At 31.7% G+C, this 288,358-nt stretch overlaps 4 protein-coding genes and 1 long non-coding RNA gene across 8 annotated transcripts; 3 read left to right on the top strand and 2 right to left on the bottom strand.

The window, feature by feature from the left end:
• Positions 1-63,590: 63,590 nt before the first annotated feature.
• On the top strand, positions 63,591-84,021 carry LOC126743867 (uncharacterized). The gene is made up of 3 exons (XR_007663012.1): positions 63,591-63,692; positions 67,420-67,611; positions 83,743-84,021. It is a non-coding gene; the product is annotated as an uncharacterized LOC126743867 (long non-coding RNA).
• Positions 84,022-93,154: 9,133 nt separating this feature from the next.
• On the top strand, positions 93,155-238,375 carry LOC126743682 (uncharacterized). Of its 3 annotated transcripts, XM_050450890.1 has the most exons (6): positions 93,156-94,371; positions 216,257-216,458; positions 219,128-219,288; positions 223,591-223,678; positions 225,930-225,988; positions 237,721-238,375. In XM_050450890.1, the coding sequence occupies exons 1-6, from the start codon at positions 93,741-93,743 to the stop codon at positions 237,759-237,761; spliced, it is 1,182 nt and encodes a 393-aa protein (XP_050306847.1). In that variant the 5' UTR covers positions 93,156-93,740; the 3' UTR covers positions 237,762-238,375. The 3 variants fall into 3 exon arrangements, with proteins under 3 accessions (XP_050306846.1, XP_050306847.1, XP_050306845.1); XM_050450889.1 differs by lacking the exon at positions 237,721-238,375 and having other exon boundaries at positions 93,155-94,371; positions 219,128-219,276; positions 225,930-226,747; XM_050450888.1 differs by lacking the exon at positions 237,721-238,375 and having other exon boundaries at positions 93,157-94,371; positions 225,930-226,747.
• Positions 238,376-242,777: 4,402 nt separating this feature from the next.
• On the bottom strand, positions 242,778-243,762 carry LOC126743849 (mitotic spindle assembly checkpoint protein MAD2A). Its single transcript, XM_050451082.1, has 3 exons — positions 243,583-243,762; positions 243,382-243,528; positions 242,778-243,327 (listed from the first exon to the last, which is right to left on the bottom strand). Exons 1-3 carry the CDS (start codon positions 243,650-243,652, stop codon positions 242,930-242,932), a joined length of 615 nt encoding a protein of 204 aa, XP_050307039.1. The 5' UTR covers positions 243,653-243,762; the 3' UTR covers positions 242,778-242,929.
• A 5,821-nt stretch (positions 243,763-249,583) lies between these two features.
• On the top strand, positions 249,584-250,995 carry LOC126743718 (general transcription factor IIE subunit 1). Its single transcript, XM_050450932.1, has one exon. The coding sequence runs from the start codon at positions 249,721-249,723 to the stop codon at positions 250,936-250,938; it is 1,218 nt and encodes a 405-aa protein (XP_050306889.1). The 5' UTR covers positions 249,584-249,720; the 3' UTR covers positions 250,939-250,995.
• Positions 250,996-254,582: 3,587 nt separating this feature from the next.
• LOC126743847 (glycine--tRNA ligase) lies at positions 254,583-271,488 on the bottom strand. Of its 2 annotated transcripts, none has more exons than XM_050451080.1 (8): positions 271,143-271,488; positions 262,864-263,738; positions 262,554-262,812; positions 255,634-255,887; positions 255,327-255,448; positions 255,110-255,274; positions 254,867-255,054; positions 254,583-254,807 (listed from the first exon to the last, which is right to left on the bottom strand). In XM_050451080.1, exons 1-8 carry the CDS (start codon positions 271,395-271,397, stop codon positions 254,700-254,702), a joined length of 2,226 nt encoding a protein of 741 aa, XP_050307037.1. In that variant the 5' UTR covers positions 271,398-271,488; the 3' UTR covers positions 254,583-254,699. The 2 variants fall into 2 exon arrangements, with proteins under 2 accessions (XP_050307037.1, XP_050307036.1); XM_050451079.1 differs by having other exon boundaries at positions 255,327-255,451; positions 271,143-271,487.
• Between the last annotated feature and the right edge of the window lie 16,870 nt (positions 271,489-288,358).

Here is a 288,358-nt window from a genome sequence, read left to right as displayed (position 1 = left end):
ATATTTCGTTTAGAACTTAAAATTATTTAAAAAAAAATTGTGCCTAATTTTTCAAAAATTTGTTCTTAATATTCTTATTTCTAAATGAAAAATAAATGTTTATGGAGCATTTAAATAAAAAAAATCGTTGTCAATTATTAATTTGTACACTTTTTGAAGTTTATTATCTTTTATCAAATTTATATATTTTTTCCTTTAATGGGATTAAAGTTTTGTTTTATAAATAATATGTATATCAACAATTTTTTTGAAACAAAATATTTTAATATTTACTGACAAAAAATCTATTATAGAATTATTAGAAAAAAACGCGATATCCTTTAAATATATCTGGATACAAAGATTCATTGACAATCAAATTAGCTTATAAATGAAGCCAGATAAAGCTTCCAGAAGAGCTTCAAAGGTTGAAGAAAATCAAGGCTATGTAGCTCATTGCTTAGTTTAAATGTTCAAGAAATGAATTAATGTTTGGCATAATTTGTCCTGTAAAAAGGCGCACGGATAGTTTAGAGGGAACATGTAGTGCGAGATGGTATTTGTGAAGTAAGATATGGACGATCAATGATTGAATGCACTAACCTATAGAGAAATTTTAGGGCTTTCTGCTTTCTTCTTGCTGATAAGGTTTCAAGATCAAGGATTAAGCAGAGAGTCTTCTAATAAATTTCTTGATCATTGTAAAAGCTGTAGAAAATTTACCTGCAAAATTTACGCTAAACTCTTTCCAACCTGTGAATATGAAACGTATAGTTTGGGCTCCAAATAGGGAAGACATACTTTAATGAAGGTACTGTGATTAAAATTTCTGGTACTACATTTAATGAATCCTAGGAACTTTATAGATTTATCGGTAATGTGATTCATATGTACAGTGAAGTCTAGGTAGGAATCACATAACGGTCCTAAATCTCTAAACATCTGTTGCACATAATCTAAAGGAGGATGGTTTATATGATAAATAAAATTACATGATTGTTTTGCCTTAGTAAGTTTGATGACTATACTCTATTTCCTTTTTGGTGAGAGCACAGTGCCTCATTATTTGTGCAGAAGTAGCATAAATATAGGGTAAGTCTTCCATTTTTCTACATGTAACAAAATGATAAACCAGGCTGTTTTTACCAATTTTAAGTGGACAAGTCCTGTATGGTCTCAAATTCAATAGGTCGTAAAATTCGGAACAATGGTTTCGAGTTCATTTTTATGACAAACGGGTTGCCAGTGTCGTCCCAACTATGGATATTGATTTTAATTTTTAAGTTAAATAATTATCTGTTATGAAAAATGTATAAATAATGTTGGATTTTATCTATTATCTATTAGATAAAGATTTTTAGAAAAAGTATGGTTGGTAGGTATAACCTATATTTATTAAATTAACAAGAAACATTTCTTAAAAGCGGAAAAGCCTCATTATAAAACTATGGCAAATAAAATGAAATATAAAAATTTGATTAATACCGCAATATGATTGTTTTTTAAATGTTTAAAAAATTGTTGTAAAATTTCATTTTTTTAATACCAACCAATAAAAAATGCAACTCTCCAAACATATCTTGTCATTTATAAAAAAGGTACATAAATATAAGGATCTTTTAATTTATTAACCATATTTACATATGTTAGTATAAAAATATTTACGAAGTATACAAAAAAAAATCAATTTATAAATCACACATTTCATTACTCTCATTGTTTTTATCTGAATCAGATATTCTCACTGTTATAACTATATCCCAGTTCAACCCAACCCAAAAACATAGTGGTCAAATTCTCATCCGCAGCTAAAAGAAACGAATTTATTAATGCCGCTAAATTGAAAAGAAATCACGGGTTAAAGGCAACAGACTTAGGATTTGAACATGGCTCAAAAATATTTGTTAACGAACACCTTTCACCCTACTATAAGCAACTTCACAAGAAAGCTAGGGAATTTTGTAAAAATTCTAACTTCAAATTTTGTTGGGTGAAAGAAATGAAAGTTTTCATAAAGAGGGACGAGAATAGCAAAGCCATTAATATTATTAATGAGCACACTCTGTCTTCCTTGCTAGCATCACTATAAACCATATCTTCTAATTAGTACTTTTGTGATTTCTTGTGCCAACTTACAACTTTTCTTTTTTTTAATGACTTCGTCTCAGCAATTTTTTATTTACTACCAAAACACCAGAGGCCTTAGGACAAAGACAGTAGACTTTTATCAGTCCGCCTGCACCTGTCTATACGACTGTATCTCAATAACCGAGTCTTGGTTAAATCCCAACGTTCTGGACTCGGAGCTGTTTCCTGACAACTATAATGTTTTTAGACTTGATAGGAACGCTAACATTAGTGGCAAAAGTGATGGTGGCGGTGTCTTATTGGCGATTCGTGACGTATACCACACGGAACTTGTCAATAAGTGGTGTAATTATAACACAATAATCGAAGACATATGGGTGAGCGTTACTATAGAGGGGGACAGAAAATTATTTTTATGCACTGTTTATATTCCACCTCATGCGGCAGTAAATAACTATCTAAACTTTTTGTCTAAACTAGAAAATATTATAAGCACTAACATTAATAGTTATTTTTTAATAATGGGTGACTTTAATCTACCTAATTTAATATGGTCACAAAAACCGAATGTTAAGGATTTATTGCCTATCAACGCCACTGATCCTTGCAGCAAAGCATTTTCTGATGCTTTTTACTTTAATAATCTAAAGCAATTTAATCACGTCTTCAATGCTCGTGATAAAATTCTGGATCTTATTATTTCTAATTCTACAAAAGTTATTGTAAATAAAAGTATGGATCCATTTGTGCCTGAAGATAGCCATCACATGTCTTTGGATATAAATGTTAATTTAATATCGGAGAAAAACATTATTAGTAATTCATATACCAAGTTAAAATTTAATAATGCCAATTACGACACTATCAATGAAATTATTAATTCTACTCTAACATTGCATGTTTTTATACTGTTTTAGATAACATTGTTATTAACCACATCCCTAGAATTAAGATCAATAAGGGACAATACCCTCTATGGTTTTCCAAACACACAATCTATCTAATTAAAAATAAACAAAAGGCACATAAAATGTGGAAACTGTACCGAAGACAATCTGATTACGACAACTTTTCAAATTTACTCAAAACAGTAAAGATTAATATACGCAATGATTACAAAGATTATATTTATAAAACAGAAATAAACATTGTCAAAGACGTTAAATATTTCTGGTCATTTTTTCACAACAAAAAAAACACTAAAAGCTTACCAATAAAAATAAAATTTAATGATCAGGAAGCTTCGAATTGTGTTGACATTAGTGAACTCTTTTCTAAGTATTTTAGTGGAGTATTTGAACCTTCTGATACACCAACTTTAATTGAGCCTAGTCAATGTCAAGAATGTTTTGTAGTTAACAATATTGATATAAATGACATTAAATCCGCACTTATATCTATGGATCCTAAAAAGGGACCTGGTCCAGACGGTTTTCCTTCATTTTTTTTGAAGTCTTGTCCTAGCTTGTGCGAGCCTTTGCATATTTTGTATAATCAATCTTTATCCAGCGGCATTTTTCCTAATATTTGGAAAACAGCTCAAATTGTGCCAGTATTTAAATCTGGAGAAAAAACTTATGTACGGAATTACAGGCCTATTTCCCTACTTAGTCACTTTGGTAAACTTTTTGAATCTTTGTTGTTAAAACAATTATTCTTTAAGGTCAAAGAAGCTATTGATGTTAACCAACATGGCTTTTTCCAAAAAAGATCGGTAATAACCAACTTAATACCATTTATTCAGAGTATAAACGAAAGTATGGATAGTGGTCTGGAAACTTGTGCCGTGTACACTGACTTTTCCAAGGCTTTTAATAAGGTACATCATCCTACACTTTTCGTGAAGTTGGAGAATTTCGGTGTGCACGGGGCCCTGCTCAAACTCATTAAAAGTTATCTAACAAATCGCTCTCAGTACGTTGTCGTAAATGGAGTAAAGTCTTCTTGTACAACCGTAACTTCAGGAGTACCGCAAGGTTCTCACTTGGGACCGATTTTGTTCTCAATTTTTTTAAATGACATTGGTCAATGTTTCTCTACCTGTAGATATCTTGCATATGCAGATGACCTAAAAATCTTTACAACAATCAAGAAGGTATCAGATTTTCGTGCCCTGCAATCTGATCTTGCAAATTTTGAAAGGTACTGTACCTTAAATAAATTATTTATTAATCCAGAAAAATGTCATTCTATACTTTTTAGCAGAAAACTATCTCAGACACAAAACAAATGTGATGTCTATCTCGGGGGCACTATCCTGAAGTATGTGGAGTTTATTAAGGATTTAGGTGTGACGTTGGATTCCAGACTGCTCTTCGACGTTCATATAGAAAACATTGTTCAGAAAGCTCTAAAAAATCTAGGTTTTATAACTCGAATTACAAAGGGTTTTAGTAATCAATCATCATTAATATTATTATATAATGCGTTCGTTAAACCTACTATAGAATATGCGACAGTGGCTTGGAATCCGATGTATCACAAATATATTGACCAAATTGAAAGAGTTCAACGAAAGTTTGTAAATATAGTAAATTTTCGCTTTAATAGACAGAGACATTTTTTTACTTACTATGATAACTTAAAATTTTATGGTATGAAGCCCTTAGAGAGTCGTAGAAACAATTTTGATTTAATATTGATTTATAAAATTATTAATAATTTAATAGACTGCCCTTTCTGTCTGGAAAATTTACATATCAACGTTAATCCTTATATTTTGCGTAATAGATCGACCTTTAGCATCTCAAGATATTCTTCAAACTATTTGTCTAACTCTCCATTGTTCAGATGCGCCCGTAGTTTTAATAATTTTCAAGAAACTAATTTGAATGATGATATATTTTTCTCCAGTATGGCTTCATTTAAGCGATACTTAAAAAATTCTACCTAATTTCGTAAATAACGATAAATATTGTCCTTTTTTTCCCTATTGTCATTATTCATATGTATATATGCCTCTTTATTGTTTATAAGAGTTACTATTAAATAAGTTAGTTTGGTTTATATTGCTTGGTGTATTTGTTAGGTTTGGTGAAAATGTAATGTTTGGCAAAGCGCTTACTTGTATTTAAATTCATAAGATACTTTGTGCTTTCCTGTTATTGGATTGCTTAGTCTATCTGTAGGAGAGCCTTGTACTTAAATAAATAAATAAATAAATAAATAAATAAATAAATAAATATAAGGGTTCGACAGTTTCTTCTAGAAGATTATCGAGGGTCCACAACTTTTCTTCTTCTTTTATAGCATGATTCACAGCATTGCTCCAGTTTTCTTGGGTAACGTTATCCACTGCTGCATTCAGAAGTTCTCTCCCATCTTTCAATTTAAAGGTTTTATTATTTCTTGCCACAAATCCTTTTACTTGAGCCCAAATTAACTCTATAGGATTTAATTCACAATGGTAAGGTGGCAAACGAAGTACAGTTATATTGTGTTGTTTTGCCATTTTGTCAATAACGTGTCTTTTATATTTTGATTTATTTTCTGTAACTAGTGTCAGAAGTTCTGCTTTTATCGCATCATCTCCAAAAGGTATTTCTCTAATACTATTTTCGGTAAGCCAGTTTTTTATTTCCCCTTTTCGCCAGCAGGATGATGGTAATTTTTCTATTAATCTTGAATGGTAGCTGGCATTGTTCATAACAATAATTGAATTTTCGGAAATTGACTTGATCATTTCGGAAACATAATATGTGTAATTATTAATCTGTGGCCTTTACTTTACCAGAAGGAGACTTCAAGCCAGTCGATAAACTTTCTAAAAAAGCCTGACGGGAGCTTCCAACATTTTTATCCTGCCAGCACTTGCTCACGGTGTGTCCTTCGTTAAGCCAGGTTTCATCCAAATAATAAATGTTTCTTCCTTCCTTTCGATACTCCTTAATTTGCCTTAAATACTTTCTTCTCCAACAGACTATTTCTTCTTTATCTATTAAAATAGATTTTCTATTTTGCTTTTGCCAAGAAAAATGTAATTCGTGTAAAATTTTCCATAATTTTTTTCTTCCCATTTCTGGTACATTTTCTTCTTCTTTTATAAGTGTCAAAATTTTGTCAATAGTTGGGATTTCATTCTTAAAATAAAATGAATGTACTGTTCTCCTGATGATCTGCTTTGCTGTCTCATCAACTGCTATCGGCTTCCTACCGGCAGTTTTCTTTACACTCTTCTTAGGCAAATTCTCACGGTTTTCACTTTTTCTGTTACTAAGAAGTCTGTAAATTGTTGCTTTACTTATGCCTGTCATATTGGCACATGTAGAAACTAGATTTCTAACAGTACTTTGAGGCATTTGATGCACAAGTGCATCATGAACGTTTAGTGCTATAGTCCTTGCTTTAAAATCTAAAAAACCTTTACACACTCCGGAGCTAAACTTTGACATTCTTACAACAAATGCGCAACAATACTGAAAAATAAATTAAGTTTTTAGGATATATCTACATTATATACCATAAAATATAACTACCTGTTTGCATTTAAGATTGCACAATTTAGGTACCTATAATAATTATACCTCCATATTTACCTACCTAGACAATATCTACTTATAAGGGTTAAAAAGACTTGTTCATTAGGTATTTAATTCAAAGAATTTATGGCTAAAATTGGCCTATTTCTTGCACTATTAAATAAACCCAACAAATGAAAACATTCAGGTCTTAATGTACTTGAAAAGTGGGACGCCCATGGTTTACGACCGTTTTATGGCTATCAACCCTTTCGTGTGCTCCTACGGATTAAGAAATGGACTATAGGCATTTGGAGATGTTGACATCCATGTCATTGGCGTGGCACCAAAGTGCCAGACTATTGAGGTTATCCTGAAGTGCAACGCAGTCATCAGGGCGTGCCACTTCCCTGGAACAACTAAAAATCGTCAGCAAAGAGGAGAAAATAGCTATGGTCAAAGCAGAATCTTGAAAAAAAATTAACAACCACTATATATGCTATTTTTGCTGAAGATTTAAAAGGACTCCCATGTTATATTTATAAAAAAAAATTATAATTTATCTTATTTACTTGGATTAAACGAAATTTGAATGGACGGATGGGTAATAACAGGAAGGAAAAGGGGGAAAAGGAGGGTAAAATTATGGGAAGTGAGGGTTAGAAAATGGGTACAAGGGAACCAATGGAAGAGGGAGGGAGGAGGAAGACTTACTATAAAGGTGACGGCTCAGGGGATCTTTTCAAAGGAAAGCCGACTAGCACTAACCACTTTGGTAGAGTGGCGTGGATTCCACAAGAGTTCAATAAAATATAAGCGCCACTTGCTTTATTCCAGATGGATAGGAAAATTCCGATGACCAAGAAAACAGGAAATTACTAAAATCCCTATACCTATAAACCTGAAAGAAAATCTCACAAGGAAGAACAGACAGGGAGATCTATAAATATATTTAATTATATTAACCCTTAATATTATGTACAAGTGTTATGGTGTAATTAATACTGTACTTGAAAGAGATAAATTAACAATAAAATAAATATTAACCCTTTACTTTGGCTATTAAATTATATGCTAATTAATTACAGGTTTAGTGTGAGAGCACCTTAAAACTCATGGGCTTACACCAAAAGTCCCTTGTCTAACTTAGAAAGTTAGTTAGGTTATCTTTCAAAAATCAAAATAAACAATAAAGAAAAGCTTTAGTTTTAAGATACATTCAAGTGAATCTATATTAAAAGAAAAGTTAATTATCAAACTTGTTACTTTAAAAACAAGTTATGTTGCCCTTCCTGAATATAGTGTCTATATCAAGGGTAAAATCTCATACTCTGTTGTTTGGGGCTAAAAGTTCGCGTGAGTACTTTCGAAATAGGCCTATTTATTCAGTTTACAAGGAGATCTATACGGTCTATTTCAATGAAGTAACTAACATACACCTAGTTATTATGACACTATTCAAAACAACAGTGTAGTAGTGAAATCTAATAATAAGGGCTATAACAATGTAATTTTGAAGTTAGTATTTAGTATAATATACTACAGTAAAGCTAATAAATGTTGATAGGACTTTGGTTTACTGGTTAGGTGGTTTACTGACTGCATGGTTCACTATACATCACAAACATTGATCAAACCTGGCTTCAAAAGGGCTGCATGATTGAGATGGAGGACCTAAGTGGATCAGTTTAACAGTGAATGTCAATGTAGAAGTTGTGGACGTTATTGGAGTAGATGAGTGGAGATTTCTACTTCTTATAATAGTGGATGAAAACCATACCGAGGAGAAAAAAAAGGCTTAAAGTGGAAACCCAGATTGAGGAATCGGCAATAGAGTAAGTAGATATAGGCATTGGTGGTTAAACTTAACGGTATGCTTGAGTCTACTTATATAAAATTACATATGTAATATGTAGAATATCATAAAACAAGATGCCAAATAAAAATATTAGGACTTACCAATGGAATTGGCCTTTTCCCGGGAACACAAAACTGGACACTTAAACAAAGAACCTTGAAAAAGTTGGGATATAACTACAACACTTATAATCCTGCACTAATGCAGTATGGCATTTAGAATCCACAAATTAAAATACCCAAAAGGTGAGTTTTCAACTTTTCATTGGAGTAAAACCGGCAAAAATACCAAGAACTCAAACTTCTTCAAAGGCTTGTTCTTCAAGACTCCTAGAGGTCAAAGATTTTCGCGCCAGAAATGGTTTCAGTATCAGTAGGCATATAGGAGAATGAGCTGGGATCTTGTTGGCTAGGATATGACTTCTGACATTAGTGAAATCAAAACAATAAAAAAAAATTAATATTACGATTAATAATTTGAATTTCATCATAAGGGTTGAAAATTATTGATATTAAAAATAGAATTAATACTGAAATGATAACTGTTTATTTTATTAACTTAAGCACCAGAATAACTTAGAAATTGCCTCTTAAAGTTCTATAATCCAGCTATGCTTTCGGTAAAATTTTGGATTTATTTTATTTTCTTATTATTTATGTATCTGAAGTAAATAAACTGGAACATCCTCATTATTAATTGTTGGTTGTAAAGAATTTTAATCTGCCTCACTGCTGTTTGTTGGATAAAGAGCTTGGATCAACTGCTGTTGCCCTGCCCTCAGCATCACCTGGTGCAGTCGAATCTGTTCAGACAGCGTCTGGCCTTTGAGCCCTATATAATTTATTCCAGGTCAACCATATTTCAAATGATACTGACTAAATTCTGGACTTGATATTGGCACCTTCTTCAGATGTTACTCTTTCCATGGAAGATTTTCCATTACTTTCAACAGACAATCATTACCCTCCAGAGTACTATTATGTGAAGTGTGATCTTTCAGAGTGCGAACAGAAATTCATGTAAACTATAAATTATGTATTTGTGTAGTGACTGCTTTGTTCCTCTAAAGAAATAATAGTTAGGATTTAATAGTTGCTAAGAAGAGGCACACAAGAAATCTTTAAACTTATGCCGATTATCGTGCTTTTCCGGTACTACGGTCAAGATGTAACAACAATAGAGGATCCAGGTAAGACTCATGTGGCACCCCTGACCAAGGCCAAGAAGTTTACTGAGTAAGATCTTATGATTCACCCTGTCAAATGCCTTGGAGAAGTCGGTGTAAATGGAAGCAATTTACTTACCGCCCTCCAAGGCACCTGCCAGTATGTCAACATACAAAAGCAGTTTCTGTTCTGCTTATGAATGCTGTTTAAAACCAAATTATTCCTGAATAATTTCAGAGCCCAAAGAAGAAGTAATGAACTTAACATAACAAAATTTTCAAAAACTTGAGGATAGTATTTAAAATAATTATTGGCCGATAATTCTTCATATAAGGGATCACCAGACTTATGGATGGGAACCAAATAACTCATTTTCCAAAAATTTGGAAAGTGACCTGTTTTTAGTAACTGATTATATAATTATAAAATATAAAGGTCTAGAAAGAATAAAGCAACAATTTTTAAGTAAAGTGGGATGTATGTTGACGGGACCAGGTCTTTTATGAGGACATTGCAAGTTGAAGAGTTGCTAACTCTGTGTAAACATCTGAAACTGAAATAGAAAAACTGCTTAAATTGTGGAAATTTAAATTATTTTTAGAAGGTATGTTCATAGCTTAACATGTCCAAAATATCATTAAAAATATTTAACATTACTTCAAGGGTTTTGTTGGATAAGAATTTGTTTCATGATCCAGATCCAAGATGTTCATTTATTATAGTAAAATTTGCTACTTTGAAGTCATAATAGAAGTTACTTCTATGAAGATTATTATTGTTGCAGTTGCGCAACCATCTTTTATACTGCAGTAAATCCTTGACAACATTTGTTTTAAATTGATTGATGCAAGACAAGGTCAAGGATAACATTGTTTATATTTGGAATGTTATTGAGCTGAAACTAGCTGTACAACGAACAAGTTTCAGATATGTGCATGATCTTATTAATATCAGCTGATGGTGGTTTAGAAATGTGGATTGTTGAATAAGTAGTAGAGCAAAGATCATCAATGGTCCATGTGGCTTTATGCAGATTGAAGTCACCCAGAATTGAGATCTCTAGATTGGTCAATAGCTTATGGCTAAAACCTTCATGTTTTTCTAATGGTGAGTTGGGTGGTAGATAAACACATACTAGGAGCATCTAATGCTTTCCTGTTCCTAAAGTTACAAAGACCTGTTCAGTGTTGTCCTGAGATGAAATAAAATAGCTTGCTATTGATGTGTGAACTGCTAATAAGACCTCCAAGACGTTTAACATTAGTTGTGGCAGCTATCCGATCTGAACGATATTCATTGAAAGAGTGGAAACCGAGTTGACCAACATGGAAATTATTATTAGGTCTCGAACAGAGCAATTACATCAAAATAGTAGGTTAAATATTGAATTGTAGAGTAATCAACTTGATCCTGAGACCACAAACATTCTGATAATATACATTTAGTTTTGATTTTGATTTTGCTAGTGATGCTCTGAAGGATCATGACCCATTCGGTAGTTTTTTTGCAGAATCGTAGCTAGTCCGCTCACATACTTAGTCATGATGTCACTCTGGCCACCATTCTTGCGTTTTTTTAAATCTTGAAAAGCTTTATCATTAAGCGTCTATTAGGAGATATTTTTAAAAAGTATTACATTTTTCGAAATTGGTTTAGTTTCGAACTTCTTACAAAATTTATATTTTTTCCTTGCTTTGCTATGAAATTGAGACTATTTCACTGCTTCTATTATAAAATCCCTAATATCCAATTTTCCACTCTACTTTAAAAGTATGTACGTTAAAATCCATTTTAGAGATCATCTCAGTAAAATGAAAGCATCTATCCTCATGAGTAACATACAGTAAGAACAAAAATAAAAAGCTAAAGAAAAATAGAGAAAACACAGACCAAAGGCAAATAACAAACAACTGAAAGAAAGGCAAAAAAGAACGAGTCAAAAGACGAATAAAAGTTTTTTCAAAATATTAATACAAAAGCATTAGGACTAACTAAAAAAGATATCCAAATTCCTAAAAAGACACAAGAAGACCGAAAGGTAAAAACTTGGAAAACTTAAGCAAAAAGAACGGAAAGAAATACTTCAAGCTACCTCCAATAAGATGTTTCCTTGGGGTGGACAGATATGCTAAATGAAATGATAAACTTTAAATCTTCTTAATATATAAAAGTTCTTCTTAAGTTTTTTCATGCACTACATTCAAATATCGAGGAAAAGCAGCCTATGAAGTAAAAAATACATATATATAAATACGAAGTAAAAAATACATAATGACATAATGATATGATCCAAAATACATATGGATAAAGTATACATATATTATCTTGTGAACAAATTCATTAAAACTGTTTTCTTGATGATTTCACTGAGTTTATGGAAGGTGGGTAATGAATTCTTCCACCTAGGATCTGACCAAAACCTGAACAAATTTAATACTAGAGATAATGCTTAGATATAAAGGACTGATATAAATAAAGGTTATATGATAAACGTAGACAAGATCATCTAAAGTCTAAGCTGTATGTAAAGAAAATAGAAGTTTTTTTTAGGTTAAGTATGTATTTGCATCGAGTAAATGACATAACCAAAAAAAAAACTTCGAGTCACGCTTACAATACTTTTTAAATGTAGTATTTACAGAAAGGATACTAGAAGGCAAAAAATCCTTTCTGAAAATAAGGAAAATAGTATTTTTTTGAGGTAGGAACATAACACTTCCAAGATATCTTTTGAACATCTGAAGAACGTTGAAGAGATTTTCATAACGTCTTAAAATTAACGCGTATCCTCCAAAAGTAATGAAAATAGAATTTGATCTTGCAATAAAATATAACTTTACTGCAGTTCTAAAAAGTAAGAAGTTCATTCTTTTATGGGTGTCGTCAATAAAAGTACAGTATTAACATCGTAAATAAATCTACTGAATTAAACAATGTTCTTAACAAGAAAACCGCTAAAAAAGTTCTTAAAGGATAAATATAGCAGTATTGTTGAGGGAAAAAGTTTACATAATTAAAATACATAATAAAAGCAAGAGCAACTACAACTCCAAGAGGTTGGACATGATTGATTTTTTGGTAGAACCATAGAACATCTATCAGTTTTTACTTCATTTGTCGATTGATAGCAGAAGTAGATTATTAAATTATGAATGAAAATAAATTTAACAAAAACTTTTTTTATTTTCCTAATCTAGTGACAGTAGTTTTAAAATTAATAATATTGTAGCATGATTTTTTTGCACGCTGCATAGTTATCCATTGCTCTTTTGCTTTTACAGATTTGCTTCTGCACCGAATACAATTTTAATCCGGACATTCTATTAAAAATCCCCTGGCCATATTTTTAAAGCAAAAACGGAAGGACCAAAGGGATATATAGCAGGAAACAGGAAGACAAGAGTATTCTTTTCCAGAATATTTATACTGCAGTATTTACATTTTAAATAAGTATCCGGGGCTCTTTCGTATACTTTTCCAGAGACCTATTTTAACTAATAAAAGTATTGATCATGTCCACACCCCAGCAGGCAACTAAAAATGTGACCATATGAATGACTTATCCACCCTTAAATACTTTACAATATGTTCTATAGGTTTTATGGGGCATGGGGTGCTATTGATGCTGGTCCTCGCCATATGTGCGAGACCGCATCACAGGTGTATGTCTGTTTTTGTTCTGTGTAGACATACGAGATTTATTGGGAGTTTATTATTGAAGGTTTTGCCGGATTAAAGATTAAATTAGATATAAATGTAAGCTTATTAAAAGCACTACATTATTATTTTTATTACTGCCTTGTCTTAGATATAAATTTTTATAAAAATTATTTTGTAGAAATAGTATATCCAGGTAATTTTAGAGGCTTTTATTCGTTCTTTTAAGTTTTTTTTAAGTTTCTTTTTTCTAATCTAAGAATTCTAAAAAGGAAATTATGTGGTTATCTATTTTGTACAATTTAAGTACAGTGATAAGCCTATGTGATTACCCTTGAGCCATTGATTACCCTATATTTACGTAGAACTGCATCAAAAGGTTTTCGGTAGTCAATGTATGTTGCTAAAAGGTTTCTCTTGTTAAACACCTGATTGCAAACTACAGATAATTAGTTACTGTTATTGACTGTAACTAATAGTCGAGCTGAGTTACTGTAGAGCCACTAGGATACTATTCTGGTCACAATGTCTGTAATGCAAGATGTAATTACTCTATAGAGTATGGGTTAGCATGTTATTGGACGACATTTAGCCGGATCTTAAGTGTTTTGGCAGTCCTTGGACAATAGATAAGTGGTACCTTCTGTTAAAGAAATTGGACATATTCTGAAGATTCATATCTAAGCACGTCATTTAAAAGATAGGTCAGTTACTGATGTGTTGACCAAAATTTCTTAATCCAGTGATTTTGAAGGTGATCTGGACCTGGAGCTTTCCAGTTATGTAACTTTTTTATGACGTTAGCCACTTCGTCAACTGAAAATGAAAAAAATGTTATTTAATTATATTATTGCTCGTTCTTCATCCAGCCATTCAGTGTCGAGGTTGAATTCACTAGGTGTTGTAAAGGCTAATAGCAGTTTCGTTGAGCTTTTGATAAAATTGTTTCTTTGTGCGTTCAAAAAGTAAATTATCGTGTTTCCTTTTATTACTGGATTCATACTTTTTTAAGCGACCTCAAAAAAGAGCTGGTGTCTAGACATTGTTCCGGAGTGCAGTCTTTTTGCTGTGTATGTTATTAAGTCTGACGCATTATTTCCTCTACTTTGTCTTCTGCTTTTCTGGTTTTGATACCTCCTACATCGAAGGTATCAAAAAGGTTCCTTTAGCCGGCCACTGTCTTTCTTAATATTTTGAATCTTTTTTAGTAGACTACTTTCCCATGCCGGTATCGGTTTTTCATATGTGTAATAATTTGCTGATTATGTATTATGTTTAATCCCATAATAACAGTAGCCGCACAGTAGATTACTAGATGAAGCTGTTCAAGTGTAGTAACTATAAGCATATAATCAGGTATAATTAAATGGGCAGCATTAAGAAGAATAGGCATTTTGCGAGAGGAGTTAACTCTAGGTAGAGCTGGTCTTGTTGAGATGTTTGAGCCTTCACACTCTGCCATTGCTTTTCTAAATTCTGTTCTAAGTTTAGCATGCACTTCATCATTATTTTTAATGTTTTGGTCTTCATTTTGAGTTTCTTGATTTATTATCCCTTCTGGTAACGGTGCCTGGTCTGGTGGACGTAAGTTTTCTTCCGCTTTTATTCTTTCTTGGTCGGCATTGTCCTGCAAATTGTGCCTTATTTCGTTTAAGCCCTGTTTATCATTGATTTCTGATACAATTTCCCTTTTAATAGAGTAAATTCATGTTTCTGGGATAAAGTTATTGCTAAGAATGAGGCGATATTGGTCAGCGAGTCTCTGCTCAGTTACGTTCATATTGGGATATTACAGCAGGTAGTTGTTGTCTGTAGCCAATCATCTGTTTGCCCCAGATTTCTTACCTTAAAGAAAATGCGCATTATAGATTCATGCATGGCTGCTGTCCATTTTAAGCGATGTCTCGGTAATCTTGCTTGAGTGAACACTGGATGAATTTCCTGCGCAACACCTTCAGCACGATCATTTATTATGAACATCCTTTGGATGATAGTTTTATGCAAACCAATGGATTTTAAATTATGCAATAGGGTTTCCTCAACCTTCCAAAAGTTGTTTTAATAAGTATAGTTAGTTTGATTGACCTGAGTCTAATGGATAAATTTTTCTGAAAATCCATTGAACTCAGATTTTTATAGGTACATTAGACATCCATTACTGATCGAAAAATGTTTCTTCATTTTGATGAATATGCATAACGTAGCATGGTTTTAGAAAATTATTAATCCCACGGCTTAAAGAAAATGAGAGACCATCCATCAGGCATTGGATATGGGACATTCTATGGATTTAGGTAAATTTCAAAACCATAGATTGAAAAAAGGGGTGAAGCCATTGGACGAACAAAAATGAAAAGCCACTGAACTCTTCTTTTTCTAGGTTCATTAGACGTCTATCTCTCGTCAAAAACTGTATCTTCATTTTAGTATATATATTGGACGTCTTATGGATTTATCAAATTCTTAGTCTCATAGCTTCAATCAAATAAGAAATCAATTTTATCTTGATCAAACAATAATTGATTAATTCTAATAAATGTGTTTAAAATGAGAACAAAATGTTGAGCAACTGCGTGGACGTCCAATGGACTTTTTGCAACGAAATTTATGTTATTATTGCACCTTTATCCATGTCGCTGCAACAATTATTTCCCGCGTCTAAAGTTAAATTTTTATATTTATACATTGGCAATACTTGGTTGGCACCTGGATGCGCAGACGACTTAGCAGTCTTGCGATTGAAGCGTCACCAGTCGTCTCTCTCTCTCTCTCCAAGCATATTAAAAAAGTAATTTTCAAAAGGTAGTTCTTCGCAAGTTTTTTTTCGCAAAAGTCTACGTTGTTTTTAAGAAAATCTAATCTAAGTGAATGCTTTTAAACAAGCAGAATCCAGTCAAGTTTTATCAATCAATGCTTTATTGTCAAGAAATTGTTACAATTTGTAGACAAAGCTGTAAAACAAAAAAGACACAAAAATACAAACAAAACACAATTAAAAAAAAAAACAAAACAAAATTTTAAAAATAAATAAATAAGTAAATAGAATAGATTATCTACAATATATACAGATTAATACAATTTAGGAATTGTAAGTAGTCAAAAATATTATTATAAAATATACAAATTAATGTATACAATGTCAAAAAAAAAGATCATTAAAAAATCTCTCTACGTTAAAAAAAAAATGTAAAAAATGTTTAAAAAAGTAAAATATTATAAAAAATCCTAAAATAGCTACAAAAAGCAGTATACCTAAACATGTACAGATAGTAAAAATACATAATCAGCTAGTGCGAAATTTCAAATCAATGATTACAAACAAAAAATCGTTAACTGTGTAAAAAGCTCTCTCCAGTAAGAATGCTTTTAATGCTTCACGAAATGCAAAAAAAGATGTGATGGATTTAATTTCCAATGGCAGATGATTGTGCATTTTTTTTGCATTATATAATATGGAACTTTTGACCAACTCTGAATGTGGGGTAGACAGGTATAGATCATGTTCCGTGTTTCTAAGTAGATAACTATGGGAAGGCCTATCAGATGCTGAACCGTGTTTGCGTATTAGACAAAGGGACTCAAATATGAATAAAGATGGAAAAGTTAATATTTGAAATTTGTTGAAGAAATGCTGGCAATGACTTCTGTATTTAAGTCTCAGTGTATAACGTAAAGCTCTCTTTTGTAGTCTAAAAATACGGTCAAATTGAGTTGCACTACATGTACCCCAGAATGGAAGGGCGTATCGAAGGTGCGATTCAAAAAGGGCAAAATAAACTGTTCTAGAAGTAGATAGGCTAAGCTTCTTAGAAATTGATCTTAACGCAAAACAAGCGGAACTTAATTTTCTTGATAAAAAGTCAATATGCGTGTCCCATTTTAACGAGTTGTCAACAGTTAGCCCTAAAAACTTTACAGAATCAACTTCGTCAATTGTTGCATTACCAAGTACAAAAGATTGCAAGGTATTTTTATAGGACAACATTTTAGTTTTGGAAATGTTGAGACAAAGGAGATTAGAGTCGCACCATGATTTGATAGTAGTTAAATCACTTGATACGGTTCTATGAAGTGTAGAAATATCCGGATTACTCCAGGTAAAACTAGTATCATCAGCAAATAGACAGACTTTACCGTTAATATTTAGATTAGCAATGTCATTGATGAAGATAAGAAACAAAATAGGGCCAAGTACGGAACCTTGAGGCACTCCACTTTGTATTGGCTTGCAAGAAGACATAGTCGAATCAATTCTCACAGCTTGACTTCTGTTACTGAGGTACGACTTAAAACATTCAAAAGGCGCTCCTCTAAACCCGTAATATTGCAACTTTTTTAATAAGATGTCATGATTAACACAATCAAAGGCTTTAGAAAAATCACAGAAAATCGTTGCTGTAAGGTGTTGGTTGTTTAAGCTAGAGTATACATTATTAAAAAGAGAAAACATAGCATCATTTGTGCATTTGTTATTTAAAAATCCAAATTGATGGGAAGTAAGTATTTTATATTTTAGCAAAAATGATTGAAGTCTTTTTTTAACCAATCTTTCAATAATTTTTGAAAGTGTGGGAAGAAGAGCGATAGGGCGATAGTTGAAAGACTGATCTTTGTCTCCTCCTTTATGTAGTGGAATTATTATCGCCATCTTAAGGCAGTTAGGAAAAAAACCTTTTTGAAAAGACTGATTAATTAGAGTAATAAGATGACATAATGTACATTCGGGCAGATTTGAAAACATTTTGAGAGTAAGTCCATCAATTCCAGAAGAGCCTTTGTTTTTGATTTCCCTAATTGAACTGCAAAGCTCTGGTAACACTACGGGCGTAGAGAAGAAGCTGTGGAAATTCTCATTTGCAATGGGAAGATATGAAAGTGGATCATGGGAAGAAGTTATGGTACTCATTAAATTATTTGCCACATTTACAAAATAATCATTAAGGTTCTCAGATGAAGTGGAGATAGTATTCGACAAAGAAGTTCGAAGTTCTCCAGAGGAAATCAGGGATCCCTGCGACACTCACATCCAAAAATTCCAAAGGTAAGATGCCATTCATCATTTTTATTGCCAAAGTATACCCTTTTCGCGTCGAATCTCAAACAAAAAATTTGTCTTTTAATAGAAACCACCTTTTCGCGGCAATCCATTTTTTGTTTCGTAATTATTTAGATATATTATGAGGAAAAGTTTTTATCCATTTGACTTTCTATTTTAGATATCCTTCTACATCAATAAATTGTGCAGTGGACAAGTTTATTTAATGGTCTTATGGCCGACAAAATGTGTGACATTTGTGTAATCGTATGAACATCCATTGGTTTTGTTAAGAAATTAAACAGACGCCTACTGGGCATTCATATTTCAAAAAAGTGGAAACTTCTCGATGTCCATTGTATAGATTTATGCTGCCTGGGTCACAAAGTTTACATTGAGTAAATTTTTGATTAATAACTCAACTGATTTGATAGAGCAAGCACCGAGTTTACCGATTATGGCTCCTTGTGATTTTTCTTAAGTAGCTACTGCAAAGAGCACATTTTGAGTCGATTAGAGCCACAAAAAGGCAATTCGAAGGAGATGAAGGCAATCTTAGTCGCGGTCCATAAAAAGTGTATGGATAATTAGATTCTTAGTTGGCATAAGTGTATTGAACCAGAATAGTACTACGATAAAATAGATTTTGTATTATTAACTAAATAGATTTAACAAAAATTCTAGGTACACATTTGACAAAACGTATTTATCACATTTTTAATTTACAACATTTACTAATGTAGACCTACTAATCAATTTTGAGGCCTGTGTATTTTTATAATAAAATTAATACGCTAAATATGTTTTTTGTTTTATCAAGTCAGGCACTTTACTCTTTTGGAAAATTACACAGTTGTCATGACGCAGAGACGGTACACAGCTTTAGCACCGAATTTCCAGGTAAAACGCCTATATGGGTCACGCGGTATGGTGAAAAGTTCTTGGTGACGCATCTGTACGTCAGACCTGTTCGCAGTACGTCAATAATTATTTAATAAAAGTCCTTGAAATTTTTGAAAAATATTATAAACAAAATTCAAAATTTCATTTTTAGGTTCCTCTTGCCCAATCTTAAAAAAAAACACAACCACAAATTCTACATCTCAACTTCAATAAGCTCAATAAATACGAATTATACCCATTATTCAATTTCATAAAATACACCAGTTTCTGCATATATATTTGCATGGCTTATAAGTCATGATATATTGATAGACGGTTTCTGCTGTGGTTTTCCATACCTGTGTGGATATATTATTAGTAAATAGGGAAAAAAGTTTACCAAACGCAAAAAAACGTCGAATTAACATTGTGAAAACTATGAATGTACATGACATTGTCAATTTCATACCTTGGATTGAAGTTTGCTACTTTCAAGAGCTTTGATACATAATTATATTTATTATTATCATATACGCCAAAGGTGTCATTTAAATATATGATAATTTTGAAGCTGATTTTCGTTAAGACCAGGAACATAAGCAGGAGCATTGAGAAAATATTGTGCGCCACTGTCAAATTTAACCTGCACCCCCTAGATTAAATGTAGTCCTCGGATGAGATGAATAAATACTCGAGGCTTTAGTGGAATTAGCAACCCCCATTGAAAACTATCACGCGGTGGTAGTAAATATCGATAGCGCACCCCATTTTTATAATGAATTTCCTATTCTGGACACGCGTCACGATATCAAAACTAACTTTTTCGCAAAACAAGTGAACATATGTGCAGGTTATACGATTCGTATTGGAAAGTATTCAAGACCAGAGAGGGTGGCCTTTTGTTCTTGCGAACTTTTGAATTGGAAAAATCGAGTTGTGGATGTTTGTTTTGAGGGTTTGGGGTAAACGGGTATAAATTTTTAATATTCAAGTCTTAGCAAGCATGTTTGATGAAGTGAGTAATTTCTCTTGATTTGCTGCTTGAGGATCAGGTATTCGAATTTCGATCCCATGGTTGGAAATATTAATATTAAGAAAAATAAAATATTAATTATTAAGAAAATTAAAAGAAAGAAAAAGAATACAAACCAAAATTATGAACATTTTCTTATGGGTATCCCTTTTAAGACTTTTTTGGGAAAATTGGGTATAACTTTTTCGAAATCTGAAATTATTTATTCAAAAATATTAAAGAAAAAACTTTTTTGAGGCTTTTGAGCAATTAATCAACTTATAAAAAAAATTGAAATTTTCCAAAAAAAAATTTTTTCACCTAAAAATTTTATAAATTTTCAACAATCCTCCATAAATTCTTTATTTTGAAGATTACGACTAAATGTTATTCTTCATCACTTTTTCAATTTTTGATGAGAATTCCAATGCTAAAAAAATTTCAAAATGATGTGCCACAAGACCACCCTTTCTATTTAATTTTTTTTCCATCATGGCGCCCAGCAGCCATCTTGAAATTTTTATCAATTTTGCTTTAAAACATAGTATTAATTCATCAATTGCATTACCTCAAGTTTTAATATTTTGAATTGATCCGTTCAAAAAATTGAGAGGGGAGACATTAAAGAAAACCACTGTATATTGTTTTTTTAGATAATACTCTGTTTTATAATTTTTAAGTAGTTTTTAAAATATGTTTATTTTTTCCTTAGGAACCAGAAAGAAATATATATTAAGCAAAGATAATTCATTTAGCAGTAAAATTTACTTTTTTTTACAAAGAACAATATTATAAATTTTTATAGAATATTTAATTTAGCTGTAGTTATATTTTATGTATGTATTTTTTTTTTGCTCTTTATGCCTAGGTCTGGCATGTTTTGTTTTTAAATAATTTTGGTCCTTATGTCGTTAGTCTTAAGTATTTTTTACTATGTACTTTATCAAATGTTCCTTTTTTTGAGTCACAATTGACTAGAAGACTAGAATCTGCCCTGAAGAAATTTGAATTTGTCGGTCTTTTATTTGCTTTTATAGTTATGTATTTCACTTATAAATATTTTATGTATTGTATTGTTGCAAATAAAAATCATTTATTATTAATATATGATTTTATAATATTATCCGTAACAGAATCTGTTTGTGTTAGTAGAATAGAGATTTTATTAACCTTATGGTAATGTCTTTAAACATGTATAATAAGAAAAAAACATAAAAATCTTTACAATATTTTCTAATCTGTTTGGGTTGGCATAGTTCAGTGGTCACAAAATTTATTTAATATCATATTATATTGTATATTAGGTATATAATTTTAAGTAATTATTTTTCAGGAAAATTAAATAATAAATGTATTAAAGAAAAACATTGTTTTATTTCCATTTTGAAATTGATGATATGTTGTATACCTACTATTGTTAACTCATTATTACAGTACAATAACTCATTTAGATACGTAAAATAAAGCTGAAAAATTGTATTTTATCCTGATCAATATCTGATAATAACATCTAATCAAAAAGTAACCTTTGTTATTAGGTGTTTGCTTTGGATATTGGAATTAAATAATAAAATTGTAAGATTCCTTATTAAATTAAATTTAAATTTTACCGCCCTAATTTGGCCACGCCTTAGTTAATTACAATAGTTTCCGTTGCCAAGCGAGAGGACGCTAGCAGATTTGTCAGAAGAATTTCGATTAGTTTGTATGCAACCACCACTTCTCTACTATATAATTGTGTTTTGTGATTCATGTTTTCCGATTCTTAGATGTCCGAATGATGCGAAATTGTTAGAAAATGTAGTTTCAAAATATATATCAACAAACAAAACCTTTCCTTATTTTGCTCCACCACTGTTTTAAAAATTTGCACTTCAGTCCAAATGAAACATCTAGATCCCTACTTTGACCATATGTTGCTCCAGGCCGCGAACATTCGAACAGATGGGCCGATACGCCGAAAAGTCATTAGACGACATTGTGCCGGATTGACAAGTGCTTTTCCTAAACACCACTTGATTATGAGATTTAAATTAGGGTGAACTGGTTCGTTAGTATTGCGATCGAAAAAAATCTGCTTTGTGCACAAAAATTCGTTTATTTCTTCAATCAAAAATTGGATATCAATCAGAATCGGTAACGATCCGAAACGAGAAAAATGTTAAACAACACAATCGAAAAGTTTAATCTTTCCGGACAGATCGACTCTCCAGAGTGTTGGAGACAATTATAAGCACATGCGACCTGAGGCCCTTTCATCAATCAGATTGTCCCTATTGGGGACGACCGGTAAATCATTGTTTTTCCTTGAGTTAAAAAGGCATTATATCAGAGCTTTAACGTCCCTTATTGGTCTTATTTTCGGTAAAGAGCTATTGTATTGACTTCTAGCCTTGGAAACTTTTGAGAATGAAAAATATTAACAACCTGACAGCTAATTTATTTAGAGTACTTTATGAACAAGTGTACCTCACACCTGGCTGGAATAACTATAGAGTCTTCAGAAATACTATTTTGAATCGGTATAATAATATTATTGTTATTCGGCCTAATAGTCATAGTCCAATCCGAATAGTTTAAATTACATTTGAATTTATTAATAAAATCTCGACCCAATATTGCATCTGTCGGGATCGGAAATGAGGAATCTACTATGTGAAGAGAATGTTCGACTTCGTGTCTATTAACAGAAATGTCCGTTCTTGCAATACCTAAAGTTGTGAACCGCGATTATTTCTACCGCGTTCATTATTGTGCCTATTGAAATTTTGGCTGCTTTGAGTGTTATTGTAATAATTATTATTATTATTATTGTTATAAGGTCGCCTACCTCTATTATTATAAAAAAATCTGTTATTATTTCTAAAATTATTTTGACCTAAATTAGCATAAAAAACGTTCGAAGTTGAAGCCTGGGCGTTATTATTTATATTTATAATTTTATTGACAACCTCCTGTGCTGTGGTAAATGTACCTGCCTCTATAGCTACCCTAGAAATAGCATTTTGAGCTAAGGCTCTTAGTGTTTGATCAGTAGAATACTTTGCTGCGACATCGGCGCTAATATATGCCGTTCTTAATTTTTCAGCTAAACGATTTAATATCCGACGCATAGCTTACAGTATCTCTAGCATGTTGCCTAAAATTTAATAGCTTTGTTGTTAACAGCTGTAAGCTCTCTCGTTTAATTTTTGAACGCAAAGTGTTTATAATTTCTACAAGGGATGCTTCGGTAGTTATTAAACCTCGAGCCTTACTTGTAAGTCGTGTTTGAACGTAGGCTACTGCGTTTGCTCCATGATCGCCCGGATTTTCATTAAGTAATGTAAGAGCATTTAAAAATGATTGTAGCCTGTCATGTGAGTCACTAAACTCCTGAGGTACTATTTTCCCAGCGAAATCAAAGAAATCTAAATTTGACAAAGGCATATTTATTTCCCCTTCATCGCTCGTCCAAAATTAATGGATAAAGTTTTTCTATACAACTTATTGGTACTTTATATAGAAATTTTAATATGTCAAATGCCCTAATTACTTTATCTGTAATAAAAAGTAATACATCCTTAGTTTGATTCTTTTGCTGATTATCTAATTGAACCCAAATATCCTTGATAAAGGCTGTCGTTTCATTGAATAACTCTACTAAATTGTCCGTAATATCGACTCTTGATAAAGGCTGTCGTTTCATTGAATAACTCTACTAAATTGTCCGTAATATCGACTCTTGTTTCCGGATTTTTTGGTACGGCCTTTTTCATAGCCCGTTTGGAATGCTTTTATTTATAGCTTTTTGTTTAAATTCCAGTAAAGTTTTATTAGTCCTTTCTCAGTTTAAAGACATAGAACCCAATATTATTAAAATAATTTGCTTAGTTATGCGTTATTTGTCAATTAAAAAAAAATAAAATTCAAACGCATTTCCTTTTTTACTTTATTTTAGATTATCCTTAGTTGTTCAATAAAATTGTCTTCGTATACTCGCACTACCATAGCTGCATTCGATTTACGCGCGCACTAGTTTAGACGCTAGTAATTTCATTCATTCATGAAAGTCATTTCAGTCACTAAAAATTGCGTCGTTTTTCGTTGGGCTGGTTAAGGGTTAATAATAGGGTTTGAAGCGGCAGCATCTCTTCTTAACTGGGCCAAGTTAATCGTAGAAACAGCAAGCTCACGAGATGAGTTATCTGCTCCCTAATATGCTTCTTGTACATTTGAAAGGACTTTATAATCACCATCACAATAAGAAAAATAACTATTATGTACAAAATCGCATCACACTACAACACTACCTTAACATATCTAGAGCTTAGAGCTACTATAAGAAATTGTTAAAGATTAAGATACAACTTTGACTACTTATAATATTCTAGCGTCCAGGAAGAGTAAAATTCACGAGGAAGTAGACGCAGCAATATCGCTAGTGGAAATAGTAAGTAGATTAAGGAACGTGTGTGAAGGATTTTACTCTAAGATCATCAAGAAGGTGAAATCCCTGGCAATGCTTGCAAGGGAAACATAAGATAAGAGATGTGCTTCTTTAAGATAACTCCCAAGAGAGAAAAGGAAGAGAGAGAGAGAATCTTCGAAAAAAGGCCTTGAAGAAGATCAGCATTAAGATATTCTATTAGCTGGAGAGGATGAATTTTTGAAAATCTTATCACCAAAAAACGATAGATAGAGGATGAGATTTTGCTACCGAGTCCTTCTAACTATTTTTTGGTCCAGAAACCCAGAACTATTGATGCAGAAAAATGACTAGCTAAAATAAATTAATGAAAATTATAAGAATAATTTAAAAAATTAAAGAAGCAAAGTAAATCTGAAACAGAAATTAAGGTAATTTTGAATCTGAATTAAAGAAGTAATTTTACGGGAAACGTGATTAGATGGTACAGCATGAGAGGTAGAAGGCAAGTCTTCAATTGCAGGTATTAAACCAGCCACATGAAGAGCTTCATTCGGAGGATTAGTGGGTAAAGAACTTTGATTTCCTAAGGCACAACCATCATCAGTTATGGGCGGGACATCAGGTGGTACTTCTTCATGTTGACGGTCTTCTTGTACGTACGGTCGATCAGTTACACTGGAAGGCAAAAAATCATCTTCCCCAAAAATGTTCCTGTTAGATGGTTCAATTCCAGTACATTGAAATTACCTTTGGTAATGTTATTTTGTGAAAGTGCTAAAGGAAGTGCCTCACGAGCAAGTCCTGGAATATCATATATTGTCATAGACATAGTCACCAGATAGAGAGAGGGAAGGAATCACTATTAAATTACATCATGGAGTGTCTCATGGAGAGTAGTACGGGATCCTAAATAGAAAAAAAGTAATATGACCAAATAATCAAGCACTTGGAGCCATTACTACAGTAGGTCATAGAGATGGTTGAATGAACTCATGGCATCTAAAACGAAATGCTTAAAAACTAAAATGGTATGTCTAGTGAAAGTTAATAGTAGAAGTTAGTAGTGCTATCTGTGGTTAATGATGCCCACTTTAAGGCAATATTACAACCTTGTCATTAGGGTTTCTCAGGAAACGTAATTGCAAAAAAGAGCCTATGTAAAATATTAGTACCATAAGAAGCCCATCTGAGTCTACTTCCGCTATAGCTGTTAATTCAAGGTGAAGCTATATTCAGATTAAAGCAGATGTAGGTAGTCTAATGACTAGGGCTTCAATACATTTTAAATGTAAGGATAAAATAAGAGAGATAATCTTAAATTATTTAAAGCCGCATTAATCCGGACACATACAATCTTTTAATCTGTAATGTAATGTATTAAGAAAATTTAAGATCAAAAATTTTTATATCAAATCCGATTGAAAGTTTCTGTTAAACTAGTTTTGATAAAGAAAGTATTTATTTTCTTGCATTTTTAATGATTTAAGAAAAAGGTTAAATTAAAAATTTTGAATAATTTATAAACAAAATAATTTTTTTAATGGACCATATTGTTCCTCGCCTTATTTTTACGTTTGAGACTAATGAAATGTAAGAAATAGATGAAAGAAACTTGTATATAATTTAAAAAAAAATTAATCCGGATCTGTACAGGTGAACATAAACAAGCGTTGAAATTCTTATTATTAAACCGGTAAAAAATGTTAACAAGTGGATTATTAAAATTCTTTAATTATTTTAAAAAGTTCTATTTTAAAGGAAAGAAAACTCTCTAGAAAGACAATTCATCGACTGTGGAAAAAACATATTTAGGAAAAGTCTGAAAATTTAATAGTATACTAAAATTGATAAAGGCAGCTTATTTTCAAGATACCAGCACTCCTGGTTATGCTGGAAGTAGGTGTCAACTTCATTATTTTAATTAAAATATTCTATGTATTATAATTTTTTTTAAATCTGCATCAAAATCTAAATACTTTCTGTATATAATGGCCCTTATCCAAGTCTTACTGTTTTTGAAATATTTAGGTTTTTATGTCAAAAATACGTTTGCAGACCCTACAATGATAATCAATTTTTTCTATAAGGAAACCTTTAACATTATATTTTTTCCTATTTATAGTTTTCTAATCGATCGATGTGAATCTTGAACACTCACCCTGTATGACGATATATTTAAAAAAAAAATAACTATTTGTAAATATGGATAAATATTTCTTTACAATTTTTTAAGCGACTGGACTTCTCCACTTAAATCAAAGATAATAAATTGCATTAATTGCACTCTTGAAATAACAATAATATATTCGATGCTTTTTCATCCAACTGTTGCAATTATTGGCAAGTGTGATTGATTGGCTTTATCAGCAACCACGTACGATATTTAAAAAAAAAAACAAAATATAAGTTATGGTCTTAGGATTATTGCATTGTATGGAATATAAAACTAATTTTCAACCCCAAATATCAACCCTTAAGCCTCCCCTAAACAATAAAAAGCAGATCCGATTACGGACCCTACTTAAAAAAAAAAACGTATCTTTCGATTTGTGGTTTAGCGCGGCGGACAAGAAACATTAAAATTGAAATTGCACCCCTATTTGTATCTATATTGGCATTATAATGCTAAAAAGAAGGCATTAAGATATGATCTTAATTCTCGGCCATAAATAATCGTTAGACAGATGAATGCGTGTCGAGATCTAAATTGTTGTGGTTATTTTTTAAAAATAATCTGAATTTGGCGATTGTTTAACAGGCCTTTAAGATAAAAATATGAAAAAAATCTCTTGTTACTACACAAAGAGCCTTCTAGAAACAAACGAGCCCTCGTTTAAAACAAAAAAGGCCCAAACAAAAGCGAAAAAAGGGCATTAGTCGACTTAAAATATTTTTGCTCGATTAACTTATGGTGTGAGTTGTGTAGCATATCGCGGGGATGATCGTTAATCATTCCTAATGATGACAAGGCAATTTTTGTTGAGCTAAATTTAAAAACAACAGGGATGAATTACAGATTTGATTCTCCGATGGGCCGTAAGGAATTTTTAAGAGTTGTTCAGGGCGTATATGATAATCCATTAGTTTTCTAATGGCGAGAGAACAGAAGAACTTTTAAGCTTTTTAACGCAATAAACATTGGTTTCATAAATATTATAGTAATCCAGGAATCAGGATTGAATCTTAGGTTACCATGATTTGCAGCATTATGGAATCAGTTTCATGGGAATATTTTGCGGTATTTCATCAACCCCAATAATGTTTTGTAAATATTTTTCTCATAACTCACTAATTTTCGGCTTTCAATTCAGCCATCTTATTTACAAACTGTAACTTTTAAGAATTAATTTTTAACTTTATTATCTTCTGTACTAAGTAATTTTCTTTTAAAGCTCCTGATGATAACTTTAAGATATCATTTTCTTATCAAATTTAAAAATTATAAATAGCTGCCAAACTAATACCGATAACATTTAGCTTATATTCTTTAAAAAAATACATTTTTAATAAATTACTGCCAGAACAATAAAGCATAATTTAGTGGGTGTTTCGTTTTTTTTTACTTTCTTTTCTCTATTCCGATGATGATATGATATATGATCTGAATCTTTGTGCAGTGAATCTTGCCTTTAAACTATTAACTTTGTAATTGTATTTTTTTTCCTAAATAAAAAGACCTTAATTATTATTATGATTATTATTATTAATATTTTTATTATAATAAGCATTTTTAAGTTCAAAATGTGTGTAGTACTTAACACATAAGTATGAAGTATATAAACTCAACGCCACTGCAAGAATTAATAATTTTTTTAACACTCTCAGAACGTCCTTGATATGTGCCGAAATAACACGCACTCAAAAGCTACAGTCTTACTTTTTACTATCATGGGTAATAGTAATAATATTTGTTAGAAACCTATAGAGAAAACGTCTAAATTAGAGCAGTGTATCAACATTCTACGTATAAAAGCAGCTCAAACATATAAAGAACTGTCAATGTAACATGAAAAGGTGCAATTTTTTTATTATTCTGGATGAGATCTTAGATCTCAGATCAGCCAGATCATTAAATAGTATAAAACCGTTAAAAATGGGTTTTACTAACTGTAGTGTTATTCCACGAATAATTCTGAATTTAAAAGAGTATGAATTGAGTTATTGCATTCCAGGGTCCTTAGTACGAGGTCCAGGATACATGGTGAAAGCAGAGGGTAGCCCTAGTAAGAGTATTTCCAAAACTCTTTTTTAAGCATTATAAATTAAATAAAAGTTGAAAATTAATTACGTCAAAAATGACCTGAAATCATCAAAATTATCTAAGCTAGTTTAAATCTTAGCAACAACATTAGAGAATCTTACTGCTGTATAAACGCATTTGTTATTCTAATACTTATTAACAGAGTAAACCAAATACTATTTTCATAGAAATTGATTGCATTATTGCTGTATCAGCACAGCGAGTATGCAATTCCTGTGAATATAGCGTGATTTTTATCATTTTATGAGAAATTGCTCCGCTATAGTATAATATAGTACACTTTTAGTGATTGTCTCACTATTCTATAATAATATATTTCCTTTTCACCAAACCCACCGTCGAGATAGCGGTCCAAGGTGGATACAGCCACAGCGGTTTTTAAAATCAATTTATTAATAGTAATTATAATATTAATAATAATTATAAGAATTACCTAAGCACTTGGTTACTTCTTCGGTATAATTGACAGACGTCAAACCGATACCGAGAGCTTACAATGAAAGATCAGGACTCTTCTGACAAATGCACACAATATCACCCTTGCTGTGCAGTGAAACGCACAGACATCTTTGTTGCTTCGTGCAATATGCCAGATAGACCACGCAACACCTCTGCGATGTAGATCGTTAAAGATCCATCTGTACAGAGTGACAAATGTCGCTATGGATGCTAAGCCTAGAGGCACGATTTAGTAGAGAAAATACTGCATCAAGAGCTAAAGAGCCTAAAACTCATATAGGAGGACAATCTCCCCTATTACAAGTACATCCCTGAGTCTGTTCTCTAAAACAATAACTATAAGCTATACTGGAATCGCAGTGTTTTCACAGACCAGCGTGTGATACATAGTAGAGCAGATCTCATACTTGTGGATAAGAATGCTAGGCAGGCAACTCTTGTTAATTTAGCAGTACCAAATAATAGCAGTCTACTTGATAAACACAATGATAATATAGCCAAGCATAACGATTTTGAAATACAGATAAAAAGGCAGTGAAAGATGGAAAAGGTTTAAAAGGGCCCACTTATTATTTCGATAACAGGTGCTTTTCCGAAAGACTTTCTAAAACACGTTTATAAGCCTAAGCAAAAAGCCGTTCTCCTTGCTACATCCCAAAGCGAACGGAAATTTATGGGAATACTTCAGCATTCCAAGTTCCTCATGGACCTAACAACTTGAAAAGGGCCCCTATAGAACTCAATCTCTTTGATAGATATAATAGCTATCTGGAATTAGTGAATGTTCCTCGAGAAGAGAGGTTGTTCCGTATGACTGAATTTATAATAATAATAATAATAATAATAATAATAATAATAATAATTTCAAAAACACCTATAACATTATCAAAGTGGGACTCTCGAATAACCTAAAACTGAAAGAGAAAGACAAATATCTAGGCATGGTGAACCGCCAAAGCCAATAACAAACAGCAACCCCTAGTGAAGACTCAAACACAAACCTAAAACAAAAAGATAAAGGAAGGGATGACAGAAAAGCTAGTAACAAAATGGAAAACCTAACCTTTACACGGCCAAATTACAAAGGAAGCACACAAAGAAATCGTCAATCAGAGCCAGACATGGACGTGGCTCGTAAAAACAAATATCAAAGCAGAAAATGAATCACCTATAACAGCTTGTCAAGACCTGGCTCTAGTAACAAATTACTTGAAAACAAAAATCTCGAAAAGTGGCAATGATGTAAGTTGTAGCCTTTACTGGTCTTTCAGAGAGACACTTATCTTGGTCAAGGTGTTATAACACCTGACTGATAACATCTTGACCAAGATAACAAAGGGTCAAAGCAACTACATTGGAATATATGTAAGCACTAGAATATTAAAGCGAGAGACAAGTCATATGAACACGAACCGGATTTAGTATTTGACAGCCCAGACTTAACACTTATATGCAATGAGAAAACATACAAATAGAGAAATGAAAACCATTAAACCTGACTTGGTAATAATAAAAGATCGATAAGAAAGCAAAACAAGCGTCTTATAATAGACATTGCTGTTCCATTAGATAACAATCACACAAAAAGTATCACAAAAAAAGCCTAAATACAAAAATCGAAATGCAAGGAATGTGAAACTTGCACATGACTTTAGCATCCCATTTGTGCTTCAGGCTTCATCTCCAGAGTCGCAGCTAACGTAATAAAGGAAGTCGTTGGAAAACACTCTGTCTCCTGAGAAGGCAGAAAGCTATAGTGCGAGTACAGGACACATATTGCCAAAAATTATTATAAAACCCAATAAAATTATAAAAACTGCCATCGAACAATTATGGAACACCCTAGGTGCATGGTTTGAACCCGGTGTTACTAATGTACAAGTAACTTAGCCTAAAAAGAGCTAAGCGAAGCCTAGAAATAATTTTTAATGTTATTTAAATTTTTGACAGAATTTTTATAATAATCGAATATTTTTAAAATAATAACAATAAGATATGCTAGCGCTAAACTTTATGAAAACCAATTCGGTCACTAACTCGTTTAATTAAAGAAATACAAATGCAAATATATTTTTACTATACTTATAGATGTTACATTTTCGTGTATTTTGAAGGAGCCTGTACTTCACGAGAGACCATCCAAAAAGACTCATATTTTTAATTCCTGAGTATATTCCGAGGTTTTGGTAATACGCTACACGTGGTGATTAATCAAAGATAGGATTGAAAATCCTAAAATTAATCGGTGAATTTGCGAAGTAATTTTCCCTCTGACTGCTGAGACTTCTGTTACAAAATATAACACATACATCAGAACCACATATTATTACTCCTGTTGGGGAGCCTAGTAATCGACGATTGCCTTTACGGGATAACAGGTCATTGCTTCACCGGTATAGCAAATGCTAATGATATTGTCATCACAACTAAAGACAAAATGAAAAGCGCATTATTTGATCTTAAACAAAGGAGACTAAAGTATTGCGGAAAAATGATGCAATTAAGTGGGGCAAGCATAAACTCAGCAAAAACCATAATTGTGCCATTCACTCCAACAAAATGCAACTTACCGAAGATATTTATGTAGTTGAACAAGTAATAAAGCAAATAAATAAAATACTAGGATAATCCTGAAGAGCAAACTCAGCTGGAAATGTCACCTAGAAGCTAAGATCAACAAAGCCACGATGATAAAACCCATAATTATTATTAGTTAGGTTAGTGTTTTTGACGTTGACAATAAAAGTGTGTTCGCAAATTTCGTTACATTATTTATGGGACAGTGGTTTGGCACGATATTACGAAGTTACGGGAAGAAAATTTGATAAAGTACAGAGATTAGCAAGCGTGTGTATCACAGAAGTTATGAGAAGATGCTTAACAATGGCATTAAAAGTTATACTTGATCTTACATCTGTTAATAGAAGGAACCACGTTTAAACGTTTAGACTATCTATGATAATAATTAAGAATGAGAACTTTATCATCTCCTTATTATTCGATTTTTCTCAAGATAAAAGAACAAGGGAATACCAGTTTAAGATAATAAATAAGCATGTGCAATGACTCAAAGGAAATTCCATGATACGATAATGGTATATACAAGATGCTTTGAGGACTAACGAAGAAAGTGAGTCAGAGTTTTTGGGCCTTACATTTGATGTAAGGCCCACTCGGTGTCGCTGTGTAAGCACATCAGTGTCTTTCAAGCAGAAAATAACGCAATTGAAAGCTGATTAACTGATTCTGAAAAGAAAATCTCTTTGGCAGGAAGTCGCCAATTTCACAAAATCCAAGATGGTACGGGAGTGCTAAGGGACGTTTATTATGATAGGATAGAAGAATAACTTTACACTAACATAGGTTCCTGGTCCCACAAGTGTGAATGATAATGAAAAAGCCGATATCCTAGTAAGAACGGCTCAAAGGTTTTTAGACGTGAGCCTTTTTGCGACATAAACAAGATTTTATAAACACCTAAGCTAAAATGATTGGAAAAAATCTTAAAGAATGCCCCTAGAAAGGCCTCCTGGGAATGAGACATCTTCGTAACTATGAAGTTCTAGAAAAAGATATACCAGCCGGGTAAACATCCTTGCAACTAGTTTTTATTAAAGCCCTAGGACTATGCAAGCTATTATAATTGGTAACTATTATCAACCCATCATAAGTGTAAATTACGTGTGTCTGAGATACATTCATTAAAGATTGCAGTGCAGTCATTCACCCTTTTCTAATCTAATCAAATCTACACTCTTGTATTAGTTGATGTCGCTTTGATCACATCTAAAAATGTATTAACACCCATTGACGATAAAAGAGATAATTTTTCCATTTTCATTCGTGGAAAAATTAATCTTAATCCGATTATTAATGTAGCTGATAGCAGTGACATTAAGAGCACAAGAGAAAGTTTAGTTAAGTGATTAGGTGAAACAGAAACTCATCATCATTTGGCTTGAAGATTAGGATTACATCATAACTTTTAAGTAGTTGATTTAGATTTTTCTATTCCAGGGGATAACATTTTAGAGCGCAATTTTTAGTTGAACTGTTTTGCTGAAAGCAGGTCTGTTAAATTATATCTGGAAGCCCAATTTAGTGAATGTTTTCAACTAGAATTCAGTCTAAAATTGAGAACGATTTTAGGTTTTGGCCCGTCTAGTAGTAAAACTGTCAAACTTGAAAATAAGAATATTTGATTAAGATCATGAAAGAGCCTAGATCTTAAAATGTAGCAATAGGAAAAAGTAAACAAAATAGCAGGATCTACTTCGAAAAAATCCTCAAAAAAAGGGAAAAAAGAACAGTAACTAACTTTAAAACAATGGTCGAAACAATCGTTTAATTCAAGATAAAAGGACTAGAGTTTAATTTAAAATATGCTCTTGTTTATCCTGATCCTAGAAAGTAGGGAATAATTCCTACTAGAATATAATCCTAGAATATTCAATACTTTTTAAGTCGATTATGCCCTAAGAATCACCTTAACTATGTACTGGTGAAGCCAATGCCTTAAGCCTCTGGAAAATTCTAAGAAGCAGGAGAACTTCTAAAAGTAAGTTTTAAGACGAAAACCGGCGGGATGTTACTGAGCTCTACAAATAAGATTTACCCAATTTATCCATTTTCGAGAGTCATTTTCATAGATCTGGAGACAGTCAAAATATAGGGCCAAAAAATTTGAAAGGTCGATGTATATAGGATAAGCTTATTTAGAAAATCCAAATTTGTATAGCAAGCATTTCGAACAAAACAATCCTGTTAAAAAATTCTTCCAGTCTTAATCCAAGTAAATGCAACACCCAATAGTGATAAAACCCGAAACGGACTAACAAAAGAGAAAAGAACCATCAAGAAACAATTCTAGATAATTCGTTCACAGACACAAACAAACATAAAAGAATAAAATGGTGATAAAGGGAAAACTCCGAGAATAATTCTCGCCCCGGCAATCGATTCCGGGTCCGCATCGGCAATAGGAAAACATTCCGCCGTATATAAAATATGATTTTCATCCATACGGATACAGTCCATATAATAATTTCGAGAATCAAATAAAAATAACCATAAATCTGGAGTGCATTAGCATAAAGCGACGTCGTCGTATGCAAATGGCCGAGACGCCATCTTTCTCCATTTTTCTGACGATCTTTTCAGGTCGTTTTTATGACCGGGAAAAGTATGTTTGTGGCGAGATACAGCATGAAAAAATAAATGTCCTGCACTCAACTATTTTTATTGGGAGAGAGAAAGAGAAGTCTCAATACGGGTGTAGGAGGGACAAAGGGTAATCCGTGTCTCGACACTTGTTTTCCCCTTTTGCCCTTTTTTTAGGCAGTGGCAAATTTAATTTTCCGGTTGCTGAACTGATCCGGGCGCGGACAAGGACTACAATCTCGTCAGATTAGGATGACGATAAAAATATTAACTGCGAGGAACACTTGTGTGCTTGGTCATATTTTCACAAGATAAAAGTATTATGGGATTTTGCTTTAAAATATTTCGAAGATTGGAATCAATACTTCGTTTATCCAGCATATTTGTAAGAATTATTTATTTAATTGAAGTATGTATGAAGTTATTCATTTGATCAAACTGGAATTCCTTGAGGTGCTTATTTTATCAAAGGAAAATAGATTTTGATTTCCTTCAATATTTTATATAATTCACAATTCACCATTTGATATTATGGTCAAATTGGTATTCAATGTACCCTTGTTCACAATTTCAATAGTGGATTAATTTCCTAGGCGTTCTCAACTGAATTGGCGGTGTTTACTTTATGAAGATTTATGGTGGGATATAGTCAGAGCGTGGTTTATACCTGAGTTTCTATTATAGAGATTTATTTTTGTAAACTCCGTTATGGTAGAGTTTGACCAAGAAACTCAACATCAAACTATTACAGACCTATTTAATCTCAATATTGGAAAATTTTTTTGCGAATATTTTTCTAGTATATTTCCTAAACTAGTGCACAAGCATTTATTAAAATTATAGGAAAATTTCATAATAGTATACAGCACATCCAGATAAAATTTCTTCATAGTAAACGATGTGAATATGATGTAAGCAATAATGAATATGCATTGATAAAAATTTGTATAGAATTTATGAATCTAATAAGGAGAATCTGGATAAATTCAATAAATAAACTATAATACAACGGTACTCTTTATCCACTTCATTTTATTACGAAAAAGAATAAGACTTAATTTTTTCACTCTCTATGAATTCGGATATTTCTTTAGGTATTGGCTGACTTTATTACCAATGTATACATTGGAATGGTAAGTAATATGTTTTTGACAGTCTTACCAAGTTTTTTGTATCATGATACCATAGCATTGCTCATGATTTTAAGACAAGAGAGTAAATAAAAAAGACATACTGTTTTGCTTGTAAAATTTTAACTAGATCTGATTCTAATTATTGGTGTTTTCACTTGTACATTTTTTGCACTCATTTATCAATGATGGTAGTGGTTTTTTCCATTTATTTGTTTGATTTTTTTTTCTATTTATCTAATTATAGGTACTAGATAAAATATTAATGCTGGATTATAAAAGCTTGTTTTTTAAATCTAAAACTTTGTCTGCTATCTTGAAAAATGTATTAGATAATAATAGTTATAGGTAAATATATTTAAAAATGCTTGATTTATATAATTGCCAGGTATTTTGGTATTCGGTAGTCTTAAGAATTTAATCTGAAGAATAAAATAAATTATTGATAATTAATATTCAGTCAAATAGGAATATTATGGCAGCTGCCTCTTAACGGTAGCCTATTCAGTTTTTTTTCTATTACTTTAACTCCTATATTTCTTCTTTCCTTTTTTCCACTTTTCCTTTCTTCTTTTCTTTGTCTATTTCATTTCTTTTTAATATTTTGTTAATTTTTTACTTTCCTCTTCTTAACTACACTAAACAATATATGTTTATGTACTGTGCACATCTTAACCTTTAATCATTGTTAAATAACTTCAATCAATTTAAAGATGATTTATTAAAACCTGATTAAGCTATATTTGGTGTTACGGAGAATTGGTTGAATCCCAGAATTGACATTATGGCATATTGGCATATTGCTACATACAAGTACAATAATATACATTATAATTTTTGAAAACATATTTGCAATATCTTGATAAAACTAGTAAATATAAAAAGTAAAAATAAAAGTAAGCGAATAAGTAATAAAAAAAAACAGGTATTTAATAAGTTACCAAATAATATTAAGAAATAAGAAATGTAGTTATATAAGAGAATTTAAACGGTTGTTAGGAGGGTATATATATATATATATATATATATATATATATATATATATATATATACAGTGCGAACGTAAAGGTTGGAATAAATTCATTTAAAATTCAGGGATACGTTCAAAAAAAAACGCTCGGACATGTCGATTTTTATTTTTAACTGCGGGTTTTCTTACTATAATTTTATGTATACAGGGTGGCTCAAAAATAAGTTACGGTCATCAACGTAATTTTTTTAAATGTAAACACCTATTTTTTATTTTAGATTTAGGTTCTACATCAAATTCTAAGTACATTTCATGTATCATGTCCTATACCTAAACTCGACCGTTGACGATTGAACACAATAAAAGGCTATTTTTGGAAGAGTTATTTATATCAAGCAACCTATCAGTTATTGTTTGGTTATTTACATTTGTGGTTGGTGTTTTTGATTGTTAACTTGTCACAATTTGTTGACATCAAATAATTTTGAGTGAATTTAGTTTGATTTAGATGCCTAAGCAAAGTTTTGCTTGTGTTAAGTTTATCAAAAGATAAAATTAAAATTTCAAAAATTGGTACGTCTTAGTGAGCGAGAGCGAATAGAGATTTTGATGATGATTGGTTATGGAAACAGGATGCGCACTCAGAGGGAAGTCTGTGAAATTTATCATGCCAAGTATCCTGATAGGCCACGTATATCTCAAAGTACTGTCAGTAAAATAGAACAGAAATATCGGGATTTGGATCATGTCAGAGATAATTATATGAAAGGTCGGTCAAGTATATCAGAAGAGAAGCAACTAAATGTTTTGCTGGCAGTTGAAGAAGATTGCCATAAAACGACTCGCAATATTGCGTTAGAAAATCAGATATCCCAGACATCCGTCGTTAAGTATTTAGGTATAAATAAATGGCACCTTTACAAAGTTCAATTGGTTCATGAACTAAATGAAGATGACCGAGATAGGCGTTTAGAATTTTGTGAGAGACTTATGGACTTGTGCCATGCTAATCCACAATTTTCAAAAAAAAATTGTATTTTCTGATGAGGCAACGTTTTGTCTTCATGGTAGTGTAAACCGGCAAAACTGCCGATATTGGGCTACTGAAAATCCGCACTGGATGATGGAGTGCCACAGCCAAGTCCCTCAAAAAGTAAATGTTTGGGCGGGGGTGATTGAAAACAGGGTTATAGGGCCTTTTTTCTTTGAAGGATACTTGAATGGTGAGAGGTATTTAGAGTTTTTAGAAAATGACTTGGTTCCATGCCTTGCCACTTTATACCCCGATCCAGAAGACCCGGATATATTAGATAATTCCTTATGGTATCAACAAGATGGAGCTCCAGCCCATTACACTCGTCCCGTGTGCCAGTACCTGGATACCGTTTTCCCTGGACGTTGGATTGGTCGGAGGGGTGCAATTGAATGGCCGGCCAGATCGCCGGATCTGACTCCTTTAGATTTTTTTTGTGGGGGTATCTTAAGTCCAAAGTTTATGTTAATCGGCCAAACAACATTGAAGACTTAAAAATTAGAATAACGGAAGAAATAAGATTGATAGAACCTTCTGTTATCGATAACGTGTTACAAGAATTTCAGCATCGACTGGGATATTGCCAAGAGCTCGTGGCAGCCATTTTCAACACTTAATAAATTAATTAAAATATTTTTATGTATTCTTGCTTGATATAAATAACTTTTCCAAAAATAGCCTTTTATTGTGTTCAATCGTCAACGGTCGAGTTTAGGTATAGGACATGGTACATGAAATGTACTTAGAATTTGATGTAGAACCTAAACCTAAAATAAAAAATAGGTGTTTACATTTAAAAAACTTACGTTGATGACCGTAACTTATTTTTGGGCCACACTGTATACATAAAATTATAGTAAGAAAACCGGCAGTTAAAAATAAAAATCGACATGTCCGAGCGTTTTTTTTTTTTTGAACATACCCCTGAATTTTAAATGAATTTATTCCAACCTTTACGTTCGCACTGTATATTAAAAATAAATAAAAAAAATAAATTGCTACCAAACTATATTTATGAAAAGATTACAGTCTTTTATGAAAAGATTACAGTCTACACTAAAGACTGTAATCTTTTCATAAATATAGTTTGGTAGCAATTTATTTTTTAATTTTAAATTAAACATACCGGTACTAAATATTATTTTTTATTTTACCGATAAGGTATTTAGTGCATTTAACATATTATCTACCGGTGTATATCTATTACATTTTAGTATTATTCTTATGGCGCTGTTCTGTATGATTTGAAGTCTATCGACCCTGATGTAATCCGGAATACCAAACAAAAGTGTAGAACAAAAATCCAAGTGCGGCAAAATAATACTATTATAAATTAGCAATTTTGTTTGTAAAGAGAGGTTTCTGCCAATTCTCGATAAAAATTTTATTTTTTTGATATTTTGTGTGTTATACTATCAATATGAGAATCAAAATTCAAATGTGAAATGTGTCTTAGCAAAGTCTATATATTTCAACTTGAAATTTGATTTATTTTAACTTAAATTCGTTAAAATATAGACTTTAGTCCTAATGTTAATGGATATAAATTTGTTAGGCAAGACCGTACCGATACAAGACGGGGAAGAGGCGTTGGAATTTACGTAAAAACTAATATAAATTTACTATAATATAAAACGCCAGTGTGAACAAATTATAGAACACTTGGTTGAAGGTGGAGATAAACAACATTCTTTTATCGTTGGAAGTATTTATAGCCCTTCCAGCTCTAATTGTCAAGAATTTTTGAGCTTTTTAGAACACACATTGATCAATTTTTACGCTAACAATCAACAAATTTTATGCTTCGGCGATTTTAATATTAATGTGTTTGATAACGATGCCTTAAACATCATTCATTTAAATAGTATTTTGGATACATTTAATTTGCGTCAAATTGTTTCTGAGCCAACTAGAGTTTCTGCACTTAGCCTCTTTCTTATTGATTTCATTTGTTGTGATGCTTCTAATATTATCAAAAATGTCGGAATGCGAAATGTGGGTATTTCTACTCAGTTCTTGGTTTACGGTAAACTTAATATGCCTAATACTGAAACCGATAATAATAATCACTACTTGTTTAGGTCTTTGGTTCGTATAAATTTAGCTCATATTCAGACTGATCTTGAGATGGCCGCTTGTGAATCAATTTATGCTATTGACGACATTGATAAGAAGGTATTTTTTTAACAAAAACTATATTAAACGTTTTTGACATGCATGCTCCGGTAAAGGAATAAACAAAACAACCATATAACCCATGGATCAAGAACAATATTCGACTTATGAAAAACCTTCGTAAAATGGCACTCAAACGTTTTAGAAGCACAAAATCCAACTCATTGTAAAGGCTTTAATCAAACTATTATAAGGCTTTAATCTAACTGCGATCAGGGCTGAAAAAAGGACCTATTTAAGTCAAAAGTTCTCAAACTGCAGTGCTAAAGAAAAATGGAGTGAATTAAGAAATCAGAATATTATTACTACCAAAAGAAAATATATTCTTAACAATTTAAAAATGTTGATCAACTAAATGCATATTTCATTTAAGTTGCCCAAAATAATAACAATCCTAAACCCGGAGTTACTAAATTCTTATAGAACGAATTTATTGCTTAATGAAAATGTTGATTTTAATCTTTAGAGCTGATAATTTTAAAATAACACTTATCTCTTTATGTTCATTTATAATTCCCCTCATAGCTCATCTCATGATAGTTGCATACAAAAATCATACTTTCCAAAAGACTAGAAACTTGCTAACGTATTGCCTCTACCCAAAGTGAATAATCCTACTGAACTCAATCAACTAAGGTCAATATCAATCTTACCTACCCTTTCAAAAGTTTTGGAGAAAGTAATGGATCTTCAAATAGCAACATATAAATTTAATATTATACGTCTTAAACAATCGGGGCTTAGAGCTCGTTATAACTGTTCAACTGCACAATTTAACATATTGGATGACGTGGTGACATCTTAAGGTTCTGGTGATGCCACTGTTTTGGTACTGTTGGATTGTTTCAAGGCCTTTGACATGTTTAATCATGAAATAATAGTCGCTATTTTGAAGGATATTGGCTTTGAAGAGTCCGCATGCTTGTTTTGTTTGTCAAATTTAGAATTCCTCAAGATCGCATGCTCGGCGATCTTCTTTAAACTTTATATACATTTAACATTGTAAAGGGCCTAAAATATTGCAAATATCATCTCTATGCAGACGACACTCAAATCTACATATCCTTTAAAGCGGACTTGGTGGCAACTGCCAACTATTATTGATCAAGTTAACAGCGATTTAAATGGGCTTCTAAAAGCCTCAGATGATCATCTATTAAAAATAAATCTACAACTATATTTTTTTGCAACGGAACTGCGAGATATCAACTACAGATACTATACAACTAAAACTTAGTACAAATATTATATCTTTAAAGATTCTTTAAAAAATCTAGGCCTAATTATTGATTATAAAATATAATTTAAGGATCATATTACACTATGCTTAAAAAAGGCCTATTCAATGCTTACACTTATTTACTCCCATAAATACTATTTATCGATGCTTTGTGATGCTTTAGTGTTATCTTACTTTAATTTTTCAGATCATGCTCGTACCTTTTTTGGATAGCCTGGACAAAAGAGGAGTTCGCGCAAAATTCTTGTCTTCGACTGATCTCTGGTATAGGGCGTATCTTTAGTATAAGAATATCTCATAAATTACCTGAATTGGGGTGGCTTAATATGGCCGACCGACGTACCTTGCACGCTGTTGTTTTTTTTTATAAAGTTATTAAATATAAATGGTCCCCATATCTTTACCAACAAATAACATGTCGAACAGATGTCCGTTGATTAAACCATCATTTGCCTGTCAAATTATCTTTCATATAAATAAATACAAAGTTTTAGATTTCTCCTTGACAGTTTCTAGTTTAAGAAAAATAATTAAAGATATGTTGCTTCTAAACGCCTCAAGTATATCCCGTTGAACTCCGTTTATGTTTCTTTTTCTCTCTCACTTTCCCTTTATCTGCCTTTTTTACACTTTAAAGTCTCTCTTCTCCTTTCTGCTCTTTGTTTGACAATGCTTATTATTCCATTCTGTTATGATATTATAAACCCATTTTTTAGTTAAACCCTACTCTTGTTATAAGATTTTATAAAAATAGTAATATTCGTAGTTACCATAATAATTTTCTCACACTTTCTAAGCTCTAGCAGCTGTTTCATCCGAAGCAAGCTGATGTAACCTTTTATTTTATTATAGATTGTTAAGGTGAAATGCATCATTGTAAACTTTTGATATGAAATAAATAAACCGTTTATAATTAGTATTATTATTATTATTATTCTTAACTAAATTACTTTCAGCTTTACGACTGAATATAATAAGTTTGTTCCGAAATTATTAAAGTATTTTCCAATAATAAACACCACCTCTAACTTAGTTGGATCATACCAGCTAATAATCACTTTACGAAATCAATACTAATCCAATTACAATAATCCAAATTTTGTTTACATTTGCTTACTCAATTAGACGGTTGTTATATTCTGTAAACTATGATGTTCGGCTTTACAATAATTTTCAGCTGAATAAACTTCTAGGTTTTCTTGATTAAAACGGCAGTTAAGTTTTTTTAAGATGGTCGAAACTCGTGTTCATTTTCCAAAGTTTCAAGGTTAGATATAGTCAAAGCCTGATCAATATCTAGGTCTCGAACTCCGTCAATAATACTATTTATAGATATTTATTCTCCAAACTTCGTAAGGGCAGAGAGAGTAATCCAGATTTACTAGACGAGCAACTCGATCTTAAACTGCTGCCATTTTTTTAGGTTGTTCACTTCTAGATTTAAATTAGGGATACTTTGTTGTAGATGAACTACTGCAAACCTCATCTTTAGGACATACACTAGGGTGTATAGTTAGGCTGGTCCTCAGAAGGCACCATTTTTCAAATTTTGGTAACTCCTCCTCGCAAATATTTATCTTCGAACTTGGTGGTTTAACTTTTTAGTTTCTTAGATTTCACGATAGAGCTAAATAAGAGTGGAGTTTATTTTAATATTTTATTCTTGTATTTTTTTGTGTTGGCTCCAGTACTTCTTTAACTCTAAATTCGAAGTTAGTCATTAGTTTTCTCCATTTCTTTTCACGATCTTCTCAAAGTTGTACCGTACCCCATATAGCACAATAAAGTCTAAAAAATATATGATTCAGAACATGTGAGACGTCTCTAAGACGCCTGGTATTTGCGGAAAGGTGACATCTTAAAGAGGTGCAGATGTAACAAAACCAAACATTTTTAAGATGCATTTTTACAGTGCCTTTAAGATGTCTTTTTCATAGCTTTATCAAGAGTATCCATATGTATAAATTTAAAATTCACATTTAAATTAAAATAGTATGTAAATAAAACAAGAGATAATATTTAAACATTGTTTAATGTTTTTCAACATACATAGATAAAAAAAATTTTAAAATATATTTTTTTTAATTCTAAAAAAGAAACAGATATACAAAAATTACATAAAGTATATATTAGTATACACACAAGTATCATATACCAACCAACTATATTTTAGAGCTTGCTCACTTGTAATTAATGACTCTCGATATAAAGTTATTTATATCGAGAGTCATCATTGTTGTAGGGCGTCGAGCCTCCTACTTTAACGAGTTTAGTTACCTAATAAATAAATCATTTGTTAAGTTTACTCGATCAAAATATGGAAACTTACTACATCATTAAAATTTGTAGCATTTTCCAAATATTGTTTAATTGTAAGTGTTCTTAATGTGTCGACCTCGAAACTGGACTGGACGGCTGTATTATTTTCAGTCATATCAAAATTTAAATCAATTAGATTTAAGGATAAGTTAAAAGTTGCAACTTTCCTCGAAATGTTCAACACTGATTTCACCAATTTTTTGTTAACCACCTTCACACTCTTCACTGTCTTGTTTGATTTCGCCCGATAGCCTTTTTAGCCCACACGTAATATTTCAGCACATTACTTCTCTTAATTTTTACTTATACCTTTGAGTACACAATTCACAAACATCGTCGTCCAAACTAGATAAAGTTAAGTAACAAAAACGCGCTTAAATATCAATAAATGTTGAATAACTTCTAATAAAACACAAACACAACACTTTAAACAATCGCAGCACGCGAAAGCAAATACCATCTGTTAGGTTAAGTCAAGTTTGAGGTTAAGATGAAAATTCTGCCTCTACATACGGAACAGCAGAATTATATTTTGTGTATTTAATTGGCCGATTTCCCTCGTTCTCTTGTCAATCAATAAGCATAAAAATACCGGTTAAAAATTACATCGATGAGCACATGATTTAAACAAATTAAAAAATAATATTTAAATTTGAATTTTTTTAATAAAAGTGCTACAATGAAAATGTATATTTATTAAACCTAAAAATGCTTATAGCAAAAGGTATTAAACAGATATCTTAAAATATAATATATTGGAAATATTAACGATATCTTTTACTGGTCTTAAGATATTGGTACATTATTTAGATATACTTAAATAAGACATTATGATTCAGATTTAAAGATGTCCTGTGCTATATGGCTAGCAACTTATAATAAAAAAATCATCATTAGGTTTTAATGTGTATTTATTTATTTCTAATAATAAGTGGATTATATAAAGCATAATCTAAATAATTATATAGCTATTGAGGCAGAAACATTTCAATATACAAAACAAAAATAATGATATGCAGAACCGAAATCGCAGTATCTCATCAACCCTTGTATCAATTATCAGATTCATCTCGGTGTGACGGGATGCGATTAACAAAACCTCGAAGCAGCTTTACAAGTTGCTGCTCGCCACTCAGCACTCAGCTACCGCATATACATAAGAGGAAGCGAGAGAGAGCTAGAAATGATGGCTGTGTGTAGCTGTATAATCGGATCGCGGAAATCGGATCAAGTGTTGGGCCGTTGATTAATGGTTACCCAATATGATGCGGCGGTAATTTCAATTTATCTCACCCGGACCAGGCGGACGTTCGCCGGAAACAAAAACCCGGAATTTACGAGCAGTTAAGGACGAGCGAACGATTCCGGTTTTGTTCGAATGCAAAATTATGATACGACGCGTTTTGTTGTAACCGAAAGCGCGCTAATGACCGATGACGACAGCTTTGCTCGTGCGTTTACTGTTTGTTATCAGATCGACAATGACCGGCCCTTTGATTTACAACTAGATATCATTGTCTTTTTTTTTTCGTTATGAGTGAGTTAATCATTGGATACCAAAGGTCTGTTTCATTTGTATTTTGGAAACATTATATTCTTGATTATACTATTTAATGAGAAATAACAGACAAAATGAAACTAGAGGCGAGAGAGTTTTAGAACTTAAGTTATAATCAGACCGTCATCCCCAAATTTAGGCACGTTGTTGGATGTGTTCATCTACAAATATTTCTCTGTGGAAATTGATATTTAGGAATGAATAAAGATATTTAATTCTGTTCATCGCCTTAGCGATTACATAACAATCCTCACCAGCCAGTGTTTTAAAACAAGAAATTTTCCCGAGTCGGTACTTGACCCTCACTTTCCAAGATTCTGGAAAAAATTATAGAAAAAAACAATACTAGATATTATATACAAGATTACTTTATTATTATCAAAGGCAAATTTACTTTTAAGTGACCCAACTATACTTACAAAAAATTATTAAGCAATCCCACAAGTTAGTTGATCTACTACTCAGAAAAAGTCAATAAATAATATAGTGAGTAAACAACTAAAACGCAAAAATTGGATATTTCGAAAAATGTATTCTCTACCTAAAATACATAAGCACGGATACCCCCTTAGAACTATAGAAAGATTTATTCGTTCTCCTTTCTCCTCTTTATAATATTGTAACGAAATTCGGGAACACATTTTTATTGGCAACGTCAAAAACACTAATCTAACACCTTGACTCTCGTTTAATTTTTTCCAAGGTAAAAACTGACTAAAGAATTAAAAACTGAATCAAATATCACGAAGAGCTTCCTTTTTAAAGCCCGATGGAACAGTTTCAAAATATTTAGAATGTCTTCATTGTTTTTGCCGAAAGAGACCAATAATTTTAGAAGAATACTGACAGTCAAAGCAAGCAAGTATACAAAGTCTAGAAAATTTAAAATACAAGGATTTACAATAATATAACCTAAATAACCTAAATTGGGGTCCTCAAATAAGATGAACTACTTAAAAACTAGACACTATGATGAAAATATTAAACCAAACTAGTAAGTAGAACCCTAAATAAACCCTATGAATCAACTTTAACTACAGAATACGAATAAAATAGTACAAAAACTAGGAAATAAATAACGTATACATTTTCATAATAATATCTTTAAATGGATTTCTCAGATTTAAGACCTATGCCTTTCAAAGAGACCAATATTTTGTGCGCAACTCCTTTGAATTTTCCTACTTCATCCAGTTCATCACACTGCCTGAAAATTATGTATTGATTTGTTTGACTATTTCGAGTTCAACTGAAACTTCTATCTAACAAACTTTTGGACTTAGGATGGGTAATTGTATGTCACCGATTTGCTCAGATAAAGTGAAATACTTGCATGAATTATCTTTTTAGTTATCTTTTTGTGTGCCGTTTTTTAAGAGGTAGGTCGATGATGTCCTGGTGCCTTATAAATTATCTACTTAAATATCGCATCAAGCAACAACACTCTATTCTTAAAATAATAAACCATCTCCATTATCAATTTTTTATATGTACATATATATATATATATATATATATATATATATATATATATACATACATAAACACATATATCTCTTTTTAGTTTTTATAGCTAGTAGTAAATTCTCTAGTCAAATATTTTAATTTTAATACCTCCTCTACGTAACCGCTCTTTAACTTTACTGTGAGATGTTTTTTTGTAATGTGAGGAGAGAGAACGACGACTTCGGTATGTGTTTTTGAAAGTTCTCTTTTTTTCTCCCATCTTAAAACTCTATGATATGTCATTTTATGTTAGCTTAAATTTTTTAACAAATATTAATAAGTATATTAAATATAAGAACTATGTATTGTAGAGCCCTAAAGATGAATTAAATATAATTCAAAACGTTAGCAAAAAACAAATAGTTTTATTTAACCATTGGCCAATACACTTACAGAATACCACACGTTTCTAATACACGATCTTTGGTCAGCACAAATTGTCAAGAATTCTGGCAAAAGTTGTGAATCTGCTCATATATGAGTAGTAATAATATTTTCACCTTGCATCAACCTAGTGTTCGTAGTTATCATAATACTATTATTGCAAGCCATGGACGATAGTGTTTGAGTTTGATATAGTAATTTATCTGGTCTTTTTAGCCTTTAGCCGGGGGGCCTTCAACACTTTTGATTACCAACTACTAATTATCGAATAGCCAACAAATTGTTTCTTATGACTCTTCTATATTTGATATTCAAGAGATGTATTGTGCTGTTCCACAATAATGCGTATTTGGACTGCTCCTATTTTATCTGTATACAATGATTTTTTCCAATTATTTACTCTATTTTATAACTTTACATGTCACTATTAATTTAGTTGAACAACGTGACAAATTTGGCGACCAAGGTGGGGTTATCAATATATTGGGTAACTATATGGATAACAATAGGTAATTTTTGTTGTAACCGAAAGCGCGCTAATGACCGATGACGACAGCTTTGCTCGTGCGTTTACTGTTTGTTATCAGATCGACAATGACCGGCCCTTTGATTTACAACTAGATATCATTGTCTTTTTTTTTTCGTTATGAGTGAGTTAATCATTGGATACCAAAGGTCTGTTTCATTTGTATTTTGGAAACATTATATTCTTGATTATACTATTTAATGAGAAATAACAGACAAAATGAAACTAGAGGCGAGAGAGTTTTAGAACTTAAGTTATAATCAGACCGTCATCCCCAAATTTAGGCACGTTGTTGGATGTGTTCATCTACAAATATTTCTCTGTGGAAATTGATATTTAGGAATGAATAAAGATATTTAATTCTGTTCATCGCCTTAGCGATTACATAACAATCCTCACCAGCCAGTGTTTTAAAACAAGAAATTTTCCCGAGTCGGTACTTGACCCTCACTTTCCAAGATTCTGGAAAAAATTATAGAAAAAAACAATACTAGATATTATATACAAGATTACTTTATTATTATCAAAGGCAAATTTACTTTTAAGTGACCCAACTATACTTACAAAAAATTATTAAGCAATCCCACAAGTTAGTTGATCTACTACTCAGAAAAAGTCAATAAATAATATAGTGAGTAAACAACTAAAACGCAAAAATTGGATATTTCGAAAAATGTATTCTCTACCTAAAATACATAAGCACGGATACCCCCTTAGAACTATAGAAAGATTTATTCGTTCTCCTTTCTCCTCTTTATAATATTGTAACGAAATTCGGGAACACATTTTTATTGGCAACGTCAAAAACACTAATCTAACACCTTGACTCTCGTTTAATTTTTTCCAAGGTAAAAACTGACTAAAGAATTAAAAACTGAATCAAATATCACGAAGAGCTTCCTTTTTAAAGCCCGATGGAACAGTTTCAAAATATTTAGAATGTCTTCATTGTTTTTGCCGAAAGAGACCAATAATTTTAGAAGAATACTGACAGTCAAAGCAAGCAAGTATACAAAGTCTAGAAAATTTAAAATACAAGGATTTACAATAATATAACCTAAATAACCTAAATTGGGGTCCTCAAATAAGATGAACTACTTAAAAACTAGACACTATGATGAAAATATTAAACCAAACTAGTAAGTAGAACCCTAAATAAACCCTATGAATCAACTTTAACTACAGAATACGAATAAAATAGTACAAAAACTAGGAAATAAATAACGTATACATTTTCATAATAATATCTTTAAATGGATTTCTCGGATTTAAGACCTATGCCTTTCAAAGAGACCAATATTTTGTGCGCAACTCCTTTGAATTTTCCTACTTCATCCAGTTCATCACACTGCCTGAAAATTATGTATTGATTTGTTTGACTATTTCGAGTTCAACTGAAACTTCTATCTAACAAACTTTTGGACTTAGGATGGGTAATTGTATGTCACCGATTTGCTCAGATAAAGTGAAATACTTGCATGAATTATCTTTTTAGTTATCTTTTTGTGTGCCGTTTTTTAAGAGGTAGGTCGATGATGTCCTGGTGCCTTATAAATTATCTACTTAAATATCGCATCAAGCAACAACACTCTATTCTTAAAATAATAAACCATCTCCATTATCAATTTTTTATATGTACATATATATATATATAACGGTGGCATATATATATATATATATATATATATATATATATATATATATATATATATATACATACATAAACACATATATCTCTTTTTAGTTTTTATAGCTAGTAGTAAATTCTCTAGTCAAATATTTTAATTTTAATACCTCCTCTACGTAACCGCTCTTTAACTTTACTGTGAGATGTTTTTTTGTAATGTGAGGAGAGAGAACGACGACTTCGGTATGTGTTTTTGAAAGTTCTCTTTTTTTCTCCCATCTTAAAACTCTATGATATGTCATTTTATGTTAGCTTAAATTTTTTAACAAATATTAATAAGTATATTAAATATAAGAACTATGTATTGTAGAGCCCTAAAGATGAATTAAATATAATTCAAAACGTTAGCAAAAAACAAATAGTTTTATTTAACCATTGGCCAATACACTTACAGAATACCACACGTTTCTAATACACGATCTTTGGTCAGCACAAATTGTCAAGAATTCTGGCAAAAGTTGTGAATCTGCTCATATATGAGTAGTAATAATATTTTCACCTTGCATCAACCTAGTGTTCGTAGTTATCATAATACTATTATTGCAAGCCATGGACGATAGTGTTTGAGTTTGATATAGTAATTTATCTGGTCTTTTTAGCCTTTAGCCGGGGGGCCTTCAACACTTTTGATTACCAACTACTAATTATCGAATAGCCAACAAATTGTTTCTTATGACTCTTCTATATTTGATATTCAAGAGATGTATTGTGCTGTTCCACAATAATGCGTATTTGGACTGCTCCTATTTTATCTGTATACAATGATTTTTTCCAATTATTTACTCTATTTTATAACTTTACATGTCACTATTAATTTAGTTGAACAACGTGACAAATTTGGCGACCAAGGTGGGGTTATCAATATATTGGGTAACTATATGGATAACAATAGGTAATTATATGGGTAACAATAGAAGTAAAAGAAGCAGAAAATTCAGATCTAAAAATAGAGACCACATGTGATATTTAGTATGAATGTGTGTGAATTTTTTGGATAACTAAATTTAACTTAACGAAATTTGTTCTTTAAAAAGTTGGCATTGATGTTCTTTTAAATTAAACCGAAAAGTATGTAAGTAAGAAAAGTAATAGAAAAATTTAAAAATTTGCTTACATGTGACATCTACTTAACATACCAGTAATGGAATGTGGTCTTTTCTGGGATGGTTTTAACACAAAACTAATTAAAAAAAAACAGGAGAGTGTACTAAGTCTCTGGCCTATTTGTTAAATCAGCAATTAAGCTAAATAAGTACACACTAATAACAAAAAATAAATAGATAGAAGATTCATGTTTTTTACATCCACACCTAGTTAGCATCTGTAGACCAACTCATAAAGAGAGGCCATGGCTTAGATACAATAGTTTTTAAGAAGACTAACAGACTAGACTGTTGTCGTTAGTAATTTTTATCAATGTTAAGACTGATGAAATAAAACATAGAAATATGTAAACAATAAAAGACAATACATCATTTTCTATGTTTTTTAAAGACCTCAAAACAAAAATACAATGATTTGAGCATAATATAATTAGGTAGAGTTTTTACCCAGAGAAGTCTTTAAACCCTAAAATTCTTTGATAAGATTTTTCACAGAAAAGTCCAGAAAGGCACAACAACGATCTAAATCACTCATAGGCTCCGCCGCAATATAGGGTATTCTAAACTGTCACTGTCACTGACCACCTGCAACCAGAAGGTGGATGATTTGCATTTAGCAACTGAGAGTTATTGAATTTTTTTAGTTGATTAAGAGCCTCTTCTATAAACTGAAACTTTTTTATATAGACTTTAGAGAAGCGATATATGCTCTTTCATTTCTCAAAAGTAATCTTAATTCAGATAACTTGCTCATGGTGGACTTCTGGACATTCAATGTATAACAACAATTTCCTGGTCATGAGTTAAGTTGTCTTTTGAAAGGTCACCCTTAGCAAGAATGCCTCTTCTATTCCCTAAGAGAAAAGAATATTTATTAATAAAATTTGTAGAAATATTGGAATAAAAGCTCCCTGGTGGTATTGATGGTGAACAATTTGACTGGACATAAACTGATGACATTACCACTAGTGCCTACAGTCTTTAAACTTGCAACTTGAATTTCATTTTCAACAAATTGGTCATCTAAAAATCATTTCTTTGGCTTTGGAAAAAATAACAGATTCTGATGTTTTAACGGAGACGCCTGACAATGTTACACGCTTTCTACCACTTTTTGGCTTTATCATGAAGAGAATTGTTCTGTAGATAAAGATCCCAAGTGCGAGACAAATCACTTTATCAAATCTCAATCTTATAAGTAGGCCACAAACCTTTGGGGGTGCCCTTCTTCAAGTAAAACCACTATTCTTGGACGGTCAATCTCACTAATGACTTATCGAGGTATCTTTTTACGTGAACTCATAAAATGTAAGAAAAAAAAATTCGACCTGCACGTTACCTTACTTAGAGAGAGATATTTTAAAAATTTTAGATTCCGCAGCAGAAGTTCATGACTGGCAGAATCAAATGCTTTTGATAAATCGCAAAACATTGCCGCAAAACCCCACCTCCATTTCTTTGCCCATACACCTCATAAAGAAAGTTGTATCGGAAATCCAAACTGGGATGGACTGAGAATATTGTGTTATCAGAAAAGTTATACTTTTCTATTTCACAACGTTCTCTATCAATTTGGACATCGAAGCGGATAATAAAGAAATAAGTCGAAAGTTTGCAGCATCTTGTAGGTCTCCACCTTTATAATTTAGATTTCAGGCAATCTAGAAATGTACTTAATGTCCAAGAGGTACTAACTAATCTTTGTGTCTTTTTTGTCTCTGGTTTTGCAACGACGTTTATTTTCGATCAAACTTCGACGTACTGCACCTGTATCGCAACTATTGTAAAACTCGCTGTTTTTACAACGTATTTTTTTACTATAGATGGTAGCAGTAGTAATTTACACTTAAAACAACGACGTGCAGACGTGTACAATTTTTCGAATCAAAAACCCAGTAAAAACAACGTTTCCTCATCGTTAGCGGATGGGTATTACATTGCCTGATCGTCTGTGTTGAGCATTTGTCGCTGTAGAGGGAGCTTTTTGACATGTTAAGAGCTTTAAGAAGATGAAAAACCAAGGTAGAGGGCATAAGAGGAAGAAAAAATATTTAATTCAACATAACCTACTTAATCTATATTTTTATTTTTATAATTAATTTTTTGCTTGGAATTATTAGGATTTATTATTTTCGTTTTGCTTTAAAAAATGAAGAGATATAAAGACTTTAAATATTCTACAACTTACTACAGACCCAAAAAAAAACTTGGAATGGAAGCAAAAATGCCTATAACTAGTTTACCTAAAATTGTTATGGATTATATAACTCAGAATGTAATGTTAACATTACATTCTGAGTTTATATTTTTCGAAGAGCTTATGAATTTTTTTGTAAAAGTTTGTGGCGTTTACTTTACAGTGTTACTATTTTGCCAAGAGTTTGCAGACGGTAGCTCAGAATTATTGGAGGCTTGGGATTGTTCGAAGGTTCACTTATGACTGGCTATTAAAAAATCTAAACTATTAAATAAGATGGCGCCACTTAGTTTTTTTTTATAAATGAAAGAAAACTAAGAAAAAGACTTGGTATATAGGTTTTAATTAACAATTAAATGACCGAGGCTGTGTATGTATGCCATTTGTAGCTTAGCTATCCGGACTGGGAATCTCTAATATTAGCTCTAACTCTGGCTCTAGCTCCACCGCTTTCAGCAATTTCCCAGGAAAATCAAAAGCCTGCAACAATTGAAGACGAATAAAGAGCAAAACGGAAAAGTAAAACCCTTGCTAAGTTTTATTATCTATCCATCAAAATCTTGGGCATCCTGCACCATAATTATGAAATAAACGGTTCCCCAAAGGAAGAAGATTAATGACCATAAATTAAAAACCATATTGGCCACTTCCTACTTCACAAACTTCGGAAATAAAAAAACTGGCCTTTTACGTGCGCTCCTACCTGCAACACGGGAACAAGTCGTCGAAAATGGACGCAGTACCGACTACCTACTAAATCGATAACGACCCCACCTATCGCCTGAGCTGTCAATATCAGCAAATCAGAGAAAATATTAATTATGACCAATCAGAGAAGTGACGGACCGTCAACAGATAGCATGGATAATTAAACCAGGAGAGTGATGCGTTACAGTAGTAATGTGTCGTTGACAGTGTGAATTTAAAGAAATATGAATAAAAGAAGTTGACTAAAATTATTATTGTAATTATTGAAATTAATGAAATGTCAATGGAGCGTTAGTGAACATAAGGAATAGAAAAATAAAACGCTACAAGTTAAAGTTTGTAAAAAAACGTGCTGCATACGCGCAACAAACTGCAAACAATAATTGAAATATTAAAATTTTAGGTTAGGTTAGGTCCATCCGTTCTTCCTCTTGCTTCAGGCTAACCAGGGACAACGACAGCGGGTTTCTTATGTAATCAATAAAAAAATTTACTTATTATTTTTTTTTAGAAATCCGCTATAAATTCAGGGCGCGCCTGTTATTTAGGGCTAAAATAACATCTTTTTACAGTAAACTATGTTCCGTTTATAAATTAAGTGCTTGTAAGTCTTTCAAACCGGGTATTTTACCCGTATAATTCACTATGTTAAATCACATACAAAACAAATATTTATAAGGACTGTTCAAAAGATGGATTAAAAAGGTTGTATTTTTGGAGTAGCTGCCTACTGGAGTTATCTATTAGTTTATTGGTAAAAGGGTAATTAATTTTTCTGTCGTTATGGCGTCCATATGTCTAAAAATCAGTAAGTCTAAAAACGTTGCAAAAGCGTTTAGAAAGTTAACGGGTAGTCACTGCGTAACGTTGAGACAACCAAAATAATCTCTTTCAAATTGATGTAAAACGGGGTTGTCTCTACCGTTAAGACAACGTAACAATGCAACGTTGCGTTGCAATTTGCAACGTTGTTGCGTCGAAAAATTGCTAATTGGGTGGAAGTTGTCAATTGTCATTCCGGTTCCCAAGGTACAAAATGCAAACTGCCATCATGAATTTCGGCCAATCAACACAGGGCCAATTTATGAAAAGATACTGGAAGTGTGTGTAAAAGTGCAGTTCAATTCTGTAACCAAAATTAGATATTAGTTCCGAAACAATCGGGTTTCCGAGAAAATCACTCATGGGAATCTGTTTTTATACATATTTTTAACGATTTTCTCAAGTTTATAGATTTTCGTAATTTTGGACTCGAGAAGAGCTTTTGATACTGTCACTACTACTCATTATCCTTAATATCTCAGTAAATATAAATCTCAAAATGATAAAGGCTTATATAAAAGTTGGAGATTTTAATGAGATCCACAAGAATTATGGTTTTCTTTTAAAAATTGATCATTTTTCCGTGTTGCTTTATTATTTTTTTAAATTTTAATATCAATTGTAGGTGTACATCCACTGTTCCTTTCTGAATCCCTTTTTCTTTTATTTCTTAAGGCATGTTGACAAATAAAACACTTATGAAACACTTATCTAAAATAGTAAAATATAAAAAAAACATCATACTTAGTACTATCTAAGAGAACCTACCTTTGGGGATTATAAACCGCATTCTTAATAATCCATTGAGTATTTGTTTTATTTAAATACTCATCTAACCACTTTAAAGCATCTTGCTCACTTATAAAATTTGATCTGTACACTAAAATACATTCTGGATCATTATTGTCATTATTTTTCATTTTTTTAAATAAAAACTTGGATGATAAGTTCATGTCTTGTCATCCAGGTTAATTTTTCTTTAAACTAAAAACTAACCACAGGAACAAACCACAACACAAAATCATAGGAACAACAAATGGCAATGACCAAAATCTTTGAAATCCTTATCCAACACATGAATATGCCCTATTGGGTTTTTAAGATAATTATGCAAATAAAAAATACAAAACAGTTTTTTGAAAACATGAAAACATGTTAGAATAGCTTTTTCTATAACACTCATGAGTTTTCGAGAAAGAGCTCCTGGAAGTTTATCTTTATGCAAATTAGGTTTGTCATTACTCACTCACACTTTATCCTTAATATCTCAGTAAATATTAGTCTTACAATAATAAAAATAATTAGAGTATAAATTCTAGTATTATAAGTAGCTACTGATTTTATAAATTTCTATAGAAGGTTTAGTTTTTTTGATTTAGAAGTTTAAACACTTTATACACTCATTCCCTTTTTATACTTAAAGGGTGCGTATAATATTCTCTCCCTCCCACTTAATATTAATATCTGTCTCAAGACAGCAGGAGGTTAAACGCAAGACTACTTAGCATGCTAATGCGAGCATGCCAAGATACAAACCGTTTGTATAACGATGCCATTTCAACCAGGCTCTGAAGCAGGCTTGGAATATTCAAGCAGATTCTCGTGCCAGACATCCACCTCACGTCGTACAACTTAAGATAAGACAAAACGAATTTCTTCCTACAGTTATTATTATTACGCTGGGGGTTTTATTACAAAGATCGTTATCAGCGCATAACCCAGCTAAAATTAAATTTTCTCTAGCCACTATGTTTTAAAGGCAATAAACCAACAAATTTTTAAATACAAAACGGTTTTTAATGAAAAAACTTGATTAAAAAATGCGGTCGGGGCAATGAAACCCGAACGAAGTTTAAAAACCAATACTGCCCCGGAAAAATTGCGCCACCGGAATCACGTTACCGGTTTCCGGACTGTTTACATGGGCCCAATCCGGGTCTCGGTGATAATAATAAGGTGTTTTACATGTTTATTGGCCTGAAATGGAAGCCATTTAAGCTGCGGTCCCTCGGGGCGCTTCTGTCATGACGTCGCGACGCTCCCGGAACGACACGCGCCTTAACATCGTTAGGAACTTTCATTGGCGTCACATCAAATAAACGGATATCGGTTATTTTGTTGATTCACTTTAAAACAAAATATTTGAGGGCAATTTTAACGTTTATAACTTCTTACTGTTTTAGAGCTTAAAATTTTCAGCAAATTTTTAAATAACACATCCGTACTGTGATTACATACATGAATATACTTGCTACAACGAGCTTTCTTGACCAACAAGTTAACACAATATTCAATACAGGGTGGGAAAGTACATCTACGGATATATGAAAACTATACATTAGAAAATATTGTAGCGTTTGTCCCGTTCGTTAGCTGTTAATTAAAACATAACATAAGAAAATAGTCAACTGATTTATTTTATAAGTACACACTAAACACGATCACTCACATGAAGACTAATAGAAATATTTATTTAAACTGTATTTATTTACTACTACTTATGTCCGATTTAAAAGTTGCGCTAATTTTCCGAATTGACCTAACCTTCGGCGCAGGATCCTTACCTACTCGGCAGACCATGGTTCCGGTAGATTCGGAAACCTTCCACGCGTCTTCAGAGATGTCGTGCGGTGTGCCCGCTTGCGTTACTGCGATAATTCCGGAGTGATGAAGCATAGCTGATGATTGCGGTGTTCCCAAAATCATTACAATATTAAAAATTTTGCACTATAGGAGGGTTATTACGGGCCATGTAACTAAAATATTTTGATAGCTTAGAATTTTCCAGCAATTTTTTTATTTCTAAACTGTTCAGATACATAAGTCCAATTAGAGAATAGGAAGAATACTCCTAAGAAATTAATTGAACATTGTATTACTACTAATTGTTATTAAAAAATCGATATTGATTACTTATTTTATTATATAGATAAATTCAATAAAAATGAAATAGACCGTTTCTGAAAAAAAATGCCCGAACCCGTCGATTTTATTATTTTGTTTAGAGTTAGTTTGTTTTTTTTTCTACGTGAAAGTTAAATATACAGGGTGTCTTAGAAAAGGATATGACGTCATCAATGTGTTTTTAAAATAGGAACCACAATTTTTTAATGCAGAATCTGAATGAACACATTTCTTTACAAAGGATATGGTACAAATGAATAGTGGTTACATAAGCAATTTTGAACGAAAAATTGTGATAAAATATAAAACTAAACTACCTATCTAAATTAAGTGTTCAAATTCAGCACCGTTAACAACCTGATAATAACCAAGGCGATTTAAAAATTCTTTTTGACCGTTGTCAATGACATCTGGAGTAATATTTCTAATTTCCTGGCGTATTTGTTCTTTAAAATCTTCAAAACGCGCTGGTTTAATGACATACACTTTACTTTTTAAGTATCCCCATAAAAAGTAATCGAGGGGAGTTAAATCTAGCGACCTGGGTGGCCGTTCAATGAGGCCTTATCGACGATTTGGAAAAACTTTATCTAGATATATGCGAACGGTTAAAGCATACTGTGGCGGGGCTTTATCTTGCTGAAAAAAAAGATCACGTTGGTGCATGTCGGGTTCTTCCAAATCCGGATACAAAGTTAATCAGAGTGGCGATAAGATTATTTTGAAGAAAGTCCAAGTAAGAAAGATCAAAAAAAGTAAGGTCCTAAAACTCTTGCTTGCACTATATCGCACCACACATTGACTTTTTGAGGGTGTTGTGTGATGAGGGTTTTCGGTCGCCCAGTATCGACAATTCTGTCTGTTTACATGACCGTTTAGAGTAAACGTTGCTTTGTCAGAAAATATTATCCGTTTTACAAAATTATTGTTATCATTACATAATTGCTGCATTTGCTCACAAAATTCATTTCGGCGATCAAAATCATCTTCCGATAGCTCGTGAAATAAGAATATTTTATAAGGGTGGAACTTTGCTTTTTTCAATACTTTATGCACAGTAGATCGCGATAAATTAACATTAAAAGCCGTGCTTGTGACTGTGGCTTTGGGATTATCTTGGACCGTTAAGCTCATCTTCTTGACTTATTGAACTCCGACCAGGTTTTTGAGTATCCCGAACATGCCCGAATTCACGAAACTTTGCTTCAACTCTGCTTACCATGCTTTGGCTAATAGGCGACCGATCAGGATGAGTTGCATTAAAGAACTGAACTTTTTCCTTTTGAGTATGCGACATCTCATCTCCGAAACGAAAAATCCTAAACAAAATATTAAAATCCACGGGTTCGGGCATTTTTTTTCAGAAACGGCCCATTTCATTTTTATTGAATTTATCCACTACTTTACGGATGCACTGTATGATCTGTACATTGTTATAATTCAAAATCAAATTCAAAACATGATTTATTATCATAAGTACGTATTATTTGTCTAGAAGCTTACTAAAGGTAAAAAAAATGTGTAAAAGAAAAAAAAAATTAAAAATATAAAACTATACACCCACATAATTAAACGTCACTTAAAATAAGGAGTTCACTATATACAAAATTTTGTTTAATTAAAAAAGAAACTTAAAAGTATACATACATATGTCAAATGACTTTCTACAAGTGAATAGTAAACATCTCTGGCCGCCTCCGAGCCCAGATCTTTTGCCACAAGCCACAACCCTGACAGCATGACATCCACTAGCCACTTTCTATCTGAAAATTGAAATGTGTTCCTGGGATTTCAACTTATCGTCATTGACTACTACAAGGGACTTATTATTTATAACTTATTGACTTCTAACTTTTATGGTTTATTAATATTATTATGGTCGATACAGGTAAATTTGAAGCTTCATAATTTAGTTTTATCAACGTTTAAGAATAGAAGAATGGAACTGCCTCACTGCTTAGGCTTTATTAAGTCTTCGGACCTATTTCTAATCAGTGATTGCTGATCAGTATCAGACAAGATTGTTTTATCAAATAACAATTATTACGACCACTATCGACATTAATCACTGGCGGTTTTGTAATTTGGAACTTTGTAGTTATTCATACCCAATAAATTTAAACAATTAATTCTATTATTGACCCCTTTATGTAAATAGTCAGTCAGTAAATTGCGCCTAATTTCCAATGATCTCAAATTATAATTTCTTATATTCTCTAATTTGGATTTATGCAAATTATACGTGCCTGTATCCTTAATTGTAGTGTTCCCACAGCAAAATGGCTTCCGTCGTTCATTTTTAGACGAAGAAGTTTCCCAGATAAATTGTGTCTATTATTTATTATACATCCTTTTGAACATTTTCATTTTCCATTCATATTCATGAATATCCTAGCTTTCTTTTTTAAAACAAAATTGTTTAATGATTTTCTTATACCTGTCCCAAGAGTTCTAAGTAGCTCCAAGTTTAAAAAAAAAATAAAATATTGATATTTTAGGACTATAATTTTGTCATCTACTTTAAAATCAGTTCAACTTAAATTTTATTCAATTTTCTATAACATGTATTTTAATATCTTAATTCTATATAATTAAAAATTATTTTAATTTACAATAAAGTTTTATAATTAATATACAATATATGTATATTTAATATTCGATGCTAAGAGCTTTTAATTTTTTTTTGTTAGCTTGGCTTATTTTTAGTCCTTTAATTAAAAATTTAGGAAGCAAAAATATTAAATGTACTTCTTCAAATTTGAAAAGTTCAAATCTCATATTTTATTATTTTTCTTCTATGCAATAAATTTTTTACTGGAAGCACTTTTAACATTTTTTATGATAAATATATTACGAGAAGAATGGCCCACGAGATCACCTGATTTATCTTTCCTTGATTTGTTTTTGTGGGCACATCAAAATTAGTGCCACCCAGCAAGAATCCTTAAAAGATTATACCCAGTATGTCGGGTGGAACACTGGAAAGAAATTGAGAAATGTATACTTCAGTCGGCTGAAGAATCCATCGAAAAACAATAAACACAAACGCAACAAACTGTCCTAACGCATGGTTCTGTCAGGAAGTAAGAACCCTTGTAGAACTGAAAAGAAGAAGCTATCTAAGATACAAAGCCTTTTCAACCCCCCCAACAACGCACAGAATACACACAAATTAAAAACAGATATAACTCACGAATTAAAGCTATCAAAAGAGAACAGTGGATTAAATCTACGAGTGATATACGAGGGTGGTCCCAGAAGTACCCGGCCTGACCTAGAGATGTCGGTAGTAGTTTGAAAAATATCAGTGTATTAGAAATTATATAATCTATAAAGCATATGTTTCAAGTTTGAAGACGCCACGTTGTTTAGTATTTGTTTGGCAGCCATCAATAGTGAACGTTTTCAGTGAAATGGAGTGAAAATGGAGAAAATTGGTCATCGTTGTGTGATACAATACTTTTATTTGAAAGGCCTCAGCCCAACCAATATAAAACCTGAACTGGATTCTACTCTGGGTGAGTCTGCTCCTTCGTTACCAATAGTAAAATATTGGGTAGCAGAGTTTAAACGAGGCCGTACGAGCTGCCAAGACGAGCATCGCAGTGGTCGACCAAATGAGCTGACGACTCCAGAAATTTTAAAGAAAATTCACAAAGTGGTACTGGATGATCGTCGACTGAAAGTGCGCGAGCTAGCGGACATAGTAGGCATTTCAAAAAGTGCGGTGTATCGCATATTAACTGAAAATGTTGACATGAGAAAGCTGTGTGCAAGATGGGTGCCGCGTTTGCTCACACTCGAGCAAAAACAGTGTCGTGAAGATGTTTCAATTGAGTGTTTAGTGAAATTTAATAGCAACAAAGCAGAATTTTTGCGTCGTTTTATAACCATGGATGAAATATGGGTTCATCACTTCACACCTGAGACAAAAGAACCATCAAAACAATGGACTCAAAAGGACAACCGGCTCCAAAGAAGGCGAAAACCGTGTCATCTGCAGGCAAGGTCATGGCGTCGGTTTTTTGGGATGCCCGAGGGATAATTTGCATTGACTATCTTGAAAAAGGTAAAACTATTCACGGCGAGTATTATGCGAACTTATTGCAACGTTTGAGCGAAGAAATCAAGCAAAAACGGCCGCATTTGGTTAAGAAGAAAGTGTTGTTTCATCAAGACACCAGCTCACAAATCCGTTATTGCAATGGCCAAAATTAACGAATTAAAGTTTGAATTGCTACCTCATGAACCCTATTCGCCAGATTTAGCCCCTCAGATTATTTTCTGTTTCCAAACTTAAAAAACTGGCTCAGTGGTCAAAGATTTTCCAACGATGAAGAAGTGATGAATGAAGAAGAAGTCTGCAGTTAATGGCTATTTCAAGGCGCAAGACAGTTCTTATTATAAAAAGGGTATCGAACTTATAAAACATCGCGTGGGAAAAGTGTATAGAACTGAAAGGAGATTATGTTGAAAAATAAATAAATTTTTGTCCAAAATTTTCGTGTTTTCTTTCTTGGGTCGGGTACTTCTGGGACCACCCTCGTAGACCATTACATAAACGGCTCCCAAAGGAAAGTTTAAAAGATGTTAAAGAATAGAAAGAAGCCGATGGATGAGTTTGTATAAAGCAAGTCGCTATAGAAACTATAGGGAGAATACTTTGGAAGACAATGCCTAAACAATACACGAAATAGAATATAGTTTAGTGCAACAGTCTTTGAGACGAAAATAAGGTAAAAATTAAAAAAAGTAAAAATAGGAAAGCTCCAGTAATAGACCAGATACTAAACAAACTTTTAAAATATAGCGACCCGGAGCTCGTATTGGACATTGGGCAATTCCAATGGATATGTTTAAAATGAGAACCAAGTTAGTACCGTTTAACGGACATCTTTCGCAAATGCATGGACATCCAATTGATTTTTTACACCGAAATTTATGATATCATTGGACCTCCATCCATTTGTTGTTTAGTTTTATTTGGATATATTACGGATGAGAAAAAGTTACTATCAACTGGACTTTACATATTTCTTTGCATCAACAAATTACCTATCCAGTCGAAAATTTTATTTATTTTTATTTAGTCCTAAGGCCGACAAGTTTGTGACATTTTGAAACACATGAAAATTCAAAAAAGCGTAAGTCTTTAGATGTCCTTTGAATAAATTTGTGCTGCCTTTATTGAATTTATGTGTAAATATGTCTCCCTGAAAATAAAGTAATGTATAGCACTGAAAATAAAGTAACGGGTTCAAAGATTTTTTGAATATACATATTTTTTTGGCTTCGAATCTGAATATTCAAAAAACCATGCCCAAATTTTACTTAAAAAAATAGGCAATTTGATAAAAATTGTCGCTGTTATTAAGCGCTGTATATTTTTATATATTTAATATATCTATCAATGTATGGCGGAACATTCTCGTTTAAAAATTAAATTAAAATATATAAGTTCAAATCAAGGAGACTAGAGATAAGGAGACTAATATGTATGCTAAACGTGTGTACGCAAAAATGAACGAAAACTAGTTTCAAAAAGTTGCCACATTGGCGCTGTTAATCAGAAGTGTACCTTACTTTGATTAGCGGGACCCACCTTTTGATAATGTTAATGATAATGCGATTTCCGGCATTTTCAAGTAATTGACATGCCATTCTTCGTAAAGTTGCCTTCGTATTTGGTAAGTATTTTATACTCCAATCAGGATCAATTACTTTACGATATATCCTGACAACATATTTTTTAGAAAAGTGAAATCCGCATACATATTTACCTTTTTTAATAAATCAAATACCTCTCGCGACTTTCGAAATCTATGTTCATCCTGCACAAACGAAAAAAAATGTATTTTATGCAAAACAGTTTTTAGGTAAAATTCGAGAAATATAATGTTGAAAAAAATTATTTATACTTATATAATAATATAGGTACTGATGGAGTCTTGGAGTCTTGAAAAGAGTTAAAACCTTTTTTTTCTCTTTTTCTTTCTTTCGATCAGAACGACAGCCGATCATGCAACGGCGAACGTTACAACACCTTATTTCCAATGAAAATTAATTTAAAACGATAACTTATTAAAAATTATTTTTTGAAAACGTCACTCGCGTCAGAGTGAAAATATTAACAACGCGCAGAGTAGCCAATCAGAACGAGGCACACTTCTGATCAACAGCGCCGAGGTGGCTACTCCGCGAACCCAGTTATCGTCGAATGTGTTTTGTTTCATCTGTGATTAATTTTCATTTGGATGTGCTGACATCAGGGATACAGGAAATTTCTAAAAAAGCAATGAATTACATTGTAAATCAACTGAGATAAAAATCGTAAAAACTTTGAATCGAATATAGACATTGGCGACATTGCATTTGCAGAAAAAGTAGTGCAAACGTAAGCAACAAAAATCAGAAATGGATTCTGAAAAAGAAGATGTTGTGTTAAATCTGTGGTCTGTTTCTTAGACTGACATCACTGTTGTGTGGTTAAATATTTTGTATAATATATTTAAAATCAATAAAATAATATCTTTTTATTTTTTTGAGTCCAAGATGTACAAGTAATAGGACATTCCATTTAAAAAAGTCCTTTTTCGGACAATGATTATAAAGAACTGACGACTTTTGACCACATAGAGCATCAGTCGACAACAGAATATGCTGACGGATAAAAAGTTAAAAACTGCACCTTAAGTCTTTAGTAATATCATAGGATCATAGGCAGACAATATGGCAGAATGGTGTAAGATTTTATTTTTTTGAATGATTTTAAAAATGAACCAAAATATGATTTCTATTTCTAGATATTGGATTCCAAAATAAATGGCCTAGTGAAGGTCAATATGGAGCAGAATTCATCTTGTTTGTGTATCCTTTTGACAGCCTTGATGTCAAAACATAGTCAAAATGTGATGCCAAACCTGAGAGAAGAGCAATTTCATCAGTTTCAATGCAGAGCAATTTTGGATCTTATACAAATCTTGGAGTCTGAAATTTTTAGATTAGGTAAATATAAAAATGGTAAGTCCTGTAAATTTTAACATATTTAGTTATTTCCTCTTTCAGTACTAATTTGTTGGTAGTTATTTAATTTATAATATTTCGTAAGGAACACTACTAGTGAATTGAGTAGGGGTAATTTCTTGGTACATTTATTATAAGCTTTTGCCACACCCTGTAGAAACTCTATTTTACAAACTTTGCTCTTTGTACACAAAAATTTCTCATTAAACTAAGTTTATACATTCAGGAATTTGGAAGAATTTTTATAAGTATTTTTATAATCGTTAATTTTGACTGTATAAATTGTGATATTTTTTCTGTAATTTCTCTATAATATAATAATATATTTGTGAATTTTTTTATCTTTTGTTTCTGTTACTATAATGTGTACTTGTTCCTCTTTCATTGCTAATTTGTTGATAGTTATTTAATTTATAATATTTACTAAGGAAAATTACTGATGAATTGAATATGCAGTATTTTTTTTGGTGATTTTATTAAATTTTTATTGACTTTTATACATATACTATAACCGTTCGTAACATTAAATATTTTATTTAATATTTTAACAAGTGTTTACAACAGTTAATTTTTATTGTCTAACTTGTAAATTTTTTGCTATAATCTCTTCTCATAATATAGTAGTACAGTTTGTAAATATTTCTTGCTTAATTTCTGAAAGCCAAACCTATGCATCTAGTAGGAAATGCATGGGTCTTTCAGAAATGTTAGTACGCAAACAGAAAAAGAAACAAATCGAGGAATTTATTTAATATGGGGACAAAAAAGTCCCAAATTAAAACTTTTTTAATCTGCCTAAAAAAGTATTAAATAGGGACTTTTTTGTCCCCATATTAAATAAAGGCCTCGATTTGTCATTTTCTCTATTTTCGTACTATAATTTCTGAAAGAACCTCGCATTTCCAACTAATTTTAAGCGCACGGTATATATAGTAGAGCGAAATTCAAATTTGGTGCCATAATTAAATTTTAAATTACCCGCTATTATGACGTCATAAATCTATTCTGATTTCCCACTAGTACTACTCCTCGAAATTCAGAGGGAGCAACAGTCAATCGACTTTCAGTGTTCTATTGGCTCTTACGGAAGTTTCGTATCTAAGTGGCATTAATCTATGCTCCTTATATTCAGTCTCCTTGGTTCAAATGTAGTAACATAGTAATAATTCTCCCTGATTCCCCCTTGTAAACCCCACACCAAACAAACCCATAATAATAATTCCCAACTTCCGCCACTTCCATATATTAATAAAAAAAAATTAAAAAAACTGCGAGCCAAGCGTAGTTGACTCTGCCGCAATTTAAAGATGTTTTTGAGCCACAATATAATTTTATGGCTAATTGCCGTTGCCGGGTTTATGACGCAATATGGCCGCTGTTTGCCTTTAAATATGATTGGCCTCCAGAGAGTCCCGCCATAAAACCATAATAATTTCGAATCTTTCCTCCAAAGACGGAAAGGAGTTAACAACGCGCTAATAATAAAAGAATCTTGAATTGGTTGTTTTTAAGCGTTTTATGGTATTATACATTTGTCCGGTTATTGAGCTGCATATTATTTCTTACTTGAATAAAGTCATACTAAAAATTTTAAAAAACTATCCCGATACCGCATCCGATCCTCCTGGATGAAAGCCAGGTATAGACTAATGTTACATAAAAGGTTAACTGTTGGTGGAAATTTTTTGATAAAATTTAGAACGGATTGCAAAAATTAAAATAAATCTTTTATATTGAAGGTTTAAACAAAAAAAAGAAGGAATTCAAAGAAATCAATCATGATACAAGGTCCTTCGATATTTATTTTCAAAATTTGTATATCTTTATCGCCATCTCTTGGCCGCTCTGGGAAGGCGCTTATTACAGAAATCTGTTTGGTGTTTTAAGGCAAGAGAAGTTTAAAAGGACATTCACCATTTTATGAGAAATGTGGATATAACAATTTTTAAATTGATGCATCATATTTTATTGAATCATCGATTATTTTATTGTAAGCTATAGATATATATTCTCTCTTTCGATCTCAAACGTTTTTGGTATTTTAAGGATTATAGGGATTATGCTATTTGTAATATAATTGGTGACACATAATATAGATGGCGGCACAGTTAATTAAATTTAAGACAATTTTGAGTCTAATGGCACATATTTAAAAAGTTTTCTTGAAAACGATTTTAATCCAAATTATATACGAGAATAATTTGTATTGTAATTGTATAATTTGTATTGTATAATGTATTATAATAACAATAATTTGGATTGAAATCATTACAGATATACAGTCGTTTTTGCAGTTTCAAAAACGGTTTGAATACAAGCAAATTTAATTCAAAAGCTGTTCAATTTTAGGCCTGAATGGAGATCGAGTTTAATTTCATTTAGAAATTTTTCATAAAATTGTGTGAATTTATTCATGTGCAAATTGCCTATATTGTTGACATATGAGATACCATGACATACCATATATTGTTTATAATTTTTTGAATGACATCAATTTTATTACAGACCTTAAAATCATTAATTTGATTGCAGGATATTTTATTTTCTGTAAGTGGAAACACAGTGGAGGAGGTTTTGCAAAAAGTGCAGGATTTAATAAATAAATTGAATGATTTTTTAAAAATAAATAAACTAAAATTTAATTAATGTTAGTAAATACGAAAAATTAAATAAAAAACACCAAATTAACAAAACATGTAGGAGAGACCGAGGATACATGGGACAAATTTGATTAAATGATTAATGAATAACTTTTTTTCGAAGAAATCTCTATCCATAAGGTTTTATTAAGGTACTAAACAAACTTTTGTCATAATATATTACTACATAGCATTATCCAAATAAATTTAAAAATATTTTTAAACCGGGATCAAAAATATTTGGTCATTTGTCCAATGTATCCCCTGCTCTGGGGTAATAATGGACATGATATGGAGATATTTTGGACATTCATTTACTAATAAAGACAAAAAGTCTTACAGTAAATATTTATTTAGGAAGCAACAAATTTTCAACTTTTATTTAAGTTAAACTAAATTCTGTCAAATCTGCGTTGAAATAAATCGAATCTTTGAAACGAGGACGCCTGTCTTCAATACCTTTTGGAAGCACAGCTATTACTTCTCTGAATGTTACAAAAGAAGATTCTTCTTCTGTAATTTTGAAGTGGTTTGATGGAATCATTCTTTTAAAAAATCGAACCTGAAATCCGTCGAAAAGTTTTCGTTCTACCCGAGCAACATAATTTCTTCCAGAAAATGGTGTTTTTCACGAAACTTTGACAACAATGAAACCGCCTTTTTCTACATCGTGGGTATCCTGAACTGTCTCTTCTTCTTCCTCCCACTCTGAGGAGGAATCTTTTGTTAGTTCTTCATTTATCTCTTCATCACTAGAGTCACTTTCTACTAGAACTTTTCTCTTAATCTCCTTAACCTTTTTTGGAGGAGGCTTCTTTCTTGTCAATAATTCTTCTTTTTCTGGAGTGTCAGTAACTATCATACATTTTCCTCGTTTCTTCCTTTTCTCATAGGTTTTCGGGGTTCCGCCTTTGGATAAGGACTTATTTTGTCTGGTGTAATAAAGCTAGATATATTTAAAGGACTTTTAGCAGTCCCAGTAACGCTAGTGCTAGGAATTGAGGTTTCATCGGCAGCGCGATTTCCGTCAGTGGCTGGAATTAGGTTTTCATCTAGGTTTTCTGTTTCAGCGAAAATACAGCTTCCACCAGATTGATTGGTAATGACATCTGGAGCAGGTCGATCTGAAACTGACGAACACAAAAACTCGTGTTCTTGAAATATGACCCGATCAAAAGGAAAAATTCCACTTTTACGAAAGCCAGACTTTATATTTTCTGGTGTAGCAGCACGATCCCAGGCCTTTGAGTATAGCTCCGCAAGTGAGTAAATAGAAAGAGTTTCATTTGGATGAGTCATCATCCAAGAATTGGCAGCTTCGGAAAAATATCTCTTGAAAGGTCCAAAAACAGATCGGTCAAGAGGTTGTAATTTATTTGATGTATGCGGAGGTAAGGTCAAAACTTCAATACCATTTTCTTTGCAAAATGTTATGCCATCATCACTTAAATGGGATTCATGGTTATCCAATATCAGTAACACACGGTTATTTTTACTACATCTGATATTTCGTTGGAAAAACTAAAGAACTTTAATAAAATTACCTGTTGTCATCTAGCCAGATTTATTCACAAGACCCATAGATCCTTGCATAGCTCCAGACATTATGCGGTGCTCGTCAAAACGTATTCTGGGAAAAATCCATACTGGTGATAATGCATTTCCATTTGCACAAATTATTCCAACTTGGGTTACTAGCTCACCGCGTTCTTTAGATGTTACTTGCCCTATTTGCTTTTCTCCCTTTTTTCCTACAATTTTTTTAACAGGCAGTACTGTAGTAACCCCTGTTTCGTCTAAATTAAAAATTTGGCTTGCCTCATAGTTATGCCGGCTGTAAACAGTTTTGAGCTTGCAAAAGAATTCCCCAACAACTGTTTTGTTAAACGCCGTCATACGAGCAAGAGATGTTGCTTCCGGTTTTCGAATTGAGAGTTCTGGATTTCTCCTCAAAAAACCGGCAAACCACTCCTCGCCAGCCATTGCTTGTGTTGCCCAAGAATCCGGGATTAAAAGCTTATTTCGAGACGCAAACTGAAATGCTAGTTGTCTAGTTTTTTTTTGGAGTTAATCCATAGAACATAGATGAACATTTGAGTAAATATTCAGCTAATGCTTGTTCCATTTCTGGAGAAAAAATTTGACGATGTTTAAAATTTGGTTTTAAAGATATATTTTCTATCCCCTGTTCTCTAGCCCTTTTCACATAAATAGCTAAACGAGACTTAGTAACATTATACCTCTCCGAAACTTTTCGCAAGCTACCAATATTATTTAAGACATCCTCTACAGCTCTTCTTAGTGCCTGTGTATATATGTAGTTTTTAAGTAATTTTTAAATAAAGTGATCATTTTACTTCACTTTATTATCTATTTTTAGCTCGCTGAGCATTAGATTAAGGTAGCTACAATTGCGTTAGTTTCCCACATAAATATATTAAAAAAAAAAATTGTCAACAAAGTTTAACCTAACATAAAATCGGTTGGTAAAAGTAACATAAAATTGTCTAGTTTATAGAATAATATGTAGAAGCGGTATATCCAAACTGTATATCCAATACATAGGAATGTAAATATTATTATATTTCTGTTTGTTTGTACATTTCGTTTTGTTGCTTCAAAAAGATGAAAAATATGTAAAAAAGAAACATTTATTTATATAACTACCTGCAAACAGATGGACCTTACAGACTTGCATGGCGAAATTCCACGATTTTTCTAAATAGAGAGCAGTCAGCAGTAAAATCAATGTAAATTGCCTTTTGTTATCCAGCATTCGTAAATTTATTTTAGGGACTAATATTTTACCATAATTTATTAACTATAGACCCTATATTTTAATATTTATTTTTTAATTTTAATTTTTATAATATGCCTTTTTCAGCAAGTATAGTTTATCAGATCTTTATTTAGACTCTAGCTAAGTTAGATTAATTTTAATCGTTCTCTAATAAATTTGTTTTTTTAAAAAGCAAATGCCTAAAGTAGATCTGGTTTTAATCTATACACATAGACTCTTAACTATTTAGGTAAAAAAAATATGTAAAGTGAATGTTTTTCGAAAGACTTCTTTTTTCAAGTTAGATTTACTAATTTTCTCACTCTTAAATTAATTTTGCTTTCAAATGACAAGAGATATTCAATGTTAAAAAAGGTTGCAATAGTGAGTTTTTACATCAGTCTTTGACTGAAATTATTACTATGCAATCAAGTCCTCAATTGATCCCATTTAATATATAATTTTAGTATATAATATATGTTTCTCAATTTACATATTTTTTAATCTAATGTACTGATGTGATTAATCTCGTAATTAAGGTAAAATGAAAATTCTTCAGTCTCCCTCCACTTACTTATTAAACATTTAGTTAACTTAAAATTCTCTACATGTTTCGGACACAGTGCTGTCTATCATCAGGGGGTACTAAAAGGAAATAGTTCCCAAAACAGACACAGAAAAAACTTAAAAAATTAATATAAGGTACCTACACTTACAAAGGTTTAAAATTGGTAACAGGCACACGCCCCAGGGTTTGATTACATATCAAAAACCCTCCATTTATTATTATTGTTTTTAATCTTATTTTTTTATTTTTATTTGTTTACATTTTGTTGTTGACAAGCACTGATGTAGGTGACATCTATGGGAGAAGTTCTAAAAATGCCATGGTATAACTAATACGTATAAACAATAAGATCCAATTTTCAATATTCTGTAAACCTACATCCACTAATAGCCAGAAATTCGCAGCTTTCCATTCCCACTTTTCTAGACTTTTCTCGATTCCCCTAGATAAAGCTGACTTCAACACAGAGTTAAATATTATAAAACAAATAGCTTCTAATAACCACTTTCCCTTAAAATTAATCAATAAAATTTATTTCAAACATTTAAATAAAAATCTGATAACCAAACAATCAGACGATCAAAAATATTATCCAATCCCCTTTTGGGGTACGGTTTCATACCAAATCAAAAATATATTTAATTCACATGACATCAATACTAGCTTTCAAACTAAACATACATCGGACAAAATCCCGCCAGAACAAAAATCAGGAGTCTATCGGATAGGGTGGTCGAGTGAGAATTGCAATGCATTTTACATTGGACAGACCGGTAGAAGGTTTTCTACACGTATCAATGAATATTGTAGGGAGATTGAGAAGAGCAAGAACCGAAATATTTGCCCTACAAGCATCAAATCTAACTTTGCAAGACATGTTTATACTAACAACCGCAGTTTTAGTCCAGCTACTGACTTAAAGCTTTTACATTTCTGCCGGAAAAGCAACATACTTGATCTGTTGGAAATACTCGAAATGAATCATCATTCTTGTACTCACTTTTTCAACTCACTATGTCTTAACTCTTCATAGTCTCTTAATACATCGTTCTTACCCTTTACAATTTCTTTTATATAGTACTTATCCGTTGCTTTCCTTCTCCACAGCGTACGAATCATTATGTTAACCGCGCCATCTAATATGTTCTCTATGAAGCTTGTGCTTTCCTCTTGCATTTACCAAAAAAAAAAAAAAATTGTAGTAACAAACCATCAGGTACCATGGCACTTTTAGAACTTCTCCCATAGATGTCACCTATAGTGCTTGTCAACAAAAGAATGTAAACAAATAAAAATAAAAAATTAAAATTAAAAACAATAATAATAAATTGAGGGTTTTTGATATGTAATCAAACCCTGGGGCGTGTGCCTGTTACCAATTTTAAACCTTTGTAAGTGTACCTTATATTAATATTTAAGTTTTTTCTGTGTCTTTTGTTCGGAACTGTTTCCTTTTAGTACCCCCTGATGATGGACACCACTGTGTCCGAAACATGTAGGGAATTTTAAGTTAACTAAATGTTTAATAAATAGATGGAGGGAAACTGAAGGATTTTCATTTTACTTTAACCTACGACTCCACTGCTAGTATGGACTATTTCTTCACAATCTCGTAATTGTTGGATGTTTTAATTGTAAAAGTTTTATCTTTGGGATTTCAAAAAAAAAAATCTTTTAATTACAATGAGCTTTGTTAAAAGAGATGAGATGGTGAATAAATCGGCTTATTGATAACCCAGAAACATAAAGTCTGTAGTTTCGTTTGAAAAAATAAATAAATAAATTTTATAAGGTAGATGTACAGCGCAATCCTTCATAATGTTTGCTCATTTCTGTCATCACTGGACTTTTATGTAAAAATAAGAAAATAAGATTCTTCTTTCACTCGAATCTAACTAGGGGGTTTTAACAATGTTTGTACTGTAAGGCTCCAATATTAATAATCTTGTGAATGAAATTTCACAAATATTAGAGTTATTGTTAGGAAGTGAGTTGGTGTTCTCAGAGTGAAAGGTCCAAAAGATTTGTTTTCACATTTCCATAACTGAAACATTAAATTTGGTCTTCAGCATTAGCATATTAAAAGAAGAACATACAAAGGGGTGGTTAATTAAAGAAATTAGAACATGTACAAGTATTTTGAATTTTCCTTTGTAATAATAAATTTTTCTTGTTACTGCTTACCCAAGATCGATCTATTTATCAGAGGATAAAGTTTTAAAAAAGTATTAATTTAGATAACACAAAAAAATCATGTTCTTTTTTTAATAAAATAAGTGCTAAAATTAATTGTTCGCAAATTGCTTTATCCAAATCTGTCTCACAACGATTTAAATGTTTTGTATTACCTTACAGCAAACGTACTATTTTCTCATATAGAACTGGAATAAAGCCCTCAGATTAATTAGAAGATTGCAATATTACCAAGTCGTGCTTCTCAGCATCAGTCGATATTGGGATCATCAAACCTTGAAAACACCGAAACTCTCAAAATATTCAAAACAATACTTCTTGTGGTTATGATTACAGTTGCTCAAATGCTCTGCTCTCGAGATGCATTAAATTATTTATTTAGTAAAATCCGTAAAAAAAAATTTCATACCTCAATCTTAACAACTCTTCCAATAATCAATTCGGCTTCTAGTATGGCAAAGAAATAAATAATCCTCTTACTAAGATACTTGAATGAATATCATCTTTCAACACTAATTTTTTGAGATTTGCCTAAAGCTTTTGACTGTGTCAATAAACTATTTTTCTCCTTAACGTTAATCTTTTTTTGTTTAATAAAGGCTAAGAGGTTTGACAATTAATTGATTGATTGACAACCCTTATTGTGTAAAGTTTGATCATCAGTAAGTGGTATCAAATGGTGATAATGTTTTAAATAAAGAGCAGTATTATGTTGTGCGTGAATCTCTCTCCTTGACCCTACTCTTTTCAATCTATATTAATAACCTAGCTTATCTCAATAAAAAAATTATTAAGAAAATTTTGCTACTGGTTTTGCTTTCAAAGAGAAATTTGATTGTACTTGCAGATATTGATTTAGTTGCTCTAAAAAATAATTATGAAGCATAGAAACCGTTAAATTTGTTTTTGCGAATTGTAATAGTACAGTTTAAAATAAGAACTCTAAGTCTACAGTATCAGTAAATGTCCTTAAGAAAGTACTTATATTAACTTGTTTTCCTTTAAGGGCATCATCAGACCAGACGTTCAACACAACATTCATCAAACAACATCAATATGTTGGAATCAATGTGTTTTTTTTTCATATTTTCGCCAACAATTGTTATGGATTTCCCGTGGGTTCTATAAATAAGCAAACTTGAACACTAAACAATAAAATTTTATTAAAACTACTTTACTTATAATCACTTACTCTTTCTAATCACAACTATAAACTTAAACTTAACATCAAATCAGATCCCTATGTATACTCAATAAGATTCATTTACTAATTTCTAGAATTTTAACAGAATGTTCTTTAGGTACAAATATAAATGAATATAAGTCGAGTAGAATGATCCGGCCAAGACAGTAACAGCCTATAATTTTTTCTGAGTATATTTTAAGTCGATTGGCAAGTATTTTTTTCGTAAAAAATAGAGTGGCGTAGAGTGGCGAGAGTAAAGTTGGCTAAAATCACGAAGACTAGACACAAAACCAGTAGGCTTCACTACTTTTCAGCTAAGTATTCAAGTTCAATTTATTTGGAATTAATTCTACGGGATATGTAAGAAGGTACCTAGTCAAAGATTCGACCGAAGTATTTAATTCAAACTGTCAAAATGGTGGAGAAAATCTGATGGTCTGAGGGTGTTTTAGTCGATCTAAGACCGGTCCACTAGACAGAACTGATGAGGGTGACATATTGGAGAGTAACTTGTTGCTATATGAAAATTTTCCATTAGGATTTTCTAACAGGATAATGATTCTAAACACACATGCCGACTAGTTGAAAATTGGCATTAAAAAAAAAATGGAGTATTGGATTTCCCAATAACCCGGTTTGAAGCCTATAGAGAAAATTTGGAAACACTTGGAAAATCAATTAGATAAAGACCCATCAAAAAGCCAGAAGATCTATCGCTAGTTTTGCAGGAAGAATAGAATTTCAGTCGATTATTGTGAGAAGCTAATAGACTCAATAGGGACGCGATGCCAAGCAATCATCAAGGCCAAGAATATTGAAAAAAAAATTAAATGAATAGGAGTTACTTTGATTATACTTAACAAATGTTTAAATACTTTTGTTAACATTTTGTTTATTTATTTTTTTTAAGAAATATTTTTGTGCCTATGCTTATTTTTTATTTTATACTATTTTGCTTTCTGTTGTCAAAAAAATCGTATTAGTATGTATAATACAATATGTATTATACATTATTGAAGATTTGTAAAATGTTTGCATATTTTTGTTTGCCACCGTATATAAAGCTCTTTTACTCAAAGCAATAATTTGTCTTAAAAAATCACTTTTCTTCTATCAATCTAGCCTTTACTAGCAGACAACCCTTAAAATTTCATCTGAATAAATTTTAATAGCGCGTATAATGGAAGATCAGCAACGTCGGGACGGCGACCGTCTGGGCGCCACTAACGGCGCCGATTTACGACTCATGCCGCGTTTTTCTTCGATAGTTTTTCTTTTGCTGTTGCTTTTCTAACATAGTTCGTATCGGAATTCTTATATGAGTTTTATAAAACCATTTCGGATATTTTTCCCCTAATATCGGAATTCCGTAAATGAGCTTGGGGTTACGAGGGTTGTTAAACAGTCTAGACAAGATTGGGATCCCGATCCTGATTTATTAATTTTACCTTGTAAATGCCGAATGTGTATACATAAAAATAAATCAGCGGGTATGGTGGGTGGCTAACGAGTTAATAAATTCGCATGAAAGTTTAAATATTTAGACGAAGCGCGGTGGTTTAAAGGAGACCCCGGAAAAAAATTGAACATAAATTAAAATTCCTGAAAGAGGCTTTGGCTTAAAATAGATTTAATTGGGATATAGTAAGTAGATAATTACATACGTAAGTATGTAATTATCTCTATTATTCAAGTTCAAAATCTCACAAATGTCTCCACTTAAAAAAAAAACTTTTGGAATCATTATAGTGTAAAGTTGCACGCCGACAGGGACAAATCTCGTGCACCGAAATGATTTTAATGAACGTGTAAAAATAACCACGAAAACTGAAATTAGTTGAAACATTCAGTTGATTTTTCGTGAGCGCCAGACTACAATGTAAATAAGCGTGTTTGTTTCCGACATTTACATCATTTATCTTAAAATATACATATAAAATACAACTATGTAATTTTTAGTTACAGAGTCACAAGAGAATTATGTCAATGTAACAGCCATACAAGGTACGTCAAATTATGCAATTTTATTATATTAAGAGTGTTCTAAAAGAGTATTACGGATACTTATTACTTTAAGGCAATAGATCTAAAAGTGATGAGACAACCATGCACATCAATAAGCTTTTTAGACCACAAAAGGCTTAAATTAGCCAAAGAACAAGGCCATTCCAATTTTATTTAACATTAAATGATTAAGTCATACAGTAATTTATAGAATTAAAAAAATTAGGGATAGAAGAATTCGCCGAAAGAACAATAGGGACCGAACCAAGGGAGAAGATCAAGTCAGTTTAAACAAAAGCTGTTCAAGATGAGGGTCACGTTTTGGTGCCATTGGTAATACAACGGCTGTATAAAGAACAGCAAACTATGCAATTTTATTTCATTCAAATTTGTATATTAAAAGAATGTTACTAATATTACTTACTACTATAAGGCTATAGATCCAGAAGTAACGAAACCACCTATGCCTATATTTCTTGTAATGTTATAATAATATTAGATTTGTGCTTGTGTGTTTATTATTAAATAAGAAAGTTATCCGGAAATTTAGATTAATAAATTCCCCGAAGAAATAGTGTAGACCGGACTAGGGTAGAAGATCATGTCATGTCAGCTCAGACACCAGCTATTCATGATATTGTGCTTATCTTTTTGTGATATTGGTCAATTTTCAAGATAATAAATGGTTAGTACCAGACTAATTTTGTCCTCTCTAATTTTGTACGTTAAAAAAATCGTTGACTATACAATCTACAGATTTATTAAAAAATTACTGCATTTAAATAATCGTATTCTAATAATTACATATTCTAAATTATATTCTTCCAAAGAATTTTTGGGTTAACAGCTTAGTGCTCAGAAAATATGACACATATTGAAGTATCTAATATTATTTTATTAAGAACATTAATTAATGAAAACAATAGAAAAGTATAATTCGCAGGATTGGGTTTTTTTTTATTTTTTTTTGAATTTTGGAGAAACGGCTAAGAAAACTGTTGCAAGTTTTAATTGTATCACTTTAATTGGAAATACATCTGATTTCTCATAATACATAATTCGGAAACATAGTTTAACGTTAATAGGCTTAAACCCTTTTTGAAAATAAAAATGAACGTTCTGCGCTGCAGTTAGTCGAAGCTAATGTATTAAATATAATGCTATTTTCACAATTGAGAATTCAGTATATAACTTGTTCATCTAAAAGAGTTTTAAAAGGTATGATACCGAGTTACACTACAACTTTTTGGTATAAAAACCTCTACATAAGCTCAGAGAGGTTCAGGAAAATGCTATTAAAGCAAGAAAGAAATTAATGTGTAACCAGTAAAGAGCTGTTGGTAGCAGTAAAAGCTATTGAGTACTTTCGTAAGTTTTTGTATGATCAACGATGCATTCTTAGGACTGAACATGCTTCTCTGATAGGGCTGTTTCAGTTGAAAAGCCCTGCAAGGACAAATAGTAAGGAGCCAGAGCTACAACAAGTATGACTTTACAATAGAAAAGGTAAACATCACCGAAATGCCGGCGCTTTGCCCAGACGACGTTTCATTAGAACATGTCAATTTCGCCTTTAAAAGGAATTAAAGCAACAACTAGATATTTACGTGTTACAGTACTGGCATTAAAATCGAGGATTGCAGACCCAAAATGAAGAGACATTTCTGGCAAATGTCTGCATTTATTGGTAATACAAGATGAACTGTTAAAAAGAATCTGTCCGAAAAAGAAAAGGGTGGAATGAAACTTGGGTGGAAAAAAAGACATATCTATGACAGTCTTTTTTCGAAAACGGATTACAGAAGTTGTTGCTGCTCTATGGCGGTATTGACGGACGAAATTATACATTTATTATACATTTTCATTAAATGTTCTGATCTTTTATGAATTTCACTTTAATCAATGATGCTAAGTTTAATATTGACTGAAAATTTTTCTTAGAGTTTTTTATATGCTGGGCATCGTTTCTTGAATAGTATGAAGGTTGTAAAAGATGACGTTAAAAGTTTACCTGAAAATTATTACTATTTGGTAACTAAACTTCCCCATCTCATTGGTAAGCCTATTACTTTTTTTTTCTTCATCTGGAAACAGTCCTCTGATAAACTCTTTGAGATGTTTGATCCCTTTTTTTCATTCGAACTTCATTTGTGTATTAGTTCACTTTAATCAGTCCTCGATAGTATAGCTAATGTTAGAGTTTATTAGAGAGTCTATTGACAGCAGTAAAAGCTATTGAATACTTGTAAAAACATTTGTATGGTCAAGGATGCAATCTCAGGGCTGGCCATGCTTCTCTGAAAGGGCTGTTTCAGTTTAAAAATCCTGCAAGGACAAACAGCAAGAAGCCAGAGCAACAACGGCTACAAAAGTATGACTTTATAATAGAAAAAGTAAAAATAGAAAAAGTGAACATCACCAAAATGCCGATACTTCGTCCAGAACTTGAAACAAGTCAAAGTTGCCTTATAACGGAATTAAAACAACAACCAAAGGCATTTGCGTATGTCACCGTATTGATATTCATAGTTTTGAAGAAAGGGACGCTAGAATACTTCAGGTCGGTGTGGTGACCCAGTATTTGGTTTTATTTACGAAGTATCGAGAAATTCTAGTGCCGGAACGAAGAGACATTTCTGAGAAATTTCCAGAACTAAAAGCCTAGTGGGCGCAATGGAATTCGTTGGTTATACAAGATGGATTGGAAAAAAGAGTCTGGGAGAGCGTAGATAGAAAAGGAAAAACATATCTGACGATCCTTTGTCGAAAACGGTTTCCAGAAGCTACCCATCGTAGTATCGACGGAGGATATTTCGGAGTTAATAAGACGTTGGTAAGTGTAAAAGTGAATCATTTTGTCATTGAATTCAAACTTAAGGTTTAAAGTATAGATTTTCCTTAAATGTTCCGATCTTTTTAAGAATTTCACTTTGTTCCATCGATGTAGCCAAATTTAATAATTACTGAAAATTTTTCATAGATCCTTTTATACGCTAGGCATCTCTGTTTAAATTCAAAATTGACGTTGTTGATGGAATTCACCTGAAAATTATTACTAACTGATAACTAAAATTCTCCATCTCATGATTGGTCAGCCAATTACTTTTTTTTCTTCATCTGGAAATAGTCGTCTTGACTCTGTCTGAGCCCTTTTCTTCATAAACTTCGAACTTCATTCGTGTATTAGTTACCGCTTTAATCAGTCCTCGATAATGTGAGAGTTTATTAGAGAGTCTATTGGCAATAGTAAAAGCTATTGAATACTTTTTATGATCAATGATGCAATCTCAGGGCTGACCGTGCTTCTCTGAAAGGGCTGTTTCAGTTCAAAAATCCTGCAAGGATAAATAGCAAGAAGGTAGAGCAACAACACCTATAAGAGTGTGACTTTGAATATCACCGAAATGCCTATACTTCGTCCAGAACTTGAAGCATGTCAATGTTACCTTATAAAGCAATTATAACAACAACCAGACGCATTTGCTTATGTCACCGTATTGATATTTATAGTTTTAAAGAGAGGAACGCTAGAATACTGCAGGATCGGTGTGGTGACCCAGTGTTTGGTTTCATTTACCAAGTGTCGAGAAATTCTCCAGAACTAAAAGCTTAGTGGCCGCTATGGAATTTGTTGGTTATACAAGATGGATTAATAAAAAGATTCTGGAAGAGCTTAGATATATAATATATAGATAATATATTATATAATATATAGTGTAATATATAATATATAGATATATAAATTTATAAATTTTCCTCAAATGTTCCGATCTTTTTACGAATTTCACTTGAATCGATGTAGCCAAATTCAATAATTATTGAAAATTTTTCATAGATCCTTTTATACTTTTATTATTCACCCGAAAATTATTACTATCTGACAACTAAACTTTTCCATCTAATCATCAGATGGTCAACCTATAAGTTTTTTTTTTCATCTTGAAACTTTGTCTGATATTCTTCTCTCTATATTTGACTTCTCGTCATAAACTTTGAACTCCATGCGTGTATCATTTATCACTTTAATCAGTTCGTGATACTCATTTATCACATTAGCTACGTTATCATCAACTTTCTGCAAACTTTTATCGACAACCTAGAATCTGAAAATTAATTTCAAATTTGCCGTAGTGGAGTGAAAGAAATAATTAAAAAAAACCTTTAGAGTTGTGAATAACTAAATAACTACTATCCGAAATTGATTATAAAATTCGATGTTACTTCCAATTAAATTAAAAGATCACAAAATGAATCTCGACATAAACTTAACGAGCTTATTTCGGTAAATCGCTGTTAAAGCCAAAAATAAAATGTTGTATGACCAAGCAAGAGCTATTGGCAGCAGTAAAAGCTATTGAATATACCAAAGCCCAATTTGACGTTCACTTTCTTGACAAACAGCAATGATATTGACGTAAGACTTATTCTTAGATGAAAAAATTAGTTTTTTTACTTTGACCATGTGTTTTTTACATGTCAAAATTTTCAAAAGGTTTGTTTTATTTATACAAACATAAAATAATTTTATGTATTAATCCACAACTAAGTTAATTTGTTTATACATATTATCAGGAGAATCGTGCCACCATTAATAAATTCTCCTAAGGAGATATTTCTTACACCAATGTTGTAAGCGATATGAAAGAGTGAAACTCCTATGCTGTTGGCTGTGATGAGTTGTCATTACAAATAATTAAATTATGTTGTAATATTTTAATCCTTTCTTAACCAATATCTTTAATAGTAGTATCAAAAATTCGGTCTTTCCTGGGCGGTAAAAAGCTGCGAAAGTTCATACCTTACCTAAGACATCTCTAGAACAGTATTTCTGACTTGCCTATTACCAGTCATGTCCAAGGTGTTTGAAAAGGTTTTACATACACATATTATACACTATTTTACTAATAATAATCCCATCCTGGAGTCTCAGTCAGGATTTCGCAAGAATTACGGTACTTCTTCGGTATTAGTTAATACATTAGATAACATTATTAAAGAAATGAATAGTGAGAACACTTTAGCTTCAGTATTTTTAGGTTTTAGCAAAGCCTTTGATATGTAGCACCACCGGCTGTTTCGATAAAATGAATTTTCAAACTCGACAGTCAAATTCTTTTAGGATTATTTATGTAGACGAAAACAGCCAGTACAAATTGGAATAAGAAACTCAAATTGCTCGCCCCTGTCTAAAGGGGTTCCTCAAGGTTCTATCTTGAGGCTCTTGATTGTCTTAATTTATACATTTGACATGGAATACCTTGCAGATCGTTGTGAAATTCAGATAAAAAAAAGATACGAGATGATACATAACTTCGTATTATCCTTCAATCTAAAAGATGCAATTGATCCGGCTAACTCAATGAATGCATCTCTTCAAAATCAGAAACGGTCTAAATAAAAATCCATCTAAGTCGGCAGTTATGTTTTTTGGTATAACTAGTCAATGGGCGGAACACCATTTTGAACTTAAAATAGGTGATGGTAACATACCAACATTAAAGGGGTATAAAAATGTAAGTGTGTTGTTTAAAAACAATATAAGATTAGATGTAGAGAAAATTATTCAGAGAACCATTATTTCGTCAAGGCAATTTTTTAGAAGTAAATATATTTTAAATTTATCCTTATATAAATGACTGAGTCATTGATTCCTTCTCACAGCATCTATGCAAATAGAATTTATAGACTATGTCTTGATTTGCAGTCATGGACTCGTTTGCACAGAATTTGAAACTCATGTATCCCTTTGATTTTTAATCTTAACATAAGAAAATTACGTCTTACATTTTTTAGTTAATCTTAGTTGGTTAAATATGGAGCACAGCTTACTTCTTGCATAAGCTTTTCAAAATAGGGCGTACGACGTATCTTTGCAAAAACATAGTCCTCTAGTTTAGATGCCTCATGCGCTCTCTAGTCTTAAGCTTATATTCAAGAGATTTCTAGATGATAACCTGTTCAGATAAGGATCTGGGTATATTCACAATATAGGAGCAGCTGAAGAAGCTTATTCAAAGCTCTTCACTCTCATTTAAGCCGTTCTTCCGCAGATTTTAGAAACTTGTATGACTTCTGAAACTCCAACGTAACTAATGTGGTTGATTATTGAGTAATTTTTTCATGTTTTCGTGTTCAGTACAGTTAGTGCTCGATACTCTCAATAATAAAATTTTCATGTGGATTTGATGTATCTCGTTGAAATCTTAATGCGGTCAGGGCCTTCTTCAATGAAAGTATTTTATAAGCTTTATATTTTTTACAATAAACTTCGCTACATAATTATATATATATATATATATATGGTTGCTAGTTTTTATATATTTATATATAAAAGAAATGTGCATATATATATTTATATATATATATATATATATATATATATATATATATATATATAATAAAATGCTCTGGAAAACTTAAAAGGTATTTTTAAATTCTGTGTATCTTCTCCCAATATTCACTCGTGTCTGGAAAATACTATTAAAATTACATAAACTCATAAAAAAACTCCAAAGTCTGCCTTTCGTTTTAAAACGGTTATAATTTAATGAGCGATTATCCAATATTTCTCTGGAAAATCCAAATCCTCCGGTCTGTTTTCCGCCGCTATTTTTCCCAAACGTAAAACGAGAAGAAAAAGAGAGAAAAGTTGGGTCAACGACTTCCACCGACGCCGAGCACCGCATTTGAATATATGAAGTAGTAAAGTGGATAAGCAGTTTTATATTTTCACATTAAAATTTATTATCTGTAAGATCTGTTCAGCTACCGTTAAAGCCAGACAGACGGACGATGCGTGAAAATGAAAATAAAGCCACTTTTGCCATCATGATTACGCGCCTTTTTTATAGTTTGAATAGGTCTGGTTATTCTTTTAATGGCAAAGACTAATTTACTTACTACTTTTGATATATATATTAATGATGTACATTGCAAATCAATTAATCAGCATAAGGCATAAGTAATCAGAAAATTTTATAATTTGCAATGAAGCTAAAATAGTACAGAGGATTAATAGAATCTAATCTTGCTAAAGTAAATACATACTCATCCAGACCTGCATACAATTTATTTTAGTCTTTTCAAGCTAAAGCTAATTCTAAATTTTCCAAACCTAATATTCTTGTAATTATTAATTGGCCTGGGTCTTTTAAAGGTTTCAAAATCACATCTTCACAGCTCCAGTAACTCATTCACGCAATGAATCTCAATTTCTCTATTATTGATTGATAGCAATAGGGGGAGGAACAAGGAAAATACTGCCTTATCTACTACTGACGATCTACTTTGTTACACTTTTCTCGGTATTTTTTGACTACAAATGATAAAACACGCAGAGTTTTGGTACAGGAAATTTGCCCCTATTTATTGTTTTATTAGCTTTTCCTATATTTGAAATATATTTCATTTTCCTGCCACGGAAAAACAAAAATTGGTCATTTCGACTTTATTTTTCTGATAATTTTTCTTATTTATTTCTTTATAAAATAAAAATGAAGAATAGATTCTCTATTCTGCCCTACAAAGCAAAATTGGTTAAACGATATTTTTGTCAAAATATAGTTTTTTACATTAATGGATCCGTTATGGAATTCTATCTGTTTATTTTACAAAAATAAGTATGGTTTTTTAATAGTACTAATACAAAATAAAATAGTAAAACTTGATTTGATGGCAGTATTATAAATAATAAAAGAAACAGTAATACGATGTTTTTAATTCCTTTCAAAGCAATCATTCCTTTGTCCTCCTACTGCTCTCCGTAATGTTATAAAAAAGGTACTGAGCCTTCCTAACCATCTCATTCATAACCAAATAAATATAAATCCAATTGTTTCATAGATCGCTCAACTTTACTAATATACTATGCAATTCGAAATTTCACGTAAAAAAAAAGAAACGCATCATCCCTTCTTGTCCCATATCCGGTCACATCCACTAATTTGTTTACAGTTAATCCCCAGTGGTCCTTCGAGCCGGTACGAACCCCAAAAGAGCTCTATTGATAAAGTTTGAAAAAATCGTACTCACACGCTACTATAATACCTTCATTCAAAGTGCCATAGTTGGTTAATCTGTGTGAAAGGCATTGAGGCACGAATTATGATTTTTTAATAGGATCAAACCCCTACCTGCTTGCCAACAGGTTTCTTCAAACTTATTAAGGTATTCTTGAAGCGTGGGAGGTTTGATTTATGGGTAACTTCTATGTAACCCGAATGAAGGTAATTTTAAGCAAACACTTTATACGCACTAAGTGCCTACTTTAATACTTTTATATTTAAAATAGGACTTCGTATTGAACCAAAAAACGAAAGTCTAGACAAAGATGTTAAATTTCCATCGGCACCTTGTCACATACGCATTTTTTGTCTAATGATGGCCCATTTTAGGTTTGGTCCCTTTCATTGGCGTGTCAAGGCGTTATTTTAAAATTATATCAAAAAATATGACAACATGTTTGTTTCTAGTAATAATAATTTTAGGAATTAAGGAAAATTTACACAATAATAGATAATCTACTGGCGCCAAACGATAGTGATCCTATAATAAATTCAATTGTGTTTCTTTATCTTTTAACGAGTATGATGGGTGTGAAATCATTGCGATTAAAATATATTCACGATTGGCGATAAGATTTTAATTTTCACGTCTGTTTCCAGACAAGAAAAACCAAAGAGACGTCCCCAGACGGAGAAAATGAAGAAAAAGTAGCGGATCGGCATCATCAAGAGATACGTATATCGGCAACTGTCGCTATTTTAGAGGAATGGATTCGATCTAAACATAGCACTCTATTTTCAGGTTTACTTAGTCAATGAATGGCTCTTAGGGACATACAGTGGTGCCGTATGAAACTGAATTTTTCTTAATTTTACATTTATACAGGTCAAATTACTACTAGTTTGTTTAAATAAATATTGAATTTACAAAATACTTAATATGTCTTGTATTTTATTCTTATATAGGTATAGTGCATTATATAAAGAAAACACCACAAATAAACATTTAAAAAAAACCTAAAGAACTAAAAAGTAACTATAACTATTCAATCAGCGAATAACAGCCAAGTTTAAAAAATCTTCTATACAGTTTTTATACTCCTATTTTTTTTGCTTTTTGCTTGTTTTTTTTATTTTCTCTTGTTTTATTTTAAGAAAGGAAAGAAAATTGTATATTAAAATGATTATAAAATATAAAATAGTTTTATGATAACCCTATAAAACAATATATTTTCTGATTTAATTAAATTATTTTATAAACCAACAAGAAAGTATTTTGAGAGTATTTTGATGCATAATTTCACAAATAAAACGAGAAAAATAACTTGCTTGTCTCATTATATCTGTGATAATATTAAGCGAAGAAAAAAAATCGTGAATCGATAATCGAAAAAAAATTCTTTTGGGGTTCAACAATAAAACAAGTGCTATGATAATATGTCAGCAGCATTAAATACTGGGCAAATATTTATCTAATAGTAATTTCTTCTTTTGGTTCATTTACTTGTTCTTTTGTTATATAGGCCCATCTTACTTTTTCTTTAAGTAATATTTCCGGCCTAAAAAATTGAAACCAGTTTTTTCTTTATTTTCAACTAAGGTTCTGGATTTTTTTTTTAATATAGCATTCACTATCCTATAAGAAAAGGACACGGCTGGTCTTGAGATGTACGCACGTAACAGCTCTTTGGCTGCTCACTATCTTAAAATTTATTTCAACTCTATAAGAAAAAATTATTAATTTTAAATTTCCTGTTTAATTTCTTATTTTCCTTATTATTATTTTGACTTTTTAAAAAAATTGTGTAAGTCATTTTGATAATAAAATATTTGTTTTTATTTATCTTTTTTGTTAGAGTTGTTTCTCGTATAAAATTTTTCGTAAATTTTTTATTTTAACATAATCATTAGGTGGCCTAATTTTACTACTATTTCTATATTTAGTTTAATATTTTGTTATTTTGAGTTTTTGTTATTATATTATATGTTACTGCATATTGAGTTATTTTTTTTCATATTTTTTGCAATTTTTTTTTATTATTACTGTTATTAATATTAATATTTTTCCCAATTTTATTTTAATTATAAAACTTAGCAAAGATTTATAACAAACTAATAAATTACGATTTATTAGATGAGAAAATTCAGTCATAAAAACTATATAATAATCTTGATGAATTTTATTTCGATTTTCGGAATGCCGACTTTGGGGCTATTAACTTTCATTTAGGGGCTATTGATTGGAGTATGAATTTTGATGGGTTAAATGTTGATGGTGCTGCGGGTAAGTTAAATGATATTTTACAGGATTGCCTTGATTTGTATGTTCCTAAAAAGAGACTAAGGTCTTCATCGTTTCCTAAATGGTTTATTCCTTTACTTAAAGACTTAATTTGTAAAAAAGAGGGCTGCACACAGGAAATATACGTCTACTCCCTCACCTAACTCTTATGCTCGTTTTTCGACCCTTAGATCTCGATGTAAGGTAGAACACGATCGTTGCTTTAGTGAATATATTGGTAAAGTGGAGAGGTCAGCGGTGGATGATAGTCGTTACTTTTAGAGGTTTGTCAATGGCAAAAGAAAGAGCAATGCATTTTCAAATTCGATGTTTTTGGGCCAGGAAATGGCAGAGTCTAGGGAAGCAATTACTAATTTGTTTGCAAAGTTTTTTGCTACAGTTTACGACAACTCTACTTATCCCATTCCTGATTCTCTTGAATTTCGTTCCCAGAATATTATTGTTGGACGCTTCATTCTCTCGGAGGTATTTTCTAAGATCCAGAAATTACCTAACAAGTTTATCTGTGGGCCAGGTAAAATACCTAATGTCTTTTTAAAGAACTGTATTTATACAATTAGTAGGCCTCTCCAGATAATCTCTAATATGTCTTTACAGGACTCTACCTTCCCAGAAGCTTAGAAGCACAGTTTCATCATGCCGATATTTAAGGCTGGCAATAGAAGGGATATTGCCAATTATCGTGGAGTACGTATTCAAAACTCCAAATTATTTGATAGTTTGGTTTGCGGTCAGCTAACATGGCAATGCAAAGGAATCATTAGTGAAAAACAGTCAGGATTCTCTTCTGGGAAATCCACAACCAGCAACTGTTCAATCACGAGTGTTGGAGAGGGGGGTTCAGACTGATGCGGTCTGTACCGACTTCTCCAAGGCTTTCGACAGGGTGAACTTTGGTCTCTTGCTGGCCAAGTTGGAAAGTGCTGGTTTTCATGACTCCCTCTTAAAATGGGTAAAAAGTTTTCTGATAGGAAGAACTCAGAGTGTGAAGGTGCATGGCACTGTGGATGGATCTCACTGTGCCCCTCTGCTCTTCAATCTATTTGTGAATGGTATTGTTAATGTCATCAATCATAGTTCTGTAAGCATGCTGATGACCTGAAGCTCTACATGAAGATTAAGCAAGTGAATGATATAGCCAAACTTCAGGAAGACCTTGATGCTTTGTATAAGTGGTCAGTGATGAACGGATTGAGATTCAATATTTCCAAGTGTTGCTACATATCATTTCATAGAGGTTCGAAGAGATTTAATTCTACATATAGTATCCTTGGTAAGTCCTTGCAGTATGTGAATGTAGTCAAGGATTTGGGCGTGTGGTTCGATGAATATCTGAGATTTGTTCATCACATCTCTAAAATAACTTTAAAGGGACTAAGAGTGTTGGGTGCTGTAAACAGGTATAGTTCACATCTCTCTCTGCAAGCCTATAGACTCCTTTATGTCTCACTGGTTAGATCTTATCTTGAATTCTCTTCAGTAGTGTGGTCTCCTCTATATCAGAATTCAATAGATATGATTAAGAGAGTGCAAGATGGATTACTTGCTTTATTGTTAGGAATAAATAGGCAAGGGTGGTGTTTAACAAATAAGAAATAACTCAAAATATATTAATTTATTTTTTATTTTTTTAAAAAAGTATCTCTATAATTCGTCTACATACCAATAGAAAAACATAGATATAACATTATTGACTTTCTCGTCTAAATTCAATATCGAATATTAGCATAAAATATAAGTTTTTTCTTATTCCTACCTCGCTTTCTTGTAGATTATTAAATATAAGTTAATAAATATTATATAATAATTAATAAATTAACCAAATACAGAAAACCATCCAATTACTTTCTCTTTATTAAAAACTCTTTAACCAGTAAATTTATAAACAAAACTGGACTATAACACAGGTTGGATGCCAAAAATTCTGATATATTCTGAATTTTGTTTGATGATGTCATTTTATTCCTCAAGGTTTGCCACAACTGTCATATCAATTTTTCTAGCGTATCTTACCTTTTATAACAATTTTGTTTATTAAATATCTGCTAATAGTAAATATCTTAAATTCCGAAGGAGGGCAGTTGCTGGAATGGGATATAGCGTAATGTTGAGAGCCCTATTAACAAAATAAAATACTGACTTTATAATCAATTTGTATCTTATGCTATTTAAGAACTAACATTAATCATTATAAAATATATCTTTATAATACTAGCAACAAATGAGATCTTGCTTTTAACATTTGGAGGTTGAATCCCCAAGTAACAACTTGCAGTCACCTAAGTTGAGATTACTCTTATTATCACTAGTTGCAACCTTGTTTTCAGTGCAAAATTTAGTTGGTATTGCAACGACATTTACTTTCGACCAAACTTCGACGTACTGCACCTGTATCGCAACTGTTGTAAAACTTTGCTGTTTTTACAACGTATTTTTTACTATAGATGGTAGCAGTAGTAATTTACACTTAAAACAATGACGTGCAGACGTGTACAATTTTTCGAATCAAAAACCCAGTAAGAACAACGTTTCCTCATCGTTAGCGAATGGGTATTACATTGCCTGATCGTCTGTGTTAAACATTTTTCGCTGTAGAGGGAGCTTTTTGACATGTTAAGAGTTTTAAGAAGAAGATGAAAAACAAAGGAGGAAGTGAAAAGAGGAATGAATTGAGGAAGAAAAAATATTCAATTCAACATAACCTACTTAATCTATATTTTTTTTTATAATTCATTTTTTGCTTGGACTTATTGGGATTTACTATTTTCGTTTTGCTTTAAAGAATGAAGAGATATAAAGACTTTAAATATTCTGCAACTTACTACAGACGCAAAAAAAAACTTGCAATGGAAGCAAAAATGCCTACAACTAGCTTACCTAAAGTTGATATGGATTATGTTAATCAATGGAAATGACGGAAGATAGCAGTGAAAAGGTTTGTATTAAATTTTACATATTTAAAATTTAAAATACTGGGTTAACTTTTTGTAAATGGTTTCCTTCATGGTTACTATATCCTAGTTTATAGCCTTTCTTTACACAAGAGACTCACCAGTTTGAAAACAATGGTAAATTTTATAAAGTTCTATTTTTTAGGATTTATATAGCAGCAGCAGCAATGAGAACTCAGAATGTAATGTTAACATTACATTCTGAGTTTATATTTTTCGAAGGGCTGCTGAATTTTTTTGTAAAAGTTAAAGTTTTTGTTTATTAAAGTTTGTAAAAAAACGTGCTGCATACGCGCAACAAACTTCAAACAATAATTGAAATATTAAAATTTTAGGGTAGTTCCATCTTTTCTTCCTCTTGCTTCAGGCTAACCATGGACAACAACAGCGGGTTTCTTATGTCCAATAAAAAAAATTACTTTTATTTTTCGAAATCCGCTATAAATTCAGGGCGCGCGTGTTATTTAGGGCTAAAATAACATCTTTTTACAGTAAACTATATTCTGTTTAAAAATTAAGTGCTTGTCAATTTTTCAAAACGGGTATTTTGTTTGTATAATTCACTATATTAAAGTACATACAAAACAAATATTAATAAGGACTGTTCAAAAGATGGATTAAAAAGGTTGTATTTTTGGAGTAGCTGCCAGCTGGAGTTATCTATTAGTTTATTGTTGAAAAATTAATTAATTTTTCTGTCGTTATGGCGTCCATCCATCCAAAAATCAGTAACTAAAAACGTTGCAAAAGCGTTTAGAAAGTTAACGAGTAGTCATTGCGTAACGTTGAAACAACCAAAAAAATATCTTTCAAATTGGTGTAAAACGGGGTTGTCTCTACAATTAAAACAACGTAACAATGCAACGTTTTGTTGCAATTTGCAAGGTTGTCGCGTCGAAAAATTGCTAATTGGGTCGGTTCCAGTATTGACCTAAATCCAGTATAACCTGAGTATTAATTCTTACAATATTGGCATTTAAAGTATTAAGTAAATACTGTATAAAGTTAACGAAATTAAAATAAGAACTTTGTTAATTTCTTAACCTTTAAGTCAGGTTCAGTCAAATTGTAGAGAATATAACTCAAAAAAGATAACTTTAAACACGTGCAACCATTAGGCACTTGAAAATATTACCTAAGAAGGCATAGAAACCAAGCGTTTCTTCCTCTTACAAAGGTTTTTCATACGTGACCAAATAGTTTCAAAAAATATATGATAATCTTGAAAAGCTACAAAGTGCTATAACCTTCTCAAAACTAAATAAATTTCACAATTCAATTCTTATCCTTCAGGAACTTTTTTCAAAAATAGACGAAATCAAATAATTTAACTTTGGTAAGCTTCCATTTCAACCAAAGATCAAAAATATTTTAGCTTTTAAAAAAATTCTTAACATTAAAACTTATGCAACATGTAATCAAGTAGTTTTTATAATTCTAATGTAATTATACAATAATTTTTATTTTATTAGTATTTACAATGACAAATAGGGGTGTCTTTTGATTATGAATCAAACCGTTCCCAAACAGCACAGATACGTACTAAAGACGTATTTTGTACTATTGACGTATATAGGACGTCCACTTTCCGCAGGATTTAAGTCATATGTACGTACTTTTAGGACATTTTACGTCATGTATTGGACATAATATGACGTATCTAGGATGTATATACGAATCTTTTGTTTGTGTGGTAAAATGTATTTGGGAAAAAATAACTCATTTATAAGAACTGAATATATATTGATATTAAAAAAATATTTAAAAATATATAACAAAACATGTATATGTCTAAAAAACAAAACAAAAAATAAACGATTAAGAAAATACAAAAAAAAACATAATTTGTTCTTCGCAATTATTGTAAACTACAGTTTTTAATTTTCTTCGTGCTTCCAATTCCTGCCTGTAGTGCTGCACCTTAAAATTATATTTTAAAATAAGCAAGTTATCAATTAAATAATTCATTAGTACTAAAATTAATAACGCGGCTCTTAATTGAGCTAGCTAGTAGATCCTTCCTATCACTGAGTAAACAGTAAAACTAAATTCAAATGTAATAAGAAAATGTTATTATAAGCCGAATTTTGATAAATCCTAAATTCGCAGGTGTAAACTTTTATTACAAAGAGACAACCCACGTCATGACGCCAATACTGCCAAGCCGACTGAAAGAAGGGCGTTCATTCTTGTATTTCTCACTTGTCTTAAACACTGTCAACAATGTCAACTCCCTCATATTGCCAACTACTTATTTAACAGTCAGTCGGGGCAACAAAAACACTGGGTTGCTTTTGTGACCGATCTTGATAATTTTGATATATTATTATGACAAATACTCATCCCTTTAAAATTACTTTTGGACTATCTTTCTATACCTATTTACTTTTCAACCAGATCAACATGTAAACTAACTAAATTTATTAATTTAGTTAGTTAGACTAACATACCCAATAGGGTATGTTAGTCCTTTGGAAAGAGGGAATCGATTTGAAAGTTATTGTCTCATTTATACCAAATTCGTTGACTTTTTCTATCAAAGCAAAGAAGCATGCAAATTTTTTTTTTCTGTTAACCCTACTGAATTGAGAAATATTAAGTATGTAAAAATACGTATATTGTACAAAAAATTCTTTCCTGGCATATACCCACATGGCATGCGATATCCACTGTATATACCTATAAAGTCCAGAAAATGCAAAAAATATCGTCTATATTCTATATATATATATATATATATATTACACATTGAGGTTAACTTTAATTTTTTATGTTTAAGTATAAATAATATATGTATATATTTTGTGAGCTAAGAAGGCAATCCGGTTTTGCAATTGTTTGGTTTTCAGGTATTGTGTTTCTTTTCGTGTTTGGTGTTTGTTTCACGTTTTAGGTGTTGAACCTACTTATCATCTAAAGAAATGGCCAAATTGCATTAGATCAGGTATATTATTTCATATTTTAAGGGTTTAAATATAGACAAGAATTAATTTTTTTTAACGGCTATTTTACTTGCTTCTGCCATGTATTCATGGACAAAGTGGACGGCCATAATGTGCAATAAAACTTTTTTTTATGGCCTTTTGCAGTTGCAGTCTATTTTCACACTCTCTAAACTCCGTTTGGTTGATTTAATTTTAAGTTAAGCAATAAGATCATTAATTTCTATTAGAATGCCTTAAGAACAATATATAATTTTAAATATTTGTTATATAAGTGTATGTAAAAAACTACGTTGGTTATAATGTAATATTTACTTCTATTTGTAATGTTCTGCCGCCCGAAATATACCGTTTATATACAAAAAGCTTATTTTATACAGCGTTTACATCTTGATCTAATCTTATTTATAGATTAAAAAAATACAAGAAAACATGGCATATTTTATAGGCGCGAACTTCCTTTTATTGAAATTAAAAGTTGTCAGTATTTTTGTACCGAATGTTTCCTCCTGTTCTCCTTCAATTCTGTTTAAGACGTCTTTAAGCCTTCATTTAAGACTTCATTTTGGATGTGACATTTGTACGTTACTTTAAGGTAGTAAGGACGTCAAAATGATTCGTCATGTAGACCAGAAAGTACGAAAAATAATGTATTCAAGACGTCATTTTTATTCAAAAAATATCTCTTTAGATAAAGTCGGTAGAAGGTAAAAACGATTTTGATACATTTTCATTCAGTCATTTTCATTCAAAAAATATCTCTATAGATAAAGTCGGTAGAAGGTAAACACGATTTTGATAAATTTCGGTTTTTTTTGGATATCTCCGGAAGTATTCAGAATTTTAAAATTTTTTAAATGTCATTTTATTAAGCTCCAAATTGCGCAACTTTTCCTCCATTTAATCGACCCTGTAACTCTTAGAGTTTGCAACTTTACACCCTGTACAGGGTGTCCCATTTTGGAAACTTTTGCGAGATATCTCCGTTATATTTAGAGATAGAGAGTTGCGATTTTCGCGACACTGTGCTACTTTTTCGTAAAACTAAAGATGCTAACAAAATTTTTATAGCCCTTTTATTTTTTAAGATACAGGGCATTTTCGAAATTTTTGCATTTTGGGACTCCCCTTGTATACGCGTTATTTTTAAAGTTTTTGTGAAAGTAAAAACTTATTCTTATAGATTTTTTTCCGTAGAATCCAGTGGTGTAGATATATTTTTTTTTATAAATAGTTTTTGAGTTATAACCTAAACTTTTTTTTTTTTTAACGGAAAACCCTGTATATTTATTTTAGTCTTTACCTGTAAATACATGATGCAGATGAGACAACCCAGTGTTTATCGTTTAAGGCATTATCAAAAAATTAATGTTTTTCATTTTGAACACTTCTTAAGTAATAAATAATAAATTTTAAAATTTAAATAGTAACAGTACCCGAAATGTTTCAATTTATTTAAAAGACTTAAAAAGAAATTTGATTTTTTAATAATTATTTCAGATTTAAAAAAAAAGTACGCAACAAAGAATTTTAAAACATTTTTAAAGGCCGCTAGCGAATTTATTCTAGTTAAAGTCTCCACCCTGTATAATATAAACCACATTGAGCAGGATTTAAACCCCGAGTCCTTTTACATGCGCAAACTTTAAAAACCTAGAGAGAGCATAAAATTTGAAAAACTTCATTTTCCTTTCTCATACCATATTCGATTAATATACATAATCGTCACAACTCAAATCAGCACTCATATGCATAAAAACTGCAACACTCCACAATCTTATCAATAAATAATAACAATAAAAAAATTTATTATAAACAATCGCGAGAGTCCACCATCGCTTAGTGAAATTCTCTCACGCCGATCGCCGATCTGTCAGTCAATTTTAAAACATCACGTAGCGGAGTGCGGCGTGCGAGAGAGAGAGAGAGCGCGTCTCGTGATCTTAACGCGCCACCCCCGTATAACGGCGTCGCATCCAGACGCATCGTAATCGCGTCGTCGACGTCGCGACGCCCGTTCCCGCCGCGAACGCGCCGCCGTCCCGAGTTCCGGCGTCCGCCGCCAGATGGATTCCAGTGCGAGACAACGTGCACCGGCACTTCAGTTCAGCTCTAACCCAACGACCGTTCACATTATATTATTATATTGTATTTTCAGACCCGGTACCTCGCGACCTTCTTTTGGTACTCACCCGGTAACATTTTTTTTCGCTCCCCCATAATCCAGCATACGTTTCATCTTTTTTTTTTTTTTAATTAATTTCCGAGTGTTTCTTTTTCTGTTTTCGCGTGCGCTACCATGACCTCCTAGAGGGATGTCATTTTCCGCAAGTGGTGTGCTTTTACGGTTGGAAAATGAAGAGTCACCCCCCGGAGGTACTGCTGCCCCGGTACCTGGATATCAGAATCATTATCCGACACATTAGTGCAGCTTTTTAAATAAACCCGCCCCTATTATTAGACATGTATAAAATATCGTATTACGAAAGATGTGTATGTTTTTTATACTTAGCCGTTTTCATTTGCTACGGTTTCCCCATAGATGATGATAGTACCAAAATGACACGATCAAACGACTCTCTGTTATCGAGTGAGAAAAAAGGGCATATCGAGGCCACAGTGTACGAAAATATCAAACGAATCAGCCGATCATCAAAACACAACAACATTAAGGACTGCCATAATAACCAAATGATGGTACATTATTCCGCAAAAGCGTACCAATCGGATGTGGTGTTGCTCGCGAAAGTGCAAGGGATCGAACGGACAAATTTGACGGTCAGTTTTCGGGTAGTGGAGCCCCTAAAAGTGCCCGACTCGTTGCCGATTTATGATAGTTTGACCCTCGAGTTTTCCAATCGGGTTCTGGAAAATTGCGAGAGGATGCGTCGTGGCGGCAACGGCGGTGGTGCTGGTGGTGGTAGGAGGAACCTAGTCAAAGGGAACGAGGAGTACATCCTGTTCCTGAAGGTGAAAGGGAATAACAAGTTGGTGCCCGCGTATTTGCCCGAGTGGATCCCTTCGAAGAGCAAACGGAAGAGGCAGCGGAATAACATGCTGAAGATGTTGGAAAGAGTTTGCAATCCTTCATTTCGTAAGTAAACATTTTTATTTCAAAACTAAAAAATTCAAAAAATTTACAAAAGCAACGGATTAAGAAATATTAATTTAAATGGATTCGCAGAAATTTTAGGATAGAAGAACATGCAGAAGTGAAAAATGAGGTTTACTCATTTTCATAAAGTTTGCCGTGACATAAAATCATGTAATACCTTATCTATTCAATTCTAAAATTTTGAAATAAATTAAAGTGATAACTGATTTACTAAAGTAATTAAATGAATTTTTATATTATCGAGTTGCATGCAATATGGATTTTAATCAATTACCTCATTACTTTTTCCAGAAAGTTTCCAGGTCATTTTTTAATTTCCACATCCATTTCTTGGTGTGAAAACATTTACTCAGAAGTTATGAGAAATTTGGAAAAATTCCAAAACATTAAATGAAAAACAAATCAAATGAAATAATATCGATTAATTCTTATTCGCATTTTTTATTTTTTAGAAGAAAAGTTTATACAGTGTGAGTCTGTAACTTGAAATAAATTCAGTAATTTATATACTTTTTTTTTTCTCTAAAAAAATCCTCGGATCCGTCGATTAATATTTTTAGTTGCGCTCTTTTCTGTTGAAACCAAAGTTATACAGTGTGTCCCAAAAATAAGATATGACGTCATCGACGATTTTTTTAAATAGTAACACTATTTTTTTATTGCGCATTTTTAAAGAGCGTATCAAATTATATAGCTGCAGAATTTCAAGTTGATGTATCTGGTAACTGGTTTAAACAGTTTACACTTGATAACGGTTGGAGATACTTACCAACCGAAACGTCGTGTAACATTAAATAAATAAGACAATGCAAGTTCGACAAGATGTTTTCACTGTACCATTGTCTATCACCTTCAAAAACAGACTTTCTTACTGTCTTGTGTGATAACGTGATTCCTGTATGTTCTGCTATTTTTCGTAAGGAGCTGGTAAGGTCTGCAGCAAATAATTTTAAAACCACAATTTGAGCTCTTTTATTCATTACACCTCAGTTTTTTTTCTGTTACTCACTAAACCAGTTTTGGAGAACTTTGCCACCAAATGCAAGACATATCTGTGACTTACTTCAGGATTTCGATTTCTTTCATTAAAAACCAATGCCGTCTTTCTTGAAGAAAGTAAACCATTCTCACACTTTATGCACTTAATAAAACTTACCACTAAATCCCAATAAGCAAAAGCGAATTAACAATAATATTCTCGTTTGGGCTACAGCTTTTAAATTGGCCTACCATATTTGGTTAAAAAAACGACGTCTTTTTAGACCCAATACAATAGTTTTTGTGCAAACACTAATCTGAAAACCAAAATCTCAACGCAGGCTAGTTTAAATGTTTCTGCACCTTCAGAAACCTCTAAATAACACATAAAATAGACGTGACGACATCTTTCGATTTTTCATGTTTTTAACTGCAAGAAAAACAAGAAAAACATTTAAGGGTGGGAACTTTTCAAATTGACACCCGATATATCTATTTTATAAGTCATGCTTATCTCAAAGCAATGGTTTGTTTGGAATATCACATTGTTAAAAAAAATTGTACCTAGTTATTGTAGCAATACGCCTTTTCTCATAAGGGTTTCTTTTTGCTGTTCCCCAAATGGGCTACATTCTATAACAGTAAATGTGTACCGTTGTTTCAAAACTATTACTGAAGCACAGCTATACACTTGATATATTAAAATATTGTATGTACATTTTCAATTAAAGAACTGCTGCAGATTGCAGACAAACACCTATAGCTTTGTATTCTGTAGTAGTTGCACAAAATGGATAGTTTTAGAAAATAAAAACCTTCTTTTTTATATTTATTGCAATAGACATAGGTACTAAAAACTTGTATGATTCATAAAATAAAGATATTTTTGATTTCCGGATTCGGAATTATTTACTCGATAAATCTAAGATTTTCCAAAATGTAATTTTTTGTTTACAGCTTTTAGGAAATTAAAGTAATTTCTTATTTGTTTTTAGCCTAGTTGAGGCATTAACTTTTTAAATTAGAAGAAATAACTTGCTTGACGTCTTGTATAGAAATGACTTAAGGTTTGGAAGTATTTACACAAAAGGAATAAAAATGTTTTTAATCTTTAATAAAAAAAATTTAAAAATATCAGAAGCTTTTATAATATTTTTTTTGCATTTTTGTACTTAAATTTTTTAACTTTTTAAAGCAATAGAAGTAATATCTTTGATGTACTGGAAAAATTAATATGATGTCATTAGTTTTTAAACATTCTTGAGTTTTATTAGTAAATCTCTTCTAAATTTTCACTGATTCATTTAACCTTGTCATTTAAAGTCATGTTTATTTTCCTTTTTTAATTCTAAAAACTGTCTTAGTAGTCATTTTAATTTTTTTAAATTTAATTTGATGAAATTTAACAAAAAAAGGAATAAAGTAATAAACTTTTAATATGTAACTAATAATTATATTATTCTTATAAGCAGTTAATATTGTTTGTAGAAGTAGTCATTGTTAATAACTTTTAAATAATTTAAGCAATTTCTCAAGATTTTTTTTTACTTTTCAGTGAATAAAACTGGAATATTTTGTTAAGAAATTACATATGTTTTGTGGAATAAAAGTTTACAGTATTAACAAAATCATTTTTTTTCGAAAATTAAGAAATTAAAAATTAATTAAATAAACTTCAGTTATTATTTCAGTAGTCAACTTTCTAAAAAAAATACGAAATGACCATTGGTTGAAAAATATCACATTTGTCATCTTACGGAAATGTAAACATTTCAAGCTTGAAAATATTATCCAAAAATTTTGAATTTTTTGAATATCTGATAATTTCTACAATAAATGTCTTCAAAAAAATGTTTACAATATAGTCATGATATGGTTTAATTTTCTCATGCACGTAATTTATTTTTTGTGTTACTTAGAATAATTTTTCTAGAGTTAACGCATGTGCCCTTATGACTTACTGAAAAAAATGTTTGGAAGAATAGTCAGTAATAATACCACTGCCTTAAAAAAATTAGAAATAAGTACTGCCTTATAATCAGGAAGAAGAACTTATGGAGTTTCTTCAAATCCATTCTTCTAGTTTTGTCTCGTTACTTTTATTCACTAGAAATGCAAATAATTGAATATAATTACATAATCTGCAGTGGGACCTAAAATACATTTAAATATAATTTTAAAAAAGGACCAAAAAAAGCGAATTATTTTAGCAGTAATTTCGGCATATTATCAAAGTATATTTAATCAATCTATTTTTTCTCGATCTTTTTTAGTTTAACGGATAATTTTATTTGCACACTTAGACCCCATTGTATGTAAATATTTATGACTGAACAATTATTTAACTTATTATCTTATCTTTTTTTCTAATATTGTGTCAACTTAAACCATAAGAAGCAATATTCAGAATTTTAGAAAAAACTTTTCCATAGATATTAATTAATAAAAATCTTTCTGAGAATGATCTATAAAAATTCATATTTCATAATTGGAATATAGCATGTTTTCTACTTTTTATAGAAAATTTGAATGAAATTGAAATGGACCTTAAAGCTTGCTTCAACATTTTATTTAATAAATTAAGAATATCTTGAAGTTCCTGCTATAGTCCTTATGAAAGGTAATATTGAGCAGCCTCTTAGCATTTGACCATTAATTCTTTCTGTAGTATGATTCTGCTACTTCACGTACATCCTGACGTTAAACAGCTTTTTACTCTTTGACCTCTACTGCCGAAAAGCTTTTTCCAGTTATTAGTTTTGTGTAGATCCTACTACTGACCTATGTTCATCGTGACGTCTAAGCTTCTTCTTTTACGATTATTCGCCATTCTTCTTGGAGGTTGTTTTTCACTTTATATACTCTAAGTAGAACTGCATACAAAATTTACTTATACCTGACTGTCACAAATTACTGACAAAGTAAAGTCGAAATTATACCCATTTGTAGTTACGTCATCCAGGCGAGAAAAAACGTATGGCGTAGATATTTTTACCAATCAATATTAGGTTAGAAACTTTACCATCGCCCTCAAAAAATTAATAGTCTGCTATGTATTTTTATACGTTCAGAAATTAACAAATGATTTATTTTAGCAGCATATTATTATATTTTTATATTCTTGTGTATACTTTCATTCCCAAAAAATTTTAAAAAATCTTGTAGTATTTATTGTATTATTAACAAACTTAACAATTAACAAATATTATTATAATTAATCATAAATAATGGGGCATAAACAACAAGTCCGAAACGGAATTGCACTTCAAATTGAGAATGTGATAGAGCGAACCGCAGATGCAACAAAATTGAGCACAACAACGATCGCAAATATAAAGAAGAATGGGATAAAATCAGATCAGGATTACGCTGCTCATATATTTTCCAAGCAAAAGACTGCAAAAACCAAATCTACAACATATTTGAAAAGTAGAATTCGGCACGAGCGGTAGATGTAACAAAACCGAGCTTACAAAAATTGTGAATAATGGTATAAAATTATTTTAACTCACTGGGAAAAATTTAAATACTGACAATTTAATTTACTTATTCATAAAAAAAAACTGCTTGAAGGAATATGTTTGATCATTAAAATTAAAATACTATTCCAAGAAATAAAACATACAAACTCAAAAAAAAACACGCCATATTGCATTACTAAGTTAATGAAATTGCAACGATATGATTGAATACTTAAACGACGATCATAAAATAAAATTTGCTAGAACAAAAAAAGCTTAATCAATCTCATCAGTTATGTCAGAACTGAAATCAGAGATATTGTCTTCGTCATCGTCGTCTTCGTCAGTCGTAATCACAAGTGGTAGAATGTCATAGGCATCACACACTTGTATTGCCTCCCAAGCCTTTTCAATTACCTTTTCTGTATGAAAAACATATTTTTACCAATAATCTATAGAAATTTCGTTTATTACCCTTTCCCATGTAGTCAGAACTTCTGAAGGTGACCCCTTAAAATTGGAAATATATTGATCATATTTTCGTTTACATTCCGACCATACCATTTCAATTGCATTAAACTGGCAATGATATGGTGGCAGTCGCAAAATTTTGTGTCCTAAAGGTTTAACATATTCATCAAGGAAGTACTTTTTTTGCACTACGGCAGTTTCTGCGTGCAATACTCCATATTTTATCTTTCATGGCTTTTTCTGGAAAGCCAATATTCTTTTTCTTTAACCATTCGGTCAGTCTCTGCTTTGTCCAAAATTTTCTTGGGATGTCTTCTAATAAACCAGAATGGTAACTTGCATTGTACATGATTATAAATGACTTTGGGGGAAGATTTGGAACCAGCTGAGTTTTAAACCAGTTTTCGAAGTTTTTCCTGCTCATATTGTCATGATAATCTCCCGTCTTTAATCCACTTTTGAATATTAAATTTGCACCCTTGATGAAGCCATCTTGGGTCCGGCGTGAACCACGATATAACGATGACCTTTAAAATAAAAGATAATTCAATTCTCTTCTTTTAGAAATCATTCTTCCAGAACATACATTTAATATAATTAATAAGTAATGTTGCATGCCCATACGAGTAGTGTATGGAGTTAAATTCCCTGATATTGTCTTAGAGAGAAATTATATGAAACAGATGAAATTATGAAGTTAGAGGGCCCTTACAAGGGCAATAGTTTTTATTCAAAAAAAAATCTAAAAAGATAACCAGATAATTTTTACCTTCACCGTTTTTCCTTGAATCCGTGTGCTTGGTGTCATCTTGCCAGCTACTACGAAATGATCCCTTGCTAAAAATCTACGTCTCGTCAATGAAAACTAGAGTAAAACCTTCCGGACCTACATTTCTATTTTGATATACTCCCTTAAAAAATTGATTCTTTTATGAACAATATTTGGCAAGTCCATCAAATATTTTCTGTTATTTGATTTTTTCCACTTGAAGCCTATACTATTGTTCCATCTTCTTAAGGAGTCAATAGAAAACTTAAAATATTCAATTTCTTCCCTGAACTTTTCTCTTATTGTTGCCAATATTACATATTCTTTTCTGGCGTACATAGAATAAATTGTGTCCCGAATTCTATGTTTTAAATGTGTTGTAAATTTGGTTTTTGCTGTCTTTTGCTTGGAAGATATACGGGCTGCGTAATCCTGATCTGATTTTATCCCATTCTTCTTTATATTTGCGATCGTTGTTGTCCTCAATTTTGTTGCATCTGCGGCTCGCTGTATCACATTCTCAATTTGAAGTGCAATTCCGTTTCAGACTTGTTCCTTTTCCAGTTGAAAAAAAGCCAATATATTTAAAATCATCAGCTGCGATTGTTCATTATACCTATTATTTCTTTTTTTAGGCATTATCTAACACTTTTCGAAATAACTTTCAAGAACAAGTTGACAAACCAATATTTTTGATTGACAGTGACGGATATTTCACATAACCTAGTATATAGAAGATGAATAATCATCAGACACCAATTTTTTTCAAAAGTTTGTTGTCGCCGCTGTTTGGAATATGCTAAACAAAGATAAACAAAAATGACGTCATTACAAATGGGTATAATTTCGACTTTATCTGTCACATTTTATCTTACTTTGTCACTGGTTAAGTTCTATTGCCAAACATAATAAGTGCCTCATTACTGCCATTTAGGTATTAGAAGGCCTATTCCAGATTGACTAAAGATCTTCTTAACTAGTAGATATCATTGTATTAAAATTTTTAACTTTTTTCCTAGTACTTTACGATTAATTAATGATGTTGTTTGTAATTTACCCTTCAAGCATTTAATATTTGCAGATGATTTGACACTTTTTCTCTATATTGAATATATTATAGATATTATATAACATTAGGAAGTTATTTATTTCCCATTAAAAGTTTATCTTTGAATAAATCATCTGATGGAATAGAGTTTAAACAACTTAAAAAGATTCATAACTATGATCTCTGCAACACTTACTTCAAGCTGTTCCTTTTGCTTTTTGATAATAAATATATTCATAAATAAATATTTTATTCATATATTTGAGTGGGGTTATTGAGCTGATAAAAATATTTAAAAAGAAGTTTTAAAGTAGGAGGCTTTTGTGATCTGAAACCGCCTGCAAATATTCTGAAGAAGTTCTTAAGATATTACTTTGTTGGGAAAGACCATTATACATAAGATCTTAGTTTGGTGATGAAATTTTTCCTATTAGTTTCTTTACAAGATATTTCTAGACCATGTGAAGAGTCTTGTTCTCAGTTTCCTTACATAAAAAAATTTCTTGTCAATATCCAATAAAATCATGTTGAAGAAGAAGAAGAAGGAAATTATTATGAAACGTATTCAATTTTACTAGCAGCAGGATAAGTCGTTCGTCATATACTGGGATAAATCGTCCGATATATATTGAGATTAAGGTTGCGAAGGTAACGAGAATTTTGTCACCTATTTATGAACTCCATAATGTGGTTCTAAAAAAGGTACCTAGGCTACCAGTCACCAAAAAAGAGGAAACCTTAGTCAAAAACCTAAGCGATCGAAAGATCAAATTTGTTTGTGTGATGCTAATATTTTAACCCCAAAATATCAAGGAATGCATTTGTCACCAAGGCAATAATATGATATCTTCCTAGTCCAAGCGCAATTGTCGTTGAATTAGCTCGCATATATTGCCTCTAACCTTAATGTTATGGCCAAATAACCCCAAAAACAAGGCGAATTAATGAAAGTGAACAAACTTCAATATTTAAACTCTTTTACGTCTACACAGACTTCCACAGCTCCTCTTCTGGGTGATCCAGTTCATGATCCATTATTAACATTAGTATCTAAGAATTCAGAGACTGATGATGAGGAGAGCGAAACCTACAGTGTCACGATTCAAATAGCAGCATTGAGTCAGAATGTTTTGATGAGCTTCACTTCTATTGACCTTGATATGGATCGTGGATCAGGGTACCTAGGTTAGAGTATAATATAGTTAGAACGTTCTATCAGTGCTAGAATTAAAGAGATAATGAAGGATAGGGATAATCTATATAAAAGGGGTGTGATAAGTAGAAATGTAAGCACATGGATTGAATATAAGAATAAAAGAAATACAATTGTTAACAAAATTAGAACAGAAAAAGGTCAATTTTACACAAAAAATTTAGACTCAAATAAAAACAATCCAAAGAAGCTGTAAAGGAATATAAAAAGTCAGGAAAGAAACATCCGAAAATTAATTAATATATTTTTGTGTTATCAGGACATGTGTTATCAGGACAAGGACTATACCGTCGTACATATTGGGTTCAATTTGAAGGTGAGATAGTTGCTTCTTCTATAATTGAAGATCAAAGGCTTAATAATATATAGTTATCTGATCAAATATTCAATTTCCTTTTTTTTTTAAATTTCAATATCAAAAATAGTTCATTGTTTTGACCCAAACAGTAGTGCTAGCGAACTGTCTGATTGACAATGTTTTTTCAGCAGAACAACAAACATTTTGTCAAACACTTTAAGGACATTATCTTAAACAAAACTAAAAATCTAATTAAATTATTTGTTAATATATTAATAATACACTTTTACTGATTCGTATTTTTAGTACATGCCGACTGTAACAACTAATGTATATACGTCTGATAAGTAACCACGCATTTTATCAATATCTCTGCGTTTATCAGATTTTGATGATTTTTGTCTATTTATAAAACCATTGTAATCTAATAAATTATTATGAGTACCTTTGGTAAGTTTCTACGGAATATATAATTGAAATTATTAGAGTGTAAATAAAAAATCATAACCTTTTGCCCCTGTTCGAACAGATATTTGGTTTTTCCCATGTCATTAACAGGTGCTTATTAGAGATTCCAAAATACAAAATCGATTCTCACAAACACATTATGGGGGTGTTTTAATTAAATATGCAAATTTTCGCTTAAATCATATCAAATCAAAGTTCAAACATATGTATTTCTCTTAAAAAATTAACCAATAGGCAAATCGAATTATGTATGCACTAATAACCATCGCACCTAATTACCGTTAATCGTTTATTACCCAATCAGGTAATTTGCAGGTAAAGTAATTTTAAAATGATACTTCTAAAAAAATGAACAATATTATTATATATGAATTTGTAATGTTCAAGCACGCAGGTCATCTCTCCCAAACGCGGTTTTCGAATACCCGGTATATTTAGGCGTTAAATCGTGATTAACTAATTCAATAGTGCATAAATCCTGGTTATTGGTCTTGTGCGGTTAACCTGAGAACAAGGAGTACCGTGGCATCTGCCTTATTATGGTTTTGCCGTTTAAACCAGCCGTCGAAATAAATTAATTTATGTATACGGTGGCTTAAATTCAAACTTCATCATTGGGGTCTTAGAAACCGTAAATAGAGAGTCTGTTAAGTTATGGTAAAATTGACTAACTTGGGCCTTAATGATAAAATACTATAATACTAGAAAGAAAGAAGACATTTTATATTAGTAAACTCGTATTCTACAACAAGCGTAAAATAAGTTAAATTCTACACGTGTATATAGATGTGAGTTGTTGTACTCGTAGAGCAGAGTGTAGAATATTGAATTACATATTTATTTCAATAATTTACCTTTTCAGCTTGAAACACCTTAATTGATGTTTTAAAGGATGAACGTTAGATCGCGCCACGGTATAACAGTGGTACCGGTATTTAATTTGTTTGAATGGTTGATATTTTCAGATCCAGTGACGTTATGTCATGTTTTAAAGCATTGCTTTTAGATGGCGCCAAAGGTATGCATTCCCAAACTAGGAACCGAATATTTAAATTGATACGTTGTTTCTGTTTTATTACGTTTTATAAAATTAACAAACGTGTAAATTTAAATTCTGATCTTCTTTTAATTGAAATTCAAAAAATAAAACCATACATTTTTGTGTAACTGTGTGACACAAAATAATTGTATTTTTGGAAACATTGAGTTAGAGCGAAGTAACTTTTGGCAAAAACCATGTGTCAGGCAAAAATTGTTATATTATTTTTTTAATTGTATTTATTTTAATTTTTTTATAAATATTATACGTAATTAGTAAATCCCAAATTAAAACAAAAATTCAGGGTTGTTCCAGCTTGATGGATTGACGAAACATCAGATTTAGAGTTGAAAATACTTATAAGATGACGAAACATGCTCTTAATTATTTATATTAACGGCAACACTAACAAATTTAAAATTGATAAACTTTTTGAACACCTAATTATTAATGTTATAAAAATATGTCTTATTTCTTAAAGGCTTTTTATGGGCTGATTCTAATATAAGCACTAACATTTTAGAGCGTGATTTTTGCGATTTTTATTAATATTTAAAAACATTAAATTTTAATTTTTTAACGAACATAAAAATTTCAAAAATTAAGTATAATATATTAATTATATATATATATATATATATATATTAAGTACTAATATATTTGCAATTTAAAAAGAAAATTCCTTAAAAAGAAATAGAAAAGTTTTAAATCATTAATTATGACGTTTTGTTGACCTTTTCGTAAAACTTCTTTGCATATTATATTTTAATAACTTTCATTTCCTTATAATGAATTTAATATTTGCTTCAATATAATGTACTTGAGATATCATTTTTATAGGCTCGGCTAATACCTGATAATATTGGTGATTCCCGACAACAACAATTTGATGGCGCTTATATTTAACGAGAGATAATTTAAAATATTTCGTTGATTAGGTTTTTGCCTTATCACCCAATAATCTCTAAACAAGATATTGGGAGATTTAATATTAGTGGCCCATATACTCGTATTTGGCGAATATTAAATAAAAATAAGGCATTCAACAGTTAAATAAGATGAACAAATAAATAATCCAAATACATTTTTATTTGAGAAGAACGACTGTCTTTGAAAAAAAATGCTTTGCAACATGTTTACTTCTTACCTACTAAAAAAAAAGTTGAGACCAGCATGAGCAGAATTAATTAAGAAGATCCCAAGTAATAATAATAATAAATATATTGTATGCATCCTAATATAATATTTACATAAATAATAAATAAAAGGATAGTGAGATCTAGCATGGGATTACGCTACCTAACCATCTTATCTAAAACTGAACTATTAAATTACTTATCATTAATAAAATTTGGGATATCTTAAAAATCATACATCTAAGAATTATTAAATCCAAGGTTGGTTTTATAAAAACATTGATTCAAGGGCATATGTTTAAAAAAAGACAACCTAAATATTCTAAAGGCTAAATATTCTTTTGTTTTAAAATATTTTCTTGTCCCCCCCCTCTCTCTTAACTTTTGAATGCGTTTATATAAATATTTAAAATTTGGCACCCATCATTAGCAACCTAAATACTATTTTAAAATCTTATTTTTCGTATTTTTATTTATTTTATTTTCTTTACTATACCTGCTCAGGTGTAACTTGTTTGTAGGTGTGTTATTATTTGTAGAGTTTTTTTTTTATTTCTATTTAAGGGAGCAAAAAGTAGCATTTAGGTTAATAATGTGTGCCAAATTCCAAATTTTTATATAAACGCTTTCAAAGGTAAGATGGGGGGAGGGCAATTAAGAGCTGCACTTTTGCACCCATTATAACTAAAATAACTCTGAAATTTAGCCGATTTATGTATTAGTACTAGGAAGCCGTTACAACTTTGTGTATATTTTTTTTATTTCATAAAAATGCTTTTTATTAGATAAGTACCTTTACTCTAATGAAATACGTTAAAAAAACGCATAAAGAGTCCATAAACGGATATATTTTTTATAATTTAAAGCATAATCTATTAATAATAAATATTTATCATGTAAATATTTTTTGACGACGTCACTGGTAAAGATTACTTGTGTCGGTAGAATCAACAATGCCATCGAGCGGCGTTGCGATGTTGTTGCCTTATTCTTTGATATACGTCATCACATTTATTTAACTTTGAATCTTGACTGCTATCATAATTTCTGAATAAAAAATGCTTTGTATTTTATCGAAGAGGAATATGTGAAAAAATTTTATGATATTATAAAGTGTGTTTTTTTTTCCATTTCTATACAAGCATTTGGCATCATTGTATCAGAGATGTTGCAAGCAAACAAACTACCCATAGTTCCATGGCAATGCTTATTCTAGCCTTTCAATGTTCTAAGTTTGTACATAAATCAGATATAACAATAAGATCTTTATTAATACGTTTTTTCACAGACTCTAGGAGGTTGCTACGTTTAAACGAATGATGTGGAATTCTTTGATGTAGTTTTGTATAATCTGATAAGGAGGAATTTATTCTCCCTATTAATACTGTTGATTTACCCTGATCAAGAGCCTTAAATATATCATTACAGACATAAAGTAGAGCTGTACTTGTACTGTATTTTATTATGAATTCCGACTGAGTAGGTGGTAGGAGATTATTATTAAAACTAAAATCAATTAATTAGGCATTAATAATTTTTCTACACATCTTAGACTTAGTAGGTAGGTAGGTACTAACAAGGAAGTATTTCACCAATTCTGTTGGATTACTGACCTTAAGAACAGGCATTATGTCCGCCCATTTCCAGGGTTCTGGAAAATTACTTAAATGTAACTCCAAATCTACTTCCTTACAATTTGAACGATGAGCCTGGATTTACTCTAACAATATTTGTACTTTCTTGAAGACATGACTGATTCTACGAAAGGAAAGATAAGTGAACCTTAAAGCAATATCCAGGAGCACCGTTATAAAGTCGACATAAAGAAACACAAATCGTTTATCCATGATAGAACAAGATAACTATTTGGCGAGAATTGTTAATATGTTTTCAAATGATGGAATAATTGCAGGAATGTATATATATATATATATATGTCCTTCGTATGCCTAAGTTTAAATATAAACTAACTTTACAAAGCATTGAGGAACTATCAATACACGATTATTTATTTGAATTATTAAATATTAATTAAGAGAATAGTTTATCGTTGTTTACATTGAAAATTTAACAATTATTATTAGTTGTGACGGTTCTTAATTTAAAATCCAGGACAGAATTAAGCATGATTCAGAGGCTAATAGAAGAATTTAATATTTTCCAGGCTTGTGACCTTTCGATTCATTACCCTTATTTGACTTTCAAGTAGAGATAAAATATTTATTTTTCTAGAGAACAATTTGGCAGTTCAAAGGTTCAAAACCACCAGTCAAATTTCCAGAACCGTAATTGTTGAATATTTGGAACAGCAGTCCTAAATAAAGTTTATCGTCTAGTTTCAAGACTTCGCCTTCTTAAATATGTTTTTGTTTTTTTTAGGATCTCTCACTGATTTATTTTTTCTTCTCTCAAAAGCCTTTACTATCAAATTGTTAAGGGTATAAGCGATGTTATGCCTCAACCATAGTAACACTTTCGACGAACTTTATTCATCATTTGTATTAGCACTTTTAGTTTGTTTACCCATTTTGTAATTTTTTTAGGTTGTAGGAGAGAAATATATTCTTTGTTTATAGTTTTGATAATACTAAAATTATGATATTATATTAATCCTAATTATTTTGTAATCTTAACTTATTTTATACTTTTACAATATGAAATTGTAATTACCTGTGAAATCTATGTTAACTGTCCTAGATATGCTGTCTGTCAACCAAAAAATTATGTTTAGTGTCTATTTGTTTATTTTTAAGTTAAAACAACTTCTTTTACCTACCTACATCGGTGATAAATTAATAGTTTTTGAAGATGTACATAATTATGGTACTAGAAATCGCACAGATTTTATACCGACAAACAGATGTAACACAAATCAGTTGCTTAACTCTGTCTTATACAGAGGCTTAAACCTGTGATAATTTAACACAGTTTAAGAGGCTTTTAAGCAAATTTATTTTAGATAAGTTTTGTTCATTTATTATTATCCTTATTTGTTACCTTTACATTTTAGGTAATTTTTAACTGTTTTTATTAGTATAGGTTTAGTTTTTGATATTAGTAGTCTCCTTAGAAAAAATTTAGAACTTTTAGTTATGTTCTCATATTTAAGTTTTCTTTATACTTTTTAAAATTGTTGTGTATATTTTTTTTGTAGCCTTGAAGCTAAATAAGTATGTTTGTATAATAGCATTTCCATTGTTATATTACCGATTTTTCTTGAATGATTCATTTATTAATTTCTTATTTTAAATTTTGTATTTTTATGAATTTTCGTTCTAATTTCTCCCAATGTAATGGTAGTATTAATTATTTCGAATTGATTTTTAATTATTAGTAATAAAGTTAGCAGGTTTGCGTTTATTAAATTTAAAATTTTATTTATTTTATTAAATATTCATATTTAAGATAATTTCTACTATATCGTACGTTTTTTTTAACACTTAATAATAAGCAAAAATAATTGTGAGTACTAAATTATGAGATAAACATTTTAATTGTTTAGTTTTTGTTTACATTTTAAGGCCATTGTTGACTTAGCAAATGTATGTGTGTTCTATTTTTAATTTAATTAAGTATTTTGTTACCTTTGGTTATTTTTGGACTCATCATAGTGAATCCCAGGGTAGGAGATGATAGGAATTTCTGATTTTTAATTTTCCTCTAATTAAAAAAAAGGCTATTAAACAGCAAATTTGCTCTTTGAAAAACATGAACATTTTTAAAAGATTAGTGTATGCTGGGAGATTAAGGGCAGTTAATATTTTACTTTTTTTTCATCATGAAATTTATTTATATTTTGTTATTTCAAATTTTTACTCGACCATTTTTTAGTTTTGCTTGTATTCCGGGTCTTATACTGCAGATAGTGTAATACTTATATGGGTTTGGATTTTATTTAATTAGTTTAAATTCACAAATACTTTTCCCTTTAATTTTTAATTAATTATTTATATGTTTAGGTTATCTGTAAATATTTTAGTACGTATTCTTTTAGCCTTCTTAGGTTATTAAATATATCGTTGATTTTAATACTACAATTCGTACTTTTCTAATTTTTTTAATTCGAAATTTTTTTAGTCTTTAAGCTATAATTAGATTAACCAAAAAATATTCAGAATGTTTTCGTAGTGCATTAAAAATAAAACCAATACATCGATAACAAAAGAATTAATTTCGTTATACCAGAATCCTTATTTGAACTTTCATAGGTGTATGTGTCACCTACCCGCTTGACTTGTCTACACTTGTCTTTCATTTAAAATTCAAGCCCGCTCCAGTTAAAATTAGTTTACACCGATTCTTAGCAAACGTTAATCGCTTCACTATATTATAAGGTCACTTCCTGTGATGACCTTTTCATTTCGAATCGAAAACAAAAGTGAAATTAAGCGGATCATACCAAAACTAATTGTTTGTTCCTTGATATAAAACGGGCCAGTCAGCGGATTTTTTTTCAATTGTTGTTATTAATTTGACAAGGCCCAGACGATAATAGGCAACGCATATTACTTTAATGGGTTGACGGCTCGGTCATCCGAATCCTATTTTATTTAAAGCAATAGAGTGATATTCACAATTAAACACTAAAGGGTTGCAATAAGAAAAAACCTGCGTTTTTAATTTGTCTTTGAATTTCGTAGTTTTACTTTCTAAAATATTTCCCTTTATGATGATGTTATAGGATGTGATAATTCTACGTCATCACCATGTTCATCAAATTATACTATTAGGGACTAGAACTTATTTTGCTGGTTAGAATGCCAATGAAATATTCATTAAATAATCTCCAGAAGAACTGACAGTTTTTTTTCGTATTCAAATTTATGGGGTATATTCGTTGAGTATATTTTGTACTATAAAGTTCATTTTAAATACAGATATCTATTTTTTTGCATTAAAAGAAATCAATTAAAAATAATAAAAGCAATCAATGAGTCATGTATTGTGAGAAAAAATCTTTATTCTAGGTTAGCTTAAAGTTACTCTTGAACGCTTAACTCTATTTTAAAGAAAAACAAGATACAAATAATAGTTATAGCTACAAAAATCATAAACAATATTGACATTTTATGCAAATAAAATTACTTTTTCAGTAGCTGAAGCTTACCAGCTTTACGAAAATGGTGTAATGAATAATGAAAACCAGGTCTAAATTGGTTTTACAGAGACACTACATTGTATAAATAACTACGTGTAAATATAGCGGTGGTGTGATGTGGCATAGTCCTAGTACTTTAAAATTACTAACATCATCTTTAATTACTTGTACGTTGGAGCATTTTCCTGTGTGTTCACATTGTGTGCACAATACGGTGCAGTGTACCAGTGACTGTGACGGCCATTTGATAACATTAAATTTTTCTTGGCATAACTTCATCAGCGTAAGGTACCATAATATCCTGCAGTATGTCTTTATACATGAAACGATCCATCGTGCCTTCTATCAAGTGTAGTGAACCCATCCCAGAGCCCGAAAAACACCCCCACACCATCACGGAACGACCTCCATGCTTGACTGTGGACACCGTATATTTGGGATCATACCTTTGGTTCACAGGACGCCTAACATATCTTTTGCCATCCGAATTAATCAAATTGAACTTTGATTTATCACTAAAAATAACCTTTTTCCATTCGGAGACTGTCCAGTGACTAAGTTCTCGAGCAAAGCTCAATCGCGCCCGTACGTTTTGTAGACTTAGCAGTGGTTTCTTTGCAGGGCGTCTTGTTTTTAAATCACTATATTGAAGTCTCCTTCTAATGGTACGACAACTAACTAAACCCACACTTTCTTCGTCCAAATGCAGCTTGATTTCTTTTGAAGTTGCGAATGGGTCAAGTTTTGCTTTTTTCAAAATTAATTTGTCAAACGACTAGTGGTCTTCTTTGGTCGGCCAGTTTTTTTAGAGGAACAATACTTCCACGGAGATTAATTTTTTTTATTATTTGACTTACTGTTGCCCTCAAAAGAGAAAATTTTCAAAAAGCAATATCCGCCTGTTTAACCCCTTTCCGGTAATCGTCGATTATTCGCTTCTTAATATCGATCGATAAAGTTATACCACGTGGCATTGTAAATATTTTTCAAAACTAATAGTAAGGAAAATTAAATTAATAGAAACCAACGCATAAAACTCAGAGACTGAATAAATATGTTGTTTGTCAATCCAATTTTGGCCACCTAGCAGTCAAACAAAATTATTGGAATTTGATAAAAAAAAATATTGATAAAAAGTGCAAGCAATAAAAATCTATGGAATTTGTTTCTTCAAACTATGTTGTTTACATTCCTGAACACTAATAAGCTCAACCGGTTTTTCCTTTGCTTCAGATAAAATATATCCATAAAAATGGAATTTGTCAATCTACTTTTGGCCACCAGTGAGGCACAATAAGAGGGCTTGATGATAAGGATAAGTGTAGACATGGGCAACACATTTAAGGCATTCAATGATCTTAAGCAATACAAAGAAAGGGCGTAAGAGACTCTATATGCCAATAGAAGAAAGAGGAATGAGAATAGTGCTCATAAACCTAACAACAGATAATGGGCCTTTTGAAGAACTGAATACCTTGGCTCACAGAGAAACGAAACAAATGATGTTAAAAGGAAATAGAGTGTCAAATACCGAGTAGTAGCCGTGAGCAATTTGTTTTAACCTTTTGATTTGAATTAACCAAAGAAAGTGAAACTGAAGATTACAATACAATAGTGTGGTCCTATATGGTTGCAAGGCGTAGAGCATTATTTTTAGAGTACAAGGAAGGCTACTACTAGTTAGACCCGTACAAGATCCAGTAACAATCCAGCATAGCAAACGCACGTATTATGGAGTAAGGGAAATAAGTAAACATGGATCAATACCACATTAGGATCCAGAAGGCTTGCATAGGCAGATTAAATAGAGCCAAAAATAGAGATATTATAATCGTTTATAGAGGCAGACCAAATGCAAAAAGGCCGCCAGGATTACCTAGGCAAAGAGAGACGCTAATATGATGGAAATACGAAAATTGGAAAGAAGTAGCAAGAGATAGGACTAGATGGACTGAAAATTATCGACCCTTGATAATGGTAATATTCGATATAAATAAAAAAATAGGAAAAATGGATGCATACATTTTGCTTATAATTTTTTTTCTGTTTAAAATAGTGTTGGCCATTAGAAATCGTTAATATAAAATGGAGCCCCGACCGTAGCCCTAAAGAAGATAATGTAATCAAAACATTTGAAATGAGTTTATTAAAATAATATAACCCTGAACATTAAACTTTTTTCCTAAATCCTAAATTCTGTTATTTTCTGCTGGTTTATTTATGATACGGAATATGATTAAGAGAAAAAATATATCTATTTTGAAAGATAGCCTATGAAATTTCTAACTTCCGCATCTATAATACCACAGTCTAACATTTGAAATCTATATACTTTGATAATACTTCTAAACGTATTCAGCAAATTTACGATTTTTTAATAAGACGTATATAGGTTCCATTCGTGCATAAATCATTGATATAGGGACTGCCTGGCGTGCCCGAAGCTTTGATTTCACTCCCGTAGATTTTATGTTATTATAGAACGTAAACTGTTTATATTAATAAAGATAATTTACAAGACACTGGGGTTTTCTCAATAATTAAATCATTACAGCCATTTGGTTTTACAAAATTATTAAGGCAAATTTTGGGTGAATAACCTTTAATTTTACTTTTTGATAAAACATTTTGATTGATACCCTAAATAAGATGATTTAAGAGAAGGGTTAAATCATCATTAGAAGTGGATGAGTGGATGGTCAACAAAAGAAAACACACTAAATTCTCAGAATTCTGTTAAACTGAATCGGTCTTTTTGAACAAGTTAATTTTATATTCTAGATCAGAGGTAACAATTTTTATAGATAATAGTACAATTATTGATAATGTTTCAAATAAATATTATAATAGAGATCTTATAGAGAGATTTCCTATATATCTGTCTATAAAACCATGAGGTAACAGGAGGTCAACAAAGTTGGACTGGGAAGCGTCATTTAAATTAAGAACTTACTGTGATTTTTCTACAAAAACTGAAATGTCATGATATAATTTTAATACCAGAATTGAAAAGTATATTAAATTTACTACAAAAACCTGCAAATCGCATCCATATCTCCTTTACTTGTCAAGTTATTACCGAAATAAGAATTTTTACGCTTAATACGGCTATGTCACTTGGAATTAATAATTACTGGGTTTCTTTGGTTTATTTGGCACCTCCTTTTGCAGTCTAGGCATTGCACCAATGCAGATTATGTGAAAATAACAAAGTTTTTAAAATTTATAAAGAAAAAATAAACTTTACAAATATTCGAAGTATCCACCATTTTATAAAATACAGTTCTCAATTTTTTTCCTAGAACCCATAACAGCTGTGTCAATTTCCGCTTGAGGAATGGAATATAGAGCTTCTTGAATACGTTTTATCAAATATAATTGAAAATATTATATATTTTTTGTTGTATGATGTGTTTTTTACACAATGTTCTTAATTCGTCTCCATAACTAGTAAGTAGTCTAACACAGTCAGATCAGGAGATCCAGGTGGTCATGGGAACAAACCAACCCTTCTTTCAATCCAGCGATCTGGGTAACTATTAGTTAGAAAATCACGTGGTCTCTAAGATAATGTGCTGTGCAACCATTATGTTTACACCACATATTTGGCAATAATTCTATTTTCCAATACTCCGCACCAGAGATTGATACCCCACCTGTTTTGGTGACCTACTTTCCAAATCCAGGGAGGGTTTTCGCAAGATCAATAATACATGCAACTCGAAAAGCGAGCTTCAACTGTCTATAAAATTTGATAGAGGAATTGGAGATTTTCGTTGCACATTTCTCTGAGTCAGTAACAATGATCGAGTCGTTTGTCAAAATCATTTTCTGATAGAGCTTGATGCAAGGATACATAATATGAATGAAGTTTAAGTTCTTTTAAAATTCGGAACACTGAAGGATAACTAATTCTTAGTGAAGTTTCTCTCATTCTCAAAATACAGTACAACTTCAACATGTCTTCTGACTGGAACATGACGGGGATGCGATGTACACTTACCGTTGTTCTTAAATGTATTATCAGTCGTCGAAATTATATAGATAGGAGCATTTTCAAAAAACTGAAAATATACGGCAAATATAGCCGTATATTTTCAGTTTTTTGGTAACAACAACAAAGGTGAATTAAAATGATGAATTTGATTTAGACCAATGTGCAATTAATTAAAAATGTCAAGCGTTAAACATTAATCATTTCATTTGTTTATCTAGATTTACCTCACATAATTCTAATTAGATTAGGATTATGATGTTTAAATCCAAAAATTTATCCATTTTCACAATTATTTGATTGTTTAAATTAAATTTTCTTTTTATTATAATGCCTTAAAAATTTTTAAAAATTTTGTGATTTTAACATAATTTACATTAATCCGATGCCTAGCGAAGGGAGATGCCAAATAAACAAAAGAACCTCAATAATTATTAATGCCAAGTTTTCAGTTTTTTTTTAGTAAATTTATTCTACTTTTTGATTCAGTCTTTAAAAGTCATTATTTAATGTCAGTTTTAAACAAGCCCAATTCTACATTCCCCTACTTTATAAAGGTCGGTACGCCAATGAGTCTGTGACCAAAATGATGGAAAATATTCAAAGGTTTCTAATTATGTTAAAAAAGAAGGTACCTTGAATTTTTACTTACACCCTCTATTCGCCAAATTTCGAGTTTTAAAATAATTGCCTGCATTTCGAACACGTGTAAATTTGTATTTGTATGTGGCCTTTAAAGCAAGTTTTGACTTGTTTCCTTTACAAAAAATTTTTTATTATTATGTCCCCTATCAAATTTTAGCGACTTCTTATGCATGATAATGTGTTTAATTTTTTATCTGGAATCGGTGCCTTGTACGTAAAAAAGTCAAGATACCAAATTTGCTTTAAATTAAATGAGGATTTCAAGAGTAATTTTTATATTTGGAAAAACCAGTGGCATATAATTTTTTGCCCGAAAATCTTCAGTCTCGATGCAGTACGGACACCACTGGTAGAATTTGAAAACATATTTTTATGCAAAAAGAGCTTCTTAATGCTTAAAAACATATGTTTATATGATAAACTAAAGCGTATTTTTGAAGTAAAATGCGTGATTAAAATTTTTTGGTTAAGATCTGCACCACGCTGTATAAATACATTAATATCTTCTTAAAAAAGAAAAGATTTTTATACCCCTTAAACTGTGGTACACCAATGAAGAGAAATGCGCGGTCCTGCCACTGAGTTACCGATGGTTCACATATTTGGCACAAGCCATTAGCGGATTCCGAGGCATTGTTGTCCCGGATTAATATTCAGCACGCGTCCGCCTTCCCAAGGGTTCCGGGAATTTCCGAAATTTATGCCCGAATCGGCAAATAAACGCGGCAACGGAAAAATCGATGAAATTTTCGAAAAAGTGGCCGCCGCCATCAATTCAAAACAAATAAATTTGATTTTGGTCGCCCATAAATTTGTGTTGGCGACGAGGTTCGACTTCTAATGTTATTGCCATCGGAATTTTATTTAATTGGGGAGAATTCAGCGAGCGCGCAAAGAATTAAGATAATAATAGTAGGACGATTTTAGAATATGCAATTTCAAATGCATTGAAATAAAAATCTAATCAAACTTCTTTTGGTAAAAAAAACTGCATTAAAATGACCATTAGGCACTATTTATCTGCTGTAGATCCCAAATTTGTGGCAATGTTTATTACCTGGAAAACTATTTCACTAGTACACCAGTCCAAAAACCAGTAGCTGTTGCAATTATTTAAAAAAACTTTACCTTGAGAGGTGGTAGTACAAGGAAGTGTTTTTTTCTAGCATTAAAGGTATGATAGGATAGATTAAAGAATAGATTTTTATCTGTAGGTAATAGTGCATACTTTAATGACATAAAGAGATAAAATATGTAAACCTGTGAGATAATAATAATAATAATAAAACTTTGATTATTCCATAAAAATAAAGCAATATTACAATAATAATAATAATACACTGTATAGAAAAAAAATAAAAACAAAATTTCATGGAATATAAGGCAATTTCAGCTTCCATTCTTTACACAAAGAAAGGGCTATTGAAGCCTTGAATTGACAAGATTCTATAAATAACGGTATATACATTGGCACTGCTGATCAAATATTGGGACAAGAAAAGGCTATAAAATATTTAATAATAGTTTACGGAAATTAGAACTATAAAGTTTTAAACACTAGATACTATTAATATAAATTAATACATAATAAGGACTAAAAAAATATAAAGAAAATAATCATAAATCTAAACTACTTCTCAGGGATCAGAGAGAAGTTTTTGTTTCATATAGTTTTTAAAACACCCTGCAGATCCAGTAAAATCATGTATTTTAAATTTGTTTATGGTTGATGCGATCAAATATGAATAGGACTTCTTAAAAAGTTCTTAAAAGTTTTTTATGATTTGGCACTGTTAAAATGTATTGTCGTCGATTATTTAAATTATGACTTTTAAATTTTATTATTTTATAAAATAAACACAAAGACTGCAAAAGGCGTCTTTTAACCATTCTTTTAGCTTAAAGGAGACAGGTTGTCTTCGTCGTATTCCATATACAAGACGTAAGCAAGATTTTTGTATTTTTTCAATACGGTTTATATCAACGACATCCAAAAAAGGACCATAGACCAAATCTGCAAAATTAAAGTTTGATAGTATTAGAGATTTACATAATAAGGCTTTAGTCTTAGTATAAATTAATTTTAGTTGTGAAAATGCTTTTTTTAAGCAAAGACTCACATGTTCCTTAAATTTGAGTCAGTTAACTAAGATAAGCCCTAGGTTCCTCGCAGAATCCTTAAAATAAAAATAAAATAATATAGCCACGCTTTTGCTGGAATGTATTTTAAGTAAATGGTCATTTGATACAGTTAATAATTTGTTTAAGTCATAATTGATATCAGCATTTGCATTAATAGAGTTACTAATGGGAAAAGACTTGTATATTTGCGTGTCATCAGCGTATAGATGATACTGACAGTATTGCAGGGATTTTACGATATTTGAACCCTAGTTGTACCCCCTATTGAACCCTGAGGAACGCCTTCCGTTACCAGCTCTAAATCAGAAAATGTATCCTCTACAACTACTCTTTAAAACCAGAACAATAAATTAACAGAAATCAGTTACATATGAAGAAACAAGATTATAAGCAATTTCATCAAAACCAACATATAAAATCGCGAGTAGCAACTTGTGATTTATCATATCGAACGCTTTAGTATGATCTAATAGAACCAAAACAGTTGCTTGGTTTTGATCATGAGCACTGACTATATTATCTATTATGTCACAAAGAGCAGTATTGCAGCTAAATCCCAATCTAAAAATAGATTGTTTCTCTGGAAGAATTCTATTTCTGTTTAAAAATAAATGGATTTGATATTCCATTATTTTTTCTAATACTTTACAGATGGATCGAAAATGGCTAAATTCAGTCGAATTATCTACCTTGGATAAACGAAGCACATTTGCAAGCTTTCAAGTCTTGGGAAAATATGATTTACTAAAACAGCAGTTCATGATATGGGTCAAGAATCGAATAATAAAAGGACAGCAAAGTAAAATTAATGTTATATTTAGAACATCCATTCCAAAAGCTTTTGATTAAATTTTTGGTATTATATTAGAAACGTGCTCTTCTGTTACATTGTTAAACGAAATTTGATCATAAGTTAATTTATTATTAAGATAAAACTGAATTGGTTCTTGTTTTGGTATAGAAGCATTCTTAGAGAGTTGAGTAAAGTAATCTATTTAATTTTGTAAACTAGCATATTTAATTTTGTTAGCTCATTCCATTGTGCTTTAGCATTACTATTTTGAAACTTCCTATTTAAATAAATATTTTTTTTTATCTTATTGAGTTAGTAGTAAGATTTCTTAATTGCTTATAATAATTCCAATGCTCAGCTTGTTTAGTACGTCTATATCGATTTAGCCTGGTTTCGAAGTTTAATCATTAGTTTGACAATGTCAGTCATCCAAGGAATATATTTTTTGTTATTTGATTGAACTATTCTCAGGGGTGCATGAATATTAAAAATATCAAGAAAAGATTTTGTAATGAAGTTTACTTTATCATCTATATTATCTGTCGCATAGATATGATTCCAATTCATTAAGTTCAGGATCCCTTTAAAAATTAATAAAATTTATTTTATTTAAAGGTCTATATTTAAAGCGCTTAGGAATGGAGATCTCGCGAGAAGTTTGTAAAATCAACATATGATCGGAGATACCGATGTCTTTCGTACCAAAATCTTGTAAATGGGTAAATATAACCTAGAAGAGTTCTTCAAAATCTTCGTAGTTCATTTTCCCACCTACCTGATAGGTCTACAACTATAAATGTATGTGTATTCTCTTAAACTGCTGCTGCAGCCATTGATTCTAAAAAACAAATGGATGTAATTTCCACAAACTGTGCAAAAGCATCTGATAAGATTAATCATTGACTCTTGCTTAAAACATTGGGTAAATTTGGCGTTTCAATTGATGCTTTAAAATTTTTAAATTCATGTGTCACAAAAACGAGCCAAAAGGTTGGTAGAGTTTTGTCCGTGGAGTATTTAGCCACCTCTAGTGTTCCTCAGGGTACCAACTTGGGGCCTTTTTTATTTGTTTTATTTATAAATGACTTACCGAATTGTCTAAATATGCCTCCTGATTAATTAGAACTGTTCGAGGTAATTGAAAACCAGAAAGATTGTTAATTATTGCTGCTGGATCTAAACGGAGCGTTGAGTTGGTTTCCGGACAATAAAATCTTGTTCAATTTTGATAAGTATTCTGTTATTACATTTACACGAAATAAAAACTTTAATAAACATAAAGATCTCTTAAAGTTTAATAGTCATTATAATATGATAACAAATAACGCTTATAAAATTTGGTGAGACCCCTAAGAACTTCTTGGTGAGATCCCAACTTAGTATACTTCTATAATATAAACATCATAGACAGTTAATATAGATCTTGTTGAAAAAGTACAAAAAATTTTTCGGTATTTTTTGTAAAAAAGCATAATTCTTACGTATTACAGCAAATACGAAAGATGCAATCAGTTTTGTTTATATACTTTATTGCCAGTAGCATTAAATACAAAGGTATTTCATTGATTAATTATCAGAATAAGTTCCTTATTCCTAACATCAATTTAAGAATAAATTGCACATGGTATTTTTGGTCAGTGAGGTTGTTTGTTTTTCAATAAACAATCGTTTAACGAAGTTTCGTTTATCGAAGAACGGGAGAAAGCAATCTACTTTTGATTAACAATAATGTTGAACTTATTGGCATTAACGTTCGGGGGATTAGGTCTTACTTTTTACTTAGTTCTGCCTCAATTGCTGAGTGCGTAGGATAAGTAATTGCTTTTGTTTCTGTTACTTTTGCTATTTTTTAGCTAGATTTATAAGTGTATTTTATTCCTTGTTACTATTGACTGTTCTTCCTTCATGTAATTATACACTATATGAAATGCGTAAAATAAGTAAATTATTACATTATTCTTATTTCCTATATGGACAGTTCAAGGTAAATTCAAAAAATTACACCTAATGAGTGTGTGAATAAATGTAATGAAAATGCCTGAATTCAAAGGAGTCGCCTTCAAAGATATTGTTTTCTCGAAATTTATTTCCAGTTGAATGTTTGTAGAGACTTGAAATCTGATGGGCTATTTAGGCCCTGCACTCTAAGAGTTCTATATCCAAAATTTTGAGCAAATTTTATTATCACATGTGATATTTGAAAGAAGGGAAAAAAGGCAATAATAAAAAGTGGCTCCAAAACGCATCCTTGACGTACGACATGCAGGGTTGCATTCGGGAGACCTTCTCACCATTTAGCAAGGTGTATTGAAGAATTTATCTATAGATATAATATAATAGATATACAATCATATGATCCATGATTCAATATGAAAAATTAATGATTTTGTCTAAATTTTTAACTTAAAATCCCAAGTTTCCTTTGCACAATTCCTATGGTGGAAAATTTTCTCTGCAAAAATGGAATTTCTCTCATATTTGTGTATGAAACAAAAAATGGGCACTGTGACTAATTCCATATATAAATATCCACAAACTTTTTGGTGATACCTAATTTCTTTGCAAGCGATCTTCTTAGTAATGATAGAAATAATGTCCTTAATCCTGTCACATGACGTAAAAATTTTCTTTTCAACTGATCTACTCATAAGCACCTAAAGTTTCCTGTATGAATAAAATTGATCTGGTAATATCTTGGATAAAGACATAATTCATGTTCAGGTGTTATTATTTCATTAAATCTATTATGAGACAAATTAAATTAACTAAAAATTATTACTCGTATTCTAACTCAGTTGAACACAACTTTCCTTTTATCATATTCTTCAAATTCAACTTTTTCATCATGCCTCCAACTGCTTCATTTATTTTAGATTAATACTTAGAAAATTACATAGACATATCGTTATACCTATCTTCTGTATTCTCAAATGTATTTCTTAGTTTTTGGTTTCTCACCTTATAGGCAAGTCTAGTCCCTTTATATTTCTTACAAACCTCTCAATTAAAACTTAATTCTATGCACTCCTTTTCTCTCACCTTACACATATCTCATAGCTTCATATCCAAAAAATGTCAAATGAAATTAATTGGCCTTTCCTTTATTCCTCCCTTAATGGTTGATTGACTGCTATTTTTAATCTAAATACAAGATTTACCGCAATATAGTATCCTAATCCTCAAATCGTCAAATAATATACATGCATCAAACATCATGCTGTGACCATACATTTTTCTAGCTACTCTATCATTATTTAAATAATGAATCTCAGATAGAAAATATGCCATCAAATTAGGATAAGTCATGTATTTCTTGTAAAAATATATTTGCAAGAGATAGATGTCATTGTGTTAGCCATTATACCCTTCTAAAGAAATTGGAGCCTTATAAATTCTCCGCATATAGCATTAAACTTGCTATTACGTGGACCAGTAAAGAGATTGATTGAAATTAAGGTTCTACAGGATTCAAAATTAAGGTTCAGTGCTAAATCTTATTTTATTTCTTACATCTGCAAATGATCTACTCCTTAATGAGGTAAATGCTAGATATAAAATGTTTGGTAATAACAGAACCATCTTGTCCTCTGCAGATAGCTATAGATAGAGCTATCTGCAGCTCTCCACCTCAGTTTAATCAGAGATCAGAGATGATTTAATAAATAAGTACACATTTTGAACAAAACAATCTCTTACCTTAGCAATTGACTGTCATGTTTTGGACGGTTCTAAGAAAGAACTTGATATCTTCGCGCCATGTCTGAATCTGACAAAGGCTTTTAACTATGTTTCGCATAATGTCCGTCTTTCCAAACTGCACCTTACAGTTTTTAGGCAGAAAGTATTCAACTTATAAGTTCATACTTGTTTAAACGCATATAATTAATCCAATTTATTGGTACTGTTTAGTTGCCAGAAATGGTAAGACTTGGAGTTTATCAACGATTAGTCCTTCAGACTATACTATTTCTTGGTCTGCAGATAACATACACATCGCAGTTTACCCTAAGAGAGCTTTCTGATATTAAACTTCTCAAAGAAGTGCGGTCTCTTAAGGTAGAGCTTGATCCAGAACTCCACTAGAATAATCATGCTGATATACTCTCAGGTAACAGAGGATTGTAAGTACTTAAAAAATTTTTTTTTTTTTGATATACTGAAAAAGCATACACCTTTTTTATACCATTCTGGTGTAGGAGCATACAGTTCATTTTCACAATATATTAGGGGTACAGAGAAAAGCTCTAGAATAATGACAGAACGTTTAGGTTTTAGGGATGATGAAGAATTATCAAATTAAAAAATGCTTTTTATTCGTTCAAGTAATTTTCAATGTCTGATTTTGGCAAAATGTCACAAGTGTCTTAAATTTGGTAAAGCTGTATATTATGTGAAATGTTTATCTAATAAAGGTCTTATTGAATATAATGCAATGTTGAAACGCGCTGTAAAACATTTTTTAATCGCATTTCTTTGAAATTTTGAATTAATCTGTATTCCACTAATTTCTAGACGAAGAAACTAATTTCTATGTGTTTTCAGTTACTACAGTTTTAAGAAAACCAATCCCACTTCAAAGCGTAGTTGGCTTTCGCTTATTGTGAAGCAAGAGCTAGGATTAGCAGAAATTAACAATTAGGGCAAATCAATCAAGAGCCTCTCTGATAATCGGAAAACACGAAAGATAAATAAATTTCCCAATAATTATTCATCTCAGTCACGAAAATTTCCTAAAAATCTTTCCAATTTATTTTATTTATATGTTTAAAATTATTCATTTGGCTTAAACAGACAGTTTTCCAAACCAACTCATTCTCGAAATATTTCCTGAAAGTTTTTTTTCTAATGGAATTCCAATTATCTGTGTAGGTGCGACGTATGTACTTTACACAATATGCTCAAAACCTGAAAGTCTTATTATCTTATAATGTTGTCCTTCGTCTCGTCATGTTGTAACCGAATCTCGGCGACATAATTAAAAGTAAAAATAAAATTTCGGTAAATCTTGTAAAATACGGAATGGAACAAGATGAAACGGGGACCAAGAGAGCATTCACTTGGCAGCTTTTCCAGACGGGACAGAAATAGCAACACGCACACACACACACACATATACACACACAAATTATATTATAGCCGTGCAATACCAAACAGTCTATCTTTTTCTTTTATTTATTTTCTTTGACATTTGTGTATTATCCTTTTTTCTTCTGTATTTGCCTAATCAAAGTGTTTGCAAAAATTGTTTGAATTATATACTGCATTGGTGTATTATCAGTATGTCAACCATGCATAGAAAAAAAACTATAGTTCTGGATATTGTAGATCTAAATAGGTTTTTAAACATCATACTTATTTATTGTCATAATTTGGCAAACCATTAATCAACCACCCATATATCTGGAAGTTAGTAATAGACAAGCAATTGGGACAAATGTTTGATCATGATTACTAGTTTTTGCTCATGTTTTTGAAATTCTGATTTATTTATAGAACCAAGCATATTGTAAAATGCTATGAAATAATAATCCAAAGGGATTAAACAATTCCTTTATGAAAAATTATCAAGGCATATATAGCATGAGGCCACATTCTGGTAATTGAATACTAACTGAATAAACGCTAATACATAATAGAACTCTCTAACTATATGTAGCAGAAAATAGAGTCTATGCTCAAAAAATCTATCGCTCTGCAAAGTGACGTATCTACCATCCATATCTGCATACAGCAACTTTTAGGAGTCAATAGAATTACAAATAAGTCTTAAATAATCTTAAGTATTCCATCCACGCCATTAATTTATGCTGTCTTGATGAATCAGTTCAATCTTTAGTGATCATACACCAACAAAAGATAGAGAACAGTGGGTTCTCTACAGGGAAACGTTTTGTTACCAATCTATCGTAGAATGTTGAGTGTGTTTTGGTAGATAAATTACCATTGATAATATATCGCAAAATATATGTAATTCAATATCGCACTTGTTCCGGCATAAGCACCTGTGGCGTCATCTAAGACTCACTTTTCCAAACATGAATTAAGGTCACTGGTCAGATCTGAACAAGTAAACCGGTTAAACAGATAATGTGTCTTTACTTTTATACCATACGCATCCAAAACCTAGACTATTCAAACAAATATGAAAATTTTAATAAACTAAATTAATAGTCGGACAAAAAATGATCTTGTTATAGTGAAATATCTATTACTTCCATTTTTGTACATCTCAGCAAAACTTAAATGCAAGAATTGCTTCGTGTGGCTTAGATGCATGATACTACATAGTATATATTGCGGTCCAAGCCCAAAACCCAATTACCAAATGCAGAAAGGTCATACAAGTGAACTCTTGAGTTAATAATATACCACCAAAAGACAATTATTTGAAAAATATGAGAGGATCAAAAGGTAAAGTCATTAAATGAGATATTTCCAAAGTAGCTGTTTTCTTAATCTCAACTTCAATACCATTTGAGTTAATAATGGATTACCAAAAGATAATGATTTGAAAAATAGAAGGGCATCAAAAGATGAAGTCGTTAATTGAAGCAGATGTTGTTTGTTTTATGAATATCTCAATGACTGTTTAAGAGTCTGAAGCTGAAATGTTAATATGTCTTACATGTTTAAGGCAATCAGCTTCCATAAGTGCAAATAAATAATGGAAAACTATTATGTTGTATTAAAATGAACATCACTGGATGTTAGTAGACTTACAAACGTTAAGAGACTTACTAAAATCACTTGTTAGTAGTTCTAAAAGCCTTCAATGCATAAAAAAAGAAAATTCTCATGTTCTAAAGAAGTAAAATACCTAGAAATGATATTCAATGCAAGTACATCTTAGCAAAGCAACCCTAAAATCAGAAACTACCCTGGATAAATGCATGCACAACATGTCAAAAATTATAGGTCCTATACTAAGTTAAAAAAAAACCTATGGCTCTGCCAATTTGTAATAAGATCGATCAAGCAACTCCATTGATATTATATTGTATCTAAAACCTGATAGTGTGATGGAATGACGTAGAAAAGCCATAAGGGAGATTGAATCATCAGTACTATTTTAAAAACACTTCTCTATTCAAATTGCTGACTAATTAAACTAGGATCGCTTGATTACGTATTTAGATAGTTTTAGACGTAGAAGTCCCATCTATGTTCCAATCTTTTTTAATCGTACTCAACTGAAGATGTATTGAACTCACGCCATGTATTTATACTGGGCAAGAGAATTACAATCTACTAGGCTCTTTTGCTGGATTATCATCGCACATTGATGACCTTAATTAAATAATCAATTAAAAATAAATAATAAACAAAAATTGCTAAAATATTTTAGATGATTTAACCTTTTCTATCATACCACGATGAGATTTATCAATAACAGGATCCAAAACACTACTGGAGTAGAACTTGCCATCTGGCTAATTACTAATGACCTGTAAGTTGTTGCTTACTTTCCAACCAAACTAGAGAATAATCATCAATATTCACGGAAAATTTAACAGGACAGAATTTTCGATGGGACCAGACAACTGTAAGACACCCTCGATCGTGACGAAGTTTTGCTCTTGTTTCGTCAGACTTCCACTTATTTAACTGATAACCCACTCAGCACCAAGACTATATCCAGAGCTAAAGCACTAAACAATGAAATCTCCAACGAGTAATCAAGATAAATTAAAACGGAGGCGCCAATTAAGCATTCCCTCACCTTCCTGAAGGCTTACTTGCATTCAGGCGCACTCAAATTTCTGATTTTTCAGCAACAAACCGGTGAATAAAGCCATAACAGTTGTAAAGTCTTTAATAAATTTACGGTACTAAGAAAAAGATTCCACAATCCTTCTCATAGCCATAACCTAATCGGGAACCACATGCAACCCGTTCCTGTCAACAACATAACCAAGTTATTTTAGCTGGGTTTTGCAAAACTGACACTTTTTTTGACCCACTTTAAGATTGGCCTCTCGCAATCTTCGAAAAATTTTCTCCAGAACCTTCAAATGTGTTTCAAAATCAGGCGCAATCACACGTGTCATCAAGATATACAAAAATATATGGTTAACCAAGGAAAATGTCGATAAGCCTCGTCTGTCAAGTGACATGAGCATGATATATACCAAACGGAAGACTCTTAAATTAGAAAAGACTTCGATTTGAAACCATAAAAGCTGTGTAGGGACGGGAGGTTTTTGCAACTGGTACCTGTCATTAGGCTGATTTGATGTCTAAGGTCGAAATGTTCTTGCTCTGAGAACGTTTCCAGTCTAGAGCATCAGTTCACTTGGGTAAGAGAATAATTATCGCGTTACAGACAGCCTTAACCTTGCGATATTCTACACAGAGGCGGAATGAAGCATCCTTCTTTTTTACCATGACAACAGAGGATGCCAAGGACTTCTTGAAAAATCTACGACTCCAAGCTTCAACATCCAGTTGAAAATTACTGACTAAAAAGAGGTGGCAAAGTAACTGAAAATAATCTAGTTTCTGAAAGTGAACTGAAGATTTACCAGAGACTGTTGCTTAATCTCTATTGGCCTAATCTAGTCCAATCAAACTATAGCACCATTTTTACTTTTCTTTTACTTCAAATACTTGTATAGTGTTATTGGCAAACTAAAAAAAATATTATTTTTCTAAAGAGGAAATAAATTCGAAGAGAGATATTCTAGCTTTTTTTGGTTTAGGAGTCAATTAAATGGCTCTCATGACATAACATAGTTCTTAAAAAACTGATAACTTTTGTCGGTCTTGTGATGGACTTCACCCCGTATACAAAATGTGCAAATGAGGTTTTTGTGCGTCCGTTTTGAGTACCAACGGGTACAAGGTCCCCTTTAAAGGCATCGGGCGAGCAGAGAGAGTCCTTCTTTGGCATACATATACGGTACGGTTGGGTTTATACTCAACTCTCATGTAAGTTAAGTTTAAGCGCGCCATCGTAACATTCCATCATGGGTTTTAATATGGTCCGGTCAGCATTTGCCGTGATCTGAATTCGACATCATTATTTTATTCCCGATGATCGGCGAAACCACCAAAGATTTTCATATAAAATAGATATGTGCGTCGTTGCAATTTTGCAAGTTTATTTTGATAAAAGCGTAGTTGGTAAATCGTTACTTTTTGGTTTTTTAGATTGTAAATATTTAGAATGGCTCGAAGTTAGATTAAAGGTTAAATTAAGCGATAATAGAAGTAACGTTTTGCGCCTAATAAATTATATTTTACAGCTAACATATCTACAATGATTAAAAGGAGCCATTAAAAGGGTAATACTTGCCACCACTTGCTTTTTTTGTCTTTTTTAGAGGAAGGCCATTTAAAACCGTTTGAAACCGTTTAAGAAAATTAAAATAAAATTTTAATTCTCATAATTTATCGAAAGTTATAACCATGGTTTCTGCCTTTCAGTCTAAATTGAGATGTCTAACTTCGGTTGTCGACATCGATTTACTTCCTTATATCACCATATATTGACGATCATCAATATATCAAAATATTTTGCCTCAAAATTATGAAGCGACTTTGGTATCATAACCCTTAAGCTCGTTGACTTTTATTCATATTATCTATGTTATTTGTTTATTTTAATAATTTCTTTTATTATCGTTAAATAACTAATAAATTTTGATCTTGTGGTTGCTGGGTTTAGGTCTAAAATAAATGATCTAAGATGATTATAACTTATAGTTGGTCAAAGTTTTAATGTCATCTTCAGAACTCAAATTAAATATTCTGGTTCATTCAGTTCTGGATATTCATACTATTATCAAGTAGAATAGAATCCATACCAGCTAAAAGTTAAATCAGCCAAATAAGTTAACTTTTTTTACTTGAATGCAATGAACACGTCTCTAAGTTTTGTTGTAATATTAATAATAATAAAACCCTTCTTTTATACTTTTAAGAGAATAATTAAGAGAAAGAATTTCAGAGTTTCCTTATCCCTTACCCATTCCTGTTTTTTCTTATCAACTCCACGACTGATAGCAACTCGATTCATTGTATTAATGAGTTTTTCGAATTAAGCTTGGTAAAGCTTTCGAAAACCCCATTTAATAAAGATTGTTTGATTAAAGAAGAAAATTTAGTTATTTAGGGCCTTGGTACTAACTTAACCTTAGAATCTCTTAAACGACAGAAGCACTAAGATTCAGACACCTGGATCGTTTGGCTACTGATTTATTTTAATCAGTCTGCGTTATTAATGCAAAAATCATTAAAATTGTAGCTGTTGATCTATGGCAGTAAGCGAACATCAGTTATGATGACCAGCAAAAACCTCTCAGTTTTTCTCAATAAACAGTGGTACTTAAAATCTAATTACCAATGTTATTGTGGTGGAAATCCATAGAAGCTTTTTTAAACGTCGTAATGATATTAAATTACAATGCATAACTTTCTTTAACTTTGTTGCTTGAATCCAAAGGCACATCCCTAAATTTTGTCGCAATATCAAATACCTTGTAATTTTTTATCTTTCTTGGTGAATTTCAGAGTTTACTTGCTTCGTTACCGATTATGATTTTTTATTGCCAACTTGACCACTGATAGCAGCTCGATTCAGCTCCTACTAGTTGTATGAATAAGGTTTTCGAAAGCCCTATTCATTAATGATTGTTTGATTAAGGAAGGTGGTTTAGGTGTTTTGATCCTTAATACTCATTTAACCTTACCTCTTACAATTCTTAAACTACAAAAGAAACAAGGTTCAGATACCTAGATGATTTGGTAACTGATCTCTGTAAACAATATTGGTGGTTGAAATGAAGGTCATTAAAATTGTAGCTATGGCAGTAAGCGAACATCAGTTATGATGAACAGCAAAAGCCACTTAGTTTTTCTGAAAAATTGTGGTACTTAAAATCCAATTCCGAATGTTACTAAAAAAATAAAACTATACTGTTTAATGGTATTTATATTCATTTGTAAAACTAATACTGTTTTAAGGTTTTATTAATGAGAAGTATTATTTATTTTAGTTCTCTATATCTTTGCAGATGACTTACATTTGAGCCTATAGAATATGTTATTGAATATCATTATTTTTAACGTTTAGAAAGCAAAATAATAGCTTACATAAGAATCAAATCTTAAGAAGTACGACATTTTAAGCGCCCATCTTCTACTTGTGAATTCAGTCAACGAGTTGAAGTACTTCTTGATTCTAAACTGAGATTTCTTCATTATATTACGCATTTCTATTCTAAGCATTAAAAAATAGTTGGATGGATTAGAAATGCTAGTTTAAAGGTCGTCAAAATTTTATAAAATTTTTACATATATTGTAATAGCTATGTGCAGTATGCATGTAAAGTACGATTGACTACAGGAAAAATTAAGCCGTATTCATAACTACAATGCTAATTTAAACAGGAAGGTTGCTTGTAAGTAAATAAATTTATTTGAGATAAAAAAAGTAAATTATTTACAATATAATTAATTTAGGTAAGATTCAGTCTATCCATTTGTGGGTAAGCGGATAGTCTTGTCTTGCTCTTCCATCTTTAGTATTCCATCTAAAAAGCCATATTTCTATTAGTATTTTAAATTCATTATTCAATACATGATCAACATTTCAAAAAAATAAAAGGACCGAGAAAATCTAATAAAATGAATTAGATAATTGCAAGCTCAACAAAAAATTAAGGAAGGGAAAATAATCTTTTTTTGGCTTTGCACATGGTGTAGGAATTTATTTGATTTTTTTAAACTTACTTTTCTATAAGATGTATTCGACCATAACCGGATAGAACCTAATTTACGCGTTCACAATTTGATGCGAAAAAAAGGGTTAAAAATAAGGATTGCATTATCTAGGGAAGACCAGCCTTTCTCGGAACTGAAGATTTAAATTATTAACGTCTATTTTGAAGTGGAGTTTCTCAATCAAGTGACTAAAAGCTCTATTTTTAATAATTTTCAGCCAAAAATGTTCGTCTTCATTGTTTCGTGGCTTTAGCAAGTCTTTTGACTGTGTCTCGATTGATATCCTTCTATGCAAACTCAAAAAATACTTTTTTAGTGATGCAAGTCTTTTATTGGTGACTTCATACCTGCAAACAGAACAGAGGTAATTAAGGTTGATGGAGTGACAGCGGCAGAAAGTGTGATCACCATAGAGGTGCCATTAAGTTTAGAATTGGAGTCCATGCTTTTTCTAATCTAAATAAATGATTTACCAACATTAGAACTAACAGCAAAGTTTTCAATTTTTGCTGATGACACAACCATCTCGTCTACTACAGAGGACGTTATGGAAGTTATGTCGAGGTATACAGGAAAAGGCTGAGTACTGGTTAAGAGAGAATGACATGGTCAGTGAAAGTTTTTCATCAGGTGTTAAGTTTCTAAAGGTTCATCTTGATTCTAGGCTGCTATGGACACATTAACTCAGTGGTGTGTACTGAGTACTCAGTGGTGTGATTTGGAAAATTATGTGTCTTTGAGCACACTAAGAGCAGCATACTTTGGCCTATTTTAGTGTAGACTTTCATAAGTTATTCTTGAATGGGGACATTCTGCACCATCAGAAAGAATTTTCAAGCTTCAGAGAAAAGCAGTCAAGGTGGCCTCTGTACTGTGCTATAGTGAAGACTGTCTGAATGCATTTGTGAACTTGCGGATATTACCGTACGTGTAGGTGTTATTAAAACTGGTGGTTGCTACACTATTTATAAATCGATTTATACTATAGATCCGGTATTTATTATAAATCTAATAATATAATATTGTACACTAAAGGAATAAATGATTTAGATTTTCTCAAGGTCACACCAAATAAGGACCTCTCCATCTTCCTCTAAATAACTCTAAGTTTCTTGGCTGTTGTTAGTGTTTCTATGCAAAATCTCATTACTGGTAGCATGCACTGCTCAAAGCCTTCTTTTTGGATTATTTTCAAGTATTCCAAAAGCTGTCTATGAGAGAGTGAGCGTTCTTTTTAGTTGGTAAGTTGTTTAAGTTGTTTATATTCTTGTCATCTATGTTTATGTCGTTCTGACAATTCTTTGAATGCACTCCATATGACCGTAATAAACAGTTTTGGTGACATCGTACCGTCAATGTTGCATTTATAGATTTTGTGTCAAGTATGTATATTTTAGAGAACCTGATGCATGTGAAAAAGAGCATGAATGGTTATGTTCATTATATACAAAGAAAAAACTTGTTACCATTCTACTGTCGTCTTAAATGGTCAGATGATGGTCAAAGTTTTTACAAGCCAAAATTGTTTAATGCTCTTTCTATTTCTACGAAGGGGCTACCAAACAGTCATTAAAAAAATATGTTGTAAAAGTACTAATAGAAAATCTATAATTAAATGTTTATATTTAAATTTGAAGGAAGCATTATTATAAATAAGTTGTTGTGTAAGTTGTTTTTTTGTATTTTATACTTGATCTATGTAAACAAAATTTACGTGTATACAAGTGTACCTGTATTAATAATAATAAAATTATTGATTATTGACTATTCTTAAGGTCAAAATTGAGTGCTGCTATAGCTTATTGAGCCTCTTCTGGATAGAATAAGATCTGGATCTGAGTTGTCATCGTAGTATTAAGGATGAAGACAAGACAAGAAAGCATCTGGAAATTCGGATACATAAAAAAATAGAACAAAATACAAAATAAATCAACCAGTAAAGAACGACTTTTGAACTTTTAAATAAGTTGATATTTCTTCACCATATGACACTGCCTGGGATCTATCGCTCAGCATGCAACTAATTAGTGCACTAGCCTTAACTGAGAATCCTAAAAACTTAAAATTGTAACCAAGATGCTGATGGTTTAAAGCACCAAAAATAACCTTTTAAATTTTTTTTTGAGAACAGCTTTTAAATTAATTCCCAAAGATAAGCTTTTGTTTCCAAGATGCCTCTCTTTGACACTAGCTTAGAAATTGCATTCAATATTTCTTTTTTAATATTCAACTAAGAATTTTTTTTATTAAATTTAGCTTTGGAAATATGAAAGTAGCAGAGAGTATCTTCCTGACGTGAGTGGGCAGTCTGTTGAACAGTCTGACTCCAAAAAAGCCATCTCCATCCTAACATCTACAGTCACCCAACCTGTATGAGGGCACTAAGTGGTCTCGGTTTTGGGTTTTATAAGAATGAACGTCCTCCTGTTTGACAAGTCTGTGTAAATTGTTTTTTATTTATACCACACACTGAAGAATAGACTGACAGGGTAGGGTCAAAATTTACAAGGATACGAAGGCATGGCGACAATCGTCACGATAGGCCAAGCCTGCAACAATTCTTACTTTACGTCTCTTGACACAGAAGACATCCCCCACTCCAGCTGTCTCAGTACAGCCTGTGAAACACTGTCTCCCAAGCAAGAAGGTGTCTGAGCTCAATTTAGAGACTAAAGATGATGTATGTTAGGTCCAAGATGATGTATGTTATGTTAGTCTGAAGTCCAGGTGTATACCCAAAAATTTTGCAGTAATCGCGCCATCTTCCGGAAGCCATTGCATGGAAAAATATTGCAATGGAAGCATATTTTGAGTTTTCTGTATGTTGAGAAATAAACTGCTGTTAGCGTTAAAGCAGCACTCGGCTCTCTCCTACATGGCATGAGTTGACATCGGTGTTTTCTTATAATCAAGGCCCGCGTATACTATAGTTGTTCACCTTCTCTGTTTGCCACGAAGCCACTTGCTGAAGGTTTAGCGTAGCTAGATAATACCACAATACAGATATCTAAAAAGGTATACCTCTGTAGTTTGACAAGCGAGAGTTCATGGGAATCGCAGTCGAAACCTTTTCTAAGATCGCAAAATATACTGTACAGATACATTTTTGAAGGGTTCTTGTATTTGAGAGATAAGGTTGAGAACAGCTGATGTTGTGTTAAGGCAGCTTCTGAATCTTAACTTGAAAAAAATCGATAATTTGATTAGCAAGAAACGTCTCAAAAATCTTCGGCAGGATTGGTATAAGAGATATTGGCCTGTAATTTGAGTGATCATCAGTATCTTCTATTTTATACACTGAGACTATCATTACTTTTTTCAGGACAGATGGAACGCTACCTTCTCACGGGCACTGATTTATTAATTTTGTCAGTTGGTTCAAAGCAGTCCTTATTCTTCTTGTTTTTCAGATTATTTATTACGTCTCTAATTTCATTAAAAGTAGTTTCCTGGAAAGAGAATATGTGTTCAGACACTAAGTCTCACAAATCATGACAATATTATTTGTGAGACTTTGACTTTAATTCGAGTTTAATTTCCTGCTTGTTAAATTCAACATTTGTGTCATCAATTTGTGTCTGCAGTTCTAGAACTACATTCGTTCAACAATCGTTGAGGTGATCTGTTGGAATATCGGGTGGTTCAGACTTGGAACTGGCTTGGCATATTTCGCTATCGGATAATATTCCACATACATTTCGTTGGATTGAGGCATTTCTGATAAGATTATCATTAGCTTCTATTTTGGCTGCTCTTTTGGCTAACTGGTTAGACTTTCTGAATTGCATGTATGTACTGTTGCCTAGCGTCCTCCGGTGGATACTAATTTAGATATTCTTTTAAAAATTTAAAGATTGCTCTCACTGATTTTAAAACATTATTGAATCAGTTGATAACACGATTTGACTTTTACGTTTGATGTAAGATTTGCGTGGAAAGGCGTTCACTGAGGCCTGTACTAAAAAATCAAGAAATAAGGAAACTTTGGCATCGGCTGAAGAGCTTAGAGAAACTCATGTTAAATAACCCTTTATTACAGTTCTGTCTCTCAGAGATTATACAAATATTATCGAGGCAATTCTTATTATGAGTGGGCTCCATTATCAACTAGGATCAATATCCGCAATCAGGTTCAGTGATCTCTCCATGACATCTAGAAATACATCAATTGAGTCTGATGGTGACCTATACATTGTAAAAGTAAACAAATTCATTTCTTGTATATTTATGCAACACATTTTTATGGCTTTCTCCACGATAAGGGAGCAGACTTGGTTCAAAACCTTATAACTTAAATTGGTATTGAAGATAGTAGCTGTCTCTTCACTCTTATGAATACTAAGAGCCTTTATAACCATGTTAAATGCACCATTAGTATCATCAATTTGCGACTGCAGTTCTAGAGCTATATTAACGAAGAATTCGTTGAGTTGATATGTTACAATATTGGGTGGTTCAGACTTCTGAGCTTGGTATATTTGGCTGTTCATTGATAATGTTTCATATACATCTAGTTTGCATTTTGAGGTATTTTTAATGCGAATATCATTAGTTTCTATTTTGATTTCTATTATAGATAACTGGTAAGACTTTCCGAATTGCTTGCACTGATGCCTATTGTCTTCTAATGGGTATTTATTCTATTAAAAACTAAAAAAAAGATTTCCCTCAATAATTTCAAATCATTATTCTACTAGTTTATAATATGATTCTGACTTTTACGTTTGATATAGGATTTCTGTGGAAAGGCGTTCACTGAGGCCTGCACTCATGTTTTAGTGCAGAAATATATAGATGATAAAATTCCAACTTATCTCACTCACATATTGAACATAAAATGATATTTCTCTTTGCGTTATCATCGGCCTTTGTATGTACTTTGGTCAGGCTAGTATTATTGGTCTTTAAACGGAAGAAAAATTCCACAAATTGACTAAGAATTTGACAGTTCTGTTTCTCAGAACTTATAAAAATATTATCGAGGCAATTCTTATTATGAGTGGGCTCCATTATCGACTAGAAAAGGCCAAACGAACTAAACATTTCACATAGCGGAGTGCATTCTCCTGAGTTGGTATTAAGATGGATATTAAAATCTTCAGCCACCAACATCTGACCATCAGCTGCAACTAGATTTAGTTATCTTTCCATGACATATAGAAATACATCAGTTAAGTCTGATGGTGACAAATTCAGTTCTTGTATATTTATGCAACAAATTTCTATGACTTTCTTCACGGTAGGGGAGCGGACTGTGTTTAAACCTTATAATTAAAATTCATATTAAGCATAATAGCTGTTCCTCCACCGCTATAGATCCCAAGAGCCTTTATAACCTTAATATCACCAGTCCCGGTTGTTGTCTTCTTGATTTTAGAGATAAAATTAAGTATCAGTCTCAAAATAGACTGAGACTTAGAGTTTTCATTTTTTCTCTAGTTACGTAGGTCTCTTTGAGATAATGGACGAGTTCTTTCAATTCTTGATTTTATTTGGGTCTTGTATACTTGTTGTATATGGATTTTGCCATAACTCATCCCTAGATATAAGTAGATGCTTAATGATCCTTTGTCGTTATATTTTGGTGGCTTTACTTTAAGCATTTTAAGATCTTATACTTTTAATTCTTTCAATTAGCTTTCTTTGTTTCTTTTTGATCTGTAAATCTTTCTTGTCCGGCTTCTTTTGAAGAATAGCTTTTAAATTGATTAAGTCTTCTTTCTTGGTCTTCATACGGTTTTCTTGTATTCTTTCTCTTGCTTAATTTTCTTTCTTCAGGTCAACTTTAATGGTACTAATCAGTTTTTATACTCTTTTATATGGTTTTTGTTGCTCAGGGTCTATATAACTTCTGGTTAAAGGCATTTATTAAATTGGGCTTCTATATATCCTTAACTTCTGACACTAAATGTAACGGAATTCAGACACACCCATATCAGCTCTGTCAGAACCAAACTCTTTATTCTAAACTTTAAACACAGATGTGTTGAATAAAGAGTGACTCCTGAATTGGCTAAGGTAAGCTTATTCGATTTGTAATTGATTTTTTTTTTTCTAAAGATAGTCAGAAAAACCATAAGAACGATATTAAATTATAATTACTCTTTACGCAAATGTATAATTCTCAATCAAATATTCAATCAATAGTAAATATATTTGTTGACTTGGTGAACTATGCTGATGCTACAAATTTTTTGACAGTACTGTTTCATGTTGATAACTCAATACACTTTATTGAATTGAACTTTCTTGAGAGGAATACATTTTTAAGAAAAACTAATTTTCACTTTCTTTTCAAGAATTCTAAGCACCACAAAGTTTCTATACTAAAACAGTTTCAAGACGGCTAAAGGAAGTCATGCATATATCCAGTATTCTGGATTTTTGTAAGACTTTTGACTGTCATCAAACAATAATTTTGTACGTATATTACTTACTATATCTTTACTTCAAATAAAGTAATAAAAGTGTGTTTCAATTAATGCTTTCATTTGGGTGTAATTTTGCAGAAAAACAAACTTACATAATTATTCAGAATCAGAAAATCAAATATTTCTGGTATCACATATTTGTTTATTCCTTTTTCCTAAAGAAGAAAATATCTACTTTTTCCTTCTAAATTGTAATACTAAATGTGGTTTATATGTTTTACGATAAAATCATTTTTATTAATCTTTTTTTTAAAGACGTTTAAACAAACTGTAGTCTTAAATAAGTAAACCAGATGGCTCATAACCAAACTAATAATACTAGGCCAATTATTACCAAAAATTTGTATAAAAGCTGGTGCGTATAATGGTAAATATTTAAACCTTCTTGCAATAACTTTCTTTATGTGAAGCCGCACCTGATGACTGCAATGTGTGCGTTGTCGTTATCAAAAATAAACACCCGGGGACAATGTTACGAAACATGTTGTTTGTCTCATTTTTAAAGACTTTTTAAGAGATGTTTAGTAGGCAATCAAAAACCTATAAATACGTAAAGTGGGCCTTAAAGTTCAAAATGAAATTTCGTCCAGTCAGGCAAAGAAACCTATTTTCGTCATCCGCCGGGAGTGTTGTTAGTTTCGTCTTCTTTTTCGCGACATTTGGTACGGTGACGCTCTATTTATTAAGTGGCGTCGCGACGCGTCCTACCTGGCAAACGATATATGACCGTACGTAAATGAATTAGAGTTTTTTTTAATAATTTATTTTAGATCTTCGCCAATATTGTAACTTCCTATGGAAAGCTTGAACTAAAAATAGCGACAATAAAATTTATGTTTATATAAATTTTATCGTTTTGGCATTAAAAATTTCAAGGGACATATATATAAGAAACGTGGACCTGTGTCTAATAGATATAAAACCCACAGCATCAAAAACTATTAAGTCCTTACCCTGTTGTCGTATTTAATCAATGAATCAATCCATCGACTTATCTTCTATTGTTTCTAATTGTTTCAATTAATATAATTTATATTAATAAGGTAACTGTAGTAAGAACACACCCATCGAGACTTTTATGGTATTAAGGTCAAGAACGCCATTATTTAAATCAATGTACGAATCTTCCTGTTGTTCTATATGAGACTAATAATTGGAATACGTACAGATAAAATATATAAATCTAAGGTCCTTCAAAATCAGAAAGAAGAAAAGTAAAAAAAATAGGAGAGTCAGGTTCTATTCGATTTCTGTTATATAGAAATCAGACGATCATCTTCTGATTAAACCTTCCAAGCTAAAATAATGTTTTCAATGAATAAATTATAGACTGTTCTATAATTTATATTTTGTTCCCATTTTTCTATGGAATATTTAAACTAAAAATGGCGATTATTCGTTCAATTGATTTTTTACTTCTTCTTTTTATCATCGTTCCTCAACCAAAAGTTTTAAAATGAGCCGTGGATTCTAAAGTACAATTCAAATGCCCTTACTGAATGTAAGATGTAGTGTCAATAACTTATCCTGTTATTGTATTGATTAAATTTATTACTTTCTTCATTGATCGATGAACCAGTGATATTAGTGCCATTAAAGATATTAACCATGTTGTCAAAATAAGTTATATTAAACATACCTTTCTTCTCAATTGTAAGTTTATTAGCCAATTTTCCATTTTTTAAATATTTCCGAAGGTTTCAATATAACCAAAACATCATTGGTAGCAAGAGAGTGGCAATAATTAATATTATTTCGGTAATTGTTATCTTTGTATTGATTTCTTTTGGTTTTTTGAATAAACAATATATCAAATACCTATTATATTATTTAATTTTTATCCGTTTTAAAATTGCATACCTCGTATAAGTAATAAAAAAAATTAATTTAATATCCGCATGTAATTTTCCTCATTGGCCACAAAATATGTTTAGGGTGATTTAAATTGTGACAAAATATTTCCATTTTACAGTTGCAGAATGGCTTTAAATTTCAGTCTATTGTTATTTAAAATTTTAATATTTCTGATTTTAATAGTTGGCATCTTATTATCCAACAAAAAATTGCAATACCAAATTTAAAATTCAATATTAGAGGAAAGACCTGTAAAGATTTTTAATTTAAATAACTGTATGTATAATTAACCTAATAAATCAATTGGACGAAACCGTATTAGTCATCTTTAAATATGAATATAGATGATTTACTTGAAACTACAATGTAAAAGCAAAACATTACTATTTTATTTAAATTTGTATTATTCTTTAAGACACAAAGTAAACAAATAAAGCAACAAAATTACTTTTAAACTTCTAGGGCCTATCGTAACAATTCGCAACTCAATAAGCAATTCGGCACACTCCACTGCTTTTAGACCAGCTGATGACGCGCGTTTTGGTTGAAAGGTCATCATCAACTTTATATTTTATAACTTGCAAGCATTTACTCATAAGAACTTATTGTTTAATACCATCATAAAATTGCATAAAGCGATCAATTTTAATTAAATCATTGTGTACTCGAGCATGTATTTCTTATATGGACCTATTTATGTTACCATAAAAGGAGATCTATTATTTCAAAATTAATATCTTTCATTTGTCTTGCCTATAAGCTGATTAAAGTATTAAAATCAGTTTTTTTTATATTTTGCAAATGGGTCATCTAGCTTAATCCTTAATAGTAAATACTTTGAAATGTAGCCTCTAAGATCGTGTTATTTCAAAAATAACTGGCGTCTAAAGTCTGATCGAAAATTCATTTAAAAAGACTGTTGAGTGCATCGTTCGGGCTTCGCGCAGCTGTGCAACGTCTTTTCACACCTACTTCCATCATCCATCCGCCTATAATTAAATAAAATAACATCATTTCTCTCTATGCTACTCTTTTGATGGCTTTTTCACATATCGCGGCTTGAACAAAACAGAAATTTTAAAAAAAACGTAATTATTAGGCAAACAATTTTATCTGCCAATAAAGTTATTAATTAAACCTAATTATGCATGCAAATAAGATTTTTATTTCATGGGTATCATTATCTGTAATAAACATTAAAAAAGTTATTATTTGATATGTCATTACTTTACAAAAGGTAAAGTTCACTTTTTCAATAATTTTTTATTAATACAATGTTTGAAACTGGTTTGGAGACTCTTTTTCTCTTAGTCTTCTAGGATTAGTAATAATACTAATTATTCTGGAATATGCCAGGCAATGCACATATTTGTCTCTTTATTGGAATCAATTCTTCATGGAAATGAACAAAGTAGTCAGAAAATGTAGAAAATAGAGATGGAAACTTACAGGTGCCGAAAATCATAGCAATCACAACTCGACAGTTAATCCTTTCAGAAGTTTATTATAAAATGTTTTTGATATTTTCTGACTCCATACCCATTTCAGCTTTTAGTTACTTTTAGGATTTTAATTGTATTATATTTTGATTTGGACATTATTTGGTATAATTCAAACTGAAATGTTAATGTAGAGGTGCAAACATTAGAAAAATATAGATTTTTTTTCGTTTTATCCCCATTCTTTATTACTCCTAAAATCTGTTGGAAATTGCAATTTTCTTAAGAGGTTTATTTATTTATATATGAAAAGCCTATATAACAAAGTATCACCATAATTTGTTATATTGCGCACTGAGATAGGTAGTAGATTCAAAAATAGGAAAAGTGTTGAATGTTTAATTTTTAAATTGCATTGATTTTTCTGCAAATTCTGATTTTTTATGCAGTTGGTCTACTTACGTATAAAAAATGATCAAGTTTTATCATTATTTATTATAATCTAAACTAAAATGAATGTCTCAAAATAGGAAAAATTATATTTTCTTTATTGATTCTACAATGTATTGAAAATTGAATTTTTTCTTACATATTTACCCAAGCAACACACAATACTTAAATAAACGTTTATTTTTGGGTTACACCAGGTGTATATTGCTGGTGGAACTTCAACGACAAATATCTACCGCGATATACGTTAGGGAATTTAATATTATGCTTATGTTATTCACGTTTAACAAGAAGGCTTATTACATGTTAATAATATATAACCTAGGAAAAATAATTGTTAAGTAAATATCAATTTGACCATTTTAAAAATGGCCTTTATTTACGCGAAAACAGTGCATTAAATTAAAAAAAAACTTAAGGATACAAATTTGGTCAAAACTAAACAGGGTTTAAAAAAATTAAAGTTATTTCAGAAAAATTCAGTGGCGTACTGTTTTCTTATTGAAAAATATTTACGATATGCCCTTACGGACGACACAAAAAATTATGGTAAAAATTGCAAATTTCAACAAAAAATATCCACATTGGTAGTAAAGTTTTAATGTTAAAGTTTCTTTTTCTTTTTAATTTTTAACACCCCTATGAATTCAAAAGTAAGACGTTTAGGACATAAATTCATAAAAAAAATCCTATTTTTGTTGGAAAATCTATAAAGTTTGTCTGTAGAGTTCCTCGATACCTGGTATAGGTCCTTTACATCATTTACTGCATAATTTATTATTCTTTAGATAGTATATGATATACGTATATTCTACAGTCTATTAAATATACCTTAAACATATACTGGTTGATAAATATACGAAAACCAAAAAAATTACTAAAAAATCGACGAATAAACATTTATTTAACGAGAATTGCGGGAGTGTTGCTTGAATAATTAAGTTTTATACGGAAAGCATAATTTTTTTACCTTTCATCATTTGATACATTGAAAGGAGATGTGTATTTAGGTCTAAAAATGCAAAAAGAATTGAATGTTCTTTGAATAGTTCCAGTTCATTTCCGTATTACCTTAAGAATTTTTTTAAAAAATCAATGTTTCTCTTACATAGGAAAAGCTTAATTTTATTACCATAATTTGTGATAGGTTGGATTTAGAATGTAATTCAGTTTTCTTTGGATATATTTTCTTAATTCTATAATCTCCTAAGTATTTTACAATACTTGTCTTCCAAGGCTTTAACGAAATATCACTTCTTATACCCAACCATTTAGAAAAACCAACCGTTCTCCCAACTAAAACTATATTACGATTAATCGAATCAAGAAGAGAATGATAAAAGACAGCTACCTTATTAAAGTGCTTTTTTAAGTGTCAGCAATTCCTTAAAACCCAAATCTTTCACACGCAGAAAGCATCTTTCAATGACCACAATATCAACCCTTTGGGATAAAATAGACCATAGCCAATCTAAAAACAGCTAGTCAGTGACGTTCTTCAAGTCAAGAGTACAGTATAATAATGTTTGATTAACCTTTAACTACAAATCAAAAATTGTAATCATTTTTTTTGTACATAAAAGATCATAAAAAGTTCAAATATAATTAAATAAAATAATTGACTAATCCAAAACATTCTAGTGAAAAACTTCAACAATAATTCTTCTTTATCTTCAGGTCCCTATCCGTTTTGGATGTTAGAAATCATATTGATAATTATAACTTTTTTTGTAACAACTCAAAACAGTTCTATGGATTTTTTCATAGACCATGTCCACAACCATGATGTTCTTCTTTTTCTGGGACCTCTTTTACCCAATAGCTTTTCTTGTATTATGGTTTGCAGTAAGGAGTATCGATCTTTATTTCTGATAACTTCATACATAACTTCTAAACCTTTCTTAATTCTTCTTATACAGGGTGTTTCAGAACTATGGGATCAAACTTCTGGGGGTTGTTCAGTGCAACAGAATAATCCATTTGAGTATAGGAACTCATGTCCGGAAATGCGTCACTACGCCACTACGACCCTAAGACGCGTTAAAACTTACAAAAAACATTAATTACCTAAATAGGATCTGCTGCATTTATTTTTACCTTTTGTACATGATACCATAACAACAATTGTTTAAAATCAACGCTTATGAATGTCATTTCTCAATGTCATGTTTAAAAATTTTATAGCTTACTATTTTTAAACATTTATTGCTAATGGAAAACTTTACCAATCAAGAATTGGCGGATATGCATTTGGCAGACGGAGCAACAAACTTCAATGCACGAGCAGCATCGCAGTTGTATCATGAACGTTATCCCGAACGACAGAATCCTGGATACAAAAAGTTTATTGCGGTTCATCGGCGGCTCGCTGAGACAGGCATGTTTAAGACCAAGATGCATGATACTGGTGTTGCTCGAACCGTAAGAACGGTCGAATTTGAAGAAGAGGTGCTTCAGCGAGTTGCCGATGAACCATCAAATAGCACACGTGACGTCGCTAAGAATATGAATACGAGTAACGCTTCTGTCTGGCGGGTACTACACGAGCAACAACTCCATCCTTACCACTTCCAGAAAGTTCAAGGTATTACTGCAGCCGATTATCATCCTAAAGTTCAATTTTGTCGATGGCTTCTGGATCACATCATTGCACAACCAAATTTTTTACGATATGTTTTGTGGACCGATGAAGCCTCCTTCACAAGAGACGGTATTTTTAATAGTAGGAATGTTTGAAACAAAGAAAATTCTTATGCAATTTTTCCAAGAAAACATCAGAATCGTTGGTCTGTCAACGTATGGGCAGGCATTGTTGATGATTATTTAATTGGGCCATAACTTCTACCGGAACGGTTAACAGGACATATTTATCAGAGTTTCTTGGAAGAAGTTCTCCCAGAACTCCTTGAAAATGTTCCACTAAACGTTAGACAGCAAATGTGGTTTCAGCATGATGGAGCGCCGGCTCATTTTGCTGTACAAGTACGCGAGTATTTGGCTCAGCGGTTTCGGCACCATTGTATTGCCAGAGATGGAGCAGTTTCTTGGCCTCCTAGGTCACCTGATTTAACGTCGCTCGATTTTTTCTTGTGGGAACATGTAAAGTCTTTAGACTATGAAACGCCAGTAGAATCAGAGCTAGACTTAATTGGACGAATAACAGATGCATTTGAAATCATTCAAAACGAGGATCAAATTTTTAGTGTAGTCCGCCGAAATCATGTGCGGCGTTTAAATCCGTGTATTGAGGTTGGAGGAAGACATTTTGAACAATTGTTGTGATGGTATCATATACAAAAGGTAAAAATAAATGCATCAAATCCTATTTAGATAATTAATATTTTTTCTAAATTTAAACGCGTCTTAGGGCCGTAGTAGCGTAGTGACACATTTCCGGACATGGGTTCCTATACTCAAATGGATTCTACTGTTGCACTGAACAACCCCTAGAAGATTGATCCCATAGTTCTGAAACACCCTGTATAAGTACCTATACCTATTTGTAATGTAAACTGTCCATGGTATTCTGAGCATTTTCAGGCACATCTCAAATTCCTCCAGATTTATAGTAGTGACTTTTGTTAGTATCCATAATTCTACGCCAACAAAATAAAACAGAAAAGACATAGCATCTGCCCTTACTTTTATTTCAAGAGATATGTTGTGACTTTTGAAGATGGTACTTATTTTGTGAAATACCGTCCCTGTTTTTCCTATACGATATTTTATTTTTTGTGGATTGTTCCATTATTCATTTATAATGGTTCCAAGATATCAATATTGTAGAACACGTTCAAATCCAGTTTTATTGACATATAGGTGGTCTCCATTTATATCTTTTTTGCGGATGATTATTTCTTTCGGTTTCTTTACGTTGATCTTAAGACCATATTGTTGACTGTATTTTTGTCTATAAGCCGTCTGAAATTTAATAGAACTCGAGGAATTCAATGGAATGGTGCATTTAATTCGTTTCTTTAGTTTAACCAGTTATTTTTCGCATAAATATGAACTCATAGACCTCCATAACCCAGCTACAAAGAGATTAAGCAATAAATATGATTCAGCAAATAACTTTGTTTAATATCTTTTAGTTCTATCTAGCAATTGTATTTAGCAATTGTAGAAAACCTACAATTGCTAAATACTTTTGATCGGGTTCTTTAGCAATTTGTAAAAATTCAATATTTAATACATCGAATCTTGGCGTATTGTTAAATTAGTTTAAAATGCTTACCAGGCACCCTGTATTTATAAATTTATATAAAAGCAACAACAGACAATGTATGTATATGTCAGTGCCAGTTTTTGTAAGGCATTACCTAAAACTACAAACCCGCTCCCTATAGCATCAGAGTAGGACACGTGACCTCAATATCAATCTCGCCGCTCATTGCTTCTCTCCTTTTTCTTTAGCGCATTCCGCTTTACCTTCTTAGCATTTGATGGAATTCCTGCCCAGTCCATATGTATGTATATAAAATTTATTCTACTTTTCTTATCTCATCAACCCGACACAATATAAGATCAACTTAAAAGTAAGTCAATACTCTGGAAAATCTTAAACAGCTCCAGTAGCTTGTAATAATAAACATAATACAAAGTTTGTGATGATCATGTCGAATCGGTTTAGTTAGTTACACACATGATTTTGTATGTATGTGCGTGTGTGTGTTTATAGTCGAACGACCATATGTTGGTAAATGATCTATAATGGATTTTTTTATTGTCTATTTTCTAGGTTTTTTATTTGACAATTTGATCCATTTGTTCTCTATATTTTCTTTTAAATAACTCTTATGTTGCCTGTCGAACTGAGATCTGGTACAAAAGATGAAATTTAAAACTAGAAATGGCTTGATCTTGGTATTATAGTTTTGAAGGAAATATCTCATGATGTCAGTTAAATATTAAGATTAAGTTTCACATTTTTTAATGTTTTATTTATCCTGTTAGTATTTAGTACTGTAATTAAGATGTAATTAAGGTGGGAACATCATTTCATCTTTTATTACTTTAAATTGTACTATAATGTCCCAAACGTCATCCTTTGATATCATACAATAATTGTGATACAGTTAAAACTGGACATGGTACCTCTAACAATCTAAATGTTGAGAATCTTTTATGTATTAATATATGGAAAAATATAATATTATGTGTGTGTTTTATTTAAAGTGTGCAAATCGAAGTACCATAATTTTCAAACATCCTAACGCTAAGATTACCTAATGTTAATTGTAATACATTCAGATCTAATTAACGAACTTGAAGAACATTAATTCTGAACAACTTTCTGAACTCTCCCTTAGTTTTGACAGACAATTAATTAAGAGCAAGCCCGATTTAATGCCTCTGGGAATGGTATCAAGTGTTCACTAATGAAACGAAATAGTTATCCATTGAAAGAAATTCAGAAGAACCAAACAAATTGTTGTATAATTTGAAAACAAAGAGTAAATCTGCACAAGCAATCTCACCATGAACTGAAAGACAGGTAAAACGATTTAACTTACGTGAAGAGATTCAAGTCTGGTACGATGCACGTGATCACATGGAAACCATAACGGAGCAGTATAAAGTCATTTTGATTTTATTAGATTTATTAGTAAAACCAGATGTTGAACTTATAAGATGACCAAGAGTAAGGTAGATCTCACAACCTTAGCAATATGTCTGGTAAAACAAGGCTTTTTAACGACTATAACCCCAAAGTCTCGGATGAGTTGAGAATTTGAAAGAGGTCTTCCAAGCATAAAGTGCATTCATAATTAAGTTGAAAAGGGAGAGCTTTTAACACTTCTGGATATTTACAGGTAATTTATGAAGAATGCACTAATCAGTGATTATAGGAAGACCAAGAGTTTTTAGGTCATCTTGTAGAAGATCCTATTATTCCTGCCCAAACATTAAGCGACCATTTATGTTGATGATGAATTTCTCTGGTGAAGAATGGATTGCTGGTGTCGTAATAATGAAATTTATGTTTATTAACACTGCCAATATTATGGAACATAGCATCATCCGAAAAAAGCACAAAATTAAAAAATTCAGGCTGACGAATCTTATTTTGCGCCCACTGACAGAAAGCCATTCTTTTTTCATAATCCTGCGGAAGTAATTCCTGCAACAATTGAATATGGTAAGGATGGAATTTTTCGCTTCGAAGCATGCGAGATATTGATGTTGCACTAAAGGGTAATTCTTTAGCAAGCTGCCTAACGCTTTTATGAGAATCTTCAACGACACTTAAAGCTACTATCATCCTGTTTTCCTCATTTGTAAGTTATAACTGGCTTCACATGTTCATATTTTTCATAAATTACACTTCCTGTTCTCTCAAATCTTTCTTTTAGATATTAGATCATCTTGTAGAAGCGGACAATCTCGTTGATAATCTACGGTACGAAATACTTTTATGTCATCTGCAAATAACTGAGAGATTGGATGTGACTGAGAAAAATAAAGTGATAGGAATGCAAAGTTACTACATTGAAGACAGTGGAGTAACTACCGGTGTTCCACTGTGTTCCATCGAACACGAGCCCTTTCGCTCCGCTTACTACAGGAATAATATAGGAAAAATTTTTAAAGAATTTTTGGATATTTAAATTTAAATTCTTTTCTAACATTTAATCAGTTATTACCTGAGAGATCTGAACTGTAAAGTTGCAGGAGGCCCTCGAATACTTTTTCGCAAAATTTTTGTTTCGACCGTAAACTATAAGAACTGCAACAGTGTAAAGGAAATGGAGTCAACGAAACAAATGTTAGAATTCATTTTGATTGAAAACTATTGATCGTGTATTAGCTTGTCAGAAATAATAACTGCGTGTTACATGTTTTTGATTATTCCAGTTACTATTGCGAGTGCAGAACGATCATTTTCGAAACTTAAAATCATCAAAAATTTTCTAAGGTCTAAAATGGGACAAGAAAGATTAAGTTTATTAAATGTACTGTCAATTAAAAATGAAACTGCACGAAATCTTGATATTAGTCAGTTGATAAAAGCAAGCCAAGGCACGAAAGTACCATTTTTAATGAATAAGTTTAGTTATACCTACTGTAAAATTTAATTAATTAAGAGAATCATCTTCGGTATTTTTAATTAATACATCAAAACCTATGTAATTTTCATTGTAAAAACATTTTTATTTAATAAACTGTTTTGAAAGTGAAAACTTATGGCATTTTCACGTATTCGTACGCTTAGGTGGTCTTTCCCCATGTTCATTTCGGCCTGGACCTATCTCTGGAATCTGACCAATTCGATGAATAAGCGCTTTTAATTCCCTGGAAATATTTTCCATTTGAGATCGGCGAATTAATTGGTTATGTATTAGATCTTTTCTCTAGGTAACTAGAAACTTTTGGTGTGTCATTTCAGCCTCTGGACGAGCATTATTATATAAAATACTTCCATTTACAGCGCTAATATCCATCATTCGAAACCAAATCTAGTGCGTCTACCTACTTTATAATTTGCACACGTCTGATCTAATACATCTACCCCCACTTTGGTAATATTGTAAAAATCTATCATATCTGGAAGTTTATTTTCTCTGTCCAAAATTCTATCATTATAATGAAAACTTGATATAAGACAAACTGCTCTATTTTTTACTGGAACATAAGATAGCAAAGTCACGTCTCTCGGTAAATCCGAAAATCGAAGAATAAACCGGTCGCTGCTTATTTGGCAAAAATTCCTTTGGTAGGTCCCTTTTGTTTTTTCGGATAGTACCGACATAGGTAAGTTTACAGCGTTGTAGCTCTTCGACAAGCTCTAAAGAAGAAAACCGGTTATCCCCAGTAACATTTCGGTTAGAATTTTTTATCGGATCAACTAAAGAAAGAACATTGAGGGTGGGTATGGCTAGCTTCTTAGGATTCTGCATTTGAGTATCATTTCCGGTATAAACAAAGGCGTTTACTAAATAATGCGTCCGAGCATCACAGAGACACATCATTTTGATTCCGTATTTTTCCGGCTTACTTTTGATAAACACTCGAAATCTACAATTACCGCGAAAACAAATCAACATATCATCCACACTTACATATTCCCCCCATGAATAGTTTGTATGACAATTATTTACGAAGCGATAAAATATATCGGAAATATGGGCTAGCTTGTCTCCGGCTTCAATGCGCTGACCTCTGGTGTCTGGTTTATCAAATCTCAAATCTGTGAGGAGAAAATTAAATCTTTTTGCAGTCATTACGGAACGAAATATATCACGACCCGTGCCATCAGTTGCGAAAAGGGAATTAATATCTTCGTGGTTCGACTTAAATACGCCTGCCAAGTAAAGGAGACCAAAAAATGCCAACATTTCGGTTTCGTCAACATGATTTAAAAATTGGCAGGATAAAGCATTGTGCCCATAACTAGCTTGCAAGCTCGTTATTTTTTCATTGGTCTTCTCGATAATTTGCTCGATTATTGTATCGTCAACTAACAGCTTAACCTCGTGCTGGTCCAGAAAGTCCTGGTAGATGCGAAACAATATTGCTTGCACGAGCACGGCTTGTGGCAGGAGCTTTTGTTGACCATTTTTTTCTATTTTTCCCATAATGGTAGCTTCTTACGCCAATTTAACTCTCATTATCACTACTATCTTCCAAAATATCTGGTTCAATATCCAAATTTATTTCATCTGGCAAATTACCAACACCCGGTTCAGAATCACTATCGCCTGCAGAAATATGTTCACTAACGATAGTCTCAGCATCAGAAATGTCGCTGTCATTATCAAAAAAAGTGTTAGCAAGCTGTTCTAACTCGTGCTCTGTTAGTGGTGCCTTTTTATCCTTTAAAGAAGCCATTACATTAAAAAATTAGAAAACCCAAAAAATTACGTTTAACTTATGGCGGGGTCAATTTTGTCCCATTTAATTCACAGACCTTAGCTAAACAAAAACTCAAACGCGACTGCCACACTGCCACCTGCCACACAGAAATATATACTCAGTACGGCTGAGGAATACATGGAAGTCAGTGTTGCCACTTGCAATAGTTTTTCTTTAATAAAATTTTATTTTGGATGGGGTCAAAATTGACCCACCATACCAGTTGAGGGTTAATATAAAATTTCCTGACTTCATCGTTTTGAATAATTTAGATTCAATACGTTTTTTATTTATAAGATCTTTATTCATAGGATCCGAGGCTTTGATATATTCTAGTAACAGCAGCAGAGTTCAAATCAAACACATTTTGAAAATAGTTTAATTCATCAAATTGGAAGCAGTACTATCAACCCTCAGTGTCAACAATATAGTCTCGTCTTGCTAAATTATGTTTAACTTATTTACGTTAATAGGCCTGTACAAACAATTTATTATTGTTATAATACCTTAACTCTTCATTCCAGCTTCTACAACAAATAAAGAATAATCTCATACCAACTTTTCATCTCATATTCTGAATCAGTAATACAGGTAGTATAATTGCCTCTATACTAATATTCTATTTTACAATTACATTACAATTATTTTACAATTTACAAACAGCACTAATATTGTTTCTGATAATAAGATTTAATAACATCTGATTTAATTATATTGCATTTTTTGTTCATCAATTTATTTAAGTAACCCTGAAGTCAGCGAGTATTTTCCGAACCGAACAAAACAAACACATATTCGAGGAAATAAACCTCGTAACTCGGGAGGTCGTAAACTCTTTTCGGTTTGGCAAGTGCCTGGCGTAATCGTAACACGACGATAATAATAATTTCGACGTTATTATGACATTAAAAAAAACTGCAAAAAAATACCGAAAAATGGATGATTAAGTGAAATTTTGTCGGTTGGAAATCCTTTTTCCACGTTTATACGAAAAAGGTGGAAATGTTTATGATCTTGATGATAAACTTTTGAATTTATAAGTGTTATAATTTATTATAAGATTTTCCAGGATTTATACGATTTAAAAAAATCTGTTTATTTATTTAAGTACGGTAAAACCCCATTAGCTGTTACAAAAACTACAAGTTTGATTAACATTTAAATAACAATCTAAAAAAGCAAATAACAAAATATAAATTGATATACTAATAAGAAAACAAAAAAAAATAGAAATCAATGGCAATCTCTTAGAACAAAACCAAGCATCTTTGAGCCATATGGAATTGATATGGTCAATAAAGGTCAATTTGCTATCCAAAAGGACACCCAGGTCCTTAATAGACACACCGAATTGCTATACCATTCATGGAATAGGACGATTCATAGACATTCACTTTGCACCTAAAACTAATAAATACGCACTTCTTTATGTGCTTTAGCTGAGATCCATCAAGATCTTGTTGCAGGAGTTCCTGGTCTAATGGACTCATAATAGATCTCCAAAATTTCAAATCATCAGCAAATTTTAGACATTAAAATAGTCTCAAAACAATTAGTAATATCATTTAAAAATAAAATAAAGAGGAGAGGCGAACAGTGACCGCCTTGAGAAACACCTAAATTGACGTATATGATACCAGACATGAAACTACCAAGTTTAAAATGCTGCACATGACCAAACATTAAACTAAAAAACCACAACACCAGCTGCCAATGAAAATTCAGACCCACGAACTTTCCTAATAGGATACGAAGGTTAAGGATACGAGAAGTTAGTATATATAGAGTCCACCTGTACTTGCCCTTCCATGCTCTTCAGAATGCCCGATTCTTATGAAATCAAATTCGTAAGAGTAGATTTGTTTTGACCATGTTGATTCTCAGATATTAAATTTTTGCATAACCAGCAAAGCTGTTGGCAGTTGGATACAGACACTGCGATAATTTTCAATACTATCTTTATTTCCAAAATGAAAATTGGAACCACAAAACTAGCCTTCTAGGTACCAGGAAACACTGAAACCTTCAACAACCTATTAAAGAGGACATACAACGGCAAGGTAATTGTGCAAACACATTGCTTTAAAAAATAGTTAGGTAGACCATCGGAGCCCAGAGAAAGCTTTGCGGGAAGCGTATCTATCGGCTCAAATATCTCCCCCTTTGTGATCCGCGAAACGTTTCTATTACTACCAATATTATTGTAGTTATTATGTTAACTGTCTCCCCCAGAAAAAAGCAAATCTTGCTTGTCAGTATAAACTGCCTGAAAAAATCCCCAAAAAGATTAGAAATATCCTGACCAGTGGAAGCAGACTGATTATTATAATAGAGTGTATTTGGCAGAGTAAAGCTTGATCTCCTGTCATTGATAAATTTCCAGAAGGATTTGGAATCCTGCTGCAAAATTGTGTCAAAACCTCTGATATATTTTGAAAAACAGACTTTCGAAAGCTTTTTACATTCAGCTCGCAGATCTGCAATTTTTTTATAATTTGCATATGTGCGATCTTGCGTATACACATAATGAGCTTTTTTTTGCAGAGTTGATCTGCTCAATTCTAAAGAGAACCACTTACGAAATGAAGATGTTCTGTACCTCTTCAACTGAACAAATAATATCATAAAATATATTGGCAGCTAGATTCAAATCATTCATATTAAAAGACTCATACCACTTCAATACTCATACCTAAGCTGTTAATTTCCCTATAGGCACTTCTAAAATCATAGTAATGCTTTACTAGTGTTCGCCAAGCACAAGATACAGCACACTCATAGCCAATATGATGAACGCTACTCTGAAATAGTAGATCAGAAGCTAGAGTAATGGGAACATCAGAGACATGAAAGAATGCCAAATCTAAGAATACATTTCTACTGTTGGGTATTTCATTAGGTTAAAAAACCTTAATATAACTAAACGACTGAGCTACTTGAAGAGCCGGATCATCCATAGGACATTGAACTGTTAGATAAAATTCATCATTCGACCACAGAGCATTGGGCAAATTATAGTTGCCAAACAAGAAGAAATTTGCCGTGGAATACTGCTGATAGATCTGTTCAACAGACACGCAGTACCATCATACAGTTCCCTGGATGACTGCGGCGGTAAATATACACCTCCAATAATAGAACTAGCATTGTTTATTTGATAAAGTCGTTCTATGTGAGATTTTGATATATGAATACGTTGAGAAACTACAGGTCTTCTGACAAATATATTAATACACCACCACCTCTCAGCTTCTTGCTAGTTGATGAATCACGGTCTCTTCTAAATGTCGTAAAACCATTACATTTTATTTCACTCTTGAAGTACTAATAGAAGTAGAAACTCGTAAAGTTATGTGTTTGGAACGAAAATGTTTTTTTAACAAGCTCTATAGGTTGAGCCTTTGTGGTCTGTGTAAGTTTGAGTTGTAGTCATTTCTTCGATTATTATGGTGGCTTTTTTCAGAGCGTAATCTGAAACGAAAAATAGAGTAGAGTCTACGTATGTTTTTAAATAGATTCTACAATCCTGACTAAACTTGTTAGGATTCATAATGATCTTAACTGACTTCTTATTTTTCCATTGGTTAAAGAATGAGGTTGAGACTAGGTTTTTAAAAGCGTCCAAAGAATTTGATGTTCGGTATGGCGCTGATATTTTGAACTAATCACCAGTGCACAACTGCAAGGAATACAATAAGAATCTAAAGTCGCCGTTACTACTTTTACCAGCTAATCTGATAATTTGTACCTTTGTTCTAAAATAGACCGATTTGAGTAATTACTGCCTCAAGAGATTCATTTTGAGAAAACGAAACCGCTCTATAAATCAGTGAGTTTACCACCGACAATTTCCGATTTAGATGAAGTCATAAATCTGTGGTAGGGTATCAGCCTAAGTACGTTGGTTGTACGGTTGTGGTGTGTAAACTAAGTAGTGGTATCCAAATTATATTTACCCTGTATATCAACGAACTGCTATCTGCAGGTCAGTAGATAAAAGGCCATGGTTTTTCATAAAGAAGGTACAGTTCTTAAAGGACCAGGTGGCAAATTCTTATTGCTCTTATAGCAAAATAAAAAGTTTTTAATGGCAACAATATTTATGGCAATATTATTTCGTTTCCAATTCCAATATATTGGGCGGCACTTTAAAAGCTTCAAATACTTAAGAAAAAGCTATACTACAATTATAAAATTAAATAACATTTTGAAACTTACTATGTAAGGTGATTAATTAATATTGCAAAGAAACTCTCGGAAATACCTCCTGTAGAACTTTGTTTACTCGCCAAATTATAAAATATTACACGATATTTTTTTTCTATTTCTATATGCAACTTTATAGTTGACTAAATAAGTTCATCTTTAACCGTACGAACTAAGTGTCTAACTGTCGCAATAAAAATTTTTTAACAAGCTTTGTAGGGTTTAGCCTTTGGGGTCTGTGTTGACTTGTAGTTATTTCTTTGATTATCTTGATGGCTTTTTTAGAGCATAATCTGAAAATGAAGAAAAGAAGAGTCCTAATATTTAAATATAGTCTATCTAATCGTCTTGATTCTTATTGACTACTCTTTTTTCAATTGCTAACTGATCGTTGATTACCTCAAGAGATTCCTTTTAAGAAAACGAAACTGCTCTGTAGATCAGTGAGTTTACTACTGACAATTTCCGATCTAGATGAAGTCGTTAATGTGTGGTATCAGCCTAAGTACGTTGGTTGTACATTTGGGGTCTGTAAACTAAGTGGTGGTATCCAAATTTTATCCAATTAAATAAACAATCCATAACTTTTGAGAAGAGTGACTTGAGAAGCTGTCTTATTCTGATAACAGGCCTTTCAGTACAGGTTTAAGGAAATTTGTTCGTCCTATACTTCGCAAAAAATAATTTCCAAACTTCAAAGTGGTAGGTACCTGACTATGCATGGAACATGGTTCAAGATTTTTATAACTTTTATATATTAATAGATTTTTAGAATTGTAGTGGGAACAGCTTCTTCTATTATGCTAATTATCCTAGAGTTAAAAGATTGCCATTTGAAGGATGGGGATGGTGCTATTGTCAAATTAAAGAAACTAAATCCATATCTATCTTCTTTGATGAATGGAGTTTTCCTGAAGAGAACTTTTATAAAACTCCAAAAAATAAATCATCAAGTTTCATCATTGAAGGTACCATAAATCTTAATTATCATTGATATTAAACATTATGTTGAATTTGTTTATTTTCATATTATTCTTCCGTTAATCCTATCTCTTTGCCTTTATCCTTGTCAAATCTCATATCATGGAAAAATCTACTAATCTGTCTTTACAAACTAAAACACATTGTAATGACAATTTTTTTCTTCGATAAAAAAGTAGGAAAAATAACAAGGAAAACTTAAATCAATCGGACTTGGTCGATCTAAACCAGTGGACTAAAATTAATGGGATGGAAGTTAATGTCAAGTGAAATGTCACTTAATGGTCTTCAACAGAGGCAGGAATAATTTGGATCAAAATAGTAAGAGAATGAATTCATTAAAAGTCATGGGTTATTCTGTCAAAAGCTTTTGCAAAATCTGAGAATATAAATATTATCGAACTGCTGTCCACAATTCATAGCTTCCTTACACATATTAGAGAAATACGTATTAATCTAGTCTGAAGAAAAGACATATTGTTGTATAAGATATTTGACTTGACGAATCATAGTTTCCTTTAGGAATTAGACTGCAAATTCGTATTAATCAATTTGCAAAATTATTATGCTTTTATAAAATAAATAATGTGCTTTGGAGTTTTTAACAGCAACAACCAGATTTTCATTCCAAATTCCAATATACTGTGCAGCATATAAGGCGATTTCTTGATATTACAAAGGACACACCTTCTGTAGAACTTGGTTAGTCGCCGAATTAAATATCACGCCATATATGTTTTTTTTTGTTTTTATATTTGTATATGTTATACTTTGATTATAACTTCATAGGGGACTGAACTCTATTTAATTATCTCAGTTAACATAGTTGATACCCTAACTTAACTGTATCGACTAAAGAAGATCTATCATCCTTTTCTGACCGAAACAGATGATAATAAGTTGGAAAAAGGTATTAAGAAAATACTTGGAACATAACAGTATATCACTTTATTTCCAGAAAACTTCATCGTTAACCCCCCGCAGATATTTAAAATATTAGACGATATCTTTTTTCTTCTATATTTTCGATTGCAACTTCTCTCGTCAGCTTCCGTCTCTTCGTCGGATACTGGATATCATCGGGACAATTCTTATTTTACTGACAGCTGCTCTAAATAGTTCGTTTGATGTTAGTCCAAACCAATCTCTTAAGTTTCTGAGCCAAGATGTTCCTCTTCCTCCCTGGCTTCTTTTCCCTTTTATTTTCACCTGCATTATGTTTTGTAGTAACGCATATTTAAGTCCCATTATAACGTGTCCGATGTACTCAAGTTCTCTTCTTTTAAGCGTGTTAACTACTTCCTCCTCCTGAGTTGTTAGACGCGGTTCCATATTCGTGACTTTATCTTTTCAGGATATTTATAATATGCGACGATAGCACCATCTTTCAAAGGCATTTACTTTATGGAGCTGAGCCTTAGACTTTTAAAAAGGTCGAAAATACGTAGCACCTTAAAATTCGTATTTTAAGTTTTAAATTGATATTCTCGCTACATAGAAATTTTTGTAATTTCACAAATACTACTCTTGCTATCTTTATTCAGGATCTTATTTCAATTGGCTGATCCAACGTTTCCGTTATTCAGCTACCCAGATATTTATATTTCCTTACTCTCTCTATAGGTCTATTGTATTGATAAGGTTACCTTGGATATTTCCTCCTTCTGTAAGACCAACTGGCTTAAAATTATCTAAAATTTATTAAACTCTCAAAGCTACATGATAATAAAATATGAAATATCACAATACGTGCTTAACAAACAATAAAGCGGTTTAAATGACAAATAATCTCGTGTGTGCGCTTGTGGCATTGCTCACTCCGATAGTTCTCATGTTATTGGAACAGATAAACAGAAATTTAAAAAAAAACAGAAATTATGTCCGTCTAAATAAGACCATTGCCATGGAAAACAGTAGACTGCATGGCGGTCACCATAAACTCTTGTATAGCCCACTATAGTCATCAACTTGTTTCAGGCCGGCATTTAGATATATGTGAAAATAAAAAATTAATTAATGAGATGAATTTAGAAAATGCCTTTAATCCGGTTTTATGGATTTCGTGATATTAAAAACCTATCTCAGTTATTGTAAATTAGTTTTATAGCTATAAGATATGTTATGTGAAGTATGGTATAGTAGGCCCCAAGTGTTACAGTACTAGTATATATACGGTTAAGTACATACAAACCACGATCGCTATGCCATTAATTGTGACTTTTTATAGTTTGCCTCGTAAGCCAAGAAGCTGATGTTCAAAAGTATCGCATTAAGTCAAAAAAAATGTTTTTGTTTTGATGAATTTGTCGTTGTTTATTGGGGCGCTATTTATATAAGATAATGATTTCGCTGTTGATGGGTTTACTTTTGTTTTTCGAACCTCCGGCGGGATTAAAAATATTATACTTTTAAACAGTTCAAAGACATCAGAAAATATGGTATAAATTTGTGTGTTGTAACCGAGCATAAAAAGAGTAGTTAAAAGCTTTATGGTTTATTGCATTTATTAACAGGACTAGATAGGAAAAAAATAAGTAAATTTATTGTATAATTTATCCCTGTATATTTTTAATGATTTAAATATCTTACGTTCTACAATGTTTTAAGGAATGAAACCTTTGATAAGAAATATAAGTAAAAATAGATTTTCTACACATGTTTCGTCAATCTAGTTTGCATTATCAGAGAAAAATTATAAATTCCATAAATTTTTGTTCTGACCTATCATTCGATGTTTAAATCTAATACATTAATTTCCAAATAATCTTAGAAGGGTTATAGGCCTATTATTTTAATTATAAGATAACATTCTTAGAATTTTGCAATAAAGTTGTCATGCATTTTTATGTATTGTACTGAGGGAAATATGCTCCAGCTATAATTTTTTATAGTTGTATATTTTTATTATATAGTTTTTTTTTCAATGTTTGTTATCTCTAGTTGCCAGAACTCTACTTTAGAGCTCTTCCTAGATAACATTCCATTTATAAATTCACTCACGTGTTTTTTGGAAATAATTAATTTTCTCTTTTGTTCTTCAACAAATGTAGATTTTTTCATTTAATTATTTTTTTTTAATATACCTATATTTTGAGAAAATATTGAGATATTTCTAAGTAACCTTTAACTGTATGAAAAACCAAGTTTAAGTTCTTCGAAATGTTTCTTTTATTATTGTACAACTTTTTGTAGAAATTTTTTTTCGTTCATAGAATTTCTCGAAAAAAAAATATTAAAATGAATTTCTAAAGAAGTTTCATAAGCCGTTTAATTTTTGCTAGAATTTGTTCATTCTAATTAAAATGTTTGTCTTATTTGCTAATCTTAGAAGAATGTAGAATAGCTTCCTTAAGCCTCTAAGCTTCTCCTCCTAATCTGATCAGAGTACTTCTTCAACTACCAATAAAAAATAGAGTTGTATTTATAATTCCAAATCTAAAGAAAAACATTCAAAATGTACTAGTACAGTTAAAATACAAAATAAATGAACTGCAGAAGATGAAGACAGAGATGCCTCTGTACATTTAGATTGCCTAAGGAAATGCAAATCTGATTTAAAAATAATATCTTCTTAAAATGATGTTGAAAACAGTCTTAAAGTTAGTCTAAAAGTAATTGTACAATTTATACCAATGATAAGGCAAATTGTACTGATCTTCCACCAGACAAATGCAATTGCCTTGCAATAATAGCTTCTGTAACATCATGTTAAGGAAAGCCTTTAAAATGTGATAGTATAGTTTCCAAAAGTAAATGTACTGCAAAAGACGAAGACAGAAATGATTAAAAACAGATTGCTTTAGAACAATATTTCAATATTTAGTTAAAACAAATTTTCGAAAATAAAAAAAAATCTAAATATTTGCTTGTTTACTTAAAATGTATAATTATTAATGTTACACCTATTAATAATTAAATACAAAAATGTGAATAAGACCTTTTTCCATGTTACAATTATTTGCGATACAGTTGATTCAGCTTGTTACAAAAAAAAACACATTTTCATATTGTATATACCAAAAAATGCAAGATTTTTTTTTTGTTTTTAGAAAATGATGCAATATCCAATTTATTCTACTTTCAAAAGGGCACCGATTACACTATTTGAAAAAATATAAATTGCATTCATAGCAAATTTATTACTTTAAAGTTGTAAAAAGTTCTTTACAATTTTCTCAAATCAAGTAGAAAATCAGTATCTTATTTATTAAATTATAAAAAAAATTATTAGGAGTTTTATGGGAATTATAATTTTTGAATATACGGATAAGTTATGAATATATAATCCATATATGAATACAGTATATGAATATACAATCCATGAGAGCGGCTGTTAGAGCAGTCACCGAAGAGAAGATATCTTTAAGACAAGCAGCTGAAAGATACAATTTAACACACAATTTCAAACGGTTTATGAATATGTAAAAAGGCAAAAACAGAATCCCACCAAAGAGATTAAAATCGCTCCAAATTATGCTTGTAGAAAAGTTTTTTCTGAAAATCAAGAAAAAGCCCTAGCCGATTACGTATTAACTTGCGCAAAAATGTGTTACGGACAAACGGTCATTAATATCAGAAAACTGGCTTATGAAATGGCAACTATTAATAATTGTAAAATTCCGGAAAATTGGCAAACAAACAAGGAAGCTAGACGCGAATGGTTCCTTGGATTTATGTCCAGACATGCATATTAAGTCCTCGCCAGCCGGAAGGATGTAGCCTCTCCAGAGCGACATCATTCAACAAACACAATGTTGAACTTTTTTTCAAAAATTTGGAAAAAGTGTTTCAGAACCATGGAAATTTTTACAGCGGTACAAGAACTTATAATTTAGATGAAACTGCCACCACAACCGTCCAAAAACCAAAAAAGATTGTTGCTCAGAGAGGGATCAAGCAGGTCTCTTCCTGCACGAGCGCCGAACGAGGTTTATTGGTCACCACTTGTTGTATTATATCAACATCCGGGAATACAATACCACCAGTCATGATTTTTCCACGAAAAAGTTGAATTGTTTCCAAGCGTTGTAAGGCACTTCATTAAATATACGTCCAGCACAAAAGAAAACCATTCTCTCCTAATTTTTGACAATCACGAGAGTCATCTAACGATAGAAGGAATGAATTCAGCCAAGGAAAATGGAGTGATCATTTTGACCTTACCGCCACATACTTCCAACAAACTACAATCATTAGATGTCTCGGTGTTTTTTTCGTTTAAATCATTCTACAATACTGCCTTACAAACATGGCTTTTAGAGCACCCTGGGATACCTGTTTCTATTTTTGATATTGCTGGCTGTGTTGCTTATGCATTTGAAAAATCGATGACTCCCGTTAATATCAAATCCGGATTTTGAAAAACTGGGATTTATCCCTTCGATAAATTCATATTTACAGATGACGACTTTGCAATTAGCAGCGTAACTGATAGGAATGTGGATCAAAACAATGAAGAAGCTCAACGACTTATGGATCCAAATCAACCATCAATATAAAAATGCATTAAAGAAAATATAATGTCAGACTCCTTAGTTTCAGTATTAGTTAGTTTAAACACAACACCTACACAAAATCACAAAGAAACTTTCGTAAGTCCACAACAAATTAAAGGATACCCAAAAGCTGAAGAACGAAAAAATCAGAGAAAGAAGAGAGAAAAAGCTAAAAGTATTATCGCCACGGACACTCCAGAAAAGATCACCCTAGAAGCAAAACAAATGAAGCGAGAAAGAAAAAAAAGTGTTAAGAAGAATAAGGTCGTGAAAAAAAAAGTAATCAATGAAGATTCAACAGACGAAGAAAATGAAGACGCGGCGATGCTTGTAACCGAAAGTTCCGATGATGATATTGATTTTGTAGAAGAAATCAATCCACCACCACTTCTAGATAAGCTTAATAAAGAGCCAGAAGCTGGCGATTTTATTTTGATAGAATTTATGGACAAAAAGAAAAAAAAATATTACATAGCTGAAGTGTTCTGTAAAAAGGATAAGGAATGCGAGGTCAAATTTTTGAGAAAGTCCGTTAAGTATAATAACAGCTTCATTTACCCCGAAATAGAAGACGTTTCATTGGTATGTTTGGAAAACATTAACTTATCCGTATCCTATCATAACAGTAAGGATGCACCTTTAGGTCACTTAGATATCTATCGTATTCTTCCTGACGTATATATAATCTGGTTTTAGATCGAGACATAGTTGTGCCATTGCTATACTGACAATGTTTTCCAATCGCTTGATATTCGTCTTGGTTATGCTCGATTACTCAAAAGCTTTTGACACGTTAAATCACGACACTGAGGTTAAGTTGAACGGGAGAACGGTAATAAATAAAATAAAAAGTGAAATATCACTTGGTCGAGAATTGAACCAGCGACCATCGTTCGTAGGCAAGCGCTAAACTTACGTGCTATCCAGGTCGTGATAAATATTATTAAAAATTAAATGCGATAAAGGTAAAAACATCATTTACACAAGGCAGTACCGGACTCCTTTTTGCCCTTGTGATCTCCATCTTCTCTAATAAGTCAAGCTTCTTTCCCTTGGGGCACTCATGAAGGATTTTTGCATTTTCGGGGATAGAAGGAAAGTGTTTTAAGGACAATAAATGGCTTGCAAAAGCCGATCTAGTCTTGGTGATTTCGGTATCTTTGTCTTTATTATATTCTGTTAAGTGTTCCTGCACTCTCGTTATTATTTTCCTTCCAGACTGACCAATGTAAACGACATTTCAGTTTTTTTTTTAAATAAACATAATCTAAAACCATTGACTTTGTGTCCCTCCAATCTCTGAATTTTTATTATTAAGAGGTCTTTTTGAGAAAAATGGACTACTTTTTTGAATTCGTTCTACCGCCTTTAATTAGAAACTGTAGACTTCAAATATATGCTGATGATACGATATTGTCCATTCTTTTTTGCCCAAATATGCAGAATCGGATCCACACTGATTACCAATGATCTAAATCTGATTTCCGAAGTGTCCAGAGATAACGGTTTGAAAATAAATCCGAGTCAGTGCAATGCTATTTTGTTTGAAGGTTAAGATTGTAAAAGACAAGTTCAAGATAAATTAAGGCTCTTGATTATAGATGAATATGTTCCTTTCCGGGATACAGTAAAAAACCTTGGTGTTTAGCTACATAGTAAAGTTCGAAAAGCAAATTGACAAATACCCAAAGAAAGCACTTTACACTAAAATTAATAATTAATTCAAAATCCTTATTAAACTTAATTCTTAAAAAGGTACTATGTAGCTCTCTTGTTCTTTCAATGTATCCAGAGAGTACAACCGAACGTATCCAGAGAATACAAAACTGTATTAGATTGTGTAATATTGTATTAGATTTATATATGGAATAACAAGACGTCAACCTGTTATCCATAAGCCTAATGATGCTAAATGGTTAAATATGAGTAGTATGCACTAGCTTTATTGTGGTAACCTGTATCATAAAATTATAGGTATTAAGAAAGCCACTTACTTCGATTTTATATTACATTTGAAAAAATTAGTCTTAGAGAACTGATGTGCATACTCCTAATATTATGTTTAGGAGAACTCTGACCTCACCAATAAATGGGACTGCACTTTTTGGCAGGTCGTTTCCTTACCAGATACCATCCTTGTATAGCACAATACCCCTAAACCAACGCAAACCAGTATGTATATTTACTTACAAATTTAAAGACGTTGCTTTCAATAATCTAATATAAATTATTCAACGCTAAACGTCTGTTATATATTTTTTTTTAAATTTTGGATTGGAAAAATAGATTTTATGATAATATTAACTTCGTATTTTTATTGCTTTCATTTCTCCACTTTTATCTTTTTTTTCTCTGTTAACAGAACATATATTTTTGCTAGACCTAGTAATAGGTAGTAGTTTTACTTTTAATTCACAATATATGTTTTAATTTTTATGATTATTTATTATAATTAGTTATTTTGAGTTAGACTAGTTATAAAGGTTGAGTGGAAGAACATTTCAGTAGGAACTGAGTATTGCTAAAGTAAACTTCGCTTTCTTCATCTATGTTTTGCATCTTTTATTGAAAGAAATAAAGGGTATTATTAATATGATTTAATATAGAACATAAAAAAAATGCTTCAACTTGTCCTAATTTATTTTTCTGGGTCTACATATTTCAACATTCACCATTTAAACTTTTTTTTTCTTCAAATAAACGAGAAAATATTTTTACATATAAAAGCAGGTTAAAATAAGCAGAAAGTTAAAATAAAACGTTCTATTTTTTTAATATATCAAAAAAAAAATATTCAAACCGAAATTAACCTATACATATATACAAAAATCGTCACCAAAAATGTTAGATCCTGGCCTGTACAGGTACATGTAACTAAACGTCGACTGAATATTAGTCCGGTGAGGATTTTTATAAGTGACTTTTCTTGTTCACAATTTTTATTTATATTTCTCGCCTGTGTTACATAAAAAATTTTCGTATTTTTAAATATTGGTATATTCAGTATACAGCACATACAAATTCTTAAATATCCGAACTATTCTCAAATTAAAGAAAATAGAATAATAATGAAGGCAACTATATAATTTTAGATAGATTTGACACTTTCTTTAAAATTCGTCCAAATTTTTAGCAGGTGAGACAAGCGTCTTTAATGGCTAATTAAAAGTTTTCACAATTTCCTTAAATAGAACTCAAAATAAACGTAACTCATTTATAAAGTAAAATGAAAACACTTAATTAAGGTGTTTTGTGGTAATTATGATTCTGTTGTCGAAATTAAGACTTTTCAATTTCTTATTTAGTTCAAGAAACGTCTTTAATGTACAACAAAAAATGTGTTAAAATTACCACTAAAATTTCCTTTTCTTAAAATATAGCTTTTATATCACACAATGTCTTTAAGAAAAATTCTTTTACAAGTATTATAATCTTTAAGAAATTAAAATGTGGAATTCGAAAAAAATGCAGTCCCTTCAACTTGTCCTAATTTATAGTTTTGGGCCTATTTCAACATTCAGCATTTAAACTTTGAATATATTTTCTTTAAATAAAGTAGAAAATATGTTTGCATACAGTAGCAGGATAAAGTTAAAATAAAACGTTTCAATATTCTTCAATATTTCAAACCGAAAGTATATATACGTATATAAAAAAATCATCTTTAAACATTTTAAATTCTAACCTGTACACACTGTACAGCTAAATGTAAGTAAGCGTCGACTATCTGAATATTAGTCCGGTAAGGACTTTTATAAGGTGTTTTTTTTTGTTTAAAATTGCTTTTATAGACACCTTGGGCTGTGTTGCATGAAAAAATTTAGTATTTGTAAATTTTGGTATGAATGTTAGGTATACAGCACATAAAAATTTTTAAACGTCTAGACTATTCTGCTCAGATCAAAGAAAATAGTATTAAAGGCAAATATACAGGATGTTCGGAAAATAGACGGACATATTTCAATGGATGATTCCTTGTAAAAAAATATGTGAAAAAGTTTTTATAAACTAATAATAAAAAAAAGGAAATGCACAGTTTTCAAGATACAGGGTGATACATTTTTTTAATATTATGTTTTTATTAATATTAAAAAAATATTTACTTGATTTTTTAAAATTTGGCAGTATTACTTGTTGTATTAAGAGGCTAATTAGATTAAAATTATAAGGTCCAGTAGCGTTTGGCCTCTTGTATTTTTTTTTGTATCTCACTTCGTTTTCGACAAAAAAAATAAATACCGTTTTATTGCATGCCACTGGACATAATTGGTTTATTAATTTTTGGTAGAAAAATCACCGGTGCCTTGGGAAACAAAAAATAATTTCTGCATGGAGCTTTGACATTGACAAATGTCAGTTCTCCTAGAAAAATAATTAATATTAATAAACAATTAATATTTTTTAAAAAATGTATCACTCTGTATCTTGAAAACTGTGCATTTCTGGACCTATGTTTATAGAAACTTTTTCTCATATTTTTTTACAAGGAATCACCCATTGAAATATCTCCGTCTATTTTTCGAACACCCTGTATAACTTTAGATAGATTTGAGACTTATAAATAATTGGCAATTATTTTTAACATCAAACAGACTTTCATCTAACGTGTTGTGTCAATAACCATTGTAGGTTATAAATTATTCGGTCTGGTAAAACAGACGTATATACATATACATCTATGAGACAAAGTATTTTGGAAATCAACTCTATTACATGGAGCTCTATCTTACACCATTTTTCATACCAGGGTTTAACAAGGGAAGTTGTTGCAGAAAGAGCTAAGAGAAAAAGCACTTGCAATATTAATATTTATTCAAAACTAATAGTTCTCAACTGAAGTAACCAAATAGTAAATGCTCATAAGCATGTTTCGGATGTGGGCCATCCAATCATCTTGTATACGAAAGACTTATCTTATATATATCTGCAACTCTCGTTTCCAATTATCCCATAAAAAAGCCCCAAACCGTATATATCAATTGAGACAATTACTGTGACTGACTCAATTAGTTTCCGAGACATTTTTCAATTATTGTGAACTTTCCCACCTACTATTTTATCTTAATTTGGACTAAATAAAAATCGTAAGATCATCAGACTTGGCTCCGGTCGATTTTTGATAAAACAATAACAAGGTAATTGTTTGGCACAGACGGTGATTATCTTGCTTTAATTTGAACAATAGACGGTTGTTGTGGCCCATCGCCGATCCCTTGTTTCCTTATCAATATTATATATGGTAGGCCAAAAAAGTACTACTTCTCAGAAGCCATAAATTAAACTGTTAATTACACAGTTGAAAACCCCTCTTAAGTAAGTTGTATATTATCTTTCCCCCGTTTAAGCTCCACTTAGACTTTGCGTGTCTGGTTTATAGTTGACAGCACGTGTGCACCGCTAATGGTCGATGTTTTCGTTTTAATTAGGTGCTAAGTAGCCCTTGCGTTGGGGAAGGGTCTGTGTATACCGGAAATGTTTTTTTCTTGATGCGTCTAGGTTAAGGTAAAAAATTGCAAAATTGAGGTCGGTGAACTAAAGGGAAGCACGCCAAAAACAGGGTTAGAGTATAATTAATGTCAGTATTAAGTAGGAGTGTTAATATATGAATACTCATAAAAATACTTTTGCACTGGTGGGTAAAACGAGAGTTTTTTTTATTCGATAATAAACTTCAAATAAAAGCAAGTTTTTAAAACGACTCTAAAATTTAACCTTTAATTTTCCAAAGTAAAAATATTCTTTATGATGTGAATAAACATACATTTCTTGTGGACAAGGCCCTAAACCAAATTAAACAGAAACACAGAATAAACAAATTAATAATAATTATATTTTGATATATTAAATGTATTTATATAATATTATTACATAAATATATAAAATATGCTAAAACTTAACTGATTTTCTGTAGTCTAGCTTCATTGCGTAATAGAAAAGCCTGGAATAGCAGAAAATATTGTTTAAAAAAAGTGGTAATCGTATCCAGTTTAATTATGCATCCAAATTGACTTTTACTTTATATAGATGTATTTATTCATTTAAAGTATTATATTGATTTAGGCCAAATTTTATGATATTTTGTCAGTTACCATTATGGTAAGCAAACATTTAAAAGTAATTTCATATAAATAACTTTTTAAAGCCACGATATTTTTTATGAACAACATGTGCCATTTAATGGAAATTTTTTATCTTTTTTACTATCTTATTGTGTTATTTTTTTAATTTTTTTAATAATAATATAATTTTAAACTTTTAATTGATGTAATTTTTGTAAATTTCTCATTAAAATAGATTTAACAAGACGTTCTTCAATGTAGGTCTATTTTAGGCTTTTGATTAGTTTAAATCACCAAACACCAAACGTTTATTTATATTTTTTCAAAGGGTCTATTTTAACATGTTTTTTAGACTAATTTTGAGATTTCACTAACTATTATAAATAAAATAGACCTAAAAACGACGCTTTTTTTCATATTATTAAATTTTTTAGGTCTATTTAAAATAAGTTGCTATTTCAGTACTTTTTAGGGCTTTTTCTGACTAATTGGTAACCGAATCCTTTTGGACATACATAATGCCTTTTTAGAGAAATTTAAATATAAAATTGGACAAATTCTACAAAATGTTAATAGAATTTTGTTGTTTCTTCTTAGTGTCTTAATCCTTTGGAGGTTATAGTAATTTTATTTTAGGTATATTTAAATTTATTGTTTCTATGCGTTTCTATCTTGTCCTAAATATATTGACTCGTGCATTAAGACCGCCCTTCTAGGTCTTTTTCCCTTAACTTTTCCTTCGACCACGAGGTTTTTTATCTCACCTGTTCTTCTAGCTATGTGGTTAAAGTATGAGATTTGTTTTAATAGAAGCTTTTTGATTTTTAGTTTTTGTAGAATAGAGGCGTTTGTTTTCTAATTACAATTCATTTGTACATTTATAATTTAAATGTTTCAATTCGTCTTCGATCTCGTCGTATATCTCGAAATATTATTACATAAATATATAAAATATGCTAAAACTTAACTGATTTTCTGTAGTCTAGCTTCATTGCGTAATAGAAAAGCCTGGAATAGCAGAAAATATTGTTTAAAAAAAGTGGTAATCGTATCCAGTTTAATTATGCATCCAAATTGACTTTTACTTTATATAGATGTATTTATTCATTTAAAGTATTATATTGATTTAGGCCAAATTTTATGATATTTTGTCAGTTACCATTATGGTAAGCAAACATTTAAAAGTAATTTCATATAAATAACTTTTTAAAGCCACGATATTTTTTATGAACAACATGTGCCATTTAATGGAAATTTTTTATCTTTTTTACTATCTTATTGTGTTATTTTTTTAATTTTTTTAATAATAATATAATTTTAAACTTTTAATTGATGTAATTTTTGTAAATTTCTCATTAAAATAGATTTAACAAGACGTTCTTCAATGTAGGTCTATTTTAGGCTTTTGATTAGTTTAAATCACCAAACACCAAACGTTTATTTATATTTTTTCAAAGGGTCTATTTTAACATGTTTTTTAGACTAATTTTGAGATTTCACTAACTATTATAAATAAAATAGACCTAAAAACGACGCTTTTTTTCATATTATTAAATTTTTTAGGTCTATTTAAAATAAGTTGCTATTTCAGTACTTTTTAGGGCTTTTTCTGACTAATTGGTAACCGAATCCTTTTGGACATACATAATGCCTTTTTAGAGAAATTTAAATATAAAATTGGACAAATTCTACAAAATGTTAATAGAATTTTGTTGTTTCTTCTTAGTGTCTTAATCCTTTGGAGGTTATAGTAATTTTATTTTAGGTATATTTAAATTTATTGTTTCTATGCGTTTCTATCTTGTCCTAAATATATTGACTCGTGCATTAAGACCGCCCTTCTAGGTCTTTTTCCCTTAACTTTTCCTTCGACCACGAGGTTTTTTATCTCACCTGTTCTTCTAGCTATGTGGTTAAAGTATGAGATTTGTTTTAATAGAAGCTTTTTGATTTTTAGTTTTTGTAGAATAGAGGCGTTTGTTTTCTAATTACAATTCATTTGTACATTTATAATTTAAATGTTTCAATTCGTCTTCGATCTGTTTCCTTTAGTGTCTATATTTCAGCAGAGTAAACAGGAATTTTCAAAGATCAAGGAATTATTCTTTATCTAGTAATTATGTAATTTTAGTTAGGGCTGGTTTGGCTATTGCCAATATTTTTTTTTATTTCCTCTGAACAGCCTCCATTCTAGATAAAGAAATTTGTCCACCGCACTATATCTCGATACGTTTTTTATATTGTATACAGGGTGTTTCAGATCTATGGGATCAAACTTTTGGGGGTTATTTAGTGCAATCGAAGAATCCATTTGAGTATAGGAACCCATGTCCGGAAATGCGTCACTATGCCACTACGGCCCTAAGACGCGTTAAAATTTATAAAAAACATTAATTACCTAAATAGGATCTGCTAGCATAACAACAATTGTTTAAAATCAACGCTTATCAATGTCAATTCTCAATGTCATGTTTAAAAATTTTATAGCTTACAATTTTTAAACAGTTATTGCTAATGGAAAATTTTACCAATCAAGAATTGGCGGATATGCATTTGGCATACGAAGCAACAAACTGCAGTGCACGAGCAGCATCGCGGTTGTATCATGAACGTTATCGACGGTATTTTTAATAGTAGGAATAACCATGTTTGGGACGAAGAAAATCCTTATGCAATTTTTCCAAGAAACATCAGAATCAAAGTTGATAATTATTTAATTGGGCCATACGTTTTACCGGAACGGTTAACAGGACCTATTTATCTGCGTTTCTTGAAGGAAGTTCTCCCAGAACTCTTTGAAAATGTTCCACTAAACGTTAGACAGCAAATGTAGTTTCAACATGACGGAGCGCCGGCTCACTTTACTGTACAAGTACGCGAGTATTTGGCTCAGAGGTTTGATCATTGTTGGATTGCCAGAGGTGGAACAGTTTCTTGGCCTCCTAGGTCACCCGATTTAACGTCGCTCGATTTTTTCTTGTGGGGACATGTAAAGTCTTTAGTCTACGAAACTCTAATAGAATCAGAGCTTAACTTAATTGGATGAATAATAGCAGCATTTGAAATCATTCAAAACGAGGATCAAATTTTTAGCGTAGTCCGCCGAAATCATGTGCGGCGTTTAAATCCGTGTACTGAGGTTGGAGGAAGACATTTTGAGTAATTGTTGTGATGGTATCATATACAAGGTAAAAATAAATGCATCAGATTCTATTTAGGTAATTAATATTTTTTCTAAATTGAAACGCGTCTTAGGGCCATAGTGGCGGAGTGACACATTTCCGGACATGGGTTCCTATATACTTAAATGGATTCTACTGTTGCACTGAACAACCCCTAGAAGTTTGATCCCATAGTTCTGAAACACCCTGTATATTGTTGGATCGATGATATTTGACTTTGGTTTTTTTTGTTGATTTTTAAACCATATTCTCTTTTTTAACTATAGATTTCTGGGTGGTTTATATTTATCAGTTGTTCGTTGTTTACTGCAATATTCAAGCTGTCGTCTACATACCTAAAGTTACTAATTTTTTTTCTTTTAATAGATATTTACAATTTTGTATCATGTAAAAAATTTTACTGAAAACACCTTGTGCGTGGATACAGGACTCGCACCACCATGCAGTTGCTTCATTTATCCGAGTTTTTGCATTTAAATTGAGAAACTTTAGAAATTTCGTAATGAGATCTTTGGCTATCTAAGGTTCTTTTAGTGCTATTTTAATATAAAATTAGGTAAACAATTATGAAATATTTCAAAAAATTGTATTATTTGAAAAAATTGTTTTAAAAATACCTTGTGCGTGGCCCGATGCCTCGCACTAATATACTCCAATTATTAAAACCTTTCCATTAAAACACTTTAAAAATTCCTTGTCTTAAGGTTCTTTTTAAGGTTCTTTGGCTAAACTATAAGTGAAAAATGTCTTTAAAACAAATAGTCATTATGATTAGATTCTATATAAGTTATGTTCAGGGAGCAGAGCTATACAATCTACGAAGACAAAGTTAAAGGGTGCCAAATTTACAAAAAATGAGATAAAATTTTAAAAAGTCAGATACTGTAAATTATATTGGCGCTCTCTAACTTGTTCTCGTTGGTTGTACAGCATTACACCCGAAAGAAAAATCATTTTAATTTCTAACCATAATATCACATTTAGAATTACCTCAAAATACGGACAATTTTTAAAATATATATCCTGTGCTTTAGGCTTCTTTTTTGACGGTTTCCGGTTTTAAGGCTTGAATTCTGTTATTTGGAACGTCACACTACTGGTGAAACCATTAACTCATTTAAATAAGATTGTTCAAAACATGTTATTTCTTAATGTGAGAAATCTGAAAAGTATTAAATAACTGCGATTACTTGCTTGAGCTCCACGGAGTTTTAAAGTCATTAAATTAAAAAAATAGTAAATTAAACATAGTAGAATTGTTTCTTAAGCAAACATTCTCATACTCGTAATTCCACATACTATAAAATCGTTATATATCTTCCTTATAAGATATTTTTTCAAGATTGTAGACACTGTGCTTTCCTGGTTTGTTGGTCAATAGGATATTTTTATGCACCCAGAATAAGGCTAAATAGACAGTCCGCTTAGTCTATATTACTATAAAAAAAATATCAAGAGTACAAAATTGCTGTCGGATCCTAAATATTAAATTTCCGACTTTTAAAGTCGGTTGTAATACTGATGCACTGTTGTTTAATTTTTGGCACAGTTTTGAAAAAAAATGACGCTTTGTGGTTTGGCACCCAAAGCTAAAATCACCGATTTATATCGGTGTGTACAAACGCGAAATTAGGCATGTAGTAACTTTAGTATTTATTTTATCATTGACCTTAAGATGATGAAATTGGATTTTAAATATAGAATTTTTTAGGTTCCCGTAGAAGAAGAATGCATTCAAATAAGTTATTAGCTTTAGATCTAAATTAAAAGTATTAAATGTTACATCTACTTAGGATTAATGTAGCTGAAGCCTTAAGTTTCTCATTGAGAATAACAGAGAAGTAATCTACCTTAACCTAAAATTTTACTGCTTATAGATATTTTGGGTTTTTTTAGAAAGGTTTTGTATTCAACTCCAGGTTATTAAAAGGTTACCTAAAGTCGAATTAGAATTAGATTTTTACTAAAATCTCCCCAACCAGAAAAATCAGGGTTTTTAAAACGCTTAGCGGCGTAAAGTTAGTTATCCATTCATCATTAATTTAGTTTAACCCAGGATCAAATTTTTAATCCTGACAGCCATGTTTTGAGGTCTGACTCAATATAACTCAAGTCTAAAATGCCCAAATAACAGTTACGAAGAACAGATCAACGTTAATATAAAATATTGCTGTAAATATTTAATAAAAATGATTTTACTAGTTCATTATAACATTTCAACTAACTCTCGGGTGTTTCGCTAACTGTTTTATAATCTTCAAGAAAAAATTAATTGCTTAATTCTTAATAGGTTTAAAGGTTTCTATTCTAGTCCAGATTGGTAGCACACAACACAAATATAGGGAAATGCGTGTTGACTTAATGATCAGACAGAAATTCCATTGACAGCTCTATTGGGTGGCGTGTGGCGGGATATTTAAATCTCATCTATTGCGCGATATTTAAATTTGAAATCATTCGCAGAATTACCGAAGTTTATGCCTTATCTGAAGAGTGATGTGATGTATATTTGCATAAAATTTTATTCGATTTTAAAATTACCAATACGCTTATCAGTTTAAAAATACCCACATTTTATTAAAATTATTAATTTTGAATTTGAAAGAGGTGTTGCAAGAAAAATAAATGTTATTATGCATACCTCAGACATCCCTTATCACTTTCTTCAAGAATTAATAGATCGACTAAAATATTATTTAATTTAAATTTAGTTTTCAAGAAATTGCTAATTTAGGATATTTAAGTCTGAACTTTGAAGATATTTAGAGATAGATACTTACCAAAAATTATAAATTATGCACTATAAGTATATGAATAAAATTATGGAATAAAAAAACCAGACAAATTTGTCTTTTAAATATTTTGTTTTAAAATTAATTAAAAGAAATTTAATAAAGGGCTTTAAAACGCATCAAAATAGTTACAGTACATTTTAAATTAAATACTGTAAGTATGGTAATAATAAGATCTTTTATGTATAGTATGGAATTGTTGCAGGTTTTTTTAAAGCATATTTTAACTGCAAATCTTAATAATTTCTGGACTTAAAATTACTGGCTTTTTCTTTGTTTTTATAAGTACAAATTATTATGCATGTTTTTTTTAAATAATATTAATAAATATTTTTGAGACGGAGACTTTGTTTTGTTTCCTTTAGATTATTGAATCTAATTCTCTTTGAGAAAATGGACGACTTCTTTCAATGTTTTTTTTTATTTTTTTTTAAATGTAAGTAAACAAAAACAAAATATAAATTTTAATAAAAAAGTTAACTTAAAATCTGAAATAAATAACTATGTACAGCATGATATCAATACCATAATATGTTTTTTTGTTTTTAAATTTTTTTAAACACAAATATATAAATACAAAGTATAAGTTCTAACAAAAAAGAATAAAATAAAGATTTCTTAATGCAACTTTAAAGTTTGCATTATTGCCAATTGTTGGTTAGTCACAATAGGGTAAAGATAACACAAGCCAGTGGGGTTGTCCCCATTAAGTATGGAACATGAAGCAATAAAACAGGTCAAGCCCCTTTTATTCTATAGAAGAAAAAAGTATTCATCACTATGACCTGTATTAGTTTTTAAACTGAAGAAATCAGGTCAGAGTCTAGGAGGATATTGGTGTACTATCCAGAGTCACAGTGTCAAGGTCTGTCAAGTTAGATGTTTGGTGAATTAGAACTTGTAAAATTTGTAACCATGATTTTTGAAAATGTTTGTTCTTAAAATGAATTTAGAGCTTTTTTGTTAACTGAATAGATTTTTTGTGAATACAATTCGTTATGAATACATTTTGGGACACTTTGGGATTGAGTAGCAAATATGACTTTTTTGCATTAGAGGCCTTTTATGCTCACTTTGCAATTTCATGTCATGACGATGGTACAGCATTGCATTGCATTGAGTCGCACAGGATTATTCGGGTTGTTAGAATTGAAACCAGAAAAGTGTTGAAAAGGATGGATTCAATGGAAAATTTTAAAAAAAATTTCTGTGACTGTCTGGGCAAATACTAATGTACAAACTAGTGCATTAAGGAGAGTTGCTTGAAAATCTTAACCTAGATGAAGATAAGGAAATGAAAATTCCAAATATTTTGATCGGTAGAGAATGAAGGTCTAAGAATTGAATTGTAAAAGTCGAGAACTGTGACATAGATATGTCCAAAATACGATTGAAATTATATTGTATAATTATATTATATTATATTATATTATATTGTAATTATACCTTGGGAAATGATAATAGTGGCAGACTATTTCGCTCAGCCATATTCAACCTTATACCCGTTGGTAGTCTCAGGTTAAAGTACCTTACCTAAGTAGGTAACTTAAGGTGCCAAATCAAAAAGCAGATCAATCAGAAATTAAGTAATTTCTAGAAAAGGTTAAATATAGAATGTTTTTGACAAGGTCATTGATCACTCGATCACTAGTATAAGGGTCGGTTTTTTAAGGCAGAATTATGGTATTTTATTCCAAGATTTATTTTAATTTGAGGATCAAGTTATTGTTACTTCATAGTTTTAGTCTTATGTATTTCTTATCGAATATTGCCCTTGAGTTAAAGCTTTCTTAAGTTTCTATGTAAGATTTGCAAGCTACTGACTGGTTGGTAGCCTTTGATTTGTCCAATTGTCTAAAAAAAGTGAATATTCCAAATTATACTGTTATTTATTGCACCAATATCGATAAATCTAAATCTAAAAGCAACGAAAAAATGACTTGTCAACCTCAATCTAAAATTGATTTCTAAAAACTTTATGAAAACGTGAACTTGCAGAAATATACAAATTCAAGAACATTTTAATTTTATGCAGGATCAACATAATAGTGTTTGAAAATTTAGGGTTAAGAAATTTGACTCTTCAGCGTAATGTGGTACAATTCGTGACAAAAAAGGTCACCAAAATCAATACAATCATTAAGTTATTGAAGATTTTTACTGGTGCTCCGATGTATACTCGTACATGCCATCCAATATGCGGATAATATTAGACTGGTTATATGTGATGCGACAGCAAGTCTAGACATTATCTGTCTACATTAAAACCCTTGGCAAATGGTCCAGATGTTTAGTCACCAAATGTGAAAAAATCCACACTTACTAAAAAAATCTGTTCGTTGCCAAATTCAACAAAATAATCGCGTTGATCCCGATTGATTTATCTGTTGATTTTTTTTACAAGTCATCGAGGTTATTGGGATCAGTGGATGCAGTTCTTTAACTGTACGATGTAGAACGGTTATTTTTTCTTTTGCCTTAAAGAAAGTCGAATTTATCCCAAATGAGTCCAGTTTAGGTTTCAGTCTTTGAAAAGTACTCATGATGCTATTTTTATATGATTTAAGTGATACTCTGCTAATACTAAGCAACATTGAGAAATTCGCTGTGAGCAATGCTTATTCAAAGAAGAAATTTCATTACAATGGTCTAGTTGATGGTTGTGGATCTAAATCTGTTATCATACTGATTAATTTCAAATATATCAGTTTTGATTAGCAAATCACGAGACATTATTATTAACCAAAACTTTTTATTTTACTCTTGATACGTGTTTCGCTAATGATGCTAGTCTCTTTGGGAGAAGATTAAAACTGTTGTTTAAAATTTCAGTTTTAATATTTATGCCATTTTTCCAATTTTAACCAAATTTATTTTTTTTATTATAACCATCTTTAAGTGGTATTATTATATGTAGTTACAAATTTTTAAAAATTTACAAAAATTTAATGTTGTTTGATATTTTGCTTCTATTTTTTTTCCAGTTTCTATAACCCTTATATTTTCAATTATCCACAATGATCTAAAATACAATATTTCCGGACAAAATCCCTAAACGTATGATAATTAAATCGAAATGTACATACATACCATAAAGTTTTTGGGGTCGCTTAATTTAAAAGTGTTTTTACATATAGTTGATTATTATTTTATATTAGTTTCTCAAAATTTAAAATGGCAGGCACAAAATGGCAGCCGACTTGTATAAAAAAATTGCGTTTCGAATTAAAAGCGAAAAGTAATTTTTTTTTTTTTAATTTAAAATGGCGGGCACAAAATGGCGGCCGATTTTATAAAAAAATAGCGTTTTGATGCTAAATCAACTTTTATTTACGTGTTCTGACTTGTTGAATTCGAAAATGATAATTTTTTTTTAAATTTAAAATGGCGGTTGACTTGTATAAAAAAATTACGTTTGGAATTAAAATCAATTTTATTTAAGTTTTTGTGGTCGCTAAATTTGAAAATACTTTTTGCATAAAATAAATATTTTTTTTCCGAAAAACAAGAGTCGCTGATTATGAAAAACTGATCAAAAATTTGGAGATTCAAAATGGAGAATACAAAATGACGAAATTTTTTGCAAAAAGCTAGTTTGTATTCTATTGTAACTAGGTATTTTATTACAAAATTTAACTAACAAATATCTTATAACACTAATTTCAATTATGTGAATAGTGTTAATTGTAGGCTAAATCTCTTATACTATCCTGGCCGCATCACAAAATTAATTAAGCCTCATACAACCTAATCATCTATTTCATCGGCTTATTTCAATGTTTTAATTCTAATGTCAAATTCGAATTTAGCGAGTACCAAACTCCCCCAAAGGTAATTTGGTGCGTATTCGGTCATTTTTTCGAAAAAATGTTCGCTATTTTTGATCCGCCATTTTGAGTTTATTAATTTTGATGTCAAATTAGAATTTAGTCAAAAACTCCCTTAAACGTGATTTAGTGTGAATGCATTCATTTTTGCGAAAAATTGTCAGCTATTTTGGATCTGCCATTTTGAGTTTATTGATTCTGATATCAAAATTGGAATTTAGCGAGCCCAGCAGCCTTCAGATACAAAGTTTCAAGTAAATCGATCTACAATTCGATTTACTTGTTTTCGTATTCGTTTTGAACCACTGTGCGAGTCCAGAAAATATTCGTTTACGACGAGAGATTTCGTACATTATACTTTTCGCAAATCGAAATACTTCTTACTTTAGTGGAATCGTGCGGGATCTAAAACGGATTTAAACGGGAACTAAATTGATATACAAGGTGTTTTTTTATACAAAAGCAGCAACGTGAAGCAGATAAATTTACAGCTTTTTTACGTTAACTATTTATCCACACATTGATTTTGTGTAAATCTTAACGATTCTCCATGTCGTATCATAATTGTAACGCACTTTCCTCGTATAGGCTATCTTTGAAGTTACATCTGTCATCAGGTATTCAATGAAACCACTTGACTCTCCAAAATTTGGGACCTAACGTGATCTAGATGTGACATGTATCTTACCTCGGATGGTAACATTTGATTTTTTTAGTTTTGTGTGGATTTTTTAAATTTCAGACCACTGCACATCATCTTAATTTTATTACGATCATTATTGGTACTTAATAAAAAAATAAAGATGATACTTTTTCGCCATTTTTTCTAGTTTCTCATTACCAAATTTCATCATATTTCAATCAGTATATGATGCACCTTAAAATGTTATGTCGATGATCTTAAAGTGTTGTTAAGTTGAAAAGCTGACTTAAGACGAAAAACATGACTTCATTACGATTGTCAAACATCTAAGATATGATATTCATGCTAAAAACCTAGATTTCGTCATCTGAATCGACTTGAAATGTTCTTTTTATAACCAAACTAAGCCCACTACAAACAAAAAACAACACAATGAATTATGGTCGTTTATGATTGGATTCTAGATGGGTTATCATTTAAAAACTGGAAAAAATCTTAATTTCTTTATTATATTTTAAACTTTCGCCACTTCATTTTTTATCAAAACCTTCTAGAAATATATTCATTTTTTATTCTAGTTTTTGGCGCCGATTCTAGTAGGCATTTAGAGAAATGACCTAGAAAGCAGCTCTATCTTTAAATTTTTAAAGTTAAATAACCTTGATTAATTTATTATTAATCTTTACAAAGTGACAGGGACGTATCTAGAAATATCGGAGAAAGGCCTTTTGACCAAACGAAAACCTTCAATTTGGGTGGTTTAATACGTCTCTGCTAAGCGAGTCTTAAAAGAGTCATAAAACAAGTGGTAATTTTCAAAGTTCAACCGGGTGGTCTCTGTGCAAATAAAATTGAAATTTAAGTCGCAGCAAACCAATTTCCAGACCGAATCGAATTTTGCTGTGTTCGGTTACCACTTGGGAACCTTTTAAGTTCAATTGAGTTATTATAGCCGTAGAGTGTGTGAAAGTGTATAAGTTTAATGAAGAAAACGTTTAATTACTCAACGATAAAAAAAAATAAAAATCCGGACAATGGTGTTGATGGAATCACGCTTCACCGACTGAAACACCAACTAGAGCCCCGCCATCCCATTGTTTGCGCGTCTGACATACTTTAAAATGGAACGATTTTTTTTTGATACGACTTTTGGTCAAATTTGAATTTAAAATTTTTGATGTGCTTGGCTGGGCACTTGCTTAAGGACTTAATAAGCGGTGTCTTAAGTAATATTACCATTTATTAATTATATTTTTTAGATGTTCCCGATTAAATTCGTTTTTCTTGGTACGAGTGTAGGAATGATTACTTTACTTTTTAGACATTTCAGGAAATGTTAAGTTTTTTTTTTTTTTATATTATAGCTTTTTCTATAATATTTTAATAAAGTTATGCCATTTGCCATTTTGCACAACTTTGTTGCTTAACTTGACATAGTATAGAAGACTAGGAAAAAGAATAAAGTACAAAATACAGCAACGAAATTTCAAATTTGAATTAAATTTACTCTTGCCTAATTGGATGTTTTATTTTTATAATTTTATCCCTAGTTTAAAGTCTTACATGTTTTTTGCTTCTCTTTGATTTATATTTCTTTCTATTTAATACTACTTTATTGATAGTGTTTGTAAGTATTTCTTCTTTTGTTCTAATATTTTTTTTATATAGTAGTAGTATGCTGTACAGGGGCTTAATAATAATAAATTATACCTGTGAAAATTTTAAAAAATTGAAAAGGCGTCTACGGAAGTTCGTTTCTACTAAAAATGAGTTTGTTTTTTTAGTTTCTTAACTTTTATTAGAAGGTTTCTTTCATTTATTAACGTTCGATTTAACATTAAAGTTTGATTTTTATACAATTTTAAGTTTAGGAATTTTTTAATCTAGGAATTTATATTTACTTTGAGTTTTATTTCTGAGACCTTATTTCTGACCTTCTGCGTATCAACAGCCATTTTTTTTATTTAGGAGATTAGTGGCGTCCGTACAAGAAATTAATTAATTCTTTTTTTTACTAATAAATTGACCATGCATAACAATGTTTTTTTTTTCCGCGGTAATCGCATGTCGGGTAAAAAAGTCAAGAAATCAAATTTGTTCTAAAATGAAAAGGGACTATAAAAACAGTTTTCATTTTATGGAAAAGCAGTGGCGTACACAGTATTTTTTTTATATTTAATCTACGTTCCTGTACGGACGCCACTGGTTAAACTTTCAAAAGATATCCTGTATGAAAAAATTACCGTTGATACTCAATGTGCTAAATTTCATAAATATACAGGGTGTCCCGGTTCATGTGGGAAATCTCTCGGAATCAGGTAGAACATCAAAAAATAATACCGAACGTTCCTATAAAAAAAATTCCTACAGGCGTTCTTTACGAAGATACAGCCTCCTAAAGGACGCTGCTGGAAATTGGTTTTTCATAAATTACTTTTAAACTACCCGGTAGAATTTAATAAAAATTTTAGGTGATGAACACTATTAGGGACCTCTTCAAATGACATCCTCAAAATACATTTACCTTGTTTACTTTACCAGGGGCGGACTAGGTTGTACACTTTAATGCGTATATTTTAAAACCCTGTATGTTAAAGTCTAAAAAAAATAAATTTGGATACCTTGAACGCTAGGCTAAAAAAAAGGTAGAACTCTTGTTCATTATCGATAAAATAAACCGTTTTAGAGAAAAAAAAATTAAAAACAAGCTAATGTTTTTTTATAATTTTTTTTTAAATGAGATAAGTACGCCAGTTATTCAAAGACCAGAAAATTTACATCAAAATTAGTCATTTAATTTAAAAAAAAATACATGTTCCTAAAAATACAGTGGTGTCCTAAAAAATACTTTTACAAAATATTTCTTATTTATTATACGTTTATTTCTTTTTTGTTATTCTTAAGATAAAAACAAAACATTAAAAAAAAACTAAAAAAATAATGTAAACCAATTGTATTGTACCTAACTTATTTATCGGAATTTTTGCATTTTTGAATGCATTATTGTTACAAACGTTGCTATACTCCAAATTTACCATTTAAATCTAATCTTTGTCAACATATTCATCCTTTATTTAATAATATTTTTTTAATTTTTGTATTTTTTGGTAACTTTTAATTTAAATTACGTCAAAATATGGAGTTTACTTTTATTGAGTATGCAGATATGCATCTTATGTATGGTCTGGCGTCTTGCAATGCATTGGAAGCAAAAAGTTTGTACGAAGAAAGATTTCCCAATCGCATTATTCCGGATCAGAAAATATTTCAACGTGTTGATCAACGTCTAAGGGAAACTAGTAGGTTTCTGTTTTCCACTTAATGAGGTAATACTATTAAATTTCCTTAATGCAATTTTAGGATGTTTTGAAAAAAAAAAGAATAATGGTGGCCGGAGGAAAACAGCACGTACAGTGCAATTGGAAGAAAATATTTTAGATGCTGTAGCTGACACCCCTACAACGAGTACTTGAAAATTAGCTGCTCAGCTTCATTCGTCCAAAACAATTGTGCATATGGTACTTCAAGAGCAACTGTTGTACCCATATCACTTACAAAAAGTGCATGAACTACTGCCCAGAAATTTTTCTCCTAGAATACACTTCGCAAACTGGCTGTTAGATCAGCAGCGAAATAACCCTAACTTTATCAGCCCGATTCTTTTTACGGATGAAGCAGGGTTTACCAAAAATGGAATTCAAAACTTACATAACTCGCATGTATGGGCATGCATGTATCTAGGAAGTTATTGAAGTTATGATGAATAAACGATGTTTTTCTTAAGATTTTAAAACTTTGTTAAAAAAATTAAGGGGTTTAGGAAATAATTTTATTTAAAATTTTCTTCTTAAAATCACCTAAGGATTAACACAGATCAGCATCCTATTTTGTAACACCCTGTATTTGTCATTTTATTTATTATTTTATGTATTTTGTCATAAGTTTTCACATAATTAATCACATAAAATTACAAGAAGAAAAAAAAAGAATTAAAAGATTATAGGTTTTTAAATTAAAAAAAAGAAGCACACCAACAATTTTTCTGAAAAAATATTCTAGTATATTTTTTTGAGTTTTTTTTCGATTAATGCAATGAATGACTTTTTTAATATAATTAACTATAGAATATTTTATGTACATTACAAAATATTATTTAGAAAACTAAAAAGAAACAATTTATAACAAAATGGATGATCACAACACATTTAAGAAAAATAAATTAAATTAAACACTACTTAACATTTTTGAAAAATAAAAAAAAATTAATGAAATGGTTTGCTTTTTAAATTTAAAATATTGGTAAAATCCTTGAAATTAAATTAATTAAAAAATAACTTAATTGAAAATTTCAATTTAATTTTAAATATTTAGATATCGCTCAAATAATATATATACAGGGTGGCCATTTGAAAACGAAACAGAGCCTATTTTGGGTCCCTCAGAATATTTGCGAAAAAATCCTCGGACCCGTTAATTTTTGATTCAAGGGGGAACCATTTTTTTGCTAGTTTCGCCCCCTTGAAGGCAAAGCCCTAGCGGGGGTGACAAGGGCCCCCAAAATTTTAAATGGAACGGAAAATATTTTTATGTGAATTATAACCCTAAAGTTTTAAATTGTTACTATTTGCCTAGTCGATACAGGGGCTAATAAAAGTTACAAAAACATGTCAACATTTGTTATGAAAAAAAATGCTTGTAAATTTAGCAGTTAAATAAATACAAAAAATTTTGTTCTCCTACATTGTGAACCGTACTTTCTGTTGTTTTTTTTTAATACCCGTTTTTTTTTAATGCCAATTCTGCAAGGGAACTCTTGGTTATTGTTGAGGCTGTTATTATAGCAACATTTTGAAGTTTAATAGTGGTTGTCATTACTGCTGTCAGATCATAGTGTGTCAAACAAATAGCTCTTTAAAGTTAGTTAGTTACAACATTGAGTGTGATAATGGTTTATTCACTTGCCGAAAGAGTTGAAATAATTTCTCTTTTCTTTTCGAACAATGAAAATGCTAATAGAACTGCCCAGCTCTTAAACACACTTCAACACCGTAATCGACAGGTCTATCGCAAGTACATTTTGGAATTGGTTCAAAAATTTAGGGAAACTGGGTCTGTGGCTAATAAAAAGCGCGAAATGGATAATCCAGTGGTGAATGAAGCTTCAGAAGCAGCTATTTTAGGCCATATTGTGCAAGATCCTACACGAGCACAGGGAAGTTATTAACCGTGTCTGGTATTTAGAGAAGCAGCATTCAGAAGATATTAAAAAAAAAACAAGTTTCATCCGTACAAAATACATCTCGTACAAGAACTAAACGAAGACGATTTTGATAAGCGAGTTCAATTTTGTGAAACTATATCTGAACAAGGCGCCAATGATCCACACTTTCTATTTAATGTATGTTTTTCTGATGACTGCTCCTTTTTCCTAAACGGTACTGTGAATCGTCACAATTGTCGCTATTGGGTTGATTCAAATCCCAGAATTTTTCGTGAGGTGCATACACAACATCCTGAAAAATTAAATGTTTGGGCTGGTATTTTTGGTAAACATATTGTAGACCCCTTTTTTTTGCCTGGCAATTTAACAGGAGAGATGTACCTGGAGTTATTAGAAAATACAATTCATCCAGAATTAGTGGAGATACTAGAAAATAACAACGAGTACTTGGAAAATCGTCTAGTATTTCAGCAAGATGGGGCGCCACCCCACTATGCTGCAAGGGTTCGTCAATATTTGGACCAAACGTTTCCAGGACAATGGATTGGAAGAAGAGGAGCTACTGAATGGCCTCCTCGTTCCCTGGACTTAAGCCCGTTAGATTTTTTTTATGGGGCCATTTAAAAACTAAAATTTATGCTAGTCAGCCAACATCGCTTCACCATTTGCGAGAAAGAATAATTGATGAATGTCGTCAAATCAGCCCAGAAATTTTGCAAAATGTACGGGAAAGGTTTGAGCAAAATCTGTATTATTGTATGGAAGTCGAAGGCCAACATTTTGAACATTTACTTGATTGCTTTTATCTTTAAGCCCTTTATTTAAAATTATACATTTAACATTTTTTTGTAACTTTTATTAGCCCCTGTATCGACTAGGCAAATAGTAACGATTTAAAACTTTATGGTTATAATCCACATAAAAATACCTTCAAAATAAGGTATCACTCGACCCCCCGTTCCATTTAAAATTTTGGGGGCCCTTGTCACCCCCGCTAGGGCTTTGCCCTCAGGGAGGCGAAACTAGCAAAAAAATGTTTCCCCCTTGAATCAAAAGTTGACGGGTCTGAGGATTTTTTCGCAAATGTTCTGAGGGACCCAAAATAGGCTCTGTTTTGTTTTCAAATGGCCACCCTGTATAAATATCGCTCCGGTGATTTTTGAATATATATTTTAGCTTAACATATTGCAATTTTAGTTCCGTATTTTTTTTTATTTAAATCATTAAACCAATTTTGCAATTTTGACGAAGTAAAATAACGTTTAAAAAAATAATTAGAAAAACCAGAAATCTTTAGACTTAAACTACCTATGACTTAAATAAGAGGTGTATTACGTTATATTACTATTTAATAATTTTTCTAGAAATTAAAAAAAAATTACAAAAATAAAAAATTTTACAAATCTTCTACAATTAAATAATTACACAAGGCACACATTAAATTAGTTTTTGAATATTTTTTTAAACGTATATTTAAATGCTCTCATTGAGAGTTATTAATTTGAAGTAAATTTTGATAGCATTATAAGTAAATAACAGACACATATATACAGCAACAAATTGATTTTAAATTTATATATTTTTTTCTTCTTTTATTTTTTGGACACAAAATTTTCTCTTATATTAAAGATTGACAGAAATAATAAATAAATAAATAAAATCACCTTTATTTTAAACTAATAAAAAGATACAATATGCTATGAAGAAAAGTATTGTGACAGAGAACAAAAAACAATTTTAAATAAACATATACTTCATATACTAAGAACTTCTACTTCACAGAAGCAATTGTTTCATTTTACGTTTGAACATATTAGGAGATATATGTTCAAATTGAACTACATTGTATTGATTTAGAAGTTGAACTGAAGTATAGGAAAATGAGTTTCGAGTAATAGTTTTGGTTATTTTAGTTACGTCATAGAGTAAATTGAAAAGTGTATTTACAAGACTGAACCAGATTTCCCCAAGATAATGTTTCAACCAGATATGGTGGGATAAGTTGACACAAAACCAGAGCCTTCCTTACCTTAAAGTTAAGAATATGTTTACTCTTGTAAATGTTGCAAATATTATAATAGATTTTTTGAAGAAGCCTAGATACATTACTTAGGAATCTAAGCTTGCTATCAAAGATCACACCCAAATTTTTATAATTCTGAACAACCGGTCAAATCGTCCATTACTATCTTCATGTTTTTAAACGCCTAATTTTTAGCTAATCCAAAGTAGATTATTCAATTTTTATCCATAATTAAAAGAGTATTCTGAAAAGTAAGAATTTATTTCAAACATTTATTAAGCCTCCTAGCCTAGCCGCCTCAATCGCATCGGACCTAGCAAAAGAAAGCTTAATCTGTGTATAAGCACTTCGACATAAATACGCTATTTAAAATATCCTGCACAACCGCACAATCCTTCAATTTTATATATTTTAATAGCCAATAATAAAGGCTAGTGTTATAACTTTGTTACAACATTATCCTGTTGAAAAAATATGATATTCGAATAATTACCTCAATAAGCTCTACTTGCTCGAGGAGAGGGCCATGGATCTGAAGTGTGAAAGTAGATAGACTTGATCATCAGCAAGCAATTAGTGATCAACATCACTAATTGCTTCTTGGTTTAACTTGGTTCAACAGGTATACATTTATAATTCATATGCGGCTACGTATGAAATTCATTATTTTGCCTTATAGCTTGTACTATTTTAGACTTTCAACAGATTCTTAGCAGATAAATTTCAATTAAGACTTATTTTCATTAATATAAAATGAAAGAACTATAGTCAAATTTAACTCTTATTATAGGTCTTAGGTATGTCCTGGCCTGTACGTTGTATTGATAACTACTACTTGACCCAATAAAGGCCAATCTGAATACTATTTAAATTAAAAAATATTACGTGTAACTTCTAAAGAGTTTAAAGAAAATGGATTTAATAATCAGCAGTTGAAGTGAGTTATATTGATCACTACTTGCTTCTTAGTTCCGTTGCTCAAATACACGATTGTGGGATATTGGGATGAATTTATATATTTTATTTTTACACATATCAAGGTAAGTAAACTAGGTGTTTCCACAGTAGTGTGGGATATGAGACCAATCATCGTATTAAAAAAACATGACATTCAAATCCATTTGTTTTCACTGTGACCACTTAATCGTCTAATCTCTTTTGCCAGCCATAAGTTTCTATATATCCTGAGTTGATTTGCATGTAATATTAAATTTTAAAAACTTTTACTTACTCCAACAAAGGACATTGGAAAAGACAACCATTTAAACTGAAAAATATAACTCAATATTACGTTTAAGTTACAAAGGAAAAAAGAAAGTGAGTCTAATCCACACTATTTGAAGTACGTTATGGTAATAACTTGCTTTTTGGTCAACAGATACTATTAGCTCTAATTCACCAGGAACACAACTGCGGTGTAAATTTTAAAGTGCACTAAATCATCTCAAGAGCCTTAAGATACATTCTGAGTCACTTTGTAAAGTATCTCCTAAATCACATTAAAAATAAATATTTATCACATTAAAAAAATAAGACAAATTTATCCTACTGGAAAAATTAGTGATTATAATCTTAAACTAAGTAATGTTAATGATGAGGATATTCAGAAAGCAAGTTCAACTGCTAAGTCTAAAACCCATGGTTCTAACACTTGGCACTAAATGATACGAGTCAACTTAGTTCAATCTTGGGCACATTTATAAATTTTGCATAGAAAATAGTATTTTTATTTTACACTGAAAGATTTCTATCTTTGGGTATTTACCTAAAACTTTTAGCCTTATAGACATTTCAGATCTATTCCCGATTAAAATTTTCTACCAAAAAATTACTTATAAACAAACAAAGATATTTAGACAGCAAAAATCTATTTTTTGCCAATTAATCCAATTATAGCTCAAGAATAATAATGCAGCCAGCCTTTTAGTAAAAGTCTTGGATAACATGCATATATCTATGAAGGGAGATCAAATATGCTTTATTGTCAAAAAATTTAAAAATTTTGTAGACAAAGCTATACATAAAAAGCAAAACACAGAAATATATAAATCAAAATACAAGTACTAAATAAATATATACAAAACTGGGTACAAAAGACATAAATGTACCTGGTCAAATTTCCTATACTTAATGTAAAAAGTAAGAAAATAGGTAAGAAAATAAAAATAGTAACAAGAAAGTAAAAATAAAAAAGTAACAACAACAAAAACAGTCGAAAACATTAATATAATGTTTAAAAAGTCATAAAAAATTTTATAGAAATTTAACAATACAAAATATTGCTATTCTACATCATAAAAAATTTAATAATTAGCCAGTGCGTGCATGATACTCAAAAATTAATAATAAAAATTTAAAAAAAAAATCATCTACTGGATATTAAGCTCTCTCCAGTAAATATGATTTCAAAACATTGCGAAATCGAGAAAAAGATGTCAATGATTTAATTTCCAAAGGCAGATGATTGTGCATTTTTTTAGCTCCGTAAAGAATAGAGCTTTTTATTAATTCTGAGCTTGAGATTGGCACATAAAGATGCTCTGCGTTTCGGAGTGGATAACTGTGAGATGATCTATTAGGAATTTCTGATATTCGCTCAAACAGAGTCGCACAGCATGTGCCCCAGAATGGAAGGGCGTAACGAAGATGGGACTCAAAAAGGGCATAATACACTGTTCTTGATGACGAAAGATTTAATTCCCTGGAAACTGATCTTATGGCAAAACAAACTGAACTTAATTTTTTAGATAAAACATCAATATGTAATTCCTACTTCAAAGAGCTGTCAACAATAAGTCCCAAAAATTTCACAGATTCAACAACGTCCAAGCTGGTGTTGCTAAGTACAAAGGGTTGGATAGTATCTTTGTAAGATAAGACTTTAGTTTTTGAGATGTTTAAGCAGTGAAGATTCGAATCGCACCACGATTTAATGTTGATAAGGTCTTTAGCAATAGTTGCATGAAGTGCGGCAACATCCGGATTGCTCCATGTAAAGCTAGTATCATCGGCAAAGAGACAGATTTTGCCGCTAATGTTAAGATGGGCTATATCATTAATAAACAGCAGAAACAGAATTGGGCCCAGAACTGAACCTTGAGGTACCCCATATTATATTGGTCTGCTAGAAGACATGGTTGTATCAACCTTTACAAGCTGACTTCTGTAGCTAAGATAGCACTTTAACCATTCGAGAGGCGTTCCTCTGAACCCATAGTGCTGTAATTTGTTGATCAAGATAGTATGGTTTACACAATCAAAAGCCTTGGAGAAATCACAGAAATAGTTGCCGTTGAATGATGATTCTTTATACTGGAGTAAACACTGTTAAAAAGGGAGAACATCGCATCATTAGTGCATTTATTACTCAAGAAGCCAAATTGATGGGAGTTAGTATTTTATATTTAAACAGGGATGATAATAGCCTTTTTTTAACCAATCTTTCCATGATCTTCGATAATGTTGGAAGGAGAGCGATTGGACAATAATTTGAAGCTAGCTCTTTATCTCCATCTTTATGCAAGGGAATAATTATTGCAGTCTTAAGGCAGTTAGGAAAGACCCCATTTTGAAATGATTTGTTAATTAGGTTTCTCAGATGGTTTAGGGTGTTATCAGGCAGATTTGAGAACATTTTTAGAGTAAGACCATCTGTACCAGATGATAATTTGTTTCTTATTTCATTTATTGTACTTTAAAGCTCTGTTATTAGTACAGGGGTAAAAAAGAACCGCTGTAAGTTTTCATTAGAGAGATATGAAAGTGGATCATGAAAAGGTGTTATAGTAGTAATTAGGTTTTTCGCCACGTTTACAAAGTAATCGTTTAGATTCTCAGGTGAAAATGGGATAGTGCTAGTTGAAGAAGGCTTATTTCTTAATTCGTTAATTCGTAAACAATAGACCATGTTTCTTTAGCAACGTTACTAGAATTAGCCAGCCTGTTATTATAATAAATATCTTTTGCGGCTTTTATTGCTTTTCGATATAATTTCTTGTATAGCCTTACATAATTATGAAAAAATATTTTAAGGTATGATAAAGAGCGCATGTTCCTTGCAGACACACGTAAGCCTTTAGTGGACCAGAGTTTATGATGCTTAATTTTGATGGGTCTATAAGGATATGACTTATTCGCAATACTTGACAAGGTCTTTACAAATCTACAAAACTCACCATCGATATCACCAGAGATAAGACCGCAGTCAGCTGTTTGGCATAGATTCTTGAACTTTTTTTTTTTTTACCAAAAATACGGCCTAATTTACGAAAATTATTTTTGCTTAAAGTGTCAATAGTAAATATGGCCAATACAGCTTCATGGTCAGAAAAACCTGAATTGAGAACAGTACAATCAACGAAGTTCAGAGTAAAAGATGACACGATATAGTCAATGGTGCTGGAACTATTTTTAGTTATTCTGGTTGGTGAATTTACATGCATTAAAAAACCCATTGAATCGAAAATAGACTGAAGAGATTCTTGAGCAACACACACACTGGAGTAGTCAATATTAAGGTCGCCACACAAAATTAATTTACTTTTTCGAGGCATGGATTCTAGCAAGCTTAGAAGTTTTAGACAGAAAGTCTGTACATCAGCGTCAGGTGTTCTATAAACACAAACAATATAGAGGTCATATAACTTATGGTGAACGATGGAAAATTCAAAAACTTTGTCAGATAATAAGTTATCAAACTTAGCCACTGGTGAAAAATGGGTGATTGTAGACATTATCATAGTACCTCCATGGGATAAATTACTTCTGTTAAATCTTGCTATTGTAGTTTAATTTTTAGTAAAGACAGGTTCATCTATGTTTAACCAATATTCAGTTATAGCAACAATTTCTGGAAAATTTAGCCCTTCCAATAAAAGAAATAGATCATTAGTTTTGTGTCTTAAGGACTGAATATTAAGTAGAAATACACTAAGCTTGCTATTGTCCGATTTATCAGATGGTGCTTGATCCTCTTTTCGCGTCACTTTATCTAAAAATTTTTATTTCTAGATGGGGAACCGCTAGAAAAATAGTTAGCATGACTTTCCCTAACTTTTTGAAGCCGTAGAATGTAGGTTACAGAGAGCTAAGATTGGCAAGCAAATATTTCGATCTTGGCATCATCATGACGACTTTTAATTCTAAGATTTACCATGAAGGTGCCTAGTTATGTACAAAATTATGTAATTGTTTAATAGCCGACCACTTGCAACTTTATTCCAGTTTTTTCCAGTAGTAAAAACTGCATACTATTCTCTTACCCAATAAAAGAACAAGCATATTTAAAACCGTTAATTAAATAAAATATGGTCCAATAATGAGAGGTCAGCGCTATCCCATTTTAAATAACTCTTGATGTAGCACGTAAATATAGAAAAAAAAAACAAAATTCTTGTATAAAATTAGTTTTTTGAAACTTTGTTCATTTGCTTATTTTCTACGAAAGTGATTTAAAAGTATAGTAAGCCGTTTTAAATTTTATTTTAAACGTGGTTTCTTTTGCAGAAAAATTTCCCTTTAATTCTTTTCTAAAAAGTTCAAAATGCCAATTGACAACTGTAGTTATAATTAACTTTCATGTTAAGTCTCCCATATGTCCTGGGTTTATTCGCACGTAGTATTTAACCTTAATAACTTTTACTTACTCCAACAAAGATCAATGGATCCGAAAACCATTTAAACTGAAAAATATAACTCAATTAATTCTTTCAGCGACCGTTAAAAGTGTTTCAGTAATCGCGAGAAACCTGAGGTAGGATATTAAGTAGGTATATTTAAATTTAGAACGGTCTTTATAAACACAGACGTTGCCAGGCTATACTATAAGCTACTAAAGGTGTTCCACATTTCGGGTTTCCTTTATTTTTTGTTTATTTTTATAATAATAAATAACGTTCATGTAGATTTAGGTGTGGTTGGTTTTTAATACTGTCAATTATCATTCTTCAAATAAAATGGGCTGCACAGTAGCAAAATTGACCCATTAAGAGTGTAATGTTCTGAAACAGCCTTCAATTAATGAAAACGCACATGTTTTTCCTACTAGTGCATACACGATCCAATTACCACCAAAGCATAGTAGCAATTATTCATCTAACTGTCAAGAAATGTAAATGCAATCGCGAACCGCGATTTATTATTAAATATTATTATGATTTTTCCGGCGATGCAGTGTTATGTGGTGATGTCAGATGTTTATGGTCGCGTGAAAATTTATTGTTATGTAACGAGAGAGAGCCATACAAATTTTATATTTAGCCGGGTCCCAATAATAGAGTCCTGTAATTTAAGTGGTTTTGTTTTAAAGTCCCTTTGCGGTTGGGACGTTAATCCTTTTTTTTCCTCTGGTGGCTGAAGCTCAATAGCGCCGATCCACTTTTTTCGGTAATAAATAAACATTCGATTATGTAGATTTCTGAAATTGTCGGCATGCCTCTTAACTAACTGTTCTTCGTCTGGCCTTGCGTCTATTCGAGTTTATACATTAATCATGAGGGTCCAGTTAACTTATATTGATATATTTGATATTTCTCAGATGTGTCAACGGATAATCACTAAAAATTTTGTGTGATTCAATGATCTTATCTCTATTTAACTACTGTGATAAAGCGTCCAGCCCTTATTAAATTATTTTATCTTAATGTGCGCGATTATAGAGAATACACATATATACATAGCAGCTCAAGTTTATTTTTTATAAATATACATATTATGGAGAATAAAATAACGAAATTCTAGGCAGGATATTTAAATTTTTGTTCGAATTTTTTAAATTTAATAATTATATATTGTGGCCCAATTTTATTGGAATTTTATTTTATAAACCGATTTCAACCATTCTTTTTTTTAAATTATCAAATAAAAATAGGCTTTCTTTAGGTCAACTTTATAAAAATTTATTTCAGTTTCCAAGGTACTTAACGATACTTTAAAATTCGACTTAAATATCTTGATTTTATTGAATTGTTTATTATGAAACTTAACTTTCAATTATTTTAAGGTACTCTAACAAAGCTGTTATTTCCTTGATAAAAAATCGTTGATAAAAATATGGATCTTTTACTAGGAAAAAGTATTGTAGAGTGCTTTAAAAACCGGAATAAAAAATTAAAATTTTTAGATAAAGCAGGCAATTTATTATACCGTGTGTTAAAAAAGTCCCGGACCCTCTTAATAATTCGTGAACGATGAACTATTCCCGGATTTTAAAAAAGTGGAAGTTGCAAAGAGCGTCAACGAACAGGGAGGCCAAAAGGCGGTAAGCAATGATCAGAAATGTATAGAAATACTACAGTATTTTGTTGAAGACACCAATTTATCATTACAGACGCTTCTTTTATATCAGTTCGAAATGTCCTTAAACGAAACGGTACGGTATTAGGTCCTATACTATTTCTAGCTTATATAAATGAAATTGGTAACATTAAAAAATTGCAGTGTGGTATCATATGCTGATGACACAGCTCTGTTATTTTCAGCTAACAATTTGAATGAAGTATCGGGCAGAGTTGGGGTTGGACAGAATTTACCGTTGGCTAGGTTTAAGTAAACTTAGTTTAAATTTTGAAAAAACTAATTTTATTGCTTTTTCTCCCATAGATGCAGATCAACAGAAAGATGAATATGTACTCCATGCGTCAATTTGTAGTAAAACCAAAAACTGTAACTGTATCAAAATTAATAAAGTCAATAAAATAAAATATTTAGGTATAATTATAGATAAAAATTTAAAATAGAATGAAGATGCTGTCTTTTTGACCTCTAAAATTAGAAAATTATTTTACAAATTTATTCAGCTTACAGACATATTTAACAGAAAATTTATGCTTATATTGTACAATTCATTAATTGAATCAATATTGAAATACGGGATTGTTGTTTGGGGAGGAGGAAAGTTCTATTAACTTATCAAAATACTATTTTAAACATTTTATCAAAGAAACCTCGTAGATACTCTACATTGTTATTGTATGACGAGTTAAATGTCCTGAAATTTGTATATATTATCTTGTTTGTTGTGCTTTCCTAAAATAAATAACAGTTTTTCTCTCGTGTCACATAGTTACGCCACAAGAATGAATTTAAAAGAAAATCTTTGCACACCCAAGTTTAGTAATTCATTTTGCTGTAGATTTATTACATGTTTTCTGCCTAAAGTATATAATATGCTGCCATTTTCTATTAAAAATCTGGTTATGAAAGGAGATTCCAAGACTAGAACACTAATAAAATTATTGATTCTGCAATATTCTACAAAACAACATTTGTAAATTTGTTTTGTATTTGAATCTCAACATGTTTTATTACATTTATTAATGTCCACTTTTTCGTTTCACTGTTGGCACCTCTGTCGTCTGGCAAACTTTGTCCATCTTGCCATGCGCGTCATTTCGTAAACAGAGAGTGAATCGGTGCACGCAAATTGATTATCAATTTAAGCTAAATCACCTCAAAACAAAAAATAAATAGGTATATGGGTATTTATTTAGATTTAATTATTGGGAAAAATATTGTTTATTATTATACTTATTAGTTATAGTTATAATTATGAAGTTTTGAGGTATTATTGTATTGTAATTTAAAACTTATATGTAATATATTTTGATTTGATTTGAAATAAATTTCATCCCTATAAAATCACCTTTAAAGATGATTTTGACTAAATGACACAGTGAATCAACATAATTGCAGATATTGGCCAGATGAAAATCCGCATTGGATGCATGAAACACATAACAAAAAATAATAAGATGAACGTTTGGCCAGGTATATTTGCTAATAGAATAATAGATCTATTTTTTATTGAGGATAACTTAAATACCATCCGATATCTGGAGTTGCTGGTAAATCAGATAGTACAAGAAATAAGGAGACATGCTAATGCTAATTTTCATCAAATATGATTTCAGCAAGATGGCACCCCTTCCTTATTTTGGAAATGTAGGAAGACTCTCAGATACGACTTTGTCAAATCGTTGGATTAGATGAAATTGAATGGTCAAAAGCCCTGATCTTCCACCTCTAGACTACTTTCTCCAGGGGCATTTAAAAAATAAAGTTTATGAGGCAAAGTCAGGAAATATTAACGTATTACAAAACGGTATTAGAATAAATTGTAAACTGATAACTCTCAATGTTAGAAAACGTAGCAGATGTTTTTTTACTACAATTCGGCACATTGTCAAAGCGTTTAAGTGAGCCATTTTCAACATTAAATTAAAATTGATATATTGTTTAAATACTTTTCTTATATCGTTTTTTTATGTTTGTCGATATTTGCATGTTTTATTTATAATAAATTTAACATAATAATTTCTTAAACCATATTTTAATCTAGTCCTATGGTTGGAACCTTTGGTGTGATGCTCAAATTACGAGACAACTTTAAATTACTAAAAGCAGTTAATACCAATAGAAAATTAGATGCAAACGAAAGTTTAGCAATATTCAAAAATCAAAAAAAAAAATTCTTAACAGGGATAATGCTCCAATCCCTTATGCTCAATTATATAGTTTAGTTAGTGTTTAAGATTTGTTTGGCCATGCTTTATTGCTTTTTCCGCTTTATTAGTTACATCATTAGTATATAAGGAGATTTGTTGAAGTTAGGTAAAGCATATGTTTCAGGAAGTTATATTAAAATTTTGCGTAGAATCGGAAAATGCATACAAAGATATACCATTCTACTTTAAAAAAAGTAACTTTGGTCTCTACTACTGTTGTGGCACCTCCTGTATATGTAAATTTATCTTCCTACTGTAGATCTGAAAGGGATCTATTATTTCTATTTAGGACACTTTTTCATAAAATAGGGTGTTTTCGAATGAGGGAATCCGGGACTCGTTTAATACAAGGTAGATATCTGAATGCGGCAAATAGGAAACGCAGACATTACTGAACATCAGACAGTCTAATACTTAATATTGGTAAATACACATTTCTGGTAAATACGCTGTTTTCTTTTAAAAGGAAGAAAATAGTTTTCAAGATAAATTGCGTTTATTATTTGTTGTACATTCTTTTAAACATACATTATCGCATTCATCGTATTAATTTATTCTTGTTGATAATAAATAAATAGTTTAATAATAGAAAAACTTTTATGGCGTATTTGGTTAACTGGAAAATGTGTTCAGTACAATTTTTGCTGCCAGTGTAGTTAGAATTTGTTTCAAAAGTGTTTACAACGTAGTCAATATGCAAAGACAACATGTACCTGTTTATTTGCGTTCTGGAATTACGAAACCTCAATATCCAGCTAAGAAGTGAGCTTCAAAATGTTCATGGCATTAAAGCTTAATGCCAAGCTGTTAGCTCAAATTAATAAGGAGTAGGTTACATGAAAACAATCTTTGTCAGACGTCAGGTTAAAGCTCCTGTACTATATCATAAAATATACACGCAAGGCTGATCTTGCGCAAGGCGGAATTTGATGGTTTGTGACGAAGTTTCCATATCTTTTCGGACTAATCTGGTCCCCATTGAACGATTTTTAACGAAAAACGTATATCAGGATCACCATCAGGAATCTATTTTTTATCCACACGCACAAGAGTTTGGTCAAAACTTAGTATTTATACACGACAATGCACGTCCACATGTTGCAAGAACCGCTCAAAACTTTTTGAAGTAGAACAAAATTCAGGTATTACAATGGCCTGCGCAATCCGTTGACTTAAATCCTATATACAGGGTGTTTCAAAAGTCATGGTCCAAACTGAAAGGGGGGGTAGGGGAGGCTATTTGGAATCACAATAACCCATTATGTTGTTATCCGATTTTTGATGGTTTAGAAGTTATAGCTGTTTTTCACTTTTTTGCTATAATTTACTTCTGGCTTAAGAAATTATTTTTTTAGTATTTTATTTAAAAAATGTCACGTCTTTTTAATAAAAGTATATTATAAAAAAAATTTGTATTATCGCTGTAGAAAATCATGTTTAATTTTTTTGTGGTTTCTTTAAAAACAAATTTTATCATTTTAACGAGGCACCACAGTACAGAAAGGCGCTGCAAGAAATTCTTACAACTAGGCTATAAGTTGTCAATAGAAACGTTTAACTTAAAGGTCTTTATCTGTTTAATATAATTGAAAGAACTCGTCCATTATCTCAAAGAGACCTACGTAACTAGAGAAAAAAAATGAAAACTCCAAGTCTCAGTCTCAAAATGTCTTTTTAATTAATCAAGTGGTGACATGTTTCGCTAATACAGCATCATCAGACCTTATAGCTAGACGACCTGCTAAGTTCTATACACTGCTATAATACTGCTATACACTTGATTAATTAAAAAGACATTTTGAGACTGAGACTTGGAGTTTTCATTTTTTCCTCTGTTTAATATAACTTAAGTAATTTTTTAGAAAAATGGAACGTAAAAGAAATAAAAGCTAAAATGAAACTTCGAATATTTCATTGGCATTTATTTAAAAAAGATGTTCAAAATGGGCGCCGTCGGCTCTTATACACAAACGACATCGTCTTATAAAATTTCTTTTTAAGTTTCTAAATGCTCGAGCATTGTTTCGTAAACTTGTTGCTGCATCTCGCAGTTTTTGACGAAGCTGATTTTCAGTATTATTTTCCGTTTGGTATACAAGTTCTTTAAAGTATCCCAATAAAAAATAGTCAAGAGGATTAAGGTCAGGTGAGCGCGGCTGCTACGATACCACTCCTCCTCTGCCTATCCAACGATCTGGTTAAGCACCATTTAGATAGTCTCTGACTATTCGTGCACTATGCGCTGGCGCTCCGTCGTGTTGCAGCCACATTCTTGCCCGTAATTCCAGAGGCACATCTTCCAAAAGGTCATAAAGTTGGTGTTCTAAAAAATCTAGGTAGCTCTCTCCATTTAATCTGACCGGTAACTCGAAAGGGCTAATCAGCCTACCACCGAGAATTCCTGCCCACAAATTTACACCAAATTGGTACTGGAAGCGATCTTGCCTTATTATTCTCGGATTTTCTACAGCCCAATAGTGAAGATTGTGAATATTAAATATACCAAGTCTTTGAAATGAAGACTCATTGGACCACAAAATGCAGTCAAAAAAGTCCGGGTCTTGCAGACAGCGTCGAAGCATTTCTCTGCAAAATGCTACTCTAGGCGCGTAGTCACGGGGTAAGAGGGCTTGAACACGTTGCACGTGGTATGGATGCTCGTTGTTCCTCCGCAACATGCGATGTATCGTAGCTATAGCTAATCCAGAAGCTCTAGAAATTCTACGAATACTTGTAGAAGGGTCCGCCTCTATCAAAGCAAGCACCTCTTCATCCAATCATCCAAATCATCCAACCGCGGTCTGCCTATTTGTTGTACATCACCAGGTATTTCTCCCCGCAAATATGAGTTATGTACTCGTATGAACACTCTGTGATCGGGAAAGCGTTCACGATCCGGATAACGATCACGATACTCTCTTGCAGCAAGGCAAGTGTTCCCACCGCACAATCCATAAATGTAATGCATTTCAGCATATTCCCGGGGTATACCGATCCGGCATCTCGATGCAGATTAATTATTACTTTAATGGTATAATAGGTCAGAAAACAGAAAAAAAAACGATTAACACGTTAGCTAAAGACAAACAGAAAACAATACAGAAAATACCAACAATAATCGGTTTGGCTATTTAAAATGGTCCATGTGAGAATACCATTTTTTGTTTGTGGCTCTTGATAGAATTCTGAATTTCAATTTGAAGGTCAAGCGTACTTAAATAGTACCAACTTTGTGGTATGCAAGCAAAAATTGTGGTATGATTTTATTTCTTTTACGTTTAATTTTTCTAAGAATTTTCTTAACATACATTGATCAAATAATAAATACTATAAGGCAAATGTTTTTACTGAAAGACTAGAAATAGTAGGAAGTTTTTAAACATTGGTTTAAATTCCTGTAGGTCTTTGTGTACTGTGTAGTGCTTCATTATATTATTAAAATTCATTTTAATAATAAATTCAAAAAACAAATTAAACAAAATTTTCTGCAGCGAAACAAAAAAAAAATTACACTACACGTTTATTAAAAAGACTCGACATTTGTTGGAATAAAAACAAAAAAATAAAGCCCCAGACATAGAAAAAAGTAATTTTTTAAGCCAGAAGTAAATTATAGAAAAAAACTGAAAAACAGCTATAACTACTAAATCATCAAAAATCGTATAACAACATAGGGGTTATTGGGATTCCAAATAGCCTTCCCTACCTCCCCCTTTCAGTTTGGACCATGACTTTTAAAACACCCTGTATAGAGCATATTTGAAATATATTGAAAAGGCACGTTTTGAATCAAGAAATAGGGTTTTAGATAAGAGCAAATAGGAAAAGAGTTGTTGAACGGCTACAAGTTTAAAAAAAAAACAAATTGAACAATTTCGTTAGGACGAAGCAACAGAGGCTGTAATACACTTTATTAACAAGGACTTTTTCTTTTCTATTGATTTTTTTTTTAAATTTTGTTATTTCGATATTTTATTTTTTCAAATTGTCATACTATGATAGATTTTTTTTTGATAAATTAATGTTCAACAGTGAAATTTGTATAAGGCTTAGAATACTCAAAAGTAACTTAGGCTACTGATATCTTTTATAGTACAATCAATAAACTATTTCGACAAACAACCATTTTTAAATCTGTTTGTAAACGTAAATTAATTAATTATACTTATAAAATGGGGTTAAAATAAATATTCTAAAATTATAAAATTTAAATGAAACAGACAGCCTTTAACAGAAATCTATGACAGAAGTAGAACTGGCGGCTTACGACAAAAAAACTATTACTTTCAGAGAAAATAAAAAACTAGAACAACAGAAATTTTTTTGAGATATAACGCGCATATGAAAGACTATTTAAATTAAAGGAGCTTTTTGAATAATTAGATACGAAAACTAGATAAAAATATAAAAAAATTAAATAAAAAAGTGCCTAGTAAAATTTAAAAACCAACAAAAAATACAATTAAACTTTAATACAACGCTCCTTAGCACCTTCTTAAACTTAGAACATTGAAAGACTAGAACTAGCATTGGATCTGTGATACAATGATGGCAAATGCTCATGTAGAAATGGCAAAAAATACACACTTTATAATATCATAAAAATTTGTCACTTATTTTGACAGGTGCAAAACAATACTATTCCTCTTTAATGAAATATGAAGCATTTTCTAAATAGATAAAATACTCTATAAAGAAGTCAAAGTTAAATATAATTCATTCAAAGTTAAATGAATGTAGATAATGTAGATTAGAGAAAAAGGCAACAACATCGCAACGCTGTTGGATCTCATTGTTGATTCCACTGATACAAGTAATCTTTACCAGTGACGTCGTCAAAAAATATTTTTATGATAAATATTTATTATTAATAGATTATGTTTTAAATTATAAACAATATTACCGTTTATGAATTATTTATGCGTTTTTTTTAACGTACTTCATTAGAATACGTTATGTGTGTTGAACTCAGATAAAGCTGTTGTTTACTAATTCTAGCCTTTCAATGTTCTAAGTTCTTAAATAATAAAGTAGTAACAGAGTTAATAAAGAAAAAGAAGAATTAACATAATTGCTAAGGTTTATGGTTATAACGATAAGATTATTGCTAAGCTGATTGGCAGGCATAGGTTTAAAGTTAATCTTAAAAACTCTACAACGTTTTAAACTTATGAAAATAAGAAACTTTCAATAAGGCTTTGATAGGATTTTTAAAGGCTTAGGTCTAAGAATAGTCTATCGAAGTTCGGACAAGTTGAGAAATCTTTTGGGCAAACCAAAAGATAAAATAAAGACTAATGATAAGTCTGGGATCTATGAGATTTATTGTCACGATTGTAATAAGAAGATCAAATGTGTTATTTTGCTAGTGTTTAAGCTTTGGATTTTTTGCTCTATTAGTTACATCTTTCGTCTATAAGACCACTTATAAGTAGTTTAAGTTTAGTTTTAATATTCTCCCGAAGATAATTTCGTTAGCGAAACACGTGTCGAGAATCAAATAGAGTTTTGGTTAATGATAAAACTGTTTTGTGATTTAGGTTTTTCAACCATAAGACTACCAACATATGAGTTCCCCAAAGAACAATTGCGCAGCAGGCTTTAATAAAGTAAAGTTGTCTTTTAAAACTTGATATGTGCCTTCTTTTTTGAGGGCGGCCATTTACATTTTTCAAATTTTGTACAATATTTTGTAATTAGCGCCCCATAAGCGCAATTAATAATTTCTCAAAAATGTTTGAAAATAGTTGAATATAAATATTAAAAAAATTATTGAACTGATGCAATATTGGAATTGACAAAAAAGTCAAAACAAACTGTTTTTGTAGACCTCGCTAAGGCGTTCGACATAGTGCCTCACTAAACACTTTTGGTACAAGGAATAATCAAGATAGTCCACTATCTACTAGCACAAACTAGAACACAAATATCTAGCTGTATAATAAATAATAATGCAAACCTATAACTAGTATAGAATAGCGTATTACTTAAGTTTGTTGCAAGCTATTTCAATAATAGATGTTAGTATCAGTGAGGTTAATGTTAGTCAGTTTAAGTTTTTTTAGAAATATTAATATTATGGAACACGAAATATCGAAATACAGCTTTTTGATTTTAACTTCGACATTATCCGAATCTTTAATATGGACGTTTAAAATGCAAAGGTAATTTTAGAGAAACATGAAAAATACACATCAAAAATTCGACTAGGACTCTTAAAACACCATGCAAGTTTAAGGAAAAACACGGATACCTGTAGGCTCTATCAAATTAATATGAAATTGCGATCCGTTAAAAAAAATATTAGTTTATTTTTTAAATACAGCAAAAATAAATAATTAAACAAATAAGTGATATGAAAATCCCTTGTTATTACCTTTTACGATAGTTATCCTTTGAAAACGATTGTGGCACAATTGGATAAAATGACACATTTTAAGGGAGGATAGTCATATTGAAAAATCACAACAATTTCTCGAAGCTACACTATTTAATTTAGTACAATAATAATATTAATTATGTTAGTACAGAATACATAACCTCACCATTGTATATAGGCCCCATTTCGGTTATAATAACTACCTTTTAAATCAATTTTTAAATGATTTACTAAAATCTATTTGTTCTAGTTTGATAATTCCTTGATTTTTAGCCAATACCTTTTTTGCATCAGGAATAGCCATACAATCTGACTTCAATTCAGTATTTAATATTAAAACAACTTTTTCTTTAAGCAAAAGATCTTACGATAAGTTTTTCGTTTGTTATAAATTAATTTTGGAATTTCTTTTTCAATTTTTCTGGATTTCTTAGGCAAAACAATATTTTACTTCACGCCAACCAGTGATTCCATAACTAAGCTTAGCTTAAACAATACGTTTTAAGAAAGCGCTTGAGGTCAGAAAAAGCAATTGACAAATGATAATTAATCAATAGCGGAATGACAGTGTTTTGGACTACACTTAGTGTACCACATGTTGAAGTTTTCATGATAATACTGCTCTACTATTTTCTGCACATAGCATCTTTATATTAACCCTAAATACAAATATAACCTCGTTTGTATTTGGCAATGTTTAGCAGTATCCAACTAAACTATCCACTTAATATATTATTCTAATTCCTGATGAATAATTTTGGTAACAATAAAGTTATGTCCTGTAGAGCGATGAACTGATAAATTCTTGATGATTGCAGATAATTTCTTGTTAATATAACTTGATATTGAATTGCTGCTATAAATCCCTCACTGGATCTCTGCAAAAATCTGCTTAGATATTAACGATCATGCAATGTAATATTAACCATTTTTGAAATATATGTTTCTGGCTGCCTAACCCAACCACCTTAATCATTTTTTTCATACAAAATGTGATATGGCACAGTCATGACTCTAAGTTGGTGATAAACATATTTTAAGAATAAGATTTATGGAAAGTGGGATACAATTAATATTTGACTGTAAAGAGATGTCAAGATACACAGTCAAATAATGCGTTCGAAATATCACAAAAGGTGCATAGAGCCTTTTCTTAACAAGGTTACTTAAGTTCACTTTCAGATTCAATTTTGGACGTTAAAGCAGTAAACCGACCTCCGTCAAAACCCACAGCGTCCTAATTATTTCAATAGATTTGTGATTCACGCTATAAGGCTTTAGTTGGATTCAGAGCTTGATACTGATACGTATGTCTCATTCTAATAGTTGGAAAAATTCAGAACAATATTTAATTGCATGTTCCAATAAATCCTCCCAACTCAGGCTTTAAGACTAAAAAGTTCTGTTTGTGATGTAGGTGCAATGTCTCTTTTTTATGGAGTAAGCAGTAATTTTTGTCATTCCTGCTTTTATATTTGTGGTGGTTATCAATATAGTTGATAAATTTTGGAGCATTTGATATCAAGACATATATTTCAATGATTGTCAGATAAGAAATATTAACAAGAAAATATTAAATTTTGACAATTTATTTAACGAACTTTTGTTATTGATTTATATTTCTATCACAGCTACGTATGAACAAGAAATGTAATGTTCATCTGATAATTTTTTTTAAATTTATTTTGTGTCATCACACATTAATCTGTAAAAATTTGTTTTTAGTTTCCCACCTATTTAAATCTCCTCTTAGCTTAATTATCGAAATTACAGAGTTTTAATTTTATCTAAAATAGATCCAAAGAAACTCAGGCAAAGGCACTAGACCACCTTTTACATTGCGTAATCTACGATAACCAGCTGTAAAACTTTACTCAATAGGCTGATGACACCCACGCCATATCAGTTTTATTTTAAGAAGTCGGGAGACATTCGAGAGATATAAGTGACACGATCCAGATTTTAATAAATAATTTTTCTGTTTACGCTTTTCTATGAAAATCATCTATAAATGAATTACACTGTAATAGACCTGACACATTGAAGAATTTTAAATTAGATGTTGGCAAATCATAATAAACTATAAAATAGGATTTAAACAAAAAGAAAGAAGAAGAAGAAGTCGAGGAATTCCAATATGTTATATGGTCGGTTGTTTTACAAAAGGTTGTTTGTTTTGTACGGTATATACGGCCGGCCATGTCCGCGGCTTTACCCGGTTTACCATTTACAGTGATTCTACCCATATATGATATACTTGATCTTTATTCTTTTATAGAAGAACTGAAAAGGAGCCAAATGTGCACTGGAAAGTAGTTTTCGTATACCGACCGACGGCCATCTTGTAATGCTCTCACTACATTGTCTCTTATTTTTCGTATGTATATATGATGTTGTTGTTCTTGTGATGGTGACCTTGCGAATGCCAAATTTAACACGCATTGATAATTGTTTTAGTATATCAAATATATATCATTACTTTTATTGATAAATTGGTGTTTAATCATACTAAATTTTTGATATTTTCTTGCCTGTGTTATAAATCACTTTTTTAACCCAAACAGTACTTTCACGATGCCATCTATCAGGAAGTGATAAGTCACGAAAACAAATATGGCCATAGTAGATGCTCCTTAGTATATATATCTGAGGGTTACCACAAATTATCACTATATTCCCAGGAAAAGAAAGTTATGCTTTTCATCCATCTGCGAAAAAAACTGTCATTTCTTAAGCAACTGTCAAACATTAAATATTCTGGTCATAACTGAGAACCTAAGACAAAAGTGCGTACTCACATCCGCAATGAAGTTTCGTCCTTTGCTACCGTAAAACGCTAACAAAATTTGTGATGGTTGATCAAACTCAGTTGTTAAATGAAAAAATCATTATGAAGGTTGGTTCTAGGGTATGCAAAATATGGTTTTTGATAAAGTAATATCTTCGTTTTGTAATCAGTGCGACAAAATTTATTTCTTTACTTGTTGCGAAGTAAGTACCTATGGCGCCATCTAATAAAGGTCAGTAGATCTGAGAAACCATACCATTCATACAAATATGTCTAGCCCATATCAAATAAACTTCGATCGACGTCATCAATCGCAACATAGCAGAATTGAGGGGCGGGAAATTTAAATGATATTTATAATATCTTATTTTATAATAAGATATCGAAACGGGAAGGGAAATGCATTTAAATAAATATGAATTGAACAAAATGAAATTGTGGTGAATAAAAATATAGTTTAAAATTATCATTTTGAATCATGTTTATTTATTATTGATTCGAAGTTAACTATTATCGAATTAATTTTAACATTTTTGGTCAGGTCCTTTTGGAAAGATAAAAGATTTCTTTCAATCTTAAGTTTTTTCACTATAATTGTCTTAGTTTTTTGTACCTCTCTCAGTTATTAAACTATCATTGTCCTTAAGCTTTAAATCTTTTTCTAACTTCGAACGTAAATCTTACTACAAAAAGTTTTCAAGAAAACGGAACATAATATGTCTGTCTACTATACAGATAGGAGTCTGCCTAAACTCTAACATTAACCTAAACATTCTTAAGATCAATCTTAGGGTCTATATTCGGGCTCCACAACGGCTAAATTTAAAGAATAACAAATATATCATTTGCTTTAAGGCCCTAACGACTGATCTCCCTGATGGATACTATTTCTGTTAGGAGTAGAGTTTTTTCAAATGCTTCTTTGGCGCTGGATAATATTAAAAGCTATAATCCATCTAGAAAAAATCCGAAATTATTTTTTATTTTAATATATTTCTTTTCATAACATTCTAAGGCAGAAGTGATGTGTAAACTAGATTGTGCCGATGGGGAACTACTAATAAAATCACAAATAAGGGGTGTTCGAAATGTTGAAAAAACGAGTGTAATTGACTGAACTCGAAAAAAAGTGCAGTGTATGAGACAATTAAGAGGATAAAAACTTCACATATAAGACATAAACTAGTTTCAGAAAGACTGCGTAGAATGACAAAATCAACAAAAAAAAACGAGCGTAGAGTTTGGAAAACTGGCTAGCAGATTTAGAAATTAACGGCGAATAAATCTGTGTCCAGAAACTGTCTGTACATATCAAAGATCCCTGCAATAACACCTCTATACAAAAGTAAAGAAGAATAGAGTTTTGTCAACGTTATCCATAAACCATTTCAAAATTCTGTCAAGAGAAAGTAATTAAATTTCGAAATTTTCCACTAAAATAATTCTTTAGGAAGCAATATCTCAACGTGGTGCTATGATTCTCTGTATTATCAGAAATATAAAAAATAAAACCCAACTTTAAAAAAAAAATAACTATTTTTATTACAATTTAAGATTTAAAAATAAAATGAACAAAAGCAAACATAATATAAAAGTCACCGGGATCGACTTAAACATTCAATAGTCAAAGCCAATATGTCCTTCCCTTCAATGCCCGCGTGTACTTCCTTTTCCCAAATTATGCTGAGATCGATATTACCTTTCATAATATACCGTTGACCTGGACCACGATGACGACGGTACCAAGCCAGGCTATATGCACGTGATCCTTATTCGGCATATTTCTTACACGGCCTTTCCTGACTATGGCGTGTCCTCACGCCTAAAATTCATTTCGATCCAAGTCGACTTTGCTAAGGAAAAGAAATACGTATAAGCATTAAAATAAAATAGGCATTAAAGAAAACTAAATTTTATAAAAACAAACTGAGAAAATCAACAGCTTAGCAGTCATGGAGTCGAACATCCCGTGAAACCTAATACCTAAGAAAACACTTAATTTGGGTTACACGGTGTATGCATACACAGGGTTAAGTATTAAAAAAAAAAAAAATGGGGTAAAACAAAGGCCAATACCAAATATTAAAACGTTAGGTACTTAAATCTAATAATAAGAAAAGAATACTAGTGCTAGTATGTTAAAGGCGCACCAGGGAAGACCAAAAGTAACCAGGAATTTTAACCACCTGCCTTTGGCCCACCTGAACCGGGGAGCCAAAAGTACCAGGAATTACAATAATTACACCTGCAGATGGCCCCCCACAGAGCTCTGCAATCGCGCCAATACCTACTCTAAGATTCAATACCGAATCTTATCCAGGGTTTCACATTTTCCAACCCTGCCACGCCCTTATACGGAATGCGTGATCGTACAGCTCCAGGTATGTCGGTCACTTCATACCGATCGTGCTCCAGGACTTTGCTGATCCTGTAAGGTCCTCGCCACTTGGGCAAGAGTTTCCTGCTGGTCCCAGTATTTGGAGACGCTGTAAGTCGCAACAGCACTAAATCACCCTCCACATACTGATGTCCAGGAATCCTCTTGGAGTCAAATCGGCGTTTTTGCTTAGCCTGATGATTCTCGGCGAGTCTTAACATTTCCGCTCGGATAGCTGTCACATCCAGCGGTTCCTCTTCAACTGATAAAATCTTGGTACTCCACCTCTTCGGCTTACCAACAACCTGTCAATTCCAGCCACTATGGTCTCACCCATTTTTGAGATGCTTTCAGCCAAAGCACTCGAAGATGTTCCAGATGAGGAGTACCTTCTAGGGCTGCTCCTAGAGCGGTGATGTCTATCATGCTGCTGAGGCTGACCGTCTCTTCGAGAACGCCTTCCGCGAGCCACCCTATCGTCTTCCACCCTCGACCCAACGCCTTTTCTACTAGAAGAGCGGCTTGAGCCTCGACGACGATGACGCACCAGGGCTCTTTCGTCACGCCGAGATTCGCGTTCTCGATATTCGCGGCGCTCATAGTCTTCTTCGTAACGCGGCATTTTCACACACAAAGTTTTTTTTCAGTTTTTAAATATACTAACAAGGCGCGCAAGCGTATAATCCCGCTTCTGATGTCAGAAATATAGAAAAATAAAACCCAACTTTAAAAAAAAAATACTATTTTAACTACAATTTAAGATTTAAAAATAAAATGAACAAAGGCAAACAAAATATAAAAGTCACCGGGATCGACTTAAACATTCAATAGTCAAAGCCAATCTGTCCTTTCCTTCAATGTCCGCGTGTATTTCCTTTTCCCAAATTATGCTGAGATCGATATTCCCTTTCATAATATACCGTTGACCTGGACCACGATGACGACGGTACCAAGCCAGGCTATATGCACGTGATCCGAAGCGTGATCCTTATTCGGCATATTTCTTACAGTATAGTTGATGGCCCTGTAAATAGTGCGAAGTATTGTGATATTTTAAATGGTTTTTTTCTTGAAACGGCTCATGCTTTATATCCAGAGGGCGTTTTCAGCAGGATAATGCAAGAGGCCATTCTTCTGCCTATAATACTCAAGCTTGGATGCAAGAATATTTTGATGTACAACAATTCGATGGCCAGCACCTTTACCAGATCTTAGTCCCATTGAAAACATATGGGGATTAATGAAGATTAAAGTGGAATGAGAACCCTACGAAATACAGAAGGTTTAATTCGTTTGGTTTCACAGGCCTGGACTACACCGAGAATTATGACAGTCACCTAGTTTCTGCTGTACCTGGACGTTTAGTTAAGTATTTAAAATTAAATAAAGATTATATAAATAAATGAAATGAATTGTTTGTTGTTATTTTATAATTCAAATAACAAAAATATAAACTGCATAATTATAAAAATTGTGCTTTCTTTCTTTCAAGTAGGTACCTTCTAGATGGACTGTAGTATAACAGTAAACCTTCCTTTAACGCAATTGTTGAAGATATGATAGGTGGGAGCCTGCGTAAACTTTAACCATTTTATCAATGTCTATTTTGGGAGCACCACATTAATTAAGCAACTACCTCAAAAATTAACACTGTTTTAAGGTCTCAACTAGTCAATGCTTTTTTATTGTTATTGTTCACATGACTTGTGACATACCTCTGCTAAAAGTGTTTTTTTTTGTGTTACAACTATAGATAATAAAAAAGGGTGCACCGTACCGTTGAAATTAGTAGTTTCTAAAGCTCACTTTGAGCAAGGGAACCAAATAGCCAAACTCGGCATTAGCTCTTCCTTCAAGAAACGTAAATAGTTCGCTCCATTGAGATCTTCTTGGAAGAAAATTGGTCCTATTACTTGATTATCAATAATCTCTTCCTAAACGTTGTATTTTTCTGGATGTATGGCCTTCCCTTATTCAGTGTAACCTTTTGTCTGCCTGATAATAGTTATTTTGATTGACTATCTTTCCAAAGTTCATAATTTTTTAACCAAATCATAGTGTTCTATCCGAAATACCTTCGGTAAGTTTCTGGAGGTTTATATATTATAAGGGTGATGACTGATGACACTAAAGACTACCTCACTGTGAGTTCCTTATATATATGTCTAGAGTCTAGAGGACATATCAGGATTTTCTTTAGCAGATAGAACTACACTAATTTTGTTATCTCCATTTAAGTAATTCTGTTGATGATTACTTGTTTTTCTCAAATGGTAATCGCGAAACTGTCGTTTACTTTTGCATACGAAGAAATCAATATAGTCTATATTTTTGAGTCAACAAGGTCAACCTAACAAGGAGAAATTTTTAAAGTAGACTTAGAGTCACAAAATATTAGCATTACCTATCATTGATTGATGACTTCTCAAATTTAAGACACACTGTATAAAATTTTAGAACCTCAAAAAGATGACAATTTAAAATACTCTCCGAAAAAATTACTTTTATTGATTAACTGAATTTACTCCACGTTAAAGAGTAATAAATCTGAAAGCCCTTAATATTGCCAAAACAGCTAAAGACCGAGGCATAGATATGTCATTGGCAATGAAATAGGTGTAGCATTTTCCGAAAAATTACGAAACATACAGGATGTTCATAATAAAAGAGTTGGTATAAGTAGCTGATATATGACACCCCCTATATTATAAGTTTTTATTAAAAAAAAAATACGCAACTAAAAATAAGAATCAATGTGTCCGAGCGGTTTTCTGAACAGACTCCCATCTATTTATTTATTCTAAGTTACCGACTCGCACTATATTATAACTCAGAAGTTGTGTGACTGTTTCACAATTTACAACTTTTAAAAATCACAATTTTTCAAAATAATCAGCGACACTAACGAACACCGCCTTAATATAAGAGCGGTCACAAATAAAAATGTTTAGACGTGTATCGGTTACATAAAAATAGAGTGAAATCTTTGAAAAATCCGAACGCGATGCGATGACAAACGAGCCTTCCTTTGGCCACACTCTGGTGCAGATATTCGGTTTATTTATGATGAGAAACTCTAAGGTGTTGGGAAATAGACTAAGGTCCGCTAAAAATAGGTCCCAAGGATGTTTCAGGTGCGATCGGAACAAAAGTGAGAAAATCTTGATCATGAATTACGTCACGACATCAAAAAAGGAACGATATTAAATAAGGCTTCGGATAATTATTTTATTAATAAGACAAGTCAGAGGCAGCCGTGGGAATTGTTTATATTAAGTGCAAATATGTCGTCGTGCTTAATCAGCGACCTTTTAATGATTCGTTTGTGTGCAACAATTATAAACGCATTGTTTTTAATTGATTAGACTTTAGCGCCTTAAAATAGATGTAGGTAACCTTGTCAATAGTTTTAGATGTTATGAATCTACAACTGGATGAGCGGACATCCGCTTGATTTAAAAAGTCAGAAATAAGAAAAATTATTTTTTAATTTATTAATCAAATCATACTATTGTGCATCAAAATAAATAATAGTTTTAAGTAATAAACAAAATACACAATTATGATGGATAGGAATCACAACATAAAAAAACCTCTCAAAGTGTACTACAATACTATTAGGGAGTCCCCTAAACAAGTAAAGGTGAATATTTACATTTCTTTTCTAAATTTTCTCTTTATGCTTTACACATTTTCAAATATCTTTTGTCAATTTCATAGAAGTTTTTAATAATCTACTTATAAACTACAGGAAATCCTTTTAAAAGTCTCTTAATATTTCTAAAGAATCATTTGCAGATGATAGCACCTTAGTGGCAAATGATCATGGTCGATGGAATTATCTTCATTTTTATGAATATCGACTTTATTTGTGGAATACAATAATTGATTTAAACAAATTTTATAGTTGAATTAATTGAAAAAAAGTATCATATTAATGAGTTCATCTCAATTTTAAAAAAATTTGATTTTAAGAAAACTGTTAAAAACACCCAAAAACTAGATTTACTAGTGAATTCTTTGGAAAAAAATAGTTAAAAAAAGAATATTTGTTGTCAAACGCTTTGAGTAATCCAGTAGTGTTTTATCATCGATAACTTAAGTTTATATCATCCGCCTATCAAAATCTTTGGAATATAGCAATTTTGGTCCTGCCTTTATACTGCTGTTTTGCTATCCATTACTGTAAAATACCCCTCTTTAAACTGCAGAAAATTTTAGAACAAATAAATGTGTTTTTCAGGTGAGTAGACCAAAAACTGGCAAGTCCCACACCTTCATAGAGGTCAGTCTCGAGGAGAGGCAAAAATTCGCAAATCCAACCCATATCAAAAAAGCAAGGATCAAACTTCACAGTGCCTAGATATATTATTTGAAAAATAAGTTTGAGGGAGCATTTAGAAGAACTGGAAGAATAATTAGCAAATATTAAATAGAAAATCCTAGGTTTAAGTGAAACAAGACTGCGTGAAGAAAAATGTACTGGGGTAAAATAGCCACAAGTTCTGCATCCGAAGAAGATATTGAAAATTTTTATGAGGACATTTTAAGAGCTACAGCATTGGAAAAACAGACTCAAGTTTATTATAGGCGACTTTAGTGCCGAGTTAGGAGTAAAAGCAGACAATAGAAATAACAGGAAATAGATTGGTAATTTTGGCCTCGATTTAATCAATGAAAGAGGTGAAAGAATATTGTACTAGATGGAAAAAAATGTACTGTATAAGTACCTTTTCAAAAAACAAACAAAAAGAAGCACATAGATCAGCTCAGATTCAAATACTAACTAATCAAAAACACGCAGTAAAAGAAGTATTAAACCAGATGGACATAAACAAGCTTGAAACTAAAATAAGAACCGATAATTAAACAGCCATGAAAAAGACGTGTTCCACATATAGAAAACCCAGAGAAACAAAAATTAGTAAAGCGACGAAAGACCTTATGGAAAAAAGAAGAAAAATGACCACTGAAAAAAGACACCCCAGAGCAAAAATAACTAAAAAAAATATAACGTCGAAAACCAGAGATGATCCGACATACTAGTACACAGAACTAGTAAAAACAGTTATTGAAAACGATAAAAATATGACATTTCTCAAGACGATTATAAGTTAAAAATAGAAAATTATCGACTAATAAGTCTACTTCCACATCCATACAAATTGCTAACAAATAGACTTACCAACAAATTAGATGATTACCAATCTCCTGAAAATGCTGGATTCCGTAAAGGGTTTAGAACAATTGACCATATTCAGTCAATTCGATCATTAGTAAAAAAAAATGCAACGAATACAACGAACTACTACTACTACACGTTGCTTTGGTTGACCCCGTAGAACTGTGGGCTATCTTTGAAGCTTTAAACAATGAAAGAGTTGAAAATATAAATAACAACATAACGTCAATAATAAAAATAGCAAAAGATAGAGAAAATAATAGGATTGTGGGGTGATACTAAATCTCCAAAGTTTTTCACTCTTGCATTTAAAGACGCTTTCAAGTTACTCAAATTAGACAGAAAGGCCATAAGAATTGGCGTGAAATATCTAAACCATCTTTGCTTTGCAGATGATGTTGTGCTTTTTAGTCAGGATATCGGTGAATTACAGGAAATATTGGAGTTACCATGACCCTAACTAAAACAAAAGTCATAACTGCTGTTGATAATATTACCATGCTTCGGAAATCAGATCATAGAAAAATTCGAAGATTACGTCTACCTGGGACATATTATTAATTTGAGTAATAAACAATTACAAAGATAATTGACCGTGTATTTTTGGAACGTTATTGGATTTTAAAAACTAAATAATTAATAAAATAATTATTGGAACTAAATCAAAATTAAAAAAGTATACTAATTTTGTGAAACTATATTCTTTGATATACGCTCTACCTTAGATTTAGTGCAAGGCAATTAAAAAAAAGTAAAGAGCCGAAAATATAATTGGATAGATTTTCCAGACAGGAAACTTCAAAAAGAGTGGCACAAGTCGCATTGAATCGTTGCCCTCACTGAAAGAACTAGGTTAATGGTCCAATAAAAATAGTAAACAGATAGTAGTGTGGACACACACATCGTTAAATAAGTGGAAAACTCGGCTTTTTAGTTAATTTTTAATTTATGATAGTTGGAAGACTATATAAATTCAAAATCAATCGGAAAAAGTATACACGTATATCCTATGAATAAGCAATTAAGCACGTTCACCGTATATTTTATTATAAAAATTCTAATTAGACAATGCTGCTGCCATTTATTAAGCCGACAGTTTTTCATGTTCATTTTATGTGCAAAAACACAAACATTCATACATAAATAATGAGAAAATTGAAGATTTTGTTGTTTGCGTTTCTTTCCGGGTAGATTTAAACCGAAATTCATATCTTACATTACTTATAAATATATGGTTTTCTTATTTATATTATAATTTCAGACTCTCTCCGAATGCTTCTAAATGTTATAGATACACTTGAAGTGATACATAATTAAATAGATGATTCGGTTAGCAATAAAAAGGTTTACTCTAATTTTAGTAGTTCATTAGCTATCCCTTTTTTAAACCTGATCGCACGAAAATGATCTATATATCTTTAAATAGCCATAGATGATGCATACATATATTACTTACACGACACGAGACTGATCTAATATATAAATTTTCTAGTGTCCCCTCATCGCTATAGTAAAAGTTGTACCGGAGCCAAAAAAAACGAATCTGGATGACACGCACGTTAAGGAATATAGTAAAATTATGTTACTCATATATTTTAACGTTCATTTCCTGTTGGCACATACTTTGGATTACACGAATTTGCTTTTCCGCAACATGAAGTAAAGTTGAAGAAGACCTGCTAATTTAGTTCATAACCTGTGTCAGTCATCTTTATTGAGTGCTGTTGCTTGTTACCCTATCTTGCCCTACATCAACCTTGAACTAGATATAGAGTAGCTTAAAGAAATATTATAGAGAATTTTATTTGAAGAAATTACAAAGGAAGCATGACTGATTGAACCTACACAAGAAAATAAAAGAAATACTGGGAATGAATAGGACACGTCCAAATTGCAAGTTAGTCAAAGACACTAATACCGTCATACATAACAGATATAAAGGAGAAATTATAAATCTGGAAATATTACACAAAGCATCTATTTCAGGATGATAGACCTGAACAACATGGTTTTGAAGAGGCGAGTACTGGTCCAAAAAAGAGTAAATCGTACAGGCCGTCCGTCGGTAAAAAAAATAAAAAAAAGATAAAGCTGCGGGCCTTGACTATATCTATGTTGATCGTTTTAAACTAGCAGAGGATAGTGTCGACAAGGTTCTCACTGATTTATTTAACACCATATACATCTCAAAGTACAACATCTAAATTATGATATTTAAAACATCGGTCTGGATCAAAATGACATACAAATTATCTCTAATCTATATTGGAATCAACAGTGCTTTCCCCATTATTGTTTAATATCTATTCTGAATCTATTTTCTCCGAAGCTGTGACTGAAAACGAAAAAGAATTTACGTAAATGGTGTACCAATGAATAACATCCCCTACCCTGATGAATTAGTGTTATTGAGCAGTTCTTCTAAGGATCTGCAATGGTAACTAATAAGAATTATCAGGCATTCCGAAACATTGGAATTGTACAACTGTCAAGAAGTAATAGAAAGAATTGACCACTGTGAATACCTCGAATAATACCTAAACATTGAGTAGAACATTGTACAGGAAATACGGATATGCATCAGGAAAAAGCCGGAAATATGGAAGGAACCTACAATGATGAACGAAACAGCTTCTCACGTGTAGATAAATGAATCTAAGTTTAAGACTATTGAGCCAAATGCTACACATTTTCCATCTTGATTTATGGACTAGAGGGTGGACACTTGGATCGGCATTGCAAAAAGATTGAAGCCTTTGAAATATGAGTCTATCGTCGCACACTCAGGATTTCCTGAATTGATAGAGTATGGAATGCTGACGTTTTTCTATGTCTAAATATAACAACCGAGATCTTTAACACAGTGAAATACCCTTCGTGAAACTAATAATAGAGGGAAAAATTGAATAGTGACGACCACCGAGACGAAGATGGACATTGTGGCTTAAGAACTGGAGAAAGTGGTATGAAAGAAGTACCAGATCCTTACTTCGCGCAACGGTCTTCAAAATACAAATAGCCGGCATAATCGCCAGTCTTAGGTAGAAGACGGCATCAGAAGAAGAAGAAGAAGAAGAAGAAGAAGAAATATTTTTTATATCAAGTTTTAAAATGTTAATGTCACGTGTCTAAACTTTACCAGTATAAAGCAATATTTAAGAAGCTTTATTGGTGTTTAGATCTTCCAACTCAAATCTCAGAAATCTTCGCTAATTTCAGCGGTTTGATTTATTATTCCTAATCCGCTACTATATCTTCTAAATATAAGTTAAGGAATGGTACCGACTTAACGCATCTTACTAAGGGCTTTTTAAACATACCCTTTTTTTTAATATTCTAGGTATATTTAAATTAGAGGTTTTTATTTTTCATTTCTTCTTATTAGGATGTTGATTGGCTTGTAAAAAGTGGATATTAGAGCATAAAATTTTTCAAAGTCTTTCTTTTTAAAATGAAATTCTTGGTTTAGAAAGGAATTTTTTTATCAAGAATTTTTTTTTTGGCTTTTACTGTTACGAGTTAATTTCAATTTAAACTTGTGGATATTATTCCCTTAAAATGTTTTTTTTTTTAAATCCAAAAAAAAATTATTACAGCAATTATACGGAGTTATAGATTTTAATTTCTCCTATTTTCGTAAGCAAAAAAAAAATTAAAATTTATTTTGGTAATGATAGTCGACTTATTATTTTCAAAAACGAGTTATTTTTTTGTAAGTAATCATGTTGTCTTCTTTAATTTTTGGATACAAAACTTGATTTTTTTTATGTCTATTGCCTTAATTTACAGTTTCAAACATATTTACTAAAACATGCTAGTTAACTAAGTATTAACTAAATAAAAAAAAATTGTACTGTTATTAATAATACTTTAAGATGAATTTTTATAGAAATGATTATGGGAATTTTAATTCCTAATTTTTTTCATGGCTTTTCACTGCTCAACTTCCTATAAAAAGGCCTTCAGGTAAGCACCAATGGCAAAAAAAATTACAAAAAAAATTAGGTGATTTTCATATCTTTCTTTCACTGTATTGAAAATAAAATTATTATATTTATTTTTTAAGAAATTATTAATTCTTAACTAATAATTCCAAAACAACAATTATACAAATAAATATTTCTTATGGATCAATAGAAGCGGTTTTCTTCCATTCCTTCCATGTAACCATAATTGCCACAAATTCCGTTTTTTTGCGTGTCACAAACAATAAAAGTATAATTATTAATCGCGCTTGTAAATCATTTCAGAAGCGTATCCGCAATTGATAGAAAATGCTCATCACCTATGTAACTCTAGTAGACATATAATTAAAACAATAATAAAATAAAAAACTACCCTCCATTTTATCTTAATTTGTAAATAGACATACTTACTTGCTTTCTTGTTGGTTAAATGTAAATATTTCTGAAACAGTTGAGTTTTGAGATAAGGTGTGTTATACGAAACTTATATGATAATAAACGCATTTATTATCATAAATGCAATAAAAAATATAGCATTCCATTTAAAAAAATGACCGATGACGTCATATCTTTTTTTTTGTTCCACCCTGTATACAAAAATTTATGTGAAATAATGCGCAACTTAAAATAAAAATCGACTGGTGTGAGCGTTTTCTCAAAAAATCATGTGATTTTTATCGAATTTATGCGGAACTTTAGGCGGTCATTGTACACTAGGTATAAAGTGGTTAAACTGTAAACTGTAATGAACACATTTTATAATAATGGCAATGGCATCACACTTCCACCTGAATTAGAGGACACATGATCCCCGATATTCAAGATATAGGCGGGGTCAAGCCTTATTTAAGTCTTATTTAATTCAATATAATAAATTAACTAATAATAAACCTAAAGCTAAGCAGCTCACATATGAAGTAGACGTTGTATTTGGCTCAGGAACTAGAATACACTCAAGGAAGTTTCCTATTCTTTCTAGAACTTTCGGGAGATGCGTTATGGGAATAGCAGTGATAATCTCATTCTCGATCAGATTACTTTGACATACTTCCATTGTTGATATTATGGTTGAATTGGGTCTGCATTTCTGTCATTTTTCTATATTTCTTTACTTTTCTTTGAATATGGTGTTTTAAATCTCTCTACTACCATCTTTTCATTGTATTTCACTCTTAAGTTGTTGTTGTTTTTGGGAATAGTGATAGTCAGAGTTATTTTCTTAGAAACTTCATCTATTAGAATTGAGTCAGGTGGATTATTACTTAGCTAATTTGTAAGAATATTTCAGTCCAGTCCCAATACAATTTGTGTTCGTCATAAGAATATCGGCTTTTAATATGGTACCATATGCTTAAATATTATTATTAGGCAAAAAGTTTAATTTTCCTACTAGCTCTTGATGGAGTATTCTCGCTACTAGATTGTATCCCTCTTTATAATCTGTTAACGCAAATATCTGACAACCTCACCTACATCTGTAAGACTGTATTGCATGGCCAACAAATTTCAGATAGTTGGAATAATTTGATTTTGTATAGCCAGGAAAAATCTTCTAAAATGTAATCATCAGTTTCAAGGTAAATCTTACTACTATCCGAGGTCAACCAGTCCTTCGGCGCTGCGGTGTCGATGTATTTCTATCAAATCTCGTTGACTTGCCTCCTATGTACTGATTTCCTAATCCAGATTTCTACTTTATCCTACTCCGTGCTATGATGGGTTTAAACCTGAAGCTCTCGAAGTTTAAGTGCTGTTAAGTCATCCGCTTCTCATACTGCTTGATATATTTCTGATATTTCAGCCTTTCTAACAGAGAGTTAGCAAGTTGCAAGTACAGAGAGTTCGCAAGTTACAATTTTGCTGATCTAGTTGTTTGTCAATATATGAATCCTCTTCATCCTAAAATTTCACGCCAATATGGTTCGCTCAAGGGCTATTTGGGGGCAATGTTTTTCAACCTTTTTTAATAGTGTCTTAATTTTCAATTGCAGGTTACCGAGGTCGCTCAAAGTCATACGTGTTTATGACCTTTAAACAAGTTCATTCTACTAAGATCTCGATACTCGTATAAACACTTTTTCCTGCCAGTCCGACAGTACTAAAGAAAACAAAGAGCATGTCTATTTATCGTTTTAGTCATTTCTACCAGCGCAGCACCTGCGCCAGTGTTTCTCAGTCAAACCTCCTAATATTGATCTCTCACTGATTCATTTTCTCATTCAAAATCGCTATTATTTTTAAAATTAAAAAAATATCACTCAATTTTTCTTTAAGTAACATAATCAGGGCTCTTACAGTTTATTTGTTGAAAGTGAAAAATTGACTGGCGCCAGTTGCTGGCATCGTGTAAATCGGGCTTTAGTTAAGTTTTTGGGTAAAGTAACACGAATTCGCATTATATTTCAGTGCTGCCAACAAAAGTAAAACCTCAATCTTTATGATTGGAGGAATGATTTGGTATTGTTATTATTTTTGATGTGTTTAACTGCCATTAGAAAGGTCGCTCTTAATATTCATTAGTATATATTTATTACATAATTTATTCATACTCATAGGCTTAATGACGTGTACACATCTTTTGATACACCTTAATAACTAATACGATCTAATACGAACATTGGATTATTGCACTTACGTATTTAAACGGTGTTGCGCTTATATGAGCTTATTATAAAATACACGATTTTAATGATCATCCAATTACTTCAAATCATACATTGAACAAATTAGGAGGATGAGTGAAGTAACCTTAAATGTAATCATATCAGTCATCACATAGACAATAATTACAGTTTATATAAAGATGCTAGCGGGCCTGACGTTCCGAAGTCGGGCGTCATGCCAGACCCCAGAAGTGTAGCATTCTTATATCAAAGAAACACGGTTAATCTACAAAAACCTATTCTCTCATTCATCTTTTATTCTTTGTTTTAGAAGTAAAATCGTCCACAATCAAACACCTGGAGAACAAATCGTCGTGGGGTCTGAAAAAGAACAACAGCCGAACAGAACGGAAAAAAACGAAGAAACTGAAACTCAGCTGCCAGGCCGGCGGTCTACCGATTCCGACGATCACGTGGCGACGGAGCGGCGTGCCATTGGTCAACAGTTCGCACGTGCGCATCAATTATGTAAAGTAAGTATCAAAGATGACCTTCTATTATTTATCGATGAAACGAACTTTAGGAAATTCGATCGAAATTATATGAGGCACTTCATTTCAATAGATTAGTTTTAGCCAAGTGTAAAAGTCAGATAAATTTATCTGACAGGTCTCCTACTTACCGATACTGCTGTCAGCCAGTAGCCACCACTATGTTTAAAGATTAACCGAGAAGGCTGAGAAAATATTTGTGTTTATTCCCTGATTCCAGCTTTTGTTAAGGAGTCCTGTACCCATCTGGTTAATGTCTGACTAGAAACTCTATTAAGAGGAGCAGAATATAAAATTCATTGTTTCTTTTCTGTAATGTAGCTGTCTTGTTGATATACTTTAATAATGCTGAAACCAGAAGAGCTCAGGTTGTTCAGTGAATGTTTTAAATTGAAGACAAGGTTGAATCTTATTTGGGCCAGAGAATTTTATAACATCAGAGATAAAACTAGAAGCTCCAGCCTCATTTGTGAAAATATTATTTTCCACTTTAATTAGAGTAAATGTTTGAAAACGTTTACTGTAACTAAATCCAAAAGGGACATCAACTTCTTCGAGAGCAACTCAAGAGATGAAATTTTATTAGGGTGAAAATTTCTGAGGTAATTAAGTAGTACAAGGGATCCCCAGTTATATTATATCTAAGAGTGTGTAAACGTAGTTTTGAAATGCCTCTTATGTACCTTTTTATTAAGGGATGTTTACTTAAACGGCCTGGCATTGTTAAAGCGAGGGTTAAACGAAAATTATAAAATGACCCAAATTTAAAACCTCTTTGCTGGAAAAGGAATTGAAAAACTATATTACTTGAGTAGGTGTTGTTTTTTTTTTGGTTTGAATATAAGATTCAAAGCAACACCACATTCTCTATAAAATATTTCCACCAAGATCGATAAGCTGTATCATACTATTTTTGTATTGTGATAGAAAGGGATTCTACCATGACATCCATGCATTCTTCTGGTACGTTCCTCAGTCGATAAGCCTCCCTGATAATTTACCTGCAATCAGGGTAAGGTTTGCTATGGGGGATGGTTATCTAAAAGGAAATGTAATCAAATTCTCGACTAGACAAAAAGTAGGATATCATGCCTGACCTGGCTAGTCAAGGTACAATTAGGATGCCTTTAGGCTTCTCCAGTTTAAGTGGTCTGCCTCTTGTATGGCTCTTCTGGGATTTCTAGTTATACCAGATTTGGTGGCCTTTATGTCTCTACTATTTTTTTTAATCTCTTGCAGTTTTAATTTTATCTGCATGAGCCAAACCAAATAACTTAGAGTCTGGGGCCGTTTTGACCACCACTTGCCGAAGAGAATCATCTAGGTCTCGTATGATAATGTACTTCCTAGATATTAATACGTAATGATGTAAATCGGTCAGCAATTTGCCAGTATGTGACAGTTCAGTTATAATGGCTTCTAGTTTATTATTACTAAGATATTATTTCATGGTGATAGAGAAGCTCCTAACTGAGATTGTATGATAGCTAAATACTTTAGCATATTTTTTTTGAATGTGTCTTGTATTAGAATTTCCTCATGTAGATCTAAGGCTTCTAAAGTTTTTAAAATTTTTGGGTACAAAATATTTTTTGGTTAGATCTAGTCTTTCTTGTTTATCTAGGACACATTTGATTATGTTAGACCACCTAGAGACCAGGTCTGGGTGTAGTTCAGTCCTCTCGCTTATAATGTCATTGAGGTCTGTTCCCAAGCATTCGAGAATGTTTTCCTTTAGAATTAGAAACTGTTCTGTTTCCTTATATGGGTTGATCTTCTCTCTATTGTCCGTTTCTGGGTCTATTTCCCTGCTGTGCACTTGTACCTGCTTGGTGATCATGGAAGGTCTATGATTAGGTTGGTCTAGCTCACTCGAGTTCAGACCTCTTACGTGGATGAATAGGATTCCCGTTCACTAGAGTTAGGGCTCGGCGAAATCCACTCACGCCTTCGAGGACGTGTTAAATGTTGTCAACATGAGTCGGATGATCTAGGTCCACTTCTTTTTGGCCTGCCTCTAGATTCAGTATTCTTACGTTGTTTTAAGTATGAATTGTTCAATACGCTTCATACGAGGTCCTGAAAAGCCAGCGCTGATTCCTCTGAATTGAAGCCAAAAGATGTCCTTTTTCGATTACTTGAACCCTTTCCTATTATGTGAACTATGCTGAAAGAAATTAATAACGTTAATACCTAAAATTGCGACTTACTCTTTGGAGAATTATTTGTGGAACAGTTCACTTGTTCACAAGCGCCAAAAACGAAAGTGATTGCTGACATCAGTGTTGGTAAATAGGAAACTTCACAAAAAATGCCAATCTTGTTTCAAGAGTGATCATCATTTAGATGAGATAACTCATCATCATCAGACTTAACACTTAGTTTCGTTAATTACAAACAACCAAATCCGATGATGACTTATCTCATTTTAATGAGTTATCTAATCGAAATGAAATCTTGACACAAGATTCTTCTATAATATATTTAAATTATTTTATTACATTTATATCAATTTATTTTATGACTTACTTGTATAAGGGACAGTGAATTAAAAGAATGGTAAGTCAGGACGTTTAGTTGTCCACTAAAATTAACCACTGGAGTGTATAGTTTATAATTACAGAGAAGGTTTGGTGGGGTGTCTGTTTCAGGAGGAGGCGGAGCACGCTGGTGATCGTGGCGCCGACGCAGGCCGACTATGGCCGATACGAGTGTAGCGTGACCGGCGTCGATGGTCGAACCGACACGAAGGAGGTGGAGGTGCGCGGACCCGCTGCGCAACACCGTCAGACTCCATTCAGTGAGGATTCTAGTGAGATTTTTATACTTCTTATGTTTTCTTTTTGGTTTTGTTTGCTGGCATGTGTGTTGTCTTGTTGGAGGGATGAATTAGTGTGTATATTGAATTGTGTATGAACGTTTGTGAATTTACTAACTTTTATTGCTCTATTTATTTAACATCTTTTTACTTATTAATTTTTAGGATATTTGACCATAGACCCAAACAAATCCTGATTTAGCAAATAGTTTTTGAAGAAATTACAGGTGTTAAAAAATTAGAAAAAATGAATTTCGTGTTAAACTTTAGAATTATCCGCCTGCAAGGCTCTATAATAAGCAGAAACCTGTAGCGTTTTTATTTATTTTTTTTGGTTGCTTTTGTAACGTAATAATTTAATATTGTATCAACATAGTACTAATCGCGACATCTAGTGTAACGTCGGTTAATGACCTTGTAAAAAAAGAAGAACTCCTAGATGGCGTTAGCTGTTCTTCGCATTGAATTTTAAGCAATTTACTGGAATCAGGTTGTTTTTCTCTCTCTCTCTGACTAACGTGATTTTTCTATTTGTCTGTCTTTGTCATTGGTCACGTTCGCAATGCTCAAGGATCAACTTTTTACGTATTGGCATTTTCGATACTGGGCTGTTGTTGCCATTGTTTTTCCTGTAATTTTAATACGTTGCCTTTTAGGATTAGATTTATTTCCATACTCGCTGCAACTTAAAGCTAAGCAAGGCAACGTTACAATGTAATGTGGAAATTTACTTAAATATATTTTATAAAAGACCCTCCAACATTTTGAGGAAAGCTTGATTCCTATTTTTTGTAAAACGTTTTCTCATAGTTTTTAATGCCGTCATTTTTGAAGTTTCACGTGTTATTTTAGGGTCTTAAGTGACGTATTAAGTCTTAGGGGCCATCCCCTTCATGACTGGACCTTAGTCAGTTGCTGCCCTTGAATCTGCGCAGTGGGTTACCAGGTCAAACCAGATAAAAGGAATGTATAAGCAATGTCATGATTTCTGATTTGTTTTTGTTCTTTGGAATTTGGGACTAGTCTAGATTTTGGGACATACTAGCAGGTTATTGATTTCTTTTTATGTCTTTATTGCATATAGTTTTGATTTCAATGGTTGTACTTTTAACAAGAAACTATCTTTTAAAGTCAACAAATATCAATGCCACGGGGCTGTTATATTCAATGGTCTTTTCTATTCAGATTTTCAAGCACTGAAAGTGGTCGCTTGTACCGTACTTCGAGTGGAAACTAGCTTGCTCCCATGGCTGAATAGAATTCAGCTTTGCCTCCAATCACTTGTTCTTGTTTTTGTTTTGTTCAATTGATGACTCTGCTACGAGGCAATTTGCCAGCACGAATTGGAGATTCGGGAAAACCGTCGGGTATGTCCCCTGTTCACTATATTAAATTATCAATCACAATCGAAACTTTTCAATGCATGATGTCGCCTCCCCCACGATGCATCCGGCCTGGTTACCGGTGTGATTAGGATCGGCTACCACCGGCAAGGGGTTGGGAAGGGTCTGGGAAAGGGATTTAAAGGACGGACAACCACGTGTTGATGGGATGAAAGATAACGCGGAAGTGGGATAGAAACTTTCACAAAGTTTAATTCTGAAATGCACGTTGTACTAACATCAAGGGGTAGGAAAGGGTCAAGGAAAGGAATCCGTAGGATAGAAAAGGACGAAAATAACCACGTGTTGACTGGGTGCAGGATGACGCGGAAGTGCTCCAATCACTTGTTATGGGAACACTGTATAAAGATGGTTAAGGAGACTAATTGCTCTTGGTCTATATGTTTCCAGATCCGTTATATCTCCCTTCTTATGCAAAAGTATACTTATTGAATTCCGCCACTTTGTTGAGATATTCTGAATCCAGACATAGATTAAAGAGTTTTTGATTCATGGACATCCGTAGTGGTTCTCCCATCTTTATCGCTTCTGTGACGACATCGTCATCCTCTGGAGCTCTATTATTCTTCATCTTTTTCAAAGCAATATTAATTCAATTCAGAGAGATCTCCGAAATATTCTCGGTGCCCTGATTTTGAACCCTTCTCCGCAGATATTCCTCTGGATTTAGAGTGTTTTATTTAGTGTATAAAGCTTTAGAAAATGATTCCACAATTTGTAACAAATATTCTTGTGTTCGACGTGCTATTACTATACTTATCCTTAAGTTTGACAATTACTCTTTTTCTCTTTCTCTTAATAGTTTTAACGATTTTCTCGTCTTTGTACTTTTTCAAGTTCTTTTTGACTACTTTTGCTACTTCCTGGTTCGGTCTCTTTATTTCGTCTTGGCTAACGTTTTCGTCACTTTTCAGTGTTCTCCGTTCCATCAAAACTATATTATTATAGAAAGGAAAATAAATTTCCCATCTCTGTATAAGGTTTTCAAGAAAAAAATTTCTTTAATTTTACCTTTTGCACGTTTTTATAGTGATGTATAATGCTTGATCATCTAAAGAATAATTTTTGTTTTCTTCTTTTTGCATTACATCCGCGTTGGAATTGTACTTAAGTCTAGAGTAGCTTTCTGTTCTTTATAGATACCTGAGGATAAGTCTCAATGATAATTCGAAAGTTGGCAGGAATATTTTTTCTTTTTATCAAAATACCCACATTAATACCTGTAATTGGTCAATAATATTGATAAAAAAATCCCAAAGCGAATAAGTAACATTTTAAAGAGATTATTATTTAATATAATCCTAGGACAACATGACTTCTTAAACTGGCATGTTGATTCCTGAATGATTGCAGAATTTCCAATTGATTACTAAAAATTATTCATTTAGATTCATTTCTTAAAAGTGCTAGCAAGTGATTCCTATGTGTCACAGTTATTTGCAGTAACGGTTCAAAAATTTTAAAAAATCCTCCCAATTTATAACTAAATTCAGAACTGCATTATTAATAAATATAGAAATTTATATTTATATTTTTTATTAATTTTACATAGAACAAGTTGTAATTAAAAGATAGAGAAAAAGTAAGTAAGGTTTCTAAAAAAAATGCTAAATGAAATCGTTCTTTTTTTATTTCTTGAACTAAAGGTGATTTTTGTGATGTCTCAATTATGAAAGAACTACATGCATAATCAAATTTTAATAACATTCATGTAATTCATTACAGTTACTTGAATGTTATTAAAATAAACGATTGATTATGAATTTAAATTTAGAGTTAAAAATAGAGTATATAATTTTTTTATTTGGATATGGCTTGTTGGTTGGTCTTATTATTGAAGCAAGGCATAATTTAAATGGATACAATGCTTATAGCTTATGCAATAATATGGTTTTTATTGTCATTTTTTCAAAGACATTTAGGCCCTTTGAACTTCATTTTTTATTTGAAAATTTTGTCTAATTTTTAAAAAAAATGTGACGTATTTATATTTTCTTCAATCAAAGTTACTTTTTAATTTTTTAATCAGATTGCCTGAAAACAGAGGACAAAAAATTGCTACAGATTTTATTATATTCAATACCATATAACAACTTTTATGTTACTTAATAATAGCAAAGTCTACATATTTGTATTTTTTTTTCGTTGAAATATATAGACTTGGTATGGTTGGTAATGATAGGTCTTGCATGTCCTTATTTGAGGAAAGATGCTTTTTTCATAGATTTTGCTGATAGTTTAAGAATCATAACATCCATTTTTAAATATGCTGTACTGAAGACATTACTTTTTTATACAAAAATCTTTGTTTAGCTTCCTTAACATTTTGCATGAATTTAAAAACGTGATAATTATTTATGTTTGTAAACTGAAAACAGATTTTAAAAAGTTAGTTTCATTGGATGGTATCAATGGCAAAAAAGCAGATATCTATTTTGTGTTTCTATTAACGTTTTTATAATTTTGTGATGTCATTTTCAAGATACTACATTAAAAAGAAGTGAAACATTAAGATTATTTAGCTCCAAAGTATTTTTTTAATTTTTTTTTATTAAAAAATAAAAAGACTAATTATTTAATTAGAAAATATTTAAAAAAAAAGAAGAATTAATTGTTTTGTCATTAAAATATTATAGTAGCAGTTTAATAGAAACTTCTGGTTTGTGTACAATTTTAAAAGTGAAAGGAAAAAAATTATTTATTTTTTTCACTTTGACATAAAACATCTTTTAATTTTAGTATCCTGAGGATTGCATTAAAACTTCCCGTGTCACCGATATAAACACCAAATAGTTCTGTTTTTCTTCACATCATCGAACAAAATCGACTTTTAAAATTATAATTTAATAATGAACATTCTAATTTTTGGAATTAAATAATATTTTATTTACAGGACGAAGGTGTGACGAATCGACGAAAAATGGATTTTGTATGGAACAAGGGATCTGTTATATCGATGCGAATGAAGTACAATTTTGCGAGTAAGAGCATTTAAAATTATTTTTTTCGTTTTTCATGATGTTGATTTAAAGCAAAAATTTTTATTCATCTATAAGTATCAACAAGCAAATGACTCTTACACAAAATATTAAATATCTTAATAAAACGTATACTAAAAATGATTTATTTCTAAAATTACTAAAAACAACGAAACTAAAAAATAACAAAACACAAATCAGAAAATAATTGAGTCATAGGAGGTGAGCAAATTTGGGTCAAAGGTACTGATCAAATAAGTAAAAAGAGTTTTTTATTAGGTACTACGTAATCTTGGCCCGAAATGCTGAAAGGAGCATATTCTTAACACAGACAGGCAACACATTTAAAAACTATACTGAAAACTCTCAGTGTATTGAAATGTAAACTTAAGCACTCTCTATAGTCCAGATTAGCAAGCAGTCTTATAAATCTGCGTTACAAGGCAAATATTTTAAACATATGAGCACAGTGACCCCAATTAGATACACAGTACGTCAATATAGAATAGAAGTATCCAAATTATGCAGTCCTGAGCATACAAGCCGAAACTGAGTGGACAAATTTCGTTTTAGGAATATACATCTTGACAACTTTTTTTAACATACGACCACCAGATGAATCCCGAATCTAGAGTAACACCAAGGAAAGATACAACTTCATCCAGGGTCTGTTAACCATGACTACAATCTCTAAGGAAAAAAATTTAAAGCCTGGATCTGCTGTCCTTTGGAATTTAGGCGACGGAGCGGTTGCTTAGTATCCTGCTAGTCTTAAAAATAAAACTTTGTTTTTTTTTGTTTTGTAATTTTATCTATTACATAAGATTATAAACAGACTACTAAATGTATATCGTACAACGGAATCTCTTCTGTCGGAGAGAGTCAATCAAGCCCAAGAACTGTGCCTAATTTTATATTTTTCGTGACTTTTTACTCCTTTTTTGTCACTTCCTCGACTTCTTGCATTTGTTTGCTTCAATGTTTGTTTTCAAAAAAATATATTTTTAATGTTGTTTTGAATTAAACTTAATCGATTTGATACCGCCCATTCCCGTAGGTCACTGCATGATTGAGCTGTAATATCCAGGCTGTATAGACTACTATCAGCAATTATTAAGGTTGTTGTATCATCAGCATTAAGATAAAATACAGTCCCAGGATGAAAGTTGGAAAGATCATTGACATACACTAGAAAAAAAATAGGCCCAAAAACAGAGCCCTACGGCACGCCATGTATCCACCACTCTCAATGTGAACATATTGACTGTTGCCTATTAAGTAGGACTGAAGCAAGTTAATACTTGAATAATTGTCAATAAATCTATAATAGACGGGCTTTTGAAGACGTATACTATACTCAACACAATCGAAATTATTTGAAAAATCGTAAAATGTTGCCTGAGAGTGGAAACTGCACTCAAAACCCTTCAGAATGTTTAAAATTCCGAAAAAAAAATGATATAAATTAAAGGATCAGCTCTTCTTGTAAATTTATTGATAAGATAATAAAATAGCAGAAAAGTATAGTAATATGTTAATTTTCAAAGGTTACAGGTGTATTTTTCAAGGATAGAAACGTATCATCCATTTTTTCTCTAAGAGACCAAACGAAAACAAAACAAAGGTAAAAACACAAAGTCACAGTCAGTTTTTAAAAGCTACACGTGTTTCGCTCCTATCGAAGCATCATCAGGCCTAGACCTACACTTGAGTTGTAATGTGATCTGTGGATCAACAGATGCTATAGACATTATCTGATTTTCTTAAAAAAAAAAGGATAAAGCGAATTTTGGAATGGAACCTCTCAATTGCTTACATAAAATTTAATTCACTGCACTTCGCGGCCTGAACGACTTTTAATTTGGGTCAGACTGCAGTTATTAAAAAAGAAAAGTTTTTTTTCTTTCATTTCAAAAGCTTTCCCTTTTCATCTTGTGTTATATTTGCAAGTTAACACATTGTTTTCCACAACCAAGATCTTCGTTGATCGACCGTGTATGTTTTATACTGGTCTCTTGAATCTCGACCCTGATTACAACCCTGGACCTTAGTGGGTATCTTGTGGCATGACTATATTATAATGCATAAAATGTGAATAATCTTTAAATAATTAGTGGCTTATTTAAAGAACTGAAAAAGCTATACAATTTTTGAAATCCGAAATTCAAACCAATATTGTTGCTACTTTAAATCTAATATTGTATGTTTTGTTCCTTATTACTATATAATTAAATTTTATTTAATTTAATTCCAGATGTAACGAAGGATGGATCGGAGAACGTTGCCAAGAGAAAACCCCCCCGAACCCAGCGAGTAGGTATCCCCAAACTCCGGCTTACGCATGTAATCTCGGACTGTTCACCAAAGATTACTGCTCGTGAATAGAAAATCCCCAATTTCTTTTGTTACCGCCGCGTTTTTGTAAATAATACAATTTCTTTGATTATAAGGGAAAACAGTTGTATATTTGTACATGAACGTTGATTTTTTTTTCTAAGACTGTGTATTTATATTTTGTATACAATAATTTGATATTCGGTCTGGATGTGGGTATCATGCCGTCTGAACTAATATAGTATTTATGTTTTTTTTTGTTAATTATATACTGTGTATATATATTTTTTTATTGGCATCAGTTTAAATAATAGTTTTATAGTTCCGGTGGCAAACTGGTGTAGATTGAGGGCTGACAGAAGGGAAACAATCCATATTTCTTACACACAAATGTCTTTAATACTCTATTACTCTTAACATTTTCTTTTTTCTAGACAATCATTGCTTAAATTCCTTATAAAACTTCTATTGTACTGAAAATACCAAATATATTCTGTCAGCTCCCAAAAGTTACAAAAGCAAATCCCAACCCCAATAAAGACCGATATTTTACTACTTATTTCTTTTGTATAAAAAAAAGCAAAACCAAAACCTCACTGTAGATATAAAATTATTAATTTATTTATTACATCTATACTCACAACAAACTCTGACTTAACAAAACAAAGAAATCGAAAGTCTAGCTGTAAAATTATTTTTTTGGACTTTTAATAAAACCAACGTGACTTACCAAACGTAGCTGACGGTCGTATTATTTTTTTTTTATACAACCCCCAATATAAATATGGCGAAAAATGGCAGAAATGATTGGAAAGTAAGTAAAAAAAAAACTAGTGCACAAATTTGTCTCTAACCACAGTGTTTTATTTTTTTAATACTAATATATCGTATGACTATAGACTATAGATTTTGTTGTGAGTTAGATGTAATTAACCCCATCTAAAAATGCATGTGTAGATTTATAGTAGAAGCAACTAATATTATAATATTATTGGCAACGTCGCTTTGGGGGCTTAGGTTAGATGTGTACAAAAAGTGATGCGCGGTGTGAAACTTTAAGGGAAGAGCAAGAGATGAAGCAATTTTTTGATATAAGATATTTTCAGACCTTGAATATTCTTTTATGATTTTAGACTACAAAATAACCATAAGTCACAAATTAGCAATCACCCAATTTCAGCATTTTCCAATAAAATAGGTTTTATAAGGATTGAATTGATCGAATTTTGCTGTTTCAGCATTTTTTTTTTTTAAATACAAATTATTTTTCTAAATATGTATAAGCTGTCTCAAAGAATTCAAGGGTGACCATTAGGATCTCGGTAACCTTGACAAATATAAGGATTTGATTGTTCTAAAAATCCCTTTTAAAACCATAGATCAAAATAAGTGAAGCTTTTTTGTTTGCTACTTTTCTTGCCTGACATGTTGGCGATTTAAAATTGATGATTGGTTTCGTCTTTTAGCGACCATCGTCGACTTTTTTTCCCTTTTGGGCACAGTATTGCATTATACCAAATGTACCGAGTCTTTTTAATTATCTTTTGAATGATGTACCACATTTGCATCTAATTCCAAAATTAGGAAAAAAAGAATTACTATTTAAAGAGCGTTGCTTATTTTTGTTACATAATGTACTAAGAATGTCTTAAATTACCAATAACGCAAAACGTAGATCACTTACTCTTTTAAAAATGTATATACAGGTTCTTTATTAATTGAGTCAATTGAACACTTATTTCACAATTATTTTATAAAAGGTAACGGGCGTTTAAAAAAAATTTAAGGGTTAATATTTAAGGAAGAACCTTAAAATCTAGGCAACTTACACTTTCAAAAATCTAAGAACAGGTTCTATAATTAAATTGACTGGACATCTAAACAGCGTTTTTTCAAAAAAATTAGAGGGTATTGAAAACCATATGTTTTTCTACAGAAAAAAGTATAAAAGGTGAAAAAGTACTAAATAGGGATTATGACAAATTTAAAGATAATTGATAGATATGCAATATATTCTTTAGGAAAAACCTAAAAAATGCTTAAAATATTTTACGCAGACAATATTATCTTTAAGAGTATTTTTTCTCAAAATAATAAAAAACATAATTCAAAAATCAGGACACTCCAGGTACGGAGAATTTTTTTTTTGGATTTTTTTTGTCGGCGAAGAAATCCTTTTTGAACACCAGTAGTGTCGGATTCTATGCCACTCACTAAAACTTCCCCAGTGGGTGGTATCTGGTTGGTTCCCTGCCCTGTGGTCTGCTCTGTTGCAGTCCTATTGTGCCCCACAGAGTTACTCCCACATGTTCAACTCTGTCCCTTTTAAGAAGTCCAGTATTTGGTTCAGTGGTGTAGTTCTTATCCTCTTTGGTAAAGGTTTGGCTTCGACCAGGACTGTCTGTACTGTTTTGTCTATCCTGTTTCGTACAGATTTTGATCTAGTCTCAACTGTCTAAAAGCATATATTACTGCTTGGTCTCCTGTAATGATGGCGAAGCTTCGGCCCCTTGGCATCCCTTTCCTCATCAGTTGGATACAGGTCTGGATACCTGTTATGTTTGCCTATAAGTATGTTGCTTCCAGTCTCAGGTTCAACGTGAGTTGCCTGCCCTTCGTCTAGTATGCTCACTGCTACCCTGATCTTCGATCGTGGTAGCAGTGATGGCCGGAGTGACCATACTGAGTAGCCGCCTTACCTAAGCCGGATAACTTCTGTGCCCAGTGGTCCCTTTCCCTCCTTAATTACAAAAGGTTTTTCTGGCTGTTTGACCTTTTTAGTGCCATACTCCCAAGGACCTGTATCTTTACGAATAGGGTATTGTGTCCAACTTTCGTTAGGATCGTTGTGCCATTCAATTGTAGCCTTTTTGTCCTCATATTGCTTCGGACCGTACTACTAGGTGTATTGAACTTAGCTTTGTCAGGTTTTCTAGGTCAGCTCAGTCGGTGTCAAGGCTCCTGCTATACCCAGACACGCTGTTCCTTGTGTTTTGTTGAGTATCTGAATAACGGTTCTCTTTTCTGCTGCATGCCACCATATTGGTGTTGCGTATGTAATGATGAGTCTCACCATTGTTGTATACACCCACTGTATCATTTTTGGTGAGAGTCGCGTTGATCTATTATTTATTTCATGCTTCTTAACAAGTTTTTTATCCAAGGTCACCTCTAGATATTTGCCAATATCTTCGACTTGCAAGTATTTACCAAAGGGCACTAAGTCTCTTAAGGAAACTAGAATGGCTTTTGCGGAGTTTACTCCTAATTGTTTTTCCATGCACCAATATTCGACAACGTTCAGAGCTCTTTGGATTTTTTCAAATACATGAGCTTGGTTGCCCCCTCGTGCTAGTAGAACGATGTCGTCTACGTATACCACAGCAAAGATATGCTCTCTCTCCAGTCGTGTCAGCAGGCTGTCCGATACAAGTTTTCACAGCAGTAATGAGAGTACTCCCTGCATAGTGGCTTTTACCGTAGTGCTTTGGAGACTCGCTGTCACCTTCCTATAGTTTAGCATTTGGTTGACCCAACCGCCTATCATAGGATATATACCTCGTGCAGCTACGGCATAGTTGATTGCGTCATACGTGTTGTCAAATGCTCCTTCAATATCTAAGAAGGCTCTTAGGACGATTTTCCATTGCTTCGGGTTTCGCTTATGAGTCACGTCCGAGTTTTAGGAGGAATACTGTCTTCGAATCCCATTAACTCTTTGGTAGGTATGTGCGCTGGCCCGCATTATTTTGCATACCGCGGGTATCAGCAATTGTTTGCCCTGCTATAGCATTATAGATATGAACCATCTATTTCGGGAGACTTAAATGTTTTGAAGGTGTCTATCGTCCATGTAACTTTCTCGGTTTAAGAAAATGAGTTTTTATTAAAAAAGTTTACCAACGTTACAAGACCATGGATCAAAAATTATACATCTTTTTTAGAAATATGTATGTCACTTCTTTTGTCAAATTGAGAATAAACATATATTTCAGTACTTCGCGAATAATCTTACATGACTTTAAGAATATGTATTATTTTGATAATGATTTCTATTTTTGAAATAATTCACATTTGTTTTTTTAAATTATATGCAGCTACTTTCTTTGAACTGATACTTGACCTTATCTTAAAGTTTTACAAATAAAACTACACGGTATGGAAAAACCAAATTATTTTTTTCTAAGAAATTCATAGACTCAACATATTGTATATACTTTTGAAAATAGATTCTTTAATTAAATTGATCAATTACCTTTCACCGGTTTTTTTTTTAATTATACAAGATGATACTTATTATACAGGGTGTTTCAGAACTATGCGATCAAACTTCTGGGTTTGTTCAGTGCAACATAAGAATCCATTTGAGTATAGGAACCCATGTCCGGAAATGCGTCACTACGCCACTACGGCCCTAAGACGCGTTAAAATTTATAAAAAACAATAATTACCTAAATAGGATCTGCTGCATTTATTTTTACCTTTTGTACATGATACCATAATAACAATTGTTTAAAATCAACGCTTATCAATGTCAATTCTCAATGTCATGTTTAAAAATTTTATAGCTTACAATTTTTAAACATTTATTGCTAATGGAAAACTCTATCAATCAAGAATTGGCGGATATGCATTTGGCATACGAAGCAACAAACTGCAATGCACGAGCAGCATCGCGGTTGTATCATGAACGTTATCCCGAACGACAGCATCCTGGATACAAAAAGTTTATTGCGGTTCACCGGCGGCTCGTTGAGACAGGCATGTTTAAGACCAAGATGCATAATACTGGTGTTGCTCGAACCGTAAGAACGGTCGAATTTGAAGAAGAGGTGCTTCAGCGAGTTGCCGATCAACCATCAAATAGCACACGTGACGTCGCTAAGAATATGAATACGAGTAACGTTTCTGTCTGGCGGGTACTACACGAGCAACAACTCCACCTTACCACTTCCAGAAAGTTCAAGGTATGACTGCGGCCGATTATCATCCTAGAGTTCAATTTTGTCGATGGCTTCTGGATCACATCATTGCACAACCAAATTTTTTACGATATGTTTTGTGGAACGATGACGGTTTTTTTTTTTGGGACGAAGAAAATCCTTATGCAATTTTTCCAAGAAAACATCAGAATCGTTGGTATGTCAACGTATGGGCAGGCATTGTTGATGATTATTTAGTTGGGCCATATCTTCTACCGGAATGGTTAACGGGACCTATTTATCTGCGTTTCTTGGAGGAAGTTCTTCCAGAACTCGAAAATGTTCCACTAAACGTTAGACAGCAAATGTGGTTTCAGCATGATGGAGCGCCGGCTCACTTTGCTCTACAAGTACGCGAGTATTTGGCTCAGCGGTTTGGGCACCGTTGGTTGGCCAGAGGTGTTTCTTGGCCTCCTAGGTCACTCGATTTAACGTCGCTCGATTTTTTCTTGTGGGGACATGTAAAGTCTTTAGTCTACGAAACTCTAGTAGAATCAGAGCTAGACTTAATTGGACGAATAATAGCAGCATTTGAAATCATTCAAAACGAGGATCAAATTTTTAGTGTAGTCCGCCGAAATCATGTGCGGCGTTTAAATCGGTGTATTGAGGTTGAAGCAAGACATTTTGAACAATTGTTGTGATGGTATCATATACAAAACATAAAAATAAATGCATCAGATCCTATTAAGGTAATTAATATTTTTTCTAAATTTAAACGCGTCTTAGGGCCGTAGTGGCGTAGTGACACATTTCCGGACATGGGTTCCTATACTCAAATGGATTCTACTGTTGCACTGAACAACCCCTAGAAGTTTAATCCCATATTTCTAAAACACCCTGTACAAGTTTTACAATTATGCTGCGTGTAAAACTTAAAGACCTTAATTTATTAAATACTTTTTACAGCATTTTCAATAAATTAAAATAGTTTCAGAAATAGGACAATAATGATTTTTTAAGAATTCAGAGAATGACCCTACCTCAAAGACTTGCTTTTACTTTTAAAAATGCTTATTTGTGTACAGGTTCTTTTCGAGCTAATTCAGCATTTTTCAAAAAAATATCTATGTAAGAAAAAAATTATTATCTAAAATATAAGGCAAATATCAGAAATTTAAAAAATATATGTATATCCTAATTCTCAGGCAAAAAATATGTATTTCTTTAGAATTTTATTTTTTTTTAATTAAACTTAAAATTTCTCTAAAATTATTAACAATTGGATTAAGCCATGTTATTCAAGAACCAGAATACTATAAACCCCATATTTATTTACTATTTTTTTCTCCACAATATTTACAACATATCTCCAAAATGTTGTAATTTTTTCACAATTTTAAAAATGTGTTAACACATTCTTTGATCCCAACTTCAAAGTTGAAAAAAGTATTTTCTTTTAAACAAATGATGTTTTTTTTTCTAAAATTCTAAAAACCATGATAACTCGCACTTTAACAGATTTACCGACGAGATCTTTAAATTAATTTATTAAAAACTTCCCGCATTCTGTTTTTTTTTTTATCTCATTGGATTAAAAAACACTTACCTTTCACTAAGTTTTATTAATTTTAATTAAGGATGTATAAAAATTAATTGACTTCCAACCAATCCAACTTCCAATCCATCAACTAGCACTTGAAAATATATACAAGTTTTAGATTTAAATTGAGTGTAAAACTAGTTTTTCAATTCAAAAACCAGAAATTTCAATACTTTCAATATTTGCATGGACTCCTTAATTTATTAAACACTTTCTTGGGCATTTTCAACATAACTCGATGATGACGATCAATGACGATAACTCATAGACTAAGCATCTTGTAATTTTAAAAATGCATGTTTGTCTACAGATCCTTTTGAAGATATTTTAGCATTCTTTAAAAAAAAAACTAATGAGTTGTTTAAAAAAATATCTAAGTAAGAAAATTATTTTTGTCTAAGAAATAAGTCAAACATCGGAGATTTAAAAATTATATTTATATTATAATTCTCAGACAAAACTATGTATTTCTTTTGAATTGTATGAAAATAACAACTTTAATACCGGGCAACTCACACTACTGAAAATTTAGAAGCAGGTTCTAAAATTAAATTGGACTGAGCTGTTTTTATCAAAAAATACGATACTGAAAACCATATATTTATTTAGGAATTTTTCTCTACAATATTTGCAACATATCTCCAAAACCTGGTAACAATGTATTTTTTTAATTACTCCCAAAATAGCCATTATTAAAAAAAAAGATCAGACACATTTTTAAAAATACACATTCTTTGATCACAACTGGAAAGCTGAAGAAAGTGAATGTACTATTAAAATTCCATAACCGAAAAACCCTGATAATCGCACTCGATTTAAAGACGATATCCTTAAATTAATTTATTAAAAACTTAAAGCATCGTTTTTTTTTTCCTGCAATTACTCAAAAATTAGGATTCTCTAAAATTAATCATTTTCCACCTTTAAACTCACAAAACTAGGCAGCTAACAGACTTTATTTTTAGGAAAATTATTTTTCCCCCAAAAGATAAGCGCAATTCAAAAACCAGAAAATTCACAGTTTTTAAGAATTTTAATAATTATGTAATTAGAATCGTGAATTTCGAAATAGGGCTTATCTCGCAAAAACGTAATTTTCCAGAAAAAGCTAAAAACTGAATTGCTTCTGACAGATTTGAACTACGAAAATATGAATTTTCCCAATATTCACAACCTTTGTTTGACATCTTAACGTTGCCAAATTTTTTTTCTTTTCAAATAAGTATACATGGAGAAAATGGACTTTAGAATTTTCCGAGATGAGCCGTTTTCGAAATTTAAGCACCACTTGAGAGGTTATATAAAGGTCTTGTTCGATGTCAGTCAGCTTCTGCTTCTCTGTCAGTAGTCGGCCAGCTCAAAATACTATCGTAAAAGTCTTCATATTCTGCAGGTATATACAGCCTCAACTTTTTCAAGTCAGTCATTTTAAGTTATTTATTGGCAGTTTTGAGGAATAGCATGGAAAGTCTTCAACAGTAGGAAGATTAGCACAAATACCTTTAGTTTTTGAAAGGCTAAAAGTTTCAGTATTAATTTCGCTGTCAATGAAGGGGCGACATACAACTTTGTTTTCTTTAGCAACTTTTTTTCCATAGCATCTTTCTGATAACGGTTTTGCTTTATAGTGTACTTTGCACCATGCCTTGAAATCAATGACATCGGTATAAGTTATCGTTTTTACACAAAATTTATCTGTTTTAGTGCTACTGAGTATTAAATTCGTATACTGCTCGTGAGTAAATAAACGATCTTCTCTTCTAATCTTACGCTTTATGGTTGCAAAATCTCTGTAACAGTCATTAAAGGAATGACCTCTTTGGGGAAAAGAAAGAAAAACTTTTAAATTTCGAGTAAGTGACAAAGCGATAAGATATTTTATTACGGTATTATTTTTATTTTGTCCAGGACATCCGTCGCAGAATAAATGTAATTCTGTAATATTTTCAGGAACATTTTTACATATAAAGTCATTTAAAAACGAAGCTACTTCGTTTGGTCCCTTCAACGCTTGGCACTCGTGATAGGAATACAAAGTTGCCTTCCCCGTTTTCATATTATGTACGCAGAATTCGTATACCCAAAGTGGGCGGTAATAGAACACTTCTTGGACTGGAAGTACTGGCAGTGGTAGGTTCTGCATATAATCCAAAGACAATCCGAAAATGGTACTGCCGTTCTCGTTACATTTTTCTGTAATAGCTTTGGCTTTATTAAAAAACTTCGATGCCCGACGTTTATGTATGATTAGCTCCACACTGGCGACCCTCTTGGCATTATCGTTTAAATGGGGATTCTTCAGCTTAACGCTAATTTCTTCACATTTTGAGCACACATCAATTTGTGGCCTACCAAATGCCAAGTCAAAATTTACATTGAAATAATTTCTAAAAAACTGATAATTTACTTTGCTTTCTGGATATTTTGCCGAAAATCTCTCATGCAATATTGTCACATTCAACACAGATGATAAGAATTTTTTTACAATGTTATTTGAATAGTGAATTTCTTAAACAGGCATTGACTCGACAAAGTTGTGAATTAAAGCACATATTTCTGCGGGCATTACATTGCTTCTAGACCCGGCAGATTTTCCTCGCATATCGTGGGGGCTTTTATTTGCAATTTTTAGTAGTCGAATTCTCTTTATTCTCTTGTCGGTAACACCATGCAAGTTTAGAAAGGCTACTTTACATACTTCTTTTCTATTTCCATTTGCTTCGATAAAATACTTATAAGAGTAACTCTTTGGCTTACTAATTTTATCTTCTTGACGTTTAGAAGTATCCTTCAGAGGGAACGCCACCATCAATCCTTGAATATATATGTCCTGTTCATCTTTGGTAATAAAGCCATTTATACGATTCAATATTGCTTCTTTGGCGTCATCGGAAAGATCGAAACATTTTCGAATGAACCTACAAAGATAAAACTATTTTTTCACAAAACCATTTTTGTATATATTATATATTGAATATAATATCTGCCTACTAAATAAATACCAATATTTATCTACCTCTATCCACATCTCCTATTATTTTTTAATTATGTAATAGAACATAGGTATATACTTATATATACTATAAGTATATATACCTACAACTAGGCCCAGATTTCCTACAAGGAATATTTTTACACACGTGGTTTATGTGTGCAAGTCCCTTAACTTTGGCTTTTTTGATAATTACATTTTTATACATTTCACTATTTCTTACTCCTCGCTTCTTTTTCTCTACTCCTGTATCTGCCTCGTTCGAACTACTAGACTCACTCATTGTTTAGAAAAAAACAGTAGTAACGTTAAACAAAACAGTACCCAAAATATGTGATTGTTAACTAATTCAAATGACAAACTTGACGTACACCAAGCAACTGTCGTAAAGCGACTGAAACAAGCAAACTTTACGATGCCTATACTCCAATAAAATTCACGTCTTATAAAAATAAGAAATCCCCTTTTTGGTTCGCTTCATTTACTAAACGCGTCGCAATGCATTACGAAAAGGACCCATCTCAGCGAGATGAATCCTTTTCGAAATTTGGTTTTAAAACCACGAGTTCGTATTTGTAAGAACAAACTCAGATATGAGCCCTTTTCCTTCATAAAATGTTGGCCTACTATTGAACCTGAAAAATTTGCGGAAAAGTCAAATTTGATCAAAATCCGAGATGAGTCCTTTTCGAAATTCACGATTCAATTATATATAATATTATTGCCTATTTTATCGTTGCTTAAAAAAGTTTGTTATAATCTTATTGATTCACAGATTTCACAGTATCTTTAGTTCAATTTATTGGACACTATTTCAGTGCTTTGTGAATAAATCAGCACGGTATCGCAATTTTTTTAAATGACTTTAATTTTATTTGCGAACTGACCCATAGACCAGATAACTCACTAATTGAAATTAATTATGCACTTATTAAAGCACTCGCAAATAAACCTGCCCGGTGCTAAAAAAGTGTTATTAAAATGAGTGATTTTTTTCCATAAATCATAACTCAATCCATAATAATAACTACAAATCAGAATAACTCACTGTTGGATTCAATTTTATTTAGAGGAAGAACCTGTTAGCATTTTTGAAATTTGTAGAACCGTTTTTGATATTTTCTTATTTTTTCAAAAAAAAATTATTTTTAAAAAGTCCATAACTGAAAAACCAGATTCTTTAAATAAAAATAATTAAATACCTAGTTCACCGTTTTCCAAAAAGCTTACATGGAATTGACAAAAATATATATTTCATATTCTTAAAGAAACTAGCAAATGCACGAAAGTCAAATAGTGTTATCAAATTAATCAGATAACTCAGCCTTTTATTAAACATTTATATACGAGTTCTTAATCATCTGTCATGGGGTTAAATTTATTAAAAATCTACTTCAGAGGGTTAAAAAGAGTCTTAAAAGATCTGACGATATCTAAATAACCAAAACCATTCCTACTTTAAGATTTTATATACCGCTTTTAATTAAATTATTTAAATGGCTAATTGCGCATTTAAGAATTTAATATAAAGGGCACTTCAATAATAGGCAGGGTATTAAAAAAAAAATTGAGGAATAATTTTTTTAGAGCCACAAAATGAGATAACTGACCAATTTTAAGATGTAAATATATTTTCTTAGTTATACTAATTAGATCCGTACTTTAGGGCTTGCATTTTTAGTTCATTTCTTTAAATAACTATTTCAGCAGTTTTCAAAACATTCAACTTCTTAAGTTTTTTGGAAAAATTACAAGTCAGGTTTATGAGGCTATTTTACTTGTCGCTGCCTTCTAACAACAATCGATGTTGCTATAGATATCTTTCAATGTTCGGCCAATTCATAAGTTAAAAAAAATCATACACTTGCTTTACCTAGTTCAGTTTTATTAGTCTTGAACAATGTTAGTCTTATAAAAGTAAATGGGAAAATCTGTGTTGGTCACGTCTTCATTTCCTGGAAGTTTCTTCAATTTATTGTCGTTTTAAGGTATAAGCTCTTCTACAAGATGTTCCATGACAGTTGACATGTTGATATATTACAGACTACCATCCACTCCTGTTCTAAACTATAGTACTCTGCAAAGTTAATTAAAATCCTAACGTCATACGATGGTGAGAAAGTAACATAGCCTAACCAAGACATGCCAATTTAATTTTAAAAAATATGTGTTTCTAACAATTTTTCTATTGCAGAAAGGTCGCTATCGTCCCGAAGACACCGCCCCCAAATCTGATATGGCAACTATAGGATAAAATGTTGAGCCGCGTCTGCGTTCTCTATAGGTGCGTGGCCACGTCATTATACCAAAGAAAGTCGTATTCATAGAGGTTAAACCGGTTGTAAATACTCATATATTAATATTTATTTTTTCTTTGTGAAGCTTTTTAGGGCTGCAAATTTATAAATCTAAGGCTTCACTGTATTAGCACTATTTATTGATATATAAGATTATACTCGCATCATGTGATAGCGACAAACAGAGTTTGAAAACTTATTAATTCATTAAGTATTTTGGAAATATTTTGAGGGGAGACAATTGAATCTCTCTGGGCTGTTTGTCGTATATACAATTAAGTTTTTGTATTTTGCCTTAAATGTTTTATTATTTGTATATTTAAATTTTTATATAGAAAATATGCGCACAAATTGTATGTATAAGACTTCTATATAATTTACAAAGGGAAGACAGCTTTAGGAAAAACAATTGTAATCGAATAATACTTACACGAAATGCTACTTAATGAGAAAAGTATCAATTTAATGATAATTTTGTGACATGCTGGTTTTGTGGTAAATATTATATTAATTATATAAAAATTTTGTCATGAATATCTGTAATCAGGAACAAGTATTACTAAATCTAATAAAAATAGATGTATTGAAAATAATTGTTTTATTTCAAATTGAAAATTATCTTTTAATCGTGAATCAATAAAGAAAGGACTTTAAATGTTCTCCAGTTGAATAGATGTTATGTATCAAAAAACTTTAGCATGAATTTATTTTATGTCAATATTCTAAAAAACCTCTAGTCTTTTAATTTAAACTGATTTGGTGAGTTAAAAGGAAAACAGAAATAGTATAATCAATTATAATAGTATATCCTTTTTAATATATCCGTTAGTTAGGTCGTCAGCTATTGACCAAAAGTAATTATTAATATCGGATCCAATACAATTTTTGAGGATTTTGGTTTGTTCTACTCAATTAATAATTTTCCAGGCTGGTGGGAATTTGTTTCTTCTTTTCGAACTTAGAAGAATAAAATTGCTGTTTAGCCCATTACAATTAGCTTGCTGTATGACCCACGATGTTAAAGAAATAATGTTTTTATAAGAATATTATCAAAATAAAAAGCTACGGTGTATGTAAAACCTATTTAGAGGTCTTAGGATATAAATGTCTGAAGATCAAACTGAAGATACCAAATGGCCAAAAAGCATGTGATATAAGACCTTAAAAGTTCTTTCAAATTTTTTATTTATTCATTTAATAAGGCATAAGGATTCATTCCAAATTATTGCCATGCAAATTATCTACATAAAACTATTCAGGTGAGTTTCCAGAGATGAAGATATCAAAGAAGTAATAAATTATTATTTAAATGTTTTGTTTTATTATTACAAGTTTGTTTCCCAATAATAATGTTCATATTTTAATTTTTTTTGTACTGAATACACTGGCAAAAAAGGGCAAATTCTTTAGTACGCGTATCACGAGTAGCGCTAGTGCTACGAAGGTGTCTGTGGATATTTTTCTTAAAGTTCTGCAAACTGGAAATATTCGGGAAAGACGTTATTTGGGAATTAATTCCACAGACTCGCACTTCTGCATAAAAGGAAGTTCCGATAGCGACGTTCTAGGCGTCTGCAGATGCACTCGATATTATTTTATGAGTTGCATCTGCCTGTGGAGTAGATCTTGCTCTAGATGGATTGGTATGGGCCAGTTCGGAAGAGCTACGCTTGCCGTGATGTTATCGATAAAACAGCGAGTAAGGTCCGCCACTTTTCTTCTACCAAACTGTAAACTGTTCAAGGTTCTAGTTATCTCTGTATCTCTTATAAAAGGTATGGGGCTCTTCTGGAGGGAATCGAGCAGCTTCAAAGTGTGTTTGGGTGCACAGCTCTATATGTGAGAGCAATACTCAAGAGATAGACGAATCTGAGCCTTGTGAAGCATTAAAAACTGTTGCGGTATATACAGGCCTTTTAGTTTTAAAAAAAGCCCAAGCTTTAAGAAGCTGATTTAGCTATTCCCGCTACAGGATCATTCCAAGACATATTGCTTCCAACCTCCACATCTAACAAACAAAACCTTCTTTATTTAAATACAGCATCCTTGAGCTTTGTTAAACTCAATCAGATTGCACTCACCGGACTCCAAACTGATGTTAAAGTTGGCATTAACAGTTATTACCTGGCGACGCCTATGATACTGAGTGTTGGCTGATGTCATCTGGATTAGCGACTTGAAGGAAAACACTAATGTCTGTCATCAGCAAAGCTATAAACTGGATTAAAAGTCTTGTCGAGAGGGTCGTTAATATAGAACAGGAAGAGGGTAGAGGACAAGCTGCATCCTTAAGGGACACCAGCCTTAATTTGAAACGTCTGCGAGATGTCTACATCAACGACAATCTGGCTGGATCGGTTCTCAAAGGAGCTTCTAAGCCAACAACGAGAAATAATATAGTTAATAAATAAGAATATAGTTTGTTTACAAGATTTTTATTCCAGACGCCATTGAATGCCTTTGAAATATCCAGAGCTATTGCACGGAATTTACCTTATTTCTCGATAGCCTCGATCGAAAGATGCGTGCAATACTCACAAGTCCTTGTGGGTCTACGGTAGAGTTTGATGCGAATATCTGACCCACCAAGTCTGCCTTCCATAGCGGTCACAACAATGGAACCACCTTCTCTGACAATGGTGGAATTTTTGATCTACAGAGACCTTGGTCAACTGCTTTTCCTACGGAACATCTTGATCTATTTGGAAGTTCAGAAGTTTATTCTTCACTCTCTCGTTATATTTCTCTTTGTAAGTATCGACCGTCTGCTTGCATGCTTGGGTCTTTGAGATTTGCAGCGCTGGGGTCTTTTGTTGACTGCCTAGATGCAACTTTTATCGAACCACGGATTGTGTCTGAAGAGCTTTTTAAGGTGTTACGTGTTATTTTACAAAAAAATGGCGTCCCGCCGCCATTTTAAAGTTTTTCAAAATGGGCTAGGGACCAAAAAGAAGTATTTAGGTTGCTAATAATATGTGTCAAATGTCAAAATTTTTTATAAACGCATTCAAAAGATAAGAGGGTGAGGACCATTAAGAGCCGCACTGAATGTAGTGTGAAGTAGAATATGAATAACTATTTCGAAAAAGTATTTTTTTGCATAAAATAACTTAATAAATATATCTCAAAATTTTGTGTTTACCGCGTCGATATATTTAAGCTGACTATATTAACAGGAAATTTAAAAAAATCAATTTATATAAATAAACATTTTATTTGCCCCAATATTGGATAAATTAGCTGGAAAAAAGTATGGTCTGAATAAAAATTTTATTGTCATTAAACATCAGGAACCAAATCCGAATTTCCATTTCCATTTCATCCAAACTCTCTTTATATCTCAAAAAATCCTAACTCTTTTTATCTTAGAAACAGGTACTCTTATTCATAAATGTCCTAAACCTCCCTCTAACACTGGTCATATGACTCGCCAGGTTAACGATTTTCCCTTACCAATCCCTACATCCTCCCTCACCAAGAACTCACTTATATACCTTAGCAAAAAAATTTACAACCATGTTCCTCTATGTATCAGATAAATTTTAGAAGTTAAGAAATTCAAAAAGGAATTAAAATCACTTTTATTATCCAGGGCATATTATAGCCTTGACGATTTTTTTAATGATACCTTTTAACCTGTGCTCTGACATCATTTTAGTGTTCTAGTTTTGTTTCCTATTAAATAATTTAATTTACTTCCTCTAAATTCTGTTTTATTGACAGCTTTACTTATTTTTTAATCAAATTTATCAAAAAGATGCTTTTTTTTTCTCAATCTGGTTATGATTAATTTTGGTAATGTGTGTAAATTTTATGGTAGTGTTTTAGATGTTATGTTTGTTTGAAATTTGAAATTTAAAGTGAATTTGGAATTTTTTAGTTTTTAGGATGCTTGTACACAAGATTTTGTTGTCTTATGTAATATAGCACATTTTCTTTCTTTCTTATCCATCAAAAATATAATTTCTTTTTCACAAACTTTGTGACAAAAAAAAGTTTGTCCATATTGGTGAGGAACATGAGGCAAATACAACTTATACAGGATTGAAAACATCTTGTCGGACTTGCATTGTCTTATTTATTTAATGTAACACCAATGTAGTGTTACATTAAATAAATAAGACAATGCAAGTCCGACAAGATGTTTTCACTGTACCATTGTCTACCACCTTCAAAAACAGGTTATACAGGATTGCTGTGTGCGATTAGTGGATAGTATTAAAAAATTAGTACAAATAATAAGACATGATGCACATAATCTTGATTTATGACATAAACTTACAATAACCCCACCTTCTCACAAAATTACTTTATTTGACATTAATATATCAGGTTTCTCTATGTTATATAACAAAGTTCTAACGGAGCTTAAACTTTTTCCCTATAACAAATTTAAGTATGCATTTTTAAATATTTTACTGGAAATCATATATTTAGGTAAGCTTATTGCCTCATCCTTAATCTATCTTCCTTGTCATTATCGAACTTCTCACCACCTTTTTAAGTTTTAAGTTTATTATTTGTAAGTCTATTAGATATGCAAAGGTTAAGTAATGAACTGAAACTTCAACTTCACCTTTTTGTAAAGCCTGCAATTTACAAATAAAGACATATTATTTATTTGACATTAGAATGTCATTCCTTCCTCCCACATAATGTCAGATTGGCTTTGGATATAATCTGGCTGGGAAAAATTGAAATGCACACTTGTAACCACCTTGTACTTCCCGCCATTGTAAAAAATATTTAGTTTTGTATGTGACTAATATGATAAACAAATATTTATAGTAAGTTTTTATGACATGTAAACTTAAAAATCAATTTTTTTCCAAACTTAATTTTTACTAAATCCAATTTTAAAATTATATGTATACTCTAAAAAAAAGTTGAGCAACTGAAACTATATTATAATGAATTAAAAAAACAAAGTTTTAAAAAAACCTTTTAATTACCACACACTAGGAAACATCAATAAGCCTATTTAATTTTTTTTCATCTTAACAATAACAGAATAATCATTTTTTTTCCTTAAAAATTTAAACTCAATTAATTATTTTTTTAAAAAAAGTTCCTCATACTTATCTTCACAGACTTAAAAATAAAAAATCAGTCATCTTCATTCCTATATGTAACAACAGTCTCCATTTTATGAATGTTTGTGGAAAAGCTCCTCATTTTGACTGATTGGGCATTTCTAATATTGGCTGGTTCTGCCTCGGCCCATTCCTTTGGTAACTCCACATCATTTTTGGTATAAATCTGAATATCAAAGCTGCACAAACAATCTAGTAATGGCAAATAAGCTACTGATGAAGCAATTTGTTTTAGTACATCCCTAATTTCACTTTTAATTTGTTTCAAGGGTTTATCTGATGTTTGGGTGTCTCCCTGACCCTCCTCGCCCTCATACTCAATTTTAAAATCCCACCTCTCCATTACTTCAAGGGTTTTTACATTGGTAATTACTAAAGCGACTTTGTTAACTGTTCTTTTGAGTAACCATTCTAAAAAGGCATTATTAATGAGTGAAATAAAGTAAAAGTAATATTTTTAAGAACCTTTTAACTGTCCCAAAGTGGTTGACAAAAATTCTTTTATTTTACTATCTGTGGACATGAGGATGTTAAGGCCATAGTTCTCAGTGGCTTGGAAGTTTTCTGGAGGGTATAGGCCTCTTTGGAATAAAATGGAGTTTATCCCATAATCTGAAAAAGAGGTTTTTGTAAAATGGACCCTAAGAGTGTTGTTCAAGTACCCACTTAAATAGTCACAAACGATTTCAGCTGATCCTTTTACTGTTATGGCTGATTTGTTTGTAAGCGTGGTCATACTGAGAAATTCAATTAATGTTTTACTATACTGAATTTAATTGTTAAGTCTATTTGAACGCTTTTTAGTTTTTTCTAGTAGAATTTTAAAAACGAGTAAACGACCGTTAAATTTTGATTTTGACTTTGAAAGATGTAAACAATCGGTCACGTGATTCCAAATGCACACTGTACGTACAGACTTTGAATACTGTAGCGTTTGTGCCGTTCAAACTTGTCATTTAGTTTAAGGTCACAGGGTCGTTAAAAGAAAAATCGAATAAAAAAACTGGAAAACGACTGCACAATTGTACACTGCCTTCCAAATTCGCTAAAAAAAAACTGTAAGAAAATATTTCTCAGAACAAAAATAACGTTTATGAACTTCTTTATTTAAAAAAGGCGTTACTTGCTATTTCAGCATTTTAAATTTTATTATTCTTTCAAATGAATTTTCTGGCTAATGAAAGTCGTGAAAGAGTATGTTGATCGCAAAATTTGGAAGGAACTAATTAGTCATGGGGAAAAAAACAAGGTGGCAAAGGTATAAATTGCAATTAAACAGAGCTATATCGTAGCAATTAAAAATGTTTACGATAGTATATCAAAATAAAGCTCTCCAATAACAACACATTCTTATTTGCGGTTGTAACATATACAGGGTGTCCGCAAGGTAGGTGCAATCTTTTAAGGTAATAAACTTTAACACGCAATATCTGCACCTGCCTCTTTTTAGCTTTTTCTCGTAATCTGTCTTTTCGAAAACTTTGTGCTCTTTTGAGGGATTCATTGGGATTGGCAGTACTGCCGTTTCCAAAAGTTGCATGGCAAGATTTTCTTTTGAAAGTCGTTATTGATTTTTTTTTCTCGTTAATTTTATTGTACAGATTTAAGGCATTTACGACTGAGGTACCTGTGATAAATTCAGAGGTCAATTTTCTGTACCATTTAATTGACTTTCTAAGAGAATTTGAATAAGCTGACATTTGGTCTGACATATCAACAAATGATTTGGCCTTATTATAGTCGATTATTGCAGAAGGTTTGATCCTAGAACCCTCTCTATGGTGTACTTCCTTTAGTTCATCTGTATGTTTTGTGGATATGAAGAGCACGTCCCTCTTATCATGCCACTTCATAACAACAACTTTATTTTTATTTTGTTTTGCAACAATTTCCCCTTTTTTTAATTTTGCATCAACTACAGACTTTGGTAGGTTTCTTCTGTTTTTACGAATCGTTCCAACTAGATGAGTTGATCTATTTCGCAACTTTTCCGCAAGAGGAATAGAGGTGTACCAATTGTCTGCAAAAAGGGTCCGGCTACTATCAAGCAATGGTTGCAACATTTCCATAACAATAGATTCCGCAACCGATTGTCCATTTATTTTCTCTTTACCACAATATACTTTCAGGCTGTAAGTAAATCCTCCATCTAGACATACTTTATAAACTTTCATGCTGAACTTATGTCGTTTTCCTTTTATATACTGTCAACAGGATAATTTACCTCGGAAAGGTATCATGGTTTCATCGATGCAAAGAGACTCTTCTGGAATAATGCAGAAAGAAGCATTCTTGTTCAGCATATCAACAAGGCATTGAATTTTATGAAGCCGGTCATTGAGAGGACAACCTTCATTATTTGCCAAATGAAACATACGTAAAAGCAGCTCAAATCTATTCCGCGGCAAATATTTTGATATTTCCTTTTTATATAATGGATGTTTGCGCCAATAATCTTTTAGTGATGGTTTTTTATCCAATCCCATCCAAATTAAAATAGCAATAAATGTTCGTATTTCGTTATAATTAGTATACAACCCATGCATTTAGGCGAAAATATTGGCCAATATTTTCATTCGTTATGGCAAGAATAATTTGCTGTTCCGCGTATCTATTTGTTTCGACAACGATCTTATTAATAACATCGTCGGATACAAGTAATTCAAAAAAATGAAGTTTATCCTTACCGCGCATTTGGGTCTGCAAGGCTAGTGAAATTCCAATATTCATAGGTAGAGTGAATGTCGAAAAATTTCCTGAAGCTGGTCTCCACTCCGGTCTTTCATCATTGCCTGAAGAATCCATGTCTGTATCTAACTGAGCAGATGTTGAAGGCTCGCAAGTATCTAAAAAAATGGAGAGTAGTGTATAAGACGATAATCATTACTAGGAAGAGAAAATATGAATTTTAGACGTTAAATTTGATATACATAAGTATTCCACTTAGTTTCGAACGCGAGTTAGTATATTGAAACTTTTTACAACACTGTTTTTTTCTAATAACATTTTAGAAAATATAAAAAATGTATAAAAAATGGAATTGCCAAACCTCCTACGTACCTAACTGACGTACATACTTCATCTTTTTCTTTTTAGGGCGGTCTTCTTCAGAACTGCTTGAAGATATCTCGCCTGCCAAATATGTCGGATCCAAATCAGAATCTGAAATATTTGAAAACTCGTCACTCATGTCGAGGTCTCTATAAATCTCTATTTATTCTGCTGCAGCCTCCACTGCTTGTTGCATCTCAGTATCAGAAATAATTCTTTTCTTTGCGGCCATTGCTCCTCCAAATTATAGCCCACAAAACAACATGTTTTTACACCGATTTTTATAGAAAGAATGACTGAAGAAGGCAACAAACATAAAATGCACGTGGTATTTGCGCTTCTAGTGAAAACCGTACAACTGCTGCCATCTCTCCCGGCGAATCAACATTGACCTTGTACGTGTCCAGATAAGGTACACATGGCACACGACATCAAAAAATAAAACCTGTACAATCAGGTGCCATGTATACCATATTTGGACACAGCTTTTTTGAACTAAAAAAAGCAAAAATTACATAAATTTTTACACATGCGTTCGTTTTGATGCACACAGACACTGTTTTTAATAAAAAAGATACGTGGCCCGTAGGATCCGGTAATTTTTTTTTCTAATTGGGACTGGCAGTTAACGTGTTAAGCTTTAAGCCTAACATTTATAGGTCGAAATCCGTTTCTAAATTTTATATTGCAATTTTTGCATCTTTTCCAAAAAATACCCAAATTACACTTAATCGTAAGGTAATACACCGCAAGTTTGATATCTATATTTATTGATATTATTTTGATTTGTCTAATGTTTATTTAATTAACTATCATGAATTCCAAGCATCTATATTAACCGAGAGACAAAAGAGACATTGAAGAGTGAAAACTAATTGTAGAGTTATAAAATACTTTGTTTGATGCTTAAATAAAATTGCTTTAATCATTCAAGCCTATTTAAAAATACGGCTATTTATTTTAAGTTATCATTCATGCTGATATCTGGCCAATTCTCGAAATTAGAGCCCCTATTATGGAACACTTCATGTAAACAAAAGTTACTGGATTAGAGCCTCTCATTAGGGTTTCCAGAATTAAAGCTTCTATTGAAGGCAGCTCATGTAAACTAAAGTTTATCTAAGCTGGAAGCATTTTAATGGAAAGTATCACAGAAGTGCAAGGCTTACAAGAAGAATCCAGTTTTGCCGCTTTTTGTTAAACATAGACATCAAAGACCATGATCAAGACAACTTCAAATTTTCGAGAATGGTTATTACTAACATCCACAACCTCGACGAATGGGCTCCTAAGAAGGCAAATCTGTACTGGAAAGACATATTTAAATTTCAGACCAGATTCTCGGTCAACGTGTGTTCCGGAATGTTAGACAGAAGTCTTATTGGACTACATTTTCTACCAGAGCATTTAGATAGAGTTAACTATTTACAGTTCTTGCAAAATGATATTTCCAATCATCTAGCGGAAGCTGGACTTTTCGAACGAGAAAGTTCAATAGTCTGCCAACAAGATGGTTGTCCAGCGCATTTGAACGATTGTTTTCTCGAGGGTTGGATGGGCAGAGGTGAAACCTTTCCTTCGCCCCCTCGATTGCGCTGGAATTATTGTCTGGGGCTGGGCAAAGGAGCTTAATATAATACTATAATTATGAGAAATCAATATCCGTATTATTGAACGTCTAGCTTAAAAAGATCATTTCAGTATCTAGGAATTCACATGTCACAACAAACATATTACGTAAATTAAGAAGATTCTTTACAATTCTCAATTATTATTAATGTTGTTTTAACTTGTCCGTGAAAAGCATATTGATTCTTATATAACTTTTTTAATAAATCACTTATGTCTCGTCGATCCTGCAGGCATAAATTTTAAATTTTAATCTTGGAGTATTCATTGCTACCAAGATGTGTTCGCTTTGCAGCCTGTGTTTGAGTTTTCGCTGTTCATCCTTCCGTGTGCCTGTTATACAAGTAATCGAATTTAACTGAATTATTTAATTTTTAATTTTTTGGCTTTTATTTTAAGAGGCTAATACCTTATACCTATAATATAGGCCTATATACCTATATTATATATATATACCTGTATTATAGGATTGTACCTATTTTTTAATTAATTCAAAATAAAAAATACTGTGCTTCGTAAATACTTATATTAGTTTTAGTATGCTTTAATGGGCTAAACACCACATACGAGCTTTTTAGTTCGTTTGTGTTATCGGTTTCGGATAATCGCTGTTCAATCCGCATTACCCTTAATATTAAAATTATTTTTATATTATTAAAAAAATATTTTATATGTATACAATGTTAATGTTGTAATAAAAGTTTTTTCAATTTAACTTTGAGTTTAAATTTACACAAAAAAGATAAGAACGATGGAGGAGAGTTGGTTGGCAGAATCAATCAGGCATTTGACAGAATGAAAGGAAAGATGACTATAAGGTAAAAGGTAAAAACAAAAACAGCATTACATAGTAAAGGTGATATTAAAAGTTAAAATTTACAAAAATAGGATGAACACATTATATGTGGTAACTATGACGGATTTCTATAATTAATTTTAAAGGAATATTTAAAATGCCTTTAATTCAGAAAATGCCTATTATCCAACGAACAAATGTGAACATAATTATATGTTAGTTGTCTTTTACAGACTGTCAGTTGAAAAAAGAAGTACAAAGTATTTCTTTGCAGTATATATTTAGATTACTAAGGTTGCTCCTAATACGCTTTCTCAATCAGTTCAAAGCAGCAAAAGCAATTATAAAAGCATACAAACTTTTTATTTGAATTTTCCTAAAAAAATCAACTAACTACAAACTAAACTAACGCAACAACTATAAGCTAACACTACGCTTTTATTGCAATCTAGCGAAGTCCATAAAATTAATAATAGTAAGAACATAGGCCAGAGAAAAGTATACTGAACGTGCAACTAGTCATCCCAGCTTATGTCTTACCAATTTTACTGCAAAACATCTAGAGGATAATTTTGATGCAAGATTTAGAATATGATCTTTCAATCGAAGGCAACCACCAATGGTAATACCAGTTACCAAAGAACTTGCAGTTTTCTGTTTTCTTTGTTTTGCAAGGAGGACTCTTCACTAAACGTCACGCCCTGAACATCATATCTAAATCCCATAATAAAGGTCTTATTCACATTAAACACGAGCTTGTTTGAAGCACACCGCCCTGATAAAATCTTAAGATCCTCGAAAACCTCAGCTTTACTGTAATCAGAATCTTTATGACTCTACGGTATAGTGTTATCATCAGCAAACTGAACTACTTTGCCCTGCAGTCTCAATGAATTTACATACAGCAAAAATAATAGTGGTCCTAACACTGAATATTGAGGTACTCCACAGATAGGGTAATTTTATTATTATTACAGTATATGGGTGTTACGGTTATTCCGTAATAGGAATTTGAATTCATCTGAAAAGTGTTTTATTTTAAGGTAGCTAGGAGTTATTAAATAGTCTGAAAACATATGACAAAGGCTAATTTGATCGCGATAACCTTTCCACTCTGTGTGTGGGGCTTAACGCCCATCTCTACTAAAGACCTATATGTCAATATTGGCATGAGGCTGTCAACTGTCACTTATCTGCCACGGCCTTAACCTAACTTAAACAAAAATTTAAAAACATAAACAATACCCAAATCAACTTAAATATACTTTCAGCAATATTTAAATATATTACATTACATATTAAAACGATGTTCTAATATAAATAAAAACATGACGGAAGAACGCCTGGTAACCGAAGTGCCCAGCAGCTTAAAGCAACTGGCCCGATTGGTAGTACGAGGCTTTTACACTATTGAGGATGCCCTGATTGTAGATATGCTGGTCCGTAATCCTTGCATGAAAGAGGATGACATTTGCGAACTCCTAAAATTCGAAAGAAAAATGCTTAGGGCTCGAATCGCATTGCTAAAAAATGATAAATTTATCCAAGTTCGACTTCGAATGGAAACTGGTGCTGATGGCAAGTCACAGAAAGTCAATTACTACTTTATCAACTATAAAAGTTTTGTGAATGTAGTTAAGTATAAACTGGATTTGATGAGGAAGAGGCTCGAAACAGAGGAGAGAGATGCCACTAGCAGGGCAAGCTTTAAATGTCTTGCATGTTTAAAAACATTTACAGATCTTGAAGCTGATCAACTATTTGACTTTCTCACTGGTGAATTTCGTTGCACGTATTGCCGTGAGGTAGTAGAAGAAGACTCCTCTGCACTTCCAAAAAAAGACTCCAGACTTCTTCTAGCAAAGTTTAATGAACAACTAGAACCTCTATATATACTGTTGCGTGAAGTGGAGGGTATTAAATTGGCTCCAGAAGTCCTAGAGCCTGAACCAGTGGACATCAGCACCATCAGAGGATTAGATAAGAAGAACCCTAATATCACATCACAGGAATGGTCTGGGGAGGCTACCAGGAATGCTGGATTTGCTGTTGAGGAAGCTCGGGTGGATATCACCATTGGTGAGGAAACAAGTGTGGCACCAGTAGCCCATAAAGAAGCACCAATATGGATGACTGAGTCTACAGTTATCACTAATATCCCTCAAGATGAAACAGGTAAAAATGAAGACCAGGATGAAGATGCTCCATCTCAATCTAAGAGCAATAATGATGATATTATGAGTGTGTTACTAATGCATGAGAAAAAAGGTGGAAGTAATCAAACAACCAATGCAGTTAAAGGACTGGGTCAGAATGATTCTGACTCAGACGCTGAAGAATTTAATGAAGTTAAAGCTGCCATGGATGAGGTGGAGATGATGGATAGTGATGAGGATGAAGATGACAGCATCCCAACTGTGCATGTTGGAAATAAAACATATTTGATTACTGAGATCAATGATGGAATTATCAGTGAGATGAGTCAGTCTGAGAAAGAATTGTATGTGCAAGTGTTTCAGGATTATTATTCTCATATGAATTATTAGCGTTAAGCATAAAATTAGGATGATATGTTTATTTTTACAATAAAGTGTTAAATTTAAGTTTTTTATTGCATAGAAAAACCTTATTTTGAGTGTTTACTATTGACCCCCATTACATAAAAATGTAAACATACCTATTATTTTGTTTAAGAACAAGATATAACAGACCATTTGCCTCCTATGTTAAATTATCCTATTGACTCAAGAAAGTTAAATCCATGACCTATCCCTAGATCAGTTCATAAATAAAGTGAGGCAATATGCGTCTGAAATAAATTGGAACCACACCTTGAACTTTAATCAACCATAAATAATCTTTTATCTAATTTAAATGCAATTATAAGAAAGTCTGAACCAAATCCGAAAAAATTAATAACTAACAAACTGAAACAATGGTTACCAAATGTATTATATAAGATCTATAGAAAATCGATACAGGTTAAAAAAGGCACTAACGTTTAAATCATCAGTGACTAAAATACTAGAGTTCAAAGATTATAGAAATCAACTAAATAATGTAATTAATATACAAAGAAGGAATATTATAAAAAGAAATTAAATAAAAATTTACATAGATACTGAAAAAAAATTCAATTTAGTAAAGGAAGCTAAAAACTAACAAATACACTATAGTTTGCTTGTGGCATGAAAAAATGTTAAGATCTGTGAAAGCAAAAAAATGGCTGATATATCTGTGAAAGCAAATAAATACTTCACAAATATACGAGCCCAGTCTCAGTGAAGTTGGCTCCACCCCCAAAACATGATATTTCGGCATTTATTTAAGGGCTAATTAAAATTTTATTTCAAATATATAATTTTTGGTATCTTTAAATGTTTATCGCAAGAGAACAAAACCGACGCAGATATTTTTCAAGCGTTTTTATTTCAAAAGTATTTTCTTTGGAAAATGACTTCTGTCTTACAAAATACGTGATGAAAACATCTTACCTAAGTTGAATGGTGCGTTTATGCGCTTCGATAAAATAAATGATAACATTTTAAATTGCTAAGAAGCCGATTTTGACATTTAAATCAACTTTGTTATTACCAACACCAATGCATGGTGTTGTTAATAACAAAGCTTCCCAAAAAGCAAAAAATTCCCAAATCGCTGACAGTATTAACAAATCCAGGTGTACAACTCGAAATAATATTAAATTGTAAAAATCAACAGGATCTACTGCTCAAAAACCCAGAATTGAAAGCCGACCACGATATTGCAACACCAATTTAAGAGCCTTAAAATGGAAATGGGCATGAAAATTAAAATGAATTGAAAATATTGTGTTATTAATTAGACAACCACAAAAGAGTGCGCTAAAGAACACAAATTACGGTCTTCGAACCAATGGAACTCCATTATTTGGAGTGATGAAGCCAGGTCTGAAGTAGGTATGCGTGAGTGATAATAGGAATCGCGCTATAAAAACTAAAGAAGAAGTGTTTCAGAATGAGTATCTTAAAAAAAGTTAAGTTTCTGGTTTTTGTTATGAAGGGCCATGTCAGCAAGTGAAATAAGAAACTTACACTTTGTCGAAGGTATAATGAATGCTGAGAATTACATTAATGAACTTCAAAATACCCCAAATGTTAGAAAACATTATTTCAGCTTTAAAATGGACGTCGAGTAGTCCAGACCTATCGCCGATTCAAACCTTGTGGCATTTCATGCCGAAACAGCTTAGATCGAATCCCGCAAGAACCGTTCCGAATCTCCAAGAAATTTGGAACAGTTTTACACCAGATGACTGCCAAACATTAGTTGACATTAGTTGACCCTATGTCAAGACGTATAAAAGCAGTAATCAGTCGAAAAGTCGATGTAACGCCGTGCTGATTTGCTGCTATTTGGTTTCGTTGATTTTTATTATTAATTATACCTTAATCGGCAGTTTTTTAAATTTTTTGAAGATATTTTTTCTCTGTTACAAAATATGTCGCATTTTAGGCTAATATTAAATAAAAATATCGAATATTATCAGAAGTACATTTTAGTTTTTAATAAATTTCGGCTAATATGACAAATTTCATAAACAAACGTAGTTTTAATAGTTGGGCCAACTTCACCGAGACAGAGCTCGTAGGTAATGAAATCTCTTAAAAAATTAAACATTTGGCAAACCCGTTTCAATTTGCAGAAAGCCCCTTCTTTTCAATGTTTCAACACCAACAAACAAAAATGAAATAATTGAACATATAAAATAACTGCATTCCTGAATTAGTTTAACCACTAAAATTGTTAAACAATTTCACGAGTACCGCCTGAGCTCCCTAATTCATATTATTAATCTTATTTTGAAAACAGATCTAGTCCCTAAGCAATTTAAAATCTCTGTTACGCCATTATGTATATAAAACTGAAGACAATAATTTATGGCAGCTCTACTAACTATATATAAAATCCTTAACAATCAAATACAATGTAAGTTTAATGTTTTCAAACTCTGATTTCATAAATTCACATTTATAAAACCAGAGCTCAATTTAATTTATCTGTATTATACAGGGTGTTCCGTTCATCATATTACAAACTTCTAGGGCAGATAGAAAACGTCAAAAGAAAAACAAAAGTTTTTATAAACATGGGTCCGGAAACGCTTCCTCAGTGAGCGAGAGCTCTTTGAAAATAACTTTTAAAAACTAGTTTTTTTTTAATAGCTCCGGAACTACTTTAGCTAACTCAACCAATTTTGGGAGTTAAATTATAGTTAGTACGTTTATTCGTTTGAACCTACTAAATAAAAAAAAATTTACCAGGGGCTTCAGAATCAGGGGGGTATTTGGTAAATTTAGGCCCATTTCTTTAAGACTTTAATTTCTGCCCGTTTGGGCATTAGATTATGATGTTCCTATGCTTTTTACATAAAAAAGGTGCTCTTAGTAAAAGTCGGTAAATGGTAAATATCACCGTTTTTGTGAAAATTGACGAAAAGCAAGTTATGGGATACAAAAATAAATTACCTATTATTATTAATAAACAATTAAAAAAAAAATCTGGCGTAAATAAAAAATATAATGTTTAAAAAAAGTTAAGGTAGCCACTTTATTCTGAATATTGACGTCCGTTTTGGCCTGGTTTAGTGAAGTTTAATTGGAAGGCCAGGACAGACACCCGTGTCTGTTCATAGAATATTATGGTGCTCCGATAAGGTAGATATTAAAAATGTGCATGGCGCCTAATGTGTTAAAAACTGAAAAAAAACTTTTAATATACTAATTAATAAGATCCTACTTTTGGTATTTAAATCTTAAATAATAATTGCAATGGTGTTGTAAAAGCTGATTGAAATTTATTTGTTTTGTGTATACATCACCATTTTTCATGTGTATCAAACAAAGCAATTAAAAAAACGTTTTTCAGATATTAACAAAAAGTCGACTAAAAAGAATTTAACACCCTGTATATTCAAAATAAAGCGTCTCCGGACATTCGTTTATACGAACTTTTTTACTTACAAAAATACAAGGAATCACCCCTTAAAATTGAGGTCATCCCTTGTTACACCCTGTAATTATATAAAAGCATATAAGTATATTAATTGTGTGTTTTTTGCAATGTTTTGTGCTTTTAAACCTTATCTTTCAAATCGTATAATAGATTTAGATTTCAGAGACGATATATAATTTTTTTAAATAAAAGTCAATTTGAATTTTAAAAATCAATAATTTATTAAATAAAACTTCAAAAGACCAATACAAAGCTATAAACAATATTATAAAAAAAATGCACTTTTTAATCCTTAAATATTATTAAAAAACTTTTAGTTTTTGGTCTCCTGCTGCTCAAATTTTGGATATTTACTTTCAATGTCGTTCCAGGACTGTTTACTATAAGCCAAATTATGAACTACCGTTGCTATATCACTCAACTGAAAAAATAAAAAACCATTTTAAACACATTCTTACTCGTAAAAAAAAAAGCACTCACTGGTATTCTAACTTGGGTCATAGAGTCCCTCTCTCTTAAAGAAACACTGTGTGGCTCCTTCAATGTATCGAAGTCAATAGTGATTCCATAGGGAATAGCGATTTCGTCTGTACGCGCATATCTTCGCCCGATTGAACCGGAACTATCGTCTACTTTGTGTGAAACATCCACTTTCGTTAAATCGTTGGCTAAAAAAGAACATATGTTTAAAATTTGGTTATATCAAGGCATCAAGATTCTTACATAATTGTTTGATAAAAGGTATAAACTCTGCATTAGCACTAAGAGGTAAAACACTGCACTTCAATGGAGCAACAATGGCCGGAAGTGATAAATAAGTTCTCTGCTCGTCGTTTTCTCGCTGTTTAAAGTTATGTTCGAATATCGCATACATTACTCTTCCGACCCCTAAATAAACATATTTTCATGCCAAAAATTTGTATAAAAGTTAAATATTTACCAAATGATGGTTCAATGACACTTGGAATAATTTCTTCCACATGCTCGGTTTTCTGGTAACGTTTGACACTAATATGGTCTTTTGTTAGGGTGAACTTTTGCTCCCCAACGCTCAACTCGTAACTACTAATAAAACAAAATCACAGAATGTATTATACAAGAGTTAAGGTCCATATAAAGGCCTTGATAACGACTTAATAAATAACTATAGTTTTTTTTTGAAAGAAGACAAAAGCTTTATTTTATAGTGTACCCGTAAACTAAAACATCAATCTATTGTAGACTAACTTGCTATGAAAATTTCTTACCCACTGCCTTCCAAGCCCTTCTCCAATACCTCAATGTCACTCAAACTTAAATTGGCCAAAGCATCAGTAATGATTTTAGCATCTTTTTTAAATGCCTTGCCTAAAGTTCCCTTATTAGGAGCAGCCTCGACTACGTCAACAGTTCTCGGTTGATCTAATTTTTTTTCAGCAGCCAATCGTACTCCCGTAGCTTGGGTGTGTTGCGTTAAATCATATGCTGAACGGTCTGCGCAACCTACACATTCGATCCAACCCTAAAGGAGAAATACAATAATTGTAAAGTGTTTGTAGAAATATAAATAGGTGTGGGAGTATTAAGAGGTACAATAATTGTATTATTTTGTTCCTAATTCCAAGTTATTATCGAAATAGAGAAATTAATTATAGATTGAAGATAAACTTAGCATTACTATAGCAATAAGAATTATCTAAATGGTATGATGCTAAAAAATTCTATTAGCTCGATATAAACGAGTACTATAGAGCCGACTTTTGGTCTTAAGGGGTTACGCCACCTTTGGACTTTTAAAAAATCGTTTTTTATTATTTGTTCCTTAAATGTTTGCTTACACTCCAGAAATTAATAAAAGTACAAATTTATAAGCAAATTCAAACAATTAATTTTTTTTTAACTAGAAGCCATGTTAGCTTTAGTAGCTTAAATCTTTAATCTTTGTCAGCACTAGATAAATGTCTATTCAAGTTTTGGATATCGCTTTATCGATTTTATTACAGTATTAACAGCATTATCGCAAATTGTCATTTGCAAAATTTGTGGTCAATCTTTGAAATTTTTTGAGCAATCAAAACGCGAGCTTGGTTATAAATTTGCTGTAAAATGCAAAAAATGCCCCGTGTATATTATAAATGCCATTCCACAAATCAAAAATCATGCATACGATATTCTATATAATTGGCTTAAAAGAAATGGGAAGATTTTCTGCTTTGATGGGAGTACTGCGACTTTTCATTAATTTTATGAAAAAATGAACCATGTGCTTTCTACTGCCACGAGTATAAAGAGGGAATTTTCTATGAAAAATGCTGCTGCTACTGAAAAGAAAATATGTAATAATAAAGGACAAAATGAAGGTTTGTTGGTTCACAGAGTTCTGGACGTTGTTGTCGAATCAAAATTCTGCAAAACATGTGAATTTTGGAAATCGAAATCTGATACAGTGGAGTATGCTAAATGGCCAGAGACGCATTCTGATAAATGCTCAAGTAGTCATGAAGGCTCAGCTGGTAAAATAGAAGTGGACCCTGTCGTTGAAAAAAACGATCTCAAGTACAAAAATGATATAGGAGATGGAGATAGTAAAACCTTCAAGGGTCTTCTCTATTGTCAATCGTACGAAAATGTTGAAGCTTGTAAAAAATAATGCATTGGGCACATTTCAAAACTAATGGGAAGAACTTAATCAAAACTTAAGTTAAAAATAACAAAGGGTTCAGTGGACGTAGTAAATTTACAGGAAAATTAAGCGACAAACTGTCTGTGTAATATGGTCTAGCGATTCGACATTCTAATTCGGTAAAAGATATAAGGAAAAGCATCTAGGGAACTCTTTACAATAAAATAACCACTAACAGAAAACCTCGACACGAATTTTGTCCCTATGGAGCTGAATCTTGGTGCTCGTATCAACGCACTAAGGCGACAAAGACCCTGAAAACTTACAAGCACAAATACAAGTTTACATTACCTGCGCTTCCAAATGATGTTATACCAAGCTATTAAATCTGAAAGATTTATGGAGAGAAGAATTATTGAATAGGTGCATCGGCGGTTTTACTCAAAACCTGAATGAGTGTTTCAACGCAATTATTTGGGCTCTCGCTCCGAAAACTCACTTAAGCAATAAAACCATTGTCGACGTAGCAACGAACAAGGGTGTATGCAATTTTAACGGAGGATCCAAAAGCCTAATGCAGATGATGTCATCGGTCTCACAGTAATCTCTGATTACTATGAGGCAACTGATGCACAGCGAGTCCAAAGTGCAGATAGTAGGCGTGAGTGAGTAGGAGTGATGCAGTAAAAAATGCGAGGAAGTCGTCTTTGGCGTATAGAAAAGAATATATCGGTCTGGAATTGCCAAATGATAGTATATGATGTAACATTGAGCGTTTTTCTTGAAACGCACATTTTTAAAACGGTTTCAGCCGTATCTTCCATAATTTTTACACAAAAACTTTCATAAAACAATCCTTTAAAGCCCATCGAACAATTTTCTGAAAATGTTGATTAGATCTTGTCTAATTATAATTTACGTCAACAAAATCATAAATGTAGTATTTTCTCTAAAAAAGTCTATAATACGAAAACAACTTAATATTTAAACAAATCCCTCCGACAGGTCATAGACAATATGCCATAAAATACTGTAAATGTTCTTTTCCACAGGGGAATATGAATTCAAAGAACTACACCCGGAACCAGTTGAACTTGTTTGGCAAAAAGTGCTGTTTAAAACAAGCTGTAGTGCGTTTATTGATTAACACAGAAAAAACACAATTTACACTTCAATATAAAAACAACAAAAACCATGATACAATTTCTTTCAGTAGTTTGTGTTTTATTGGAAAGAAATTGTAAATCTAGATATCATGTTATGCTCTCGAACGTGGCCATATCCCCTTAAAGCTCCATAACAACAAGAAAAGAAAAAACTTTGGGGTAAAATAGTAGTTGTAAGTTAAAGTAACTCAAGAAATTATTTGAATGTGAGCCACGAACGTTTCTAGTTTTTGCTTAATTTAGTTAAACTGCATATTACCAAGTATATGGTAATGTGAAAAGCCATTATTCCACAGGACAGAATGTTAGTAACATTTATTTGGCAGATATTTACTACATATATATGTAGAGATTTATTTAACAGACATTTGGCAACTTCTCTTTGTATGACTCTCTTAAATTCAATATCATAAATATTTACGCTTATGGTAAATATCAATAAAGTATTTGATAATCGTCATGCTTTCTTGGGCATTTTCTTCGATACAACAAATAAATTGACAGTAAATGTTAGCCGAGTCTAAAATTATGCTGGCAGTCCAATATCAGCGGGCGAACGCAGCAATTAACCGTTTCTGTCCCAACGCTGCATATATTATATGTTTTTTAAAAAGTGGGTCTGTAGTCCCAGCCGCCGTATATACGTTCAAGGTGTTATGGTCTCAATTTACCAAAGCCGAAAATATGCGTTGCTTATAAAATTTTAGACCCATTGGTGTCCCAATGCCGTAGAAATGTCCGAAAATGTTAGCTTATTGTTCCCAAAGCCGCAAAATGTTGGCACCTAACACAGGTCATGCTGTATATATTTGTTCACTTATTTTAGATATGCTATATTTTATCACTGGTGGCAACGCTGTTACATGCATAGTTCGAAGGTGAAGCTGCAGGTCGGTTGAACGATTTCACGTGTTGAGAATTCAGTTTTAAAAATAATTTTGGGCACAACAGTCGCAATCGCGCCCGTAATATGAGTAAAGCACGTGGTTCTAAGCGTAAAAGGTATGATGAGTGTGGAGACTTTTGTGGGCTATCAAAACAGGAATATGACGATATGTTGGAGATGTTAGACTCCGATGAAGAGCCATATGTCTCTAGTGGCAGTGAGTATTATCCCGATTCGGATGAAGCTGACGAGATCAATGAAGTTATATTTGATGAGGTCGAAAATAGCAATAATGAGTTATCTGACGAAGAAAATCCCGTAGTGAAGGATTTTGATGATAGAGAGACCGGCGCACACTTGGACTCCATAGAAAATAAGTCAGATGCTTTAAGTTATTTTCTTTTATTTATGGACTCAGATATAGTTGAGGTTATTGTCTCTGAAACCAACAAATATGCTTCCGAGGTTTATGCAAATAAAAATAATAAATGGCGCGAAACTAATATCAACGAATTTTACGTGTTTTTGGGTGTTATGTTCCTAGCCTCACCACATGGAAAAAATAGAGTAAAGGAAAACTGGTCAATTGATAAGTTGCTTCATACACCAATGTTTTCCGAAATAATGTCAAGGAATCGTTTCCAAGCAATCCTTGGCATGCTACACTTTTCAGATAAGGCTGAGCAAAAAGAAGGTGATTCTTTTCACAAACTGCGAACAGTGCTCAATAAAATTACAACACAGTTCCAAAAGTGCTTCACTCCACTTAAAAATCTTGCTATTGACGAGAGCTTAGTTCTTTTCAAGGGGCGTTTGAGATTTAAACAGTACATAAAGACCAAACGCCATCGTTTTGGAATAAAACTTTTTCTAATATGTGACTGCGAGACAGGATATGTATTAGGTGTTACTGTCTATACTGGAAAATCGACAGATATAACTCTGTTCCAAGATCTTGGAATATCAGGCTCAGTAGTAGCAAATCTTATGGAACCATATTTGAATAAAGGCCATAACCTGTATACAGACAACTGGTACACTAGCCTTACTTTGTGTACATACCTGCATAAACATAAGACTAAATCCTGCCGGACAGTCCGTGCTAATCGTAAAGAGATGTCCAATTTAATTCAAAAATTATCTAAAGGCGAATCTATCTCGATGTGTGCCGAAAATCTGCTTTGCGTGAAATGGAAGGATAGGCGTGATGTTATGATGCCGACTACTTTTCATGAAGATCGCATGGTAACGTTAGACAAAGTAGATTTCAAGACCAAAAAGTCCATACAAAAACGAGCGGTTGTTATAAATTACAACGAAAATATGGGTGCAATAGATCAATCAGATATGATGTTGAGCTCCACGGAATGTGTAAGAAAGACCACAAAATGGTATAAAAAGCTATTTTTCCACATGGTTTATCTGTCTCCTCTTAACGCACATGCACTCTATTTGACCCAATCTTCAGAAAAGCTGCCTCTTGCAGATTATCAACTTACCATTATAGGGGCACTTTTTGATAGGTAAGTTTGTAATAATTTTTTTTTATTGTGCACTTATTTTTTCATCTTGTTTCAGACATAAACATGAAAAAAACAGAAGTATAAACCCTTTAACCAAGAATCCTCAAAGGCTCAAAGGGCGACATTTTCCTAGTCAGTTCCTGATAAGAAAGTGAAGCGATGTGTCGTTTGTAGCTACAGAAAAGACCAGAAAAAAAGAAGCGAATCGAGATACATGTGTGCAAAATGTGGAGTCGGCCTTTGTGTAGTGCCACGTTTTGAGGCGTACCACACAAAAGAAAACTTTTAATGTTAATTTACATAACATTTTTTTTAAAGTTAGTTACATTTTTTTAAGTTGTTTCTGCTCTCTGAGTACTTTTGAAAAGAAACCGTATAAGTTTGTTAAAAAAAGCTCATTAAAAAAACGTTGTTTGGTCATTTATTTGTTTATTTATATGCGACGTATATATATAAGGCAATGGGACTCTAAGCATGGAAAAACCTTTGGGATTGAGGGACCAACATGCAAATTAAGGCCCGGGATAGAAAGGGTTAACGGCCAGCAGTTAGCGGACTATCGTTTACCAGTACGTGTGTAGTCAAAGTGAACTGAACGTCAATTATACAACCTTTAACAAATCTACTATCCTTGCTATTCTGCAGGAAATCATGGATATTCTTAAAATAAACAAAATATAAAATGGGAACCCTGTAGAACTGAATGCATTTTAAAATGTCACAAAAATAGAAATATATATTATGTATAAGACAATCAATCATTACGACTACTGCCATAATGTTCACTTTGGAAAATATATTAGAGTACCACCACTGACTTGAAAGAAAGACTTGACAATAATGTCTACAAATTATTATTGCCCAATTCTATATAATTAAAAGCCAAAATCAGTTCGACATTGTTTTAGTTTAGAAGATACAGTTTTGAAATGTTTTAACCTATAATATAATGATAATAAAATACCTAGATGGAAATTAAAAAAAAAATGAAAATCAAGGGAACAAAATTTAACTAGAGAGGATGAGACAGAATTTACACTCACTACCCATTGTGGTACAGTATTTTTTTATTATTTATAGTAGAAAGCTGTTATTTATAATTTTAGAATCTGTAATATCAAACAGAAATTGGCACTTTATTTTTTTTGGCATGAAGGTATCATTAAGAAAAGGACAAATGAAGTTGCCGTAGCTGTGCCTAAATCTTTTAAAAAGTGATAATTCTGATACATATGTTTATGGAAATAAATAAATTCTATTCATATTTGCTAAGAAAATTTATGCCCAAGAGAGTTTTAAAATGTGATATTAAAACCAAAATATATTGATAACTGAGAATTCAAAAGGAAGCCAGTGATTATTCTATTGAAAAGTAAGAAAATCTGTTGAAAAGTATGGATGAAATATTATGACGTTTTTTCCGTGAAACTCTCAGTAACTTCAGACAGTCCTTAAATGAGGATTAATTGTTTGTGTGGTTCTACCAGATACATAAGAGTAGAATTGAAAGAGTGCCAGATAGGTTTTTGTATTTTGCTGCCTTTAAGCTGGATAATAGACTAGAACATTACTAGAATACCACCAATATTGCTATTTAAATTACAATTAATAATAAAACTATAATTTTCCCACCTACCATGTAATTTTCTTTCAGAACCCTGACCATGAACATTTTGTGTTCATGGTCATTGTGTTTGAAACAGATTAGGTAATTAAAACCACATGAATTTAATTATAAAGGGAGGGAGACTTATTTATTTTATAATTTAAAAAATTTCCCTGCCATCATTTTCTGAAATTCTGCTATTCTGTGCTTGGTACCTTATTAGGATGATTTTGATATAAAAGTTAATTTAAATGGGTTACAGAATATCACATAATTCTTCAAAATATAATATCCTTGCAAAAAATTCTTTTATAAGTAACCTTTAATTATTCCAAGCCTTTTCTTATAATTATTATTAATAAACCAAGAAAAAAAGAAACTTACATAACTTGTCAAGCACTCTGCATCCCAACAATCACAGGCATAGTGAGCCATTTCATTGCCCATATGTTGCCTAAACCTCAACCTCTTGGGATCCACTCCACATTTCACCATAAATTGCTGGATTCTTGCCATAAAATAGCCAAGAGTCTCATTTGCCACTAAGCCAGTTCCTACAGCTTCACCTATGGTTCTTATCTCTGCAGCCTTGCCATCCATTTGATTGCAAGCTGAATACAGGAGAAGTTCAACATCTTTTACTCTAAAAAAGGCACTATTGTACACAAGTAAACCAAAAGTGATTAGATATTACCTATCAAACTTGGGATGGCTTTTATCAGTGGGATCACAAAAATGTTCGATTTCCGCCATAGTAAATTCCCTGACTCTAATCAATCCAGATCTGGGTGAGATTTCATTTCTAAAAGCATTTCCTATTTGGGCGGCTGCAAATGGTAATTTTCCCTGGTTGAATTCCAATAGCCTTTTGAAGTTTACAAAGATTCCTTGAGCAGTTTCAGGACGCAAAAATCCTTTAACTAATCCAGAGGGTCCAATAGAAGTTCCAAACATAAGATTAAACTCTATAGGTTCGGTGAGCTCATTTCCAGTCAAAGGGCTCTTCATATTAAACTTTTTCATGACTTCTGCCATTTCATCTTTATTCATTCCATCCAATTTAATAACAATTTCTTTACATTCCTCCCTCACTTCTGCACTAGTTTTTTTATCAGCAGCAATTTTCTCTAAATGAGCTTTAATTAGGTGATCCAACCTAAAACATTCTCCACTTTTCACATCCTTAACCATAAGGTCAGCAAATCTATCCACATGACCTGATGCCTTTAAAACTGGTTCAGGAGTTAAAATCGAACAGTCCACCTCCAACATTTGCTCTTCCAAAACAAAAAATTGCCTCCAGGCCTGAAGTAAATTTGCTTTAAAAGCACACCCCATGGGTCCGAAATCAAATTGGCCAGTAATTCCACCATATATGGCAAAAGATTGATCAAAGAAAAATCGCCTTTTAAGCAGATCTTCCATTTTGGATCTGTCAAAAGTGGAGGTTGGTGCCAGGGATAATTCTTTGTCTTCTAGGATTTTTTTGCGAGCTTTAAGTTCTGCCACTGCCTTTTTAACATCTAAGTCTGGTGCACCTTCAGACTTTAGTTTACGAACTAAGTCACCCTAAAAAAAAGGAGAGGGTTTTTATTATTATACCGTTCATTGCATTGTATCGCATATAACTTTACTTAATATTCAAAATAGTTTGTTCTTTAACATAATTTTAAGATCAACCTATAGAAGATAATGTCTCTTACTTTTATTTTTTGTTGAATGAATATTATTGGTTTGGAAAGGACTTAGGCACATTCCATTTATAATCAGTAACTTCTTTTATTTTATTTTAAGCCTGGCCTGTTTTAATAGTAGTTTATTCTGTTTATTGTAAGAGATAGTATGTTATGAATGAAATAAATATAAACCTTGAAGAGAGGGAGGAAAATTTACCCATGGAAAAACATTTGCTTCTCTAAGGATTTAATGGCTAATCAATTAAAAATAATACTTTTAATTGAATAATAAAACAAATTATTGAGGATTTCCAAAGAAATAAAGTGAAAGGAGCATTTACATCATTAATTATAGTTTATTAATTTTTTATTATTAGTTTATATCTATACTAGGTAAATATTTTATGTTTATCAAAACACTTGTATGAAAAAAAATATAGAAAAGATTTGGAATTGTTTAAAGAAATCAAAACAACTAAAGTGTATAAAATGAGATACATTAATACATAAAAATATATACATTAATGTCATTCATAAAATTACTCATAAAAAAATCTTCACTTTATTGAAGAGGTTTTAAAAACTAGAATTATACTGCAATCCATATCAAGTAATAAATTATTTTAATTATTGAACTGTGGCAATAAGATTTTAAAGACCTAGATTAGAGCAGCATTTGCATCTCCATTTGTACTGAAACTAATATACAGAACCACATCAGATATATATTTCACAAAATATCCCATAGGACAAATATTATATGATAAATAGCAGTGGATGTATTAGTCAGATGTATAAAAGGGACAGTCAGATTATTGCATTCAAGTACATGAGTCAATGTTTTTTAACATGTTGACTGCCGAAATGCCGAATAAAAATTAGTGACTTCGGCCAATTTTTTTTCTTCTTTCAAAAGTTAATTGTGGTGTTTTAGAACACTCATGAATATTTTGTTTTACAAAAAAAAAATTAATTAGAAACTTTTTGGTAATTTTTTTATGAGACTCTTTGTATGGTCATGCGGCCTCAACACCTAAAACTTAAATCAATGGCTGTGTGCAATAAATGTTGCGTCTCACTTCCACCTGCCTGAGCCTGTCATTCATCGTGAAGCAGAGTCGTATGTATTAGGCATCTTTTCTTTTTCCTCCGAATGCACAAGTTCATAATAAAACTTTATAAGCTGTGTATCGAAAAGCAATATACTTACAGTATGTTGATTTATTATGGGAAGATCGGCGAGGGCCGATCTTCCCACAATAGAGGGCCAATCTTCATCACAAAAAGTAGTACTCACTCTTGCAAATGACTTACTTGACAAACGACGTATTATTTTTACAGATAATTATTATACAAGTTTGGTTTTGGCACATGCTCTACTTGCCAGGAACACTCACTTAGTTGGCACTCTTCAATCAAATCGAATTATGTATCCACAAAACACACTGATGAGTTAGTAACCATGATAAAGAATTCCAAAAACCTGCTGTGATTGTTGACTACAACAAACATAAAAGCTACATTGATCTTTGTTGTAGCAATAAAGCATGTTTTTTTTTTTCAGATCAAATGAAGTCTTACACTACTTCATTACACAGAGGGGTGAAGTGGTACCGTAAGCTTGCTATTGAGCTTCTTATTGGCAGTACTTTGGTAAATGCACATGTATTTTGCATCAAGAAGTAGCAAATGAAAAACTATCCATCACAAAGTTCAAGCAGGAGATCATAAACAGTGTCTTAGGTCTTGATATTGAGCAACCCAGGCAAAATGTTGCTTTGGAAGAGCGTCAACCTTAGAAAATTGGAAGATGTTGGTAACAGACGTTGACGCGTTATTTGTTATCAAAAGCTCTTCATTAAGTATATCAATGGTATTCCCTCAATAGCGGCAAAAAACCAAGGGCAACCACCTCCCCCTCCTTAAAAAATCTAGTTTCTTGCTATTACCAGAACGCCCGCGGCCTGCGCTCCAAGACCAATACCTGCTTTAGTGCTGCGTCTACTTCTGGCTATGATATTATTTCCATCACAGAAACTTGGCTCCAAAATGATATACTTGATGGTGAAATCCTTCCCAACTCATACGTAATGTACCGTTCTGATAGAAGAATTGACCTTGTTGCTGCTTCAAGGGGTGGTGGTGTTTTACTGGGGATTCTGAACCACCTCTCCTCGGAAGCCCTCGACCTCTCTGCGATCAGCCAAGAAATACCGGAAATCGATCTGGTAGGATGTAAAGTCAAATTTAATCATTTCATACTGTATATTTTTGTATTGTACGTTCCTCCTTCCATCGACTCCGTGCAATTAGAACGCTTTCTCGAAGCCTTTTCCATGGTTAATGCAATCTATTCTGAACATGTGATTATCCTGGGAGACTTTAATGTCCCCACTTATATTGAACACTCGGTATCTCCCAATAGTAAACGTCAACTTCTAAGTAATTTTTTTGATTTCCTAAACTATAAGCAATTCAATAACGTGGTAAATAACAATCTTCGCTGTTTGGATTTAATCTTTGCAAGCTTTAACATCTCTGTACTTAACAGCGGTGCATCTCTTGTCCCGGAGGATACCTACCATCCTTCTTTGTCATTTGAATTCCATGCAGGCCTTATCTCTCTCAATAACCTACCCCTTAATAAATCTGAAATAAAGGAATTTAATTTTAGAAAGGCTAACTTTCCGCTTTTGTATCAGCTGCTACTAGATACTGATTGGTCGCCTATCATGGTGCAGCAGGACGTCAACTCCGCATGTGATGTTTTTTATGATATACTGAACAACACTTTCGCTAGAGCGGTACCCTTCAAGGTAAAACGTAAAAGACGTTTCCCTCCCTGGTTTTCGGCTGACATAATTCGTAATATATATAAAAAGGAAAGAGCATTTCGTGATTTTAAGATTTCCAAGTCTAAACAACATCTAGAGATATTTAGATCTCTGCGCAAGACAATTAAAGCTCTAACTGCACAAGCCTACAAAATGTACATCCATAGTATTGAGAACAAAATAACCTCCGATCCGAGTGAATTTTGGTCTTTTATTCGAAGCAAACGTAATCAGACTCAAATCCCCGGCTCAATGAAGCTTTCTAACCAATCATACAATACGCCTGACAGCATTGTGTCCGCTTTTGGAGATTATTTCAGGAGTGTATACACGAACTCACTTCCTAGCGATCATCCTGTCGTCTCTGAACCTCCCTTAACTTGCATAGACGTCGTCGCGCTCGCGGCGACCGACATTATAATGGCGAGCAAGTGTCTCAAAAGCAAAATGACCTCTGGCCCAGATCTAATTCCTAGTTTTTTAGCTAAGGACTGCTCTGTTGCACTTACAGACCCTCTGCTCCACATTTTTAATCTGATCCTTAACACAGGTATTTTTCCCAATATCTGGAAGCAAGCTAAAGTTTGCCCTATCTTTAAAAAGGGCGATGCTGGAACAATAGAGAATTACCGCCCTATATCCATTCTGTGCAATTTCTCAAAGTTATTTGAGTTGGCTCTCTATAAATTAATTTTTCCCAAGGTTAAGTCCATGCTGGCCAACGATCAACATGGCTTTGTTTCTGGCCGCTCATGTACTACAAACCTAGCATTCTTCTCTCAGTTTGTGTGCGAAGCACTTAACGATAGAAGTCAAATCGATGTTATCTACACAGACTTTCAAAAGGCTTTTGACCAGATTGACCACTTCATCCTATTAAATAAGCTTGAACGCCAGTTTGGATTCTCCGATCGCTTGATAAAGCTCCTTAACTCCTATTTAGTTGACCGCTCTCAGTTTGTAGTGGTCGAAGGCTTTAGATCTGCTTGTTTTTCACCCACCTCTGGAGTTCCTCAGGGCTCGAACTTGGGCCCCCTTCTCTTTAACGTTTTCGCTAATGACTTGATCTCCACCCTCAATTGCTCTCGGTTAGCATATGCTGATGACCTAAAGCTTTTCCATAGGATTGACTCTATAGCAGATTGTGGTCTACTGCAAGAGAACATGAATGCTGTACACCATTGGTGCACTTTGAATCGGCTTAACCTTAATGTTTCCAAGTGTAATGTGGCCAGCTACTTTCGTATCAAAAGTCCAATTACCTTTAATTACTCAGTTAATGGAGAGTCTCTGGCAAGGTCTACCTGTTTCAAGGATCTTGGAGTCACCTTTGACCAAAAATTTTCTTTTATCCCTCACATCGAAGATACTGTTTCTAGAGCTACTCGCATGCTAGGCTTTATTATTAGAAATTGCAAACTTTTTTTGAACACTGCCACTGCCAAAACGCTCTACTATGCATTTGTTAGATCCAGGCTGGACTACTGCTCCCTCGTTTGGTCTCCCATTTACAACCAGCACATTCACCTATTAGAATCAGTCCAACGGCGATTCCTTAAATGTTTGGCATTTAAGGATGATGGAGTCTATCCTCCAAGGGGTTTTGACCATAACCTGCTGCTCTCTAGATATACTGAACGGTCACTTGCGAAGAGGAGAGAGATGCATTCGGTGAAATTCTTGTTTAATTTACTTAACCATAAAATTGACTGCCCATCCCTTTTGCAAAGGATTTGCTTTCATATACCACGCCTAGGATCCAGACAGTGTCCAGTTTTTAACTTGGACACAGCCAGGTCCAACATTCTGTACCAGAGTCCTATTCACTTTATGTGTCAAAACTTTAACACTATTGCTGATTCTTGTGACATTCACCATGATGATTTGGCACTTATCTTGAATCACCTGCGTATGGTTGGTGGGGGAGGCTAGGTTATTTAGTCTTTGGTTATTTAGTTTTTAGCTTGAATACATTTATTTACTAATTTTTTTTTTTTTTTTTTGGTCTTTTGATTTAAATTAATTCTTGATTCTTATCCTAATTTAGTGTTGATTTTTTATTATTTATTTTCTCAAGTTCACTACTTTTTTTTTTTTTTTTTATTATATAGCAATTCTTTTGTAGTTCTTTTATAGTTTAGTTGCATGAATCTAATACAATTCATGCATTCGTACATTTATATATTTAATTGATTTTCCTGTAACTGGGTATATGTAACCTGTTGGAAATAAAGCTTATTATTATTATTATTATTAAAAGCTTCAAAGAGAATCTGGACGCTTTATTCAGGTACTTAACTGTACCAAATAATTTTTAAATGTTTGAATTTGGATGTATTTCATTTATTTTTTTAGCTTTCTTGCTTTTATGCTGTATTTTAATCACTAAAAATGTTTATTTTCTGTACATTTTGATTTTATGAATGACTTATTTTTGAAACCATGAAGATCCACTTTCAAATCTGAAATTCAAAACCAAAACTGGTGTCAGATAGTTACAGCCATGCTCTTTCAGTTGCATATAACTTATATAGGATTGAGACGCCAATCAAGGCTCACACGGCTATAGTACACAATTACCTCTGAGACACCACAGATATGTCACGCAGATATTATTGAAAGTAACATGAGACACCACATTTATGTCCCACGGCAGTTAACGTGTTAACAAGAGTCCAATGGCATAAAGACATGTAGAAAGATTTCTTAAGACTTGTGGATGGTTTTGAAAATGGCTGAATTGGAACATTACACCAACTTTGCAGTTGACATAACTGAACAAGTACAAGGCATAGATTTTTCACTAGGGCAGATTGATCCTATAGAGCAAAAATGTTTTTCTTTAAAGAGATTTGACATTGTGTGTATCTAACCAAAAGAAGTAAAACCAGTCTTGTTTCCCCTATTTCATTCCATTTGAGTTATTTTCTACTGGTTCAGGGACATGCAAGTGGTGCTCAGCAGATCATTTCAGTGTAAAGGAAGGCAGAATATTAGTGGACCTAAACTACTGAGATAAGATGATTTAAATACCCCATTTGTCATTGTGCACCAAAACAGTACAAACCATTAAAAAAATTCTAGAATGCTATACCATGGATTGCAAATATTCCTCAGTATCATGCTGCCAAACTTTACAACAAGCTACTGCAAGAAGTAATAGACTTAGGTGAAAATACTTATAAATTAAGAATTAAAAAAAATAATAATTTGTAGTGCCTTTTACTTCCTTCAGGAGTACTACAACTACACTCTCAGTTTGAATGCAAAATATTTATATTACAAAGTAGGTAAAAAAGAGCGACCACATATTTTTTTAACTGGTTGAATAAGTGTTAAGTGTAATTGTAATTATGAAGACTTATTTAAGATCTGAAAGATTGTTCCCAGTTTGTTGAATTCAATAGGTTTAAGTCAAACTGAGTAGTGCCCCTTAAGGAAGCAATCATGCCCCATTAATTTTGTCTATATTTAACTTATTATGTCAATGATATCACTGATACCGTTATGTCTGAGTGTCTTTAGCACATGTTTATGTTTTAGCACAGTGGTGTATAATAAATAAAATACCTCTGAACATTAAAAAGTGCAAGAATATGTCATCTCAAATATTCACAATGAAATTAGGCACAGTTATAGGTTAGGTAATACTCCCCTAGAAAATCTCGACTCTATGAGGACTCTTCCTTGAAAAGTCTTGGTTTCATAATCAGGTCAATAAAGGAATTTAAAAGGTTGGACAGTCTTTTGTTAATATGTATAATGGCCTAATTAAGTCTAAATTACTTGGAGCTCTGGTGTGGTTCCCCAACTCTAATGTCCATATAGACAGACTAGAATATGTGCAGAGAAGGTTTTTGAAGTATCTATACTTCAAAATTGATGCAATATACCCTCCAAGCTTGCTCATGGTTTAAAATTTTACACAGCAATAATTATGACCTTATAATCATTAAATATTTCTATATATATAAACTCTCCATTTAATTCTCTCTTGCCTGTAGTTTACTCTAAAGTTGTGAGCCTAAAATTTTGGCTGTCAAATCAATTTTTGTAGACTTCTCTAAGTTTTATAATATGCTGTTTACCTAAGCTACCGAAGATGTCAATTTTTGTCAATTTAATGGTTTTCTATAATTACCTTCCATTTGTTAAGCATATATTGTCTTATTCTTAAGAATTTCCAGTTAGACAATGTTTGGCAAATAAATAAATATATAAACACCTGAATGGACATTTTTAAAATAGAGATTTAAAACATTTGAAAACCTTAGAATAATACAAGATTATGTTGCAGAAAGACTAGATGCAATTTAAAAAAGGTCAAAGTTTTGAAAGCCATAGGTTCGCCTTTTGTTATTTCAAACTTCTATATTATAACATAATTACTACTTTAAAATTATAACTGTATCAAAGTTACATATTCTTCACTTAAACCTATACCCACAAGTATCTAAACTTACTTGCTCTTTAACACTAGCCCGAAGAGGTGCTAAAATCTGTTCGTTCTGTGGATCAGCCATCGTATCAAAATACAGATTCAACTTGATCTTTCTGTGCTGCTTGTTTTTACCCCAATCCTTCTTCTGATCGTACTTTTGGGGCCGAAAACTGCTAGTCGAAAAGTGAAATACACCGGGTGCGTTGCTTTGAATTAACGGTTTGTTGACAAATTTCGATTTGGTCAATTGACGTATGGTCCAATGCAATAATTTCATTTACTTGCCACGCTGGAAATATCAATGAAAAAAATTATTATAAAAGTGATGGGGAATACTTTCACCATTTGTTGAAATTTATAACCTCACTTTTTTATTTGACACAAGCTGACGTTTTTGGTTAGGTTCTAACTTTTTTTTGCAAGTTGGCATGTACTACTGAGGCTGTAGGAAGTAGGAATGAGTTTGAGTATCGATATCCAGGCAACACGCATATATTGCAATTTAATATCAAAAGATCAAGAGACCGCTGGTGAAATGTATTAGATTTTTCAATTCTTCAAATGTATTTCAAATATATTATGATTCTATTAGTTATTGGTGGAACTGTCGACTCATTAACTTAAACATTAATTAGTAAAAAGTAAAAATAAGTAAAATAAATTTAAATATGTAATAATAATAATAATTTAACGACACCTGATGTCACTAAGTTTAAGATTTTAAAGCAAATTTAATTCGCCCATAGGGCAAAAGAATAAAGGCTTCTCCACATTTGCCAAGAAGAACGAAAACGAGAAAGAAAATCTTTGCACAATCAACGGTAACAAAACGCCAATAATAAGGATTTTCGTGTTATCTAGGGAGTTTTTTTTATTCTTTGTGAAAAATAAACACTTTTCGGTTTTTTAAACTTTTATTTATTTATTCTTTTAAGTATTTCAACATACTGTAGAGCTACTCGAAAGTAATATTAGATAATACAAAATACTAGATAGTATCAAAATAATAATAACACTAAAATTATTTTAAAAAATGTATCAAGATAAAGCCTGAATCTTAACACATAATCATTAACAAGGCTAAAAAACTTAACACTGTACAAGGAACGTAGGATAAAATCTAAAATTGGCCATTTTTGATAAGCCGCTAGAAAATTGATCCAAGCTAGGTCCATTAAAGAAACGCAAAGTCCTAGTGAGTAAAGAAAAAACCCATAGTTGGCTGAATGAAAAGGTAAAGGGCGCTCAACCCTTCATTGACAAGTGTTAAAAGGAATTGCTTCGAAGATAGCAAGACAATGATATAAGCCATTCAAGATCTTATAAAATGTTAATACATCAGAATTGCTGTCTGATTTGAATATACATATATAGGATTATAGTCGATGTAATAACTACAAAAAATATTAACATCAGCTTTATAAGGAAGGGACTTTAAAAATCTTTTCTGTACAGCCTTAATGCGTTTAATGTAACAATCATTATAAGGACACATGTTCAAGCACAGAACCAACCAGAGAGCAATACATTAATTTGAAACAGTAAGGTGAAGGATATACAGTATTTCTAGTGAATGAATTGAATACTATGATATATAAATGAATGCTCCTTTTAGTAATATTCAAAATGTGCGGTAAAAAAGGTAGCTTTGCATCGAAAATAACACCTAAATCTTTAACTGTATCTACTGACCTAAGTTCATTATTGTTGATTATGTACTGATCATTAATAATTTTATTAAAACGAAAATGTGTGCGACCAGACAAAAAAGTCATAGTCCAAGGCCCATGGCCGCCAAACTTCCTAACCAGATTATCATGACCAAACCTGTTTTTAAGAAAAACAGATGGGATACCATCAGAGCCAAAGGCTTAAAATCCTATCAAATTATTTTATTAATTTATTTCTTATCAATTTAATTAAATCAAGATTGTAATCGTCACAATATCTTGACCATTACCAGTAACCTCGGCTTCCATAAGAATGCTATTAGGGTATGAATCAGACCTAATTAATTGTATATTACGTATCTGTATTTCCAAAGTGAAGAAAGATCATGAGAAACTTTAATATCTATTTAATCTTTCAATATATGACCTAAAACATTTATCACGAAAAGTTTTACCTTCATTCCCAAAAGTCGAAAAATTAACATAATCCATGGGATTCCTATTATTTTTGAAATTTGTATGTGTATTTTTTACTGAACCAAATGTAAAATCTGGATGATTTAAAATAATTAATTGAAACAAACATCTCTTAAGCAAAATAGAGAGTTTGTAAAAAGTATCAATGCATTTATTATTATTTTGCTGATCAAAAACAATATCCCAATTCATAATATCAACAAAAACACAGTTTACATAGTTATAATAATAGACATCATACTTAATCACAATATATACTTCTTTTGTAAACATTATGGTGGAAGCTGGTAACAAATTTTCAGTGGCATATATGACTTCAACATCGGACAAACTTGAGAGAAACAGATTAAGAAATGTACCAAACATATGTGGCAAGTTATTCACCTACTAAAGATTAAGATAGTTACAAAAATTATATAGCACATTTGCTGACGATATAGACTCAGCCGTCTCACATCGTCCGTTCACAGAATGCATCATGCCGTATGATGCAAGTTAAAATAATACCACACAATAGAATATCACAACTAATATAAACACTCGCAAGATCCATACTTTCCGGTATAGGTACCTTTAAATATTAAGTGGATTATGATAATAGTACTTTGAACTATTTATTTATCTGTTAATATGTTAATTTTACCATTATACAGCAGATACACTACAAGTAAGAAGGAATGTGAAACTCAAAAATTAGAAGAAAACCTACTATACTTGAATGCTGTGTAATATCACTAAAAAATGTATAGGTTTTTATTTTTTTTAAAATATTTTCTTGGTATGGTGGGTTAGGTCACTTTTTCAAGAAAGGAATAAAAAATAAGGTGCCTTTTCTATATTTCAGTTCTTATTAATTATATTTCATCACAGAAAAATACAGAACTTTTGCAAAATATTTTATCTAAGTTCAAAGCAAAATTTTTAAAACGCAGTCGAAGAGAATATCTCAACCCAGAACTATGTTTGGCAATAATTATAAAACATTTGGCCCATAGAGGATCATTTCAGAATATTTCCTGCGAGTTTTAGTCTAGTGCACTCTACTGCTTCCAAAATCATTTTAGAAATATGTGAAGCTCTTTGGAAAATATTTCAGTCAATATATTTAAAAACACCAATGACTGGACTGCCATTGGTACCCAATTCTATAACGGATAGAATTTTCCAAATAATCTGGGAGCTATTGATGGGAATCATGTTAATATCCAAAGTCGTATAACAATAATGATTCCCAATATTTTAAACATTATCTCAGTATGGTTTTACCGGCATATTGTGATAAATTTACATGGGTGGACATAGGAGCCTACGGAGGCTCTGAACATGCGTTATGTCATAAATCGATTGGCAGGTTTTGTAACATTCAAAATGCAGTGTTTTTATTAGCTCCGGAAATGAGAAAGTTGAAACTTGTTCAGCTTTCTCGTTTCAAGGATTCTTTATATTTTCGTTAGCGGGAAGCCGTCGTGCATGGGTATATTTAAATAATGCTTTTTAACTTTCTGTCCGTTCTCTCCACCCTAAGTTTCTCAGCTACTCCATAGATACAACATTACCCCTATCCATTACCAAGTTCAGATCCTTCTTGTCGAATGCATTCGACATCCCGCTTAATCAAGATCATAAATTATCTATTATCAGCTTTACAATACGTGCTCAAATTCTGCATACATTTTGAATACTCGAAAGAATTTATGTTGCAAGACATCCGGACTGTGAAAAGAGTGAAATTAGGTACTATATGAAGATGATACGCCTAAAAAACCAAACCAAAGCTATAATGCGTTATTTACTAGTTTAACCATAGGATCACAACAAGAAAGGTCTATTGGCATTAGGTGGAAGAACAGATCATTTATGTTGTTTGTGTGATCTCTGTAAGCAAATGACCTGAACCTCGCCCAATTGATTATTTTGTATATTTTTTTATTATTTATTATCAATAAAAGACCTTTATTATTATTATTATTATTATAATTGTGATTATTATTGTCATTAGTGTATACATAATGATAAGTTTGTAAAAGTTAATGTTGGTGGAGTAAAGATTTTGGGAAGTCAAGAGAGTTTTGTTTTGGTCGTGGTATTTTTTGTTGGCTAATATTCTTAACAAATTTTCGCTTTTGAGAGTACTTTCAAGAAACAATTTTTCCCGTTTTTTGATAATTAAATTTAGTGGAACTATTCCAGAAAATTAAAAAGCTTGGAATTTACAATCCGTGTGATTATTTCAATAATTTAAATATTGCTTTTAATACATTTAATTATAGATTAGTTTGTACATCTATAAGGGATATTCAAAAGGAAATACATTTTACCCCATCTTATTGTACTGTGGAAGATTATCCGGTATAAATTCAAGAGCCACTTGAAATACTTTTTTACATTCATATAATATGACGATATACCCGATAATAGATATGAGGGTGAAAACGTGATTCTGGTTTGCTAATAGATTTGTCATACTATTCTTTACGAGATATTTTTGAACATTCGGTGAATGTCGAACGAGAACTTCCAGAGTAAACAGAAAATTTTCATAATAAGAGCAATAATTAAAATCAAATAAAATAATAACAAAAAAGCCGAATAATGCGATTCATAGTCAAAAATTAGTCACAAGTACCAATCGATGAGATGGCGCATCATCGTGCAGAAAAAGACAACTCCGACCTTCGAGATATTATAAAAAAGACGACAATTTTTATTAGCCAAACGCATTAAAATGCGAAATTAGGATAGACAATAACAGACTTGACAATGGAATTAATTCTTTATGGCCCTGGTATCATAGCAGCAATACTGTTAACTTCTCCAAACGTGGTTTCTTGAGATTTAATTCATTTGTGTCTTCCTTGGTTCGGCACCGGTGATTATGGTTTTTGGATCAAATTGAAAAAAAACACATTTTATCAACAAACGCCAATTTCAACCTTTACAATATTACAGAAAAGGCGACACGTTCTATTAGCCAAACACTTCAAAATGCCAAGATAGTACGCTGCAATGACACATTGCATGGAGGAATGAATTATTTATGGCCGTGAATCGTAACAGCAACAGCTTTGACTTATTCCTTCAAACGTGATTTTTTTGTAATTTGGTTCATTTCGTGCCTTCGTTCGGCACTAGTTAGCATGGTAATTTTATGAACAAAGATTTTGTCTTTCTAAACCCGTCAATCACGTCACTCAACTTATGCTTATCATTTGTGTATACACATATATCATAGACACACATACATTTAATAAATATGCAATAGCTCCTTCAATGTACCAAATGTCATGATACTTTGACTGGAAACACATGTATGAAGCTTGCATGACGGGGATCCGAAGCAAATATCCGCCATCTTCCTTGGAAAAATTGAGTTTGTTGACGTGTACTGTTGAAATATCATGTGCTATTGTATTTTTGTTTATTCATTAATTCAGGCTTGGGTTAGTTTGTTTAATCATGCTCTAGGCAATATTTTAATAATGTTTTAAGAGCATAATTTCTTGTATTTTTAAAATGGCCCTTTTTCAATATCAGGGGTAATATTTTGATTGACCTAATTCCAAGATAGAAACACATCTAGAATTCAAAATTCTAGAGTTCAAAATATTAGGGAATATTTTGAACAACAATAACAATTATTTGTCTATGCTGCAAATTGAGAATACTTTCTCAAATTTCTTTGTTAACGTGTTCTAGCAACTTCAATCCATCTGCTGATTTTAGTCATATACAAACTGCTTCTCAAAATATTCATGTTTATGAACTAAATCATGTGGATGTATTTTCACCCTCAAAAAAACTAAAAATAAGGAGACTGCAGGGTTTGACAGTGTTTCTCTTTTCTCCTACGTGGTTGTGCTTCTGTTTTCACCGAACCTTTGTCTATACTTTCAGTTTATTACTACGCCCAAGTACTTTTCTCAATGCCTGGAAACAAGTAAAAAATTTCCCTTTTTATAAATCAGGAGAAAGAAATATGGTGGAGAGCTATATCGCCCAATCCCCATCTAATCAGCATGGTTTATAAATGGTATACATTGCGAATGTCAAGTTGATGTAATCTAGACAGATTTTGCTAAGCCCTTTGATAGATTGGACCATGGAATTCTTTCCAAAAAAACTTTATAAATTGGGCTTCCAGACGCATCTAGTAGAGTTTTGCATCCCCTACTAATTAGATAGAGCGCAATTTGAGGAGTTCATTGGGTTCAGATCAGCTACCTACATTGTCTTAAGTGGTGCCCCCAAGGGAAGCAATCTTGCTCCATTTTTGTTTTTAACTTTTATCAGTGACATTTCCAGGAGTTTTTACTGTTTTTGACGACATGAAGGTTTTTCGTCTTCCTAATATTTGTCATGACTGCATGCAGCGAGAAAATAGATCTTAATAAGATTTATAAATGTTGTGAATTTAACAGACTTCCACTTAACTTTCAGGAATGTAAGAAGATGTCAATTTATTTATTCAAAGATGAAATTGACTTTGGTGGTACATAAAAAGTGATACCACGCTTCCAAATTGTGAGTTTATTTGAGACCTGGGAGTCTGTGTTAATGAGATACTATCATAAGATCTTCTTTAAAGACAAGCTTTAATTTAAGCACAACAATTGTTTTTAACCCTTTGGTAAAATCGCGCCTACTGTGTGCAGCTTTATTATGATTTTCTAATTATGCAGTGCATATTATAACAGTCTCGAATCAGTTCAACGAAAATTCTACAAATATGTTCGTTTTAAGATGGATGGTGTATACCCTGAGAGGGCATTCAGTCAACAGTTATTGCTTTTAAGGTTAAATGCATTGTTTGTTATTTGTGGTAGTTTAAAATATGCAACAATCAAATTGATTCTTTAGATCTCTTAACAGCTTTTAATTTTGCTGTTCTCTGCATCCATACAAGAAGACACAATGTATTTTATCTTAACACTTATGGCACCAATTTGTATAGTTGAAAGAAAGAGCCAATATATAAAGCATGCAACCAGTTGCAATGATGTTCAGCGCTTGATCTGTTTGGCATGAATTAAATAATTTCAAATCTGTTCTTTCAGATAGATTAAAAGTATTTAATGTTGAATTAGTTTCATATGGCACCAGTTAGTTTGTTTGATCTTCTTATTTGTTACATTACTAAATTTATTGTATTATTCGTCAATATTTCAATAATTGTTTTAATATTAAGATTTGTTGATTTTCTGTTAGACAATAAAACTTTCAATTTGAATATATATGCTAGGACAATACATATTAATTATGGGGTTCAGGGTTCAGTAACGTAGCTACACTTAAGCTAAAATGCCCCTTATTTTTTTAAGATTTATTAAATTGTCATTGTATATCATCTTTTTTACTTACGTAATATGAGACATTTCTTATTATTAGTATCGTTCTTTCACTTACACTTACTCCATGAAGTATTCACAAGTTATTTTTTAGACACACAGCAGTAGATCTTCGATCTCTTAAAGAACTAATGGTAACAAAGTGATCATCAGCTGCAGTGGTCATTCTCCTTCTGCCAGAGCCTTGTCGTCTAGTAAAAATTCCCGTCTGTAAATACCTATTCCAGGTATCTCGAACTGTAGACAGCGGAAATCTCAGAGCACGGGCGACATAACTTTTGCTACGGCCATCCTTTATTAACGCATCAATTCTACCTACGCCTGCTGAAGTTAATACCATATTGACACACAACAAATTATAATAGTGACGCTGTCAAACTTTATGTCACATTAATTGCGTCCTTAACCAACGTCGATAATTTTTAACCGAAAACTTGACATTAATTATCTAAAAATAAGCTTCAAATCAGCGTTTTAATAAAAAATTTGCAGCTCGCAGCAGATATGAGATAATGGAATGAATCAAAAATCGAAATGTTTAGAATACATCAAAGATTACAAGGAACAGTATGTAAACAGAATTATCCACCTTAATTTTCCTACAGGGTCTTTTGAAATTACGAGAAAAAACAACAGTTTGTTTTACTCCTGTATAATATAGCCTAATCAAAAAATGCTACTTTACAAAATGATTTTAAAAAATCACAACAAATGTATCTAAAAACTGATGGCAAAATCGTGAGAATCTGATAAAAAATAAAAAATTTATAAAACATCAAACTTGGCCAATATTTCAGGGTGGCGGAATTTTGTGCCGGCGAGTATATATTATTAGTATGTCAAAACCTTTTTCACTATTGTTATTGTAGTACAGAACTTCTTTAGATAATGCTGAATACTGTGGTCAGTCTGCAGTCAAATTTGATTTTATTAGGAATCCTATCGTTTAATTAAAATATCTAAAACAAACTCTTGTTCAATGAAAAATACTGCTGCTATATTTATTAGATTAAAATATAATTTTTATTTATAATAAGTAACCTTTTCGATTAGGTATTGCAATTAAATAATGCAATATTAAGATTTCTTATTAAATAAAATTTGATTTTACCGCCTAAAGTTAGCCATGCTTTCCTACCATTTTTATTTGTCATATTAGCCATGTTGCCAAGCGAGAGGTGCCACATCTGTCATGAGAATTTCTATCGGTTTACATGCAACCACCATTTTTTTTTTGACTGGGAGTTTTGAGCGCATGTTTTTTAACCCACTAGTAGCGGCTATTTTAAAAATGATCCTTTTTACCTTAGAGCACACTTTGTATTTGTGTTGGGTGACATATAAACTGAAGGGTTTTTTACTTTTTGGCACCTCAACATCGCTTTTTTCTCCATCACTGCCTAAATAGCAGTAAGCATTATTTAAAAACAATTTAATAAGGCTTTATACATTACTTTTATAGTAATAAAGTCTCCCCCACCTATATGTTTTTCCTACGCATTAGCGCGCGAAGTAGAAAGTAAATTTGAATCGCATCAGGTAGCTCACAGTAGAATAAACAATAGTAAAGTACCTCTACTCGTTTTACGATGCCGTGCACCGGATAGTTGGTACCGTCGTTATAATACACGGTTTTAACGGTTTAAATTATAATTAACCATAATAAAAAAATTGACCGAATTCTATCAAAGGTCGCCAACGGTCGTTTGATAAAAATACATTTATTGTTTTAAATGCCTTAAATTATTATTGTTGCCCACGTCGTACTTGTTGTCGATAGAGCGTATTACAATTTAGTTTTGCGAGCAGTGCCGGTCGCGGTTCCTTTTTTTTTGTTGAAATAAACCGCAAATTCAAGGGCGAAAGACAAGTTCTGTGTTGTGGTGAAGATATGACTTTTGTGTAAAATTCTGAAAGGAAAATGTCGTTGTTTAAGGACAGTAACAATAGCAATTGGGTAAGTCAATTTAAAATATACTTGAAATTAATTCTATAGGGTAAAAAGCGATACCTTCCCACGTACATACGCATCTATAATAATTGATCTTCTACTAACATAATTATTACATATTACATGACCCTGACTATCTAAACACATTGTATTATATTGCTACTACTATAAAGATTGCATCAAACAAAATAATCGTGTGTAAAATAACCTAGTGGAATGTTTTTATGTATGCGACTGGTGTGTGTTCCGCTTTAGCGGAAGTGGCCATTATGGGAAGTACCAATAGTCTTCGTTTGGAAACCTCTCAAATTGATTGAGTTATATCCGTAATGGCGAATACTATAAGTGCATTGCCTGTATTATTGGGTGTATACATATTATTTATGACTTAGGTGTAGAATTTATAGAGCAGAGATTCGAATACGTAATAGTAAGGCGTCTTAAAGTTCAATAAAGGTTTAGTCTTATCATAGATGGTCATTCAAAGGGAATTTTCTTTTGCTATTTTGGACACATAACATCCATCGTAATTACATAAATTGAGGCCGTTCTATTCTTCTTTAATAGAAGCGGATTTTTAACAGTAACTCTTCCATAAAGACTTCCATCAAATAGGAAATTTCTTATACGGTTCTACTGGCCATGCAAATTTAAAATTACTCCAGATTTCGAAATTCGAATTAATTCGAGAAGTAATTTTCCTCGAATTCTTTCCAACTGCTGTGCATTTCTAAGATCACCATGACTCTAATAAGTTTGCATTATTTTATGTTATCCCACTTTTAAAAAAATTAAATGTTTTGGCAACCAACGACTTTTTTTCCCATTGTAAGTAAAATCCACAGTTTTTAGTTCAAAATCAGAAATTAATATTTAACACCAATAATTAGATCAAATTAAAAAATTGCAGAAGAACAATTTAATAATTATTTTAAAATGTTTCATCTATTAATAATAAAAAATAATAGGCGTAAAATATGGTCTTCACTTCGCAATTTAAATATCCATACTTTAGATTCAACAAAGAAAGATTTACCTCGTGTCTTTTTGATCTTGATTCTCTCAAGTCATATTTTTTAAATTGTAAATTAGAGCTGGTATATATATAATAAAATGAATTTTTATAATAATAATCATTTTAATAGAATTAATAAATATTTCTTAGGCTAAGAGATACAATTTTGCATAGGTGCTAATCATATTTCTCTTAGAATGCTTAAATTCTATAATAGTTTATTGAAAATTTCTTGGTCCAGAAATAAATTATTAATTTGAAAACCGTTATTTCCTTCTTGCATGGACGAGTGCTATTGGAATTTCAATTGCTGAAGTTGTGGCTCCTAATGATTTTTCTGTCATGCGTATTATAAGTATTTTGCCAGCAGCGTCTTAAATTTTTGAAAAGATTTCGTATAAGTAAATTCGCGATTATTTTTTGAATAACAAACAATTACCTAACACTCAGTGTGGACTTAGGGGTGAGCTAAATACAGCTACAGCTCTTGCTATAAAAACCAATTATATTTTTTCAAGCACAGAACAAGGCAACATTATAATACTTGCGCTGATCAATCAAGTGCTTTTAGTATTCAAGCTTAAATTTTTTGGAATTTTGGAAGAGTCAGCTTGTTTTATTGGGTCACATTTATCTGAGAGATAATAAATATTGCTATAAACGTAAAATACCATGGTTTTTTATAATTTACTCTCCGGTATTCTTACGTCCTTAAGAAACCCCAAGTCATGGCTTACGCCACTTAATCTGTATATCTCTTTTCATTGTGATTCACTTGCTGAAGCATCTGACTCTTTCAATGATGTGCGAGCTATCTTATGAACATATTTAAACCTAAATTTAAAAAAAAAACAAATTTAATGGTGTCTGAAAATAAAAATGGAATTCACATGGTAAAATCCAATATGAACATTTAAATACACAATATAAAACTGCAATTTATCGATCTCGCTTGCAATCTGTGTGATTATATTAATTCTCATCTATAATTTAGCGAGCATATATACATTTAACGCGAAACGCATTTCCTTGGTTGAAAATTCTTATTACAAATAGGTACTTTTTAATTTTTTTACTTAGAAAAATGTTAACAGATTCGCCCGTCTTTAATAAAAATATTTATACTATCCCTGCCTTGATACGCTTCATATTAATATACAGGCCATGCAGAATCCGCGTGCTCATTTAGTTTTTGAATTAAAATAACATGATCATATCTCTCAACAAATTATTGATTTGAAATTGCTTCGTATGAAAAATACATGCAAATATCATTTATACAATTTAACCCATAAATTTGTAGATAATGCTCATCACAATTTTAATATCTTGCACAATACCTTTAAAGCACGTTCTTCCAAAAAGTCTGTGAACATTAAACAAATTATTCCATGTCTCATTTTCGTAAATTTTATACTATAGGTCTTGTGACTATAATACAATAAACTTACTCAACTTACTTGGATGAATTTCGATTGCATAATATTAATAAATTTAAACTCACTTAAACTGAAATTAATATTTTTTTGATATCCAAATAAGTGCCAGTAGATATATCGTCACTGTCCAGGCAAAATATCTTATGCGCCATTTTAGCAATTTAACAGGAAACGCAAAAAAAATTATTTTTCATTATTTTTAATAAATTTTTGTTTTGTTGTGAAGCATGTATGGGGAAGAGGTATTGTTTTATTATTTTAAAGCCAATTTCTAAAAACTATTAATATTATGTTAAATAAAGGTCGCTTATGATATTTTAAAAATGCGTTTTGGGAATTCCATGGAACTTAAGATATTTTTAATGTTGCTTGAAATGTTGCTTTTATCAAAATAACTTGCGAATTATTTTTATAATATCGTAAGCAAATTAAAATAATTAGGTTTTATTACAGTCATGGTATCTTTATTTAAAAAAAAAAACGACATTAACAGCAGCAACATTAAACAAAACATTTAAAAAATAAAATTACATTTAAATATTTATATATATTTATTACAATTAAACATTTAAAAATTTATAATAAATTAAACGCCTTCGTTCTCTTCATCTTCTTCATTTGTGTCCGGTAATACGTCTATAATGTCCTGCGAATATGGCAGACTAATGAATTCGGTATGATAGTCTTTTGGAATAGCTGACTGCAAACATAATTTGCTGAGATCTTTGTATTTAGCCGCCGATATCGGCAGTAGGGAAGTGTAGCATTTATTAAGGGGCTTTCCGTCATTTTTAATGGTAAAGTGCTGTTCATTGGCTAACCCTTGCAAATAACTATACTGAACTGTCATGTATTTTGGATTTTCTGCTTCCATTTTTACTACCCGAATTTTGGAAATTTGAAGGGGCTTACCTTTGACTAATTTAGGTTTTTTGCTTCTAGTTTTAGTTCGTTTTTTCTTTAAAATTGATTCAGGTTGTTCAGTAGTTTCTGTGTCTTCAATATACTGGGAAAAATTAGAAACCCCTTTTGCAATGGTTGAATAGTTCAGAAAATTGTCATAGTTTAATAAATTGACGAAATATGGTCCGGGTGTGTGCCTTGCAAGACTTATAGCACATTTCCACATTGAAGGTGCGTAAATGGTTCTTTTTGATATAAATGATTCTATAGTGGAATGCATAGAATCAACAGACATGTATGTATGGCCGGCAATTAGATAGTTTAATGTTTTTTTATGCAAATAGATGTTTTAAGAAATGTGTTAATCATTGCCAAAACTTGTTTGTTTTTATTTTGTCCACTGCAATTATCGCAGTACAGGGAAAGTTCGGATATTTCAGGAGAAATACGTTGATCCAAAAGTTCAAGGTATTTTTGTAGGGCAGTGCAAACTTCGTTTGAACCTTTTTTTCCCAAAGTCTCGTTCCACAGGAAACAAAAACCGTTTTTTGTTATACTTTCATATACCGTGAAATTGGAAACAGCTAATTTACGAGCATAATATAAAAGTATACTGTTTCCGTGTGGCGTAGTTAACACCTTCTGTAGATCAAAAGATGCACACATGAAATTTGGGTCGCAATTTTCTTGATCTTTTTTAAATTTATAACGACTGTTTTTTATTTCTTTTCTATGACGCAGATAGTTTTCTAAATCTGCTGCTTCTACATTTTTTTCGCCTGTACTTAGGGCCCTTTCACAAAGACTGCATTTATCTTTTTTTTTTACATGAATGCCTAGATTGTAACCTTTAAAAATCCTTAAAAACGTTGCTCTGCTCACTGGATCCATTTTTTGCATTTTACAATCTTCCTTATACAATCTGTATAGATTTGAAAAATTTCCAATTTCAAAAAGCATGTAAAGTTTCTTTGTTTGGGAGCAGCAATGATGGGATGGCACCACTGGTATTTTATTAATAAAATCATTGACATGTTTAATAGATTGTTCAGATGTCTTATTTTTTGGTGCACAGCGACCTCGCGAGTCTTTTTTAATCATTCCTGTCTTAGAAACATTGTTTATGGTTTGTCGCAAAGACATTTGACTGATATCCAGGGTTTTTAGTATGAACTGCTGACAAACTCTTTTTTATTCTCCTTGTACTGTTAAGTTATATTCTATAGTTTTTTGTCGCTTGGAATTATTATTCTTGGTACGTTTTCTTCCTATTTCTTTTTGCTTCATACATTGAATTAGCCAACTTTTCTTTTCTTCATAGGTCTCAAGTTCATAATAGGCATTAAATATTTGCTTTCTGTCAGTTTCACTTACTGATTTACAATTATTCTGACATTTTTTCCCAGCACATTGATTCGGCTTTACTGCTTTATTTACACCAGAACTCTTTAGTTTCTTTTTTTCCAGCCTTTTATTTGGTTTTTTAATTTTATGTTTGGACAAACCAGTGCTAGCCCGATCACTGCTTTGATCTTCTAAACTAAAGTCTTCTTCATTATTATCATTATCTTCTCTGTCAATATTCATAGCCATTGCTTGTTTATCATCTGTGGATTTAGTGTTCTGAAGAGTTGTCACTGTTTGCTAAAAGAAAAATGTCCTGAATGCAGTTTAGTATTGATTAGGAAATAATTTATTAGTGTTAATCTTAGCAAAGAATGTGTGTAATAGAAGTTACCTTAGACTGGGGATCATAACTTTCTATACTTGAACTATTATTATCGAATGGAAATGTCATAATTTCAGCACTTATTGTTTCATTGCAAGATGGTTCCAGAACACTTTCGTTCATCAGGAAGTCATACACTAGTAAGATTGAGGTCAGCTGAAATTTAATAATAATAAAGCAATTATTAAAAGAAACACACATAACGTGTTTGATGTATCTAGCTTTATCCTTACCTACCGCAGCACTGAATGAATTCATGGCAATACTATTTTCCTCATTAGAAACAACTGTTCTATTTCGTTGTATAATAATAATAGGGATGCTGTCTTTATCAAGGTTGGTAGTTTCAGCGGCTCCTCCTGCTAATGGTTCATTGATAATAACTTCTTGATCACCTTTGGGTTGCAGAGTTAACTCTGGATTTTGCTAAAAAAATCAAATTTTGTTTTCCGTTTTTTCTACTTTATAAGATTATTCATACGACGTATTATGGTTGGAGTTTTCAGTTGCTTACCTCAAAAAAAGCATTGTCATTAACATTGTCAAGAATAGCCATGGGGTCTGGAGCATCTTTAGATTCGTCTCTCTTTGTTTGTGGGAGTACCGCTAACGTCTAAAAATTTATAATTATTTACAATAATAAAATGGCACCGTTTGTTAATTGAACAACATTAATTTAGTTAATTAATTTTTCTAATTTATCATTATTACGCAAATTTAATTTAAAAATAACGTACCTTTTGAAACATTGTTGTACTCATCGTTTGTGAGTCGCAATTTCAGGGTTTCAACAGCTTCTTTACTTTTAATACACAAATTCAGACACCGTAAGCCCCTAGACATTTTTAGGATAAATAAATAATAGTATAACAACAAAACACACTAAAAACACGTCCGCTTTCCACGAGGAGGGTTAAAAAACTGATTTAGTTTGGTCGTTACGATTATTTAACATCCGACGAGAAAAACGTGTCTGATATACCACGATTTCCAATATATCGTAAGGGACGGGTGGTTACAATATTTATACAGAATCTTTTGGTAACTGTTTTAAGAGTTTCGCTATCGAATAAAATGTAAGCGACACAAGCTTACGATATTTTAAATTATTTGGTGGATAATAAGTTTACTTGCAATATTTTACATATTGAAGGCGCATACGATCGTAAATTTAAAAAATGAAATTATGACGTTCTGTGACCTTTGGCGCTAACGATGTTTTTCTAAGTCGATGCAGCTCACCTAGACAATTCCGGAAACACCAGTATCGCAACTTTGCAAAAAATGTCGCTTACGATACTTTGCCTGGACACTGACGATATGATCTGCAATGTTATTTTAAACTCAATATGCTTTACTATTGAAGGATGCTGCTCTTATAATTGTTAATAACTTTTTTATCTCTAATTTTTTTAAGGGAGCATTGTACGGATATTTTTTCTCTTCTTTAATATTGTATCATTTTGTTCTAAAAATAAAGGCCTAGTTTTTTTATCGATTGTACAAGCTTTCTCCGTGTATTAATTTCTTCTTGATATAGTAGATTTTTCATAAACCTTCCAAAAATCTGAAGACCTTTCTTAAATGAGATTCTTTACGGGTTATGCTTTTTTGATATATATTTCGAATTGATTAACCCATCAACCCTTGGGTTCAATTCTTTCCATGTTGTTTAATCCACTGACAAGATTCGAACGTGTTATTATCTCTTTTTTTAAATTTTTGCCATTTCTAGAAGAACTAAATTTGTTTGTTTTTTTGTAATATACAATTTTAATTGTTCACAATTTTGCAATCTTGATTTTCTTTAATCAAGTTTAAGTGCTTTTCTCATTAGCTGATTTGAATCAAAATACATTGGAAAAAATTTTGACTCTTTCAGAACTTTTATTTAGTAAACTATATTTGATATTCACTAATGGCAGCTCGCTCATTACTATCGCAAAAGCAATAAATTAAAATTATTATATCAGCATATTCATGATCAAATCATGAATTGAGACCTGACAAGCTATTTTAAAAATAATAATAACAGATTGTATTACTACCACTATTAAGATTGTATCAAAGAAAATAATGAAATGTAAAGTAATTTAATAGAATGGTATTAGGCAACTGGTGTTCCGTCTTAGCGGAAGTACGAACTAGTCTTCGTTTTGAAGCCTCTCACATTGATTGAGTTTTATCACATGTGGCATATATGGAATAGCATGGGTGCATTGTCCGTATGTTAAGTGTACATAATATTATAATTACATTTCCTTTATATATTATATTTAGGGCCAAATGATGATGCAATTTAGAATCGGTATGATGATTTAGTTACTATATACATTTAAATCAATATAATGTTTTCTTATTCATATTTTATATGAATATTATTGATTAACAACACTCTTGAAATTATTGAATTATCACTTTTCACAATATATTATTATGTTTCCTGAGCTAGGCTTACCTAATCATAAAAGTTTTAACTTATAAATAAAATAAATAAAATATTTTATGATTTCTATTTCTAAAGAACGGCAATAATAATATTAACAATCGATGTTTATTAAGAGAAAATATACATTTTTATCATAGAAAAATATAATTCTTAAATAAGAAGTAACAGCTAAAATGTCCTATAAAACTTCTGTCATAAGTCTTTATAAGACATAAAAATGTTTTAAATCTTGTTTTTAAAAATGTTTAGTATAAATTTAT

Source organism: Anthonomus grandis, chromosome 13 (assembly GCF_022605725.1).
Source record: "Anthonomus grandis grandis chromosome 13, icAntGran1.3, whole genome shotgun sequence".
NCBI lineage: Eukaryota > Metazoa > Arthropoda > Insecta > Coleoptera > Curculionidae > Anthonomus > Anthonomus grandis.
Note: the sequence above shows the minus strand (reverse complement) of the source record. Positions and strands in the feature narration are given on the sequence as shown.

Bases quoted from the DNA above. Each gene is read 5' to 3' on its own strand.
- LOC126743682 (XM_050450888.1), top strand. From the start codon at position 93,741: ATGTATAAAATATCGTATTACGAAAGATGTGTATGTTTTTTATACTTA. The intron at 219,289-223,590 runs GTGAGATTTTTA...TTTTATTTACAG, and splicing joins TCCATTCAGTGAGGATTCTA to GACGAAGGTGTGACGAATCG. The intron at 223,679-225,929 runs GTAAGAGCATTT...ATTTAATTCCAG, and splicing joins AATGAAGTACAATTTTGCGA to ATGTAACGAAGGATGGATCG.
- LOC126743849 (XM_050451082.1), bottom strand. From the start codon at position 243,652: ATGACCACGCTTACAAACAAATCAGCCATAACAGTAAAAGGATCAGCT. The intron at 243,529-243,582 runs GTGGGTACTTGA...CCTCTTTTTCAG, and splicing joins AATCGTTTGTGACTATTTAA to ATTATGGGATAAACTCCATT. The intron at 243,328-243,381 runs GTTCTTAAAAAT...ATGCCTTTTTAG, and splicing joins CACTTTGGGACAGTTAAAAG to AATGGTTACTCAAAAGAACA.
- LOC126743718 (XM_050450932.1), top strand. From the start codon at position 249,721: ATGACGGAAGAACGCCTGGTAACCGAAGTGCCCAGCAGCTTAAAGCAA.
- LOC126743847 (XM_050451079.1), bottom strand. From the start codon at position 271,397: ATGAAATTATTGCATTGGACCATACGTCAATTGACCAAATCGAAATTT. The intron at 255,055-255,109 runs GTAAGAATCTTG...GTTCTTTTTTAG, and splicing joins ACCTTTTATCAAACAATTAT to CCAACGATTTAACGAAAGTG. The intron at 254,808-254,866 runs GTGAGTGCTTTT...TTATTTTTTCAG, and splicing joins TGACCCAAGTTAGAATACCA to TTGAGTGATATAGCAACGGT.